Source organism: Bos grunniens, chromosome 13 (genome assembly GCF_055505025.1).
Source record: "Bos grunniens cultivar Pamir isolate PY7600 chromosome 13, Bosgru_T2T1.0, whole genome shotgun sequence".
Lineage (NCBI taxonomy): Eukaryota > Metazoa > Chordata > Mammalia > Artiodactyla > Bovidae > Bos > Bos grunniens.
In genome coordinates, this window is record NC_141177.1 from 16484754 (window position 1) to 16733959 (window position 249206).

The 249206-nt window shown below is 45.8% G+C and overlaps 3 protein-coding genes, 1 long non-coding RNA gene and 1 pseudogene across 12 annotated transcripts; 2 read left to right on the plus strand and 3 right to left on the minus strand.

The window, feature by feature from the left end:
• Nucleotides 1–34017: 34017 nt before the first annotated feature.
• On the minus strand, nt 34018–34114 carry LOC147360268 (U6 spliceosomal RNA; annotated as a pseudogene).
• Nucleotides 34115–48458: 14344 nt separating this feature from the next.
• TGM2 (transglutaminase 2) lies at nt 48459–82715 on the plus strand. Its single transcript, XM_086330871.1, has 13 exons — nt 48459–48540; nt 52571–52750; nt 57888–58130; nt 63076–63194; nt 64737–64865; nt 65850–66027; nt 68489–68624; nt 69274–69377; nt 70754–70996; nt 72805–73077; nt 78792–78952; nt 79954–80090; nt 80813–82715. The coding sequence occupies exons 1-13, from the start codon at nt 48531–48533 to the stop codon at nt 80961–80963; spliced, it is 2064 nt and encodes a 687-aa protein (XP_086186997.1). The 5' UTR covers nt 48459–48530; the 3' UTR covers nt 80964–82715.
• A 15653-nt stretch (nt 82716–98368) lies between these two features.
• RPRD1B (regulation of nuclear pre-mRNA domain containing 1B) lies at nt 98369–175371 on the minus strand. Of its 5 annotated transcripts, none has more exons than XM_086330877.1 (7): nt 175015–175371; nt 169810–169939; nt 161800–161933; nt 153387–153499; nt 151679–151805; nt 145067–145242; nt 98369–98677 (listed from the first exon to the last, which is right to left on the minus strand). In XM_086330877.1, the coding sequence occupies exons 1-7, from the start codon at nt 175163–175165 to the stop codon at nt 98552–98554; spliced, it is 957 nt and encodes a 318-aa protein (XP_086187003.1). In that variant the 5' UTR covers nt 175166–175371; the 3' UTR covers nt 98369–98551. The 5 variants fall into 5 exon arrangements, with proteins under 5 accessions (XP_086187003.1, XP_086187001.1, XP_086187006.1 ...); XM_086330875.1 differs by lacking the exon at nt 98369–98677 and adding an exon at nt 117795–120441; XM_086330880.1 differs by lacking the exon at nt 98369–98677 and adding an exon at nt 117795–120441 and having other exon boundaries at nt 161665–161933.
• A 279-nt stretch (nt 175372–175650) lies between these two features.
• On the plus strand, nt 175651–217106 carry TTI1 (TELO2 interacting protein 1). 5 transcript variants are annotated; one of them, XM_086330873.1, is made up of 10 exons: nt 175651–175706; nt 180785–181144; nt 184887–185112; nt 186587–188929; nt 194113–194322; nt 197202–197350; nt 200755–200895; nt 203362–203566; nt 203858–203945; nt 216366–217106. In XM_086330873.1, exons 4-10 carry the CDS (start codon nt 186628–186630, stop codon nt 216547–216549), a joined length of 3279 nt encoding a protein of 1092 aa, XP_086186999.1. In that variant the 5' UTR covers nt 175651–175706; nt 180785–181144; nt 184887–185112; nt 186587–186627; the 3' UTR covers nt 216550–217106. The 5 variants fall into 5 exon arrangements, 3 of the variants coding, with proteins under 3 accessions (XP_086186999.1, XP_086186998.1, XP_086187000.1); XM_086330872.1 differs by lacking the exon at nt 180785–181144; XR_015138640.1 differs by lacking the exons at nt 180785–181144; nt 197202–197350.
• A 952-nt stretch (nt 217107–218058) lies between these two features.
• On the minus strand, nt 218059–222845 carry LOC147360272 (uncharacterized). Its single transcript, XR_015138642.1, has 5 exons — nt 222451–222845; nt 220790–221002; nt 219405–219467; nt 218734–218980; nt 218059–218290 (listed from the first exon to the last, which is right to left on the minus strand). It is a non-coding gene; the product is annotated as an uncharacterized LOC147360272 (long non-coding RNA).
• Between the last annotated feature and the right edge of the window lie 26361 nt (nt 222846–249206).

The following is a 249206-nucleotide window of genomic DNA, read 5'->3' on the forward strand; positions in this document are numbered from 1 at the left end:
ACGTCAACGGATTCCCAAAGGGTCTTTTGCTCTCTGAATCATGTGGATTCCCTGATTAGTATTCTGGATCCCCAGCTGTCTCCTGAAAGCCAAAGAGAGCTGATTGACTTTGCCCTGATCTGCCCATGGAGGAGGCATGGTATGCCCCTCCACCCCAAAAGATTCTCTACTAATTCCCAAATTCTGTTCTGAGGCTGAGGAGGGGCAATGTCTCTCTGATGGCTCTCTTAAGAAAGTTTGCAGCCTGTTCTGGTGGGAAGAAAATGGGGCTGAGGAGGAACCTCAAGTCTGCCAGTGACATGACTGTGATTATCCCAGTATGATGGGAAACTCGTTGCAAGCTCCAGGAGTGGTGGGCAAGGGCTGGTAGAAGGAGCACAGCCTGGGAGTCAGGGACCTGACGTGACCCTTCCGCCCTGCTGCCTGTTGGCTGCTTTCATGACCCCAGGCAGGTTGCTTCCCCTTTTTGGCCCTCAGTTTACCCCATCTGTCCCACTGGGTCACTGAATGGATAAGGATCTTTCTCGTCTTTGGATCAGAGAGCCCAGGCTTTGAATTCAGGCTTAACTGTCTGGTGACTCTGAGCAGATGGCTGCCTCTCAGTTTTTCCCATCTGTCCAGTGGGTGTGTCAAGCCTGCTGGGCCAGGATAATAAGATCGCGGGATCCTTGAGCTCCACATTACGCCTTTTCCTCCCCAGAGGGCTGAGAAATCCAGACTGTGAAGTCTGAGAAATCCACTGGGCAGTGGCTGGAGGCACAGGTTGGACCGAGCCCAAATAGAAGTTCAGGCACTTTACAATTTACAATGTGGTGGGGTTTTTTTGTTTTTTTTTTTGTCCATCCATTTCTGCATCCAATATTCCCTACCACCCTGAGTGCATGAAATTCACACTCTAGTATGTTTCCATTTTACAGATGAGAAGACTGAAGACTGGAGAAGAGAGGCGACTGGCCCAAGGTCACACAGCAAGGGAAAGAAGGACCAGAAAACGGGAACCACAATTTGGATTGAGCTCTGGTGCATGCCCACTCCAGGAGAGCAGATGTGAGCCACTCTGAGGTGGGCACCCCACACCCTCAGGTCTTCAAGTTACCCACATCAGACCAAGACAGAGCACCTGGCAGCACAGGCTGCCCTCTGGGTACAGCAATGTTCTGTTCTCTGTGAGCTGCGAACTGGCTTTCAGCCCAGGACAAACCCATCAGGCCCAAAACCCCACCCTCTCCCAGCTGCAAAATAGCTCTCTGAGGCCAGAACCAGTGGGCTCCCTGGAGAATAAACAAGTCCTCTGGCCAGGTAACAGGACCTTTGGATCCCATCCCCTGCAGTCTGGGGCATGACGGGGATTTGGGTGAACCGCTGCACTTCCTCAGGCCTTATTGTCTCCATCTGTGAAATGGGGGGATTGGTCAAGACCAGAGATGGCAAGGGGGTGTCATCTGGCCTGTGGAACCCTCCCAAGTCTGCCTCCTTCTCTGAGTACCATCCATTCAGGCACCCTGGTTGGAAACCGCAAGTTGTCCTTGAACTGCCCCAGAGCCCCCAGATCCACCCTCCTCATCTCTCTCTAATCTACTTCTTTCTCTTTCCATCCTCCCATCCTCATCCCAGCCTTCATCTTCTTTCCCCTGGACAGTTGTAACAGTATCCTCAATGGTCCTCCTGCAGCCTCTTGGGCCCTTTGATCTGCCCTCCGCACAGAAGTTAGAGGGACCTTTGCAAAATGTCCCTCTAAGGGCTTCCCTAGTGGCTCAGACGGTAAAGCATCTGTCTGCAATCCAGGAGACCCGGGTTTGATCCCTGGGTTGGGAAGATCCCCTGAAGAAGGAAATGGCAGTCCACTCCAGTATTCTTGCCTGGAAAATCCCATGGACCGCAGAGCCTGGTAGGCTACCATCCATGGGGTCGCAAAGAGTTGGACACGACTGAGCGACTTCACTTTCCTGCAAAATGTAAACTAATGGTAGTCCCCACTTAACACAGCCTAGTGGCATCCCATGGCACTCCGGGTAAACCCCACTGTGCCCATCGCTGTGATCTACAAAGTTCTGTGTGGTCAGGCCTCTGCCCATCACTTTAGCCTCACCTCACTCCTCTATCTCCATGCTGTCTGAGTTCCAACAGCACCTACCTTCCTCTTAGTTCCTGAGCTGTTCCAAGCTCTTTCAAGTTCCCCTGGAAGCAGACCTGGCAACAAGGACTAAGATACTGGTGATTTGCTGAAGAGGAGATCATGAAATCAGGGAAAGGAGAAATAGGACAGAGAAGGGAAGCAAGCCAAGGTACAATTTCAGATCTAGCCTCAGTCTCCGCCTAATTACATGGAGATTGCTGAAGGGTATTTTCCCACTGCAGGCCTCTGCAAAAGCCTGCTGCACAAAGCAAGGCCCAGGAACCCTAGAGCAGTGCTTGCTTGGAGGGTTATAAGTGTGGGCCCATAGAAGATAATATTCTGTATTACAATACATAGCAACTTCTCACCACTAAATTATAAATTTTTTAAAGTTCAACTGAAAAATAGGGAAAGGAGGGACTTCCCTGGTGGCCCAGTGGCTAACACTCTGAGCTCCCATTGCAGGGGGCCTGGAGTCTGATCCATGGTCAGGGCACTAGCACACGCCACAACTATGACCTGGTGAGGCCAAATAAATAAATTAAAATATTAGGAAAAATGGGTAAAGGATATGAATAAGTTTCTCTAGATAAGATACACAAAATTACAATAAGGGCATGAAAAAAATTCTCAACATCATTAGTCATCGAGGAAATGCAAATCAAAACCACAATGAGATATCATTTTACATTTATTAGGCTGGCTAGAATTTAAAAGTCCAGTAATGTTGGCTGGATGTGGAGAAATTGGAACCTTCATACATTGCTGGTGGAAAATGTGAAATAATGCAGATGCTTCAGGGAAAGATCTTTAAATAGTTAAACATCAAGTTATCACATGACCCAGCAATTTCCTTCCTAGGAATTATACACCCAAAAGAAATGAAATCATATGTCCACACAAACATTTCTACATGAAGGTTTAGAGCAGAATTATTCGTCATTGTTAAAAGGCAGAAGCAATCCAAATATTGGTCAACCAACAAATGGATAAACAAAATGTAGTATATTCATACCATGAGATATTATTCAGCCATAAAAAGGAATGAAGTCACTTCCGAACTTATTCTATGAAGCAAGCGTTATCTTGATACTGAAGCCAGATAAATATATCACAGGAAAAGAAAATTACAGATCAATATTACCTTATGAATAGAGATATAAAAATCCTCAACAAGATACTAGCAAACCAAAGAATATAGCACATTGAAAGAATTATACAGTGTGATCAAGTGGGATTTATCCCAGGAATGCAAGGGTAGTTAAAGATAAAACAAAATCAATCAATACAATATACCACATCAACAGAATAAAGGGAGAAAAAGCATGATCGTCTCAATTGTCTCAGAAAAGACATTTGACAAAATCCAACAGCCTTTCATGATTAAAAACAAAATAAAATAAAAACAAGAACAAAAAGAAAAAATACTACTCCGAAAATAAAAGGGAACTTATTCAACATGATAAATGAAATTCATGAAAACCCAACAACTAAAATCAAATGAGTGGTGAAAGACTGAAAGCTCTCTCCCTAAGGTCAGGAGCAAAACAGGATGCCTGTTTTCACCACTGCTATTCAATATTGTACTGGCAGTTCTGGACAAGAAAATTAGATAAGAAAAACATATAAAAGAAATTCAATTAGACCGTAAAAAGAGCAATTAACCCTCCAAAAGAAAAAAAAGGCTTCCAAACTGAAAAGAGATGAGTAAAATTGTTTTTATTCACAGATGACATGATTCTGTATATAGGAAATACCAAATAATCCACAAGAAAGCTACTACAGCTAATAAATAAATTTAACGAAGTTGTGGGTTACAAGATCAACACACAAAGATCTGTGTTTCTACACACCAGCAATGAGCAATCTGAAAAGGAAATTAAGAAAGCAATTTCATTTCCAAAAGCATCTGAAAGAATAAAACACTTAGAAATAAATTTAGCCAAGGAGATGAAAGACATCATATTCATGGGTAGGAAGGCTGAACATTGTTAAAATGTCAATACTATCCAAAGGGATCTGCAGATTCAACATAATCCCTATCAAAATTCCAACAGCCTTTTTTTGGGCAGAAACAGAAAAACTGATCCTCAAATTCATGTAAAATAGCAAGTGGCCCCCGAGTAGACAAAACAACTTGAAAAAGAAGAACAAGCTAGGGGAACTCTCAGTTTCCAATTTCGAAACTTACTACAAACCTACAGTAATCAAAAGAGTGTGGTACTACCATAAGGATGGACATCTAGACAGAGGGAATCAAAATAAACCCATACATCTACAGTCAATTGCTTTTCAGCAAGGCTGCCAAGTCCATTCAATGGGGAAAGAATGAGCTCTTAAACAAATGGTGCTGGAAAAACAGAATTTCTTCTTGTAAAAGAATGAAATTGAACCTCTTCATTTGCATAAGCTTCACAGCATATAAAAAATCAACTCAAAATGGATCAACAACCTAGACTGTAAGGGATAAAGCTATAAAACTCTTAGGAGAAAACATAAGGGTAGACCTTCATGAACTTGGATTTGACAATGAGTTTTTAGCTATGACACCAAAGGCATGAGCAGCAAAAGTAAAAGTTGATACATTGGATTTCATAAAAATAAAAAACTGTACATCAAAGCATATTATCAAAAAAATGAAAAGACAACGTACAGAATGGGAGAAAATATTTGCAACTCTTATATATGATGAGGGTTTAGTATCCAGAATATATACACTCTTGCAACTCAGCAAGAAAAAGGCAAGTAACTCAATTTAAAAATAGGTAAAGAACTTGAGGAGAAGGCAATGGCACCCCACTCCAGTACTCTTGCCTGGAAAATCCCATGGACGGAGTAGCCTGGTAGGCTGCAGTCCATGGGGTCGCTAAGAGTCGGACATGACTGAATGACTTCACTTTGACTTTTCACTTTCATACATTGGAGGAGGAAATGGCAACCCACTCCAGTGTTCTTGCCTGGAGAATCCCAGGGACCGGGGAGCCTAGTGGGCTGCCGTCTATGGGGTCGCACAGAGTCGGACACGACTGAAGCAACTTAGCAGCAGCAAAGAACTTGAATGAGACATTGTCCCAAAGAAGATATATAAATGGCTAACAGGTACATAAAAAGATGCTCAACATAATTAGTCATTAGGGAAATGCAAGTCAAAACCGCAAACAGATATCACCTCACACTACCAAGATGAATATAACTGGAAAAGCAGAAAACGAATATTGGTGAGGATGTAGAGAAATTGGAACACTTGTACATTGCTGGTGGGAATGCAAAATGGTGCAGCCCCTGTGGAAAACATTTTGGTGGTTCCTCAAAAAGGTAAATATAGAATGACTCAGCAATTCCACTCCTAGGTATATATCCAAAAGAATTGAAAACCGGGACTCAAACAGGTACTTGTACACCAATGGTCACAGCAGCATCATTCATAATAGCCAATAGGTGGAAATGATCCAAGTGCCCATCAAAATGTGGTATATATGTACAACGGAATAGTATCCATCTGTAAAAAGAATGTTCTGATACATGCTACAGTATGGATGATCTTTGAAAACATTTTGTTAAATGGAACAAATCAGAAAAAAAAAGAACCAATATTGCATGATTTCATGAAATACCTAGAGTAGGCAAATTCACAGAGACATAAAGTAGGTTAGAGTTTATCAGGGGCTGGGAGGAGGGAGGAATAAAGAATCATTGTTTAATGGGTCTAGAACTGGCAAATCTATAGAAACAGAAAGTAGATTAGTGGTTGCTTAGGATTGGGAGTGTGGGGTGAGAGGATATGAATCCTTAAAGAGCAAAGTTTTTTGGGTTTTTTTGAGGTCATAAAAATGTTCTGAAATTAACTATGATAATGGTTGCAGGTATCTGTGAATATACTAAAAACTATTGATTTGTATACTTTAAATGGGTGAATTGCATAGTATGTGAACTATATCTCAATAAAGTTTTTTTTTCCTTTAAACAATCAAACAAACAAAAAAGCAGACAGAAGCCAAAGGAGGGATGCAGAGAAACAAACAATGATCATAGGAAATCTGGATGTAGCACTGACAATTTCTGCTTACAATCTATTTCTTGTCTCAAGGCCTGGAATGTTCTTCCCCTATCTTTTCAGTTTACTAAGCCTTCTTTATCCTTCAGATATCAGCAACAGGGTCAGACTTTCCTGACTACCCTTAAGGAGTCAAAATCCCCCTTTATGCAGACCATGTAGGTCTTCTTCATATCACTAATCTCAATTGCTATTTTATTAATGCACATATCCCCCACTAAACTCCTGTGAGTTTCACAAGAACAGGAACTGAACCGGCCTGCTCAATGTACCCTAGGCACAGGGAAGGAAATCAACAAAATTTGTTAGATGAATGAATACCAACTCTGATTGATTAGTAGGGACTGTCTAGAGCACCTGGTTCTCTCAGTTAGAAGGACTTCTATGATTGATTAATGATGTCTGCCGTGGATGAGTATGTGACCGAGATACTAGTGTTTGGTGCTCCTGCTTAGTCATCTGACTCTTTGTGTCCTCATGAACTGTAGCCCGCCAGGCTCCTCCGTCCATGGAATTTTCCAGACGAGAATACTGATGTGGATTGCCATTTCCTACTCCAAGAGCTCTTTTGGCCCCAGGGATTGAACCCGCGTCTCCTGTGTCTGCTGCCTTAGTAGGTAGATTCTTTACCACTGATGCGCCCCCAAATTGCCATCCCTGAGCTACAAAGGGCCATCCCTCAGGGTCTCCCATCAGAGGGCGCTCTAGAAACAGTCTCATCTGCCTCAGCTCCCAGGAGGAGAGTGCAGTTGTCATCCCAGCTGGCCTTGATAATCAATCACACAACCATGTGATGCCATTAGGATTTGTCACTGAATCACATCCAGGTGCGCCGGGCAGGAGCAAGCGGCCTCATTTGCATCTCATCTGCATGGAAATTTGCATACGCCTCCACAGCTCTGTCTCCTTGCAATTTTCAAGTTAAAATGTCATTATCACTCCTGTGAAGCCTGTTAGTTCTTGATTTCATTTTCCCTGCTCCTCTACCCAGACTCCCTCCTAAGCCTTAGACATTCAAGCCTGGGCTGGGAGAAGAAAATAGGTTTGAGCTTTGGTTCTGTTGCTGATTAACTTGTGATTTCCCTCCCCAGGCCATGTCTGTGCCACTCCTATGGGAGCTGCCTATGGGAGCTGCCCTTTAAACAGTCCCACGAGGGCTACAAATTTAGCCACTAGGACTGTCCCTGTGAAGCCTCAAATTCCCCACCTCTAAAAGCCTTTGACCTTGCTGTGCCCTCCTCCTGGAAAAGCCTTCTCCCTTGTCTTCAGGGTGAATGTCCAAGATCCCACCCTTTCAGTTCAGTTCAGTTCAATGCAGTCGCTCAGTCGTGTCCGACTCTTTGCGACCCCATGAATCGCAGCATGCCAGGCCTCCCTGTCCATCACTAACTCCCAGAGTTCACTCAGACTCACGTCTATCAAGTCAGTGATGCCATCCAGCCATCTCATCCTCTGTCATCCCCTTCTCCTCCTGCCCCCAATCCCTGCCAGCATCAGAGTCTTTTCCAATGAGTCAACTCTTCGCATGAGGTGGCCAAAGTACTGGAGTTTCAGCTTTAGCATCATTCCTTCCAAAGAAATCCCAGGGCCGATCTCCTTCAGAATGGACTGGTTGGATCTCCTTGCAGTCCAAGGGACTCTCAAGAGTCTTCTCCAACACCACAGTGCAAAAGCATCAATTCTTCGGCCCTCAGCCTTCTTCACAGTCCAACTCTCACATCCATACATGACCACAGGAAAAACCATAGCCTTGACTAGCCGGACCTTTGTTGGCAAAGTGATGTCTCTGCTTTTGAATATGCTATCTAGGTTGGTCATAACTTTCCTTCCAAGGAGTAAGCGTCTTTTAATTTCATGGCTGCAGTCACCATCTGCAGTGATTTTGGAGCCCCAAAAAATAAAGTCTGACACTGTTTTCACTGTTTCCCCATCCATTTCCCATGAAGTGATGGGACCAGATGCCATGATCTTCGTTTTCTGAATGTTGAGCTTTAAGCCAACTTTTTCACTCCCCACTTTCACTTTCATCAAGAGGCTTTTTAGTTTCTCCTCACTTTCTGCCATAAGGGTGGTGTCATCTGCATATCTGAGGTTATTGATATTTCTCCTGGCAATCTTGATTCCAGCTTGTGTTTCTTCCAGTCCAGCATTTCTCATGATGTACTCTGCATATAAGTTAAATAAGCAGGGTGACAATATACAGCCTTGACGAACTCCTTTTCCTATTTGGAACCAGTCTGTTGTTTCATGTCCAGTTCTAACTGTTGCTTCCTGACCTGCATACAGATTTCTCAAGAGGCAGATCAGGTGGTCTGGTATTCCCATCTCTTTCAGAATTTTCCACAGTTTATTGTGATCCACACAGTCAAAGGCTTTGGCATAGTCAATAAAGCAGAAATAGATGTTTTTCTGGAACTCTCTTGCTTTTTCGATGATCCAGCAGATGTTGGCAATTTGATCTCTGGTTCCTCTGCCTTTTCTTAAACCAGCTTGAACATCAGGAAGTTTACGGTTCATATATTGCTTGGAGAATTTTGAGCATTACTTTACTAGCATGTGAGATGAGTGCAATTGTGCGGTAGTTTGAATATTCTTTGGCATTGCCTTTCTTTGGGATCGGAATGAAAACTGACCTTTCCCACCCTTTAGTTCTCAGTTTATACTGTGCTGCAGCCCTCAGTCATAAACTGATTGGCTGAAAAGATAGACATGTGACCCAAACTCACCCATAAGATTCCCTTCCCAGGATTTGGATTTGGGACTCAGAGATGCTGGGCAGTTTCTGAACTGAGTATATGTAAACGAGTTCAGAGGGCACTTGTGTCCAGCTGTATCCACAGAAAGTAGAGAAGTAGTTCTGGGGAAGGAGGGGGAGACCAAAGCTGATGGGCCCAGAGCCAGCCTCAAGAGACCCAGAGTCAGCAAAGAACAAGGCTCCCAATCCAGTCCCCACACTCAAGCACCACCCCTGAGGCCGGGCTGCCCTGCTCGCTACTGGTTCCACCCTGTGTCTCTTTTCATGCTTCAGCAAGCTCTAGGGACTTGTATTTCTTGCGACCGAGAGGAAACAATAAGGAGATGAAATGGAAGCTTGAGGACCCCGAAAGGAACTTTCCAGGGGAAAAAATTTGATACTTGACATCTCAAAAAGAGCACGGAAGCTGTTGTGAAGATAGAAAGCAGAACTTAAAATTAACTTTCTTTTTTGATGTTTATACTGAGAAAAGGGGGCATCATAAGTTCTTTAGAAACAGGAGCTATGACTTTCTCTTTCTTTAAAAAAAAATTGTATTGAGGTATAGTTGACTTACAATATTATATGTTTCAGGTATACAACATAGCAGTTCACAATTTTTTAAGATTATGCTCCATTTACGGTTATTTTAAAATATTGGCTATATTCCCTGTGCTGTACAGTGTATCCTTGTAGCTTATTTATTTTATACACTACAGTTTGTACCTCTTAATCTCCTACCCTTATCTTGCCTCTCCCCACTTTCCTCTCCTCACTGGTAACTGCTCGTTCTCTGTATCAGAGTCCATTTCTTTTTTTGTTATATTTGGTTGTATTTTTTAGATTCCACTTATCAGTAATGTCATACAGTATTTATCTTCTGTCTGACTTAATTCACTTAGCATAATACCCTCCAAGTCAATCCATGATGTTGCAAATGGCAAGATTTCATTTTTAATGGCTGAGTAGTAGTCCATAATATATACATATTTGTATGCATGTATATATATAGACGACATTTTCTTTCTCCATTCATGTGTTAATGGATACTTACATTGCTTTCCTAGCTTTCCAATTGTAAATAATGCTACTGTGCACACTGGAGTGAATGTATGTTTTTAAATTAATCTTTTCTTTTTTTTTTTTAAGAAATAGGAGCTATGACCTTAATCTTCCAAAAAGCTTGGATCATCACCCTGCCCAGAGTGCCCTTCCTCTTCCAGGAAGCCCACCCACATGACCCCAACCAAATCAGAAAGGCTCTCCTAAAAAAAAAGAAAAAGAAAGGCTCTCCTACATCTCTGAACCTCTCAGTCCTCAGTTTACCCTTCATGCTGAGCACTCATTCCCTTAATCTGACCTTCATTCCCTTGGGACTGTGTATAACCAGAGGGCTCCATCTGAGGCCTGAAGGTCTGCCCCTCTCAGTACCTGACACTGTTTGTTACTACTAATAAAAACTAATACAAAATGACAATGGCCTTTTATTTACTGAACGTCTATTCTGTGCCAGATTTGTTACAGGTGATTTGCCTGAGTTATTGCATCATCACAACAGGTACATCAATTTTATAAGAGATAAAATTAAGGAAATCAACCCTAAATATTCATTGGAAGGACTGATGCTGAAGCTGAAGCTCCAATACTTTGGCCATCTCATGCGAAGAACTGACTCATTGGAAAAGACCCTGATGCTGGGAAAGATTAAGGGCAGGAGGAGAAGGGGGCAACAGAGGACAAAATGGTTGAATGGCATCACTGACTCAATGAACATGAGTTTGAGCAAACTCAGGGAGATAGTGATGAACAGAGAAGCCTGGTGTGCTGCAGTTCATGAGGTCTCAAGAGTCGGACATGACTTAGCGACTGAAGAACAAATGGTCAGAGAGGTTAGGTAATACATAATAGCTCACACAGCCCCTAACTGGTAAAATCAGGATGTGAACCCAGGAAGTCTCACTTCAGAATATGGGCTCTGAACCTCTCCACGTAGATTTGAATTTCCCTAGGGATGCCTGGAGAAGGCAATAGCACTCCACTCCAGTATTCTTGCCTGGAAAATCCCATGGATGGAGGAGCCTGGTGGGCTGCAGTCCATGGGGTTGCTAAGAGTCGGACATGACTGATCGACTTCGCTTTTCATTTTCATGCCTTGGAGAAGGAAATGGCAACCCACTCCAGTGTTCTTGCCTGGAGAATCCCAGGGACGGGGGAGCCTGATGGGCTGCCGTCTATTGGGTCGCAGAGTTGGACACGACTGAAACAACTTAGCAGCAGCAGCAGGGATGCCCCATGACTTGAAGAGTTCTCAAAAATGTACCTGCTCCAGAAGCCTTCTGCACTAGCTTGTGGCTGATGCCTCCGTGTCTGACATTTATGCTTCTAATACTTTGAGTTAAGTAATGATCCAACCATAGGGTAGCCAGACATTTGCCTGGGACAGTCTCAATTCGTTCCTACTGTCCCCACATAATTATTAATAGCTCTCCAAAGTGTTCCCATTTGGCCAATAAATTACATGGTCACCCTACCCATCTGGTGTATTTCAGTGAAGAACAATGCCTCCCTAAGAACAGGGGGTGGGGATGGGCAGGTCTGGTGCCCCCCCTCGCTGTTGGAGAACAAGGCTGGGGCAGGGAGGTGGAGGCCAGGGGAGCCTCAAGGCCACTGGGATGTGGGGATGAGTCATGGGACTGTCCGCCCAGCTGAAGTCTGGGCTTGTCCCCATTCCTCTATCATTCCCACGCATCCCATTCACCCTGGGGAAGGAGCCGTGGGCAGGATGTCAGCTAGGGTCCAGCTGCAATTTCTGCTCTCCACCCTCAACTCCCCCCCAGAAAAGGGGTGACCTGGTTTCTCCTGTGGAACTCAGTTTGCCCATCTCTTCTAATGGGAGCACTTACCCTGGTTCTAATGGCCAGGAAGCTGGAATAGGATAACTGGGGATGAGATGCCTGTAAGGAACACCTGCTTTCACACACACCCCCACCCTGTGAACTCCTGTGGACATAGCCACATCTGGCTGGGACTCTTGGGATTTCCAGCTGCCAATGACCTGAGACAGGAAGCTTCAGTGAGCCTGAGCAAGGGCTGGGACTATCCCAGCATCCCCAGTGCTCTCAGGGAGGGTCACTTCCCTCCCCCTAAATGTGCGCTTGAGAATTTAGTGTTTCATCTCACTCAATCATTTATTTCCTATAAGTTATTTCCTCCTCTGGAAAGAGAGGATACCAGTAAGAGTCCATAGCCTTCAGGGCTGTCATAGGGTTGAAGGAGATGTATGTAATTCTCAGCCTTGGAGGGCCATGTGTGGGAGGTAGCATCATTATTAATGACCTATTTACAAGGGATTCTGAACCCCAAGAAGCCTCTGCTGGGCTACCTCCGTGGAAGGAGATGGGGCCTCAGATTTAAGTCCCAGCTCGGCCTTTGGTGAGAAGCCAGGAAAGTCACTCCCTTCTGTAAGCCCTGGATTCTCCTCCAGTTGCTAGGGAAAGTATTAGATGGTGGAGGAGGTGGAAGTCTGGAATCATCTGGATCAGGGAGCCAGCGCTAATCTACCTGAATGCTGGCCTGCCTCTCATGTCTCCCCGCTGAATCTCAGCAGCCCTGATCTCAGTGATTCTTTCTCTGAAATCTGCTCATGACCCTGTGCCCCTGGGGTACTCTTGACCTCTTACAGGGGGCCTATTTCTACCATCCGCTCTCCGAGAGGCCCTATTTTCTGGGTCCAGGCCAGGATATCCCAGCTCCAGCCTTCAACCCTCAACACAAAACCACGTCCTGTGGCTCAAGGAAGGATTTTGCAGCTGGTTCTTCTCAACGTTTCCCTATCTGCTTGGCCAACCATCCTGCAAAGCTGGGATCACTGGGGCTGTTGTGTGGGTGGGGGTTTTCTTCTTGTTTCCTTCATTGTTTGTAGGAAAAAGGCTTAGCCACTCTGCTAATATGTTTCCACTGCAGGAAGGGCCCCAAGATTAGCTCTGCAAGGAGGTCCAAGACTGAGCATGAGCCGGATTCGACCAGAAAGGTCATGATTGGGTCTGAGGGAGGGATCCGAGCAGTGTGGGCTCCAGTGACAGTGCCGACGCCGCCTTGACCCAGGGGATCCCAGGCCCGGGCCCCACTCTGGGGCCCTTACAACACGCGTGTGGGGCAGGCTGCATTTCCCAAAGGCGGCTGTGACAGCCCCTACCATCTCACTTGCTTTTCTTACCACGTGACCCTGACTCTTCTATTGAGCACAGATCAGAAAAAATGCAAACCTAGGGACTTCCCTGGTGGTCTAGTAGTTAAGAACCGGCCTTCCGATGCAGGGGAAGCAGGTTTGATCCCTGGTTGGGGAACTAAGATCCCACCTGTCGAGACACAACTCAGACAACGGACCACAACTAGAGAAGTCAGCGAGTGCCACAGTTACTGAGCCTTTGTGGTCTAAAGCCTGTGCTCTGCAACAAAAACCCAGGGCAGCCATTGTTAATGGATGCAGTGGGTCTATCGCTTAGGGTGCTTAGCCAATGGAAAATACACACCAAGTACTTTCATTAAAGCAAAAGCACTTGTGACAAGTAAGGGGACAGGAGTTAGCTCTCAAAGTACGATCTCCCAAACAGCAAGATTAAGGAACGTTTAAGCTAAGGCTGCAAGCGTATTCATGGAAAGGCAAGTGTGACCTTCCACATAGAGGTGGAGTTTGAGACCCGCTTGCACGGTATGACAACATGGTGGTAATCCCCACCCTTGGGCTGGAGATTTTAGCGTTAGAATGATGCAAAGCTTACTCTAGGTTGTCAAAATCCAGGCAGTTAGTTGAATGAAGTCACCAGGGTCAGCAAAAGTCAGTATCATCATTCTTTAGGCTCCGGTTAGTCTGGTGGATGAGTGCTCAAGGGGGGTTGGAGCCTGCAACACCACTCAAAAATGTGCTTCAGGCTGATCTCTACCTTTGAAACAGAACCAGGAGTCTTTGTGATTGATTTTTTAAAATAATTTTATTTATTTATTTTGGGCTGTGCTGAGTCTTTATTGCTGCCTGGGCTTTTCTCTAGTTGCAATGTGCAGGCTTCTCCTTTCGGTGGCTTCTCTTGTTGCAGAGGGTGGGCTCATGGGCTCAGTAGTTGTGGCTTCTGGGCCTTAGAGCACAGGCTCAATAGTTGTGGCCAACAGGCTTAGCTACTCTGAGGCATGTGGGATCTTCCTGGATCAGGGATAGAACCCGTGTCTCCTGCACTGGCAGGCAGATTCTTTACCACTGAGCCCTATGATTGATTTTTTATCTTTGCTGAAGTTATTTCTTTCGCCTGATCACAGTTGTTTGTTCCTGCATTCTTTTTTTTTTTTTTGCAGAAGATCTGGTTCGATCTCTGGGTTAGGAAGATCCCCTGGAGAAGGAAATGGCAACGCACTCCAATGTTCTTGCTTGGGAAATCCCATGGACAGAGGAGCCTGGTGGGCTACAGTCCTTGGGGTCACATAGAGTCAGACATGACTGAGCAACTAACACTAACTACTGAAATCTATTCTTTGTTTCCACCTGAAGACCTATAGGAGGCTATCGTTTACCTTTCTCGAAATCATCAGTAAAGAGAACACAGAGGGGTTCTGAAATTCACATTCTGGTTCTTGAGTTTATTCAGGGCATATTACACTTTCTCTCTCTCTCTCTTTTCTTTTTTTTTTTTTTTGGTAAGATTTTTTTTTTTAAAGTGGACCATTTTTAAAGTCTTTATTGGATTTGTTACAATATTGTTTCTGTTTTATGTTTTGTTTCCGTTTTTTTTTGGCCATGAGGTATGTGGGATCTTATCTCCCTGACCAGGGATCAAACTGGCACCCCCTGCATTGGAAGGCAAAGTTTTAACAATTGGATTGCCAAGGAAGTTCCTACACTTTCTCTTATTGCCTGCTATTCTGCTTCTGCAAAATATGACATAGTCTGGTTTAACCACATCCTTTCCTTATCACTGTACTTCCCTGGTGGCTCAGACGCTAAAGCGTCTGCCTACAATGCGGGAGACCTGGGTTCAGTCCCTGGGTTGGGAAGAGCTCCTGGAGAAGGAAATGGCAACCCACTCCAGTATTCTTGCCTGGAAAATCCCATGGACAGAGAAGCCTGGTAGACAACAGTCCATGGGGTCGCAAAGAGTTGGACACGACTGAGCGACTTCACTTTCACTTTTCCTTATCACTGTCTTGCTAACATCTGGGAATGCAGCCACCAGGCTACAAGGCAGCCCCAAACTATCCAGCTAGAAAGGGACCACCAGGAGGGGCCCTATGTAGGGGTTTTGGTGACCGCCCCAACTGAGCTCCTAGCTGACAGTTGGCATCAGTCTCCAGACCTGTGAGTGAGGTTGCTTCCATGTGATTCCAGCCTCCAGCCACTGAATCACCCTCCAAGCACTTCCAGTTGACAACATGGGTCAGGACAAACTGTCCCTAATTGTGCCATGTCCAAATTCTTGGACCACAGAACCAGCAAGTATCATAAAACGCTTGTCTTCGGCCACAAAGTTTTGGGTGGTTTGTGATGCTGAGATAGTACAGGAATACTGGCCCTGCTAGAGGTTGCCCCACCCAACATCCTGAGCCCTCCCCCATGGTGTGGGTCTCATCCCCTTGCTGAACCTCACCCAGAACCTTTCCCAGAATATCCCATCCTTATTCAGATGGAGAGATGGGTTCAGGGGGATCAGGGACTTGCCTAGGGTACCACAGACCTCAGTGGCTAGCTGCCCTGCTGCAGGGGAGCTCTGATTAAACCACATCTCTTAAAGCAACTGCAAAGGACAGCTATGGGTTTGGCCCACTGTCTGTTTTTTTGTAAATAAAGCTTTGTTATCACATAGCCATGCCCATTTATTTACATATCTCCTTTGGCCGCTTTAACCCGGCAAGGGCACAATCAAGTATGGCCCACAAAGCCTGAAACAGTTAGTAACTGATCCTTTACTGAAAGTTCAGTTCAGTTCAGTTCAGTCGCTCAGTCATGTCTGACTCTTTGCGACCCCATGAATCACAGCACGCCAGGTCTCCCTGTCCATCACCAACTCCCGGAGTTTACTCAAACTCATGTTCATCGAGTCGATGATGCCATCCAGCCATCTCATCCTCTGTCGTCCCCTTCTCCTCCTGCCCTCAATCCCTCCCAGCTGAAAGTTAGCCTTCCTTAAAGCCCTGAGAAAGCTGCTGCCCCTCCCAGAAGCTCAAACCTCCCCAAGGTATGAAATGGAAAACTTTCAACTGAAAGTTTAACCCCAAGAGACCTGGGTGCTAATCTCCTCCTCCTCTCCAGACCTTACTTTTTTCTTTAACGAAAGAGAGCAATTATCTGTTCCTGCCTCTGATAGTGCAGGAAGGATGCAGGAAGTAAGGAAGGTAAAGACCCTCAGTCTATGAGCCTGTAGCCTACAAGCCTGTGGGCTCAGTCTTGTGAGCACCTCCCTTCCACCCAGACAAGTTTCTGGATGAAGGGGAGGAGCACGAATGGAGCTGGAGCCCCCAGAGAAATTAGTTCTTCTGGCCCCAGTGGCTTCACCTCATTTGTGATGTTAATTGCATAGATTTGCATAATGTGCTCACGGAGTTGTTATTTTACTTGCGCATTTAAATCATTTAATCATCTGTCTTCCTCCCCACCCCCGTAATCTTGAAATGTCAAGATGAGGAGGGGGAGGTGAAAGAAAGACAGAGGAATGTGAGTCTCTAGGTTTCTTTCCCTGACTGTGTCTCTGTCTCTCTTTCTTTCTCTCTGTCACATAAACATACATACACTCTCACCCTGACAAAGCGCACTCCCAAACGCAACTCTGATGTTTAACACTCTCCATCTCCATTGCTGGACTCCCATCACACTACTTCTTGCTCTCCCTGATTCATCCCTGCCTTCGGACCTTGGCACGTGCCTTCTCCTCTGTGTGGTACCGTTTCTCCAGATATCCACAGTTCCCACTTTTGCTTTATTCAGTTCTTGCCTCCTCAGGGAATTCTTCCTTGACCTTCTTGTCTTATTTAGTAGCTTCTATCCTTTTTGCATTTTTCTGCAAAGCACTCGTTACCACTCGACATTGTGGTACATTCTTTTGTCAACTCATTTACAGAATGTGAAGTTCACAAAGGCAAGGGTTTTGTTTTTATTTTCCTGCTTGGTTTTTGTCTACTGCTGTCTCTCTAAATGCCTAGAACAGTGCCTGGCACATAGTAGGTATGCAGTAAATATTTGTGAAATTCATGAATACACAGTGAAGGTTTAAAAGCCCTAAAAGGATAAGATGTAATGACTATACAGTCACAAGCTGTCCAAGGCACTGTCAACTCTGAGTCCAGGACCCAGGTTTGCTATCCCTGAGGTCAGGCTTTCTCCAGAAATGGAGCTGTTTCTGAAAGAGCCCTTGAAGCAATGACCCCAGGTCAGCATCCCCTGGGGACTGACATTTCCTGGGCAAGCAAGCATAGCTGTCTAGGGCCTGAGTCCAGGGAGTCTGAACTGGCAGCCTTTGGGGGAAATGGGCAGTTGTTTCACAACCCTAAGCGTCACATGTGGCAGAATTCAGCAGTCAGACTGATAAGCACAGAGGTCACAGAGGGCACAAGGAGGACGGCGTGGGTCGCAGAGTGAGAGGTCATTGAGAGTCCTGAGAAAGCTGCTGTTCTCACTGCTCAGTGAGTGTTTTGAGCCGGGGATCAGAGCTGGAAATTCAAGCCTCCTCTGCACCATTGTGCAGATGAGGAAACTGAGGCTCAGCCCAGGGAACTGGCTTGTTCAAGTGTCCTGAACAAGACCCATCTCCCAAGAGGAAAGGCTCTGATCCCACTGCCTGTATTGTGCCCCTTCCTCCTTCAGATCCTCCTTAGGCATCCCTTCCTCCAGGAAGCCCTCCTTGATACCCTTGGTTTAGGTCAAGTTCCTCTGTTCTCAGAGAGTAACACTCTCTCCCTTCCAGGTCCACATCTCTTCAGTGACAATCTGGCATTTGCGTCCCCAGCCAGGCTCTAACCTCCAACAGGGCAGGGACCATGCAGGGCTGTTCCAGTCATCCCTGTTGCCAGAGCCTAACACACAGTGGTTGTGTCACAGGGATTCGACGACTGTTGGTTGATTGAACGCACACAGCACGTGCAGAGGTGTGGACAGAGCAGGAGCATTTTGTAGGTGACAAGGAGCCCACAGGGACTGGCCCAGAGGCTGGGATGGTAGCTCAGAAACTCTCAGGATATGCTCTGCCCACATCCTCAGATCCCTTTTCTGCTTCCTACACACCAGCTTCTGGTCCACACTCATTTCCACAGCCATTACCTGGGTCTCTGTCCTGGGCTGCCTCAGGCTGCCAGAAGCCCCATTTCTTGTGTCTGGGAGGGAGTTGGAAGAGCCTGGAAGAAACTGACCAGCTTTCAACTTCCAATCTCTGCTGAGTGTCCTTGGTCCTGACCCTGGCATACTCACAGCATCCTCTTTCCCTTGTCTGGGTCAGAGCATGTGTCAGGGTACTCAGAGACAAAAGCATCAGAGATCTGCATGGTTTCCCCAAGCCTTACTTTAGGATGAGTGGCTTTCTGGCTGTTATTTAAAGAAGCTGCACTCTCCCGCTCCTCCAGGCCTTTGAACCTGCTGTTTTCCTATGCCTGCCCAGCAAACTCCTACACATCCTTCAAAGCCCAGCTCCAATGTCACCTCCTGCTGGAAGCCTTCCCTGACCATGCTCTTCCCCCAGGTAAGGTTTGGTGATTTCTCTGGGCACTGACTCAGAGTCTCCTGTTCCTGACCCAACATAGAGCTGGCCACATACGTGCCTTTTGGTAACTGCCTCTTTTCTAGTCTGCCTCCAGGAGAACTGGAACTGGTTTGCTCATCACTGAATCCCAAATGCCCAGCATAGGGTTTGGAATACAGTAGGTGGTCGAACAACTGTTTGGTAAATGAATGAATGAAGACATCAAGCCACTCCTGGATTTATCATGTAAGTATGTAGCTCAAGGGTCAGGATCGGCAGTGGATCCAACTGCTCATTGTGGGGTTTTCTGGTTTGGGGTTTCATTTCATGTTGGTTTGTTCTTTTCTAAGGAAGTGATTTCAGTCCCAAGGGGCCCTGTCTTAACTCTCTCATGACCGGGAAATTGTGGGCCTTGGCATCATGGGAGCATTTGGCAGGTCCTGGGGGAGCTACTGATGCCCTTCCCTTTGGGGATTTCACATACACACTGCCCACCCCCACCCCTGCCCCCTGCCCTACCCAGGTTCTTCCTGCCTCCTTGGGGAGGCCCTGGGCTGTGTAGAGAGCTGGGCTCAAGAGTCCAACACATGTCTACTTTGCTGGCTCACTGACCTTGGGTAAGTCACATCCACACTCACTGCCTCAGTCTCCCCAGTGGATAAATGGGCATCTTAGAAGTCTGTGTGGGCCTTCGGGGTCTCCTCTCCCTGTCCCATGGCCCTGGGGAAAACGAAGGGCCAAGACATGTCTAGGGAGACAACAGGAGTCTGTTTTCAGAAGAGGAAGCCAGAGCTCAAGGCAGGGCTGGGAGCCTCAAACTCTTGGGGCTGAACGTCCTGCCAACCACAGCCTCAGCCTCAGGGAGGGCGGCCTTGCCACCAGGCCCCCAGCAGGGCTGGGCAAGCTGAGCTGGCAGAGAGGGAGGAGGCTTGTTTTTCAGTGCCTGGACTTCCCTGGGGGAGGCTCCTCCTTAGCCTCAGGGCTCAGCCCAGTCCCTGGCACAGCCAAGCCTCAGCTGGGGCGGGAGTTACCAGGGGGCGACCCTGGCCTGGCCAGGCTCAACTTTGGCATTTCCTGCTTTTCAGCCTCGACGTATCTTCCCTGGAGGCCACCCTCAGGAGCCTGGTTCTCTTAGGCCAGAGACTAGTAGCTGTGAGGGCCAAGGGGTCTGCCTGTAGCAGTGACCGTAGGGCTTGACCAGGGTGAGATCTCTGGAAAAGTATAGCATGTTGGTGAAGAGCCTGATGGCTGCTTTTGCAAATCCTAGCTCTGCCTTCTAACTTTGCTGGGCCTCAGTTTACCCATCTTTAAAATGGGACCAAGAATAGTGTCCATGTCTTGGAGTTGCTAAGAAGCTTGGATAAGTGATAGTATATTCACTTGGCACACAGCCAAGGCTCTATAATAAGTTTGTACTTAGGTTCAGAGACCTGTGGGAGACCCAAAGTCCAGACCCTTTCTTGAAAGTCTAGTTCATGGGGGCCTGAGCAATGCCAAAGAGATGAGCAGCAGGACAGACAGGGAGAGTGTCCCAGGAGGGAGAGAAGAGAACAGAGGGAGACTCCCGGGCAAGGCAGAACATGGAGAAGGTGGAGGACTGGGGGGATGGAGCGCTTTACTGTAGGTTAAGAGACCCTGAGGGTGTGTGCATGTTGTAGGGGTAGGTGGGGGTGAGGGCGATGACCTGGACTGGGGTCAGGAGCGCCGGGGAGCCAGTTCTACCCTGTGTTGCTTGGTGACATAGGAAAGCCATTGCCCAGTTGTAAGTTCTGGATTTCTTGGAGGCTGGGAGCTAGAACCATCTGGTGTTGAGAATTGCTTCCAGTGCAACTGATGGGTTGAGGCTAAATCTCAGAAACCCAACTCAAAAGCCCATTGGACTCTGAGTCAGTGGCAGGAAGACACAGTTCTAAGCCTCACCCTGATTATCTTCCTTCCCACGCAGAAAGGACCTTCTGCTCACTTTACGGATGAGGAAACAGACTCAGCAGCTCACTAACTTCTCAGCTTTTAGCAGCAGGAATGGGTTCCAGAGCTCTTTCGCATCCACAGCCCACTTAAATAAAGTGTCTGTCTGTTACCCTGGGACTTTCCCACAGCGGTAAAGAATCCGCCTGCCAATACAGGAGATGCAGATTTGATCCCTGGGTCAGGAAGAACCCCTGGTGGAGGAAATGGTAACCCACTCCCGTATTCTTGTCTGGGAAATTCCATGAACAGAGGAACCTGGTGGGCTACAGTCCATGGGGTCACAAAAGAGTCAGACACGACTTAAGGACTAGACAACTACAGCAGCAGCAACTGTTACCATATCACGTGACGACAACTGAGTGGATGTTCACACACCAGAGAGGGTAGGGTTGGGATGTGTTAAGTGTTAGTCACTCAGTTGTGTCCAACTCTTTTGTGAAGCCATAGACTGTGGCCCGCCAGGCTCCTCTGTCCGTGGGATTTCCCAGGCAAGAATACTGGAGTGGGTTGCCGTTTCCTTCTCCGGGAGATCTTTCCAACTCAGGGATCAAATCCAGGTTTCCCACATTGCAGGCAGATTCTTTACCATCTGAACCACCAAGGAAGCCCATGATGTTAGATACAGGCCACCCTCGAGTATTTAGAACTCAGGCTGGACATTTCAGAAAGAAAGCAGATACCATCGAGCGGGGCTGGACCTGAGGCACCAAGAGAGACAGGTGGGAGATGAGGCCCGTGTATTTAGGAGCCAAGTAAAGAAAGAAAACAATCAGGGGAGGAGGGATGGATATTCCAGATACAGACACTGATTTTTTTTTTTTTGACAGCATAGTGTCCCACGTGGGATCTTAGTTCCCCGACCAAGGATTGAACAGTGGGAGCACATAACCCTAACCACTGGACCACCAGGGAAGTCCCAGATGCCAATTTTCTATGAAGATATCATCACCAATTCAAGTGCATGCCGTCGGAGTCAAGTGCTTCTCTGGGAGAGACAGCAGGGGTTATTTATTCAATGACGATCAACTTGATGTTTCCACTTGAGGCAACTCAAACTTCCCAGGTCCCAAACCAAACTTTTGCTCTAGGCTACCAGTCCAGCTCCTTCCACAGCCATCCCATTGTAATCAGTAACAACTGCCTCCTTCCTTAGTCAAAATCCTCGTGATAATTTTCTTTTTAGCTGCCCCACATGGCATGCGAGATCCTAGATCCCCGACCAGGGATTGAACCCATGTCCTCTGCAGTGGAAATGCAGAGTCTTAACCATGGGACTGCCAGGGAAGTCCCACCTGGAATCCTCTCTGATGCTTGTCTCTCAATCTGTTGGCAAATCTTATTGGCACTACTTCAAGATACATCCAAATAAGGACTTCTCCGGTTCTTCAGTGGTTAGTACTCTGTGCTTCCATTGCAGGGAAACAGGTTCAATCCCTGGTTGGGGGAACTATGACCCTGCAAGCTGCATGGCACAGCCAAAAATAAAAAGAGATATATCCACAGGTATCACCACCTGCCCAACTGCCAACGTCATCGCTCACCTGGATGACTGAGGCAGTCCTCTCATGCAGCCGCTCCTCCCACACACAGAATCCAGAACACCCTGTTAAAACCTAAGTCAAATCACTTGTCTGCTCAAATACCTTCATTGTCTCTCATCTCATCCAGAGTAAAAGACAATGTCTTTGGAATGTTCTAGAAGGTCCTCCTTGCTGGCTCTTGACAATAGCCCTGGGAGGTGAGCAAGGGAGGAGAAATAGCTTTCACTTTACAGAAAGGGAAACAGAGGGCTGAAGGATGGCGATGCTGCTTGGGCCACCCGTCGCAGGGCTGTGTCCGCCAGTCTGTCCTGGATGCCTGAGAAGGCAGCTGCTGGTGTCTAATCTCGTGAGCACTCATCCCACACACTCCATGGAGTGCTGGCCCCCTGCCCATCCTCCAGAGACAAGCCAGATGCCAAAATAGACTTGTGGACACTTTGCCCTTGGCTGGGAGAGGCCCCTGGATTCCACCCCTTTTTAGGCCAGCTCGGAGCAGTGCATGGTCCACCCTCGGCTTCTGAATAGCCATCAGAGGAATGTAAATCTCCTGGAGCCTGGAGTGGGTCAGTTCTGGGGAAACCAGCTGTACCCCAGCTGGGACTATCAGTTGCCGAACGACCTTGGGCAAGTCAGTTTTCTGTTCTCACTTGTGCTCCTTCTGGTCTTATGAAGTTCCAGCATTTAAGCATTCTACTTAAGAACAAGCTGATGCAATGTGGGCTGCATCCTATGAGACCAACAAATAACCAGCAGCCAGAAAATATCAGATGTCAGCTCCCCGCTGGCCTGAGCAAAAGTCTAAAATGGACTGTCATAGGGTTCTGTCCCAGCTCCATCCTGTTCGACTGTCTATCCATCATTTTAAGGTGGAAAGATAGCCCTTTCCAGGGTATCTGGGAAGGGGGAGGGGCAACAGGACGCTGGGTATCAGAACCAGGGAGTCCAAAGACTTTGATCAACAGGAACAATGGGCTGACTATACGAAGATGAAATATAATAAGAGTGAATATCAACTCCTGTACTTGAACCCAAATGCCAACAAATGCGTTTGGGATGAAGACAAAATTGTGAGGAAGTCGATTTAAGTCAGTAGTTCTCTAGCGGGGCATTTAACATACTCACAGGGTCATTTTGGGCTGTCACACACAACTGGGGGCCCTAGTGACATTTAGGGACAAGGACCAGGGATTCTGGGCATCTCACTATGCATGAAACAGGCTCAGCCTGTTGGAAATTGCCCTGCATCCTTCACAAATTTCAAACGCCCATCTGGTGAAAACTCAAGACAAATATAGATAGATCAAGCTTTAGTGCATTACAGTACTGAAAGCTTTTCATGAGCTGTCACACGAAAAACTCAATGACTTAGGAGAAGGTTGTTATTGACAGGAAAGCATAAATGGAATAAAGACATTAATTTAATTATTGAATAATTTTCTCTTTCTGCAGTCTGTCTGATCAATGTATTAGACCATCACTGATTACATATTGAGAGGAAAAGGTTCCAAGGCATGGATGATGTTACTGCAAAAAAAAGTGAAACCAACTGTAACTATTTAATAGAAGAGATATGTAACTCATAATCCATTATGTACACATAATCCTTTTTTTTTACAAGTTTAGAGCCAAATATTAATAAATTAGAGATGGATGAAATCTGAATTTATTTAAGGATGGTTGCTTTGAATTTATGTTGTGAAAATTTAACATTAAGATGATTTACTCGGAGGTTACCTATCATTTTTCAGTCTTACTCAGAAACTGTCTTCATGGAAGCACCACGAGGTTTCTTGACAGCATTGATTGGAAAACTTCCTTTTGTGATCCACCTGCTAATCCCTAATGAGGGATGCTGTAGCAAAGGACTTTTTTCTTTTAAAGTCCTGAAGGCAGAATGCACCTGTCTGTTGAGGAATGGGATTCTAAAGAAGGTGTGTTTTCTGTGTGGCCACACCATTCCCCTGTCCCGTGCCAGCAGTCAGTTCAGTTCAGTCGCTCAGTTGTGTCTGACTCTTCGTGACCCATGGACTGCAGCACGCCAGACCTCCCTGTCCATCACCAACTCCCGGAATTTACTCAAACTCATGTCCATTGAGTCGGTGATACCATCCAACCATCTCATCTTCTGTTGTCCCCTTCTCCTCCCGCCCTCAATCTTTCCCAGCATCAGGGTCTTTTCAAATGAGTCAGTTCTTCACATCAGGTGGCCATAAAACGGAAATTATTTATCACTACACTCGGCTTCCCTTGTGGCTCAGATGGTAAAGAATCTGCCTGTGGAAAAAAAAAAAAAAAGAATCTGCCTGTAACATAGGAGACTCAGGTTCGATCCCTGGGTTGGAAAGATCCCCTGGAGAAGGGAATGGCAACACACTTCAGTATTCTTGCCTAGAGAATTCCATGGACAGAGGATCCTGGCAGGCTATAGTCCGCGGTGTCGCAGAGTCGGACACGACTGAGTGACTAACACTTTCACACTCAAATGCTCACCTTCCTTTCCTCTACCTGTCTTGGCATGTTCTCCTTACTCCAGTGAAGGTTATGTCTCTTTCTCTTATCTTACACAAATGAGGTGGGTCTGTTGTGTCTTGCTCTAACAACTGTTTTGATTTTAATTTTCACCTGCGCCTCCTGCCCTGTCATTTTCCTGCACTGCTTATGTATCATGGCGTCTGATCTGTAATGTCCTTGGAATCCAAACTTATTCATTACGAGTAGATATGGGTTATTATGTCTTTTGGGGTGGTTGTTCCCAAGAACATATGGAGTTACACATAATTTTATTGTAAATGACTTCCCTTTTATACCTCCTTTATATTACAGACTAGGCATTCTATTGACATATACATGTTTCTGTAGATTATCCTTCATGAATTTCATTTTGGAAAACAAAATGCAAGGAAGCATAAGATATTTGCTATGAAAAAGGGGCTTTGGCAATTACAGTTCTGTGTTTATAGCCGACTAGAATTGTTACAAGTTTTCACTGATAAACATGTGTAAGAATGTTGCTAATGGCACATTCCTGATAATCCCAAACTAGAAACAATGGAATATCTATCAGAGCTGGATGGATACATAAACTGAGGTGAGCCACACAATGGAATCCTCCCGAGCAAAAACAACAAGCTCTTTACAAGAACAGGCAACAATGCAGATGAATCTTAACTAAAAACTGGATGAGAGAAGCCAGAGACAACAGGGATTGTCCTGAGCAAAGGCTATTTCTATAAAGTCCTCAAACCAGCCCTATCTGATGCTATTAGAAGTCGGTATACCATACATATTAGTATGGATTAATCTATGCTATTAAAAGTCAGGATAATGGTTACCTCTGGGGAGTCAGTGATTGGATGGAAGCACAGGGAGGACGATGGTTGTGTCCTGTGTTATCATCTGTCGTGTTCAGTTTGTGAAAATTCATCAAGCCTTTATGTCCACTTTCTGTGTATATGCTTGTATTAAGAATTTTCCAGAGAAAGAGAACCAACAGGATATATAAATACATGTATCAGTTCAGTTCAGTTCAGTTCAGTCGCTCAGTCGTGTCTGACTCTTTGCGACTCCATGAATCGCAGCACACCAGGCCTCCCTGTCCGTCACCAACTCCTGGAGTTCACTCAGACTCACGTCCATCGAGTCAGTGATGCCATCCAGCCATCTCATCCTTTGTCGTCCCCTTCTCCTCCTTCCCCCAATCCCTCCCAGCATCAGAGTCTTTTCCAATGAGTCAACTCTTCGAATGAGGTGGCCAAAGTACTGGAGTTTCAGCTTTAGCATCATTCCTTCCAAAGAAATTCAGGGCTGATCCCCTTCAGAATGGACTGGTTGGATCTCCTTGCAATCCAAGGGACTCTCAAGCGTCTTCTCCAACACCACAGTTCAAAAGCATCAATTCTTCGGCGCTCAGCCTTCTTCACAGTCCAACTCTCACATCCATACATGACCACAGGAAAAACCATAGGCTTGACTAGCCGGACCTTTGTTGGCAAAGTGATGTCTCTGCTTTTGAATATGCTATCTAGGTTGGTTGTAACTTTCCTTCCAAGGAGTAAGCATCTTTTAATTTCATGGCTGCAGTCACCATCTGCAGTGATTTTGGAGCCCCAAAAAATAAAGTCTGACACTGTTTTCACTGTTTCCCCATCCATTTCCCATGACGTGATGGAACCGGATGCCATGATCTTCATTTTCTGAATGTTGAGCTTTAAGCCAACTTTTTCACTCCCCACTTTCACTTTCATCAAGAAGCTTTTTAGTTCCTCTTCACTTTCTGCCATAAGGGTGATGTCATCTGCATATCTGAGGTTATTGATATTTCTCCTGGCAATCTTGATTCCAGCTTGTGTTTCTTCCAGTCCAGCGTTTCTCATGATGTACTCTGCATATAAGTTAAATAAGCAGGGTGACAATATACAGCCTTGACGTACTCCTTTTCCTATTTGGAACCAGTCTGTTGTTCCATGTCCAGTTCTGACTGTTGCTTCCTGACCTGTATACAGATTTCTCAAGAACAGGTCAGGTGGTCTGGTATTCCCATCTCTTTCAGAATTTTCCACAGTTTCTTGTGATCCACACAGTCAAAGGCTTTGGCATAGTCAATAAAGCAGAAATAGATGTATTTCTGGAACTCTCTTGCTTTTTCCATGATCCAGTGGATGTTGGCCATTTGATCTCTGGTTCCTCTACCTTTTCTAAAACCAATATATATATATACACACATATATATATGTATGTATGTTTGTATGCATATAATTTGGGGTAGTATTTTAAGGAATTGATTCATATAGTTGTGGAGGCTGGCAAGTCCTTTGTCTGCAGGGGAGGCTGGCAGACTGCAGACCCAGAGAAGAACCGATGTTGCAATTCATGTCCAAAGGCCATCTGCTGGTAGAATTATAATTCTCTCTTTCTTGGGGAAGGTCAGTTGTTTTCTATTAAAGGCTTCAACTGATTAAACAAAACTGACGGGGAAGCCTGGTGGGCTGCCATCTATGGGGTCGCACAGAGTCGGACACAACTGAAGTGAATTAGCAGCAGTAGCAGCAGCACCCACGTTATGGAGAATAATCTGCTTTGTCCAAGGTCTATTGATTTAACTGTTAATCTCATCTAAAAAATATCCTCACAGAAACATCTAGAATGTTTGGTTAAATACTTAGATACTGTGGGTCAGCCAGGTTGACACATAACAATGTTTTATGTCAATAAAAAGCTATTAAGGGAGGAGTGTCTCTGGACTGACAGGGTTGAGAGCCACCAATTTAGCTGAAGTTCATAAGGAAATCCACAGTAAGTTACAGTCACCGGGGAACCAGTTCTACATTAAACTGCATGCATGGGAGTATTGTACCTAGATCAAGGGAGTTGATTCATTCAGCTCTCTCTTTCTCGCTCTCTCTGCTGATTAGTCATCACTTGGAGAGTTTTGGTCATTCCTAGAGGCTACACTTTTATAGTGACCCAGGTTGTCATTGGAATGTTGTAACCAAGAGAGTAGCTGAAGGAAAATGATTGGCATGTAAAAGGGACATGATTCATGCAACAAAATGAGTCTTAAAAAATGGGTGAGTCCTTATCTTGATAAAGGGCATCTATGAAAAACTCACAGCCAACCTCCTACTTACTGGCAGAAGACTAGATGTTTTCCCTCTAAGACCAGGAACAAGAAAATCATATCTCTCCTTCCTATTTCTACTCAACATTGTACTGGAGATGCCAACCAGAGCAATCAGTTAAGAAAATAAAATAAAAGACGTCAGATTGGAAAGAAGTAAACTATATCTATTTGTAGAAGACCTAATTTTATATAGAGAAAATCCTAAAGGAACTAACTAGAAAATTATTAGAACTAATGAGGCTAGCAAGGTTGCAGTATACAAGATCATTACAAAAAGACCTATTATATTTTTATACCCTAGCAATGCACATATGAAATGAAATTAGGAAAACAATTACAAGAGTATCAAAAGAATTAAATATTTAGGAGTACATTTAACAGAAGATGTACAAGACTTGTATACTGAAAACTACAAAACATTGTTGAAAGAAGTGAAAGAAGATCTAAATAAATGGAGAGATATCCCATGTTTATGGACCAGAACACTTAATATTGTTAAAACGGCAATACCCTCCAAATTGATCCATAGATTCAGTGCAATCTCTATCAAAATTCCAGCTGGCCTTTTTTTATTTAGCAGAGGATGATAAGATGATCCTGAATTTCATATGAAATTGCAAGGTACACCAAATACTGAAAACAGTCTTGAGAAAGAAGAACTAAGTTGGAGGATTCACACTTGCCAATTTCAAAACTAACTACAAATCTACAGTAATCAAGACAATGTTTTCTGGCATTAAGAACATAGAGATAGATCAAGAGAAGAGAACTGAACGTCCAGAAATAAGCTCTTACATTTATGGTCAATTGATTTTCAACAAGGATGCCAAGACTATTCAGTGGGGGAAAGAAATCCTTCAAAAAATGATGCTGGACAACTGGATATCCACATGCAGACCATACATAAAAATTAACTCAATGGATCATATATCTAAACATAAGAGTTAAAACTATAAAGCTGTTAGGAGAAAATACTGGCATAAACGTTCATGACCTTGAGTTAGGCAAAGCCTTTTTAGATATAACACCAAAATCACAAATGGCAAAAAAAAAAAAAGGATAAATAAGGCCTCATCACAATTAAAAATTTTGTGCTGCAGGGACTTCCCTGGTGGCGCAATAGGTAAGAATCTGCCTGCCAACGCAGAGAACAAGAGTATGATCCCAGTCTGGGAATATTCCACATGCCTCGGAGTGACTAAGCCTGTGCACCACAAGTACTGCATGCCCTAGAGCCTGTGCTCTGCAACGAGAGAGGCCACTATGATGAGAAGCCTGAGCACCACAATGAAGAGGAGCCCAGCTCGCCACAACTAGAGAAAGCCCATACAAAGCAAGACACAGTACAGCCCAAAACATAAGAATAAGTAAACAAAACCAAACTTTTGTGCTGCAATTTCATCAAAAAGACAACCCAATAATGGGAGAACATATTTGCAAATCATATGTAGTATAAGGGATTCGTATCTAGAATATATAAATAACCTTAACAACTATATAAATAATGAAAAGTTTTTAAATGGGCTAAGGATCTGAATGGGTTTCCCAGGTGGTGCTAGTGGTAAAGAACCCACCTGCCAACACAGGAGGATCTGAATAGACATTTCTCCAAAGAAGATATACAAGTGACCAATAAGCACATAAGAAGACATTTGGCATCATTAGTCACTGCTGCTGCTGCTGCTTCTAAGTCGCTTCAGTCATGTCTGACTCTGTGCTAGGGAAATGTAAATCAAAACCATGATAGCCACTAGAGTGTTTATAATAAACAAAGAGACAACATTAAGTGCTGGGGAGAATGTGGAGAAAATAGAAATTCAGACGTTGCTAATGGGGATGTAAAATAATGCTACAACTTTGGCAGTCTCTCAAAAAACTATACAAGAGCTACTGTGTAATTCAGCAATTGCACTTCTAAGTCTATACCCAAGAAAAATTAACACATGTGCTCAGTCACTCAGTCGTGTCCGATTCTTGTGACCCTTTGGACTGTAGCCCATCAGGCTTCTCTGTCCATGGGGTTCTCCAGGCAAGAATACTGGAGTGGGTTTCCATTTCCTCTTCCAGGAAATTAAAACATACATCCACACAAAAGCATGCACACAAATGTTCACAGCTGCATTCTTCACAATAACTTAAAACTAGAAGCAACCCCACTGTCCATCAACTGATAAATGGCATCCCCACTAATGGAATACGACCGGGCAATAAAAAGCAACAGAATTTTGATGCTATATGTGCTACAACATGGGCACACTTTGAAATTATAATGCTAAGTCAAAGAGCCCAGTGAAAAGATCACATATTGTATGATCCTATTTGTAGGACATGTCCAAAATGGGCAAATCCATAGAGACAAAAAGTAGATAAGTGGTTGCCTGGGATGAGAAGGAGGGTAAAGAATAACTGCTAATGGGTATGGAGCTTCTTTTGGGGGGGGAATGTTCTACTATTAGACGGTGATGATGGATGCACTACTCTGAATATATTAAAAGCCATGAAACTGTGCACTTTAAATGAATGAGTTTTATTGTATATTAATTATATCTCAATGAAACTATTTAAACCAAAAATGGGTCCTTGATTCCATGATTAGAAATTTATGCTAAGGCAATCACTGCCAACAGACTGAAAAGAGTAGTTTGCATGATTCAGAGTTCAGTTGCAAGAAACAGAAACCACATTTTCTATTTCTAGTGAAGACTTAATAAGGGAAGTTGGGTTCTTTCAAAATTATTGAAAGACCTAGAGAGTGGGATGTGCTTCCAGGAGTGACTCTCATAAATCACCACTGTACTGCTGACCTGTGGGAGCTGCTGCCTCTACCACTTCCTGGAAGTGTTGTCGTAACTGTTGTCTTCAGAAATTTGTCGCTGTGGGGAATTTCCTGGCCGTCTAGTGGTTAAGACTCTGTACTTCCACTGCATGGGGCACAGGTTCAATCTCTGGTCGGGGAGCTAAGATCCCACAAGCCATGTGGCATGGCCAAAACTTTTTTAATGGAAAAAAAACTGTCACTTCAGTTTTAATTTAGGGATCAGATGTGCTGATGCCCCCTCACCACCTCTTGACACCATGAGCTGGTGGCAACACTAAGACCACAGCTGTAGAAAATCTTAACGCCTTCACCACCAGCAGTAAACAGCCAAAGCAGGAAGATAACCTAGATATTGTTCTGCCTTTAGAATCTCACACAGTTCAGTTCAGTCGCTCAGTCGCGTCTGACTCTTTGCAACCCCATGGATTGTAGCACACCAGGCCACCCTGTCCATTGCCAACTCCCGGAGTTTACTCAGACTCATGTCCATTGAGTCGGTGATGCCATCCAGCCATCACATCCTCTGTCATCCCCTTCTCCTCCCGCCTTCAATCTTTCCCAGCATCAGGGTCTTTTCCAGTGAGTCAGTTCTTTGCATCAGGTGGCCAAAGTATTGGAGTTTCAGCTTCAACATCAGTCCTTCCAATGAATATTCAGGACTGATTTCCTTTAGGATGGACTGGTTAGATCTCCTTGCAGTCCAAGGTACTCTCAAGAGTCTTCTCCAACACCACAGTTCAAAAGCATTAATTCTTCGGTGCTCAGCTTTCTTTATAGTCCAACTCTCACATCCATATATGACAACTGAAAAAACCATAGCTTTAACTAGATGGACCTTTGTTGGCAAAGTAATTAATGTCTCTGCTTTTTAATATGGTGTCTGATTGGTCATAACTTTTCTTCCAAGGAGCAAGCATATTTTAATTTCATGGCTGCAGTCACCATCTACAGTGATTTTGGAGCCTCACACATGTGCATCCAATGGATATAAACAAATAGGTCTCCAAGCTTTAGCTGCAAGGGAGTCTAGGAAGGAACATCAAAAGAAGTTGAAATGAATGTCTAAATGAATTATAATAAATGTCTGCAGTGATGACCACTGTTTGCAATAGTGAAAACATGGAGAAAAAACTAAATGTGCAACAATAGGGGTTTGATATAGTGGGCTTCATCTATTTTATGAAATTCTGTTGTAGAAATACCTCTTGTGACCTGAAACATGTCAGACATACAGTGAAAAAAGGCAGGTGTCAGAGTAGTACTTATCAGCACCTGTCACGACTTTAGGAACCACATATGTTTTGTCCTCCTGTGTATCCCACTGGCTGGCACATGTTGGCACAAAGTAGGTACTCAATAAACATTTGTTGGACCATGAAAAGTAATTCCATTTTTAGAAGTTAAATCCAAAATAAGAAGTTAAATGCACACTTATATACATTTATATACATGTAGGTAAAGAATCTGCCTAAAATACAGGAGACTCAGTTTCTATATCTGGTTCAGGAAGATCCCCTGTGAGGAGGGAAAGGCAACCCATTGCAGTATTCTTGCCTGAGAAATTCCATGGACAGAAGAGCCTGGTGGGCTACAGTTCATGCAGTCACAAAGAGTCAGACACGACTGAGTGACTGAGCACACACATATATACACATATACTTAAATATGGTATAACCAGCCTGAAAGAAATACAGCAAAATGTTAATAATTCTCTCCAGAGATAATATTTGAAATGACTTTTACTTTCCTCTTTTGGCTTTTCTGTATTTTATAAATTTTGGAGAGTGAACATGCTTTAATATCAATTAAGGGGGAAAAAATCACAGATGTTCTGCTAAAGCCACAGAAAAGAAATATGCCTGCCTCATTTCTCTGTCTCCCACAGGGTCTGACACAGAGGTGGACCCAAATCTACATGTGGTGACCAAGTGACTGTACCTCTATTTTCTGCCTGAGTGGTTTCTGGATCTTTCTCAAGCAGCTGGAAGGTAGAATTGAGCTTTTAGGATAATCCTGACTCTAACATAGTATACTTCTTCCAGCTAAAACTGGCAGAGTTCCAAAGCCATGTGCCCATCTCCCCAAGAGCCAGTCCTGAGTTTTGCAGAGGCTGCGTCAGAGTGAGGTCATGTTCAAGGGTCTTTAAGGGACTCAATCAATGACTCAGTGCTGCCCCTCCCATGCACCCGGCAGGTCCTGGAGCCATTAATGCTTTGGCTTGCCAAGTCAGCAAGCAGACCTGACATCCCTGCTACCAGCTGGGCTCAGCCAGGTAAGGTCTCGGGAACTAGAAGAGGGGTCTCTGTACTTCTCCAGGGCTGTCCCTCGATATTATGAGAAGTCCGTCAGTGGATGGTTTTCACTACTTTCACTTACACAGCTGTTGAGGTCTTAGTTCACATTAAGAGGAGCACAAGAAAGTGAATGTACTAGTGCCTCTGAACTGTATGGTTAAATATGGTTAGAATAGTATGTTTTATGTTATGTAACTTACATCACAATAAAGACAAAATTAGGGCTTCCCTGGTGGTCCGGTGGTTAAGAATCCTTCTTAACAATTGCAATGCAGGGGACACCGATTTGATCCCTGGTCCAGGAAGATCCCACGTGCCGTGAAGCAATTAAGCCCATGCCCCACAACTACTAAGCCTATGTTCTAGAGCCTGTGCTCTGCAACAGGAGAGAACACCACAATGAGAAGCTCTCACACCACAACTAAAGAGTAGCCCCTGCTCGCCACAACTGGAGAAAGCCCTTGCGCAGCAACAAAGACCCAGTGCAGCCAAAAACACATAAATAAATAATTTTTTCATTAAAAAAAAAAAGAAGAAGAAGTATAGGGACCTGAATGAGAAAAGTGAGAATCCAGTTAGCTCTGTATCTCAGAGTCACATTTGGACTAATCATGTAAATTATTTTAAAAAGTTGTTTTTCCAAACTTTCCCTAGTTTTTCCAACTAACAGCAACCTTCTGCCTCACACTTTTTGCCATGGTCAGGAAACCTGGTCATGACTGGCCTCCTTCCTCCTTAGGAAGTGAGGGCTGGAGGAGGTCCCAGAATGTTTGATAGTCAGCACCAGCCATCACTTCATTTATTTTTTTAGATTAATTTTTGTTGGAGTATAGTTGATTTACAATGTTATGTTAGTTTCTGCTGTATAGCAAAGGCTCCTCCGTTCATGGGATTTTCCAGGCAAGAGTACTGGAGTGGGGTGCCATTGCCTTCTCCAATCAGCTATAGAAATACATAAATCCTCTCTTTTTAAGACTCTTTTCCCATATAGGTCATTAGAGAGTACTGAGTAGGTTCCCTGTGCCACACAGTAGGTTCGTATTAGTTATCTATTTTATATATAATCATGTATGTATGCCAATCCCAGTCTCCCAGTTTATTACCCGCCCCCCCCCCCCACCATTCTCCATTGGTAACCATAAATTTGTTTTCTACATCTAAAAATATGGAACGCTTCACAAATTTGTGCTGCATCCTTGCTCAGGAGCCATGATAATCTCCTCTATATCATTTTAATTTTAATATATGTGCTGCACCATCTCTTCATTTATCATACCCATTAACCAGATGAAAAAACTGAAGCTCCCAAGGGGAAGGGACATGGTTAGGATCACACATCTGAGAAGGAACTTGTAAGAAGGGGGCTCCCATATGCACCATTGTCTTTGGAGACTATGAAGGGCAGGACCAAAGAAGAGAAATGGAGAGAGAGATGTCACAGAAGGATGGGACCTCATCCTATTGGGAACAGCTTACCTCACAGGCCATGCAAGCATACCCAATGTCCCAGTCTCAGAATCAGCTCACCTACAGAGACAAGGTGGGAGAAAATGCTTCTCCTGGCCAACTGTGGGCAACACATTTTGACCTCAATTTGTTAATCTTTAAAATAAGGTCCAGAGATCATGACAATCACTTAGTTTAAGCTCTAAAATTCCATGGTTAATGATTAGATCATTATCTTTCCCCAACTCAGCCCTAATCACACCACTCCACTGTTTAAAAGCTTTCCCATGACTCCCTATGGGCTAAGCTGAGCCTGGAATTGAAGGCTGGCTGTGGTTTGGGGCCCACCATGCTTTCCAGCCTTAACATTCCCTCCAAACATCCCTAAACTCCACTCACATTATTTGACATTCCATTCCCATGAATTCTCCACAGTCTTTCTCACCCCTATGATTTTGCCCCTATATGCACCGATAGGTTCCTTTTGCAGCAAATGCTCTTCTTCATGGTATCTGCCGACAACCTCCTACTCATACTGCAAAACCCAGATTGTGTTACCTCTTTCATGAAGCCTGCCCTGATCTACCACATGGGGAGAGTCTCTCTCCCAGCTGGGTTCCCTCAGGCCCCAAGCTTTCCTCCACCGCAATCCTGAACACAGTATATGGGAAGTAATATTTACATAGTGAGTGTCTTGTAGCCTATTTCTCCCACTCACTTGAGAATTCTTTAATGGCAGGAACTGTGTCTTATTCATGATTCACCACATAGTAGGTACTCAATAAATATTCAATAAATAAATTATCCAATAGGTAATCTCTTTAAAAAAAAAAAAAACCACAGCTTTATCTTGAATGCTTTATGGGTCTCAAAACAACATGAACCCTCTCTTGACCTCAGGATCCCTAATTATATAATGACAAGGCTAAACTGGTTTGTTTCTCAGGACATGACCTCTCTCTCCCCACAAGCTGTGAAGAATCAGCGTCCCCAGTGACGCTGTCCATCTCTTAAGAACTAAGGAGGAAATTGAGACAGAAGAGAGTTAAGTAATCTCCAAGTTTTTGCAGCAACCAATGTGTAGGAGCCAAATCTTTACCCCTTCCTTCATTGAGTTTCCTACAAGCCCACCATTCAGATGTAGCAAAGCCTTCTCAGGCACCCACATTGTGCCCAGGTCTCCACACCAGGGAAGAGCATGTCAGGCAGAGGGAATAGCCAGTGCAAAAACTCTTAGCTGGGAGCATGCCTGGTGAGCTAAAGGGGTGGTGGGGAGGCCAGCATGGTGAGAGCCGAGTGAGCAGGAAGGGAACAGGGTGGGGGATGGAAAGCACAGGTCCACAAACAGAGTGAGCACTGAGCGAATGATGGCCACACATATGCTGACGTATCAGTAGCAGCCATCATCAGCACATGCGGCCCTGGAAGTAAGATGGGAAGGACAAGCACAAAGAATAGAAGACAAAGGCACGGAGGTGCAAACAGGGCCCCACCACCTCCTCCCTAGCCTGGGCTTCCATCCTCTCCCACCCGGACTCTGACACCAGCCTCTTCTTTGAGCTCCCCACATGAGAACTGGCCCTTTGACAGGGGAAAGGTATTTTGCAAAAAGCATGGGTTTTAGAGCTGGGCAGACCTGGTCCTGGGCAAATGCATCAGTTTCGCCCTCCCCAGTAAAAGGCGGAGGGGAGCTGTGTGGCTCTGAAAGGCTTTAATAAAAGGTGGCTTTAATGGGAGGTGGCTGAGCTGGTGTTTGCTGCTCCCTGTGAACCTGGGAGGGAGGGCTGATGAAGGTCAAAGTCCTGCTGACCTCTGCCTCCTCAGGGCACCACAACAGATTCTCTGCCCAAACTCCAGCAAAGCAGTCCCAGTGGGTCTGAGCTGCTGGTCTAGAAAGATGCACCTTTTCTAGGCCTGCTGGATGGCAGCTGAGAAGGGGCGCCACGTGGAGGTGGTCCACTGTGTTCAGCTGGAGGGATGCGTCAGAAGATGGAGCTGGGATCCACAGGGAAGGGGCAGACCAAGTGTGAAGCCACCCACCAGCCCCAGGGTCCACCCCAGCTCTGGAATGTCCACCCAGTGACCGTGGGTGCTCAGTGAACCTTGTTGCCCTCTCACAACCTCACTCTTCTCATCTGGCAATTGGGGGATGGAGCCATTCATCATGCAGATAGAGAATTATGGAAGAGAAGGACAACTTAGGGTCTTTGTAGGGCAGATGGGGCTGCAAACAAACCAATGAAGAGCAAGTACATGCAGAAGGCTCCTCCCTACAGGGCCAGCACACAGTGGATGCACAAGATGCTAGCATCCCCCTCTCACCCACACCCCAGAGCTGACCTATGGGAACAGATGGCACTTGAAGGCCCTAAAAATAATGAGTCATTAAAACAGCCAAGGCTTGTGTGGCTCCCACTGTGCCCTATGCTGTCCCATGCAATAGCGCATTTATTCTCAAGTCTGGGAGACTGGAACTCTCATTCTCTCATTATTTGGGTGAGAAAATTGAGGTGAAGTTACATGTAACATGAAGTTACATGCATGACCTGTGTGCGGGCCTGTGCTTTCCATCCACCACTTTCGTTCCCTTCCTGCTCACTCCGCTCCCACTACGCTGGCCTCCCTGCCACCCCTTTAGCTCACCAGGCATGCTCCCAGCTAACAGCATGTGGCTGTTGTACCTGGAAGGCCTCCATCTCTCTGCCTCTGGGTTTCCGGAGAGGCCTGGGTACCACCCAGGGAGGATGAGGATCTGAGAAGAAGGCGGGTTGAGGCATCAACCTCTTCCCTCTTCTCACCTCTCCATCCCCCAGCAAGGCCAAAAGCCCAACTGCCACTTGGGAAAGGACAGGGTTAATCTAATTTGAGCCTCCAGACCGTGTTCAAGGTGATTCGTTTTATTCTTAAAAAAAAAAAAAAAAAACCGTCAACCTGTCAGGTCTTGTTTAGAAACCTGAACATTCTGAAAATATTGACAAAGAGAGGGGGCTGCACCCAGGAGAAGATTCTCAGCGAGAGGGGTGATGTTAATCCAATGTGACAGGGGTATTTTTTTTCTCAGGCCAGGAAAGCAGAGAGTGCAAATTGCTCTGCTGGGGGTCAGCCAGGCAGGGTGCAAGCTCAGGAAGCCATCTGTGGGGGGTGATGTGTGTGTGGCGGGTGTGCTGGGCTCCCCTCCCCCACCAGCTCCATTTCCCAGGAATGGTTTATCAGACAGCTCTATCTTATTAATAGTCATAGTGTGTTGAAACCAGTGAATCTGGAGCATCAGAAATTCATTGTTGGTCCAATCTTGTCATTTCTCCAGTGGACAAACTGAGGTCGGAGTAAAGGGGTGAAGCATTTATTCTACCGACTGTCAGCCAATCAATATGAGTTAGAACCCTCATTATGAAGCTGTTCTCCCACCAAGGTGACCAGGGATTTAGAAAGGCAGCTATGACTCCCTTTAGGACTTTGATTTGGATTCAAATCCTTGCTCTGTGGTTCAACGCAGGTTATTTAGGCTCTCTGAGCCTCGATTTCCCCAGTAAAATGAGGACAATAATCCCTAAATCCCTTAGAGTCGTTTGGAGAATTTAATAAGATAAATGTCCGTTTCAGTCTTTGGTTATATGAATAGACACAGACTCAGGGGAGCTTAACAGTTTACAAAAAAAAAAAAAAATCAATTGGAAGGACATGGGGATGGCTTACAGGTATTTACACAAAAGAAGTGAAAATATATGTCCACACAAAGAACTGTAGCTCTGTATTTATAGCAGCTCTATCCATAATCACCCAGAGCAACTCAAATGTCCTTCAACTGGTTAACGCAGAAATAAACTGTGATGTGTTCATTCAATGGAATACTTACTACTCAGCAACACAAAGGGAGGAACTGCGGGCACTTGCAACAATTGGATGAATCTCAAATGCACTGTGTTAAATGAGAGAAACCAGACTCAAAAGGGTATCTATTGTCTGATTTCACTTACATGACATCCAGAAAAGACAAAAAATAGGAACAGTAATCAGTTAGCGGCTGCCAGGCACAGAGGAAGTGGGGAGAGAATTGCCAGGAAAAGGGCAGGAGGGAAATTTGGAGGCTGTTGGAGACGCTCTAAGTCACAATTGTGATGTAGTAACAGGACAGTACATGATTGTCAGCTCATTGAACTGTGTACGCAAAAAGGCGAAATGGAATGCGCGTATAAATTGCAACTCAATAAATCTGACTTTTAAAAGTCAAACAAAAGCTAAAAAGCTGAGCTTCAGAAAAGACAAAACGTGAAGTAGTTTTAGGAACGAACCAGCGAATTTTACCATCATTTAGAACTTGTATCAGAGTTGGAAGATGCCAAGTCCCAGAAGAGCTTCTGATTGGCTGAGTTTGGGTCCCAGGCCTGCACTTAACTAGAGTTGGGCCGGGCCATTTGATTGACAGCCCCATCAAGCCCACAGAAAAGGGCAGTTTTCCCAGAAGCAAACAAGCTGTATCTACCAAGAGGGCTCCAACTGCAGAGGCCTATAGCCTAGGGGTTTATTATCCTAGACACTGAGCTCTGTCTTTGTAGGAACGTGGCCAAAGCTTCCATCTTCTGTGACGATGGGACATGGTGCTGGCAGACTACCCTCAGATATGAAAGTTGGGTTTCAGACTGACTGGGTCAAGCTGAGGGCTGCTTCAGACCTACAAGCACTGGGTTCAGACAATCACTTGAGTGGCTCATCAAGCAGGCGGGAGAAACAAGTGGTTTGTTAAAGCCACACAAGTGTTCAATAAAGCCGGACAAGCTCAGCCTCTGCCCTAGAGAGTCATTTATTTCCATGAAAGAAAGTGTGTTTGACCAAATCGGGTGTGTCAGGCAGACACAACCAATGACTCAGTCTAAGTAGGGGAGAAGCAGGGTAATGCTACAGAATGCAGTGGTTCATCTCCCAGGCCTCTGCAGCCGCAAATGGCCATGGTGGCTTAGCCAGGCTCCCACACCAAGGCTGAACTCCCCTGGCATGAAGTTCCAGCCATATGGATTCCAAGTATGCACTTTGGAGCACTTGCTCTGCCCCTTCTGAGTTAGGTGGCCTTGGGCAAGTCACTTTACCTCTCTGACCCTCCTTTTAACACAGGAAAGGATTTTTCAAGCACTTTCTTAGATTTCACTGGGATTATGTGCTCCAGAAACATTTAAAGACATAAACAGGATTGGGAAGTAAACAGAAACTCAGTGTACCCTTTTCAAAATTCCAAATTTCAGATGTGGGAACGTTTGCGTATTTCGTCTTTACTCATGTGCTGTGGTCATGGGTTTGGTTTTGTAAGATTGTGCCAATATTGACAAAAGTTGTTGTTGTTTTTTTTTAATGGACTGATTGTGGATTATTTTTTTGGCAAATTTCTTTTCTTTTTTCCCCCTCAGTCTGTATTTCTTTCTACCTATTAGAATTTCTTTTGGAGTATTTCCATTTTTATAAAAACTCAATTCTAAATGTAAACAGGTTATTCTTTTCCTCTTGAAAAGTTAAGCTTTAATTACCAAAGTGATACATAAAAATACTTCTCCACTTAAAAATTTTATCACCTTCCAGGGGATACTGAAATTACCTTTAATCACCACTTGGTGTTTAGTCACTAAGTCGTATTTGATTCTTTTGTGAATCAATTAGATTCACCAGGCTCTTCTTTCTGCACATGGGATTTTCCAGGCGAGAATACCAGAGTGGATTGCCATTTCCTTATCCAGGAGATCTTCCTGACTCAGGGATCAAACCCTTATCTCCTGCACTGCAGGCAGATTCTTTGCCACTGAGCCACCTGGGAAGCCTTTAATCACCGCTACCGCCCCCTAATTATGGTCTTAATACTCCTCCCATCACCGTCAGCAATTTGGAGAGAAATTTTCCAAACCTTCTTCTGTGTACTTCTGTTTACATATTTTACATATGTTTACTTATTATTTTCATAGGAAATGAATAGTCTTATGGAATCACATCCTAGTTAATGTCCTGCAATTTGCTTTCTTTGCTCAACGATGTGACTTGGAATTACTTTCATGTCCATACACAGAGGACTACCTCTTCTGGTTTTTAATTGTTGTATAATATTCCTCAGTTCAGTTCAGTCACTCAGTCGTGTCCGACTCTTTGCGACCCCATGAATCGCAGCACGCCAGGCCTCCCTGTCCATCACCAACTCCCAGAGTTCACTCAGACTCATGTCCATCGAGTCAGTGATGCCATCCAGCCATCTCATCCTCTGTCGTCCCCTTCTCCTCCTGCCCCCAATCCCTCCCAGCATCAGAGTCTTTTCCAATGAGTCAACTCTTTGCATGAGGTGGCCAAAGTACTGGAGTTTCAGCTTTAGCATCATTCCTTCCAAAGAAATCCCAGGGCTGATCTCCTTTAGAATGGACTGGTTGGATGTCCTTGCAGTCCAAGGGACTCTCAAGAGTATTCTCCAACACCATAGTTCGAAAGCATCAATTCTTCGGCGCTCAGCTTTCTTCACAGTCCAACTCTCATATCCATATATGACCACAGGAAAAACCGTAGCCTTGACTAGATGGACCTTCCTAAGCATGGCTTGTTTATCCATCCCTTTTTGCTGGGCACTTAGGTTGTGGCTGGTTTCACCATAACGAATAATGCTATAACGACCCTCCCTGTACAGGCCCTTTGGGCACAAGTGCAAGTATTTCTGTTAGGTTTAATTCGAAAATGGGACAATATTTGCAAAGGCTTCCAGAGTTTTATTCTTTCTTTATGTTTTTTTTAAAATCCACTGCCATTTTATTTATTTATTTGGCTGCACTGGATCATAATTGCAGCATGTGAGATCTAGTTCCCCAACCAGGGATCAAACCCGGGGCCCCCCCACATTGGGAATGTGGAGTCTTAGCCACTAGACCACCAGGGAAGTCACTCTACTGCCATATTAAAAAGCCATGTTGTTGAGACATAATTTACTCCCCAGAAAATTCTTCCATTTATAATGTTCAATTCACTGGTTTTTAGTATAGTCACATATTTGTGCAACCATCACCACAATCTAATTCTAGAACATTTCCTTCACTCCCCCCCCCAAAGAAACCCTGTACCCATTATTATCCACTCTTTCATTCCCCACTCCTCCCTTCAGTCCCTGACAACTACGCTCCCACTTTCCCTTTCTATGGACTTGTCTGTCCTGTCCATCTCCTATAAATGGAATCATACTCTATGTAGACATCTGTGATTGACTTCTTTTCCCTGAGTGTGATGGTTTGGAAGTTCACCCATGTTGTAGACACATCACTACTTCATTTTCTTAACTGTCAAATAATCAGTCATCCATTTCTGAGTGTTTATTCTCTACCAGACATGGTATTAGTCCTCACAGAAAGCCTGAGAAGAAGTAAGCATGATTATTATCATACCCATTTTTACAGATGAGGAAACTAGGGCTTGGAAGTGCTATGACTTAGCCAAGATCACAGAGGAAAGTATTGGTTTGCCCAAAAATTTCTTTGAGTTTTCCTATAACATCTTATAGAAAACCTGAACGATTTTTTTTTTTTTTGCCAACCCAATAACTGGCAGAGCTGGCTGTGAACCCAGGTCTGTGGAGCTCCCACATACATCTGTGTCCTTCTAGCTGAACGTCAGTGCTGTGAAAAGAAGCAGGGAGGGAGTGAAAAGTGTCTCAAGGGCTCCATGGGCAGATCATAAAGTCCCTTTTACTCATAGGCTGCCTGCCTCTGGGTCACTGTCATGACCAATGATGACGGCCCCATGAGGCTGGACTATTAACCCAGTTCCAAATGCCCCCAGACCTTACCAACGTCAGAGCTCTCTCGTCTACTTGTGCAGCTTTTCTGACGTCTCCCTCTCTCTCAGCACTTCCCACCTCTAGTGTTTCTTCTCCCCAGTCCTAATGTCTCAGTGTCTAACCTTTAGGGGCTGTTGCACATAAGGGTGTTACATCTTTATTAGGACTGTATGTCAACTAAGTGATCACTGGTTGTGAGTAAGGGTCTGAGATGGATTTTCCCACGGGTAAGGCAAGTCTTGCTGCCTGAAATGAACAGGGCTCGACTCTCCAAAAATCCTAAAACCCTCCATTCCCTGGGGTGTCTGGAGAGTTAAGAACTGCAACCACACAATGGTGACAATAATAGGATCGGCTTACTCTCCTTGGGAGGGGCTGTCACTACTTTGGGCCTTCTCCTCGGAGTCCAGTGGGCTGTGGCGGGGGAGGGGAGGGGTTGTCCCATTTTATAGGAGATTAAGACTTGAGGTCGCACAGCCAATAAAGGGAGGGAGAGAGGGCTGGAGCCTGGCACTCTTGGACCCTGTGTCAGCCCCTGCCACACCAACTCACCCTGATTCCATCACGCAAGTCTCAAGTTTCACCCCATTCTCAGTTTCAACTGATGTCCAATTGCCAAGTTAAATAAAAGCAACTTTCTGCCTTTCCAAAATTGAAAGGAGAGGTACAGGCCAAGACTTATTGTTCTATAGGGTTTGGAGGCCCTACCTTGACTCTGCCCTAACTTGCTGTGTGATCTTCAGAAAGTTATCTGCACTCTCTGAGGCTCAGCAGTGGGTCTGTCTGCTCCTAGGATCGTAGGAGATATGATTGGAAAGTAAGTTGGGCCCTGACCTCTTGTCTCTGGTGGAGGCAACAAGAACTGAAAGATGCCCCAGAATCATGTCCTTGCCCCAGGCAACCAGCACCACAGGTCCTGCCAACCAAGGCTCTAAGCTAACTGTCAGAGCCTGCCCCAGCGCCCCTCTGCTCCCCCTTCTCTCTGTCTTTCTCTGAGGCAGCTCATTTGTTCATTCAACAAACATCTATTGAGCAGCCACCAGGAGTCTGGTGGGCGGTGGGAGACAGACACACACACATGAATCCTTATACAAGGCATATACTAGCTGTGCCCTGTGGGTGCTGGGCATGAAGGAAGGAAAGCCTGCTCGGGAGCATGGAAAGCCTGGTGAAGCTGATAGGTGAAGAGGGATGGCATCTCAGATGGCACAACTTGCGTCCCGGCCTGGAGGTAGATAACTGCAGGATACATTTGGAGGGGTTCTGGTGGGGCTGGAGGGTGCAAATGTGGGAGACGCAACTGGAGGCTAAGAAGGGCCAGACCTACAGGGCCTCGACTTTTCAGCAGGAGTGGGGCAAGCTCAGATCACTTCTTGGAAGGCTCCCCGTGGCTCCACACCTCCTCCCATCCTCCCATCAGCCCCCTGAGGTCTTGGTGGTAATTCCTGCTTTCACAGAAACTGCAGTTTCAGAGAAATGAACTAAAGGGTCCATGGTCTCCAGAGCTTAAGAGGCAGAGTTGGGGCCAAGGCCCTATGCTGGGGGCCAGGGACCGTGGGGAGTGGGGGACACATTGTAAGGGTGGAGCTGAGGACCATGGCCAGGTCGGCTTTTCCATCTGCAAAATGGACACATTGGGAGGGCCCTCCCCAGTCAGGTGTCCTGCTCTCTGCTCCCCATGGCCTGGGACACCCAGGTTCTGCCTTAGAGAGGCCACCCACCTACTCCCTCTCAAAGGGCTGAAAAGGTCATGCCTGCCCCCTTGACATTTTCCCCAAGGCCCCTGTCCTGATGTCCCTACCTCAGCCCCTCCCAGCTCAGGGGAGTCTGGCCCTGCCTGCTCTGGGCTTTAAGCTAGACGCTGCTCATCCGTCATTAGTCACCAGCTGGTAGAAAAGCTGAGACTATGTCCTATGGTGGTCCCACCCACTACTCCCCAGCCCTCCCTCCACTCCCAACTCAGCCAGCCAAGAGGATCTCTGGTCTAGGGGTCCCTGGTCCTTAGGGAAGAGCTGAGTTCAGCCAGGGCTTGGGAGCCTGACAGGCAATTTCCCCAACCTCTCTGAACCTTAATTTCTTCCCTTCTTTCCTTCTTCCTTTTACTCTGATTCATCCTCACACCACCCATCCCCATTGCCACCCTATGCCATAGACATTTATTGAACGTCTACAATACACCAGACTCCATGGGTCACAGTCACGGACCACAGCCCTTAGAGGTCTCACTTGCCAAGAGCTTTAAGACTAAACATGACCCAGGCCCCTGAGGCCCCACTCCTAGGTGGGTGGGAATGGAGGGTGGAGGGGTGGGATAGGACTGACCTCTGAACCCTGGAAAAGCCAGTAGAGGCTTTTGAACCAAGCCCAGGTTTCACGTCCCCACTTACTGACTGTGATCTCAAGCAAGTCACTTCATCTTTCTGAGCCCCCGTTTTCTCATTTAATAAAGGACAAAAATCATATTGTGAGTTTTAAATGAGACATCTGGCTGGTAATGGGTTATTTTGAAGTTCTAAAAATTCACCTTTGTCTCCACCTCGAGACCTGGAAATCCTTACGGAATGAAGGACTGATCCCTCGAAAGGGGGAGTTCAGGCCTCAGTCAGTGACCCTGGGAACTGGGAGTTCTTCTAAGTAACCCTCACCAAATAGTCTACGTTGTTTGCAACCTGCTTCACCTACACACGTCAGAATCTCCTTTTGTGGGGAAAGGGGGATCCTCTCTATTTTCTTTTTGGCTGCACTGGGTCCTCGTTGCGCACGGGCTTTCTCTAGTTAAGGGGAGCAGAGGCTATGGCTTCTCTCGTTGCAGAGCATGGACTCTGTGTGTGGGCTCAGTAGTTGCAGTGCCCAGGCTTAGTTGTTCCTCAACATGTGGGATCGTCCCAGATCAGGGAAGATAAAACCCCTGTCCCCTGCACTGGCAGGCGGATTCTTAACCACTGGACCAAGCAGGGAAGTCCTGGAGTCCTGACTCTTGATGACATCATAAAAATTTTTTAGGTGATATTGAGCACTTACTATGTGCCCCCCGTTGCACAGATGCTATCTTTAATTCCCAAGAATGGTGACTCTTATTATACCCATTTCAGAGATGAGGAAATTGAGGCTTAGAGATAATTTCTAGTAATTTACCCAGGATCATACAGTCAAGATGACCTCAACTGTGCCCTGCCCTGCACTTCCCCTGCAAGGGATGATGAAAGACCCCTTCCTGCTCTGTCTGGGACCTTGAGCCCATAACTATGCCCCCTGGACCTCAGTTTCCCCCTCAGTAAAATGCTTTTGAATTTTTGACTTGCCCAATGAGATAAGACAAGGCAACATTTCCCAGGCCTCCTGAACAGATGCGAAAATGGGGTCCCAGAGTGAGGCAAAGGCCCCCTGGTCAATAAGCCTGGAATTCAGGTTTTTGGGCCCAGCCTGGGTTCTAGTCTTTATTTACCACTTCTTGGAAGTCAGTTCTGGGATTGCTCAAGGCCCTGCATCACGTAGGTGGTCACAGTTCTACAGAATCGGGCAGAGGAAGGAAGAGGAGGTGCCTGTCTGGGTCAGGAACAGATATGGGCCTGTGCCAAGCCCCAAGCCAGGCCCCAGGAACAACCTGATGGGCATTCTAATAAGATTCCAGTCCATTCCTTCCCTCCAGGGAGCTCCTAGGTAGGGACAATAAAGAAAGATGAGTACCACGTGGAGAAGAACATGTCATTTTCAAATGGAAAAGAATGAACAAAGGCAAAATTCATCCATTTCTTTGGGGCAAGGCTGGCTGTTATAGAAACATTTAACCTACAGCCTTCCTTCTGCAGAGCCTGACTGTCCCCAGGCCTCCTGTCTCTCTTTGGGGTCCCTGTCCCTCAGGGCCAGGTTTCTGGGACACATGGCATTTTTGCTCCAAAACTCAGACATTCCATTTATCTAGTGCTCACCAGGTACTAGTTGCCCAACCTTAGTCATTTTGGTTGAATCTTACGCCAGGCCTGAGAGGGAGGAATTCTCGCCCCCATTTTGCAAAGGAGGAAACCTAAAATACCTGGAGACCTAAAACGCCTGCCCGTGGCTCCATAGTGGGATCTCAGACCCTGGCTTCTTGACTGATAGTCACTTGCCCCTTTTCCTCCTCGGAGCTCTCGTCAGCTGCAGGGGACACTTTCTACAACAACCTATCAATTCAGTTCAGTTGCTCAGTCATGTCCGACTCTGTGACCCCATGAATCGCAGCACGCCAGGCCTCCCTGTCCATCACCAACTCCCGGAGTTCACTCAGACTCACGTCCATCGAGTCAGTGATGCCATCCAGCCATCTCATCCTCTGTTGTCCCCTTCTCCTCCTGCCCCCAATCCCTCCCAGCATCAGAGTCTTTTCCAATGAGAACTCTTTGCATGAGGTGGCCAAAGTACTGGAGTTTCAGCTTTAGCATCATTCCTTCCAAAGAAATCCCAGGGCTGATCTCCTTCAGAATGGACTGTTTGGATCTCCTTGTAGTCCAAGGGACTCTCAAGAGTCTTCTCCAACACCACAGTTCAAAAGCATCAATTCTTCAGCGCTCAGCCTTCTTCACAGTCCAACTCTCACATCCATACATGACCACAGGAAAAACCATAGCCTTGACTAGATGGACCTTGGTTGGCAAAGTAATGTCTCTGCTTTTGAATATGCTATCTAGGTTGGACATAACTTTCCTTCCAAGGAGTAAGCGTCTTTTAATTTCATGGCTGCAGTCACCATCTGCAGTGATTTTGGAGCCCCAAAAAATAAAGTCTGACACTGTTTCCCCATCCATTTCCCATGAAGTGATGGAACCGGATGCCATGATCTTCGTTTTCTGAATGTTGAGCTTTAAGCCAACTTTTTTCACTCTCCACTTTCACTTTCATCAAGAGGCTTTTTAGTTCCTCTTCACTTTCTGCCATAAGGGTGGTGTCATCTGCATATCTGAGGTTATTGATATTTCTGCCGAAAATCTTGATTCCAGCTTGTGTTTCTTCCAGTCCAGCATTTCTGGGGCAATTACAAGGTTCACCTGTGGGACTGTTTTATGGGTCAGCAGGGCCCCAAATCGTTGTGTTTTGTTCACTAAGATCCCAGGCAGGGTCCATTTGACTCAGGGACAAACATCTACTGAAACAACACAGGTTTATTCCCTGCACTGTGTCACACAGGAACGGAAACTGGGGCCAATTTTGTAAGCCCCAATCCATCAATAGATATGGAACTTTCAGGAAGTTCCATTCAGGAAGAAGGGTTGGGGGAGGCTCACAGGCCCCTGTCTCCCCAGAGACCCTTCCTGCTCAGGACTCATGGTGGATAAGAAGCACAGAAGGCTGGAGGATCAGAGGGAGAAGACTGGGTGATGCCTCCTGCCCCCAGATGCTAGGGGTGAGAAGGCAGAGGTTGAGTCCCTGGGAGACTGGCTTTGTCTCCTTGTGGCACAGGGTGGGTCTGCAAGGAGCATCATCAGTGGAAGTGAGAGGGGGAGGGGTAAGTGGATGATGGATGGATCGATGGACAGATGAGTGGATAGATGAGTGATTAGATGGTTGGGACAGAGGAACAGCTAGAGGGATGTCTGGGTTTTGCTACAGAGACAGTGTGGTATGTCTGTCTTTGCGGGTGTGTCTGCATGTCTGTACATGAGGCCGTGTCCCGCTCCCAGGATCTGCACCTTTGTGTGTCTCTAGGTGCCCCAATCTGATTTTGTGTCCACCTCTGACAGTGTGTTGTCTGTGTGTGTCTGGGAGCTGAGTGCCTCCGGACACCTGCTTATTTCTGTGTGGTTCTCAGTGGGTACCTGTCCAAGTGTGTCCGGCTGTGTCTACGTACAGGCATGTCACTGATTTTACGTCCATGTCACCAGCTGTGTGTGTCCAGGTTCATCTGCTGTATCTGTCTGTCTGTCTGTGTGTCCACATCCTTAGGTCTCCATGAGTCTGTATCTGAGGATGTGTGTGTCTTCTTCATCCCGGGTCTGATCTAACTGTGGGTCCATGTCTGTGTATCCAGGTATGCCTGTGTGTCTTGATGCAACAGTGTGTCTATATGTGTGTGTGTGTTTCTGTATCCAGGTGTCTCTGTCACCCAAGATCTGACTTTGTGTATCCAAGTCTGTCTGAGTGTCCTGGCTTGTGTTGCCTGTGGCTGTTGTCCCAGCCCTGCGCTCGTGTCTGCTTCCCCAGAGGGCGCCCTTGCCCAGCCCTCTCCCTTCCTCCCTGGGCTCCTGCCTCCCAAGGCGCCCCTGCCGGCTGGTGGAAAGCACGTGGGCCCAGACCGGGCAAAGCCGGCCTCGCCGGGCCCCGCCTTCCCGCGCGGCCCCGCCCCCAGCCCGCCCCTAAGCGGGCTATAAGTTCACTTCGCGCTCAGCCCCTGCATTGCCCGCCGCCAGTGGTCTGCACTTGCAGTGTCCTGCCACCAGTCCGAGGAGCACAGCCACCACCTGACCATGGCCGAGGGTGAGTATCAGAGTCAGGGGTGCCGCCACCGCGCAGGGTCCCCGGGGTCCAGGGGCCAGCCATCTCTCCCTAGTCTCGGTGGTCCCACCGGTGCAGTGGGGGTCAGGACCCGGCTGGACTCAATCCCTAAGCCCCCGATTTGGAGCACAAACAGGAGGGCTGGGCTGGATGAGAGGTGCCCGGCCCCCAGTTCTGGCTCTGCTTGGGACCTCAGTTTCCCCATCCCCAGGGCATATCCATTAACCCCTGCCTCCCTGGATCAGATGAGGCAGTGGACCACGAAGGCGTGTTCTAAACCGTAAGGTACCTTGTTCACCGACCTCTGTCACTTGTCCTCAGTCAGTCAGTGGGGCCTGGCTCCCTGCTTCGTGCTGGGCACGAAGCTGTGCAGAGAATGCGGTCCCTGGCCTCAGGGACTGAGTTTTGGTTAGTCCCTCATGGTGTGTAGGCCAATCCTGGCTGTCTCCTTGGTCTCAGCGGATGGAGGGGAGCTCCTAGCATCCAGTGGAGGAGAGGCCTGAGAACAGGCTTGCTCTCGCAGGCTGCCTCAAAGTGCTGCATCCCCTGTCCTTGGCCACTGGTTGAGTCTCGGTTTCCCATCCTGTAAAACATGGACAGTAACTCCAGCCACTGGTACATCTGTGAGGAGAGGAGTGGAGAAGGGGCTCAATTCACTTCCTACCTGTCCCCCTCCACACACACACACACACTTGGGCAGGGCTACCATTTCAGAGGCAAGATTTCTATGATGGGGGGTGAGCCTGCACTAATGCAGCTGTGCTCAGCACCCTGGCTGACTCTTGGGTCAAGTCCATTTGGAGGTGGCCTTGGCACCACCGCAGCCCCCAGAAAGGAGGGGGGCAGAGGGGACATTGGAGGGGCACATGGGGCAGATGGAGCGGGAATGAGTGGGAGGAACCATGGACGTGCCCTACCGGCTGTGCGTTCTCCGGCCACCTTTGTCCCTCTCTGGGACCCAGCTCCCCAACACATGTGACCGAAAGCCAGCTAGGTGGCCGCTTGTGTCCAATGCAGTTTCTCATCCCTGTTCCCAAGAGTGGGGCTCAGTAGGGCCGGGGGACCTGGAGTGGCCAGTTATGATGAGCCCCCTGCCCCATTGCCAGAGTGGCCACTTCCTACAGGGGTCCCAGTGGCCTGGAAGACCTCAGGTCCTTTTTTGGTACAGAAATCCTAGACCCTGGTGTTTCTGCACCTCTAGAGCTGGGCATAATTTCTGGGAATCCTTCACACAGCATGAGACAGCAGCCCATTTGCCCCACACCAGGGTCTGACCATCTCTCTAAGGTCTCCCATGGGGACAACAAATTTCAGAGGCGAGATGCCTACGATGGGGGATGTGCGTGGACTAATGCTGCTGGACGCAACACCCGAAGCCTCTTTGCCGCGTCAGCTGTCTGGAATTGCAGTTTTCCTTCTTCACCCCAGGAAGCCAGCAGGAAGTTCTTCCTTGTGGCTAGTGGAGGTCTCTCCTGCTGTGATCCCAGGGGCCTCACCTTCCTCCCAGGTCTCCTCCCAGGTGTGAAACAACACAGGATGTGGGTGGGGGATGGACAGCAGATCCTGAGCTGTGAGTGAGGTGGTTACCAGGCTGGGCTCCAGACTCTACAGCCTTGGATTCTGGATTCAAATCCCCAGGCTTGGTCTTGCGCTTGCCATGAGACCTGGGGCCGCATAATGTCCCTACAAAGTGAAGATAGTGATAGTAGCTGTGTCTGATGCAAAGAACCCACTCATTGGAAAAGACCCTGATGCTGGGAAAGATTGAAGGCGGGAGGAGAAGGGGACGACAGAGGATGAGATGGTTGGATGGCATCACTGATGCGATGGACATGAGTTTGAGTAAACTCTGGGAGTTGGTGATGGACAGGGAAGCCTAGCATGCTGCAGTCCATGGAGTCGCAAAGAGTGGGACACGACTGAGCAACTGAACTGAACTGGGCAGTTGTGGTTTAAGTGAAGATAACCCACGTCAAAGTCCTTGGCAGTCACTGGGCAATTTGCGCATCGTTCAGAGGATGTTCAGTGGCGGGAGGAAGGAGAACTGCATGGATGACCCTATGGGAGGACCCACTTGCTAGGTGACTTTGCCAGTCCCTGCCTCGGGGCCTCCTTGGGAGAACTTACTCTCAAGGGCCCCATAGCTCTGGGAGTCCTGCCTTGCCCATTCTTCCGACCCTACTGTCCCCCCTAATCTTGACCTTGATTATGTCAGATTGAGCTTGCCAAGGTTATGAGACTTCTGCTTTCCTTAGCCCCTCACTGTCCCTACTTTGGCCTTCAGCTCCTTCAGAAATTATAAAAAGAACTTTCACATATCAAACTTTTGCTCTGGGCTAAGCCCTTGAATCTTCAGAAAAGGAGGCACAGAGAGGGAGAGACACCTGCTAAGGATCACACAGCAGTACATCCAAACTGAAACCTAGGTCCTGAAGACTCTCAAACTCCTGTCATTAAAAAAGAAATTTTATTGTAGAGAATATTGTGCACATATAAAAGTAGAGAGAATAGTGTAATAAATGCCTGTGTTCTCATCACCCAGTCTCAGCCACCACCAACTTATAGCTACTGCTGCTTCCTGCCCCTTCATCACTGCCTTCTCCATTATTTGAAAGCAAATCCCATACATCGGGCTTCCCTTGTAACTCAGCTGATAAAGAATCCACCTGCACTGTGGGAGACCTGGGTTCGATCCCTGGGTTGGGAAGATCCCCTGCAGAAGGGAGAGGCTATGCACTCCAGTATTCTGTCCTGGAGAATTCCATGGACTACAGTCCATGGGGTCGCAAAGAGTCGGACATGACTGAGCGACTTTCACTTTCACTTCACTTCCCATACATCACATCTGTAAATATTTCAATATTTCTCTCCAATGAATAAGGACTCCTTGTTAGACATGAATAAAAAATTCCTTAATATCACCATTTTCTATCAGTGTTCAAATTGCCAATTGTATGTGATAAATAGTTTTTAAAATCAAAATCCAAGTAAGGCTCATACAGCACAGTGGGTTATAATGTGCCTTAGGTTTCTTTTAGTCTACCCCCTTCAACTTTTTTTTCTTGTCTTTTTTCTTGATTTCTTTCTGTTTTGCAATTTATTGGTTAAAGGAACCAAATACTTTGCTTGTAGTTTCCCAGAGTATGAATTTTGTTGATTGAGTGCAGGTCCTGGGACTTCCCAGGTGGTTCAGTGGATAAACAATCCACCTGCAGTGTAGGAGATGTAGGTTCGATCCCTGGGGCAGTAAGATCCCCTGGAGGAGGGCATGGCAACCCACTCTAGTATTCTTACCTGGCAAGTTGCATGGACGGAGGAGCCTGGCAGGCTGTAGTCCATAAGATTGCAAAGAGTTGGACATGACTGAAGCAACTGAGCACCCATGCGTGTCCTGGTCCTAAATTTAATGACTTCCTCAGTCCTCTGTATTTCCTGGAAATTGAAAATTAAACCTAAAAGGCAAAGCCCGTGTAACTAACCAATACCAAATATCACCCCACTTTTTACCAAAAGAACCCTCCAGTCACAATAGACTAGCCCATGTCTAGAAGGTGCTTTATTATGTGCAAGGCACTGGGCTTAATGGCTCACAGCCAACCTGGATCCTACTGTCTCTCACTGTGGACTCAGGTGGGGAAAGTGAGGCCCAGAAGAGCTGAGTCGCCGGAGGGCCACCGCTAGGAGGTGGCAGAGCCTTCCCCACCTGCCCCAGTGTCCACAACCTGTGATTAAGGGTTGGGGAGGATTTCCCTGGTGGTTCAGTTAGAACACTGAGCTTCCACTGCAGCAGGCCCGGGTTCGATCCCAGGTCAGGGAACTAAGATCCCGCAAGCAGTGTGGCATGGCCAAAAAAAAAAAAAAAAGAACTGGGGACATTTAGACCTGGTTAACTTCTGCACAACAGGGCAGTTGAGGGTTGGGAGGGCCCTGAACACCACATGTCCAGGGAGCCTGGGGCACACAGCTGGCTGTGAGATGGAACCTTGGCTCAAGCCCCTCACTGTCTTCACAGAGCTGGTCCTGGAGAGATGTGACCTGGAGCTGGAGGCCAATGGCCGTGACCACCACACAGCTGACCTGTGCAGGGAAAGGCTGGTAGTGCGGCGGGGCCAGCCCTTCTGGCTGACTCTGCACTTTGAGGGCCGGAACTATGAGGCCAGCGTGGACAGCCTCACCTTCTGTGCTGTGACTGGTGAGTACTACCCTCCACCCCTTCCCGTTCTGATTTCATTGTCCCCTGCAGACCATGGGAAAGGTGACGCCATTCCTCCTCCTGGGAAGAAATTCCTGAGAAATTCTCAGGAATTCCCCTGAGAAATTCCCAGCAGTCACTGCCCCGTTTTACAGATGAGAGAACTGAGGTCCAGAGAGTGGAGAGATGTCATCCCACACCACTCAGCTTTATAGAGAAGTCTGTGATTCTGGGTGCCTGGCTTCCTGACGACCTGTTATCACCAGGGTTGGGTATGCGGGGGTCGGGGGCGGCGTTTGCTAGCACACAGGTCCATCGAGATCCTGCCTGCCTTTTCCCACATCCAGACAATTTTCTAATTATCAACAGCTTCTTCTCCAAACCCACGCAACCTAACCAGGCCTCTGGGATCAGACCCAAAGGGAGTCTGGGTGGTGGAGAGAACCCAGCTTTCTCTAGCTTTCTGAGTGGGCAGTTTTGTGTTTCCGTAGTTCTTTCTCTAAGCATCAGGAGGCTGCCTCAGACTCACAAACTTGGATTCTGGTGTGGACCAGACTGCCTGCCCACTGTGTGACTTGGGCAAATTACTTAGCCTCTCTGAGCTAAAGCACTCCTAAGGTAAAAAGCCTGACATGAGGGAGTGCCCTGCAGATGTTCACAGCAGTTGCTGATCTTGCTCCAGGGACTCTAGTGATGGGTGAAGGGACATTGAGGCCCCAGCAGCCCATCCCCAGATACCCAATGCCCAGTCATCTTTGTTTGCCATACCCAGAAAGTGACCTTAAACGCCACTGGGTTTGGCTTCTGGTGGGAACCACTCCCTTGAGGTCAGCGAGGGGCCACCTGGCTGGGACTCTGGCCCAGGGGTGGGAAAGGCCAGCTCTAGCTCTTTCTGAGGTCTCTGAGGCCAGAGAGCAAGCAGGCTGAGGCTTGTATTACCTGGGCGGCCGTTTGATAAAGCTTATCACAGTGCCTGCAGACCCACTACGGATATCCCCTCCATCCCTTTCCTCCCTCCCCTTTCCCTTCTGGCAGGGACACACCTACTAACCAGGGCATCCCCCCCGCACACACCCACACCCAGCAGCCTTGGGGTTCATGCTATAGACCTGAGGGCCCTCTGGCAAGTTTTCGATTTTTCCAGTCTCAGTTTCCCCTTCTGTAAAGTGGAAGCCTGAATCTATGGAACTTAAGGGCTGGGGGTGGTGCCCTGAGAAGAGTCAGGCTTGGGCTGGAGAGAATCACATCTGTGGTGTAAGTATACTTATCCAGAATCCTTCTGTTCTGAATGCATAACTAGCCCCCATTTTACAGATGGGAACACTGAGGCTCAGAAAGGTCCATTTACTTGCCCAGATCACACAGCAGGATTCAAACCCTGACCGCAGAGTTGAGGCTTTTTGTTGCTGTGATCTGAGAGCAGAGACATCTACTTGCTCACCACAAGGGCCTGCTGGCCTTGGTTTTATTCTTCTGTGAAATAGATGGTTGTTGAATTGCTGGTATGGGAATTTCCCACCTTTTTTCCCCTTCTTTCACTCTCAAGGTGTCTTATTTCTTCTTCCTTCTTTTCCATTTGTCTAGGCAGCCTGGTGCTAGATAATGAGGCCCCTAGTTCAGGGTTGGGACCTCAACGGGAGGCAGGCAGGCAGCCTTCTTACCCCAGCAACTAATCTCTGTTCTCTGGTCTCTGCCAACCTATCTCAAGCCATCACCAACCTGCCCTGCTAACTTCCGCAGCCCCCAGGGCAGCCATAGAAGGCAATGTATTTCTGGGTGCTCTTGACTTCCCTGTCTGAGCTACCAGGACCCTCCCGTGGGCTGAAGAAGCTGAGGGACAATGCCAGGAAGCCAGGCTTCCCACCTCAAGGCCTAGCTTGAGTCAGCCTCTGGCCAAGCCTGGCCCAGGCACCCTGCTTTGGTGTTAGAACATTCTAGCCTGTGATCCGCTTCTCCTACCTCTTCAGGGAAACTGAGGCCCAGAGAGGGGAGAGAGCTGGTGAAGGTCACCCAGTGAATGGAGTGTGTGGCCTGATGCCACCCATGCCCAGATGCTGAGCGTCTCACCCTGACACTTCAAGGCCGGACAGGCCTGTTGTGGGGTACAGACCACAGCAGACAAGCACCATCCTTGTTATGGACTAAAGCTCTACTTCCCCCACAAGGGAGGCCAGGGTTTGAGGGTGGAGGGGTAACAGTGAGGTCAGCCTGGAACAGTGAAAAGAACCCTTATGAGGCTAATAGCAGGCTTGACTCTGGAAGCCTCCCCTCATCCACCCCACCCAGCCCCTCACTGCTGTGGTTAGGATAGAGGCCAGGACCCCTCAGGTCTCCAGGGTCATTTATGCCCAGTGTGATCTCTGTGGAGCCTCTTGCTCCACAGAGAGTACCACATGGAACCGCAGCCAAGGAATTTTCTAAGCCAGTTTACGTGAACAGTGGTGGGGTTGGGGGACAGCCCATCCTCATCCCATCCCCCAAGACCCCTCAGAAGAAAGGGGTGTGTGTGTGTGTGTGTGTGTGTGTGTGTGTGTACAAGGCTGCCACAGGACAGAGAGCAAGTGTTTCTTGGCTGGTCCCCAAGGGCGGTGTGTCAGTGGTGACAGTGACTATGGGACCCAGCCCAGCCTGTTACTGTGGAAACCAGAACATTGATCATCCCAACAGAGTCTCTTCTGAGAATGAAAAGATTATGAATAAAAGAATTATGCTGGGACCACTGGCATGAAAGGGTTTCCCTGGTGACTCAGTGATAAAGAGTCTGCCTGCAATGCAGGAGATGTGGGTTCAATCCCTGGGTCAGGCAGATCCCCTGGAGAAGCAAATGGCACCCACTCCAGTATTCTTGCCTGGGAAAACCCATGGACAGAGGAGCCTGGCAGGCTATAGTCCATGGGGTTACAAAAGACTTACCACCTAAACAACAGGCATAAAATGGGACTATCCTGGGAAAACTAGAATGTATGGTCACCCAAACCTTATCACTCTCAGCCCTGGTTTCCATATCTGTGAAGTGATGCAATTGAGCTAGGCAATTACTACATTCCACTGCAGTCTCAAAATCTGTTATTTGGTATGAGAACTCTGATTTGTAATGGTCTTGTTGGATGACATTGAGGATAGCTCATGTTTACTGCAAAATTAGTATATGCTGGGCACCCCACTCCAGTACTCTTGCCTGGAAAATCCCATGGATGGAGGAGCCTGGTAGGCTGTAGTCCGTGGGGTCGCTAAGAGTCGGACACAACTGAGCGACTTCACTTTCACTTTTCACTTTCATGCATTGGAGAAGGAAATGGCAACCCACTCCAGTGTTCTTGCCTGGAGAATCCCAGGGACGGGGGAGCCTGGTGGGCTTCTGTCTATGGGGTTGCACAGAGTCGGACATGACTGAAGCGACTTAGCAGCAGCAGCAGCAGCAGTCACTGCTTTAAATGCTTTCTATGAACTCTCACCAATTCCTCTAAACGGCGTTTAGAAGGTGGTAGTGACAGTAGTAAATAATTAACTATTACTTATGAGTGCTTACTGCGTGCCAGGCACCTTGTAATGTGCTTTACAAGCCTCAGCTTCTTTAAGCCTCACGATGACCTTATGAGGAGGTGCTGCAATTGACCCCATTTTACAGATGAGGAAACTGGGGCACAAAGAAACGAAATAGCTTGTCCAAGGTCACAGAATCAGACCTGGAATCAAACCTTTCCGGGAATATAGTCTAAGCCTGTTTTTGTCTTTGATGAGAAAATTGCAGATCAGAGAGGTCTCATGACTTAGCCGAGGTCACACAGCACTCCAGGTCTCATTGGGGGAAACCAGACTCAGGCTGGCTCTTGGGCCCCAGTGCTGCCCAATTCCTCCCCTAAATGCTAACTCTGGAAGACAGGGAGTGTTTAAAGGACAGCTGGCTCCTGGCACTCAAGGCCCCAGAGGCCGACGTCATGCCTGTTAGTTCATAGTTATATTTGGGCCCGGGTGTGGGCGGGGCTGGCAGGTAGCCCCTTACTGGGCAGGCCCCGTACTGTCAGCGGTGGACGGCAGAGTGGCAGGGAGGGAGATGGAAGAGTAAACAGAAACCCTCCCGGGCAGCCGCCCAACCAGGCAGAGAAAGTTCTGTTTCTTCTCTCCACCACCCAAGTCCAGAAGGGGGGACCGGCCCCGCTCGCCCTCCCTATGACTCAGACCTCCCTGCAAAATCTGGGCCCTGCCCTCCCCCCGAAAAAGAGCCAGTTGGAGGCAGGCCCTCAGCACACTGAGACCTGAGACACTATCCTCCCAACTGGGGAAACCTCCCCTTTGGGAATGAGAGACAACGTGGAGACCTGGGCCCAAATGCTGACTTTGCCACAGACCCCTGGAACATTCTTGGAAGAGCCCTTCTCTCTGAGCCTCGGTTTTTCCACCTGTACAAGGGGTCTCGGGGGAAGCAGGAAGTGCCAAGGGCGCTTGGTAAAGTGTCAGAGGCTGTAGGGAGGTGAGGGATGGTTCTGGCTCTTCAGAGTTGCCTGTGGAGATACAGAGGCCAAGAGGTGGAGGGGGCTTTGGGGAGACAGACACCTGGATCTACAATGGCCAGCACCCTCTGCTAGCCAGGAGCAAGCAGGCTCTCAGACAGGCCCCACTGGCCACTTCAGAGGACTGAGGTCCCATTTTACTCAGAGTCTGGCCTTCTTTTTCTGAAAGAGAAAGCAGGATGCCAGCAGGTAAAGGATTTAAGTGGGAATGGAGGACCGTTGGGGAGTACCTTGCCTCATTCCTGGCCATTTTACAGATGGGCAAACTGAGCCCAGAGAGGAGGATATTCTTGCTCAAAGTCACACCAGTCCAGAACAGTGTCACTGTGACCCTGTCCCAGGCCACGCCGTCCCCTCTCCCAGGAGACTGAGGACGTGCTGTGTGCCTGCCACTTTTCGTGCATTCCCACAAAACCAGCCTGTGCATTTTGGAGCCCAGTCCCCAGATGAAGAAGCCAAGGCTCAGAGAGATGAAAGCACTCCTCCAAGTTCCTTCTGGGAACTTGGGAACTTCTCACACCCAGGCCCAGGACACCCCCCAGGCGTGCACTCTGCCCCTGCCAGGCTTGGTGCTCACCTTCCCTCACCACCCCCAGCTCATGGCCCACTGCTTTCTTCCTCTGCAGGCCCAGACCCCAGTGAGGAGGCCGGGACCAAGGCCCTCTTCAGGCTGTCTGATGCTACGGAGGAGGGGGCCTGGGCGGCGGTGGCAGCGGACCAGCGAGACAGCACCCTCTCGCTGCACCTCAGCACCCCGGCCAATGCCCCCGTTGGCCATTACCGCCTCAGCTTGGAGGCCTCCACTGGCTACCAGGGCTCCAGTTTCATGCTGGGTCAGTTCACCCTGCTCTTCAACAGCTGGTGTCCAGGTGAGCTGCACTCTATCCACGGGCAGGATGGGGAGATGGGCAGGGCTGGACCCACCCATGGGAACCACGTGGTGGCAGGGGGGTGGTGGGCGGAAGATGGGGCAGCAGAGACATCCAGGTGGACTGAGTGAGGCTCTAGCCTCCCAAGATTTCGTGATGTCAGAACTCTCATTATTCCCATTTATAGAGGTGGGGACAGGCTCACAGAAGCAAAATGACTTGCCTCAGTCTACACAGCTACCAGGGCTTCCCTGGTAGCTCAGAGGGTAAAGAATCCACCTGCAATGTGGGAGACTCTGGTTTGATTCCTGGGTTGAGGCTACCCACTCCAGTATTCTTGGGCTTCTCTGGTGGCTCAGATAGTAAAGAATCCACCTGCAATGCAGGAGACCTGGGTTCGACCCATAGGTTGGGAAGATCCCCTGGAGGAGGACATGGCAACCCACTCCAGTATTCTTGCCTGGAAAATTCCATGGACAGAGGAGGGTGATGGGCTAAGAGTCATGGTGTTGCAAAGAGTCAGACACAACTGAGCGACTGAACACAGCTACAAAGGGATCCCACCTTGCCTGGAGGTGGCCTGGGTTCAGAGCCCCATTCAGGAAAGGACTGTCCAGTGGAGGCCCAGGGCCATGGCCTCATACCTGGTTCTATTTTGTGAGGCTCTGTTTTAAATCTCACCAGATTGGCTTGGGGAAGGGAAGCAGGGAGATGGAGGGATGGGGTACCCAGAAGAGGTGGGCAGGAGCAGTTTGGCCACCTAAGTGCTCCTTATACACTCTTTAATTTTTTTTAATAAATTATCACTATCACCATTTTTTTTAAACTTCTCTTTTGATTTCTATTTTTAAAATATATCTTTATTTATTTATTTTTGGCTGTGCTGGGTCCTTGTTGCTGTGAGGCTAGTTTCTCTAGTTGCAGTGAGCAGGGGCCACCCTTTGTTGGGGTGCCTTCTCATTGCAGTGGCTTGAAGCACAGGTTCTAGGCGTGTGGGCTTCAGTAGTTGCTTCACTGCAGCACGGGGGCCCCATAGTCGCAGCCCTCAGAGTCTGTAGAGTGCAGGCTCGGGAGTTGCGGTGCACAGGCTTAGTCGTCTCATGGCAGGTGGGATTTTCCCGGACCTTTACCACGGAGCCGCCAGGGAGGCCCCTTTATACACTTTTTTAATGGTTGCTCTCAACAACCCCCAGGGGCAGAGATTAGCATCCTTGTTTTACAGACAGGAAACTGAGGCTTAGAGATAAGTGGCTTTTGGCAGCTCCTTCAAGAAGTAAGTTGGCGGATGCCGGACAAAACCAGAGAATCAGAGAAAGGGCTGAGTCTGTCTTGAGCAGGAAAGAGGAGGGGATCACAAAGAGTCCATGGGGTCACAAAGAGTCAGACACGACTGAGCAACTAACCCTACTACTGCTGCTTATACCTAGCCAGGCAGAGAGAGGGGCCATGTGGGCAGGCCCAGCTTGGTGATGGACTTGCCTCCTCGAAGCCCGGCCCCAGAACAGAAATTCTGGCCTCCTACTGGGCCAGACCGGACCTCCAGACCACCAGCCTCCTACTGAGCCACTGCTTTATTTATTTATTTTTCTTCTCCATTTGGGGGCATTTTCTTTGAACAGAAAGATTTTTTATTTTCTCTTTTATATACTTTGGCTGTTCTTTCTTTTTTTCATTTCATTTTGGCTGTGCTGGGTCTTCCTCGTTGCACGGGTCTTCTCTAGTTGCGGAGAGTGGGGGCTACTTTCTATTCATAGTTTGCAGTGCGTGGGCTTTTCACTGAGATGGCTTCTCTTATTGTGGAGCACGGGCTCTAGGCTCACTGGCTTCAATAGTTGTGGCTCCTGGGCTCTAGAGCACCGGCTCAGTAGTTGTGGCACACGGGCTCAGTTGCTCCCCGGCATGTGGAATTGTCCCGGATCAGGGAGCAAACCCCTGTCTCCTGCATTGGCAGGTTGATTCTTTACCACTGAGCCACCAGGGAAGCCCTGGCTTTTATTTTTAATTATAACAGTAAGATATGAGAACTCCCTCTTTATAAAAGCTTCAAGCACTACAGAGAGATAGCCTCCCATCCTTCACTCCCCTCCTTAGGAAACACCATTATTAGCTGTCTCGGGAGGGGTTATCTCCTTAGATTCAGTGTTTGTGTCTGGAGACATCGCTGTATTTTTTTTTCTTCCAGTTTTATTGAGATATAATTGACCTACACCACTGTATAAGCTTCAGGTGTACAGCATAATGATTTGACTTACATGCATCATGAAATGATTATCACAATAAGTTTAGTGAACATCCATCATCTCATATACATACAAAATTAAAGCAAAAAATATTTTCCTTGTGGTAAGAACTCAGGATTTATTCTCTTAAGAATGTTCATATGTAACATACAGCAGTGTTAATTATATTGATCATGTTGTAGAAGACATCATTGCATTATGGATTTCCCTGTCTTAAACATTAAAGAATCCCCATTGTATACATCAGCCTGCAATTTGGGATTTTTTTTTTCTCCCTCTACCGTCTTGAGGCTCTTTCTGCATCAGTTTGCACACGTCTGCTCATCGCTTGTTGTTGTTTTGTGTTTGTTTTGTTTATTTATGTGGCTGCACCGGTCTTAGTGGTGGCCTGCAGGATCTTCAGTCTTTGTCGTGGCGTGCAGAATCTTAAGTTGTGGCACGCAAACTCTTAGTTGCAGCATGTAGGATCTTATTCCCCGAACAGGGATCGAACCTGGGTCCCTTGCATTGGAAGTGCAGAGTCTTAGCCACTGCACCCCCAGGAAAGTCACTGTTCATCCTTTTTAAGAGCTGCAAGTGCCCCGGGCCTTGCCATCTGGCTCCCATCCACAGACATGAGTTGGTTTCCTATGGCTTATCACAGGGAGGAGTTTCCTTGCTCACATGCCCTGTGGCCACACAGAATGGTTTCTCAGGACAGAAGTGGCCTTGCTGGTCACAGTGTCTGCTCATTTTGATTTTAATCAGTGTGAACTTACAGGTAGTTGGCGACCCTGCCCCTGGGGCAGACACTTGGCAGTGCCCCTCCCCAACCCCATCACCGTGGGGTTTCAGAGTTCAAGGAACGGGCAGTGAGGTTCTAGGGGATGACCCCTCCCTGTGGCCTTGCCTCTTCCCTGCCCAGAGGGATGGGGTGGCAGCCAGCCAAGCACCACAATGACTAAAGGGACCAACATCCCAGAGAGGGGGTGGGCTGGAAATGTGGAGATAGGAAGTGGGGCTGAGTTGGGGTGTGGGGCGCTAAGGGAGGAAACTGCTCTCCCTCTTGGGGGAGAGGGCAACATCTGCCCATGACCTGGGGGCCTCTGGTCCCTGAGTTCCAGCATAGTCAGGATCCCAAGTGAGCATCCCCAAGACCTCCATCTTTACCAGCCAGAGACCTGAGTGGGGACATCGTAGTCCCAGCCTCCTGGGCTGAGGTGGGGACAGTTCAACATGTGCTGACCCTCCCACTGGATGGGGAAATAGCACGCCCTTTTCGTTCTCTCAGATTCTTTCTCCCACGCCACCAGCTGATTTGCAGCCACATAGCTCGTTTATCTGAAGACCGGTGTTCATTGCGCAATCGCCCAAGCCTCCTGGCAGGATGCATAAGGTGCTCAGCCACTTTCACATTTGTTTTCCTCCAGGCGGTGCAGGCGGGGGCTGCCTGCCTGTTGCTGTAGAGGGGCCCAGGGGTCTGAGGGGCCAGGCAGCCGCTTCCCCAGGCACTGGACACGTTTCCCCAGGCTGATTTCACTAGGCACGCTGCCTGGGTCCACCATATTCTTAGGGACCCGCGAAAATGTGTTCATTTCTTTTAAAATCAGAAGACCAAGAAAAAAAAGAGGTTCAGGCCAGAGAATATGTTTTAACATATAATATTAATTTATTTGGGCTTCCCTGCTGGCTCAGAAGACAAAGAATCCTCCTGCCAATGCAGGAGACCTGGGTTCAATCCCTGGGTTGGGAAGATCCAACGTTATACAAATGCAGTCAAAAAATATATTACAAAAAGATTTTCTTTAATGGAGGAAGGAGCCCATAAAGGCAAAAATGCCTAGGACTGATCAAAGCCATATGATGGCTCTGGATTTCCCCTTCCCAGCCTTAATTTCTTCACTTTTGTGAGTGGGAATTGGAAAAGTTGGACTAACCTTTGCCCTCCAGCTGGTCCCACCGCCTCAGGCCCTCTGCTGTCGTCACAAGCCACAGGGAACTAAGTATCGTCCATTTTCCAGCAGCTGCACTGCTCATCTCTCTAGTCCTCTGCTTAGAATGTCATCAAGGCAACCTTCAGACGCCACCTGACCCCCAAGCTGGACAGATCTTCTCCCTCTGAGTTGCAGCAACCTTGCGTTGACTTTCTCGGAATCATGCTCCTTCCTCACACCGCCTGGGGGCTTCAGCTTGCAAAGCACCTTCCTGTTCTGAGATCACATTTGACCCTCAGGAAACACAGTCAGGTGGCAGGAGAAGTGACCTGCCCAGAGTCATACAGCAAAAATCCCCTACTCAGAGCTAGGGGATTCCTGACTCCTGGCCCCTGTCAGTGCTCCTCTGTCTCTTGTGCTGGTGTGATTTTCCCATCCGTAAAATGTTCTTGAGCCTCAGTTTTGCCATCTGTAAAATGGGGCTTCCAAGGATATCTTCCACGTGAAGTTTTGGTGGAGGTTAAACAAGTTAACTTATGTCATTACATTTATCACAGGTCCTGTCAGGTGGCAAGTGTTGGATAAAAGACAGCCATTGTTATCACCAACTGATAGTACTTTATCTTACTGGTGTGAGATTATTACTTAATGATTAGTTTTTCTGACTAAAAGAGAGAATGGCCTCAGGGAAGCTGCCCTGGCCCTGAAGGGTTGGCACCCCAGCTGCCATGTCTGTGGGGAACCTGGGCCTTGCCAGATGCCAAGTTGAGGCCTTTTCCTTTTTACCCACAGCGGATGCTGTGTACCTGGACTCAGATGAGGAGCGGCAAGAATACGTCCTTACCCAGCAAGGCTTCATCTACCAGGGCTCAGCCAAGTTCATCAAGAACATACCTTGGAATTTTGGGCAGGTAGGGCCACACTCTGCCCCTCCTAACCATCTCTGGCTTGCTGTGAGCTGGGCCCTGGGTCTGAGACAAAATCAGAAAGTGTAAGCAAGGTCTCAGAGTCACCCACCCCATGCTGTCAAGGATTCAAGGGCTCTGAAATGGCTGGAGGCTCAGAGAGGGCCCAGGCCAGGCCTGAGGTCACACAGCAAAGGACGGCCCTGTGCACTGTGGGAGCGGCAGCTCTGGATTCAAGGTGGGAGAAAGTCAGAGAGCCTGTAGGAGCCGTGGGGCTGGCGAGCACTCCAGGAGGGAGGGAGCCATTCACAGCCATAGCAAAATAGTGGGCAGCCCTTGGAGAACACTGACTGTGCTAGGCATGTACTGAGAGGGGCTTTAAACCATTGTCTAAATTAGTGGTCCTCAAACTTGAATTATATGTCTAAATTGCCAGAAAATTTTGCGTTAAAATACACTTTTAACATATTGGTGTCCTCGGGAATAGCATGAGCAGAAAGCACAGAGGTGAGAAACTTTACGTTGTGCCTAAGAAGTGTCTTGCAGCCTGGTGAGCGCTTGCATGAGACGGGGCCCCAGGAGATGACCTGGGAGAAGCCCACAGTATCCAAGCTGTGAACAGCCCTGAATGTCAGGACAATGGCAATAGGGAGTCAAAGAATGAATGGGTCAAGCCAGGGGAGCTGCTCTAAGTCATGGAGGGAGGCCTGTGATGAGGCCTGATTTGGGACAAGGCCACAGACACAGAGAACGGGGAACAGACGGGCGAGCCTTTGAATGTGACCGAAGTGGTCTGAGGGGTGGTGACAGGGAGAGATTTTGATAAAGACAGCACCTAAGCTGCAAGGATGAGAAGGTGTGAGTCATAGAGAGAGGGGCAGAGAGAACATTCCAAGCAAAGGAAACAGCATGTACAAAAGCCCTGGGGCAGAGTGAGTGTGGTTGAGAGGTGAGGTTAAGATGGGGTGGGACACCGATCATGAAGGGCCTTGCAGGCCACAGGGAGAAGTCTCCATCTTACTCTGGGTGCAGTGGAGATAAGAGCGATGAGATTAGATTTACATCTTTACAATTTATACTTTGGTTCCAATCAGCGCAGTGTGTAGGGGTGGGGGAGGAGGGACACTTATCAGCTCTGCGGGGTGAGTCAGGCTTTAGGGAAGTGAAGGTTTGGCTGTCGGGTAAGGGAGGGCAGCGGCTGGGCCTGAGGTGACTGAGGGCAGTCAAGCTCCAGGGACTCTGGGCTTACCTTCCACTCCAAGTTCCCAGGACCCCTGCCCGACCCCCGCCCCCCCCCGCCAAGTCTGGATGCAGGCACACCCCATCCCCTTTCTCATACACTCAGTCATCGTCCCATCGCACCCCGCCCCCCTTTCCTGGGCCAGGAAAGCTGGTACCACAGCAATGTGACTGACCCAACCCGAGCCTCCAGGTGTGATGTGTGAGACAATGCACGGGGCTTCCCACAGCTGCTGGACTTAAAGGCAGGCTTCCTGGAGGAGGTGACGTCTCGGCTCCCTCATCCTCCTGTTCTTTCCTCTGACACAGTTTGAAGAAGGGATCCTAGACATCTGCCTGATGCTCCTGGACGTCAACCCCAAGTTCCTGAGGAATGCCGGCCGAGACTGCTCCCGCCGCAGTAGTCCGGTCTATGTGGGCCGGGTGGTGAGCGGCATGGTGAGTGAGCGCAGGCCCGCCTCAGGTGATAATGGAGACCAGGCCCTGGGCTGTCATGGTCGGGGAGACCTGGGAGATGGGTGAGTCTCAGCTAGGAGACCTTGTATTTAGACAGACAAGATGTACACAAATGAGGGTAAGGCCGTGTGGTCCCAGAAAGCAATTCATTCATTCACTCACCCAGAAAGTATTTATCAAGTGCTACCCATGTCCCAGGCACCAGGGAAAAGCAGGTGGAAGACATGAATGGTCTCTCACTTCCTAGAGCTTCCATTCTAGGGAGTGTGAGAGAAGACGGGAGTTAACCACAGGATCATGTGAGCGCCCAGTCATGTTGCAATGCGCTCTCAAAGGGGCCAGACGTGTGATAGTGTCTGACCACAGGGTGCAACCCCAGTGGAGGACTGGGGGACTTCCCTAAGTGATGATTCTTGAGCTGATGTAACTGAGAGGAGAAGAGCGTCCCATGCAGAGGGGACCGCTCGTGCACAGGTTCCCCGAGGAGGGATGACTGGCAGATTTGAGGAGCAGAAAGGAGGCCAGTGTGAGCGGAGCGGAGAGCAAAGGGGCAGGGGGCCGGGGGCCTGGGGAGGGTTGCAGGTGGGCTGCAGAGGGGGCGGGGCCAGACCCTGCTTGGCTCAGGGCCAGGGCAGCAGGATGCTGAGAGTCTGGGGGCAATGACACCGTCTGGGCAGGGCCAGAACAGGCCTCTGTAAAGCTCAGATCATGCCGCCTGCCAGCCCCCACACACATTCATATCTCCAGCATCATCCTTATGGCCCTGACCCCTCTCCACCTCCTCTCCCACCCCCAGTCCTATCTCCAACCTCCCCATCAGTCATACCTCGGGATCTTTGCACCTGCTGCTCCTTCAGCCTGGAAGGCCCCGCCCCTGCCTTTCACCACGTGCTGAGTTCATGCCCACTCTATCACAGCCGTCACTAACCACAGACTTGGCCCCTCTGACGCTTTCATGGGTCTCAGGTCAACTGCAACGATGACCAGGGCGTGCTGCTGGGGCGCTGGGACAACAACTACGCAGACGGCATCAGCCCCATGTCCTGGATCGGCAGCGTGGACATCCTGCGGCGCTGGAAGAGAGATGGCTGCCAGCGCGTCAAGTACGGCCAGTGCTGGGTGTTCGCGGCTGTGGCCTGCACCGGTAAGCAGCAGGCGGACGTGGCGGGGCCTGGAACCGCCCTCGGCTTCCAGGAACTAAGGCTGAGTCAGGGTCCCTGTGGCCTTCTCCCAGGCCTGATGTATAACAGATCCTGGGAAAACTCGGTCAAGTAACGGGACGTCTGACCCCGGTGGTTGTGGGGTTTCTTCTCTTTTTTAATATTTATATTTATTTGGCTGAACCAGGCCTTAGTTGCAACATGCAGGACCTTTAGTTATGACAGTTGAACTCTTTAGTTGCAGCATGTGCGGTCTAATTCCCTGACCACAGATCAAAGCCCAGCCCCCTGCATCAGGAGCTCAGAGTCATAGGCAGAAGTCCCAGCTGTGGGGTTTCTGCAGGCAGTTGAATAGTGGATCAGCCCAGGGACTGGAGTTGGACTGCCTGGTTTGAATCCCAGCTCTGCCTCTAATCCCTGGGCAAGAGAATCGGTGTCTCCAGGCCTCAGTTTCCTCACCTGTAAAACAGAGACAGTGGTAACTGACCTAAGTCACAGGTAGTTCTTAGGACCCAGGGGAGGTCACTTAGCACAGTCAGTCAGGTTAGGTTGGGTTTCAGGGTTTCCAGGGGCATCTGGGATTCCCCAGCTGGATCCTGAGACATCTTCTCTGTGTCTGTTAGTTGGCCAACAGTGGTTGGACGGATATTTGCAGTGACGGGCACGGTGACACACTTCTGTTCTGCCAGACTGCTCACACCCATCCCTCTCTGAATCATTACAGCATCCCGACAAGCTGCTATTATTAGCTCCTCTTAGAGGAGGAAGTGGAGGCTCAGAGAGGAGAAGTGGCTTGGCTAAGGTCACAAAGCTGGTGATCTGCACAGCCAGGCGTGGAACCAGGTGGGCCCGCTTCAGGCACAGCCTCCTGGTCTTAGACTGTGAGGATGAGGCCCCCGAGGGACCCCATCCCCTGGGACAGGAGTGGAGCTTGCTCCTGGATCAGTGGGGACAAGCCTCCTCCAGCCTGAAGTCTGTACTCTGAAGCTTTTCTTGATGGGGCAAGGCCTGGAATTGGAACACCAGCTCTCCCCATGGGCAGCAGAGAGTCTGGCCCCTACCCAGACCACAAGGCACAAGAACCAGGCAAGAGGTGGAAGGTCACAGCTGCTCCTTCCTCCCTCCTCCTAGGGCTCTCACATCTCCTGACCTGAATCCGGGGCCTTCGGGGAAGTTTATGCCCTGATTGATGGCAGGCACTGGGCAAAGTTCACATTCCTGCCTCTCCCCCATCGCAGAGACTCAACCTCATCAAAACTAAAAGTAAAACAAAAGTCCTACAGCTTGTATTTAGTAGGCCTTTCTGCTTCACTTCTTTTTTTAGATGTTACTTTCTTTATCTTACCCTGAGAATATGTTACTTTTACATTTTACATAAAAAGTATACTAAAAAACGAAAGGGAAAAAGCACCCATAATCTCCTCTGTCGGGAACACCCAGCACCACTATTTGAGCAGGATTCTGTGGCCTATAGATGCCAGTTGACCTCCTGCCTCCTTGTCACCTATCACTGCAACACCAGCCCCTTTCCCAGTCACTCCGGCCTCTCTGAAAACCGTGCCTCCACACAGTGCAGGCCCTTCTGGTCCACAGTGGAGCCCCAGAGCACTGGAACTCTGAGCCAGAGAGGACGAAACAAGGCCCAGAGAGGTGGAGGGACTGGCCCCAGGCCACACAGCTGGAGCAGCTGGGGCTGGAACAAAGGGTCCTGACCTCTGTTGCCTCATCTGCCTACCCCACTGTTCACTCCTCGCCCTGAATCTGTCATTCCTTTTCTCCTTCCATTCCTCCTTCTCTTTCTACTTCACTCCTTCATCCCATTTGACCGATTAGTCTGTGCCGGGTCTTGCAGGGCTCTGGGACTGTAACATAAGACAGATCGCTCACTGCCCTCAGAGGACTAATTAAAGAATCCCTCACATACCCATATATTGAGAGTGATGATGCATCCCTAGTCTTACTGTGAATGCAGATGATAGGGTAATCTAAATCTGGCGGGGTGGCCTTCCCGGCTGAGGGATGGGCATACGCCAGTATCCTGGGGCAGGTGGGAGTGAGGTGTGCTGGAGGCCAGTGTAGCTGGAGCAAAGTGTGCAGAAATTGATCAAGGGCCAGATCCCGCAGGGCAAGGCCCACAGTGGAGGTTTGGCCTTGACCTTGAGGGCCTTGAAGAGCCATTGAGGGTTTAGTAGCAGACTGTTAATGTCAGATTTGCATTTAGAGTCTGCTTTTGTTAGCTGTGAGGTGAAGGGGAGATGGGGAACATGGGGCAATCAGCAAGGTGGGCACCATTGTCTGGGCAAGGGGATGGCACAACTTCACCACTTGGACAATGAGTACAGTGCTCCCTGGGGTACAGATGGGTATGTAGAGGCCCAGGCAGAGCAGATGTCTCTAGGGCCCCAGCCCACCCCCTAAACTCTCTCCACCATGTCTTCCACCCAGTGCTGCGGTGCCTTGGCATCCCTACCCGAGTCGTGACCAACTATAACTCAGCCCATGACCAGAACAGCAACCTGCTCATCGAGTACTTCCGCAATGAGTTCGGGGAGATCCAGAGTGACAAGAGCGAGATGATCTGGTGAGGGGTTGCCCAGTAGGGAGGGTCACCTGAAGAGGAGACGGGGCGATGTCTCAGACGAGATCACCTCTGAATTGGGTTTAAAAGCTGAGCAGTATTTGGACAAAAGGAAACAAGACTTGGAGAGGCTCCCAGGGAGGCAGGAACAGCAGGAGCCAAGGCCGAGAGGAAGGAAAATCAACACAGGACACGTGAAAGGAGAACGCCTTGTCCAGAGTCTGCACTGCAGGCTGAGGGTCTGGGCTTGATTCCAAAGGTTTCAGACTGGAGAGGAGTGGTCTGATGACTGTGAGGATAGATCAGAAGGAAGGAGGTGGGGTGTGGTCCTGGTGGGTGGTGATGGGGCCTGAATCCAGGCAGAGCCTGTGGGCTGGAAAAGAAGGGGCAATCAAGAAATTAGGAGGTCAAGTCAGCTGGACTTGCAGAGCCACTGAGAGGGGAAGGGAGGTGGGCAGAGGGGTTGAGGGATTGAGGATGACTCTCAGTGTAGGAAGGAATACCTGGCTGGGACCCCTGGAGGAAGAGCAAAGTGTTGGGAGAGCGTGATACGCTCAGCTTAGGACAAGGCAAGTGTGAACAGCACGTTGGAGGTGACCACGAACGTCTGCATGTGAGTCTGGCTCCATATTCTGCTTTGTTTCCCCAACAGGAACTTCCACTGCTGGGTGGAGTCGTGGATGACCAGGCCAGACCTGCAGCCGGGGTACGAGGGGTGGCAGGCCCTCGACCCCACGCCCCAGGAGAAGAGCGAAGGTGGGTTGGGCAGAAGTGGCCCCATCACTGAGATGAAGAAGCAGAAATGGGAGGAGACCCACCTACCCGAGGGACTCCCCAGAGAAGGGCAGAGCAGGGATGCTAACCCAGGTCTGGCTGACTCCAAAGGAACTTTGAGTGTTGGTGTTTTATGAAACACCTCTTTTATAATTTGAAAAGCGATTCATGCACATTGTGGAAAACAGAAAATATGGAGAAGCACTAAGGAAAAAAAAATCAAATAGCATCTTTGTCCTCTTCCCCCCAAAGAAATTTCATTAACATTTACACACAGTTTCCAATAATTTCAAATGACTCCTTCCTCAGAAAAATATTTTAAATGCACACAATATAACACCTATATTGAATATAGTACCTTCATAAAGATGAAGCTTCTTTCTGCTACTAATGTTAAATCAGGAGTGGAGAAAGGGTTGAATTCCATTGAAACGTGGTTATCAAAAAATTTTTAAATATTTTTGTGATATAGTAATATAAGTGTTACATAACATGATCTAGTGGCTGCACATGACCTTTTCTCCTGGCCCCCTCGCTTCTCCATATAGCATTAGCAGTTCTGTATCAGATCATTTTCCGTGATTTGAATTTTAATTGAATGTTATTATGTTCCATCAGATAGATGCATTGTAATATAGCTACTGAGCCTCTAATCCTCAACATTGCAATTGTGACTGGTTTGAGGCAGTTGTAAACCACACCTAGATAAGCATCAAGCTGTCTTGTTCATGAGCTCTCTTGTTCATTCAATCAACACACACTCCCTGAGTCTGTGTCGGGCACTGACTGCTACTCTCATTCTGGCAGGAAACCAGACAGACACACACCCTTGTAAAGTATTGCCTACACTTGGCTCCCTCATTTCCTAAAGTGCCTTGGGATACATTTCTCTTTATCAAACACATAGCGGATAAGAGTTTGTGAGTCTTCATTTGCAGGTACAAATGTCATCACGTGAAGCCAGGACTCGGAGAGGTTAAATGAATTCTCCAATGTCACACAGCTAATAAGAGGCTGTGCTGAGATTTGAATTCCAGAAGCTGAGTTCCAGAGTCCCCTGGACTTCTCTTTTTTGACTGCATTGTGAGATTTGCCAGATCTCAGTTCCCAACCAGGGATTGAACCCAGGTCCGAGCAGTGAAAGCGCAGAGTTCTGACCACTAGACCATGGGGAACTTCCTCTCTGGGGGTTCTGAGTTCTTGCCTGATGCTGCTGTCTTAGAAATGGAGTTCCTGGGTCAAAGCACTGTATCATCTTGCGGGTTTTACCCACATGTGCTTTGATGGTGGAAGGTTTGGGAGGTGCCATCCTCCCATCAGCCCAAGTCCGTCTCTGTCTCCTCCTCCCCTCACCCCAGGGACTTACTGCTGTGGCCCGGTTCCCGTTCGTGCCATCAAGGAGGGTGACCTGAGCACCAAATACGACGCCCCTTTCGTCTTTGCCGAAGTCAATGCTGACGTGGTGGACTGGATCCGGCAGGACGATGGGTCTCTGCACAAATCCATCAACCACTCCCTGGTGGTGGGGCTGAAGATCAGCACAAAGTGTGTGGGCAGAGATGATCGGGAGGACATCACCCACAGCTACAAGTACCCGGAGGGTAGGTACTGGGGCTCATCACTGCCCTGCAGATAAGCAGCGGGTTTTACCAGCCTGGTGGGCGTGCGTGCCTGTGTGTGTGTGTGCGTGTGTGTATTTTATCTGGCAGCCTGCATGTGACCTGATCTGTAGCTTACTGTCTATTTCAAGAAATTCCTTAGAAACAAGTGCAAATTTGACACACACACTGTGGAGGGGGGAGGCGATGGTAAAGGATTACTCATTTAGGGAAAGAATTTTATATTCCACAAAAGGATCCCATTTGGTTTTTAAGCCTCACTTTCTTGGTTGGTTTGACTCTTAGTAAAACCGAAAGGGATGGCTGTTAAACAGGAGAGGCATGCATCGTAACAAAAAATTAGGATGTCCATGTTTATTAATAGTGCGTGCGTCCATGTTGAGTTGCTTCAGTCGTGTCTGACTCTTTGTGACCCTATGGACTGTAGCCCTCCAGGCTCCTCTCTGTCCATGGGATTCTCCAGACAAGAATACTGGAGTGGGTTGTCATGCCCTCCTCTAGGGAATCTTCCCAACTCAGGGATTGAGCCCATGTCTCTTACATTTCCTGCATTGGCAGACAGGTTCTTTACCACTGGTGTCACCTGGGAAGCCCCTTATTAACAGTACTCATTAGTCATGGGAGCTACAATAGACGGGCAGTTCCATGCCTTTTTACTGCAGTGTATGTGCTGAAGAGGCTTGGAAGGCCAGAGGGGCCATGGAAGAGAAGCCCCGTGGAAGACAAACTGTAGTGTTTATCGTTGCAGTATTTCATATAGAGCCGGGGAAGTGGGTATGAAGGTAGATTGGAAAGGTTCAAAGAGAAATGGACCAAAAGAAGCTTAAAGATAATAAGATGGGCTCAGTCAGACAGAAAGATGAAGCTTCTTTTTGCTACTGATGTTAAATCAGGAGTGGGGAAAGAAAGTGGTTTATTTTGCACATCCAGTGGCCGATTCAGTAGACAGATATTTTTGAAGCATCTACTGTGTTCCAAGCACAGTAGATTCCACAGAAGTGACCAAGAAACCACAGCCCTCATCTGACCCCCATTGACCTTTGAAGGGCTGCCTGGGGATTGGCTGTGAAGTGGCCATGCTCCTGCAGGAAGGGATAAAACAGAAGGAAAAGATGATTTCCCTGGCCTCTGAAATGTGTAGAGCTGTTGATTTAATAGAAGAAATGGATATACACCCAACAACACTTGGGAAAAAATAAAAGGCACATAGGGGAGAAATAAATGGTATAAAGGAGGGGGCAGTTCTGCTGGAGAACTCAACAGTTGGAGAAGTGATGGAAAGGATTTCAGGTAAAAGCAGTCCCTGTGCAAATGCTTGGAGGTGAGAAAGTTTGAATTGTATTAGTGCCTGCTAGGCACTAAGCAATGTTGTAGGCATTGGGTATGACTTAAGATTAAGTGAAACACAGTCTTAGTCCCTAAGAGACTTGCGAGTGTAAGCATATGAACAGAAAAAAAAAAAAAACAAACAAACCCTAGTGGGCCAAAAAAAAAATGGCAGCTATGAAACTCCAAAAGGTATTGTGAGTCATTCATCCTGGGGAAGTAGTCAGAGAAGGCATCCTGGAGGAGGGGTCATTTGGGGATGGGTCTTGAGGGATGTATAGGAGTTTGCTTGTGGGAAGTAAATAAAATACTTTCCTCCTCCTGGCACAGTAATGTAAAGAAGGGGCTCCTTCTGGGTGTTCTGAGTCACCAAGACTTTGAGAAGCCAGCTTGCTCTGCCCCCAGCCGCCTCCTCATTGATCCCCTGTCCAGCTGTGATGAAGCTCTCTACCCTATCCCCACAGGGTCCCCAGAGGAAAGGGAAGCCTTCACAAGAGCCAACCATCTGAACAAACTGGTTAACAAAGAGGAGACAGGGGTGGCCATGCGGATCCGTGTGGGCGAGGGCATGAACAGAGGCTGCGACTTCGACGTCTTTGCCCACATCACCAACAGCACCCCCGAGGAGCACACTGGCCGCCTCCTGCTCTGTGCCCGCACTGTCAGCTACAATGGGATCCTGGGACCTGAGTGCGGCACCAAGGATCTGCTCAGCCTTTCCCTGGAGCCCTACTCTGGTAAGGTTCTGTGTTCCTGGAGCAGCTGTTGACCACACTGACTGGATTGTGCCCCGAGCACTGAGCATGTACAATCTACCTCACTGCAGGTCTGGCCCTGTCCTTGGCACTTTATAAATAGCAACCCAGTTCCTTCTTATAACAGAAGTAGGAGGTGGATTCTTGTATGGCTCCTGTTTTCCAGTTGAGAAGACTGACAACAGAGAGGTTAAGTAGCTTTCCTAAGGGCACACAGTTAGGAAGTGACAGGACAGAAACTTGAACCTGTACTCGCAGCAACTGTTCTATTTTGTTTCAGCTCATCCTCATGTGACCCCTGACTGCTTTCCCAGACTCTCTACTTACTGCCCCTTCCAGCAAATTCCTGCCCTCTGCCTCCAGCAACTCACACTGCAGCTGTCTCGCCCCAGAGCCCTTTAGAGAACCGCTCCTGTTCTTCTGGAGGTTCTCAGGGAGAAGAGATTCAAGACTATTGCTGCCCAGAGAACTGTCGGAGATATGAGAACGTTCTATATCTGCGCTGTCCACTAGCTCCATGTGACCACTAGCTCCATGTGGCTATTGAACGTTTGCAGTGTGACTCACGCAATTGCGGGACTAAAGTTTTCATTCCATTTAAACAGCCATATGTGGCCGGAAGCTGCCATGTTGGACAGTGTTGTTCCCACAGGGATGGGAAGAGCCTTGATCTTCTCTTCTTAGGTTTTTATCTTTTTAATTGGGGGTATAGTTGCTTTACTTTGTTGTGTTAGTTTCTGTGTACAGCAGAGTGAATCGCTGTATGTTTACATACATCTCCTCCCTCTGGGACCTCCCTCTCACCCCCTGCTCCCTATCCCACCCCTCTAGGTCATCACAGAGCTTCGAACTGAGCTATACAGTAGCTTCCCATTAGCTATCTAGTTTACACATGGTAGTGTATATATATCAATCCTAAATTTCCAATTCACACCCCTCCCAACTGTGTCTACCCATCCATTCTCTATGTCCGAGTCTCTATCCCTGCTCTGCCAATAGGCTCATCTGTGCCATTTTTCTAGACTCCACATTTATGCGTGAACATATGCTCCAGGGCCTGGCCAGACCTCCCTGGGAGCAGATCCTCTTCCATGTTTGGGGCTGAAATGATGTCAGCGACTCACCCAGCCCTCACCCCTGGGCTGAGCCTCTGTCGCTCTTTCTTCCTGGTCGGTCGCCTGCACAGTCATCGTCCCCTTGATCCGTTTCACTGTCCGCTTTGTCACCATGCCTGGTTATCTCCCTAAAAATAAGCCGGAGGCCCTGAGTGGGGTTGTGGCTGATGAGGTCACTTAGTGATGCAGCGTGGAGCCTGGTCTCTCCCTCAGCCCCTGCAGTGGCCCTTTCCTGGCTTCTGCGTTGGGAGCCTACGGGCATGAGGAGGACAGGGGAGTCTTGGAGTTGGGAGAGGACCTGGGAACAGCGTGGTTTGAGCAGAACATCAGTCAGCTCTAGGGCCTTTATCTCAGGCAGGCACTCCTGGAGCTACACGCCAGGACAGAGCAGACTCTGTCAGCGTCCAGGAGCAGCGGGGAAGCCTTGGGGACAGAGCCAGTTGGTACCAGGCTAGGGCCCCAACACTTTCACTGCCAAAAGGCATGTGCAAAGGCCAGACTTGGCCTTGAATCTGGCTCTGCCACCTTCTATTATTATTCTTAATTATTGGTCACACCATGCAGCACGTGGGATTTTAGTTCCCAGACCAGGGATCGAACTGCTGCCCACCTGCATTGGGAGCGTAAGGTCCTAACTACTGCACAGCCAGGGAAAAACCTCTCCCACCTTCTAGATGTACAGCCTCGGGCCTCACACCACACTCAGCTGTCAGTTTGGGGCATTGACACGCCCCTTGTGGGTGGCTCTGAGGACTGAAGGAGATGTGTGTTCTGGAAAGATCTGGAAGATGTAAAATGGTGCCCGGCCATGGTGGGGCCCTTCATGCCCCACTGAGCAAGCGCAGACAGGTGTGGGGAGGACAAGAAGCACCTTTGCTGAACAGCTGCTGTGCCGGACAGTGCTCTCCAGGCTGGGCTCAGAGCTTCCTGAGTCACGGCCAACATTGCTGGTGTCTGGAGGACCGGGCTCTCAACTCTGCCTCTGGGCCCCAAGTCAGGGGCAGGACGCTGGCCCTCCAGGTGTGTGGGGTGTTTGGGAAACACCCAGGTCCTACTTTCTGCACTTCCGCCTGCAGGCTGTGAGCTCCTGGGTATTTCTCTTCTCTATTCCAGGCCTCAGCTTCCCTATTTTTAGAAAGGTGGTTCATCTTTTCTTTATTTTTTTTTTTAAGTCAAATGTTGATTCAGGGAGGAAACCCACTCCATAAACAGAGTGGGGGCCACCTCCAAAGGCAAGAGAGACCTGGTTCATCTTTAGAGCGCGCCAGCCCCGTTGTGCGAATGCACGTGTCAACTCTTCCTCACATTCAGAACCTCTTCAAAGGGCGGAAGTGTCTTTCCTGGAATATGTTTCATAAGGTGAACCCCAACCTGAACCAAGATGCCAGAGTGACTTCCTCCCGGGCCGCTGTTGAGTCACACTTTGCCTCCCAGATACATCTGGGCTCCTCACAGCATTGTTCTGCTTCAGCCACGCCTGCCAGTGTCTGTTCCTGGGAAAGTGTTCATAGCAGAGGGGTCCCACCTGCTCTGTAGACCCCCGAGGGGCACAGCCTGTTGGGAGAAAGCGGAGGAGGGCAGCAGTCCGGGGCACTGCCCTTAAGCTGGAAGCTGGGGCTAGGCCAGGGTGCGCTATTGAGGCCTCCCAGGCCAAGGTCACCCTGATTCTCCCACCCTCCGAGACCCTGAACTTTTCCTGAGTTGCTGGTTATGCTTTGATGATAAGATCCAGGGGATTTCCACATGCTGGTGGACAGGAAGCCAGGCCTAGGACAGCTGAACTGAAACCAGCGGCCCTTACCCTGGCCTCCTGGCTCTGCGGCTCTCCCGCTTCCTGCCCGTGCCCCCTCTCTCTGGGGCCCTCACCCCTCCAGGTGGGGCAGCACAATCTCTGTGATGGTCAAAGGGGTATCTAAGTAATGAGTGACAGTAACCGCACACGTTTCTTTTTTTCGGCCAGCGCTGGCCTGAAGCCAGGCCAAGGCCCCTAGCCCGTGGATGGCAATTCTCAAAGGTCCTGTCCCACCCTGACCTCAGCCTCCGGAAAAGTTAACAGCAGGGGCCACCCCCTCCAGGCTCCTGGAGAGCCGTGTTTTCCTTCTTCTCCGTGGAACTGGTCAGAGTTTCCACTCCGCTCCACCAATTCCTGACCCAGGAATTTTTCACTCCTTTTTGTCCTTTTTGGCAGAAGCTGTGTTTTTTTTCCCTTCTATGTCATCGGAGCCGAGGTTGGGGCAGGTCCACCCGGGGAATGAGTGATGAGAGGGCTGGGCGCTCATTTTCCAGAGAGCAGGATAGGGGGCACCGAGTGTGCATGGCCAGGACCCAGACCTTGACCCATGCAGAGAGAAGGTGGCCGTCTGCTCAGGCCTTCACAGTCCTGTAGATGACCTCCCAGCGGGTGCTCACTGGCCTGGGCACCCCTGACCCTTGCTAATCTCCCTCGTTAACAGTAAACTCAGGTCCTGAACTCAGAGCACTCAGCAGACAAGAATATGACCCTGAATGAATAAACTTGACGTTGTTTGCTGGTGTTTGTTTTTACCAGCTTCCTCCTACTTGTGGTAAATAGACAGGTTTGCTGCAAATAATGGTAACAAGATTCCCTAACCAGAAAAGGTTGAAAAGTATGAAGCAAGCAGACTGAAAGAAAAATAATGAGCAAATAATGAGGATTTACTCAGACGTGTGAAACATCACATGAATGACTAGAGTTTGGGAAACTCGAGTCTCTTGGGGGGAGGAAGGGAGCAGATGACAGAAAAAGAGGAAGCAGCATCGCCCATCATGGTTGACTGGGCTCCACGGAGTCCCAGCACCATCCTTCCAACATTCCTGTTTGATGGGGGAGGCTCTGCCTGCAATGCAGGAGACTTGGGTTCAATCCCTGGATTGGGAAGGTCCCCTGGAGAAGGGAATGGCAACCCACTCCAGTATTCTTGCCTGGAGAATCCCATGGACAGAGGAGCCTGGCGGGAGAGTTGACACGACTGAGCAGCTCACACACACACACACACACACACACACACACACAAGGGACAGAAAGGATTTCTCCCAAGGTTCTCTGTGACCACGTGAACAAGCAGAGCCTGCCGTAAGCCTATGGATTCTCTCTTTTTTTAAAAAAAATAGCAGTATAGTTAATTTACAATGTTGTGTTAGTTTCTGCTGTACAGCAAAGGGAGTCAGTTATACACATATATACACTGTTTTCTAGGCTCCCTTCCCAGACAGGTCATCTCAGAGTATTGAATAGAGTTCCCTGTGCTATTCAGTAGGTTCTTATTAGTTATCTAATCTAAATATAGTATGTATATCTCAATCCCAGTCTTCCAATTTATCCTGCCTCCTCCCCTCTCCTCCACTGGTAACCAGGAGTTTGTTTTCTACATCTGTGACTCAATCTCTATTTTGTAAATAGGTTCCTTTGTATCGTTTCTTTAGATTCCACATATGAGCGATACCATTTGATATGTGTCTGTCTGTCTTCACTCAGTATGATAACCTCCAGGTCCATCCATGTCGCAGCAAATGACACTAATGCTAATGCTAACGCTAAGTCGCTTCAGTCGTGTCCGACTCTGTGTGACCCCATAGACGGCAGCCCACCAGGCTCCGCCATCCCTGGGATTCGCCAGGCGAGAATACTGGAGTGGGTTGCCATTTCCTTCTCCAATGCATGAAAGAGAAAAGTGAAAGTGAAGTTGCTCAGTCATGTCTGACTCTTAGCGACCCCATGGACTGCAGCCTACCAGGCTCCTCTGTCCATGGATTTTCCAGGCAAGAGTACTGGAGTGGGGTGCCATTGCCTTCTCTGGCAAATGACACTATTTCATCCTTTTTTATAGCTGAGTAATATTCCACTGTATATGTGTACCGAATTTTCTCTGTGGTCTGTGGATAATCCGTCCAGTTCCTGTGCCCTTTTCCACTGCTCCTGCCAGCCTCTCATAAGCTGACCCTGGTGCCCTAGGGCTTCCGTGTTCTTGTCTGAGAAACAGGGCTAAGATCCACACTTTGCTTCTCTGCAGTGGGGAGATTGGCTCTGCCAGCTTCGTTCTTACCCCCATCGCTGTGTGACTTTTGCTCTGAACTGATCTCTGGTCTTAGCTCTGCCCTGTGGGATCCAGATGCTCCTGGGAACAGAGAGGAAACGAGCAGAAACAGAGGGGGGAGGTCATCTCCCCAGGCTCACACAGTCAGTCAGTGGTCCAAACAGGACCAACTCTCCCTTTCTGAACACTTATGGGCAGAAGTGTTTCTTCATCTGTAAAATGGGTACAATTCCACCAACCTCGTGAGGGGAAATGGATATCCTGAGAGGTAGGGTGACTCACCCAGCATCCCCAGGTAGCAAAGGGCAGAGGCAGGATTAAAACCCAGGCCATTCCTCCCACTTCCTTTCTGGGAGTGCTAGAGCCAGGGCAGGTGGGAGAAAGTGCTGGGACCTGCCCAGTCATTCACCAGCTGTGTGACCTCAAGCTCATCCCTTGCCCTCTCTGTGCCTTGTGGAGGTGCCATAGGAGAGGTGGGGGCCATGATTCAGATGGCATGAGTGTTCTCCCCTCTCCCCTTCTGCAGAGAAGAGCATTCCCCTTCGAATCCTCTACGAAAAGTACTGTGATTGCCTGACCGAATCGAACCTTATCAAGGTGCGGGGCCTCCTTATTGAGCCAGCTGCCAATAGCTACCTGCTGGCCGAGAGGGACATCTACCTGGAGAACCCAGAAATCAAGATCCGGGTAAGGGCTGGGTCCCCAGGTCCAGATCCCACACCTGCATGTACCTCCCTCCCTGCAGACTCAAGATCTCTGATGCCCCAGGATTCCTCAAATCTAGCTTCATCAAAGAAAAGCATCGTGAAACAGAATTTGGGACTCATAGCCTCCAGGGATGAATCCGCACATCCCAGAGTAGTAGGATCATGACATTTAGGGATCTCAGAATTGTGGGCCCTTAAAAGCTGAACTCCCAAGGCAAGATTCTGAGGTCCTGGGGCCCTGGTGGGGCAGGAAGGGGTGGAGTTGTTAAGGGCTCAGACTCTGGAGTCTATTTGTTCATCTGTAAAATGGGTGTTATAAGGATTAGCTGTGAGTCTACAGGAAACACATAGACTGTATCCAGCATGTCATGAGGGTGCAATAAAAGCTGATTAATACTGACCATCAGCGTCATCATGGTCATCACAGTGATTCACTTGGAGCAGTCTCAGCCCCAGGTCCTCAAGTGCTGCCGTTACAAATAAATGGTAAAGAGCAGGGGGTGGCGGGGTGGGGAGTGAGTGCTGTGTGCTGGACAGTCTGCTAGGATCTTGCATATGTTAGCTCAGTGAATCCTCGTGAGAACCCTGCAGTCAGGCATTTCTCTCCTATGAAGAAACCAAAGCTCAGAGAAGGTGGTGGTATCTTTGCCAAGGTCACACAGCAAGAAAGGGACAGAGATCAGCCTGCTTCCAAAGCCTCTGATTTTTCCACCCCAGACCTTAGAATGAAGGAGGCACTTTACACATCCCGTGGGTCACGTGGAGCCTCTCTGCACCTCCATGAAGGAGGAGGCCTGGGCAGGAGTCATCATCCGTGTTTTCTGGGCGAGGCGAGGAATGACAGCGGCGGAGCTGCGCAGACATGGGGCCAAATTGCAGTGGAGATGGAAATGGCTCATTTGGGACCCTGCCTGCCCTGGAGCGGCTCTGGGCCCCTCTCTCTCTCTGCTGCCCGTGACATCCGCCACGTGTCTCCTCCAGATCCTGGGAGAGCCCAAGCAGAACCGCAAGCTGGTGGCTGAGATATCTCTGCAGAACCCGCTCACTGTGGCGCTGTCGGGCTGCACCTTCACTGTGGAGGGAGCAGGCCTGATTGAGGAGCAGAAGACTGTGGACGTGTAAGTGCCCATCCCTCCCACCAGGGCCGGGAGCAGAGAGTGGACGCTCGTGGAGGGGACAGGTGCCCTTAGACACTGAGCCCTGGGCTCTAGCCCCCTCCTCTCATCACCCACACACTCACCCACACAGGTCTATGTCCAAACACCCACACATCAGCTGCATCCTGCGCACACGGTTCACACAACTGAACAGGTACACATTCAGTCACTAAACCCCCGCCTCAAGACACACAAGTCCTCCCATGCACACAGGTGCACACGCATGCCTGTGCCGTGTACCCTCACAGATAATTGTCTATATACACATATGCTTATGAGCATTTACACTTGTTTTTTCACTTTTTGTTGTAATATCATTTGCATACAGTATACAATACAAATCACATATGTACAGCTCAGTGCATTTTCATGCATGTGGTCACATGAGCATCCACATCTTATGCCCTGGCACACCATTCACTCTCATACACACACACACACACACACAGGAGGGCGATGGCCCAGGCCCTTGAGAGTTATGAGCAGGGCCCATTTTATCCTGTCGTTATTCAGCTGTACATCCGTGGAGGCACTGGGCTGAGATCTCAGTAGTCACGTGTCATCCCCATCCCTCATCATGGGGACCAGGCCAGAGATCTCAGTAGTCACGTGTCATCCCCATCCCTCATCATGGGGACCAGGCCAGAGCCCCTCTCCTTACCCTCTTTCTCTCTCTCTCCCAGCCCGGACCCCGTGGAAGCAGGGGAGGAAGTCAAGGTGAGGGTGGACCTGCTGCCTCTGTACGTGGGCCGCCACAAGCTGGTGGTGAACTTCGAGAGCGATAGGCTGAAGGCCGTGAAGGGCTTCAGGAACGTCATCGTTGGCCCCTCCTAAGGGGTCCCTGTGCCAGCCCCACCTCAGCCACTGAGGGCCCCCACATTGACCCCAATCTTTATCCCAAGCTAATGAACAAAACTTGCCCCTCCTTGGGCCCTGGACCTCAGGGCAGGGGTGGGCTGCCTGCGGGGGCCCTTTGGAATCGAATGTACTTCCCGCCCACCTTGTCCCCCTGAGCCTGTCTCCCCACACCCTTCACCTATGAGGGAGGCTCTGTGCCTGCACTGTGGGAGCTCTCCTCTTGGCTGACTGAGCCTGGAGGGTAGGCCATCTCCCCCTCCGTTCCCAGCCCAGAGGCCCCTTAAAAAGCCACTGACCACCCACCAAACTGATTGATTGACATCAGAGCCCCTTTCTAGGAAGCAGGCAAAAAAAGTGTGCCCAGTGACCAGATCAAGGAATTCAGCTCCCTAGAGTACCCTGAACCCTTTCCCCAGGTTGAGCCCAGACCCTGGGGGCCCTCGGCAGAGCCTGAGCAGGTGCAGATGGGGAGGGTCCCAGGAACAGACCACACCCCAAATCCCCTCACATCCCAGCAGCCCTGACCCAATACTTCCTCCACCCTCTCACAATGGCGAGGCGCCTAGTAAGTACCTGGCACTTCCTGGGCATACTGGTGCTCACACGCCCATCAGCCCATTCAGTCCCCATGGGAAACTGCAAAGCGGGAGCTGAGGAGACTGGGCTCGGAGAAGGGAGGCGGCTGGCCCTGCTCCCATGGGATCCTGGATATTTGCAAGGCTGGCTAATGCAGAGGCACAAGAAAGGAGCCCGGCTCTTCTGACTCTGAGTCCAGTGCCCCATCCACCACTCCAGCCCTGACCTGGCTGCGTCCGAGAGGCCATTTGGAACCTGATCAAAAAGGATCCAATTAGGACGAGGAGACGGGAAGGGCTTAGAGCCCTAGGTTCAAGGCCCAGGTCTGGCCAGCTACTGCCTTCCCCTCCTCTGGGCCTCAGTTTCCTCTTTAGTCACAGGGAGTGATTGAACCAGCTCATCTCCAAGGCCCTCCCAGCTCTGCACTTCCGGTGCCTTGTATGACCCAGCCTCGCCAATGACAGCAGGTCCTCCTCCAGGGCTTCACAGAGCCTTGGGACACAGACCCAGGATGCTTCAAAGTGTGAGACCATGACCGTGACCACCTTCCTGTCCCCAGTCGTGTCTGGGTCCCCCCACCTGTGCCCAGGCATCTGCCTTCGGAGCCCATTTATAGGGGGGAAGAGACCCCCCAAGAAACCCCTGTCCTAACCATGAGCCCGCCCACCGCAGTGCCTAGACGTCACAATAGCCTTAGTTGCCTATGCTGATCACCCAGCAACAAGGCTGGCATCTTAGCCATCTCCTCTTTGAAGAGCCAGAGTCCTGGAACACAGCCCCTGCCCCCTGACTAAGCTTGGGGACCCCACGAATTGCCATCTCTGACTTTATTCCTCACTCTCTCCATGTGACCAGGCTTCCCTCAGCCTGGAGGAGGGAAGTGGGAGAGAATTCTGTGAGTGGGGTCAGAGCCTCCAGGGAGCCCCCAAGCCCCAGAGAGGGACTTGGGGAAAGTCACGCTTGATACACTTAGAACTTTCTGCTTTGCACAAGGAGAAGCACAAGATGAGCCAGTATATATTCGTTCTATATAAATTTTGCTCTGTTTCCCTATGGTTTTATAAACGCTTTTGGGTTCCAAGCAAGCAGTAGATGTGCTTTTGAGCTACAAACAGCGAGCACTGAAATAAAAGTTTATTTTTCACATTCAAACAAGGTCTGGTCATGCTTTTGAGGAGAGTGAGTGGGTGAGCTCATTTAGCATCTGGACAAGCCACTTCATGCTAAGAGCCTTTCCCTAGCTTCAGTGCTTCCCTCAGATCTAAATTTAACCAGTATTCAAGGCTCTACAACTGTTTAGCTCCGTCTCCAATCCCATCTCCAAACAGCCATGTTCAGATCAGAATGAAGTGCCTGTTTCTCTTCTAACATCCCACGCACTTTCAACCTCTTACCTTGGAAAGCCGCTGTGTTTTCCTTACTCAGCTTATGAACTCCTATTCATTTCATAATGCTTCACATTAAAGTCACCTCTTCTGTGAAGCCTACCCAGATTTCTTCTCAGAACCCTGGAACGTGGACCAACTCAAACATTTATCACAGTGAGTTTTAGCTCCATGTTGATACACCTGCCCCTCACTTCCTGTCTGAAGTCCTCAAGGGTGGGGACCAAGTATCTCTTAAACAGACCCTAATAAATGCTGAATTGGTGAATTGATGTGTTTCAACTCAGTTCCCCTAAGACCTGTGTTGTTCAGTAGAAAAATAATGTGAACCACAAATGCAAGTCATATATGTAATTTAAATTTTTCTAGTGGCCCTATTAAAAAAAGAAACAGGTAAAATACATCTTAGTAATGTATTTTGTTGAACCTAATATGTCTGAAACATACTATGTTTAATAAGCATGTATAATAAACATTGTTATTGCAACACATAATCAACATAAAAATTATGAGTGAGATATCTTACATTCTTCTTTTCATACAAAGCCTTTGGAATGCGGTATGTATTTTACACTGACAGCCCATTTCAATTAGGACTAGCTGCATTTCAAGTGCTCCATGGCCTCAGGTGGCTACTGACTACCACACTGTGTTACCGAGCAAGGGCTCATGTGCCTGCCACACAGAAAGCCAAACGCTGACAGCGGGTATTTGCAGCAAAGTAAGGTTTTATTTGCAAGGTGCCAACTGCCAACAGTGTGTTTTGAGCTTCCCTGATGGCTCCATTGGTAAAGAATCTGCCTGCCATACAGGAGACCTGGGTTCAATCCCTGGGTTGAGAAGATCCCCTGCGGAAGGGATAGGCTACCCACTCCAGTATTCTTGGGCTTCTCTGGTGGCTCAGACGGTAAAGAATCCACCTGCAATGCAGGAGACCTGGGTTCGATCCCTGGGTCGGGAAGATCTCCTGGAGGAGGGCATGGCAACCCACTCCAGTATTCCTTGCCTGGAGAATCCCATGGACAGAGGAGACTGGCAGGCTACAGTCCATGGGGTTACAAAGAGTCAGACATGACTGAGCAACTGACGCTTTCACTTTCTTTTCAAGCAAGGAGAACAGGCAGCTCATGCTCCAAAGACCTGAACTCCCCTTTGGCTCTTAGGGAAGGGTTTTAAAAACAGTGTAAGGGGAGAGGGTCATAGGATGCATGATCAGCTGGTGGACCTTCTGATTGGTTGGTGGCGGGGCGATGGGGGCGGGGGACGGGTAACAGGTGATGTGTCAGGAATCTCAACCTTCTGGTTCCAGCTAGTCTAGGGTACGTGCTTGTGGTCAGCACAGAGCCTCCATCCTCCACCTGGGCGGGGGTCTTAGTCTCTACAGAGCAACTCAAAGATATGCACCAGATTGTTATCTATATCCCTTCAGGAGGAACTAGGAAGCCTGTAATTTTATAGTCGTCATTGTTAACTGCTTGCACCTGCTCCTTGGAACTTAAGGAAGGTCTAGAAGACTAAAGCCTCCCTCCACACCTTTTTTTTTTCTTTCCACTAACAAGAAACAGGGGACACAGAGGGATTTTTGTACCTGGGAAATCCCCACAAGGTCCTGCTTGGTATGGTCCCCCTTTTCCTTGACACTCCTCCATCTTTAGGGGAACGGGGGTGGGACAAGAAAGGGAATAAAGTTTTGAACAGAGACATTAATCATAAACTCACCTGGGGAACTCAGTTTCAGGGGACTCAGTTTCAATTGGATGGCGCTGGGTCTAGACTATTTCCCGAAGTGCAGGGACCTGGTCGTTCATCTCATTCCACAGCGATGAAGCACTCATCAATGTTCGTTGATTGAACAGAGGCTGGGAGACAGTCTCTTCCTTCAGGGAACTCGTGTTGAAACACCTGACATGCAAGTAAAAAACTCAAAGTGCGTTATCACATTTTTCAGGCTGCTGAATCTTTCTGTTCCTAAAGAATTACACCTGGGGCGTCCCTGGTGACTTAGTGGTAAGGAATCCACCTGCCAATGCAGGAGACACAGGTTTGATCCCGGCTTTGGGAAGATCCCACATGCTGTGAGATCCAAGCAACTAAGCCTGTGCCCCAGAACTTACTAAGCCTGTGCTCTAGAGCCCAGGAACTGCAACTTCTGAAGCACGCGATCCCTAGAGCCTGTGCTCCACAACAAGAGGAGCCACCGCCATGAAAAGCCTGAGCCCGCAATTAGAGAGTAGCCTCCGCTCTCCACAACTAGAGAAAAGCCTGTGCAGCAATGAAGACACAGCACAGCCAATAAATAAATAAATAAATAAATAATTTAAAACATTGCACCTGGATCTAGCCTACATGACCTGAGCATTTTATCAATTAATGCCCAGCAAGAAAACAGAACCATTATTTCAGGCGGGGAAGGAGTTTATAAGGGAAATGGACTCCCAAGGCATCTGAGGTGCTGGAAGAGCAGAGAAGAAGGAGTGGTATCCAGAAATCAGGAGTCAGCTACTGTCCAGGAAGCTCAGCAGCCCAAGAGCTGTTCCCCACCACCCAGCTGCTGGAGGCACTGTCACTACAGCCCTGGAACCAACAGAGCTGCTGAATCTACAAATGCTGCTGAAGTCAGTGCTGGCAGCAGCCAGAGGCAGGCTGGCATCTCTCATCCTCCTGCCTTCTCCCCACTGGCAGATCCTCACCAGAAACTGGCTGGCAAGGGTCTCTGGTAGTTATCATTTTTAGGCTTCCAGCCCCTGAAAAACAGAGATGGCTACTCAAGGGTGGGGGCGGGGGAGGGAGTTGAGTAACTGATACCTATTGCCGCTCTCTCTTTAAGAACACCCATCCCTTCATCTCCACCTAAGTAACTCTTACTCAGCTTTCAAAACCCTAATCCAAAGAGACCTCCTCTGGGAAGCCTTCCTGGACTGCAGCCAACTGCTTCAGCTCTGATTCCACTTAGCATATGGTAGACAGCCCTTTACAATTATCTACTCAGTCTAGCTTAGGATGTTCACCCATGCTCTAGAGCACTCCAAGAGCAGAGTCAGGGCACACGTCCCAGGAGGGGGCCCCCAAGTGGACTTGGTAGTGCCAACTCTAGCTCCCAGGCCTGACTGCCTCCCCTTCTAAAAAAAGACAAGGCCTCCCTGGCCAGGCCTGCCAGTGCCCTGGCAGATTCGGACCTCCCAATAGGCTTGCCCCAACCCAAGAGCTCACTAACTGGGAACCCAGGAAGGAGGAAGGCTTTGTGGGTCATATAGGCCCATTTTATAGACAGGAAAAATGAGCCTGAGATCCTTTCCCCAAGCCAGAGCTGAGGGTTGTCTGGGGCCCTATAGGACAATGCTAGTCACTGACCTATTGGAGCTCAAGACTGCTGGGCCCCTGCCCAAGCTCAGCTTATAAGCCAAGTTGTCAAGGGCCTGGATTCTGGAGCCAAACAGACCTGGGCTCAAATCCTGGCACTGCCACGGGTTCACAATGTGGCTTCAGGCAGGTTCTCAACCTGTCTGTGCCTCTGCCTCCTCATCTGTCAAATGGGGGTGATTTGGGGTCTGCTTTAATGATTGGTGCACACGTTCAGTAGAGCGCTGCACACAAAACATTTAGCTGGCTCCTGGCACATTCTAACCTAACAGCTAACTTTCCTCTGGGTCAGGAAACTTTTCGCCCAGTGAGCTATTCACGCCTCAAATATTCTTACCCAGAGTTCCCCCATTTTACAGATTTGATAGTCACACAGTTGGTGAGGCACAAAGTGGGGATTTGAACCCAGGCAGTCTGCCCTGCACCCCCACCCCAGTGCCTGGTCTAGCCCAGAGAAGGCCCAGTTTTTCCTGGGACCCTCCTTTTCCACCATGTGCCAGAGTATGTTAGCAGAGACCTCCACCACAGCCCTCGTGGAGTGGGGTGTCTGATTGGGTCCATCTTTCCGCTTCCAAAAGTCCCTCTCCTTTCCAGCTGCTCTTGTTTACTTGGGAAGTCTGCCAGCTCACCCCCCAGCCTCACGGCAAGCCCAGAATAACAGAACTTTGACAGACTCCAAGAGGAGAGGTGTAAGTGGGAGGGCCAAGAGGGGCCTCCTAGAAGCACAAGCATGGGGCCAGGACCAGGTCAGAACATACACTTTCCCAGCCTCCCTACCTCCCTCCCCAACAGACCTGAGCACATCCACAGAGACACGTATCTGCAAATCTATGAAGCCCTATGGTTTGTGAAGCCCATAAAAAGGAGAAGGGATGACAAAAATGATGGAGTGTACAGTCTTGAGAGGGGCTTCCCAGGTGGCACTAGTGGTAAAGAACCCGCCTCCCATTGCAGGACACATAAGAGACGAGACGCAGATTCAATCCCTGGGTCGGGAAGATCCCCTGGAGGAGGGCATGGCAACCCACTCCAGTATTCTTGCCTGGAGAATCCAATGGAAAGAGGAGCCTGGCGGGCTACAGTCCACAGGGTCGCAAAGAGATGAACACGACTGAAGGGACTTGGCATGCACACACACACAGCCTCGAGAATGCAGGATCTGCAATGACCTGAAGTTGAGCAACAGACGCAAATATGAAAGACCATTTTCCACATAATTCCACTTGGATGAAGGTCTTGAACTCATCCATGGTGTTTAGAAATCAGGGTCCTGTTTTCCCTGGCAGGGGAGAGATTTGGCAGAAGCACAAGGTGGGTTTGGGAGCATGGAGATGGCTTTGACCATCTTCATCCGCGTGCTGGGTAAACAAGTACATTCAGCCTGTGAAAATGTGTCTAGTTTAAAATATATCATATTAATATTTTCTTGAAGTTTCTAAAATTAAGTCCAAAGTGGGGTGGAGACTTGATCCATTCTGGCCACTGGGAGTAGCAAGTTTCCCCACATAAGCACCCCTCAAGGTCTAAGAAAGCCAGTGTTGAAAGGCTGGACTCATAGACATAGTTGCCATATGATCCATTATTTCCACTCCTAGGTATAAACCCGAGAGAACTGAGAATACACAACCACACAAAAAGTTGTCTGTAAATGTTTACAGCAGCGTTCTTCATAATAGCCAAAAAGTGGAAACAAACCAAATGTCCAACAACTGATGAATGGTTAAATAAAATGTGGCATGTCCATACAGTGGAATATTATTTGGCAAGAAAAAAGGAATGGAGTACTGATACATGTTCCACCATAGGTGGACCTTGAAAACATTACATTCAGTGAAAAGAAGCCAGTCACAAAAGACCACATATTGCATAAGTTCATTTATAGGAAATGTCCAGAAGAGGCGACTGTATGCAGACAAAGTAGATTAGTGTCTGGGGCTGGGAAGCTGGAAGGCTGACTGGGAGGGGGTGACAGCTAAAAATCATGGAGGTTTTTTTTTTTTCCTAGGGTAATGAAAATGTTCTCAAATTGATTGTGTGATAGGTGCACAATTTTGTACTAAAAGTTACTGAGTTACATACTTTACAAGGGTGAGTTGCAAGAAAGCAATGCAAGTTGCATTGCTGCTGCTGCTGCTAAACCACTTCAGTCGTGTCTGACTCTGTGCGACCCCGTGGATGGCAGCCCACCAGGCTCTTCTGTCCCTGGGATTCTTCATTAGGTCTCAATAAAGCTGTTTATGAATAATTAATAATGAACAGGGGGGAAAAAAGGCTGAGCCCCAGAATCTGACTTGATTTGGATTCGGGAGGTCTGTCTAGGTGTGCTGGTGACCTTGGGTAAAGCTCATCCCTTCTCTGGGCCTTAGTTAGCCCAGCTGTCATGAGAGAGAGATGAGGGGAGCAGCAGAGAAGCACTGAGACACCACTGATGTGGCCATGATGTTTATGACCACGTCGGTTCCTTGCCCAGCCTGTGGAATCCGAGGGTCACCTGGGGGCAAATAACTTGTAATGATTCATTGAGATCTTTGCACTCCTTTTAAAATGGCAGAAGAGGAACTTCCCCAGAGGTCCAGTGATTAAGACTCTGAGCTTCTATTGCATGAGGCACAGGTTTGATCCCTGGTGAGGGAACTAAGATCCTGCATGTCCCACAGCACAGTCAAAAAATAGAAGGAAAAATGGCAGAAAGGACATTTTTTCCAAACCTTGCTCTTGGCCACTGCTCAAGGATACCAGAGGTACAGTAGATACCCTGGTTTCTCTTCAAGCGATTCATCACTTCCCAGCTCCGTGTCTGTACTGTGCCTAGTTGACTAGTCGTGTCTGACTCTTTGCGACCCCATGGACTGTGAGTAGCAGGTGATATAGTCTCCTTGATGCTTTAGGAAGCTCCCTCCAGCCACCCCAGGGAGAGAGTGGGGAGGCTTGGGGGAGGGCAGAGAAGTCTTCCTGGGCAGCCACTCAAGGGCAAGACAGGCTTGGAAGGTGGAGGGAGGGGTAGGTGGGAAGGATTGTTCAGGTTAGGACAGGGGCAGCCAGGGTGGGGGTCTGAAGAGGAGAGGAAGGCTGGTCTCTGACCATTCTGCAGTGAACTTCCCTGGCCCCTGCCTGGCCAGGCTCGAGCTCCAGCCCTGCCCAAGCCTGGCACGCCAGCTCCACCTGGAAGCCAGCTCTCTTGTCAGCCAGTTCCTCCTTCACTCCTTCCCAGGCCCAGCCAGTTCTGCTCATGGAAACTCTGAGGGGCCCACAGCCAGCTCTTGGCAGCCACCCAGATGCTCACAGAGCTGAAAATTTGTCTCTCCTCAGTCATGACTGTTTGTTTTTTTTTTTTTTGTCTTCCCTGTTTTATTGACCAAAACTCTTGTGACACCTTTCTTGGGAAGGGGAGAAAACACTTTTCTTGGGAACAGTCTTTCATTTTCATTTCATGAGTAACTTAAAAATAGAAAGAAAGAAAAAGTATGAGGAGGGCTTTCTTGGGAAGGGAAGAGAACACTCAGGAATAGTGTTTCATTTTCATTTCATGAGTAACTAAAAAAAGAAAAAGCATTTCATGAGTAACTAAAAAAAAGAAAAAAGATCCTAGTTGGTTTAAAATTGCCTCATTTTAAACTGATTGATAAACCACAGGTCTCTGGCTTAGACACACAGAGAAATGAGATTCAAGGAGCTTCGCCTTAACAGCAGAGGCAGACTTGGAGCTGGACGATGCGCCTCGTCTCCTTGAGAAACCGCGTGGCCCTGGCAAAATGGGCGGCACTAACCCATACAGGCTTCCCGGGGGGCCTCAGTGGCACAGAATCCACCTGCCAATGCAGGAGACGCAAGAGACTTGGGTTCGATCCCTGGGTTGGGAGGATCCCTTAGGGTAGGAAATGGCAACCCATAGGAAAGTACTTTTGTTCCCTATCTTCACTGACAATTCAAATTATTTTCTTTTGCTTTGTGTTTTAGCCATTCTGGAGGCTGGAAGGAGCTTCCTAAAGCATTAAGGAGATCATCAAGGAATATTCTTGGCTGAGAATTCCACGGACAGAGGGGCCTGGCGGGCTGCAGTCCATGGGGTTGCAGAGTCAGAGATGACTGAGCAACTGGGTATACACATAGCACTACCCATTTTACAGATGAGGAAAGTGAGGTCTGATGAGGTGAAGTAACCTGGGGCCAAGATCATTCACTCCATCAGGGGCAGAGACTGATTTTTAACAACAGTTAACAGCTGCTGTGTATTAGCACTAAGGGGTGCCAGATACTGTGTACGCATTCACCCATTCAGTCCCCGCAATGACCCAGGGGAGGAAGCTGCACTTATTATCACCCCCTTAAAAAAAAAAAAAACAACTGTTGAAGCCTTGTGTACATGTGCAGAAAAGTCCACAAATCATAAACTGAACCCACCCATGAAACCAGCACCTAGGTTGAAAAAATGGAACAATTCATACGCCAAAAGCGTAAGTGGTAAAAGAGAAGATCGGTAAATTGGACTTCACAAACGTTTAAAACTTCTGTGTTTCAAAGGATACCATCCAGAAGTGAAAAGACAACACACAAGATGGGGAATATATTTGAAATCATCTATCTGATAAGAGACTAGCATCCAGAATATGTAAATAACTCTTACAACTCAATAATGAAAAGGAAAATAATCTAATTTTAAAAGAGACAAAAGACTTGGAAAGACATTTCTCCAAAATAGATATACAGATGCTAATAAGCAAATGAAGGGATGTTCAACATCATTAGACATTAAGAAATGAAAATTAAAACCACAAAGACTCACCACTTCATAGTAACCAGATGGCTATGCTCAATAAACAGATAATAACAAGTATGGGTAGGATGTGGAGAAGCTGGAACCCTCCTACATTGCTGCTGGAAACATAAAATGGTGCAGCTGTTTTGAAAGAACAGTTTGACAGTTCCTCAAAAGGTTGAACATAGAGTTACCATTTGATTCATTAATTTTACTCCTACTGGAGTTAGGAAAAAAAATTAAAAAACATAAGTCCACACATAAAGTTGAACATGAAAACTCATAGCAGCATTATTCATAGTAGCTTAAGAGTATAAACAACTGCCCCCCCAACAAGTAGGAAAAAACCTAAATGTCCACCAACTCATGAATGGGTAAATAAAATGTGGTACATCCATACAATGGAATATTATCCAGCAATAAAAAGGAATAAAGTACCGATACATACCAGAGCGTGAATGAAATAGGAGAACATATCCTAAATGAAAAGACCACACATACTATGATTCTATTTATTCATGATGTGTCCAGAATAGACAAATAGAAAATAGATTAGTAGTTGCCTAGGGTCAGGGAATGGCACCGCACTCCAGCACTCTTGCCTGGAAAATCCCATGGACGGAGGAGCCTGATGGGCTGCAGTCCATGGGGTCGCGAAGAGTCGGACATGACTGAGCGACTTCACTTTCACTTTCATGCATTGGTGAAGGAAATGGCAACCCACTCCAGTGTTCTTGCCTGGAGAATCCCAGGGTCGGGGGAGCCTGGTGGGCTGCCATCTATGGGGTCACACAGAGTCGGACACGACTGAAGTGACTTAGCAGCAGCAGCAGCAGCAGGGTCAGGGATGGGAGGGTGGAGGTAGGGTCGAGAGTAGGGTCAAGAGCATAGGGAATGACGGCAAATGAGTGTTTTCTCTGGGGGATGATGGACATTGTTCTAAAGTTATATTATGATGGTTGCCCAGCTCTTCAATACACGTAAAACCATTGAATTGTACACTATAGATAGATAAACCTTATGGTATGTGAACTATATCTCAATAAAGCTGTTTAAAAATAAAAGCATATTCCATTCCTTTTTTCATACTTTTCCCATACCCAGATTGTCCCTACCTTCTGCTGGTTCTCTGAATGCCCCCAAAACAACCGATTCTAAGGCCCAACTCGAATGCTATTGCAAAGATCTCCTTGATATATTTCCATTAGAAATAATTTCTCTCTCCTCCGAATGCCCACGTTAATTCACATCATTCACTCAGGGATGATTTATAAGGCATATATCATGTGTCTGGCACTTATTACATTTCACAGGATTATTTAAGACCTGATTTCATCTCTTTTACTCTGCTGTGAAATTTTGGAGGGAGGAGATTACATCTTGTTCCCTTTTGTGTACTCAGAACCCAGCTATGTGACAGGCACCCAAAAGACATTCAAGGAAGGTATGTAAAATTCATTCTACATTTCCTTTTTCTTTCTTTAAATAAATATTTTACTTATTGGGCTTCCTTGGTGGCTCATTGGTAAAGAATTTGCCTGCCAACGCAGGAGACAAAGGTTGGACCCCTGATCTGGGAGGATCCCAGATGCTCTGGAGCAACTAAGTTCGCCTGTCACAGCTAGTGAACCTGTCCTCTAGAGCCTGAGGGCCACAACTACTGAGCCCACATGTCTAGAGCCTGTGCTCTACAAGAGAAGCCACTGAAATGAGAAGTTGGTGCACCTCAAGTAGTGAGCCGCCCCTGTTCCCTGCAACTAGAGAAAAGCCAGTGCAGCAACGAAGACTCGGCACAGCCAAAAATAAATAAATAATATAGTATAGTATTTTAAGTACATTTTAAAAAATATATTATTTATTTATTTATGTTAATAATATTTTATGTGTTTATTTTTGGCTGTGCTGGGTCTTCGTTGCTATGTGTGGGCTTTCTCTAGTTGTGGTGAGCGTGGGCCAGCCTTGCTTGCAGTGCTCGGGCTTCTCCGTTGTGTAGCTTCTGTTGTTGCAGAGCACAGGCTCTAGAGCATGGGCTCAGTAGTTGCGGCACACAGGCCTAGTTGCCCCACAGCATATGAGATCTTCCTGGACTAGGGATCAAACCCATGTCCCCTGCATTGGCAGGTGGATTCCTAACCACTGGACCACTAGGGAAGCCCTACATTCCCTTTTCCTCAAATCAGCCTTCTCCCAGGATACAGCGTCTCAACATCAGGTTGAGGCATCATTGTCTCCTCCACAGGAACAGCTTAGCACTTAGTATATTTTTTTGTTGAGTAAACAGAAAACGATTAAATGATGAAGATGGCTTTAGTTTCCATTGTGACTATCCAGTGAAAGGTTTTGAAAAGAAATGAGACTTGTCTCCAGGTGTGGAGGATGGAGAGGGATAGATGAGGATTTGCAATCCAGATGGGGAACAGAAGAAGGAAGCAGTGTGATCCTGCAAATATCTGCATGGTACAGGAAACCGTGGAAGGTGCCCCAAATCCCACGGATGCTTCTAGGGAAAGTGTGGAGGTAGCATGTGCACGCTTGCTCAGTTGATCAATTGTGTCTGACTCTTTGAGACCTGCATAGACTGTAGCCCACTGGCTCTTAAATCCCTTAGCCCAGAAGTTACACATATCACTTGCATTCACATCTTTTGCTAGAACTGGTCACATGTTCTCTCCCATCTCTAAGGGTCCTGGGAAGTGTAGTTTGCCTATGTTTCCAGAAAAGAGGAAAACCAGGTAGGAAAGAGCATTTATACTCCCTACTCAGAGAATTTAAACAAAACAATGAACAAACTTGACCTAATAGACACATGTAATTCTGCATCCAATGCCTTATTTTCAAACACAAAAGACAATTTACAAAATTTGACTATAACTTGGGCTACAAACCCAGTGTCACTAAATTTCAAAGAACTAAAATAGAGCTTATTATTTAACTGGTTATTTCTTATAATTAAGGTATAAATCCATAAGAAAGCATTAGAAATTTCCATATTCTAAGAAATTAAAATACACTCCTAGGGACTTTGCTGGTGATCCAATGGTTAAGATTCCAAGGTTCCAATGCAGGGGGCATGGGGTCGATCCCTGGTCAGGGAACTAAGATCCCACATGCTGTGTGGTGCAGCCAATAAGTTCATGGGGGGAATTTTTTTTTTTAAATACACTTCTAAATAATGCATGAGTTGAAGAAGAACTGACAAAGAAAGCTAGAAAATATTTTGAATTAATTGATAATAAAGAAAATTCATATTAAAATTTGTAAGTGTAGGTAAATTGTACATATAAGGGAAATTTATAGTCTTAGACACATATGTCAGAAAAGACAAGAAGCTGAAAATTGATAAAAATAAACATCCACCCCAAGAAGTTATAAAAAGAATGTTAAGATAAATCCAATAAAAGTAGGAAGAATTAAATAATAAAGGCAAGAACAGAAAATAAAGTAAGAAAGCAAAGATTAAACCAGAGCTAAAAGATGGTTCTTTGGAAATACAGCAAAATTGAAAAACCCCTGAATGAAGTTAGTCTAGAGAAAAACAGAACTGGCACCAAAAAAACAATATTAGGAATAAAAAGTGGAACATCACTACAGATGTTGCCAACATTAAAGGAAAAAATAGGGTACTTGGAACAACTCTGATCAATACATTTGAAAATTTAAATGAAACGGACAACAACTTAGAAAAGTACCTTATACCAACTTCGGCACCAGACAAAATAGAAACCCTAAAGAATCCTCTAACAATTAAGAGCCCTGAGAATCTCTTTCATTAAGGAAACTTCAAGTCATCACTGGCATATTCTATCCAACATTCAAGGAAGAAACAATTTTAGTTTTCTGGAGACTAGAAAAAGAGTAATATAATCCCTAATTCATTTTAGCAGATTAACATAACCCACAGACCAAAACAGCACAAAGATAAAGCAAGAAAAGAAAGTTACAGGCCAATTTTATTTATAAACATAAATGAAAATATCCTTAATAAAGTGTTAGCCACAAAAATCACTATATAAAAGGATACTACAAAAGTAGGCTAATCCCAGAAACACAAAGTTGATTTAACAATAGAAAATCTATTCATACAAGTCAGCACATAAACTGATTAAAGGACAAAAACTACATCCAGAAAACCATTTGATAAAAGATTAATATTTATTCATTATTTTAAAGCTAAGAACATTATGAACAGAAGGAAATTTCCATACTTTGATAAAGATGATGTCTGTGGCTACCATAATTAATGGTAAAATATTGCAAGCTTTTCCTCTTGAGATCAGGAAGTCAAGGATGCCTACTGCATCCGTTTTATTCAACATTTTACTGGCAGTCTTATCCAGTGCAGTGAGACGGGAAAAAGAACTGAAAGATGTAAGATTTAGAAAAGAAATAAAAATCCTCTTTCAAAGGTGCTACAGTTAATATGTATACAGGAAGGCAAAATGTTCTACGACTATGTTGTCTAAATTAATGAGAAAATGTAGCATTTTTATTGGACTCAAAATAACCATATTGCAAATATGTTTCCATACAACCACCCACTGAATTATTGAAGGAAGCTACCACAGGGAAGAATTGCACTTGGAGGACAAGATCTTCTGAACATTCAGAGATAAACCTGTGGGAACGGTTTACTCCGTGTGTGAGTGAGCTTCCTGTCAGTGGAAGGGTTCAAGCAGGGACAGGATGAGCTGCGTCCAAGGGGGCTGAAGGCTGGTTCTCCCCAGGCTGGACCTCAGCTCTTCTCACACTTGGCCCCAGGAGGCAGCCTCTCTTCTTTCTTTTGGCTCTTGTCAAAATTAACTTAATGCTTCTGGCAACGAAGGTAAAACGAGCCAGGATTTACGGCTCCAGAATGCAATTGCTAATCTTATCCACTCCCCTTGCCTAGGCTCCCCTTTCAGAGAAAACCCACCATGGTATTTCTCTTGCCTTGCCTCCTGCCTTCCATCCCCACCCCACCAGACTTATCTACCAAGTCCAAGTTCTCTGGCAAACAAAACAGCTCCCCCTAGGGGGATGAGTGTTGGCCTGGGGGTTTTCCACAAGGGAAAACTGGAGGTTTACCCTGTTCAAAACCTTCAAAAGCTCCCTGATGCCTAGAGTCAGGGCTTTTTCCCCAACACCGCAGACCCCTTGAGAAAGGCAAATCCTTCCTTGCACAAAGCACTCTACTGAGATTTACTCTGTGTCCAGCACTGCGCTTAGGCTTGACTTCACTGACTCCCCTGTGAGACCCCATGAGGTAGGATCTATTATTAGCTCCAGGTCACTAAGTGAGAGCTTGGGACTGGGTCAGTCTCACTTTAGGCCACACAGTCTGAAATACCATATTAATCTGTTTTTTTGTTTTTTTTTTTGTTTTGGTTTTGGTTTTGCCCCCACATTATTGTCTTCCTTCCTTTTTTTTTCTTTCTTTCTTGGAGTATAATTGCTTTACAATGTTGTGTTGGTTTCTGCTGTTCAACAAAGTGAATCAGCCATAAATATACATATATTCCCTCCCTCTTGAGCCTCTCTCCCAGCCCCCATTCCACCTCTCTAGGTCATCACAGCGCACCAAGCTGAGCTCCCTGGGCTACACAGCAGCTTCCCACAAGCTATCTATTTTCTCACTGAGAGTTTATATAAGTCAATGCTACTCTCCCAGTTTGTTCCACTCTCCCTCCCTATGTCCACATGTCTGTTCAGCATCTCTATTCCTGCCCTGCAAATAGGTTCATCTGTACCATTTTTCTAGATCCTGTATATATGTGTTAATATGCGATATTTGTTTTTCTTGGTTTGGTTTTTGTAACTGTTGTCCAAGTGAAGCTTGACATAATCCTTTAAAGGCACAGTCATGCCTGGACTGCTAGATTTTTCCACCTCATTCCCCCAAGCAGCTCCCTCAACGGGCACTCAGCCACCAAATCCACCGTCCTCACAGGAGGGGTCCAGGAGACAGAGACATATGGCTGCAGACTTTGGAGTCAGACCTGTGCTCTCTAGTTACCTGAGCTTAAGCCTTGGTTTTCTCACCTGAAAAATGGGGCTAAGGCCTTCCTGCTTTTGTAGGGTTATAGTGAGGATTAACCATGATCGCTAATGTAAGGGCTCATCACCCAGGAGGTGCTGCATACATATCGCCTGTTGTTATTGGCAGTCTCTGGGGTTTGGGGTAGCTCCTCAGCACCTCCTTCTGGCCTCCCTGGTGGCTCAGATGGTAAAGAATCTGCCAGCAATGTGGGAGATCTGGGTTCAATCCCTGAGTTGGGACGATCCCCTGGAGAAGGGAATGGCGACCCACTCCAGTATTCTTGCCTGGAGAATTTCATGGACAGAGGGGCCTGGGGGGCTACAGTCCACAGGGTTGCAAAGAGTCGGACACGACTGAACAGCTTTCACTTTCACCTGCTGTTCTTTCAACACCATAAATCAAGGGCCATGATCTCTAGAAAATGCTGTGACCAGGAGCTGAGGCAGCCCTGACCCCTGCCGGGGACATGGCCACAGAGCCTCACTGGCTTTCCTTGCAGCTGTAGCATCCGGGCTGATGTAGGGAAGCATGGCTGTGAATAAATCTGTCAGTTTCCTGGATGCTCCCCATCTTCCCCACCCCTATGGGGGACCCTTGCCTCATAGGAGGGCTGAAGCCTAGCTGGCAGCAGAACCACATGTTGGCTGAGCCGCTAGATAACTCTGTTAACTCTGTAAGGAACTGTCCCTCAGGCTGGAGGCGTTAACCTTGCTGCCTGGGCCCTGGGGTTAACCCTTTCACTTCCCAGCCCCAGGGAAGCTAAGAGCAGAGCACATGTGAGGGAGGACTATATTGATTATCCCTTGCTGCTGAACAAATTACCCCCATATTTAGCAGTTGGAAATAACTATTAACGTTCAGCTTCTGTGGCTCAGGAATCTGAATGTGGTGTCACTGGGTGGTTCCAGGTCAAGAGATTTCATGAGGCAGGAAGCAAGATGGCAGACACGTCGAGGCTTGACTCTGGGAGGATTGGATTCCACCCTCACTCGTGTAGCTGTTGGCCAGCTTCCGAAGAGCTATGACCAAGTTCACTCACACGTGCCTGTCCACGGAACTGCTTGTGTCAAGGCAGCTGGGCTCCCCCCATGCCCTCCCGGCTCCACCTCTGCGTAAGAGGTGAAGAGGGAGAACGACAAGCATCCAAGGTGGAAGGCACAGACCTTTAATAACCCACCCTCTTCACCCACCACTTGTGATGCTGTTGCAGGAAGGGGGATCCCTTCCTGGGCCGAGAGTGGGCTCTTGTCTAACACTCGGAAATGAATTGTCTGAGGAGACACACATGTTGACAGAGCAAGAGACTTTATTGGGAAGGGTTGCCTGGGTGGGGGCAGGAGGGTAGGAGGGCAGGAGGACTGCTCTGCCATGTGGCTTGCAGTCCTGGGTTTTATGGTGTTGGACTTACTTTCTGGGTTGTCTCTGGCCAACCACTCTGACTCAGGGTCCTTCTTGGTGGTGCATGCATTGCTCAGCCAAGATGAACTCCAGTGAGGATTCTGGGAGGTGGTGGGACACGTGATGTCTCCTTTGGACCTTTCCTGAACTCTTCCGGTTGGTGGTGGCTTCTTAGTTCTGTGTTCCTTTCCAGTACCGCCTGCGGTAAAATGTAAAATAACTCAGGCAAATAGTTGCTATGGTGCCGGGCTAGGGTGGGCAGTTTCAGTCAGTGTGTTTCCCCTGCCAGTGTTTCCTATTTCTTAGCTGTAAGTCAGTAAGCCCAGCCCACACTCAGGAGGGGAATTATATGAGGGTGGGAAAGCCAGGAAGCCGGGGGTCACTGGGGACCATCTCACAAGGCGCCCACTTCAGAGGGGCCGCAGCTGGGACACACAGGTAGACCTAAGGCTGACTCACCTTCAGATGAACCTGTGCAAAGCTGGGAGTTGGCCTCGACTCCTCATTCCATCTATCACCAAATCCTGTTAATTCAAAATCCTAAATCGTTTCCGAGTGTGACCACTCTGGACTGTCGTGGCTCCAGTCAGGCCCCCATCATGTCTCACCAGGATGTCATCACTCCATCACCATCTCCTCACTGGTCCCCCTGTATCTACTCTGCTCCTCTCTGCCCCCACCATCCCTTCCACCATCACCTGTCCCTTCCTAATAGTATTCAGAGGAGTCAAAATGCTGACTTGATGCTGTCCTCCTTTGCTGAGAATTCTTCAGAGGCTCTCCGTGATCCTCAGCATGAGACTTCTCCACAGACAACAAGATTCTGCAGGGTCTGACTCGCCCGGAACCTCGACAGCCTCACCTCACAGCACTGCTGGCTCCTCTCGGTGCCTCGAACAGGCCCTGTGCCCTCTTGACCCAGGTTTCCCACATGCTGTTCCTCTTCTGGGAACACTTTTTTTTTGTACCCTTCACCTAGTCAGACCCTCATTACCCTGGGGATATGGGCACAAGAGTCACTTCTTTGAAGAAGCTGACCCTGTCCAACCCTGACTGAGTTCAAGTCCTCTGTTGAAAACTCATCCTCTAGTCGTAGCGTGTTGCCAGGCCCACTGTGCCTTTATCTGATTGGTCGCTGTCTGTCCTTCCCTGAGACTCTTAAGTGCCATGATGGCAGGGACTGAATCTGGTTTTGCTAGCTGGAACCATTGTGCCTGTCACCAGTGGGTGCTTAAGAAACATATATTTAAGGGACTTTCCTGGTGGTTCAGTGGTTAAGAATCTGCACTTCCTTTGTAGGGGGGCACGGGTTCGATCCCTGGTTGGGGAACTAAGATCCCGCATGCCACTCAGTGCAGCCAAAACATTAAAAAAAAAAAGAAAAAAAGAAACACAGAGAATTAAAAAAAAATTAAAGTCCTTGGGAAGATAAAACTACAATTTTAAAACAGAATTCATTAGAATCATAGAATTTGGGGGCTCAAAATGGGCTCAGAAACTAGCCAGAGGAAATTAAGGTCCAGAGATGAGGAAGGGCTTTCTAGGCTGCAGAATGAGTGGAGACCAAGACAAAAAGACAGGGCCCTGGATGACCCCCTCACCTCCCACTTTCCGTCTGCCATGAGCCCCACTAACCTCCTATCACCACCTAAACTTCACCAATGGCCCCTAACAAACACTAACAGATCACCTACGTCAGTCCTCAGACCTCGGCACAAAAACTCCAGAAGCTGCTGACAAAGCCTTCCTTCAGGTAAATTCTTTTCTTAGCTCTGCAACTACCAGTTCCAAAGATGCACAGCCAGTCTGAAAACAGCCATTTCACCCCACATCAAGAACAAGCCCTGCCTTTAAAAATTCTCCATTTGGGGCATTCTCCATTCCTCGCAAGTGGAACTTTCGACCTTTTGGTTTGGCCAGGACCTAAGAGGTTCTTGGCCAGTTTCAAAAGGGAAACTGAGGCCAGAGAAGAGCAGAGACTTTTGCAAGGTCACTCAGGGAATCAGTGACAGGGCGGGGACCGGAACCCAGGCCTCTCCAGTCTCTGGCCAGCAGCCCCTGCGTCTCTACAGTAGGGTGCAAGAAGTTGGACTGGATTAACTTGAAGCTTCTTACAGGCTCTGATCTGAGGCTAATAGATTCTTCTTTGAACAGAGATTCTTCCTCAGACTGTGCTCAGCTGTGCAAATTTCTATCTCAGGTCTTTAGCCAAGAGTAACTTTCTAAGTTCTGAAATGAAAATATGGCATTCCAAAACAAATCAGCTTTCCCAGAACCAGCCAACCAACATTCCAAAAAAAAAAGAAAAAATTCCAAGCTGGTATTCAAATTAGTTGCCAACATTTAAAAACGAAAATATTTTTACATGCAAATCCAAGTTCCCACATTCTTATAGAAAAATCAGCCAATCTGGTATAATCCTGATCTTCCCCTCCAGTGTGTGACACTTGGCTAAACTAGCCAGCAGCCGTCACACTCTCGCCTGTCCACAGCTGGCCACATTGCCTGCTTCCTGTTGCCTTCCCAGGTCCTGAAGGCATTTGAATTTGGAGCCCCTGTTCCTTCGGGGTTTACAAATTCCCTCTGTAACTATTCCCCAGGTAACGGGTCACGTAGGCACTGTTTGATGCCAATAGAGACAAGTGGTGTCCTTCCAGTCCGTTCTGTGGCTGGCCAAGCAGATGGTGGTGGGGAGGGAGAGCTTGATTTAAACCATGGCTTATCTGAATCCATGTATAACAGGTCATGCTGTAAGGTACTTCCAAATTCTAATGAACTTTAATTACCTCAGAACCAGGACAGTCCATGCTTGTTTTGGTTGAGACAGATAAGAAATGACTCTAGGAAATGACTTCATAGACTTACAGGCCATCAAAATGAAATCCACATGCCATCGCATTCTGGCCAAACTGGGGACCAGGTCGGGATGGTCTTTTTGGTTTTGAAGGAAATCCATGCTGATATCAAAAGAGGGTTTGGAGGTCTGTCTTCGGGTTCTTGAGCAACGACAGTGCTCAGATAAATTGCCTTTCTATGACCCTGCCAGGAGCTGTCATCACTGCCTGCCCCATGTTTCATAATCCATGGGTGTGGGGGGAGTAGAGGGTGGGGGTGAGGGAGAGTGCTTAGAGTAACGTTAGGCCACTGAGCACTTCATCAGGAGGTGGCCCAGAGAATCTGGGCAGATACTCTTACAGAGCTCTTGGCAAGCTTCAAACTTTGGAACTTTAAAAGCAAAGGCTTTGTTCTTACCACACTTATCAGTAGTCAAATCTCAAAGCCAGCAGAAACATTAGAGTCCAGGACTATATCTCAAAGCCAATAGAAATATTAGAGTCCAGGACTATTCAATACGGGAGGGCCCTTGTATGTTTCAACTTGTCTAACTCTCCACCTTAATTGAGTAGCTTCCAACAGCACCCCAGACAAGAAGACTCAGCCAACCTTGGTGGGACATCTTTCTGATAATGGGTCAGAAGCTCTCCCTATTGAAACCTCCAGCTTCTGGCCCCAGTTTTATCCTCAAAGTCAGGACCATGCTTATGCCCTTCTTCATCTATGTATATTGAGCATCACTATATTTACTCTCTCATCACCAGGCTACACTGTTCCAGGTCATCCTTCCTGGGAGACCTTGATAGAAAGACCTAGCTTCTCCCCTACACTTGGCCCATGCCTCTCTCCAGCATCTTTTCACAACAGCTATGACTTTAAGAGGACACAGCTCTTGCTCTATGATTTCTAGAGAAGAACGGCTGAGTCCAGCTGTACCACATTTCAGGTTGACATGCCCAGAATTTGCACAAAGTGTTCCATATTGGTTAACAGCTTTTATTTACTTAACAAATACTCTTGTAGTTCAGCTTACTTTAGTAATATTCATTAAATCCCCATAATCCTAGGTGGTGCTAGTGGTAAAGAACCCGCCTGCCAATGCAGAAGACCTAAGAGATGTGTGTTCAATCCCTGGGTGGAGAAGATCCCATGGAGAAGGAAATGGCAACTCACTCCAGTATTCTTGTCTGGACAATCCCACGGACAGAGGAGACTGGTGGGCTATAGACCATTGGGTTGCAAAGAGTCGGGCATGACTGAAGTGACTTACAGCAGAGCAAATCATCATCCCCAGTGTACAGATGATGGAGCTGAGACACAGAAAAGTAAAGTCACTTGGCCAAGGTGTCACTTAAGTTGGGAGATTGGGATTCAAACTCAGATCCTTGGAGTTTGGAGCTGAAGCTCCTAACTTCCCTGTGCTGCTTCTCCATGACGTTTGTTCATGTTAAGCTTGAGAAGAAAGATCTCCAGGGAGGTCTGGAAATCTACATCATCCTGATAAGGTCAGCCTCACCCTAAGATGTGAAGCGACTTATCTAAAGTCACTCCATTCTGCAGTGATGGAGTTGGGACCTCAACTGGTTTCAAGTCCAGGGCTCAAACTGTGGAAAATTCTTCAAGAGATGGGAATACCAGACCACCTGACCTGCCTCCTGAGAAATCTGTATGCAGGTCAAGAAGCAACAGTTAGAACTGGACATGGAACAACAGACTGGTTCCAAATTGGGAAAGGAGTATGTCAAGGCTGTATATTGTCACCCTGCTTATTTAACTTATATGCAGAGTATATCATGCTCAATTCTGGGCTGGATGAAGCCCAAGCTGGAATCAAGATTGCCGGGAGAAGCATCAATAACCTCAGATATACAGATGACACCACTCTATGGCAGAAAATGAAGAACTAAAGAACCTCTTGAAAGTGAAAGAGGAGAGTGAAAAAGTTGGTTTAAAACTCAACATTCAAAAAATGAAGATCATGGCATCTGGTCCCATCACTCCATGGCAAATAGATGGAGAAATGGTGGAAACAGTGGCAGCCTTTATTTCCTTGGGCTCCAAAATCACTGCAGATGGTGACTGCAGCCATGAAATCAAAAGACACTTGCTCCTTGGAAGAAAAGTTATGACCGACCTAGACAGCATATTAAAAAGCAGAGACATTACCAACAAAGGTCTGTCTAGTCAAAGCTATGGTTTTTTCAATAGTCATGTACAGATGTGAGAGTTGGACTAGAAAGTTGAGCACCAAAGAATTGATACTTTTGAACTGTGGTGTTGGAGAAGACTCTTGAGAGTCCCTTGGACTGCAAGGAGATCCAAGCAGTCCATCCTAAAGGAAATCAGTCCTGAATATTCATTGGAAGGACTGATGATGAAGCTGAAATTCCAGTACTTTGGCCACCTGATGTGAAGAACTGACTCACTGGAAAAGACCCTGATGCTGGGAATGATTGAAGGCGGGAGGAGAAGGGGATGATAGAGGATGAGATGATGTGATGGCATCACCAACTCGATGGATGTGAGTTTGAGTAAGCTCTGGGAGTTGGTGATGGATAGGGAAGCCTGGCATGGTGCAGTCCATGGGGTCGCAGAGTCGGACACGGCTGAGCAACTGAACTGAACTGAACTGAGAGCATGCTGTGTGCACTTATCAGATTCAATCTTACCTAGGGAAGTGAAATGCGTTCTAAACTGGCTTTGAGCCCACATGCATATATAACACACCACAGTTAACCCAGTGGGTTCCTGAGCCAGGGAGAGGAGAACTACCCAGCTTAGGCTTCTGATAGTTTGAAAGTGCCCATGTTAGAACATACATGGAGACCTCATTCATTCATAGTCCATTAATTCAGAAGGCATCATGGTCTCTGTTGGGTTGAAATGCATATTACATTAATCCAAAGATGGGCAAACTTTGGTAAAGGGTCAGAGAGTAAGTATGTTGAGAAAGTCAGTCATCCGTTGCCTAGTGATTGTTTTGTTGTTGTTGTTAAGGTGTACCAATCCTTTTAAAAAATAATTAATTTTTGGCTGCACTGGGTCTTTGGTACTTTGCACAGGCTTTCTCTAGTTTCAGCAAACAGGGGCTACTCTGTTGCAGTGCATGGGGTTCTCACTACAGTGGTTTCTCATGGATAGAGGCTCTAGGGTTCATGGGCTTTGGTCACATACAGGCTTTGATAATTGTGGCACACTGGTTTAGCTGATCTGCGGCATGTGGAATCTTCCTGGATTGGGGATTGAACCCATGTCTCCTGCACTGGCAGGCAGATTCTTATCCACTGTGCCACCAGGAAGTCTCAGGCTGGTGATTCTTGCACAGTTGCACAAAAGTGTTCCTGGGACATTTCCTTACAGGAAGGTAAGGAGCTCTCATAGCCAGTGTTGGGCAAAGCACTTGTTTGCAAATATCTTTTCCCTGCGAACAGGCTTGATGTGTATGTCTTTGTGCTGCTTGAGTGGCACCTGGCCAACCCCACCGCTTCTATCTGTTCCTGGGGAGAGGGAACAGGGTCCTCCCCCTGCAGCATGAGAGGGGAGCAGGCAGACCATCTTTCTGTGTCAGCTGCAGGATAGGACCTGCTGACCATGGGAACCAGTGCTCACTCTTAAAGCAGACTTTGCTCTCTTCTCTCTGTGAGTCAAGCATCATTCCATCTAATCTAATGCCTATGTGAGTCATGTCTTACTTGGTGACTCCAACACCTGAAACCATACACTTTAAATTTCTTATTATTGTGAATTCCCTGGCAGTCCAGTGGTTAGGGCTGTCACTGTGAGGGCCTAGGTTCTATGCCTGATGGTGCTGTGCTGTGCCTAGTCACACAGTTGTGTCTGACTCTTTGTGACCCCATGGACTGTAGCCCGCCAGGCTTCTCTGTCCATGGGGATTCTCTGGGCAAGAATACGGGGGTGAGTTGCCATGCCCTCCTCCAGGGGATCTTCCCAACCAAGGGATCGAATCCAGGTCTCCCGCATTGCAGGCAGATTCTTTACTGACTGAGCCACATCCCTGGTTGGGGAACTAAAATCCCACAAGCCATGATGTGTGGTCAGTAAAAAAATAAGCAAATTTCTTAGTACCTGACTTTTAACTGAGGTATTCAGACGTTTAATGTGATTACTGACATGCTCAGATTTTAACATATCATCTTGCTATTTGTTTTCTACATGTCTCCTCTATTCTTTGCTCTATTTTTTTCCCTTTAACTGCCTCCTTTTGGAATAATTGAATAATTTTAATGATTTCATTGCATCTCCTTTGCTTATTAGCTACATACAGTTCTTCAGTATTTTCATGGCTGTTTTAAACTTTCTAGTGTATATCTTTATCTTATCACTTTTTACCCTCAAGTGCCATTATGTCACAAATACTATGATCCTTTTAATCTCATCTCTCCTCCTTCTGACTTCATGCTATTGTTGTCATATTTTTTGTCATATATATATATTGTTGTCATATATTTTGCTTTCTTGTACATCATAAAACTAAGTAGATTATTATTTTTGTTTAAACAGTCAATTATCTTTTAAGGACATTTAAATTATAAGAAAAATTATATACTCCCCCATGGAGTTATTTTCAGTGCTCTCCGTTCCTTTGTGTAGATCCAGATTTGTATCTTGGTATCGTTTTTCTTCAGTCTGAAAACCCTCCTTTAACAGTTCTTATTGTTCAGGTCTACTGGTGATGAATTATTTCAGCTTTTGTTGCTTTGAAAACATTTTCCTTTCATCTTCATCTTTCTCTCTTTTTAAAAACAAAGTAAAACTGACTTACACTATTAAATTAGTTTCAGGGGTACAATATCATGGTTCAGTATTTTTATAATTACAAAGTGGTCATCATGAAAAGTCTAGTTACCATTAGTCGCCATCAAAGTTTTTCCAAAATTATTGACTATATTCCCTGTGCTACACATTACATGACTTATATTTAGTTTGTAACTGAAGTTTGTACCTCTTAATCTCCCTCACCTGTTTCATACACCACTCCTGGCAAACATCAGTTTGAGCTCTGTATCTCTGGGTCTGTTTCTGCTTTGTGATGTTTGTTTTGTTTTTTAGGTTGCACATATAAGTAAAGTCATATGATACTTGTCTTCTTCTGGCTTATTTCACTTGGTATAATACCCTCTAGGTCCACCCATGGTGTCACACATGGCAAGATTTTTTTTTATATAGCTTAGTAATATTTCATTATGTGCATATACCTCATTTTTATCCATTCATCTGTTGATGGGCACTTAAGTTGCTTCCATATCTTGGCTGTTGGCAATAATGCTGCAGTGAAGCTGCTGCTGCTGCTGCTAAGTCGCTTCAGTCGTGTCCGACGCTGTGCGACCCCAACATAGGGGCACATAAATCTTTTCGAATTAGTGCTTTTGTTTTCTTCAGAAAAATACCCAGAAGTGGAACTGCTGGATCATACAACACTTCTATTTTTACTTTTTTTGAGGATTCTCCATACCGCTTTCCGTAGTGGCTGTACTCATTTGCATTCCTACCAACACTGCATGAGTGTTCCTCTTCTCCAGTTCCTCACCAACCCTTGTTATTTCTTGTATTTTTGGCAATAGCCACTCTGACAGGTATGATACCATATCTCATTATTGCTTGATTTGCATTTTCCTGATGATTAGTGGTATTGAGCATATTTTCATGTATCTGCTGGTCATTTGTGTGCCTTCTTTGGAAAAAAAGGTATATTCAGGTATATAAGCCCATTTAAAAAAAAAAAAAGGGTTGTTCGTTCTATAAAACTCTTACAGGAAAATATAGGCAGAACACTCGATGACATAAATCAAAGCAAGATCCTCTATGATCCACCTCTTAGAGTAATGGAAATAAAAACAAAAGTAAACAAGTGGAACCTAATCAAACTTAAAAGCTTTTGCACAGCAACGGAAACTATAAGCAAGGTGAAAAGCCCTCAGAATGGGAAAAAATAATAGCAAATGAAACAACTGACAAAGGATTAATTTCCAAAATACACAAGCAGCTCATACAGCTCAATACCAGAAAAACAAACCCAATCAAAAAGTGGGGAAAAGACCTAAACAGACCTTTCTCCGAAACAGACGGCTAACAAACACATGAAAAGATGCTCAACATAGCTCATTATTAGAGGAATACAAATCAAAACTACAATGAGATATCACCTCCACTGGTCAGAATGGCCTCCATCAAAAAGTCTACAAACAATAAATTCTGGAGACTTTATGGAGAAAAGGGACCACTCTTGCACTGTTGGTGGGAATGTAAATTGATACAGCCACTATGGAAGACGGTATGGAGATTCCTTTAAAAACTAGGAATAAAACCACCATATTATCCAGCAATCCCACTCCTAGGCATATACGCTGAGGAAACCAAAATTGAAAGAGACACGTGTATCCCATTGTTCATTGCAGCACTATTTATAATAGCTGGAACATGGAAGCAACCTAGATGTCCATTGACAGATGAATGGAGAAAGAAGTTTGGTACATATTCACAATGAAATATTACTCAGCCATAAAAAGGAATGCAGTCCGTTCTAATGAGCTGGATGAACCTAGAGCCTATTATACACAGTGAACTAAGTCAGAAAGAGAAAGATATATATCATATTCTAATGCATAGATACCGGAGAAGGCAATGGCTCCCCACTCCAGTACTCTTGCCTGGAAAATCCCATGGACGGAGGAGCCTGGTAGGCTGCAGTCCATGGGGTCGCTAAGAGTCGGGCACGACTGAGCGACTTCACTTTCACTTTTCACTTTCATGCATTGGAGAAGGAAATGGCAACCCACTCCAGTATTCTTGCCTGGAGAATCCCAGGGACAGAGGAGCCTAGTGGGCTGCCGTCTATGGGGTCGCACAGAGTTGGACACGACTGAAGCGACTTAGCAGCAGCAGCAGCAATGCATAGATACGGAATCTAGAAAAATGGTACTGAGGAATTTATTTGCAGAACAGCAATGGAGAAACAGACATAGAGAATAGACTTATGGACATGGGGAGAGGGGAGGAGAGAGTGAGATATATGGAAAGAGTAACATAGAAACTTACATTACCATGCGTAGAATAGATAGCCAATGGGAATTTGCTATATGTCTCAGGAAACTCAAACAGGGGCTCTGTCTCAACCTAGAGGGGTGGGTGGGGAGGGAAATGGGAGCGGGGTTCAAAAGGGAGGGGATATATGTATACCTATGGCTGATTCATGTTGGTATTTGGCAGGAAACAACAAAATTCTGTAAAGCAATTATCCTTCAATTAAAAATAAATAAAATTAAAAATTATATATATATAAAGAAAAAAAAAGGCTTGTTTGTCTTTTTGATGCGAGTTTATTTTGATGCGAGTATTAACCCCCTTTGGCTATATGGTTCACACATATGTTCTCCAACTCAGGCTTTTTTTTTTCTTTTAAACTTTTTATTTTATATTGGAATATAGCCAATTAACAACATTGTGATAGATTCAGGTGGACAGTCAAGGGACTCAGTCATACATATACATATATCCATGCTCCTCCAAACTCCCCTCCCATCTAGGCTGCCACATGACACTGAGCAGAGTTCCCTGTGCTGTACAGCAAGACCTTGCTGGTTATCCATTTTAAATACAGCACTGTGTTCAGTCAATTCCTAACTCCCTAACTACCCCTTCCCCCCGACCTATCCCCTGCCACCACAACCATAAGTACATTCTCTAAGTCTGTGAGTTTGTTTTGTAAATAAGTTCATTTGTACCATTCCTTATTAGATTCCACATGTAAGGGACGTCATACACGCTGTTTCTCACTTATTTCACTCAGTATGACAGTCTCTAGGTCCATTCATGTTGCTGCAAATGGCATTATTCCATTCTTTTTAATGGCTGAGTAATATTCCATTGTGTGTATGTACCACATCTTCTTTATCCATTCCTGTTGTTGGACATTTAGGTTGCTTCTAGGTCTTGGCTATTGTAAACAGTGCTGCAGTGAACACTGGGGTGCATGTATCCTTTTAGACCATGTTTTCCTCTAGATATATGCCCAGGAGTCTCCCACTCAAGTTTTTAAAAAATGTCCTCTTTGATTTTTTCAACAATCCATCATTTGCTTGCTTATTTATTTAGGCTGCACCACACGGCATGTGGAACTTCCCCAACCAGGGATCAAACTAAAACCCTACAGTGGGTGACCTACCTGAGGGTGCGGGTCCTGGTTACACTGCATCTTCACCCCTCCTGCCGTCTTGTTGTAGTTCTCTACGTCTTTAGTTGTGGAGAACCTATTCTGCTAGCCTTCAAGTTGTTCTCATAAAGAGTTGCTCTCTAAATAGTTGTAATTTTGGTATGTCTGTGGGGGGAGCTGAGTTCAGGGTCCTCCTACTCCACCACCTTGGCCACACTATCCATTTTTGAGGGATGTTTTTGCTAAACACAGAATTACAGACTTTCCCTCCGTAATGGGGGGACTTTTCAACACATTAAAGATGTCATGGCATTCCTTTCTGGCTTGCATAGCTTATGACGAGAAGTCTGCTGCTATTCTGATATTTGTTCCTCGGTGTATGTTTCTTTTGATTCATTCTCAGTGGTTTATCAATTTGACTATGATGTGTCTTAGGATGTAAGTTTTTTTTTTTTTTCCATATGTATTCTTGTTGAGGACTACTGAGTTTCTTGGGTCTATGCCTTTATCGTTTTCATCATATTTGGAGAACGGTCATTATTTTTTCAAGTATGTTTTCCTTTTCTCTCTCTCATCTCCTTCTGGTATGTATTTTTGATACTTGGTATTGTTTCACAGCCTCTTCTGTTCATTCCTTTAAAAGTATTTTGTCTTTGTGCTTCATTTTGAATATCTATTTCTGGGCCTTCAATTTCACTGGTATTTTCTTCTGTGTGATCACTTGTGTCTGACTGTTTGTGACCCCCATGGACTGTAGCCCACCAGGCTCCACTATCCATGGATTTTTGAGGCAAGAATGCTGAAACAGGTTGTCATTTCCTACTCCAGGGTATCTTTCCGACCTAGGGATCAAACCTGCATCTCCTGCGTTCCCTGCATTGGCAGGTGGATTCTTTACCACTAAGCCACCTGGGAAGCCCCCATTCTTCTGGGAGGGTCTAATTTCTTCTGCTGTCAATCCTATTCAGTTTATTTTAATTTCAGATATTTCACATATCATCTCCAAAATTTGACTTGGATTTTTAAAAAAGTATATGCCCTATGCCTTTCCTCATTACGTTCATGCTTTCCTTTACATATCCTTATGTGTTTATAATATTATCTGTTAAGGTCTTTGTCAGCTAATCCTATCATCTGTGTCATTCTGGATCTGTGGAATTATTTTTCTCCTGACTCTGATCATGTTTCTAATGCTTTGCCTGGTGAATTTGTTTTGCACCAAACATAATAAATTTTAACATTGTTGAGTGTTGGGTTTTGTTGTATTTCTTTAAACATGCTGGACTTTGTTCTGACAAGCAGTTAAGTTGCTTGCAGATCAGTCTGAGGATTAATACTGAGCTTGTTTTATGGCAGGCCAAAAGCAACCTTTACCCTAGGATTACTTGAGCCCCACTTCAAAGGCATGACCTTTGCAGGACTCTATCTATCACCGTGTGTTAGAATGTCCCTTCTCTGGCTGGCAGAGACTTCAACTATTCCCAGAACTATGGGAACCCTGGGAATTACTTGGCATGCAACTTTCTCTTTTTTCTTTCCCTGGTCGCATGGAGTTTAATTCCATGTCCTGATCAGAACTCACCTAGGGGTCCAGGAAACCCTGTGGGATTTTCTGAGCTCTATCTCTGTGCAGCTACCTTCTCTGTTATGTTGTTCAGTTGTTCAGTCACTCAGCTGTGTCGACTCTTTGTGACCCCATGGACTACAGCACGCCAGGCTTTCCTGTCCTTCACCATCTCCCGGAGCTTGCTCAAATTCATGTCCATCGAGTTGGTGATGCCATCCAATCATCTCATCCTCTGTCGATCCCTTCTCCTCCTGCCTTCAATCTTTCCCAGCATCAGGGCCTTCTTCAATGAGTCGACTCTGCATCAGGTGGCCCAAGTATTGGAGCCTCAGCTTTAGCATCAGTCCTTCCAATGAATATTCAGGGTTGATTTCTTTTAGGATGGACTGGTTTGATCTCCTTGCAGTCCAAGGGACTCTCAAGAGTCTTCTCCAACACCACAGTTCGAAAGCATCATTTCTTCAGCACTCAGCCTTCTTTATAGTCCAACTCACACATTCATATTTGATTACTGGAAAAACCATAGCTTTGACTATACAGACCTTTGTCAGCAAAGTGATGTTTCTGCTTTTTAATATGCTGTCTAGGTTTGTCATAGCTTTTCTTCCAAGGAGCAAGGGTCTTTTAATTTCATGGCAACAGTCACCGTCTATAGTGATTTTGGAGCCCAAGAAAATACCTGTTGCATGTCCATGTAAATTTTAGCTGCCTCGGCCTTCCTGTACCCCTACCTCTGTCTCTTCAATTCAGTGATACAGTGGGTGTCAGTTTCCCCATCTCTGTGCTGAAGGTTGGAGGCATCCTAAATGAGTAAGATTGGTAATCACCCCTTCCTGTGCATTTCCTGTTTCTCAGGGAGTCACAGCCTGTGCTTCCTGATGTCCAATGTCTAAAAACATTTGTTTTATGTATTTCATCTGCTTTTCTGGTTGTTTATAGTGAAAGGCAAATCCCACGCACTTAATCCTTCATGGGTGGAACAGAAAATCTCTATCCTAGTTGTTTTCACCATTGGTTTATACTTTAAAATATCATTTATTTAATAGATGGTGGTTTCATTAAAAGTTGTTAGAGACAGTTTAAGAAAATTGTGTTGGAAGTTAGTTCATGAATATTTTTGAGTTTTACAATTCTGTCAGGAAGTCTGGCTCTGTGAAGATTTTGTGAAAAGTTGAACTAGGCAAAGATCTTCAAGGTTAACTTGAATTGATCAAGACACAATGCATTACTTAACCTTTAAATTTGTTTTCTTAAAGCATTCAAGATCTTGACAAGGATGCCAAAACCATTCAAGGGGAAAAAAATAATCTCTTTGGCAGATGGTCCTGGGTGAGATAAATGGATATCCACATGCAAGAGTGAAGTTGAACTCTCACCTCACACCATACACAAAAATTAACTAAAAATGCAGCAGTGACTTAAATATAAGAGCTGAAAGTATAAAATTCTAGAAGAAATCATCTGTCTCAATATCCTGATGATTTTCTCTGGAAAACCCTAATATAGCAGTTCTCATCCACTACTCATGGATATGTACATGGTGCCACCACTGTGGAAAAGCATTTGGTGGTTCTTCAATTAGTTAACAGAGAAGGCAATGGCACCCCACTCCAGTACTCTTGCCTGGAAAATCCCATGGATGGAGGAGCCTGGTAGGCTGCAGTCCATGGGGTCGCTAAGAGTCGGACACGACTGAGCGACTTCACTTTCACTTTTCACTTTCATGCATTGGAGAAGGAAATGGCAACCCACTCCAGTGTTCTTGCCTGGAGAATCCCAGGGACAGGGGAGCCTGGTGGGCTGCTGTCTATGGGGTCGCACAGAGTCGGACATGACTGACGTGACTTAGCAGCAGCAGCAGCAATTAGTTAAACAGAGTTGTCATATGGCCCAGGATTTCCACTCCGAAGTATACTGCCAGAAGAATTGAAAATAGGTGTTCAAACAAAAATTTGTACAAGAATATTCATGGCAACACCACTGACAATAGCCAAAAGGTAAAAAACAACTCAAATGTTTGTTGACTGATAAATATTGATGAATATGTGGCATATCTATACAATATTATTCAACCATAAAAAAATAAAATTCTGATAAATGCTATAACATGAACGTTGAAAACACTATGCTGAATGGACAAAACCAGACACAAAGATCACACAATGTATAATTCTATTTACATTATAAGTATCCAGGATAGGCAATGTCATAAAGACAAAAAAGCAAACTAGTGGTTGCCAGGGGCTTGGCACAGGGGCTTCCCTTGTGGCTTAGCTGGTAAAGAATCTGCTTGCAATGTGGGAGACCTGGGTTCAATCCCTGGGTTGGGAAGATCCCCTGGAGAAGGGAAAGGCTACCCACTCCAGTATTCTGGCCTGGAGAATTCCATGGACTGTATAGTCCATGGAGTCGCAGAGAGTCAGACACGACTGAGCGACTTGCACTCACAGGGGCTTGGAATTAGGAGTGACTGCTTAATGACTATGGAGTTTCCTTTTGAGGGGTGAAGATATTCTAAAACTAAGCTGTGATGGTTGCACAATATCATGAATGTATTAAATACCAATGAATCATACACTTTTAAAATGGCTAAAATGGTTAATTTATATCATGTGCATTTTACTACAATTAAAAAATGTGTTCAAGTACACAGAGAAGGATGATTCTTGAAATTACTAAGAAACAAATTAAAGATACGGAAGTGAACTTTTTAAGTTAAAAAAAAAAAAAACAGTGAATGAAGAATTAGAGGGCGTAAAATAAATCACGTGTGTAACCGTAAGGAAATGGCAACCCACTCCAGTGTTCTTGCCTGGAGAATCCCATGGACAGAGGAGCCTGGCGTGGGCCACATGTAGTCCATGGGTCACAAAGTCAGACATGACTTAGTGACTAAACAACAACCACTGTTACAATAAACAGGCAGGCTTATAGAGAATTACAATCACAAAGCAACTTTATTTTTGTCTCCTACTCTCCCTTAAAATCCAACTTGAGACTAGTGTATCCCTTAATTCTAGAAGAAAACTCGGGCCTCTGCAACTTCTCTTCAGTCATGTCCAACTCTTTGTGACCCCATGGACTGCAGCGATGACAGACCTCCCCATCTTTCACTATCTCCTGGAGTTTGCTCCACTTCCTTAGTGCATCTTAGTATCATCCTGTAGTCACATTTGGGGCTTCTCAGGTGGCACAGTGGTAAAGAACCTGCCTGCCAATGCAAGAGACACAAGAGATGCCGGTTCGATTTCTGGGTCGGGAAGATCCCCTGGAGAAGGAAATGGCAACCCACTCCAGTATTCTTGCCTGGAAAATTCCATGGACAGAGGAGCCTGGCAGGCTACAGTTCATGGGGTTGTAAAGAGTCAGACATGACTGAGCATGCACACACACACACAGTCACACTTAAGGTGTGTAACAGTCTCAGTTCAGAAATTTAAATGTCCAATTCGGTTATAATCAAAATGGCTTATCACTTGAAGTTGAGGCTTCTCTAGGCCAGCTGCAGACTGGAAGCCAGCATTAGGGAACTGAGGTCTTGCTTGTGTACTAAGGTTTCTGACCCTTCCAGGGATAGGGCCGTGGGAGTGAGGAAATGAAGGCAAAGCAGGAACAATATCCTGAGTTGAGGTGTTGTGGTAACTGGACCCTGACCTGGCAAGAGTTTTAACTGTGTCTTTCTCCCGTGGACTCCTCCTGCACCCCTCAGGGCAGCTTCTCCCTCCCAGTCCTGCCATCTTCATGCCCAGAGATCCCTCAGGAGTGATGCCCACCCTGTGGCTCTGCTTTCTGCTCCTTTGTCCGCACTGTGAGCCGAAGTTCACCTCCTGGAGGAAACCCTTGCCTCTTGTTCAGGCTCTGAGATGACACGTGTCGGTTTCCTTACACGCACACAGCCTACATCCGGTCCTAGGGAGGTATGCACACACCCCCTCTCCCGCTCTGCCCCATCCAGGCTCCAGGAGTAGAGGCCATACTCACCTCTGTCATCTGCTCCATCATCAAAGCACGCAGCCAGACACAGGTAGCTCATCCTTTAGATTTTTCCAGGCTGGGGTCTGTGTAGTCCACTGGATTGTCACCCTACAGGGGATGCTCATTAAGTTTCCAACCAGGCCCCCTTTCCTTGGCCTTGAGGTGAGGGGCAGCTGACACCCACTACTCTCCCTGAGGAGACTCAAAACACACGAATGGCTCTTTCAAAGTCACACCAAGAACTCTCCTCCTTCTCCTCTAACTCTTCTTTTACACCTTCAGTGTGGGTTAGGGAGTTAAAGAGGGCTTCAGGTTTTTGACTATCTCCATTATAAATTCAGAGTATGTAGTGTCTTCCAAAAGACATGTATTTTAACACTTTGTTACACGCACATTTAAATAAGTACAACCATTATTGAATACAGTTAACAGCCACTGTTGAGCCCCTAATTTGTCCCAGACATGGTATTAGGCCCTATTTTACATCTCATTTAAAGTCGGAAAGACTGATGCTGAAGCTGAAGCTCCAATATTTTGGCCACCTGATGCAAAAAGCCAACTCATTAGAAAAGACTCTGGTGCTGGGAAAGACTGAGGCAAAAGGAAAGGGGGGGGGGCGGCAGAGGAGGAGAGTGCAATGGACATGAGCTCTAGGAGACAGTGAAGGACAGGGAAGCCTGGTGTGCTGCAACTCACGGGATGTCAAAAGATCTAGACATGCCTTAGCAACTGAACAACATTTAAAGATATTAACAGTTTAAATTCACTGAAAGTTATTAATAGTTATAATTACCTTGATTTATCAATTTCATGAGTTCCCACAGATAACTGGCATTAAAAAATCTACAGAGTGAGGTGGTATTAATAAGATTCTCAGTAGGAAGAAATATTTCGAAACCCTAGTTGCAGAACTGTAGATCTGGAAATGATGGCAAAGGTTATTCAACCTTACTCATTGCCCTTAAGCAGCAGCTGAGGTCCCGAGAGGCTGAGGGACGTGCCCAAGGTCATCAGAGTGACAGGAGATTGGAAGATGGGGGCTGCCATTTGCTGCAGCTCTTGTTTGTGAAAAGCATTAGATACATTCTGATGCATACTGCTAATTTTAATATTTATCAAACCAGTGGTAGAAATGACTTCTTAATGCAAAATAACTATTTCAGAGTCTTAAAAAATTGAACAATCTGGGCTTTCAACACGAGATAAAGCTGTGAGAATCCTAATCTACTGTACAGGAGAATAATGGATTCTTAATTGAATCTGTGCCTCAGAGTGGAAGAATGGTTTTTAAATGGAAAATCTCACAGAGGTGGTGATGAGAAATGAGTTTAGCTAGATGAATGACCTCAAGAGAAAGTAAGATAGCAAAGCCAGGATGGAGAGCGGCTTTTTCTTAAAGATTTCAAATAAACCAAATACAGGCAGTTTGTACCCAGATAGTGAACTACCGTGCTTACTCTCATCTTCCTAGTCTTGGCACTGTCTCATGTTCTGACCTTTATTGGCTACAGTACCCCAGGGTTTCACAGATATTTCTTAAGAAATAAGTATATATGGTATAATGATGATATTATTACTCTATCAAGTACTGTTGGCAACCCAGGACATGCCATTCAGCATTCTCAGACTTCAGTCCTGCGTTCATTTCCTCGGACACAACAAATCATATGCTTCAGGGCTGGCAGGGTGTCTAGAAATAATTTCAACCAATACAATTCAAAGATGGGAAAACTGAGGCCCAGAGAGGAAAGTAACTTGCCAGGAAGGTCACACAGTTAATGGCTCCCATCACAAAAGTAACGCAGTTTGACAGATTCATGAACTCTTGGGTAGTTCCACCCTCAGCTCTGAGGACCTTGGAGTCACATTTTGTAGCCTGAAGTGTTAATTAAACCTGAGGAATTATGGACTTACTATTTATAGGTAGGAGTGAAGACATTAACTAGGCCATGAAACCTGGGGACACAGAAGGAGATTGTCTCCTGAGATCCACATATTACATCAAGCCTTTATATTTTAAGGAAGAACTTGGCTAATGCCATAGTCTCAACTTTCCAACTCTGATCTTCATCTCGAGTTGCTACATATGTAGCCCTGAAGGACCATGACTGCAGCAGTTTTTTGCATCATGAGATAAACAGATAACTGTACTTCTGATAAAGGCTATTCTCACCAATAACAAAGGTTAAAACCATCCTTCTAAACGTATCAATTGCTTCAAAGGACTGTATTTCAAACCGTTTTTCAATATTTTGAATTTTAACTGGTAATAGTCAATATGGTCTCATGAATGTAAAAGTGAAAAGGAAGCCACAAAAAAATACTTTTTTATCTCCCATGTTTCTTTTTACTGTTCAGAGTGGCTTTCACTGTACCGCCAGCATCAAATCTCTCTTAGGAGGCCTGGTGGTACGAACAAAAGCACTGAAATCAAAGAACTTCCAAGTTTTAATCTGCCAGAGACTGTGTGGTACTAGAGAAAGAGTCATGTGACCTCTCCATCCCATTTCTGTACAATGAGGATAAAACTCTGGAGGTACCTCTCCTGGATACTGTGTGGACTGGCTAACTGACCCCCTGGAAAGAACCAAAAATTCTATGTAACAGCTGAGTATTTATGGGCCACTAACTGTCACAAAAACTCCTAAGAGACAGGATTCTGTACAGATAGTACAATCTCTATTGGTAATTACTAATTACCCACTGATTACAAAGAAAGTTTTGAGGGTTCCCTAAGAGGGAAGGGAAAAGAAACACTGTACAATGTTGTTCAACAACACCATCTTTATTCAAAAATATATATCTATGAGACATTTCAGAATATACTGCTACCGCCAATGGCAGCCTATACTTCTAAATAAAGTCCTAAATTAATATACAAATTTAAGCTTTAAAAATATTCTTTAAGAAAAAAAACAAAAACAAAAACAAAGGAAGATTGAAGACTTTCTGAGGAACATGACCTAAAGGAAAGGTCTTGGAGGCCGATGGATGTCCTAAGTGTAGGAAAACACAAAACAAACCCCCCACCCCCACCCCACCTGGTCACCTCATACACACAAGGAGAAAGGGTCATTTAAATTAAACAAACGAAGTAAAAAGTACACTTGGGGAGGATGTGGGAGAATTGAGAGTTAAAAACCAAAAGCATTTCATTGGGAAAAAAAAAAAAAACAGGACTAACCTCCTTATAGGAAGTCTACTAGTAACAGGTGTTAAGAGGCCAACACATTCATTTACATAATTGCTACAGTTTCATTTCTTGCTCTTGCTGTAATAATTACGCACCAATCTCTAGTCAAAGACTCAATCAGATAAAACACAGCAGTGGGCAAAATCCATTATGTTATATAACATTTTCATCTAGCTGATGAGACCAAATGCCTTCTCCACCTTTCTGGTTGGTTTGTGACTGCTAAGACGCGCCTCCTTTGAAAGCACAGAGTGCGCCCACGGCGATCTGTTTGGAAGCGGCTCGCCTGCAAGACCACAGCAGCACACCACACGGGGAGGGCTTATATGCAGATACAGCAAAGGCTGGAATTCATTCTGCAATTGTGCTAAAGTCATTTACTGCCCTTTGGCCTCTGGGAGAAACACTTTACAGACAGACCCATTAATTTAATAATGACAGGACGACAGGCAGTGTCGATATGTAACCAACACACAGTCCGTATTCAATCTGAAAAATAGCTTAAATGCTACGAGGTTCTACAGAGTTAAACTGCATACCTGCTGTGACTTTTCCTTGTTTTCACTTCATGGCAGGCAGGAGAGCTTCCTGAAGGGAAGCCTGTTACACTTCTAAAAACAGACATCATCATGCTCTAACATGTTGAACATGTAGAATCACATGTAATTGGCTTTTTTGGTAATCCTGAAAAGAGCAACTCAAAATGATGGAAATTCTGAAGCCCCCTCCAAGGAATTCCTTTTATAGCTTTTGGATTTCAGCCTCAGGGCTCTAATTCCTATTACACTATTAGGGCGAATTGTTTTCTGCCCTTTCCAATGTCAAAAATCAGCCCGCCAAATGAGAATGATTTACAGACAGCAGGCCTAGCCTTTACTAAAAGTAAGATAAAAATCCTAACTACATCATACAGTCATAACGTCAGCTGGCATGATAATGGAATTAAGACCCCCCCAGTTAATATCCCTCACTCTCCCCCTTCCCGAGATGGGTTAGTCAGCGGCACCTAACACAAAGCACTCCTCCTCCCCGGGGCACAAGGACACATATAGTGGCGTGAACTGAAGGACAGACAAGCATGCAGCGTGTCAGGTCTGCAGGGGAGAGTTTCAAGTTTAGTCACCATGCTGTGGACAAGCACCCACGCAATGAATTAACTGGTAGTGTGTGCCCTATTCCCCCAAAGAAGGGGTCAAAGCAACAGCAGAACCCGGACTCCCAGAAAGCCTTCAGTTTCAGGGGCCCACTGTGCCATTTCTAATAACTGCCTTCAAGCTTTCACAATGTGGGGCAAGGATAATGTTTCTAGAAACGTGCTCCTGACCAGAGGTTGGGACCCTTGATCAGAGCAGCCTGGGAAGGTTGATAGGAACCTTGAGGAAATACCTTATTTTTGATTCATGCTTGTGATCCCCGTGAGTCTGTCTGTCTCGGAACTGTGGCTTGATGTCCCAGATCAGCTTTGAATCTTTACTGCTAGATTCTCTAGTATGCTCACAGAACACATGCACCTAACCTCTGACAACACATTGCCAGAAGTCACAACAAGGGAGAATCTGAGATTTGGCAAACTCTTTATGGCGAAGACGCTCAAAACAGTTGTGCCTCCAACCTCTGGGGTGGATGGCAGCCAGGAAAGCCAACGATTCCAGACCTGAGTCCCTTGGCGGAAGCCTGCCCTGAACTTGAACAAGCCCAGCTCGAAAAGGAGCAACTGCTTTCATGACACAGTGTCGTCATGAGGGACAAGATTCTTCTACACATGATTTTCGTAACTTCTTAGGCGTACAGAGTGGGCTAAAAAGGGAAAACCAACAGGGGCATGGAAACATGAAGTGAGTTTGTATTCTTTCCAAGTATACACTGAAACTGGATTCCATTTGCCACTGTTCTCAATTGTGCTCGACAGAGGAGAGGCGGGAGAGGGAGGAGAATCAGAGTCTGTGGTTCTTTCTTGAGGATGGGGGCCGACTGAACGAGGGACAGAACCAGGGGCTTCCAGGTTATTTCCAACCATGACGCGCCCTCTTCTTTCTGCTGGTACAGATGGGAATCTGGGGCATGACACCTGCCCTAGTCAGTTGAAAACAGGTCACCAGCAGAGGGCAGGGGGGCCAAGCCCCCTGTGACGTTGGGCAGCAACGAGAGGTCTGGCAAGCTCTGAATGTGGGACTTGAGTTCCTTGCGGACCTGGGTTACCCGAGCAAGCTTCTGTTTATATTCCTGAGGAGACAAAGAGTTACGTTAAGGACAAAGAGAAAACAAGCTTCTGTTTATGGTCCCGAGGAGATGATGCAGTTACGTTAAGGAGCTGATACAGATACTCTCAGCCTCCTGGCCTGTGCTCCTGACCAGAGAGCCCCTCACACATTCAGCTAAGCTACCAGGCTCAGGTTTTCAAATGCTCAAAAGCAAGACTGTACACAAAAAATGAAAGCTCTAGAGTTCGATACTGGAAATAGTGAATTAAATGGTATTTAACTGAGTGTTTGAGATCTGGAAGTAAAAAGTGATGTTATGTATTTGTAGTGTCTTTGGTGCTTATCTATTTCAAAATGCTCTGTAAGATAATGCTTGAGCTTTACAATTATTTTGAAGGCTCCACCTAGACATGACTAGGAAAACCACTCTAGAGGTAACTATTTTCTGTGTTAAACTTAGATTAACCCAGAGTTAGCATCTTCATAGACAAGGACTTCAGAAGCTCAAAATTCCCACCGCCACCGCCTGGTTCAGGACTTCCTTGTTCCACACGTAGGCACTGTAGCAAGGCCCTGCTGAGGCCTTCTGGCAGTCACCCCTAAACATGCCCCTGGACTTATCTTTCAGAAGCCCAGCTTTCATCAAGTCCCTCCTCTGATAAAGGGAAGCATAGGGCCACACTATCTCCATGACTGATCTGAGTGCAAGGTCTTCTAAAATTAGCTCCTGCCCACATGCTGCACAGGCCAGAGCCTGCACTGGCCGTTTGTTCAGGATCCCCCTAAGCCTGAGGGGCTCTTTCTTCTCCTGGTCTCGGCAAGGTCCTGACTTTGCTCCTTCGCCAACTGCTGAGTCCCGCCTCTCTAGGAAAATCTTTCCTCCTCATCCAATACACTGGTCCCCCTCTCCGCTGGCCTTCCTGAGCACTGCGCCCCTCATGGACTGCTCTGAGGTGCTCTCTCCACATGTCAGAGTTCTACGTTCCTCTAAAATACGACTCCCTTGATGATAGGAACTGAATATACTATTTTCTTTCCTCAGCTCCCAGCTATAAGGTCTTGGGTAACAACTCTAGGCCAGAGGACATGCGTGGTTTATGGCTCCTTTGGGGCTCGACTTTTTCTTTTTTCACCCTCTTCGGTGTTTCCGCAAAGACAAGGTGGCTCCTGAGACGGGGCCCTTGCTGACTAAAGCCTCTCCTCCAGGAACATAACAGAGCACTGGGCTGAGACACAACGCCCTGGGCTTAGTCCTGGCTCCGACTCCCAAGTTCCAGTGTGACTGTGGAGGTGTTCCCTCCTTTCCTCCATCCTTCTTTATCTGAAAATGAGGGAAGTGGAGTACCCATAAGGTTTTTCTTCATGTTCTAGATTCCTTCATGCCAGACATCTTCCACATACTTAGAGAGGCAAAAGGTTTGAAGAAGAGTGATAAGATAGGAGATAGGTTAAAAAAGAACACTTAGCTGAAGCTGTAAAGACAAATTCCAAGCAAGGAGTGGGAGAGGGAAATGGGGAAATGAGCAGGGAGGCTCTGCCCCTATGTGACTGCTGGCAGTCAGCCTTCCCCCTGAAGTGACAGCTGCTCACACAAGCCCTCAAACAGAGACAAGGGGCAAGTAAAGAAAGGCAGCTCTTCTGATAGCCCCTTCCTTTCCTCTGAGACTTAACACAACTAAAATAATGACTTGTATAAATTATTCCTAGTAACTCCCCCAACAAACCAGTAAGCATCAGAAGGCAAGGACCAAACCCAACTGCCTCCCCAGCATCCACCATGCCCAGCAGTGCCCTGCAAACAGTAAGTATCTACACAGCTGCCCAATGAATTAACAATATATAAAAGATAGGATTATGTACCAGTAATTACCTTTCATTCTTGAAACAAAAAACTGATTTCAAATCTGAGGACCTATTAATAAAATGTCAAAGTTCTCTGCTCTTCCTTCTACAAACAGTTTTCTCCTCTGGTTTTACAGACATCACAAGAAGCTAACAGAGGACACCTATTCTCTGTTACTGGACATGGATTCATTTATTGAACTTCTCCTGAATTCTAGTACAAAAAGGGTAATAGTTACCCCTTGTTCCCTGTGACCATCCTCTGACCAAAGCTGACACACGAAAGCCACCTCAACTCACAGCCATCCAGAGTAGACAGAGAGCACTTCAGTTGAAGGAGGAATTCCTCAAGGACAGTTTGAAAATCACCGACTCCCTGGAGAGGTGACCTAGGATCAGAATCCAAGGGTCCCTACTCTCAGGTGATCCTCAGACTAATTTAGCAAGTCCACCTGAGATCAAAAGGTGGTTGATTGGATTAACACTCCCACACCATCTTAAATTCAAACAATTCTCATCTTAAAAAAAAAAATCTCATTTGTTCCTCTTTTAGGAGTACAAGAGGTGGGAGGGTATCTCATCATGTTTCAGTTCAGTTCAGTTCAGTGGCTCAGTCGTGTCCAATTCTTTGCAACCCCATGAATCGCAGCACACCAGGCCTCCCTGTCCATCACCAACTCCCGGAGTTCACCCAAACTCATGTGCATTGAGTCAGTGATGCCATCCAGCCATCTCATCCTCTGTCGTCCCCTTCTCCTCCTGCCCCCAATCCCTCCCAGCATCAGGGTCTTTTCCAATGAGTCAACTCTTAGCATGCATGAGGTGGCAAAAGTATTGGAGTTTCAGCCTCAGCATCAGTCCTTCCAATGAACACCCAGGACTGGTTTCCTTTAGAATGGACTGGTTGGATCTCCTTGCAGTCCAAGGGACTCTCAAGAGTCTTCTCCAACACAGTTCAAAAGCATCAATTCTTCTGCGCTCAGCTTTCTTCACAGTCCAACTCTCATATCCATATATGACTACTGGAAAAACCACAGCCTTAACTAGATGGGACTTTTCTTGGCAAAGTAATGTCTCTGCTTTTGAATATGCTATCTAGGTTGGTCAAACTTTCCTTCCAAGGAGTAAGCGTCTTTTAATTTCACAGCTGCAATCACCATCTGCAGTGATTCTGGAGCCCAAAAAAATAAAGTCTGACACTGTTTCCACTGTTTCCCCATCTATTTCCCATGAAGTGATGGGACCAGATGCCATGATCTTCATTTTCTGCATGTTGAGCTTTAAGCCAACTTTTTCAGTCTCCACTTTCACTTTCATCAAGAGGCTTTTTAGCTCCTCTTCACTTTCTGCTATAAGGGTGGTGTCATCTGCATATCTGAGGTAATTGATATGTCTCCCAGCAATCTTGATTCCAGCTTGGGCTCTTTCCAGCCCAGCGTTTCTCATGATGTATTCTGCATATAAGTTAAATAAGCAGGGTGACAATATACAGCCTTGACGTACTCCTTGTCCTATTTGGAACCAGTCTATTGTTCCATGTCCAGTTCTAACTGTTGCTTCCTGACCTGCATACAGGTTTCTCAAGAGGCAGGTCAGGTGGCCTGGTATTCCCATCTCTTTCAGAATTTCCCACAGTTTATTGTGATCCACACAGTCAATGGCTTTGGCATAGTCAATAAATAAAGCAGAAATAGATGTTTTTCTGGAACTCTCTTGCTTTTTCCATGACCCAGAGGATGTTGGCAATTTGATCTCTGGTTTCTCTGCCTTTTCTAAAACCAGCTTGAACATCTGGAAGTTCATGGTTCATGTATTGCTGAAGCCTGGCTTGGAGAATTTTGAGCATTACTTTACTAGCGTGTGAGATGAGTGCAACTGTGTGGTAGTTTGAGCATTCTTTGGCATTGCCTTTCTTTGAGATTGGAATGAAAACTGACCTTTTTCAGTCCTGTGGCCACTGCTGAGTTTTCCAAATTTGCTGGCATATTGAGTGCAGGATTTTCACAGCATCATCTTTCAGGATTTGAAATAGCTCAACTGGAATTCCATCACCTCCACTAGCTTTGTTCATAGTGATGCTTTCTAAGGCCCACTTGACTTCACATTCCAGGATGTCTGGCTCTAGGTGAGTGATCACACCATCATGATTATCTGGGTCGTGAATATCTCATCATGTTTAGATTGCTATTATATTCTAGACATCATTAAAGAAAATTCATTTTAATGAAAGGAAGTATGTTCCACATTAAAGTCCTCTTTTCATAGCACTCTGAAAGTGGATGGATCAGGCCCACACCTCCTTGTGACCCAGGGAGGTCTTCTTGTTTTCTACCCACAGACATTTCTATTTTAAGGGCAGGTTCATGAGTCTAGGAGGAGGGCATCACTAGACAAAGGATGAAAGCAGGAGCCGATGAACAGGATTAAAAAAAAGAGTTGCAAGATACAACATTAATATATAAAAGTCAATTGCTTTCCTATATATTGGCAATGAACTAGTGGAATTGAAATTAAAACCCAATACCATTTACATTAGTCTTTAAACAATGAAATAAGTATAAAGCTAACAAAATATCTATGACATCTACAGGAGGAAAACTACAAAATTCTGATGATCGAACATAGAAGAGGTAAATAAATAGAGAGATATTCCACGTTCGTGGATAGGAAGATGCAATTCTCTTACAATGTCAGTTCTTCTCAACTTGATCTGCAGATCCAAGGCAATCTCAATCAAAACCACAGCAAATTATTTTGAAGATATAAACAAACTAATTCTAAAGTTTATATGGTGAGGCAAAAGATTCTGAAGAGTCAACACACTATTAAAAGAACAAAGCTAGACACTACTTAACTCTAAGACTTAACTTTAAGCTGTTGTAATCAAGAACGCAATACTGGCAAAAGAACAGACAAAAAGATGAGTGCAACAGAACAGAGGGCCCAGAATATATCAACAGTCAACCGATCTTTGACAAAGGAGCAAAGGCAATACAATGGACAGCAGATAGTATTTTACATACAACATCAGCAACATGATCCATGAAAGAAATGACAAACTGGATTTCATTAAAATGAAAAATTTCGACTCTAGAAAAGACTGCCAAGAGAATGAAAAGATAAGCCAGAGAGTGGGAGAAAATGTCTGTGAAAGACATCATATGTCATCAGGGAAATGCAAATTAAAACAATACCGAGGGCTTCCCTGGTGGTCCAGTAGTTAAGAGTCCACCTTGCAATGCAGGGGATACAAGTTTGATCCCTGTTCCAGGAAGATCCCACATGCCTCAGGGCAACTGAGACCATCTGCCACAACTACTGAGCCCGTGCTCTGGAGCCTGTGCTACTGAAGCTCACACACCCTGGAGTCTGTGCTCTGCAGCCACTGCAATGAGAAGCCCCCATACCACAATGAAGAGTAGCTCCCACTCACTACAACTAGAGAAAGCCTGCACACAGCAACAAAGACCCAGCACAGCAAAAAATAAAATAAACATTAAAAACAACAACAGCATTGAAATACCACCCCATACCTGCTAGAATAGTCAGAGTGCAGAAAAGACATCACCACATGTTGGTGAGGATGCAGAGCAAGAGGAAGGCTCAAATACACCACTGGTGGGAATGCAACATGGTACAGCCACTCTGGAAGACAATTTGGTAGCTTCTTACAAAACCAAACATACTCTTACCATACGACTATGCTTGCTGGTATTTATCCAAAGGAGCTGAATATCTGGGCCCACACAAATACCATCACACCACCGTTTACAGCAGCCTTATTCATAATTACCCAAAGCTGGAATCAACCAAGACGCCAAGTAGAGGAGTGGATAAACTCTGGTACATCCAAACACAGTATTATTCAGCACTAAAAAGAAATGAGTACGTCAAGGCTGTATATTGTGACCCTGCTTATTTAACTTCAATTAAATAAGCAGAGTACATCATGCAAAATGCTGGGCTAGATGAAGCACAAGCTGGAATCAAGATTGCTGGGAGAAATATCAATAACCTCAGATATTGATGACACCACACTTATGGCAGAAAGCAAAGAGGAACTAAAGAGCCTCTTGATGAAAGTGAAAGAGGAGGTGAAAAAGCTGGCTTAAAATTCAACATTCAAAAGAGGTGAAAAAGCTGGCTTAAAATTCAACATTCAAAAAACTATGATCATAGCATCCAGTCCCATTGCTTCATGGCAAATAGATGGGGAAACAATGGAAACAGTGACAGACTTTGTTTTCCTGGGCTCCAAAATCACTGCAGATGGTGACTGCAGCCATGAAATTAAAAGACGCTTGCTCCTTGGAAGAAAAGCTATTACAAACCTAGATAGCATATTAAAAACAGAGACATTACTTTGCCAACAAACGCCCATCTAGTCAAAGCTATGGTTTTTCTAGTTGTCATGTATGGATGTGAGAGTTGGACTATAAAGAAAGCTGAACACAAAAGAATTTATGCTTTTGAACTGTGGTGCTGGAGAAGACTCTTGAGAGTCCCTTAGACTGTAAAGATATCAAATGAGTCAACGCTAAAGGAAATCAACCCTGAATATTCATTGGAAGGACTGATGCTGAAGCTTCAATACTATCGGCCACCTGATGTGAAGAGCTGACTCACTGGAAAAGACCCTGATGCTGGCAAAGACTGAAGGCAGGAGGAGAAGAGGATGACAGAGGATGAGATGGTCGGATGATATCACCAACTCAATGGACGTGAGTTGGCAAGCTCCGGGAGATGGTGAAGGACAGGAAAGCCTTGTGAGCCGCAGTCCATTGGGGTTGCAAAGAGTCTGGACATGACTAAGTGACTGAACAACAAAAATAAATGAGCTATCAAGCCATGAAAAGACAGGGAGAAACTTTAAATGCATATTATTTCTGAAAGAAGCCAATCTGGAAAGGTTAACTACTGTATGACTCCAATTATATGACATTCTGAAAAAGGCAAAATCATGGATACAAAGGTTGGAGGGAGGAGGTAGGGATGAATAGGTGAAGCAGATGATTTTCAGGGTAGTGGAAACACAATAGTGATGAATTACACATCGTCCAAACCCAAAGAATGTCCAACAGCGATGTGAACTCAGGTAACTATTAATTTGGTGTCAGCATAGGTTCATCAGGGCTTCCTTGGTGGCTCAGATGGTAAGGAATCCACTTGCAATGCAGGAGACCTGGGTTCAATCCCTGGGTTGGGAAGATCCCCTGGAAAAGAGAACAGCTACCCACTCCAGTATTCTAGCCTGGTGGGCTACAGTCCATGGGGTTGCAAAGAGACTGAACAACTTTTACTGCTCACTATGTGGGTTCATCAGGAGCAAAAATGTACCCCATCTGGAGGACGTAGATAGTGGGGGAGACAAGACAGGTCTGGGGATAAGGGAGTATATAGGAAATCTCTGTACCTTCCTCTTAATTTTGCTGTGAACCTAAAACTGTTCTGAAAAATGGTGAATCGGCCAACTGGTTAAAATGTATCAGCAAGAGCCACTAGGTACATACTCTGAATATCTAAATACAGGTAAAGACTGCCTTTAATACTGTTAAAACATCCCTGGACAGGGGGAGAATAAGATCCCACAAGCCATATGGCACAGCCGAAAAAACAAACAAATAAACAAACAAAACTGTTAAAATATGTAGCTGCTTAACTGGGACAGCTGAATGACCCCACTTAATGCCTTGAGGAAAGACAAACAATTCACCCCAAGCTCTAATTAGGTCAAACTGAGGCTATAGTAATTTTATAGTCCCCTAAATAAAGGAAATGGCAACCCACTCCAGTACTCTTGCCTGGAGAATCCCATGGGTGGAGGAGCCTGGGGGCTACAGTCCACGGGGTCGCAGAGAGTCGGACACGACTGAGCAACTCCACTTTCCAAACAGATTTAGTAGTAACTGACTCTGTGATATCCTAACCGTTTTTTTTTTTTTAATTAGAGTCAGCCTTTTCCCAAGTGTATATATGTACAGCTTGTGTCAGAGTCTGTGCGACCCCATGGACTGTAGCCCACCAGGCTCCTCTGTTCATGGGATTATCCATGCAAGAATACTGGAGTGGGTTACCGTTTCCTCCTCCAGGGGATCTTCCCAACTGAGGGACTGAACCTGCATTGGCAGGCAGATCCTTTAATACTGAGCCACCTGGGAAGCCCTTAATGCTGCCACTGACCAACAGAAAATTAAGCATGAATCCAAATAAAACTACTTCCCCAGACACAAATCCAGCATTTACCTGTCTCTACGTCTTCCCTCAGTAGGGGCAGGGCACACCCTTGATAGCTGCCTTCCTGTTATTCTCTTAGGTTCTAAACAGGCAAAGGAGACAGACCTCAGGAGAATCCAAGCATCTTTTTCCTCAAGGTACACTGTGTTTTCTGACAACTAAGACCCACAAGCTCGGCAAGGTTCCACACTGAGCCCTCAGGAACTCCTGTTCTCAGCAGAAATCAGGAATTCTTTTCAAGACACCATGAAACCAACTTCCAGGTGATGAGACCCATTCAAATTCTTTTGACTCACTGAAGTGTGCTGCATCCCACAATCTCTTCAGCACACAGACAAATGATGCGACAAGGTGGTCACATGCTGTTTGCTTAAAATACCTTAGACCTGTGTATAACAGAGGACTCAGCCTTTAATCTAAGGCTCCCACTACCCTTCCTGGTCCAGGAACTCGAGAGATGGAGCCCTGCACCATTTACACCAGCAGATGCCACCCCTGCCCTGCTCCTGTTTCTCAGTCTTCTCTCCCCACCAGCTGATTCACCTCACCCACACTTCACACGGCTCTTTTTCACACCTGTATCTTCAGACACTTGCCTTTTCCTCCACTACCAGGCAAGCAAGAAGACAAGACAAACCCAGGAAGCGCTGTTGCTTTGCCTTCCCTGCTCATGCATAATTTACACTGGGGTGGTGGCAGAGGCGAAGCGCTGAGCTGAATCCGCCGTTCGCTACAGGCACTCACTGCAGCAAAACACGCCCCCACCGACCCCCACCATGGGGAGCCATGAAACAGGCAGGCGTTCTACCAGACTTGCGGCTACTGCTGCCCTGGTGCAGGATCCTGGAGGGGAGGTAGTGCAGGGGGAAGCAGGCACACATGATGAACTGCCTGGGTTTCTGTGATCGCCAAGAAATGCTGAAAACAGAGAAGGTAAAGGACGGAGGTGTGGCTCTAAGACTGAGCCTAGGATTTATGTTCCTGGCAAAACTCTGGAATTTTGCCTCAAAGATTCTTTGAACCAGAAGTAGAAAATGTGTCCAACATCCCCCTGCTTCCTATGGATCCAGCTGACACTGTGGGAACACAGCCCAGCACAGCACATGGAGACAACTGGCCGAGGGAAGCAAGGCTGACACATTCTTTGCCTTTTTTGGTTAGAGGGGTAAGCCAGAGCTGACATGCTGCAGATGAGCTGGGGGATAAGACGGTTAGAAATGACAGGGGCCAATGTCGCAACGACCTTTCGAGGGGAATTTCACTTTCAAAACAAACAAAAATTGTAAGCATTTCCTCTAGCAACTCATGTAAGAAATACAGATCAAAATGTAAACTGTCAAACCTACTTTTTTCTCCTTGCTAAGAAGTATTTACACAACAAAAATTGTGTTAGAAATAACACCAAAGGCAGGGGCTTGATTTGATAAGATTTCCAGTAACAAGATGTCTGTTTTCCTTTATCTTGCCCTGTTGTGCTATAGGACACATGGTATATAAAAATCACCCACTGCCCAGCTACTTCCAATTAAGAATTATAAAGGGTTATTATGCATGAAGAAGTTTATGAAGGGCCCTGTTTGAAACGTGACCTGCCACACTGAATTAAAGTCAAAGAACGGCTTCATCACAGGAAAGCCAAGAGAGCCAGGCAGAAAGGGAAAGCTGAGTCTTGCCCCAAGGTTACTTAACATGCCCCCTCAGCCCTCTTGTCTTTCCAGGAGGCTTAACTCTATAGTTGCTGATGCTATAGACTTAGAAATCTACACTTAGAAATCACAGCTTCAACTTAAACTACAACTAATTAACTCATCCTTCATTTTTTATGGGAAAATACAATATCTAAATCTTTGGGCTGAAAATAAGAATGCTGCTTTTAATTTTTCTTCAAGGATCTACATGGGAACATTAAAAACCCATCGCTAACTCGCACCTCTCTCCCAGCCAGCTCCATTGCTCCATGTGACTTAGTGGCAGCTGCAACATTTCAGAATGATCCCTTCTGAGGTGTCACAGCAGGGCTGGAGCTGCTGAGTTAAGATGCTGGGGAAGATACAAGGGAAAGAGAAAGCTGTGGCTCTGATTCTAGTCTTCAGTGGCTTTCAGCTCTGTTACCAAAACCAATAATAAAGGGGCTACTACTGCTGGGGCTCCGAGTGGGCTACCTCAAAATGGCTATACCATGGCATATTAATTATTTGAAGTTGCATGAAAAGCACTGATATAAGAAATTAAAAAACAAGAAAAATTCTGATCCTCTTCTGTCTCCCTGAAAAGCAGGAAATAAATCTCTCAAGTGAAAGGTTCGCTTTCTGCATCTGGAGGTGGAAAGACAGACACCCTTATTGTCAGAGACAGGAATTCAGAGCTGAGAAGCCTGTATAAACAAACTCTGTTACTTCTCTGATTCACTACCCCACACTCAAATTCTGTTTAGATTCTTTTCTAATTAAGCACCCAAAGCCTAAGTTTCTTTGTGCTGTCATTCCTCACAAATTTACTATGTAAAACATATAAAAGCTGCCTGCTTTGGTTACTTCTTAGGTCTCATTTTTAGAAGACCTCTGTGTATATGAAAAAAAAAGACAAAACATTTCTTTTTTTCCTCTTAATCTGCCTTCTGTCCTTTTTGTTTTTCGTTTTAGTAGTACAATCACAAGAACTCAAGAGGAGCAGAGGGGGAAATTCCCCCTCTTCAAAAGTACCCATAGTGTTTCCCAGGAGGGAAAGTGACAAAATGACTATAATTCAAAGTATTCGCAGAGCAATACATTACTTTACCAACAAAGGTCTGTCTAGTCAAAGCTATGGTTTTTCATAGTTATGTATGGATGTGAGAGGTGGACCATAAAGCTGAGCACTGAAGAATTGATGCTTTTGGAGTGTGGTGTTGGAGAAGATTCTTTAGAGTCCCTTGGACAGCAAGGAGATCAAACCAGTCAATCCTAAAAGAATTCAGTTCTGAATATTCATTGGAAGGACTGATGCTGAAGCTGAAGCTCCAATATTTTAGCCACCTGATGTGAAGAACTGACTCATTGGAAAAAACCCTGATGCTGGGAAAGATTGAAGGTAGGAGAAGAAGGGGATGACAGAGGATGAGATGGTTGGATGGCATCACCGACTCGATGGACATGAGCTGGAGCAAGCTACAGGAGTTTGTGATGGACAGGGAAGCCTGGCGTGCTGCAGTCCATGGGGTCACAAACAGTCAGACACAACTGAGGGAATGAACTGACTGGCGGAATCAAATGGGAACTGGCTTCTTAAGCTGGAAATCATACCACAAAGTGTTTTTGGAGTATTTCTTTCTCCCCAGAAGACCCTCTACACAAAAGGTTTAAGGGAGCTTCTACTATCACAACAAAAACCCCCTTCTGAGAGGGATTTGCAAAAGCAAGGGAAGAAGAATGAAAAGTTACTATGTATCATGTCCAACTCTTTTGCAACTACAGCCTGCCAGGCTCCCTCTGTCTGCTCCATTCTCCAGGCAAGAATACTGGAGTGGGTTGCCATTCCCTCTTCCAGGGAATCTTCCCAACCCAGGGATCAAACCTGGGTTTCCTGCATTGCAGGCAGATTCTTTACCATCTGAGCCACCAGGGAAGCCCAACACACAGAATTAAACTAATAAAAATGAAACTAACAAAAATAAAATCCATTTTGCATGCATGTGTGCGAAGTCATTTCAGTTGTGTCTGACTCTTTGTGACCCTTGGGACTGGAATCCACCAGGCTCCTCTGTCCATGGGATTCTCCAGGCAAGAATACTGGAGTGGGTTGCCATGCTCTCCTCTACGGGATCTTCCCAACCCAGGGACTGAACCCACATGTCTTGTCTTCTGTATTGGCAGATGGGTTCTTTACCACAAGTGCCACCTGGGAAGGCCAAACTCCATTCTGGGACTGGGCAAATTTTCAAATCTTAATGTAATCATAAAGCTAAAACTTAAAATTGAACAGATGCCTGTGAAAGTGCTTTAAAAAGAGACTAATTTTAAAATGCACCTGGGTCCCTCAAAAATGCTTATACCAGTTATACAATGGGTCCCTCATACAAAACCAGGTAAAACCAAACCACTAATGCACAGGAAGTATATTTATAATTAATTCATTTTTTAAAAAGTTAACCTTCAAAAAACATAAGCTTTATGCAAATAAAGCCCCCACAAACTGATTTCCTTAACAACCATTTTAATAAAAAACCAAGTTATTGATGTTGTGCAAACATGAAAGGTGCAGGCAGACCTTTCAGCTGTTTCTCTTGTCGAGCCCAATACTGGTGGAGTCAAATATTCCTGCAGGGCAGCAGTGAGAAGCAAAGGGTAGAAAGGAAAAGGGCATTTTTCACACTAAATAACTTTAAGCAATGTTTGTTATAATTTAAAGTGCTGAAAGGTCTGCCTGGAGCAAGGTGGCCTGTAGGTTACTGCTCTGCATTTGATACAGCTCTCTCTACAAGCAATAAAAAGTTTTCACTTCCTTCCGTTAGCCAAAAAAAAAAAAAAAAAAGGAAGTAAAATGCATTTCCTAACTCTCCCAAAAGACTGAGGGTACGTCACCCTCCCATGGGAGGGAGGTCTCCATAGTAGAACAGAAAAAACCTGGAGTCAGAAACTCCAGATTCAGGGATTTTCCTGGTGGCCCAGTGGCTAAGACTCCACTTGGTGCTCCCAATGGAGGGGACCTAGGTTCAATTCCTGGTCGGGGATCTAGATCCTACATGCCGTAGCTAAGACCCAGCTCAGTCAAATAAATAAATAAGAAAGAGTTGGACACAAAGAGTTGGACACGACTGAGTGACTGAGCATTCACACACTCAGGTGAGAGATGGTGTCAGTTTGGACTACACCGGTAAGTGGAGACAGAGATGAAGAGAAGGAGGACAAATTCAAGAAAAACTGAGGAGATAAAAATCACAAGGGCTTAGCAACTACTCCAATGTGGAAGAGTGGTGATGGGAGGCTGTCTTGCAGAGCTGCAGAAGTGGAGCTGAAGAAGCGACTGGGACATGAGGTGAATGAAGTGACTCACGTGGGAGGTGGGAAAAACACAAAGAGAAACACTGGATGAGGCCCAGTGTCTGGCTCTGATGAATGGCAGCTGGAAGGGAGAAGATGGTGAATGTGATCATATTAAGCATAAGGTGTTTGTGGAAATTAGATACATGGGTCTTAAGTACAAGGAAGGATCTAGGTATAGACCTAAATTGAAGCCATCAGCACAGAGGTGGTAGCTGAAGCCACTTCAGAGAATGAGAATGAGAAAAAAGCTAAAGGAATATCCATTTATTGGGCAAGAATAGAGAAAAGCATATTAAAGGACAAAAGGCCTAGAACCAGCAGAAGGTGGGATCCAGAAACCAAGAGAAGGAAAACACACGAAAAGTAATAAACAGTATTAAATGCTATAGTTTCTAGCCTCTAGCCCTTGCTGGTCTGGTGGCTAGGATTCCTGGGTTTTGTATAGATGACTGTTAGTCACTAAGTTCTGTCCAACTCTTTGTGACCACATGGACTACAGCCTGCCAGGCTTCTCTGTCCATGGCATTCTCCAGGCAAGAATACTGGAGTGGGCTGCCATTCCATTCTTTCTCCAGGAGATCTTTCTGACCTAGGAATTGAACCTGGGTCTTCTGCATTGTAGGCACATTCTTTACTAACTGAGCCACCAGGGAAGCCCCCATTAAATGCTATGCTACTGCTGCTGCTAAGTCACCTCAGTTGTGTCCGACTGTGTGACTCCACAGACGGAAGCCTACCAGGCTCCCCTGTCCCTGGGATTCTCAAGGCAAAAACACTGGAGTGGGTTGCCACTTCCTTCTCCAATGCATGAAAGTGAAAAGTGAAAGTGAAGTCGCTCAGTCATGTCCGACTCTTAGCGACCCCATGGACTGCAGCCTACCAGGCTCCTCCTTTCATGGGATTTTCCAGGCAAGAGTACTGGAGTGGGTTGCCATTGCCTTCTCCGATTAAATGCTATAGAGAGGGCCAAAAAGAGAAAAGAAAAAGAGAGCCAGAGACTGAGAAATATCTTTAGGCTTCTGAGATTAGACTACTGGTGTGTGTGGGTGCTCAGTCATGTCCAGCTCTTTACGACTGACTGCATGGACTGTAGCCCTCCAGGCTTCTTTGTCCATGGGCTTCTCCAGACGAGGATACTTGAGTAGGTTGTCATTTCCTCCTCCAGGGGATCTACCGGACTCAGGGGTCAAACCTGAGTCTCCTGAGGTTCCTGCACTGGAAGACTGATTATTTACCGCCGAGCCATATGGGAAGCCCTAGGCTACTGTGGGGGATTTTAAAGACAGTAACGGAGATGTACCTGCCAAGCTGCAGTGGGGTTAAGCAGAGGCAAAATGGGGAGCCACGATGCAATGATGTGGTAAAAAAGGGAGAGTAGTAGTGATGCGGGGTGTGCTCGTGTGAGCGTGACGTAAAAACCATATTAGAGAGGCAAGGCATGATACATCTGCTGAGAAGGAGCCCTTCAGCCAGCCTACTGGAGACTTTTTACACAGAAAGGAAAATAACTTGGTCCTAAAGGTCCTGTGCGCTAAGGAAAGGCAAACACTAACTACTGAGGTTGGACAAGCGCTGGAACCTCTTTGTTACGGGTGAAGGTAAAATTATTATTTTATAAATGAAAAACCATGCCAAAGATAGGAGGCTGCCAAAACCACTGACTGGCCTCAGTAGAGAAAGGCACAAAGAGCCTGGAACGGGCACTGCGGATCCTCATCACTAAATCTTGACTGGGGTTAAATGCTATATTTCTGGGAATAACTCCTTGTGAGTCTTATGTCCCACAGAGCAGAAACAGTGGTGGGCAAAATAAAAGCACCAAACAGAGCCTACCAGACGCCATGAAGGAAAAGTGGGATGAGTCTATTTTAATCATTATCAAAACCTCAAGAATGCTTAGAAAGCCACCAGCAAATTTTTGCTGAGTTGAAGTTCACAAAGTTACTCTGCTTAAAATTCTCAAAGAACCTCATGACTGGAGTAAGAGAGATGTCCATACTTTTTCCTAAAGATGTTGAAAGAATCTGAATAAGGAGGAGAACAAATAAGGAGGCTTGCAGAGTCATAGAGAAAGTTGACTGGTACCATCACTTCTTCACGTGAAGCATGCCATACCTTTGGGAGCTCAGGGACTTTGTAAAGGTTTCATGTTGACTCCTTATTATAAGCAAGCAAATTTTTGCTCTAAACATGGAAAAAGACTCATTCTGACCTTACTTTAAGCCCTTCATTTTATAAGGGAAAACAAAGTCAGAGATACAACTTGCAAAAGCAGAGCATGCCATAATCTAGTTTCACTTTCTTCAAAAACCACAACTTACGGTAGGAGCAGAAGGCCCACCTGAACAGGAGTAGGAACATTCATAAAAACCAAAATAGAGCTTTGCTCAACGTAACACACAAGAGCTCAAATTTCTGTAATCTGAACTCTGCTCTCAAAGCTATGCTCACTCAAGTCAATGTTATAATAAGTAGTTGCCATCTTCACACAGCTGTTTCAAATGTAAACAGTTAATTTAAAACCCAGAAGAGAGCCCCATTTGTCTAATTTGTCTGCTTCAATGTTCACTCCTTCATAAAACAAAGACTAATCCTTAACTTGTGGGTATATATCCACATTACACACATACGTATGTATCTTCTACCTATCTGTCTGTCTATAAAGCTCAGTGAAGTTCTAGTCTACTTAAGATGCTTTGAAAAAGATCAAGAACCCATAAGTCAGAAATGCCTACTGAAGGCAAAGACCTTGAAATACATATGACCTGGAGTATACTTAAAGACAAGCAGACATCTGCACACATACAGAATCCATTTTTTTAAATTTCTAGGAATTAAAAAATCCAGATACTAAAAGTTAGCCCAAAGTTTAAAAAAAAAAACACTTCAATAAAAGTAACTGAATATCAAACCATATTCAAGAAACCATTTAAAATGTTTACAAAGTTTTTTGCTAATAAGGGAAAATAACCACGTAAAGTTTTTAAAGGCATATATGATCATTTTAATTTTAAAACAGGAGGAAAAAATAAAAGAAATATATCAAAATTAAAAGTAGATATCTCTGAATAGTGAGATTATGATTTTTTTTTCTTTATATTCATTTTTTCTAAGTTTCCTGTGAGTGCTTCTTTTGTAATTCAAAAAAGAAAAAGAACTGAATATTAGTTGAGTAAGAATGAATGTTTGGGGACTTCTCTGATGGTGGGGTGGCTAAGACTCCAAGCTCCCAATGCAGAGGGCCTGCTTCAATCCCTGGTCAGGGAACTAGATCCCACATGCTGCAACTAAGACCTGGTGCAGTTAGGCAGCTAGCCAAGTAAGTGAGTTAAGTTAGTTTAAAAAAAAAAAAGAATGAATGAATATTTTGGCAGACAAAGCAGTGATGCAGGGCTTGAACACTGTTTTTATTCAATGTATATATGCACTTCATAATAAATCTGAAGAATTAGTGCTACACACACTTGCTAAAACTCAGTGGAGCTGTTCTGGGAAGGAGGAGGAACCATCAAAAGTTGATAAATAGGAAAACAATGCTGTGGCTAAAGGTATGGATTTACAGCTGGGAGAGCTTTGAATTCACGTCACTGTTTTCAAAGTAAAGTCTCAAGTGTCAGGGAACCATGCCCTTAGGTCACCAAGTAAGTGAAGTACATTATATGAGGCCTTTTCTCCCCTAGAGTAATGAGAGATTAATATAGAAAGACACACACACACACACACCCGTAAGCGCACACACGGATAGATAAGAGCTCCAGCTACAAATCTGGCCTGAGCTAAAAGGGTCAGCAGTACCTAAAAAGAATGGAAGGAATCCAAGGATTAAACACACCTTCCAAACTCCGAATCACTTACAGAACCACGCAACTCAAAAAGTCCCCACCTACTGGAGGGAAACTTTAAAAAAAAAAAAGAAGAAAAAAAAGGGGATGCACATCAAAGCAGGGGTGAAAAAGCAGTGAGCGAGCCAAGGCCTGCTGTGTGGGGAAGGACACAAGTACAACCCCATCCCACCAGCCCACCACTGATCAAGTGACCAGTGTGAGCAGACTGGCCTGCTTCCGCCCATGGTGCTGACAGCGCTGCTAGTCTAGGGAGGGGAGAACACGCTAAGGAAGGGAGTAGTACAGAGGACCCACAGGCAGGGCCTCTCAGTTCCCAGGGAACATGGTAGATGATCACTGGGGTCAGGATTCTGCAGACTGGGGTTCTCTCCTCACTGACTTCCTTCTGTGACCCTGAACTGCTCAAAGGAACGCTGAGCTCTGTCTTCTCATCTAAAAGAGGGATTATATCGCCTGCTCCCATCTGCCCTGACTGTAATGGACAATGAGATACTGGCTTCCCTCACCATGGAGAAAGGGGAGGATTTGTCCAAAGCTGACCAAAAATGGAGCTCTCTATCTCTACCTACTGCCCATCCCATTACTGGAATGAACATCTTTCACCATCTGCACCCTGCAGGGGGGTGGGGGATGCCGCCAGAAATAACAGATGCCGTTAGTGCCCCATGAGCTATAGCCCAAGAATCTCTCAAGTTTGTTGGAACCAAATTACAAACAGATATAAGAAGTCACAAGTCAGTGCTGGATTCTGGGCCATTTCCCCCTTCCCAGCTGTGCTGTGCTGTCTTAAGTGAAAGTGAAAGTGTGAAAGTGTTAGTCACTCAGTTGTGTCCAACTCTTTGTGACCCCATTGACTATACAGCCTGCCAGGCTCCTCTGTTCATGAAATTCTTCAGGCAATTATACTGGAGTGGGTAGCCATTCCCTTCTCCAGGGGATCTTCCTGACCCAGGGATCGAACCCACGTCTCCTGCACTGCAGGTGGATTCTTTACCATCTGAGCCACCAGAGTCTCAAAGGAAAAGTCACATGTACTCTTGAGTATTCATTACAGTGGAGGGCGACCTACCAAGTTTGGGAGACACAGCAACAGGCCCAAGTTCAGTGACCAATTTCTCCCTTCTTCTCAGAGCAAGAGAATGCAGAGTTATGGCAGGAGGGTACTTAGGAGCTTGGTGGCAAAGTACGCTCTCTCAAACTCAGAAAGGTTTTCTCAGGGGCCATTCCAGAATGCTTTCCTGCAACCATTTTAATGCCCCTATATAAGACATCATGTCTCTAAAATAAGATTCTTGGGACTGCTGAAATGATCAACTCTGGCTACTCTTCTGTGTAGAGCGTCTTTCTGCTGTGACCTGACCTAATGAAATAAATAAATAAAATTTTAAAACCACAATAAATAAACCAAAACAAACTTGATAAAATGACAAGATGTCTGCTTTAAATTGTATTTCTGGTCTGCGCTAACTCTGGGTCTGAAGAGAAGACTATATGATTCAGAAGCTGGACTATACACCTCCTGAGGTCCTATCCAGCTCCATAATCCTGTTAAAGACCTTACCTAGACATCCAGGCCTCTCCTCTGCAGAATAAAGCTGGCAGTCTTGCCTGTGCCCTGGTGACTTTGTTAAACACACATGCATACACACGCAGGCCTTCCAGAGGTGGGTGAACACTGCCCACTGGAAGGAGAGGCGCACACTGCCGTCTACTGCGGCTCTGGACACTGAGGGCACCTAAACAAGGCCTCCGTAAAACCAAATGCGCTGGGAAACGATGCTCTAGCATGTCTGAAAATTCTGCAGCAGAAATTAAAGAATTATCTAACTAAATGGGAAGACATTTCACGTTCAGGGACTGGAAGGCTTAAGACTTAAGATGGCAATAGTGCCCAAAGCAATCTCCAGATTCAACACAACGCCTATGAAAATTCCAACAAACTTTATTGGAATGGAAAAGCTGATCCTCAAATTCCCACAGAACTGAAAGAGGCCCTGAACAGCCAAATGACACTAAGACAGAACGAAGTTTGAGGATTCACATTTTCTGATCTTAAAACTTACTATGAAGCTACAGAGATCAAAGTAGTTGTGTGTGATACTGGCATAGGACAGACACACAGATCAGTGGAACAGAACAGAGTCAAGAAATATACCCATACATCTATGGCCAATCGATTTTTAACAAAAGTACTAAGTATTCAGTGGGGAACAACAAACAGTGCCAGGGCAACGAGGCATCTATATGCAAATAAAGGAGGTGCACTCACACTCCCCTGGCCCACCTCACATCACAAGCAAAAATGAGCTCAACAACCTCAATGTAAAAGCTAGAACTAAAAAACTCCTAGAAGAAAACACAGAATAACTCTTCCTATGACCTGGATTTTGCAATGGATTCTTAAATGTGACACCGAAACGTAAGCAACACAAGAAAAAACGATTTAGATCTTATCAAAACTTACTGCTTCAAACAGCATACTGAAGAAAGTGAAAAAACAGCTTACAGAATGGAACAAAATATTTGCAAAGCATTTAACTGGTAGAAGTCTGATATCCACAACATACCAAGAACTCTTACAATTCAAGAACAAACAACTCAGTTCAAATTTGGGCACAGGACTTGAACAAACACGCTCTTAAAAAAGATACACAAATGGCTAACAAGCACACGCTAAGATGCTCATCCTCGTTAGTCACCAGGGAAATGCAAATCAAAACCACGCGATACGACTTCACGTCCGCCAGGATGGCTAGAACTTAAAAAGGACAGACAACGCCAAGTGTTGACAAGGATGTGAGAAAAGCAGCCTCATACACTGCTAGTGGGAATGGGAAATGGCACAGCTGCTATGGAAACCAGTTCTGGCGTCTCCTCAAAAAGTTAAACATAGACTTCACCTTACGATTCAGTAATTCTATTCCCAGGTATACATATACCCAAGAGAAATAAAACATATGCCCACACAAAAACTTGTTCACAACTGTTTATGGCAACACTGTTCATAATGGCCAAAAGGTGGAAACAGCCCAACCGTGCATCAGCAAAGGGACGGGTAGACATTTGTGCATATCTATAAAATGGACGATTCAGCCATAAGAAGAAATGAAGTACTAATACATGCTACAACCTGGATAAATCCCAAAACATGCTAAGTGAAAGAAGCCAGACCCAATTATATGAAATATCCAGCGCTGGCAAATCCATGGGCACAGAAAGCTGATTGGTGGTTATGAGGGGCTGGGAGGAGGGGCCCACAGGGAGGGACTGGTTAATGGGGCACAGGGTTTTCTTTTGCTCTGACAGAAAGCGAGCTATTTTAGAATTTGATACAGGTGGTGGTTTCTCAATACTATGAATGTACCATGTGTCGCTGAAATGCATATACTTTAAAAGGGTTATTATTTTCATGTTTCACCTCGTATTTTTAAAACATCTGCAGACAAGAACACAGTTCTCCAGAGCTCGTCCCTGTGTGGCATTCAGTCTGAGTGTGTACCACTGGCAGGGACATCACACACAGACCTGTCTCCTTTCAGTTTAGAGCACTGCTAGAACGTCAACAAACATCATGATGTTTAAAAAAAAGGACCGATGTGTCAAAATTATGAGCCCCTTCCCCATTCTGATTTTTTTCTTCAATGCATGTACAAGTAAGATTTCCCTCCCTCTCTCTCTTTCCCCTTTGCATATGCCCAGATGGAATATACCATATCAGGCTTTCTCCAAAGTGACAAGACTGGAACTCTGTCCACCCTACTCTACAGCTTGTGAGCTTCTAGCAATCACTTGGGGTTAATGGTCACCTCTGTCCCCCAGAAACAAATTCTCCCTTTGCTCTAAGAACTGAAGTTTTAGAGGCTTTTCTGGCTCCTTTTCCCTTATTGAATTCACTTTCTTCTACCTCCTCCACATTCCTGATCCTCCCTTTGAGCTGCTATTTGTGCTTCCTGCTGCATGTCCTCTTTCCCATTTCTATGTTTTCTCATGTTCACGACAAAAGCATGACAAATATTAAGCAGCTTTCCTTCTAACTTGCCTGGAGTTTAAGGCCAATGTCTATTATAACATCCAAAAGCAAGAGCATGGGGAAAAAAGAAAGGAAAAAAAAGGTAAACAAAGAAAAAATGAATCATGATTCTATTTAAAGGAAAAAAAAATACAAAGGAGGAAACCCACAGTTTCCATCAAATACTCACCTTTCTTTACTAATATAGTCTTTACAACTAAGAATTAGTTTTTAAATGCAACCTAAAAAACCCTCTTCATTGAGTAAGGTTGTATCAGGTGATGAATTTCACTCCCAGAACAAATATTTACTGAAAAAAATTACGTTTCTGATACTGGAAGAGCTACCAAAGAACACCTATTCTAGTGAACTCTGGAAGACCTGCTGAAGGCATTTTTGTTGAGTTGCTAGGTTGCATCTGACTCTTTGCAATCCCATGAACTGCAGCCTGCCAGGCTCCTCTGTCCAAGGGATTTCCCAGGCAAGAATACTGGAGTAGGTGGTCATTTCCTTCTCCAGGGGATCTTTCCCACCCAGGGATCGAACCCACGTCTCCTGCATTGGCAAGTGGATTCTTTACCACTGAGCCACCAGAGAAGCCCACTGAAAGCACAGCATTGTTCAAAAACTGTCTGTGCATTTTATAATTCACTTCTATTTTAAATAAATGTCTGATCGATACAGTATATTAAACAAATAACATTATCAACTTTCCTCAGTTGATTTTAGCTTAGACATAGTGAGTTAAGGTATTCCCCTTACTGAGAACATTTCTCACATTCTACTTTAACTTCATTCTTGCTTCTACTAGAGTGGAAGCTCACTGAGGGAGAGCACATATCCTGCTCATCTCCACTTATCTCCTGCCTGGCGTGGGTTCTGCTAACTTCACGGCTGAATGAGCAGCTGCTAAGAGTTTTGTTGTTGTTGAAAGAGTATGACGCCAAATTCCCACGGGAGGGCTCTGGGAGCCCGCTTCCCGTACCTTCTGTCTTTGTCTTCCTTTACTCATCTGTCTGCACCAGTGTGGTTGTTCTCCATTTACAAATGTATTTCCCTTCTTCAGTTGCTACTTCCTCTTATGAAAAGTCTGTATTGCCTGCCAGGAAGTTTAGACTTAACCTTAAACCACAATCATAACTGCAACCACAATCGTAATTGCCAGCTGCCTCCTTGATCTATATTACGTACAATCCCTTGGTTTGGTTTTACGTTCAACCATCCTGTTTATGCAAAAACATTATTTCCTTGAGGGCAGAAACACAATTTCTCTGGGAGCCATAACTCTTGTCTTCTACGTCTCAGGGTCTGAATCATCCTAGGCTCTGAATCATTATACTTCCTATCCCAAAGTTCAGGAGACACTGAGAATCTAAGATAAAATTCTCAAGTGAAATAATAAAGAGGTATACTCATTATATAAGGAAGATATAAACCTGTAGAAAAAAATGTTATGTGTTATCAAATTAGAACTCTGGGAAGAAAAGAGACTCTCAAGCAAGTAACTACATTTCCAGAGTTCTAAGAATTCTATGTTCATACACTGATGGCAATGAAAAGATTAAAAAATAAAAGTAGATTTCATTACTCTTCTGACGTGGCAGTTTTAAAACAAGGACTGGTAATACTAAAAAAAAAAAAAAAAAAAAGAATGTTAAAAAAATACATATACTTTATGTACTGTCCCTATCAATAAGACACTTTTGGAAGATTTAGAAGAAATCATAGTAATAATGTGTCTTTCAAGTGGCACATACTTATTAAGTTTTATCATCCCCATAAAGATATAATGGAATTAAGATCAGTCTATTACGGGATATGAGAAAAAAATCTCAAGATTCTAGGGAGCAGACTGTTCATATTTTTAGCAAACATGGATAAAGAATGAAATCATCTCTCAACATCTTATATCTAACAGTTTGCTTTTTTAAAATGTAGCAAATTTAGCTCCATTTTTACAGTGAATAATTTTTACTCATGTGTCTGACAGACACAGTTTGGGATAAGAACTGGGAGTTCAGAATCTATACTTTCGGGTGATGGGACATACCTGTTCTGATTCTTAAAGCGATGGAATTCCAATGCCCAAGTGAGTAAAAAAATTGGGGCTGGAAAGCAACGATCCAAATTTCTGATCCATTTCTGCCTTAATAACCTCCTGTGGCATTTAGCAAACCATTGGTTCTACAGAAACCAGGAAGATTCCCCCAGAAGAAATATAGGGAGGAAAGTGCAACCATGAGAAAAGGAGACGAACAAAGGGTTAATTCACTCTACCAACCCAATCTCCTTCTCAAAGACTCTGTCCTCTATGGTAGCCTGCCACGTTCCACCCAACAGCAGCTGCTCATGATAATCAATGTCTGACAGATCAGAGAAAGCCCTTAATGTGTCGCCAAGGGGCAGTTCAACAGATGGTATGGTGACTTACAACCAGAATCATTAATTACACTCTCTTATTAGTCCCGGGGCACAGGGCTGAAAATGCTTCCTCAGTGAAAGATGAGCATTTCAGATAAATGACCGTCTGGTACTGCCTATGAAACTCCCTTTAGGACTTCTGATCAGTGTTGATTTCTAAATCTAAGCCATACTATTTTTATATCTCTTTCCCATTTTCCACTTTCAAGCTGGCTAGGAATATGAAGTCCCCCCTACCACTACCCATCACAGCTCCCGTAACCATTGCAGTAACGACATGGGAAGAAGCGCATCTTTCATTTCCCTGCACAAGTCAAATGACTATGTTGAAAGGCAGACATAATCATGGCAGCCTCAGGGCTAGCTCACTTTTCCGTCCCTCTGGGCCAGAGAAAGTGTCTCTTGAGTGCAGGGTTGGCAGATGGGGACAATCCCCTCCCTCCCTGACCTACTCTTGTTTCCTATAAGAAGTGACTGATTCTTCAACTCAAAACTGTCTTCCCTTCCCAAGCCACTGGTTGCAACTCTTCTCTATATATCTTTGAAAAAAAGAAGGGCAGACATTCCTTAAAAGGAAGCTTAGCTGCAGGATGCAAGCAAAAATTCCGAGATAGCCACACGGCTGGTTCAGGTATCAAAGGACTGAGATAAACCACCAGGTATTTAATTAAGCCAGACAAATGCATGGAGAGAAACTAGTTCTGGAGCCGCTCTCCAAGGGCATTCAGACAACGTCAACTCAGGGTAAAAATCAGCTCCTTCTCAACAGTTTGAGAACTGGGCTCCACAAACATTATTAGGTTTATGTGGAATTTTAGAAGAGACTGCAGACAGAGCTTGGAGGCACACTACTTACTGGCCTTAGAAAGGATATAAGTTGGAAATAAATCTCAATATAATCCAAAAGAAAGTTTTAACCATTTCCCAAATGCAATCATTCCTTGGCTGTGCTGAATGCCTATTCTTCTCAAACCTCAATCTACAATTGTTTTTCTTGAAATATAAGCTCAAACTAAAGCAATGAGACCCTAAATGCTATGATTTAAGACTTCATTGCTTGCTTTCTGCATTCCACTTTGTTCTTTCCTGGACATATAAAAAACATGACTTCAATTTTCAACTTGGTTTAAATCATTACAGTATCTGATGGATGTTCTCATCTCATGAATGTTTTAAAGAAAAAAATGTGCTAATTAAGGCATAATAAAACCCTCCTAACGCGGGCTCCAGGAAGGTAAACTTGGGGAGTTTGGGTCTGCCTTGCTGTGTACTCACTTCCAGTTTTTTCTCCTTTTCTGACAAAACGTCTTTCTGGTTCTGGGTGTACTCCACCAACATCCGAGCCAGCTGGCGTCGGTCTTCCAGCTCCGCCGCCAGGCGCCCGTTATATTCGGCTAGTAACAGACATGCTTCATCTACTGTTTTTGAAAGACGTTCAGCTGCCTCTTTGTCTAAATACAAGTGAGACCAAAAAGAGAGAGACAATAAATAATGACACAGGCATAATTGCAAAGACTTCTGGGGGAGGTTAGCAGTTTCTCCCCTAACACCCAAGTCCAAGAATAGGCTGGAACCTGTAGACAATGGACTGGCTGGCAAAAAAATCAAAGGCACTTACTCCTGTCAACAAGATGGGACTTTCTGAACTACCTGAAGTGAGGCAATTGTACAAAGAGGTGAATCCGACAAAGGACTTCAAAATGCCTATTCCTATAAAAGCTCTACAAATAAACAGAGAGATTTACAGTCATATATGAAATAATATTTCCCTGTCTCTGAAAATTTCAAAACTGCTTTCTTCATATTACGTCATTAACTACTCTTTGCATATCCATCTGAAATACAAAAGTAAGCACCCATTTCTTGAGTGTGAAAACTAAGACAATAAAAGCTACACAACAGATTCAGTATCGTGGGCTTCGCTGAGGAGCTTGGACTCAAAACCATAGCTCTAAAATGGACCTATAGGGACTTCCCTGGTGGTCCAGTGGTTAAGGCTTCACCTTTCAATGTAGGAGGTGTGGGTTCGATCCCTGGTTGGAGAGCCAAGATTCCACATGCCTCATAGCCAAAACACCAAAACATGAAACAGAAGCAACATTATAACAAATTCAGTAGACAAAACAAAAAAAGCTCGATTAAAAATAAATAAATAAAATGGACCTTTAAGATTATATTTCTTAATCTGTGTAAGCATTAAATCTCTTGTTCAGCAAAATATACAGTCTGGTAAGACAGAAGTTTTTAAATGCTTTTGAATGTGACCCATGCTAAGAAATACACTTTATATAAATATATATTAAAAAAGAAACCAAAGTTTCATTAGACAATACTTCCTTCAGTGTGTGCAGAGCATTCTATCTGCCATCTCATTTAAAAAAAAGAAAAGGTTGGTTATTATCTACCAGACTGACTTCAGGCCCAATTAATGGGTTGCAACTCATTGTTTGGGGAAGAAACTGCAGAAGAATCAAAGCATAAGAAAGGGTATCCTTGGGAAAAAGTGGTGAATCACACTCAACCTCAGGAAGTAAAAAAAGACAAAGGATGATTTGTATTAAAAAAAACCTGACGTAATTAATTACACGTGGGGATGGCGAGATTAACACTGAAGTATGCATGTTGTTGTTGCTGTTGTTCAGCTGCTAAGTCGTGTCCAACCAACTCTTTGCAACCCCATGGACCGCAGCATGCTAGGATTCCCTGTCCTTCACTATCTCCCTGATTTTGCTCAAACTCATGTCCATTGAGTCGGTGATGCCATCTAACCATCTCATTCTCTGTCGCCCCCTTCTCCTCTTGCCTTCAATCTTTCCCAGCATCAGGGTCTTTTTCAATAAGTCAGCTCTTCACATCAGGTGGCCGATAGTACTGAAGCTTCAGCATCAGTCCTTCCAATGAATATTTGGGGTTGACTGGTTTAATCTCCTTGCTGTAAAAGGGACTCTCAAGAGTCTTCTCCAATACCACAATTCAAAAGCACCAATTCTTTGGCACTTAGCCTTCTTTATGGCCCAACATTAGTACATGACAACTAGAAAAACCATAGCTTTGACTATACAGACTTGGCAAAGTGATGTCTCTGCTTTTTAATATGCTGTCTAGGTTTGTCATAGCTAAAAAGGCTTTAATGCTTTGAAACAAAGCACTAGAGACGCCAGTAGCTCCATGGGATAAACTGAAAGTGAGTGTCAGTGATACAGATTTGTTGCTTCCTCTGAATGCAGGTGGTCAAGGTGAGAGAGTTCAGCATAATCATAGGTAACCCAGATTTAAGAATTCCCCACAGAGTTTCTCTGGCAAACAGTGTCTGACTATTAGACGCTGCCTCAATATGAATACTGGAAGGTGAACTGTTGAGGGATTCCAAATTAGGCCTGATGCCAAAGATCAGGTACTTCTAGGCTCCTCGGGGACAGGGAAACAACAGGATGTTCTTGGTGGAGGAGGAGTGAGCCAAGAGAAAACAAAGGAGAGAGACGATTTCAATCACCGAGGGTAAAGAGGACAGTGAAACTTATTCTTCAAGACTGGTGGCACGGTCTAGGAACAAGCTGCTGGGTCGTTAGGTTGGTTACCTTCATCACTGCTGAATTATTTTTGTAATGGTTAATTTCATTAAAATGTTTCAGGGCCTGTGGCAGAAAATGACAAGTAAAACACTACTTTTTGAGATTAAAAAAAAAAAAAAAATCAATTCTCACACTCCATGAAGTTGTACAAGGGAAATAATTCATTCACACAAATAATTACAACCCAGAAAAAGAACCTGTGATATTTTTATGAGCCAAAGAAAAAAATGCAGTTGAAATGTAGCAGTGAGATGCTCACTTTGGGGAACTTACCCGTGGCTACCCTCAAATGCTCTGCCCTCCCAAGTCCACAGACAAGCGCTGTGTGCCTCTCTCAGCCACTCTGTCACTTAGCACGGGCACCCATCTGCTGCCTCCAAGACTCAAGTGTCTGGGACTGTCACCTGCGTGTCCCCAGCCGTCTCTCCTTCCGGAAGCATTCCCACTAGCATGCACACACGCTGCTCTGCCTTCTGACCACGTGTCCCTCCCCAGCTACCGTGCACGTGCCTGCTCCCCTTACAGCGGAACTACTCGACAGAGCTGTCGCTCCTCCTGGTCCCCACCCTCTTTCCTACCAGGTCACTAAACTCACTCCAATCAGACTTTTATACCCCAACCCTTCCAAGCAGCCTGACATATATGTGGACTCCTATTGTGTGTCCAACGCTGTTCTAGGCTCTGAGCCAAAAGGTAACAAAAAGACCAAAACTTTCTGCCTTCAAGTTTACATTCAAAGGGAGGAAAAGAAATAAATAATACACTATATTTTACTTATTTACCAGCTGAAGATAAGAACCCTAGAGAACAAAAAGGCAAAGCATTTGGAAGGAGGTGGCGTGAGAACAAGTCATGTGACCATCTGGGGAAGATCATTCCAGGCAGAAGAAACAGTCAAGTACAAGGGCCCTTGGAGAGTGCTCTGCAAGGAACCCACATGACTAGAGTGTTCTGAGCAGAGTGGGGCATGATCCAACTTCTATTTTAGTGGATCACTCTGGTTACTATGTTGAAGACAGACTGATGGCTGGAGGACAAGAGGCAGCAGGGAGAGCAGACAGGAAGCTACTGGGATAATTCAAGTGAAGATGGTGGACACTCCCACCAGGTGGCAGCAGCGGAGGTGGTAACAGGTGTCAGGTTCAAGCTGTAGTTCAGATCAACAGGAATGATGAGAGGGTCCATCTATTGAGATAGGGAAGACCATGAGACAAATTTGGGGGGAAGAGGAGGAGTCTGGTTTGGGACAGGTGAAGTCTGAAATGTCTTTCAGGATATCCAACTCAGTAACACTCAGAGCAGGAGGCTGGATGTATGGGTCTCAAGTTCAGGAAAGAGGTCAACCCTAGAGATGTAAATTAGGTGATCATCAGCACAAAAATTGTTATTTAAAGTCATCAAACAGGATGAAAGGAACTGTCAGTGAAACTAACTAGGGAAGAGAGCTAATTACTCAAAATTAAGAGGAGAAGAAGGGAAGAATCAACAAAGGAGCCTGAAAGACAAGAGACTAGAGAGGAAAGCTAGAACACGTGGCATCCCAGCCTCCTCCTGCTGCCAGAAACACAGCATCAGAAACAACACAGACGTAGCATCCTGACATTTATCGTAGTATCATGGCCCTTTCCTTCTATCTTCAAAATGCATCTCTCCAACTGCTGCTTCCCCAGTCATGTCTCTTACTCCTGCTCTCCTTGCTCTTCTAAGGACCCAGACCACTTGACTAACCCAGGAGAATAACCTCCCCACCGCAAGATCCTTCACTCAACCACATCCACAAAGTCCCTTTTTCTATGTGAGACAATATATTTGCAGGCTCTAAGGATCAGAACATGGACATTTGGGGAGGACCATTATTTTGCCTACCACACCAAGTGAGAAAGTATTTTTAGGAAGAAGAAATGATCAACTGGGCCAAATTAAGAATGGGAAAAAATGTATAAGGCCTTGCTAAGACTAGTAAGGGGGCACTCTCTGTCCCCCTTCTGATGCCTATGTCAGAAACTTCCTTTGTCTGTTTTTATACTTTAATAAAACTCTGCACCCCCCCGCCCCAGACACACACACACACAAAAGAATGGGTACAAAAAGTTCACCACTGAATTTAGCAACATGGAAGTCATGAGCCAACACTGCTAAGAGCAGTCAGTGAAGTAAAACCAAAGGGTGGGTGGCCGGGGGTGGGGGTGGGGGGGCCGGCGGTAGAGAATAGGGACAGATGAGTATACGCCATCTATTTAGAATGTTTAGCTACACAACAGAGAAAGGAGACAATAGCTGGAGGAAGGTACTAGGCCAAGAAAAAAAAATTTTTCCCACATGGGAAAAAAATATGTATTTTATGCTATGGAGAATGGCCCAGTAGCGGGGTGGGGATGGACTGGAGATGCAGGAGAAAAGGGGAGAATTGTCAGAGCAGTGCCCTTGGGTGGGTAAGAAGAAATAGGCTTACTAGGATAACGGGCTGCTTTAGAAAACAGCTCATCCACAGAAATAGGAAGAGAAGTTAGCCAATGTTAATCATTTGTTTTGCCAGCCACATACAATTGTGAGTGGTGGCCGCCAGGAGCTGGGGCGTGGGTGGGGACAGTGAATTGTTACTTTAATGATAGAGAGCTTCAGTTCTGCAAGATGGAACGAGTTCTGGAAACTGCACGTGAATGTACTCAGCACTTCTGAATGGCGCACCTCTGAATGGCACACTTCAGAATGGTTAAGATGGCAAGTTTTGTTAGGTGTATTTCACCATAATTAAAAATCAAAATAAATACTTTTTAAAAGCCATGTAAGTCCTTTAAGTCAGTGAAAACAGACAAATGCAACTACACATGCTGCTGATTTTATGTTAACTTGTTTTCAGTTTTGCAGACTGTGATTCAAAAAGTTGAGTTTTTCCAGGAGATTATAGGGTGAAGGGAAAAAAGAGCAAAAGGTACTGAGGGTGTGTGCGAAGGGTGATTATAAAGACCCGAAGCCGAGTAACAGAGAACATGAGGCCAGGAGGGGGCTCAAGGCTGGGAAAAGGGGGAAAGATCAACAGCCTGTGCGCTCAACAGGTTGTTCGATCCAGTGGGTTTGATTGCTGGGGTTGGGGGAGTAGAGAGCGAGCCAAGAGGCCTGGCTGTGCTCTCCAGTAACCCACTCCTGCCTGAGGGGCTTTCCGCCCCCTCTGTCTGGGCAGCACTGTCTTCCCTCACTTCTCCTCATAGCTTGCTTCCTAAATGAAGGAGGCGGGGAGTTCACCCTCACTCCTTCCTCTCGACTGACCAAGCATAGAGCGGGAAGAATGTCAACTGCCCCTCCCTGTTTAACTGGGGGTTATCATCAAAAGTACTCCTTGGAAGGAAAGTTAGGACCAACCTAGATAGCATATTCAAAAGCAGAGACATTACTTTGCCAACAAAGGTCCGTCTAGTCAAGGCTATGGTTTTTCCTGTGGTCATGTATGGATGTGAGAGTTGGACTGTGAAGAAAGCTGAGAGCCGAAGAATTGATGCTTTTGAACTGTGGTGTTGGAGAAGACTCTTGAGAGTCCCTTGGACTGCAAGGAGATCCAACCAGTCCATTCTGAAGGAGATCGGCCCTGGGATTTCTTTGGAAGGAATGATGCTAAAGCTGAAGCTCCAGTACTTGGGCCACCTCATGTGAAGAGTTGACTCATTGGAAAAGACTCTGATGCTGGGAGGGATTGGGGGCAGGAGGAGAAGGGGACGACAGAGGATGAGATGGCTGGATGGCATCACTGACTCGATGGACGTGAGTCTGGGTGAACTCCGGGAGTTGGTGATGGACAGGGAGGCCTGGTGTGCTGCGATTCATGGGGTCGCAAAGAGTCGGACATGACTGAGTGACTGATCTGATCTGATCATCACAAGGGCAAGGTGATTAAGAGTAACAATACAAACCACTGAAGAACCTCAAGGGGGCGTGGCAGGGTACAATATAAAAATCATGACACTGAGTCATACATGTTTTTTTTTTGGTAAGAGGGTCATGAGTTTAATGCTTCCCTCTCCTTTGCCCTCCTGCACACACAGTTTGTACCCTGATTTCAAAAGACCTTACTTGAACTGAGTACCACAGGCTGTGGCACGCTAGCATTTCTGCAATAATTCCTAGAGTCACTATTCAAGCTCAGACTATCCCAGCAGCTCCTTTGTTCAGTCCGTGAGTTATGTTTGCAAATCTCAAGACAATAGAGAACCCAGCCCCAGGTAGAAGGTCTGTATCTGCAGACGTTGGCATGTCCTGGGGTCTGATGCACTGGAGATATGTTCCCCTTCCCTCATCCTTCACCCGACCTCTAACTTCTCACCTGTTATTTTTTCCAAAAGAGAAACGTCTTGCACTTCCTGGGGTAAAGAAGCAATTTTCTGTCGGACAGTAGCATCCCCCGATGCAGCATTTTCTAGGTCCTGCAAAGCTTTGATCAGCTCCTCAGTCTGTACAAGGAAAACAAAGATAATACCATCCGTGAAGATATGTGGGGATGTGGGGTTTAGAGAAACTTAGCTGGAGTTCAACAAGGTGAAGGCGAATTCTAAAATTGATCATCCCTGACATTTAAAAAAGAACCACTGTCCCTACCCCAGTGTATACTGAATCAGTGATACAAATTCTAAGAGAATGCACATAGTATTTCTAAGTGTGAGGCAGAACACAAATGAAATTCTACATAACTGTGGAAAAGAATTTTTTTTAAAGGGTATGTTTCTGGAAACTTAAGAAAATGGAGTCTGGTTCACACTGCTTAGTTTCAAAGGATGCATGGTCTCTAGTACAGAACGGCCTCCAATTTAGAGTAAAGGAACATGTATCAAATGCTCCAGCAACCTGATTAAATGAAAGGACACTACCTACTTCAATTCTTTCCTGGATTTGCTCTACAAAATGAATGTCACAAAGATGATGTTTTTGATTTTGGCAGCCACTACCAAAACTAAATGTGTCAAGCTCGTTAATTATAAACAAAGAGGGAAGAAAACAAAAACAAACAAAAAAACAAACCAAGAACGCATATTCTGTATATACCAAAAAGGGGTCTTTTAATTATCAGGGAAACATACAACATTGACAGGTTAGCTAGTTCACAACGACCCCCAGAGAACCCTGGAGACGGCAGTCAGGTTAGCTAGTTCACAACGACCCCCAGAGTGCCCTGGAGACGGCAGTCAGGGTGTCCTGAAAGTTGGTCATTTGGGCTGTTCTCTTGCAAGTTTTTAAATGCAAAGATACATGGCCTAACACTGTTTTCATTTAACTCCCAGGCTAATTTGACATCTTAACATAACACAGATCAGACATGCTTTCTATTTACACAGGCCTTAAGCACACCCATGTGTAATAAAATAAAGCTGCATTAGGCAGAATGAGAGGCAGTGCAACTCAGTGAAATGTGTATGAGCTTTGAAGTTAGCCAGGCCCAGATTCAGTTCAAACACCAAGTAAGTTACTTAATTTGTGTCCTTGAGACTCACTTTCTTTGACTGTAAATGAATACATAAATAAACAAACAGCTAAAACGAACCAACCATACAGAGTTCATGAACTAACTTACACAAGGGGGTCAAACAATGCAAATATATGGCTAAAAACTCAGTCAATGCTAGCATCTGGTCTAATATTTAAATAGGCTATAGTGTAGCAAATTTGCTGTTGTTACACACACTATCCTCAGATACTAACACCTTGTTTACTTATAAGATAAGCCATAGTAGAGGACTTCTGAATGTCTTTGTAATATCTACTGCTTTACAAAAACTACTTTTAAAGAATATTTTAAATTTCTAGGAGTGAAAAAACGCCAAATCCAATTACTCTGTAAAACACAAATCCATCCCGGAGTTGAGGCACGCAAAGACAAAATCAAGCCTGCTTCACGACGTGGATCCTGCACCCAGTGCCAAGAGCTGCCCTCTGGTGATTCCACACTACTGATCACTAGCTCCACCTTGTGGCCAGAATCTTCAACTAGGGGTCACTTCAAGCCATTCGGCCCAGTGCTCTGGGGGGTCCGGACGTACCAGGAGGGGCCCTGCGGAAGGATCCTGGGGAGAGTAGCTGCCCGGATAGTCGTCATCCTCCTCCTCCTGTATTTGCTGAAAAGTTCGCTTCAGAGATTTCTTCTCCTCTGTTGCTAGAGGAAAGAAAAGAGGGCACACGTGGGTCACTGCAGCCTGAAGAGGTAGGTCAAATGCTAAGCACAACGGGTCACAAGTAAAACAGGGTAGAAGGGTGCACCTTTCCAGAGATGGCTTAACGTTAACCCTAACTGCCACTTATTTTCCAGTGGTGGTCATTCCGTACATTATTGAGAAGAGTCAAAACGGCCTCAGTTGGTCGTCTCAGACTGGCTCACTGGAAAACCACCACCGGAAAAAAGCATCTAAAAGTGAAACTTACCAAACTAACATATTTCACTAAAAAACTTCATTATCTTTAAAAGAAAAGAAGAAGTTAACAGGGAAAGTAAAAAGGTAACAAACCTCACGAGAAAATATAATGAAGCAAGCCAACGTGTGCCAAGGCCTGAACAGACTATACCGTGTGTACAGTGAGAGACTTTACACTTTCTGGGATCATTTCAGAAAAAAGTAGTAGACAGACCCATCGATAAGACTGTGTCAAAAGCTCTAAAAACAAATACCCTTTAAATCGTCCCTTTAAGAACAAAACAAACCTAGTTTTACACTAAAATTTAAAATAACCATTGCTGAGCATGATGATACTACTAAGAGAAATGACCTAAGTCAACATTTAAAATTAACCACTTTTGAGGCTAATGGGTTACATTTTTTAATTATCTGTATCATGTGCTCTTAAATTTTTATGATGGATGTATTAATTCCAAAATCATTCCTTTTGCATCAAATTGGACAATACAAAATAAACGCCAAACAACTGAGGGACATAAACGAGAAATTCAAGTTTGGAAAGTAAAGAAACTACTGGACGCCTAACATGTGCCAGGCATCCCAAGAGCCTCTTTACATTTGACCCTTTCAACAATTCTAAGGCGTGGTGTGTCTCCATTTTATAGGTGAGAAAATGAAGACCCAGAGAGGCTGAATAACTCATGTAATGGTATGATTTCAACATCTGTGTGCTTTCCACCAAATTCAACTAAAACTTACTTAGTGCCACACAACTATCCTCTCCTCTTGTCAAGGGAGGGGCACCATGCACCTGCCTCAGATTTCTGTGAGTTATAAACAGGACAGGATACTTCCTGCTTAATTCAACATTCTCTTCTGGACCCCAGGATGTAGCTTCTGTTCTCTACCTTACATATTAACTGAGCAAACTGTGTTTGACGTGAAAGCCAAGTCAATATTGTGGGTTTCATTTTTTTTTCTTAATGTTCTGTTTGCTCTGCTAAAGAAGAGAAACAGCAGCATCTGTATGACGGGCAGTCCTGTCTTCGTGCTATTCTATTATGCACAGATTTATTACCACGGTTTGGTTAAATGATACCATTCCCCCAACACACTTTAAATTTCAGTTGTCATGGCGTATTTATTCGGAGTAACTGCATCAACCACAAACCTCGCTGCTAACTTCGGTCCACAAATCACTTTGTAAATAACAAAAGGGCATCATGATTAGTGACCGCATCACTTCTTTCAAGGTAAGTAACTGGTCACTGTTATTCAGTTCACACATAGGCAACGAAGTGTTTAGTCGTGTTGTTAGTCTCCCAGTGTCAAAATCCACATGACATTTTATGAAAATAAATAATCAAAACAGGGAACTGACTGACAAAGATGAAAGAGAAACAAAGAAACTAAAACTAAAATTAATGCTGGAAATGAAATTCACACGAAACATAAACATAAATGGGGCTGTACAAGAGACTGGGGCTGTAGGGATGCAGACCCTTGTCATGTTCTCCAGGAGACTCTGGATTCATAGCCAGAGGGAACTTAGTGAAGACCAACTTATCAACATAAATGAAGAAAGTGGTTGTGATGAAAAGAATGTCCTAGAGGAAGTAATGTTGACAAAATTCACTTTGGAGGAACGCTTAAGAGATACTTCACAACACTGACAGCACAAAGGAAAAAATGTTAGAAACTGATCCAAAGTTAGAAAGGAGCATGACAAAGATGGAAAAGATGCAACAAGCTTTGTTCAAAGCACTCTTGATAAGTCTGTTACAGAGAAATAAACATTGCAACTCATGTTTCTAATTTATGTTAAAACATGCTAAATAAGTCTTTATTTTACTTTTTTGTTTTCTTATACAATTGAGATCAACAGTGAGTTTTTCTTTCTTTGATAAAAAAATTTTAAAAGTCACAGAACAATTGTAATTTTCCACACTGATTATTAAGATCACTTTGATGGTATTCAGCTTGACCAGTCATTTTTACAGTCCTGCACTATGCAAAGCAAGGATGGCTATATTTTTCAAACAGAAAACCTGTAAGGCTATAATTTGCATATGAAATGTCTTTGCACACACTGGCTGCCTAAGTAGTGTGTAGCGTGTGGTATGATCCTGTCAACATTCAGTCACTACAGCGTCAAAGTGGCTATGTTTGATTAGTGGCCACAAGAATGTAAGCACTGGAGCAAAAATGAATTTATAGTATTGTTCTGTTCACTTCCAAACACCTAGAAGAGAATGCTCAAAAAATAACTGTTAAAGACACTAAAGAAGGTAGAAAAAATTATAAAACTTCAATTTTCCAACTCTCATACCGAAATTATTACATATAAAAACCACATATCACTGAACATCTCAGGACACTAGGAACCACTGAATTCAGATAGTGGAAGCCCTTACACATAACCATGTCTTTGCTTTCCCCACTGCTCCCCACCTCATTTTTCATGAGAATGTCAAGGCCCATCAGCTGAGGTTTCTCTAAAGCCAGAGACCTTGTTTAGTAAGTCTGGGTCCTACAGCAAAAGCTTTCTGTCTCCTAAGCGGGAGTTCTTGCTGTCACTCACTCACAGCAATGCAAAACTAAAATCAAACTGATGACAATTTTAGGGCTGTTTCCATCCTTCAACATCCTGATGGAAGAGGGTGTAATAGGAAGTAACCATCATCATCCTGTTTCCGGTTCTCTCCTGTCTCCACTTAGAGGACCTATTGGAAATAAATCATTTATCATTTCCCCCACAAGGCTCCACCTTTCCTGAGCTGTCTAGTTCCACTGGCTCCATCTTCCAAGTACCATGCCTTGGAGAACAGCAGACTCTCTCCCCGAGTCCCAGCTTGTAACAGATTCCACACCTGTGAGGAATTCTTCCATATGTCCACTTTCTGCTTCTTCCCAAAGCCTCTTATCAGCCACCTGTCCTTTCTCATGCCTCATCCAGACCGCTGTCCCAACTGCATCCTGCCTCTTCCAACCACTTCTTCTCCAACATAGACTATACTCCCTTCTCTTACTAAAGCTGAGCTCTGGCCCCATCAGACCTCTATTCAAAACCCTGGAAAGGCCACTGAGGCTCAGTTTGCTTGGTAATGAATGGAAACGGCAGCATCTCTCTTAGCACTCCCTTTCAAGCATCACCGTCTCCCTCTAACCCCACGGGCCTCTCTCTGAGAGCAGTTGGCCCTGCTACTTTGCATGGCCGTTGGCAGGCACAGGCCTTCTGTGCTGATAGAAACCTTCAGCACCTTATTCCTTTACAGCCCTACGATGCTCACTAAAGTGTCAACACACCTGAGCCTGAAACCTCCCAAGGGCAGAGGAAGCACAGTGCTTGGAAAGCCCCAGGGCTGTGCCACAATGACCATCCCCACTGTCCTTTACACCAACCAGACTCTCCTCTGCTCATGTGCAGGGTTAGCAGTGAGGATGCTCAGAATCCTCAATTGAGTCACACAACCATTCAAACGACCCAGGCATCTGCCAGGCCCGTTCCTGAGTGGATTTCAGACCAGGCACCTTCCGCTATCCATCCGGCTCTGACCACAGCAGTTCCACTCATCCCCTTTTCACGCCCTCACTCACGCTGTTCACAGGCAGGGCAAACACCTTGGGGGCAAAGTTCCTTCTGTCCTCATCGTGCACACCTTCTGTTCCGTCCTCCAACTCATTCCCGTGTCTCCAGGGGGCCTTGCACTCCGCTAACCGTCAAATGCTCTGGTGACCGAAGGGTTTACAGTATGCACAGACCTGACTATGATAGAATTTCCGACAATAAAACTAATTCTAAGGCAAAAAGTTAGCCCGAATGGTCCCCAATCACATTAGAAAATGCAGTCATCTACCCAAAAAGCTGGACCTTCTAAAGATCTACTAAAAATTTCTAAGATTAAAAAAAAAAAAGAAAAAACCCCCCACAGATTTTATATTACTTTTATAATGAAAAAAGAATCAGGAAATACTATTTCTAATAGCTCCCTCATTCTTTGTTCCCTCCCTGCAAAAGAGACTCTTCTTTTAAAAAACACATTAACTTCTACTTGTGGGGAGAAAAAGATGTGCAGCAAACCAAGGGCTGACACTCGAGGCACAGTTCTGGAAACACCCGACCCTTCTCATCTCACTGGACTGAACCGCCAGGTCCAGCCCTGAACCCAGGAAGCTAAGCCTAGAGTGTGCGCTCTGAACCACCATGCTTTCCAACCTCGCGCAAAGTCTCAGGGACTGAAAATACTAACAAGATTCTTCCTACTTTTGCTATTGGCTTGTATTTAGAAACTCAGAATATTAGATATTAGAACTGGGAGGGGGTGCCAAAAAGAAGCCATGTGATCACATTAATAACTTCATATCTACATGATCTCAAGAAATCTTCACACAGGCCTATGAGGTATTACTATCAATAGCCATACTGTACAGTGAGGAAGCTGGGGCTCAGAGAGGTCAAATGCCATGCCCAAGGTCACACAACTTGCAAGCGACAGAGCTAGGATTCATACTCTGGAAGTTTGCTTTCAAACCCTTGCCCCGAATAGCTAAACTAACTATACTAAAGGTCCAGGGAAGCTGAGTGACCTACTCATGAATTCATAACCTAATTCAAGTCAACTGAATCCATGTGCTTGCAAGGAAAAGTTAAGGTGTGAAGAAAATAATGCTTTTAAGTTATACAGACCTGAGTTTATATAGACTTACTTATCAATTGTATCTACTTGGACAAAAGTACTCTATCCTTTCGAGTCTTAATACTGTCATCTGAGATACAGTACTAAATACATATAGTCCTTAAGTACCTAAAATAAATTAACAGGAAAAGAAGCCAGCAGAGAGACTGGAGTTGAATAAATGCTACTTCCTTTGTACTTCGCTTTCCCTTCCAAAGTCTACAACTATAGGATGCTGTGTGATTTATGCGGGACTCAAGTAAATGATGACGTTCCACCCAGACAAGCAACGACTTGAGTATTCCCAAGAACAGAGCGACAACTTTAGAATCCCTGGGTCCTGTACCTGAGAGACAGGTGAGCGAGTCAATTCCTAGGCAGATTGATAAGAATTCCGGGGGTCCCCGAGGAGAGAGGGGTCTGGGGTTCTCAAGGAGGAAAGGACAAACATTTTTTTTCTCTACATTCATTAATCTTAGTCATATACAACGTTTTTTTCTTTAAGTCTGTAACTGATGATTACACAACAACTCAGTTTAAACTCTGCTAAGGATTATATAACAACAATGTATCCTGCTTGAGGGCAGTTCTCCTTCCTGAAAACCTTCTGGCTAATCCTGTTATCTTAAAATGTAAATTGTGGGAGTGGGTCTGGTAAAATTTTCACAAACTTGAGACATTCTTTTGATTTATTGTAATAATTAAAAAGTATGTAACTCCCTTGCTAACACTAGCAAGGGGGGTATTCTCCATCCCCCTTCTGATGTCTATGTCAGAAGCTTTCTCTGTTCCTTGTCTTACGTTAATAAAACTCTGCTACACAAAAGCTCTTGAGTGATCAAGCCTGGTCCCTGGTCCCGTAGCTAAATCTTCTTCGGAGATCAAGAATCCGACATTGTTCACCATAAGCTATCACAGGTATATAAACTCAAAAAAAGTCCAATTCTAAAAATTCCTGAACTCATACATTCTAAAAGATTAGAACTGCCAAAGTTCCACGAGAAAATTTTTATTCCGAGGGTAAACTTTTATAAAGCTGTCTGCAGACAAAGAATTACTCATGAATTAACACTGCAATATAAATGGACTATTTAAATCTGGAAATAAGCTTCTGGAAAAATTTATCAACATTCTGAAAGGACTGTGTAAAATATTCTGGTAATTGAAGTTTGAAGAAGACAGTGAGAAGACAGTGAGTTAGCTGAGACGAATACACACGCTGGAACCTTTTGATAAGTGTTTTCATCTTTACAAACTAGAAAAAGAGAAATTATCTTTGGATCAGCATCATCCTCCACAGTAAAGGAATATTGTCTCTATTGTTAATGTCTAGACACTACAAAAAAAAAAAAAAAATCAGAAACCTAATGGAGCTATTTTCAAATCTACTGCTACCACAAATCCCCCAATTAGTCTGACTGCTCCCTGAGTGCAGAACTATTTCTCACTCCTCTCTGCTCTTTCCTATACTGTCTAGCAGAGCTGTTTACTCATAGCATATGTCTGGCAAATGTTTGCTGAATTGAAATTCAACACTTGGCTTCAAACATCATCTTTCAGAGCTCTCCTACTTGCCCAAAGGTGTTTTTAAGAAATCAGCACTGTTTACCAATGAACTTGAAGTCAGAGGAGAGAAAAGAATGCTGGATAATTCACCGACGCTGTGCAAAACACCTCCAAAGGACACAACACGAACACGGCCAGAATCCAAAGTAGGAAATATCTTGCTCTTCAGAGCGACCCCAAAATTGTCTTCTGTCAACTCCAAGTAAAACAATGATCTGCAATCTGAAAGCACTTATGCCATTCTTATCAAGCCTCTAACCTATAATTTCACAGGAAGTTATCCTACCTTAAAACACATATAAACTCAGGTCTGGAAGGGATCATGAAAGGTATACAATAAAGAGTTGTTGAATGAATATCATCACGTATGCTGCTGCTGCTAGGTCGCTTCAGTCGTGTCCGACTCTGTGCGACCCCACAGACGGCAGCCCACCAGGCTCCCCCATCCCTGGGATTCTCCAGGCAAGAACATTGGAGCGGGTTGCTATTTCCTTCTCCAATGCATGAAAGTGAAAAGTGAAAGTGCTAATCATGGTTAAATTCTATTACAGACGCATGTATAAAATACTAGAGGAACAAGGAGGGAATTGGCTACATGTACCCAGTCAAGCTGGCAAAGATGTCAGAATGAGAGTAGCATTCTTGAAGAGTAGGTTCACCATGTACAAGGGGGCAGAGAGACATTTTAGGCAGAGGTAACAGCAGATGCAACGGAGAAGGCAATGGCACCCCACTCCAGTACTCTTGCCTGGAAAATCCCATGGACAGAGGAGCCTGGTGGGCTGCAGTCCGTGGGGTCGAGAAGAGTTGGATATGACTGAGCAACTTCACTTTCACTTTTCACTTTCATGCATTAGAGAAGGAAATGGCAACCCACTCCAGTGTTCTTGCCTGGAGAATCCCAGGGACGGGGGAGCCTGGTGGGCTGCCGTCCATTGGGTCGCACAGAGTTGGACATGACTGAAGCGACTTAGCAGCAGGAGCAGCAGCAACAGCAGATGCAAAGGAAGGGGAACCACAGAGCATTCAGAAGGGAAGTTGTTAGGAATGGCCAAATATGGTACATGTGAGGAAATGGGAGAAGAATCTGGAAAAGGAGACTAGTTCACATTATAAAGAGAACACCATGTCAGGACTCGGACTTGATCCTCCAGGCAATGGGTATATATGCAGTCACATGAGAGCTGTGCCAACCAGAATTCAATCACAACTAACCAGAAGCCAAAGAACCAAATAATGTTTGGTCTTATTTCTCTTCAAAGGAAAAAACAAAATAGCTTTTAAGGACTTGGCAAAATTCACATACATGCATGTACACATTACCTGAGGATATTCTTGGTTCAGTAAAGACCAAAACCAATTTTTGATGATCGCTGACACCCGTCAAAGGTACATCACCAAACCACATGAATATTTAATGAAACCAAGTTCCAAAAGGGCTAAAGGACTTATTCAAGAGCCTATAGTAGTTAACGGCAAAGCTCGGACAAAATCTTACCCAGGGTACTTCCTAGTTCCCTAGAACTCTCAACAAGTTTGTCGTTCGTTCCCCTTGTGCAAGGAAAGTCTCAGAAAGGCAGGAGCGACCCAAGGAGAGTACAGAGCAAAAGGCAGGGAACGAGATGATGAACAGCATGAATACAAGAACCAGGCTTACACGCTGCAAGCACTATGTAAATTCTCACCATCATATATGAGCATTTCTCTCTGAAGAATCATACAATCGCTGGTGGTTCACAGCAACCCCCACTGCAGCTTTTCATATTTGATTCGAAAGTAGGCAAAGACCAAGAGCTGTAAGCATGTGGTGATGGCTCTACCTTTGGGGGGAGGGCTCTTGGAGTCCTCCATAGACAGCTTCAGCTGCTGGATGAACTCGCCGCCATACACACTTCTTTCTTGCCAGATGTTCAGCAATCTTTCTAAAGGTTTTTTACAGCCTTCATCTGCCTCTCTGCCCAGAAAAGATGAAAAGATATATACAAGCTTAAGATTTTTTATTTTAATTAGGACAGATTTACTTAAAAAAAAAATAAAAAACAGAAAACACCAACAACTGACTACATGATTTACATATTTAAAAACAGAAGGAAGAGTAAGGTACATACTGTAATTAATGGATACTCAAAACTTCACCAGAAACTATATTATTCCTGTGGTGTGTAGGGAAGAGAGAGGGATTATGTTACAAAAGTAATCTGTGTCTTTTATCCTCTTTGAAAGGCAAATAGGGCAAAAGCCAAAGGCTCATTTTCACTGACAGAAAATTATCAAAAACCAATCATATCAATTGTGACAGCCTGCTTTTTAGAATGCATTAACTTAAATCTAGTGCCAGACATACTGCTGGAAAATTAAAGCAGGCCAAAACTTTTTAGGATGAGAAAAAAATGATTAAAATCAAATGTTTAAAATGGGGAATACATTTGTAACAACGCATCAATGCTAACACACCAACACCTCTAACATGCACAAACACAACTGTACACATATATATGTCAAGACTAATCTCAACTTTATACTCACTACTTCATAATTATTTTCATTCCTTGCTAGGTCTACATTCCAGGTTCACACAAAGGTGTGGAGCAGATAATCTTAGAACACACGGAGCATAATACAGTTCTTTGTAATTTATATCTGAATGAAAGAAGCTAGATAGTTTTATTCTTGACATATTACTCTTCTTAAAACAGACCATTTTTCAGGGCAATGACCATAGCTCACAAGCAGTGTTAGACAGTTGTTTACCATAAAGTGTCAGACAGCAAGTGGAAGCGTCGGGGAAAGACTTTTCGAAAGGAAAACAAATCCCCTCACCATCCGCTGTATCACTATGAATTGTTCTGTTCCGTGAAGCACTGAGGGGCTTTACACGAGAAAAAATACCCCGATATTTTAGCATCTAAGTCAATAAATAGCTTTAACAAGAACCTCAAAAAGTAGTGAGTGAAAGTCACTCAGTCCTGTCCGACTCTGCGACCCCATGGACGGTAGCCCCCCAGGCTCCTCTGTCTAGGGGGATTTTCTAGGGGGTTGGACAATCTGGAGTGGGTCGCCATGCCCTCCTCCAGGGGATCTTCCCAACTCAGGGAAGTTGGGAAGTCCTGCATTGCAGGCAGATTCTTTACCAACTGAGCCACCAGGGAAGCCCTCCATACCAAGTTCAACTTAGGTGGGAACTTCACCCACCACCAGCCCTGACAACACTTTTAAAACTTAAAAGATGAGCTGAGGTTTTGGCGTCATCTGGTCAGATTGTATTACTTACGAATTATTAGTGGCAAATTTTGCTAAATTGGGGGGGTCAAAGTACTAACTAAATCAGGACACATGCAAAATTAATTATTCTTTTGTTCAGCCTTTTTTTAAGTCAGGTCAGGATGAGGAAAAGGGGGGAAAACTTTCCACTGATAGCTTATAAAACTTAAAGATATGACCTTGATATTTATAACAAAAACATCTCTACTCCATCTTCAAAATACACCTAGAAACAAATCCCTTCTCTTTCTCTGCTATCAGCCTGGTCCAAGTCGCCATCATTTCTGGTCTAATGGCTGCAGCAGGCTCATTACTAGTCCCCCTACTTCCACCCTGTCCTCCATCTAGTCCCAAGTTTTCAAACTCCAATTCCTACCTGTCTTGTGGAGGCAGTTCACACGTCACTTTCTTTCTCCAAACTTTCAACAGTTCTTCCTATTCTCCCTCAGAATAAAAGTGAAGGGCCTAATAGAGCCTACAAAACCCTTCTCGGCCCAGCCAGTCATCTCCCCGACTCACCTCCTGTCCTCACTCTCCCTTCCCTCCCCAGCAGCTCCCTGGCCCTCCTGCCTCAGCGCCTGGCCCAGCCCGTCATCTCCCTGACTCACCTCCCGTCCTCACTCTCCCTTCCCTCCCCAGCAGCTCCCTGGCCCTCCTGCCTCAGCGCCTTTGCACTTCGCCTGGAACCACATTACCCGACACAGCTCAGGCCCGACAAGGCCCCTCTGCTCTCCTTCAGGTGTGTCTGTTCACACAGCACCTTTCCAGTGAATCCTTTGCTAATCTTCCTATTTAAAAGTACACTCCTTACTCCTGCTTAATTTTTCTCCACAACGTTTAATATTTGGATGTGCTGTATGTATAGTTTCCCTGTTTATACTCTTTCCATTTGAATGTAGTTTTCACAAGGGCAGGGATGTGTCTTCCCCCAACTGCTATATGCCCAAGAATAAACACAATAAATGCTGAACTGCAATGTTTTTAATAAAATTTTAGATAAGTTTCAGTAGGCCAGGCAATTAGTTAGCTTTCAAAGACTATTTTGCCACATGGAGGTCATTCATGTCAGATGTCATTTCAATTAAATATTCATCTGCTCATTCATTGGGGTTTGTGAAATACCGTGCTTGGAATACACTGAACAAGGTCTAAGTCCTCACCTCTAGGACTTGATCTAGCAGCACCCCACCTCTCCACATCTTCACATTCTAGAACACTCAACCGTGTTCTCTACTCAGCATTTTGCTGCCACTGGTGAATGTGGCTGTGTTCATGCTATCTCCGCTCCCTGGAATGGAACCCCCAAAACAGAACATGGTGAAGAGCAAGAAGCTGTAATTCAGGTAGCTGAAGTGTATAGGGAGTATGTAGAAACAGCAGAAGAAACTGGAGGGATAGAGACAGAGTGGCCTGAGATTATAGAGGACCTTATTTTGTTGTTAAGTCGTTATGGCCTTTATTCTGGAGGCAACAAAGTCCCTAATGTGATCAAATGTAGGCTTTAGAAAAATAAAGTCATTTTAACTATTGTAACAACAAAATCACAACTAACCAGAGTTTAACTGGTTGGTATTTTAACATGAAATCTGTTCTCTTGGGCTTCCCTGGAGGTCCAGTGGTTAAGAGTCTGCCTCACAATGGAGGGAATGTGGTTCAGTCCCTGGTAGAGGAACTAAGATCCCACATGCCAAGGGGCAACTAAGCCCACGTGCTGCAAAGACTGTGCGCCACAAGGAAAGCTCCTGCTGACGCAATGAAGACAGCGCACAGCCAAATAAGTAAACAGCGCACAGCCAAATAAGTATTTTTTAAATTAAACAAATAAATAAAATCCATCGTCTGCAAATTTTCCTAAAAGAGAAAGCAATCATGTCAACAAATTCCTGAAAGGACTGAGGGACACCACCCAAACACCACGCGCCATTCCTGAGGCAGGTGGCCTGGTGCTCCATTAAGGCCGGCAGTGCAGCTGCAGTCTCACTACCGGACAGTGGATACTGATGCTCACATCTGTCATCACCAAAAGATTTTCAAAAGGCTTTCGCCACTAAAGTGAAGTGAAGTTGCTCAGTCATGTCTGACTCTTTGTGACCTCATGGACCATAGCCTACTAGGCTCCGCGGTCCACGGGATTTTCCAGGCAAGAATACTGGAGTGGGCTGCCATTTCCTTCTCCAGGGGATCTTCCCAACCCCAGGATCGAACCCAGGTCTCCTGCATTGCAGGCAGACGCTTTACCGTCTGAGCCACTAGCCCAAAAGGGCACTCTAGTTTAATGAGTGAACTAATTAACCGTGATAGGCTGATTCCTTGAGCACTATAGTAAAACAAAGTTTTGCCACCTAAGGTCCAAAGACAGAGACACAACAGTCAACAAATCTTTTTACAGATGGGGTTTTGCTATAAGTAGCTCCAATGAAGCTGAAGTCACTTTAGTACCTGAACTGGATACAACCAAAGCAATAAAATCATTTTATGATAGGAGGAGCTATCTTTTCAAGTTGTACTAAGTCCATTCTAATTAGAGATATTTAAGTGAAAAAACACCAAAAAACCCCTTGCCACCTATCAATGAATAAACTGAGAGATAAGTACATATATAAGTTATTTTGTGGAACACAACTTAGTATGTATCTTAATTCTAATTATTATAAATTCAACCACTGAAAATCTAATCTAAAAAGTGAAAAGTATGTGTTATACCCATGTGGGACTGCTGATTGAAGTGTCAGCTGGATACCCGAGGGCCCGCCAAGCCAGGTTACAGGTCTTCCTCTGCAGTGCTAAGGGCACTGCCTTCCTTGGCACACCCACCATAGCTCGTATGTTTCTCTCTAATCCCATGCACAGTAGGCCAATGGCAGGCCTACTCAGGATAGAAATGCTAAGTACCCTCAGCACTTCCAAAAGCACCTCAGGTTAACAGCAGAGCAGAAACAGTTCTTTGCAATTGTGTAGAAAATAGGAAAAAAGTTAGGAAAGCCTGGCGTCCATGCAGCCCATGGGGTCGCAAAGAGTCTGACATGCCTGAGCAACTGAACTGAGAAAAGAGTTAACACGGCAGGCCTGAGACTGCTGCCCTGACAAAGGCCTGCTCACAGGGCTGGCCCCTGACTGGCATCTGGGAACTTGGATTTCAGACATGGCCCCATCACGTCCTAATGGAAGAGGGTGGTTTTCTGTGCTTAAACTGTTTGTACAAACAGTATGGTTTTATGCTGAACACCTGCTTTTCTTCTGCGAGTCTAGAATTTTGGCCAAGAATACCTGTGACCAACCCCAACAAAACCCCTAGGTACTAAATCTCTAATGGGCCCCCAGGTAGTTGACACTTGGCGTGTGCCATCGCAACTCAAAGTGGGAAGAACTGAGTGTGTCTCGTGGGACCCACCACGAGTGGACCCCGGGAGCTTATGCCTGGCCTCCTCTGGACTGCAGCCCTTGCCTCTTTTCCCTCTGCTCATTTTGCTTTATATCCTTTCACTGTAATAACTCACAGCCATGAACACAACTACACACTAAGTCCGGTGAGTCCTCCTAGAAAGTCACCAACCTGGAAGTGGTCTTGGGGACCCATGATTGTTATAACAGGAAATAAATATGTATAGGGGGATAATTCCAAATTCATGTCTCCAGAAATTAATTTCCTACTGAGCTTCCAACTATTTCATCCATCTGCCTATCTGGCATCATACCTTGGAATATCTATCAGCCATCTCGAACTTAATATAGCCAAAACAAAATTCCTGATTTCCTCTACCAATTCTTTACCCCAATCTCCATCACAGTAAGCAGGGCCATCAGTCATCCATATACTCATGTCAAGAACCTAGAAATATGCGCTCTTTGACTTCTCTTTTCCCTCACTACCAGCTTCCACTTAATTCCCACAAATCTACTCGATTTTACATGGGAGTGGGCCACACAAATCTATCCATACACATTTAATAAAGCTGTAATTTTCTCAGCGCTTCTGAGTCCTAGCCAATGTCATCTCTACCCCATGCAAGTGCAAGACCCGCCATGCCCATGTCCCTGCCCTTTATAATTCATTCTCCACCCCAAAGTGGAGGGATGCTAGAACAAAAGTAATTGGAATACATCATTCCCCTGCTTAAAATCCCTCACTGACATCCCATCAGGACAAAATCCTAACACTCTGCCAAGGCTCACAGGGCATATGTGACTGTCACCTGGCCTCTCTGGTTACTTAAACTGCTATTCAAATTATATCTACTCCCAGGAGCTTGGGTTCCAACCTGTAGCTTAGATGGTAAAGAATCTGCCTACAATGCAGGACAGCCCGGTTCGATCCCTGGGTGGGGAAGATCCCCTGGAGAAGAGAATGGCAACCTACTCCAGCATTCTTGCCTGGAGAAGTCCATGGACAGAGAAGCCTGGGGGGCTGCAGTCCAAGGGATCAAGGAGAGTCAGACACAAACGATCGACTAACACTTATTTACTTACAAGCTTGGCAAGCTTTCCCAGACTTGAGAGGTTTGTTCCCCTCCCCCCCCCCAGGTGGCAGGGGGTTTGAAGGAGGAAGTAAGAAATTATCATAAAGAGATTCCTAATCAATTTTAGTCAATATTAATGGGTCTATCTTTGTTCATTAATTGGACACACAAAAAACAATACAGACAGCATTTCTCATTGTTGATAAGGTGCCTTGGGATCAAAGTGGAGTGGCTGGACTTTCTATCCTAATAATGGGAGTGGGAGTAGGGAGGGAACTTAGAAACATGGGCATCTTGGGAATAATATCCAAACAGAACCTTAAAAGAACTAGAAGAATGCAAAGAGGAAAGGTAACAGGCCTATTTTATGTTTTTTAGGATCAGGTCTATTTTCCCCACGATGCCATGGAATTTGCCAAGACATGTTTACAATGTCTCCTGGATAGGTTTTAAGATGAAACCAAGTAGAAAAGGAATTTTTAATCTTGGTATTGCTCATCCCTCTTCTCCCACCCCTTTCTACTTATCCTTTTCTGATTTGGGGGCAGCTAATGATTACTGTTCAATGTTTAAGGAAAATGTGTGTTATCCCTACAGGAATTATTTTAGTCAATTTCCTATACTCTAAATTAGTTAACTTATTCAGTGACTATTTACTGTATCCCTACTCTGTGCCAAAGCTGTGCAACAATATTGCTCAGCTCTTGGGATACCACTGATATCAAGACTAAACGGTGTTACCTAAGCTATGTAAGCCAGTAGCTCTACGCCAGACACTGCACCAAGTGCCTGGAACACAGCAAAGAACAAAAATGAAACAGTCCTTCTCTTCACAGAGTTTATAATTTAGTGCACTCCCATGAATGAGCAAAGACTGTTTTACTTTAACCTCACAACAACTCTAAGGAGATAGGTGGTAACATCCCCTTTTAACCAATTAATGAAACTCCGGTTCAAAAAGCTAAGTAACACATCCAAGGCCACTCAGACACTGTTGGAGGTAGAGCTGCAGCCCACATCTAAGAAACTGTTAACTAAATCTCCTCAAACAAAGAAATTGCCTCTCTCCAATTTCAGATGGCTACTCTAGTAGTCTGTTCTAAGTTTATTCACTGTTACGAGGATTCCATGTTTTCAAGTTCCTAACATTCTGCTTTTTCAGTAGCCATGTTCACAAAAAAAGTCACTTGACAAACAAATATTTTGTTTCCATCTCTATAAAGCTAGATGTCATCTCTTCAAAATGTTCTGAATTTCTCATTTCATTCTTTCAAACTTTCCAAATCTTTCACGGAATGCCAGACTTATTTCCACACTTAAGGTCTTTCACTTACACTCTAGACCCTACAACAGTTTCTGTTTAACCCACTAGTCTCCTCACTGCCAGTCTCCTTTGGCAAAGATGTTTACTTTCATATGTTTACTTAGTAACATTCTAGTGAAAAGTAACTTTTCTTTGCTTCTTCTGGGCAACTAGGTGTCAAAAGCAGTTTGCTTTTAAACGAATAAAAATGATTTGTAAAATTTTTAATGAAATGTATAATTTCCATGATCTCAGCTATAGGTATGCCCTACGCTCCTGTCCTCTGTCACAAAACACAACAGGGGCAGAGTCTCAGTATGATAGAGCCAGAGAAACTTTTAACACTAATAGTTCCTATCTTTGCAGTTACAATAATGACTACTATTTTTAGTGAGTTAGACATCCAGACACCCAGAAGGAAGTAAATAAAAACAAAGGCACAAGCAACTAATTTCTTGCTAAATAGCATGGTTTTGTTACCGGAAGGTTCCCTTGTATAATTTAGCTTTGTTTTTTGATCATAAGCTAATGAGGTAACTCAGCCAAACCAAGGAAAATACCATATTCTAGAAATAAATTCAATAGTGAGTACCTCTAAGAGACAAGATGTGCTTCAAGTGCTAGACTGAATCCCTTCAATACAACAAAATATTTACATGTCTGAGAGAGTTCTCAAGGGCCCAGGCAAAATATAAAACCACACTCTCTATAAAGCACATCTCTTTTAAGTATGAAGTTGGTGAGGTACAAAGGCTATCACAAAAAAAGAACAAAAGGGAAAAAGTAATGCATTTAAAAATAAAACATACCTGGCAACGTGAGAAAAAGCATCCACAAGGACAGATTCAAACTCCCTCGTGAATTCGGGTCCTTTCCTTTTACTGTTTTGAATGACATCGTTGGCTAAGTATAGAAAAGTAAGCTTTCTATTTGATTTGGCTGGAAAAAAAGAAAAGATAGCTTACACCAAGGAAATTCTCAATCCACAATTCTTTTGCATTATGCTACTCCTAAAGAATACTAAGACAAACATTATCCACTTGAGGTCTAGACAGCTATGTTTGAAAACAAACAAAAAAAACCACAATTTAAGGAACTCCTGGAGGTGTGTCTAGTAAAATAGGACTGAGAATACAATTTTGAAAAAAACAGGAAACAAAAAAAGCCATCTTAATTTGTGTTATTTTAATCAGTGTAATTAATTGGCAATAAAAATGAAAATAATCCAAAGAAGATTCCTAAAAGATAAGCAGTCAATATTTTCTAGAAGACATGTTAAAAGCAAGATTTTCATTTATTCTGTTGCAAAGATGAACATTTCTAAGTGAAGTCGCTCAGTCGTGCCCGACTCTTTGCGACCCCATGGATAGTAGCCTGCACCAAGCTCCTCCATCCATGGGATTTTCTAGGCAAGAGTACTGGAGTGGGTTGCCATTTCCTTCTCCAGGGAATCTTCCCAACCCAGGGATCGAACCCAGGTCTCTCACATTGTAGACAGACGCTTTACCATCGGAGCCACCAGGGAACATTTCTAACTCACTGTTAATTATCAAATACCACAGAATGAAAGACTGAGTTAGGTTTCAATTTTAAAATAGATTCTTGTAATTTATGCTCCTGGACCAAGAATTTGAATTTCTTTTTCAACAGTTCAATAACCATAATCAGTCAATGATACCATCTCTACAATTCAGAGGAATCTCTAGATGTACCTATCCGTGGATATTCATCTTAAATAAAAATACATGTTAATGCTACATAATCAGTGAAAATTTACACACGTCTGAAACCTGGATATGCAAAACCATGGCTCCCACAAAAATTCTTCTCTCTTATACCTACTAAATGCAGCATTCTCTATTACTCTACATGGCATCATATATTAAACCATAAAAACCTCATGCAATCTATCTGAGTTACAGTTGCTTAGTGGAACATACTGAATTTCCCAGCTTCTCTGCACATAACTTTTCAACCATGGAGTTACATCAATATCATTTTTGGTCCCAGCTTTCCTTTGTAAGAAATAAATTGTAACACAATCAGTTCAAAACAAAGTTTTCTTCAACATCAAAGTGCCTGAAAAACTCAAGCAAACCCTATGTCAAACTTTACACACTGAATTACTAGTCCTTATTCCTTGCTCTGAGAAACCATTTCTGTTTCTTTTGAAATGCACACAGCATGCATAAATTCTGACACAGCAGGCATAAGATCTGACATTTTAAAATGTAGTACAGAAGAATAACTCAGGTAAAAACAAGATTTTTAAGGCATGTTATAGTTTAAACTGATGACTTAAAATGCTCATAAAATTATACATGGATACACTGAACTGTATTAACCTTCTGGTAATAACCTAGTTTAGACAGCCAGCTGATGTGAATATTGAACACCTTGAGCTATCTTTAACTGTTCTAATGATTATTCAAAAGCAGAATGTAAGCGTCAATAGTTTCAATATGCCACTGTTGCTACAAAGGTATGATTATAGCAAAAAGCGCTTTCTTCAAAAGGCACTTTTTTTAAAAAGTAAACCTTTTTCTAGGATATTGCAGCAAATTAAACTATCACGTAAACAACACCATGAAAGCTTAAGATTCAGAAGTAAAACAGAACTTCTACAAAGCAAATCGAACTAAGTGAAGGTTTACAAATATGATATACTTTATGTTAAAAAAAAAAAGCCCAGAATCCATATTGTAAAATGTCTATTAGGCCATTCAAGACCTGATATATTGTGCATTATTACAAATATGATAGCTAAGAAGATACAGAGCCAAGGTTTTCACCATCTATGATGTAATTAATTCTCATCACCCTCAAACTAAGCAATGGGAATTTGTTTAGGATAAAACTTCATCCCTCCACATTCAATGTCCTGAATAGTCAACATTAGCACCATGTGTGCAAAGGCAATATAACAAAGTCTTAGACGGAATTCCCTGGTGGTCCAGTGGTTAGGATTCTGAGCGCTCACTGCCTAGGGCCTGGTTCTAGCCCTGGTCAGGGAACTAAGATCCCACAAGCCACAGCCGAAACAAACAAAAACAACAAAAAACCCCCCACAAAACCCTAGAATACTTGAAAATACAGTCATAATACACAGAACACACACACACACACACACACACCCCCACCCACCCGTCTACTCCAGCCCTGGGTGATAACTCACTTGTTCAGGTGTCTTTCCAATATGTCAGTACAGATTCTTTCACTCCCTACAGAGGCTCATTCCAAATTGGTTGAAACAGTTATTGAGCAAGGTTTAAGTAACTGGCTGTCCAAAATTTTTCACTTGTTTGGCTAGTTCAGACATCTAGGGAAACTAACTTTTTTAAAAAAGGTTTATTTACCTGCATTCAGGCTAAGGTACAAAACACTACTGAAAAATGTTCATCTAAGAGCATTTTCCCTGGAGAAGGAAATGGCCAATGACTCCAGTATTCCTGCCTGGGAAATCCCATGGACAGAGGAGCCTGGCCGGCTACAGTCCATGCGGTTGCAAAAGAGCTGAACACGACTTTGCAACTAAATAACAACAACACAGAGTATCTTACACCAAATTGTTTCAAAAATTAAGGGAGTCGTTCTACCTAGAACAGAGTCCAAAGGGATAAATTAAGACTTATTCCTAGGAAATGGAAAGAAAATAACAGTAGGCATAGAAATAGTATTCTATTTCCAAGCAGGAAAAGGAAAAAGTTTAAAGTCTCATAAATATTTAGAGGCATAAAGACAATCTGTGAGTGTCTTAAAGAAATGACTACAGACAGAAATGTCCACTTTTAAAGACTCAGGGTGGGCTAGAACCTAAAGGGCTAGTCAATCGAACGATGGGGCACAAAATCCTTTTCCACTTTAGTGTGGAGGCATTTTCAATTCATGAAGGAAGCTTGGGTATTAGAAAACTGTATCCTGAGGCTTGGAAGACCAGCCTCTAGTCCTATATTGTCCAATATGGTAGCCACTAGCCACATGCAGCTATGAATATTTGCTTTGTACGTAACAAAACTCAGGAACTGAATTTTCCATTGTATTTATTTGAAACTTCCTTAGTCACACATTGTGAGTGCTCATGGCAAGAGGCTACCTTATTGGACAGCAAATGTAAAACATTTCTTTCATCACAGAAAGCTCATGTCCCAACTGGATAACCTTTAACAAAGCATTTAATCTCTTCGTATCTTTATCTTTTCATCTATAAAACAGGGATAATAATGCTGACCTACTTACAACATAAGGTTCCATTATACAAGATTAGGGTTTAAGGAGCTTCATAAACAAAAGAACTCTAAATTGTTACTCTCAATAACTCAAATAAGGTGAGGTGGGGAATCAAGATGGCATCACAAAAGAAGTGACATTTGAGATGGATTTTGACATGCCTCTGAGATCCTACTAGAAAGGATCCTATAGAGGCAATTCAGATTTTCTCCCCACATCTCAGATGATCTGAGTGGCACAGTGGGGTCCATGAATGAGGTTCTGGGAGCCCCAGGCTCTATTCTCCAACTACCTAGAAGGATGAGGGGGCTGCCCCCCCCACATCTCGGTACAACACGTGATATCTGGAGGGGGTTGGGGGGAGGGCCTCTGCCAGAGGACTAGAATTGGGTCTCCCCAAAGAATCCTGGATTTTGGTGTCTGCCAATCTGATGTTATCCGAGGCTCATGGGTTCTCTCATCTGCATAACAGGGTGACATCCTGAGCTCACAGAGAGCAGAGGACACATGTAAAGTTACCTCCTATGCTATAAAAGGTCTACCACACACAGGCTGTCCAAAACAGCGCTAAGCTTCATTTCCTCAGCTTTTTGCTCTGAAACTCACCAGGGCATAAGACAGCTATGTAGGTGCCCATCTTTCCTCACCTGAAAGCAACTGTGGCAAAGACCGTGTCACACATGGAGTCACCAGTATCCCCCCTCACGGTATCCATCCAATGCCTACACTGTGCCTGACACCATGCTAGACGTCCATGTGGATTAGGCTGATTACTCTTCACCATACACCCTTTGAGCCTCCTTTTTTCTCACCTGCCAAGTTCCTACTTCATAGAACTCTGGGAATTTTAAAAAATGACATGTGTGTAAAGAGATGGGTACTGCACTTGGCACAGAACAAACGCACCGTAAGTATCACTTATCATCATCTTCATTTTACAGATCAGGAAACTGAGAAACAGAGAAGTTAAGCTGCCGGGGCTCAGTAAATGACAAAGTCGGGCTTAGATTTGAGGCAGTTGGCCTCTGGGGCCAACAGGCTTTCAAGCACCCAACCCAGTGCCTGGTACATGACAGGTTGAGCTCAATCAATGGCAGCCAGATCCTGAGCAGGATCTAGAACCAAGGAGACCTGCATGAGAAGAGGAGCCTGAGAGGCTAGGTGTAGGTGGAGTGGCCTCTTAACTTCTCTGTAATGGCAGTGACTATATCCACTCCCCAGGACAGTGCTGAGCATTGAGTACAAGGATGTACGAAAGGTCCTAGCACACTAACTGGCACAGAATAAAGCCTCTGTAAGGGCCAACTGTCCTCATTTTCGTTTGACAGATGAGAAAACAGAGGCTTAGAAGAAACTTGCCCGATATCACTCAGCTAGTAAAAGTGGCTGAGCCAGGGCTCGATCTGGGCAATCTTACTTCAAATCCCTAGCCAGCTCCTGGCACACAACAGGCCAGGGCTTGTACCCTCCACCTGGCGCTCAACGGGGCCGAGAGAATAATAGTCACTAGTGTCAGAAAAAGCCGGAGGGGGAAAACGACTGGATGAACTGAGAATCCTGAGCCCCGGTCGGTGGAACTTAAGACAAGCACCTTAAACCTTCCGAGGCCTCGGTTTCCTTCTCCGAGAAATGAGGATAACACTGTTTCCAACCTCAGCAAGCGCAATCGATCACAGGCCCGGGCCTGGAAAGCCAAGGCTCAGCAAAGCAGCTACAGGAGCCGCGGGAGTGGGTGCGGACGAGGGCTACCCGGGGTAGGACCGGAGGGGGACGGAAGGGATGTTTACCTTTGCGGAGCTCGCGATGCCACACCGACACGATGGGGCCCGCGTGCTTGCGGTGGTGGATGAGCCACAGGGAGAGGGTCTGCACGCTCTGCTGAGAGTTGCTCAGCTCCGAGAGCTTCTTCTCCAGCGCCGACTCGGAGAAGGAGGACATGGTGGCGGCGGTGAGGCCCGGCAGGGAGCGGCCTAGGCCGCCCAGTGCGGCGGGAAGAGTGACGGCACGAGGCCGGGGCCTCACTCCACCCGCCTGCGGGACTCTTTACGGACTGACAGACGGCCGGGGGGCCCGGCGGGGGAGGGGATGGGTCTCCGCAGTAACAGCCACCCGCACCGCCGCCACAAGATGGCCACCGACCTCTCACCCCGCCGCGAGCGCAGGGTCAAAGGGCAAGCGCAGAAGTGGTGGGACACCGTGGGGCGAGAGTCAGAGTGTAGAAAACACCCTAGTGTTGAAGGCCTCTTTGAAACTCGCTCTTGAGTAGTCCGAGAGCGGCAGACCGGGAAGAAAAGCGCAATTCGACGGCCTCCGGAAGGCGCTTTGACCGCTCGCGCCCGCACGCCGGCGCAGTGAGTCTCATCGGAACCCTTTCTCCCGCTCCCGCAGAACCTTTCTAGCGCTGGGCGGTGCGCGAATTACGCGTCACTTCCGGCGCGGCGGAGGAGGCGGGAGACTGAGGGAAAGGCTGGAAGAAGAGGTAAGGGAAGACTGGCGCGAGCAGGAGGGAGCCCAACAACCTCGAGCCCTTAGAGGGGAATCCCAGGGAGACGATGAGGCTGAGAGATCATAACCTGGGAATGGAACGGGGCCTTTCTCCCTCACCTGGCAGGCCGCAGCCACACTCTTCCTCCTGCTTTCTGACCTACCACCACAAAAAGCTTTTTTTTGGTTCTGCCAAGCCACGCACGTGCACTTTTTCTGCCTCCACACCTTGGAGTTTGCTCTTCTTTCTCCAGAGGTGACGCCCCCCTCCCCACGTGGTGGGTTCCTACTCCACCTCCAGAACCACCCGTAGTGGCTAGTTCCGATGTTGAGTTTGTGACAGCACCGCTGTAAAACACACCTTTGTGCTGTTAGTTGTGCGTGCCTGCGTGCGTGCTCACTAGTGTTTGACTCTTTGCAACCCCTTGGACTGCCGTGCCAGGCTCCTCTATCCATGGGATTTTCCAAGCAAGAATACTGGAGTGGGTTTGCCGTTTCCTACTCCAGGGTATCTTCCTGCTCTTCGGGGAATTAAAGGCTGCCCTCTTGAGGGGGTGGGGTGAGGGGTCCATTTGACTGTTGCTCAAATTTAAGTACCATATGTTAACTTTGTGGGTGGATAAGGAAGTCAGTGGGTTCGTTAACCTCCTTTAAGAAACACTATTTGACACTCTGTTTTCAGAAACAGAAATACTCTGTACCCTTTTCCTATTTCAAAAAAGTTATAAATTTCAGTTATCAAATCAGCAGAGCAGTTTGTTCTTTTAACTGATAATGGGGTTGGTGGTAGGGAGTTAGGTTATTGTAGACATAACAGAATTTTAAAATGTCCCGATCACAGTGGAACCGACCAGTTGAAGCAGATTGCACTTCGGAGACCCTGTTCTATTATAGTTGATGCCTGTTTTTGCTCTTACTGCCCTGTTTTTTGCTTAGCTGCTTTTACTTTTCCAGACTGGAATGGTGATAATCATAGCCAACATAATGAGCTGCTGCTGTGAGTTAGACACGTTGTTTTCACACAGTGACTCATTTCATCGTCGCAACAAAGCTATGAGATGGTATTATGTATTCCCATTTGGCAAATGAAGAAACTGAGGCTGAGAAAGTTTAGGTGACCTACCTAAGATCACATATCTAAGATTACAGGGAAGGGACTCTACCTATATTTTTTACCCTAACACCTTATTTGTAGCTGATTGAGTGAATTAATATCAAAAAGCTGAAAAGCCTAAAATCACAGTCAATATCCAGTCATAATTATAACCTAGGGCCTTTGAGTCCAGTTGCTCAGTCGTGTCCGTCTCTTTTTGACCCCATAGACTATATAGTCCACGGAATTCTCCAGGCCAGAATACTGGAGTGGGTAGCCGTTCCCTTCTCCATGAGATCTTCCCAACCCAGGGATCGAACCCAGGTCTCCCGCATTGCAGGAGGATTCTTTATCAGCTGAGCCACCAGGAAAGCCCAAGAATTCTGGGGTGGGTAGCCTGTCCCTTCTTCAGCAGATAGTCCCAACCCAGGAATCAAACCAGGGTCTCCTGCATTGCAGGCGGATTCTTTACCAGCTGAGCTTCCAGGGAAGCCCCAAATCTAGGCCATCTTTCTGTATTAAGTAACAGGGTCATATAGTGAGCACTTTTACACCAAGTTCCTATGTATTAAGCATCTTACATACATTCTTTTATTTAATCGTTAACAACAGTCCTATGGGGAATGGGTATCACTATTTGATATATGAGAATACATTAAACATGGATGAGTAATCTGTTCAGTGTCACTTGGACACAAGAAACAACGGAACTGGGAATCAAATTGAGGTTATCTTGTCACAGATTTTTCACTCTCAAGCCAGGGGTTCATTTATTCTTTCAGCCAGTAATTTTTGAGAGCCTTTGTCTGAAGCACTATTCAAAATAGTGCAAACAGACTGAATCTTTGTCCTCAGAAGCCTATCTTCTGCACAGGAAGATAAACATAGTCGTGTGTAAAATGAGCCCAAAAGTTGTAAGTGCCTTGAATAAAAATAAAGGAGGGTAAGAGGGTTGGGGTGGAGGGGGGGTTCCCTGCTAACTCAGTGGTAAAGAATCTGCCTGCCAAGGCAAGAGACTTGGATTGGATCCTTCAGTCCGGAAGATGCCCTGGAGAAGCAAATGGCAACCCACTCCTGTATTCTTGCGTGGGAAATCCTACGGACAGAGGAGCCTGGTGGGCTACAGTCCATGGGGTCGTAAAAGAGTGGGACACGACTTAGCGACTAAACAACAACAACAGAAGTATAGCACCTTATCCTATACAGAGTGTCCCATTTGTCTTCCGCACCTGTACACTATGGCACAGAGGTCTTATATCGCCCATGCCTGTGACAAAGCAGAAAGAGACGGGGAGGAGGGGGAGAGGTTGCCAGGGAAATGAGTTCACTCAAACACTGATTGCAGTTCTGTTCTAGCACCTCCCCAGGGACTGCTTTCCACAACCCAGTAGGGCTCCACTGAAGTTGGAAAAGATGAGAGTCGAGAACTGGTTTATTCAGTCATTCTCTGCCACAGTTGAACTCTGGGTTGTCTTCTCTGCTCACCCAGAGAATCAGCTTGTTCTGAGTGCCTCGTCCCAGTATCACTTTCTGGGCCAGAATGCCCCTTGCTATAAGTTATATAAATATCAGACTTTGCAGTACCACTGTAAATAATCAGGGTTGCATTTTATAGGAGTAGAATCTAGGACACCTAAGCTTCTAAATCTCTAAACAGTTTCTTCTGTAATTGACATATTGTCACACAGGTGTGATTTCATGGCCATCCCATAAAGGTGTTATATATGAGTACCTTTTATAGTCATGCCAAAGTAGCCATTTGTTACACTCTCTTCCTTACAGAAAGCTGGTTTATGTATTTCTGAACCCATAACCCATTCTTTGAAGATCTCCAATTGTGGTAAATCTTCATCTGTACAGGATCCCATTGGGAGAATATACTGCTATTTATCCATTATACTATAGATGTGCAGTAGTTTTTAATGTGGAGGCAATTCTGGATAGTGTATTCCAGAACACACCTATTGTATGCATTTCTGTCGGGTATATTTATCAAAGAATGTAATTACTAGATCATAGTGTGTATGTTTATCTTTAGAATAATAGATACTGCCTGAGTATTTTCCAAAGTAGTAGTACCACTTATACTCTTACCAGCACTGAATGAGAGTTCTAGTTGCTTCATATCCTTGCCAATACCTAGTATTTGCTTTTTTCTCCCCCTTTTTACAGTTTAGCCCTTCTAGTTGTTGTGTAATGGTGTTTTGTTGTGGTTTTATATTGCATTTTCCGTACTAATGATGTTGCTGCTGCTGTAACTCTGTGCAACCCCATAGACGGCAGCCCACCAGATTCCCCCATCCCTGGGATTCTCCAGGCAAGAACACGGGAGTGGGTTGCCATTTCCTTCTCCAATGCATGAAAGTGAAAAGTGAAAGTGAAGTCGCTCAGTCGTGTCCGACTCTTCACGACCCCATGGACTGCAGCCCACCAGGCTCCTCCGTCCATGGGATTTTCCAGGCAAGAGTACTGGAGTGGGGTGCCATTGCCTTCTCCAACTAATGATGTTAATATCTGTTAATATCTTTTCATATGTTTATTGGCCATGTGGATATACTCTATTGTGGTATGCTTGTTCAAGTCCTTTTCCATGTTTCTGCTGGATTGTCTTTTCCTTAATGATTTATAGAAAATCTTTATTATAAATATGGATGTGTTATCAGACATGTCAGATATCTTTCCTCACTTTATGGGTTGTCTTCACCCTCTTAATGGTATCTTTTGATGAACAAAAGTTCTTAATTTTAACATCATCCAATTTATCAATTTTTTTCTATGGTTAGCTCTTTTCTGTGTCCTGTTTAAGAAATCTTTGGCTACTCCAACATTACAAAGATTTCCTTTTTCTTTAGAAAGATTGATTATTTGACATTTCACATTTAAATCTAGTGTGAGATGTAATCAAGACCTCTTCTTTGCCAGTTTATTTCAGTGTCACCTTTGTCACGTATGTGAGCCTACATGGGGAGTCTCTGTTGAGGTGGTTAAGTCTCTTTGTGTGGGGGTTATTTCTGGACTGTATTTTGCTCCATTAATTTGTCTTTCTTTTTGCCAATAACACACTGCCTTTAATTATCATATCTTTACAGTAAATCTTGAAATCAGGTAGTGTAATTTACCAGTTTAATTCCTCTTCTTCAAGATTATCTTAGCTATTATAGGTGGTTTGTATTCCCATATCAATTTTAGAATAATTTTGTAACTTTCTACAAAAACGCTACTGTGTTTTGGTTGGGATTGTGTTGACTCTGTACCAGTGGTTCTCAGCCAGAGTGATTTTTACCCTCCACAGCACATTTGGCACTAGCTGGAGACATTTTGGTTGGTACTCTTAGGGGAGTGCTCCTGGCATGTTGGGGATGGGGCCAGAGATGCTGCTCAACATCTGACAATGCACAGACCAGTCCTCTACCAATAAATTATCCAGCTCAAAAATGTCAATAGAGCCACTGTAGAGAAATTCAGAATTAACATAATCAGTGTTTCTTTGGGCTTCTGTCTACCATCTTATTAAGTATTTGTCTTCTGTTTGACTCACTGGTTTTGCTTCCTTTTTTTCTCATTTTTCACCTTCTTTTGGATTAATAAAAAATATTTATTATCCCTTTTCATGCTATTCATGGGGTTCTCAAGGCAAGAATGCTGAAGCAGTTTGTCATTCCCTTCTCCAGTGGACCACATTCTGTCAGAACTCTCCACCATAACCCATCTGTCTTGGATGGCCCTGCATGGCATGATTCATAGTTTCATTGAATTATACAAAGCTGTGATCCCTGTGATCATTTTGGTTAGTTTTTTGTGATTGTGATTTTCATTCTGTCTGCCCTCTGATGGATAAGGATAAGAGGCTTGTGCAAGCTTCTGATGGGAGGGACTAGCTGTAAGGGAAGCTAGGTCTCGCTCTGGTGGGCAGTGCCTTGCTCAGTAAACCTTTAATCCAATTTTCTGCTAATGGGTGACGTTGTGTTCCCTCCCTGTAGAACCAGACATGGAACAAGGCTCCATGGATCAAGGCTGTGGTCTTTCCAGTGGTCATGTATGGTTGTGAGAGTTGGACCATAAAGAAGGCTGAGCCCCTACAATTGACGCTTTCAAACTGTGGTGCTAGAGAAGACTCTTGAGAGTCCCTTGGACATCAAGGAGATCAAACCAGTCAATCCTAAAGGAAATCAGCTTTGAATATTCATCAGAAGGACTGATGCTGAAGCTCCAATACTTTGGCCAGCTGATGCGAAGAGCTGACTCATTGGAAAAGATTCATGCTAGGAAAGATTGAGGGCAGGAGGAGAAGGGGGCGACAGAGGATGAGATGGTTGGATGGCATCATCGACTCAATGGACGTGAGTTTGAGCAAACTCCAAGAGATGGTGAGGGACAGGGAAGCCTGGCATGCTGCAGTCCATGGGGTCGCAAAGAGTTGGATGCAACTGAGTGACTGAACAACAATGAATTTATTATCCATTTTTACTGCTCAACTACTTGCTGGTACTACTAGTGTCTTAATATCCTTATTTCCTTTTACACCATCCATGCACCTTTTGTGCATTATTGTCTTGCATTTTACCTTTAATTTTGAAAGATATTTTTGTAGAGTGTAAAATTCAAGGTTAGCGGTTACTTTCTTTCATCGCTTTAGAGATGTCATTCTGTTTTGTGGATTTCATCATTTCTTTAGAGAAGATACCTATCACTTCTACCACTGTATTAAGATTTTTCTCTTTATTTCTGGCTTTTTGGCTGTATGATGTGTCTCTGTGTTTCTCTTTGTATTATCAGCTTAGAGTTTCTAAGCTTCTTGAATCTGTGGGTTAATCTCTTTCATTTTGTTAGCCATTTATCAGCCATTTGTCCCCCAGCAGCAGCCTCCTCTCAGAAGTCATGTGTTTTGAGATTCCTGAAGACTATGGTTTTGCTTATAGGACCCCAATCCTATATGACCACATTAAAAGCATCATCGTTGCTTTTTCATCAGTGACAGCCCTCGGCCTAGGCCTCATCATAAGCTTGAGCCACGTCCAGAATCAGCAAATAGACCAAAGGAAAACAAACAAACCAGCTGTTGGTTGTTGACTCACTGTGACTTTCATCCTTCGCTGGAGTATTAGTCCATCTGGTCTTTGTTGCTTCTACAACTATTTGATGCTTTCAGTTCAGATCAGATCAGTCGCTCAGTCATGTCCGACTCTTTGAGACCCCATGAATCGAAGCACACCAGGCCTCCCTGTCCATTACCAACTTCTGGGGTTCACCCAGACTCACGTCCATTGAGTCAGTGATGCCATCCAGCCATCTCATCCTCTGTCGTCCCCTTCTCCTCCTGCCCCCAATCCCTCCCAGCATCAGAGTCTTTTCCAATGAGTCAACTCTTCGCATGAGGTGGCCAAAGTACTGGAGCTTCAGCTTTAGCATCATTCCTTCCAAAGAAATCCCAGGGCTGATCTCCTTCAGAATGGACTGGTTGGATCTCCTTACAGTCCAAGGGACTCTCAAGAGTCTTCTCCAACACCACAGTTCAAAAGCATCAATTCTTCGGCGCTCAGCCTTCTTCACAGTCCAACTCTGTGCTTCACAGTCCAACTTTGATTTAAGAAGTGGTTTTTAAAATTTCTCTGGGCTTCTCTAGTTGTCACCAGGTGTATTGGCCTGCTATCCTCTACTGGAGCTACTTGAAAGGAGAATCTGTACAGATGTTTTTGAGTGCTTTGTCATATGCCAGATGCTCTTGCAGCTTCTAGGTGTATGGTTGCCTAGTCTAAAGTAGGTAAAACAGGCACAAACAAAATAATTCAGCGTGCTGAATACTGTAGTAGCAGTGTATACAGTGCAAGGAGAAAGGTGACTATGACAGCACCACCTGCTTAGGGAATTGCAAGTTTTGTCATTTCACATGGTGCAGTTTCCACTTCAAGGGGCGAAGCAGCAAGAAATGAAGTTGATGAGCATGGGCCCGATGGTGCAGAGCCCCGTACGCCATGGTACAAAGGCGTTTGTACTTTAAGCAGGCTACAAAGAACAGGTGATGAATTTTAACCGTGGAAAAGAGTGATCCAGGTTTTTGTTTTAAAAAATTACTTACATGTCAATGTGAAATGTGGGTTCAAGAAGGACATACACACAAGGCAAGGGTTGCCAAAGAAAAAACATTATGATCAGTCCAATGTTAAATAGATGATTATAAGCATCAGTAGATTTGAAAGATATTGAAGGCGTAGAACTGATGAAGCTTAAGGGAAGAGTGGAATTAAGAGAAAGGTGAGGGCTTCCTCGGTGGCTCTGTGGTAAAGAATCCACCTGCCAACGCAGGAGACACAGGTTCAGTCCCTGGTCCAGAAGAATCCCACGTGCCACAGAGCAACCAAGCCTGCGCGCCACAACTACTGAGCCTGTGCTCTGGAGCCTGGGAGCTGCAACTACTGAGCTCTCCCACCCCAACTACTGAAACCTGTGAGCTGCGACTACTGAAGCCTGTGCTCTACCACAAGAGAAGCCACTGCAGGGAGAGCCCAGCCACCACAATGAGGCGTGGCCCCTGCTCGCCACAACTCTAGAAAAGCTTGGGCAGCAACGAAGACCCAGCACAGCCAAAAATAATTTTTTTTTTAAAGGGAGGTGAAAGAATGCAGAGTCTAAGGTGTCTAGCCCAGGTGAGGACCATAAATCACGAAGGGAATACAGCAGAAAGAGCAGATGAGTTCAGTTTGGGACAGGCTGTGGTGTCTTCACTAGCTCTGTTACAGTTTTCGTCATGTAATCTGAGAACGTAGTTCCTGGGACCCCCAGGTTATCTTCCTGAAACTCCTGAGATGAATAAGAGAGATGCAGGACCCCAGGCCATCGCCTTCCACCCAGCTTTAACCAGACACTGATTTTATCAGTTTTACATGCTGGGCTTCCATTTAAACTGTTCTATTTGAAGGAAGTTTTCCATGCTAAAAGATAAGAAAGTTACTAAGCAGTGTTTCCTTCTTCATTCATCTTCCCATTTTAAGTCTGTTTTGAGTCGCTTGCTTGAATGGAGTCCTTTGGTAGGACATGCAGTGCTACCCTCTCTGAATCCTTGTCTGTGGCTCTTTGACCCTGATGGGTGCATCTCTTTACTGTAAGTAGGGTTTGGGGGCCACAATCCTTAATTTGCAGTCAGTAGATGCTATTCCACTGTCTTCTATTGCAAATGAGAAGTCCAAAGCTGGTCTTTTTCTAAGTTATTTGTTGTTTCTTCCTGAAGGCATATATGATTTTCCCCCCTTTTATCTTTTAGTGTACAGGAATTTTACCAGAATGTGACTAGGTGTGTATCCTTCAGTCTTTTCAATCTCCAGGTAAATCCTTTTGCAGCTCAGGGAAGTGTTTCAGTTGTTTATTTGTTTTAGCTCCTCCATCTGTTCTTTTTTCTCCTTCTAGAATTCCCATCCTCCAAGCCTCACATTTTCTGTCTCTTTGTATTTCTGCTCAGTTTTAAGATAGCTCTACTTGATCTTGCCAACCACTAATAGGATCACAGCGATTAACTGTCTTTAAAAAATTTTTTTTAATCAGTTGAGTTTTTTTGGTATGGAAAGACATATTTTTAAAATTCTAAGAGATATCTTTTTGTCTTGTAATTGAATTTCCTTATTACTGTTTTTTGGATTTTTATCTATCTCCTTTTGTTGTTGTTTGGGTCATGCTAAGTGGAGTTGGTGATGGACAGGGAGGCCTGGCGTGCTGCGATTCATGGGGTCGCAAAGAGTCGAACACAACTGAGCGACTGAACCGAACTGAAGTGAAGTCCTGTCTGACTCTTTGCAACCTCATGGACTGTAGCCCACCAGGCTCCTCTGTCCATGGGATTTCCCAGCCAAGAATACTGGAGTCGGTTGCCATTTTTCTTCTTCAGTGGGTCTTCCCAACCCAGGGATTGAGCCTGTGTTTTCTCCATTAGCAAGCAGATTGCTTACTGCTGAGCTACCAGGGAAACCTTGTATCTCCTTCAGTTGTTCTGTTACTCTAAGGTTCACCACCTCAGGGGTGCTCTGTCTGCCTTTCCTACTCCTGACCTCTGTGTCCCATTAAGTGGTAACTTCTTTCTTTCTGTTGTTACAGTTACTAGTACCTCTGGATCATCGGTGTGTGAGCTGGTGTTGATGGAGCGTCGGTAGTCCTTGACTTAGCTTTCTGGCATCCATACCTGGCATTTTGCTAGCCTGGATTAGAGAGGATTTGAGCTTCTTCCCTTCCCTGGCTTCTTAGAGGTCGCAGAGACCAGGAACCTCACAGACCAGCAGTGCCCTTCCTCTCGTGGAACTCTGGGGACCAAACTCTGTACAGGGTATGAGAACCTAATTGTTGCCCCAGAGCCCCTTCCTGACCCCAGGGGAGAAATCCAGGACCAGCTCTCTCTCTGGGCTGAGCCGGTTTTGCCCACACCTACCAGGCACCACTTGCCTGCCAGCTGTAATGGGAGGGAGAAGCAACAGACACTTTTATAAAAAAAAAAAAAATTATTTGTTTGGCTGCCTTGGGTCTTAAGTATGGCATGCAGGATTTTTATTTGCAGCATGTGGAATCTAATTCCCTGACTGGGGATCGATCGCAGGTCCCCTGCATTAGGAGCGTGGAGTCCTAATGCAGCGTGGACCACCAGGGAAGTGCCAGCAGACACTTTCTTGTCATTATCTGTTCAAAAGCCCCCAGCAAATAAAGAGAGTGAGAGAGAGAGAGACACCACCAGGCTAGTGATCTCTAAGCCTCCATCCATTGCCTGCCTTTTACAGCCACATGTATTTATGGTCTCCAGCTTCAGCTCAATCCTCAGTACCCTGGGACCAGACTTTTATGTCTTCCCAGCATGCTTTGCTTTCCCCAGAGGGAATATTGGAGACTTTTATTTCTCTCCTCAAGCCCTCTGTTTCCCCTCCTTCTTGTTCACTGTCAGCCCATGACTTTGCATTTCCCCTCGTAGAGAAAAAGAGCTTCTCTTGTGTAAAGTTGCTGAGCTCCTTCGATTACCTATAAACCTGTCTCCTTTCCCTGCCTGCCTGCCGTCCACCTCTCCATCCTGCCCCAGCCTCTCTTCTCCCGTGGTCTCTGTGATCGTGTGCGCTCCTGGTTTTCCCATCTCTCTGGCCGCTCCCTTTCATTTTGTGTTGCTCTCAGCCCCACCCAGTTCTGAGTCTTCTGTATTACTAGCTGCCAGGAGTCTTTTTCAGTGAGTAAAGTTGATCCAATCACCCTCTGCTTAGAACCTGTCTATGATAAGAACAGGTGTAACTAGTCCACACTGGTAAAAGTCAGAGTAACGGTTACCTCTGGGTGAGGAACCCATGGGTAGGGGAAGTGGGAATTGATTGCAAAAGGGAATGAGGGAGCCTTTCAGTGTGCTGGAAATAACTCTGTATTTTATTTTGGGTAGTGTTTCATGGGCCTCTGCGTATATTGAAATCCACTGAGGTTTCTATTTACTCCTCCCTTGAGTCTTGCCTCAGCGTTTTCCTCCTGTGAAACCCAGGCTATCTGTCTGAGTGTTAAGACACGTAGGTCTTCCAGGCTCATGTAGGACAGTAAGCACAGGTCTCTCCTAATTCTTCATAGACCGTGTTGTCACTGTATATCTGCTTCCCTCACTGGACTGAGGGCTCCCGAAGACCAGGAACCGGCTCTTTTCCGTCCGTTGCTCCCCCAGCACCTCGTGCAGTGACTGGCATGTAGGCCCCTGCTGAACGTCTGTTGAGTGATGAATGCGAGTTCACTTTGTATTTGCTCTGAGCTTGGCCTTCTGTACTGAAAAGTCTCCTTCCCTCCAGCCTGCAGGATGTTTCCTCAGTGAGAGGAAGGCTGTTGCACAATGGCGGTATTTGATACCCCGGAGGAGGCCTTTGGTGTCTTGCGTCCGGTCTGCGTTCAGCTCACCAAGACACAGACGGTGGAGAACGTGGAGCGTCTGCAGGCCCAGTTACAAGCCGTAAGTGACTCTGCCCTTCAGGAACTTCAGCAGTACATTCTCTTCCCTTTGCGATTTACCCTGAAGACCCCAGGCCCCAAAAGAGAGCGCTTGATCCAGAGCGTGGTGGAGTGCATCACCTTCGTCCTCTCTTCCACATGCGTCAAGGAACAAGAGCTCCTCCAGGAGCTCTTCTCGGAGCTCTCTGCCTGCCTGTATTCGCCCAGCTCCCGGAAACCCGCGGCTCTGTCGGAGGAGCTGAAACTGGCTGTGATCCGGGGCCTCGGCACGTTGATGCACTCAGCTTATGGGGACATCCTTCTGACTTTTTATGAGCCCTCCATTCTGCCTCGCTTAGGATTTGCCGTATCTCTGCTGTTGGGCCTCGCAGAACAGGAGAAATCCAAGGAAATTAAAATGGCTGCCTTAACATGTCTGCAGGTTCTGCTCTTTCAGTGTGACTGTCCGGACCATCCCCGCACCTTGGATGCGCTCCAGCAGAAGCATCTGGGGGATTTGTTTGCTTCCTTTTTACCTGGACTCTCCACTACCCTGACCAGAGTCATCACAGGAGACTTCAAACAGGGGCACAGCATCGTCGTGTCTTCCCTCAAGGTCTTTTACAAGACAGTGAGTTTCATTATGGCCGATGCCCAGCTCGGAAGGGTCTCAGAGGTCCAGGCAAAGTCTGCCGTGGAGCGCAGGGTAGCAGAACTGATGGTTCACAGGGAAGCCAGCTGGGTAAAAAATACTGGTGACAAGTTGACCATCCTTATTAAGAAGATAACAGAGTGCATTTCAGTCCACCCACACTGGAAGGTCAGGCTGGAGCTGATAGACTTTGTCGAGGCCCTTCTCTTAAAGTGCAGTCGGTCACTGATCGAGTCAGCTGGCCCCCTTCTGAAGGCCCTGGTGAGTCTGACAAACGATGAGAGTCCTGACGTCCAAGCCCAGTGCGATAAAGCCCTGAGGCGTTTCGCAGACGAGAAGGTGGTAGTGGGCAGCAGAGCCTTCGCTGACATCCTGTCAGAAAACCTGCACTCCCTGGCCACGTCCCTTCCCCGCCTGATGAGCTCCCAAGACGACCAGGGCCGATTCTCCACTCTCTCCCTGTTACTCGGATACCTGAAACTCTTGGGCCCCAAAGTGGACTTCGTCCTCAACTCTGTGGCCCACCTCCAGCGCCTTTCCAAAGCGCTTATCCAAGTTCTGGAGTTAGACGTGGCCGACGTCAAAATTGTTGAAGACCGGCGCTGGAACTCTGAACATCTGAGCGCTTCTTCAGAGGCTCCAGCCGCAAGGCCCTGGGCTCAAATGCAGAGGAGATATTTCCGCTTCTTCACCGACGAGAGGGTTTTTCTGCTCTTGAGGCAGGTTTGTCAGCTGCTTGGCTTCTATGGGAACCTCTACTTGCTTGTGGATCACTTTATGGAACTGTACCACGAGTCCATGGTGTACCGGAAGCAGGCCGCCATGATCCTGAATGAGCTAGTCGTGGGAGCTGCTGGGCTGGGGGTGGAGAATCTCCATGAAAAACACACTCCAGCTGACCCGCAGGAGCTGAGGGAGATTGTGACCTCCATACTGGAAGTGTACACGAGCCAAGAAAACTGGTATTTGGTCACTTGTGTGGAAGCTGAAGAAGCGGGAGAGGAGCCGACGATGAGGTGGACGGGCCTTCAGGCCCTCGCTTCTGGTCCACACTCCTGCCCACCTACCTCTTTCCCTGAATTCTCAAAGCCAAGTCCCACGGTCTGCTCCATGAACAGCAACATCTGGCAGATATGCATCCAGTTGGAAGGGATAGGCCACTTCGCACACGCACTAGGGAAGGACTTCCGTTTGCTCTTGATGTCAGCCCTATATCCAGTACTGGAGAAGGCTGGGGACCAAACCCTGCTCATCAGTCAGGCGGCCATCGGCACCATGACAGACATCTGCCAGGCTTGTGGCTACGACTCCCTGCAGCACCTGATCAATGAGAATTCCGACTATTTGGTGAACGGGATCTCTTTAAACTTGCGTCATCTCTCTCTGCACCCCCACACCCCGAAGGTCCTGGAAGTCATGCTGCAGAACTCGGACTCGAGCCTGCTTCCTTTGGTGGCAGACGTGGTTCAAGATGTCTTGGCCACCCTGGACCAATTTTATGATAAGAAAGCTGCAACTTTTGTCAGTGTCCTGCACACCCTGATGGCAGCGTTAGGTAAATTGAGAGCCCTTTTTAATGCTGATGGGAGGGAAGGACTAGTATCCTTGTTTGTTGCATCTTGTTTTTGTTTGTTTGTTTATTTGTGGTTATGCTATGGAGGACATTGTTTCATTATTTGTATAGTTGTTTATCTGGTCCCACATGTTATGCTAGGGTTCCATTGCTTATGTTCTTATGCTTATAACAGTCTCTTCCATCCCAACAGGCTCAATGCCCCTGCTCCATCCCAGGGACATAAAACCCTGCACACTTTAAATATAAACGTTATTTTTATTTTACAGAGAAGGAGAACTAAAGCTCAGTGAGCTCCTACTTAGCCGAGGTCACACAGTTAATAAGGAGGAAAGTCAGGATTTATGACTTTTTTCTCTTCAATATACCAGACTTTTTCTGACAGTATTTAGAGTTAGCAGTATCTTTGCTAATGGAGAACAGAACTAGCATGAATTATTCAGTCCACAGATAATCCAGAACAGTACTGTCCAACAGAACTTTCTGTGATGGTGGAAATGTTCTATATCTGTTCTGTCCAGTACACTAACCACATGCAGCAAGTGCACCTGAGGGACTGAAGTATTTTTATTTAAATAGCCACACATAGCCAGCGACGGCCACGTCAGAGCAGGCCTAGAAACTTTAACCTTTTAATTGTATGAGTTGGTTTGAATTTCTCTCCTTCCTTTTCACCTCGTTGGGTGTCTGTTGGAGGTATTAGCCACCATTGGCAATGGCAAAGTTTTGGACTCTTAAGAAAAAGAGCCCTCCACTGGATAGTCCATCTTTGCATGAAAAAATAAAAAACTAAAAAACGAGCTATATACATGAGCTCCTTTTATCCAGAGAACATACATCCAGTATTTATTTCAGTACCGCTAGTAGCTGCCAAAGTAGGTGGAAAGGTCACTGACCTCATTCTATCAGCTGACAAAGCCAAGACCACTTAAGAAAAGTTTGTCAAGGAAGATGACTGAACAGGGACAGTCTTCTGCCCTGTAGCTGATCCCGCTTCCAGTGTTCATTCATGAACATGCAATGTAAATGTTCTGTGATTCATTCATTAAATAAAGAGTGCCTGTTAGATGTCAGACACTGTGCTAAATCAGGGTACAGCAGTGAACAAGACAGATAAACTCAAGGAGCTTTCCTGCTCCTGTGAGAGGGTAACAGGAACAGTAGCAGAGTGGTCAGGAAGGGCTTCTCAGAAGAAGGGACATTATAGCTATGACCCAAAGTTTGAGAAGGGCTCATCATGGAGCTTTCATGTCCTTTTCAGGGTTTTAAAGAATATTCAGGCCAAGCAAATAGCAGATGCAAAGGCCTGGAGGGAAGAAAGGGCTTGGGGTCTTTGGAGAATGGGAGAGGGGTCACTGTGGAGAGAGTGACACCAGATGAAATTGAAAGGGTGGGTAAATGTGAATCCCACAGGCCTTGTAGACCAAAGGAAGGAGTAGGGGTTATATTTTGCAACCACGAAGAAGCCTGTGTCCTGGGCTAGTCACTGGGATAGCAGCCATGACCAAGGAGAACCTGGTGGTCCCTGCCCTTGTGGAAGTGCAGCTAACACTTGCTGACTGTTTATAGATTTTAGATTATGAATGGCTTCCATGGCCCAAATATTCCAGGGCCTAGACTCCTGCCCGTAGTGCTTTGGAGAACTCTGCTGCTGCTGCTGCTGCTGCTGCTAAGTCGCTTCAGTCGTGTCCGACTCTGTGCAACCCCATAGACGGCAGGCCACTAGGCTCCCCCGTCCCTGGGATTCTGCAGGCAAGAATACTGGAGTGGGTTGCCATTTCCTTCTCCAAAGCATGAAACTGAAACGTGAAAGTGAAGTCGCTCAGTCGTGTCCGACTCTTTTCGACCCCATGGACTGCAGCCCACCAGGCTCCTCCATCCATGGGATTTTCCAGGCAAGAGTACTGGAGTGGGGTACCATTGGAGAACTCTACTATGTCTTAATTTGAGTTTTAAAAAATATATTAAGAAAAAGCCTATTAAAAATATCCTCAGGGACTTCCCTGAGAGTCCAGCAGTTAAGACTCCATGCATCCAGTGCAGGGGTTTCGGGTTTGATCCCTGGTTGAAGAACTAAGATCTCACATGCTGTGCAGCATACACACACTCATGGTAGTTGTGCCTGCTCAGTTGTGTCGAACTCTTTGTGACCCTTTGGACTGTAGCCCACCATGCTCCTCTGTCCATGGGATTATTCAGGCAAGAATATTGGAATGGGTCACCATTTTCTCCTCTAGGCGATCTTTTGGACCCAGGGATCGAAACCTCTTCTTCCTGTATTTCCTGCACTGCTGATGGATTCTTTATCTGCTTTAGCCATGGAGAAAGGCCAAAGTGTGTTAGTCACTCAGTCACGTCTGAATCTTTGCAACCTCATGGACTGTAACCTGCCAGGCTCCTCTGTCTATGGAATTACTTATATATATATATTCTCTCAGGAGATATCTCATTTTGGGCCTTGAAAATGGAATTGCCTTGGATTGCCAGTGTCTTTGATCATTTCTAAAGGAGGGATCCTGTATAGCACCCTTTCCTTAAATTGTAGAAAGGATAATGAGGATGGCAAAAGCTTGACTTGATAACATCCTAGGAAAAGCTGCCAAAGTGGGGATAGCTATTCCAGAAGTTTCAAAATAACCCAGACAACACTTGCATTTTGGATGGTAAGCAGTTCTGTGGGGAACGCACATGTGGGGATCAGCCCTGCATGAAGCAAAGTAGCACTGTCTGCTGGCTTTCTTTCTTCTAATTGATGGTCACATTCTCTTAAGACAGAAGTGGAAGTGTGGTCTCAGGGAACTTCCGAAAGGTTTTAAAAGAACCCGGTATGCCTTTTAGGAAACCGAGTTACTATAAGCACAGCGTTTCACACTCATTGACTAAAAAGCCGTAAGGTTCCATAGTGAAGGCAAGAACTGTCAGTTAAATTACTGCTTAGCACCAGCTACTGGTTGGCTGATTATTTGTAACAGCAACAACAACAAAAAATTGAGTCTCTTTGAAAAATGAGGAAGCATCCATGCCACACACCTTGGCCCCCGAAGAACGTGCCACATGCACACACGGAGCTGCTGTATTGTTTTGATGGCCGCATAGTGTTCTGTTGCATGGCTGCACCATGGTTTAAGCAGTCCTTTCTTGGTGGACATTTTGTTTGTTCTGATCTTTTTGCTCCCCCAAAAAAATGCTGCAGTGAGTATCTTTGTAGGTCATTTTGAACATGTCTAAGTGTATCTATAGGGTAAATTCCTAAGACAATTGCTGGCTTAGAGAGTGTTACATTTGAGTCTTTGATAGAGAGATACAGTTTCAAATTGCTCTGTAAAGAGGTTACACCAATTTAAACTTCCATCAGCAGTATAAGAGAGCAGCAATTTTGCCACCCCCCACCCACCCTGTATATTACCTTAGCTTTTTGATCTTTGCTAATCCAGTAGGAGAAAAATTGCACCTTATTATAGTTTAATTTGCATTAAGAGTGAGGTTGAGCTTCTTTTCATATGTTTAAAAGCCATTTGTGAGCAAAGACTTTTTAATGTCTGGCAGTAGCCTTAAATCTAGAAAATAATCTTCGCAGCGTGTCTGCTTTCAGCAGTGTAAATGCTGGGTACTGGCTTTAACCCATTGGGACTGCAGTCCCTCAGAGTACAATAAGGACAGGTTTATGTCTGGGCAGTGAAGCACTGGCATAATCGATCCCTTCATGTAGGAACCTTCAAATACTGAACCAGGGGTTCTCATGTCCAGCATTCGCTCTCTGCCACTCCCAGTTGCCTGGCCCAGGCATAGCCCATCTGCTACGGCTGTGACTCTTTGCAGATACTCCTTGATAGAAAGGAGATTGTTGCTGCTGTTGTCTTAGTTGCTAAGTTGTGTCTGACTCTTTGTGACCCCATGGACTGCAACCTGCTAGGCTCCTCTGTCCATGGAATGTCCCAGGCAAGAATACTGGAGTGGGTTGCCATTTCCTTCTCCAGGGAATCTTCCTGACCCAGGGATTGAACCCACGTCTCCTCCTTTGGCAGGTGGATTCTTTACCGCTGAGCCACCAGGGAAGCAGAAAGGAGATTAGCAGGTGCCAAAGGTTATCAGAGACTTTCCCCTGCTGTCTGCAAAAGGAGGACAAAAATTCAGGCTACAGGGCTTTCTTATTGTTTTGTTCTTTAAGTATTAACTGCCATTTTGAACTGAAGCCCTGGGGGACCCCAATATATAAAAAGAGTTAAAACTAGAGCAGTGCTGGCCACAGAAAGTGTAGAAACCCTGTTCCCACCCTTTAACCTGCTGTCTGTGGGTGCCCTTCCTCTTGTGACCCTGAGACGTTTCTGCAGAGCCCTAGGGCTCCTCAAGGCACAGTTTGAAAACCAGATTCGGTACTGTTTGAAGCTTATTCCGTGGTGACACATCAGAAGTATTAGAGGATCACTGAAGAAGGAAAAGCTTTGGAGAGAAAATGCCAGCCTTCTGAAGCATTTTGTATCAAATACCTGTGTGAGCCTTGTTAGTTCTCAAGGCTCTGCTGAACTTCTCTTGTGCTGATGAGCAATGTAGTCTGCACTCAGAATTTTGTCTCTTGTAGCTGTCCTTCAGTCTAGCGTATTTATTCATTCAGCGTGTGTTTTGAGCATCCACTCCATGCTGGGCAGACTGACTTTGCAGGGGTAATCACTGGAGCACAATGTCTAATGGGAGATTCAGGCACTAAACAAGACATACAAAGTAAATACAGTAACTGCAGATGCTGATGAGTTGAAATGAAAGAACATTAGACGTGAAAAGAACATATCTAATATAGCATACAAGAGACTGAAGTTGGGATGGGGTACGGGAGTCAAGGGATGGCTTTACTGGGTGAGGTGTATTTGTATTAAGATACTAAAAGTGAGTTGGAATTAACCAGATGTGACATAGGGGTGAAAGTATTCCAGACAATGAGAACAGCATGTGCGGAAGTTCACAGGCGGGAGGACATCTGACAGACTGGAGGAACCAGAAGACGGTCAGTGAACAGGCAGCCAGGAGTGGTTAGAAGAGAAGATTGGAGAGAGGTAGAGACTGGATCCTGTGGTGGCCACACGGGCCATAGCAAAGAGCTTATTCTAGTTAGAAGGTACTAATGCCTATCGTCAATGACCAAGGTGATCGTTATAACACTTTATTTACAGTTCAGTGGTTCCCAGACGCGGGTCATCTCGGGCAACTCCAGGAGCAAAGCGTAGGGGAAGAGGGAAGTCCTTTGAGCCAGAGACCAGCAAGTCTTGAGAAAGGCCTTGAGAACCCCACCACAGCTGAAGACATCGAGCAGTTCGTGCTGAACTACCTCAAGGAAAAGGATGTGGCAGCTGGGAATGTCTCAGATCTTGATAATGAAGACGGTAACTATCATTTATTTTGGCTTCAACTGTTTTGTTTGTTTGTTTGTTTTCTTTTTGAAGTAGATTATTGTAAAAAAATGAAACATCGTTATAGACAGTTTGGAAATAAGAAGTGTCATTCATAAGCCCACCATGCTGACGTAGGCATCCTCACTTTGTGTGCTGTCTTTTTTCCATCCTTTTCTGTTGCAGGCCTGTTTTTATTTGATTGCAGCCACAGTTGAAATGTATGATACCCCTTTTGCATTTAGTTATATAAGAAGGAGCTCTTCATGTTGCTATGGAGTTTTCATAATTAATGTTTTAATAGCTGCTCCTAAGCATCCATTCCCCTGTGGGAAGTTTAGGTTGCTTCTAGCTTTTCACTCTGATAAACAGTGCTTCAGTGTATGATTCTGCGCATGTGACCTTTTCCTTCCTTTTGCATATTTCTTTATAAATCCCAGAAGTGGGATTTCTAGGTCAAGGATATGAACATTATTTTACGCCTGCCAAATTGCCTTCCAGAAAGGTTGTGTCAATTTACGCCTTCCCCTTAGCAGTACAGGATTAATACTGGTTTCACCACGGCCTTGCCAACAACGACTATCACCAGTTTTACTCCTCGCTGAATCAAACTGGTTCTGATTATTTCACTTTGCATGTCTTGGATCACTAGAAAGGTCAAACATCTTTCTGCATGCATCTTTCCTAACAGTTTTTTTTTTTTCTTACGCCCATTATCTTTTCATACGCTTTGTCCATTTATTTTATTTATTGGTAGGAGGAGATTCCAGTGTTTTTCTTACCAACTGATATGATAAAGAAGGGAGTTTAGGCTAATTGAAGCTTTGGCCTGTTGTTTTATTCACAAGCTCAATCTGGAGCTTCAGGTCACGGAAGGATTAATAAATTATTAGAATCTCCTCTGCAAACATAAAATGCCAAGTCATAATGAGCTTGGTGGTCTCAGAACTATCCTAAATCGAACTGAGTCCCAAATTAGTTTGTTAGGTTGGAGTTGAGCAGATTTCTCTCTCTTTTTTTTTTGGCAGTCTCTACTCTGAGGCTCTGGTGAACTGAAGCCAATACTTTTTCAGGATAACAGGAAATAGTAGTTCAATGCAGCAAACTACAACAGATTCCTTCTAAATAGCAGGGGAGCGTCACAACCAAGAACAATTTATGCAGAGCTGAGTTGTTTTTCTCTCCAGAAACAGAATTTTCTAATCAGAAATCCATCCAGCTTTTTCTTCTCCATTTTGTTTCTGGAGCCAACCCAATCCTTGTAAACTGCACCCCTTAACCAAGCCTAGAAACCATGAAGGAGAGGCATCTTGATCCCTGGTAATCCAGATCGCCCATTCCTGTTTGAAATTCTAGCATCGTCCCTGAATCCATTCTTTCATGATTAGGAGCTTCTGGTTCTAGTTGATGTTTGCCAGGAGCGGAATGAATGAATCAAATTTTTCTTCCAATAGCAAGAATCTGCAGCTCTCAAATAGCATTCCACAGTAGGTGAATTTCAAACAACCAGTCCTCCTCTAGAAGCAGAGCACAGCCTTGTTGTTCTTATCGTTATCATTCATCAAGTACACACCACACACTTGGCATTATAAGGAATGTTTAGATTGATAGTGGTTTGACATGGGTTTTTTTGTTTTAGCTATAAACGCACCTTGGGTATCTGAAGCCTCTTTCACCAGGAAATCCAAGCATCCTATAAACACATTTTCCTTTATCTTTTCAGCATTGTTAGAGACAGATATGGACTCTTAAGATTCTGTTTTTCCAGCAGAGGAAACTGAAATGGAAGAAAGTTAGGGGAGCAATGCTCAGCTCCGTGTAAATGAGCACAGCTGATACTGAGGATCGGGGAGGAGGCTAGAGGCTATAAGCAGAGGGAGGAAGAATTTCAGGGAAGGCGTTTTGGCCTGGGTTTCACGCTTCTCAAGTGTTTTTTGTTTTAATTTACAAACTTACACTTATCTCATGCAATGTAGCACTCCAGGCGGTGAAAGCAAATAACTGGTGACATTCATCTCATTTAATTCTCTCAACAAGCCAATGCTTTATCCCCATTTTTGTCAGGTGAGGTAACATGGGGTGAGAGGAGCTGCTCGTAGGATGAGGAGGCAAGACTAGTCCTCTGACCAAACCCCATCACTGTATGTTGCATCAAGCTGCCCTGGTGTTATCCCTCATACCAGGAGGTACAAGGCTTGATCTTGGCCCTCCAAAGAGCTTCCAGGCTGGTAGAGAAGACAGACACGTACCCCCTTAGTCAAAAGGAGAGGAAAGAGAATAAAGGGCCAGAGGCCCACCAGGGAACTGCCCAGCCTCAGGGCTCCCAATTAGAACCTTGCCCTCTTATGTTTTTATTTTAAATATTTATGAATGGCAACTTAGAAAAGGCTAATGGTGTAGGGAAAAAATAAAAATCCTTATCTTGTGACCCCATCTCTGTTAATATTTTGTACTTCCTCCTGTCTTTATATAAAACTTTATATAATAGTACTCACACTGTGTATGCAATTTTGTATCCTGCTTTTCTCTTTTTAACACAATGTTATTTCATAAGCATTTTCCCTTGTCCTTAAAGCCCTTGATAAACACAAATTTTCAGGCCTTCATAACATGCCGTTCATTTTATGGATCATACCATGGTTTATATAACCATCCCCCTACAGTGGACATGGAGGGTTTCCCTAGCTGTTAGAGGTAGTATTTTGGTGAATATCTTGACTCAGAGCTTGACCCACCTTTTTTACATGGTTTTCTTGGGATCAGTTCCTCGACATTTTCCCTCTAAAATCTTACTCCAGATCTGAGATTGGGAGGTTAAGTTGAGGTGCGGCATCTCTCAGGAAACACTGCCCCCAGGTATCCATTTTTTCCAGAGGAGCAGTCAGACCCTCCCGAAGTGGAGGGGGATGACACCGGTCCCCACGTGGAGCCACCACTGCCAGTGCAGATCCAAATAGCCACGGACGTGATGGAGCGCTGCGTCCACTTGATGTCAGATAAAAGCCTGAAAATGCGCTTGAAGGTCAGTGTGCAGCCCTGCCCCTGCGTTCACAGAGCAGCGGGATGAGGTTTGGTCTGCGGGCAGTGACTGCAGGGTGAGCAGGAGCCACCCTTATTTCCGGTGCATGTGTGGTGGCCGAGAGAAGGCCCCAGGAGGAATTTATCTGTGGGATGCCATCTTATTCTTTCTGTATCGACCCAGATGCCAAAAGGGAGCTGAGTCCCCTTGATGGAATTAAAAAGCACAAAGTTTCAGAGAGTCATCGCATCTCCAAGGGCGGCGGGGAGGGAAGTCATAAGCTTTGGGAAGGATATCATTTTCCGTGCTGACTTAATGTGGGACACAGGTTTTAATACTTTAAAGTGGTCGTTCTTCCAAGCCTGACTGTAGCCCTTATCTCTGTTTCCGCTTCCATTCTCATCCTAGGCCGAGCATCAACACTTTTCTTAATCTTACATCCTCACTTGCTGGCAGTTTCTGAAGCAGCAGTTTCCTCCCCATCAGCAAGGACTTAAACTATACAGTAGTGATTCTGATAACAGGCTGGGGGCATGGGGGCAGGGTGAGCATGGGAGACACAGTTTTCAGATCACCTGGGGGCAGATCTGACACCCAAAGGAAAGCACAGCCTGACCCGCTCCTGCCCACCCCCAAGCAGGAGTGAGGAACACAGCCGCCTCCATGAATTACTGATAGTGACTAGGGCACTTCGCCCTGACCAGGGGCAGTGGGCTGGAAAACCCTGGCCCACAGATTACTTCAAACTTCAGCATCTGGGTTTTGTGGACTTGTTTAGTCTTCCCAGAGATACTTCTTAGTATTTTCTGTTCCATTCAGGAGTCATTTTTCAGGTGCCTTTTGTTAGTGGTGTCTGGTTGATACATTAACAAAGTGTCTTCCCTCTTCTGGACACTTTGTAGCAGCCATGTATGAAAGTGAAAGTCACTCAGTCATATCAGACTCTTTGTGATCCCATGGGCTATACAGTCCATGGAATTCTCCAGGGCAGAATACTGGACTGGGTAGCTTTTCCCATCTCCAGGGGATCTTCCCAGCCCAGGAATTGAACCTAGGTCTCCCACATTGCAGGCGGATTCTCTACCAGCTGAGACACAAGGGAAGCCCAGTTGCCATGTAAACACTGTAGCTATGGAGAACGTCAGCACTGGAGTCAGATCGGCATACCCGAGTTCAAATCCTGGCTCTGCCCCTCACTAGCCACATCACCTTTTTGAGCAGGTTCTGCTTCATCTGTAAAGTAGACATGATGATGACCTGCCTCACTGAGTTGTTGGCTATAAGTAAAAAACAGCATCAGGTGTGGCATTTATACTCATTCACTTATTCGCTCAGTACTTACTGAGGACTGCTACAGATCAGACAGAGGGTGTGTAGAAGGAAGTGAAGCAGACATGATCTCTGTCTTCATGGAAATTTCTGTCTCTCAAGGGGAAAGAGGTGATGCACAGATACACACATGTACATGGAGGAAATGCTGTGAAGGTAGTAAGAGGTTCTATGATAGAAAATTCACCCCTGTAGTAAACGTGTTTGGAAACCTACTCTCCCACGGCCTGTTGAATAAGAGGGAGCTTACGTTCTGATTTAGACCAGGTTGTTGGGTGATGTTTAAGCTTAAAGGCTGAGAAGGAACCAGCCCTGCAGGGGCAAAAGGGAGAGGAAGAACATTCCAGGCAAAAGGGGGAAAACATGCATCTTTGAGTCAATGAAGTATGGTGTAACTTGCCCAGTTAGTGACAGAACACAAATCCAAAGCCAGTCAGCAATCCCAAAGCCATTTCTCCCTGAGTACTACCCTTCTCTCCTGAGGTTTCTCTTCTTCCCCTAACTATTCAGCCCTCAAGGGCAGGGCCTATTTTGTTCTCTGTTTCTATTCCAGTCTTCCTATGACCAGCACACACTAGGCATCCAATCTGCGTTTCCTGCAGACCTCACTCTGTCTTCCTAACTCACATACGCACCCTCACCTCTGTGCTGGGGGAAAGCCTGCCCTGGTCATCATGGTGACCGCTGCCTGTGACCCTGAGCAGGCCGTCTATCTTCAGTGAACTTTGAGACATGAGAGATCAGGAGACATATTTTCAGGAAAGGTAAAAAAACCAATTGACATCTAGGCTATCCCAGACCTCTCTTCTGAGGTCTACCGGTGTCCCAGCTGCCTACTTGACCTCTCTGCTTAGAGGTCACAGAACCCGATCTCCCTCCCCTCTCCCAGTTTCCTCCCTCTCCCCTGTTCCTGTCTCGTAAAGCTGCACCTGCATCTGTTCAGTTGCTAAGCCTGAATCCAAGCAGCTCGCTTTAATACTTTTCTTCACCTCCCCAAAGAGCAAGTCCTTCAGCAGTTTAAGCCATTTCATCTCCAAAACAGATCTCAAACGCTTCACATCCTTGCCTCTGTCTCCAGCGTGTGGCTGTGTGACTCCACCCCCACGCCACCCAAGTGGACATATGTCTTGGCTTCCTCCAGGGCCTCCTCACTTCTTCTCACTCCCCCTTCAAGTCCTCTCTCCACTCAGCAGCCAGAGTGACCTTTTTAAAACATGAATTGTATCATGTCACGTTCCTGAACATTCCCCTGGCTCCCCACCACATTTAGTACCAGATAAAAAAAGTCTTAACGTGATGCCTTCATGGTCCAGCCCCATCTTACCCTCCTCTGTCATGCTCCATGCTGCCCTGCTCTAGTTTCTTTTTAATTTTATTTATTCATTTATTTGGGTGTACAGGGTCTTAGTTGCTGCACACGAGATCTTTGTTGTGTCATGTGAGATCTAGTTTCCTGACCAGGCATCAAACCCAAGCAACCCTGCATTGGGAGTGCCAAGCCTTAGCCACTGGACCACCAGGGAAGTCCCAACCCTTCCACTCTTTATGTGACTAGCTCCTGCTCATCCTTTATGCCTCCTTGTGGAAGTTACTACCTTGTTTCTGCCTTGCTTATCTCCTTACAGCAACTTTGCAAGGAAGATACTGACATCCCCACTTTTGACAGAGGAGGAAGCCAGCCCAGCAGCCCTCCCGGCAGCTTGTATGGTGTAGATCCCTCCCTTTAGTGTCTTTGCATTTCTCCCTTGATTTTGTCCTTCGTAGCACTCGTCACAATTGGCGATCATTCATCCGTTTATTTGTCTTAGCTAAGGTCTGAGACCTTGGGTCTTTCCGCAGTTGACCATAAGCCCCTCATGAAGGCAAGGAAACACGTGTATTATGAACACACATATTTTGTCCCTGTGTGCTACCACCCAGTATACCTCACCGGTGGTTGACATGTAGTCAGGAACTCATGAATACTTATTTGACTTAATGAGTGTCTAAGTTTTATTCTTATCAAGTGGCGACTTGATCGCAGATACTTGGTTTCAAGCCTTTATGCTCTGCTGCAATCACGTCCTCTTCCCTTTCAGGTCCTGAACGTGCTGGATCTGTGCGTGGTTGTTCTGCAGTCCCACAAGAACCAGCTGCTTCCCTTGGCTCATCGGGCATGGCCCTCGCTCGTACACCGACTCACCAACGATGACCCCCTGGCGGTGCTCAGAGCCTTCAAGGTACCTCACCAGAGCCCCACTGCCATCAGTCATAGGGATGGGGAGATGTAAGCTGAAAGCTCAGCAGTGTTTTGGGGGGATTGGTTCTCTTTTTATCTGATGTGACCTACTATACCTTGAAGAAAGTACAGAAAAATAAGAAAAGCACAGAGAAAAAGAAATGAAAGTCAGTTTCCTTTTGAATTTGAAGCAGAATGAGTGAGCTAGTAGATGAAAGGGCCACCAGTATCCACTGAGCACCTCCTGTGCCCCAGGCAGCATGCTTGGCAGTTCTCCATGTGTGAGCTCATCTTACAACACCCTTGCAAGGAAGATAATAACATCCCCATCTTTGACAGAGCAGGAAACAAGCCCAGAGATATTAAGGAACTTTCTCAAGATCACACAGCTAGGGACTTCCCTGGTGGTCCAGTGGTTAAGAATCCGCCTGCCAGTACAGGAGACACAGGTTCAATTCCTGGTCCCGGAAGATCCCACATACCTCAGGGCAGCTAAGCCCTTGTGCCACAACTACTAAACCCACAGTCTGGGCCCAGGCTGCACAACAGGAGAAGCCACCACAGTGAGAAGCAACGAGAGGGTAGGCCCCCACTCAGCACAGCTAGAGAAAGCCCTCACACAGCAGTAAAGACCCAGATAGTCAGTGATAGAACCTGAGTCTGTGAGTCACCGCAACTAGAGGGTAGCCCCCCACTCAGCACAGCTAGAGAAAGCACTCACACAGCAGTAAAGACCCAGACAGTCAGTGATAGGACCTGAGTCTGTGAGTCACCGCAACTAGAGGGTAGCCCCCCGCTCAGCACAACTAGAGAAAGCCCTCACACAGCAGTAAAGACCCAGATAGTCAGTGATAGGACCTGAGTCTGTGAGCTCATGCCCACCTCTGTGCATGGCACAAAGAGTCAAGGTGAAGAGGCCGAGGGTCTGCAGTCTAGCAGTGGGCATCCTCTGTCCAGCTGAGCAGCTCTGGACAAAGCTTGCGGCCACCCAGCCCACCTTTCTCATAGTTGTTGTCAAGGATAAAATGGGACTATTTGATGAAATGCTTCAAAAAGGTAAAAGCCCTCTGTGTATGCATGGTATTATTCTCCCTGAGTTAGTTTGGCTTATGTTAGCACACATATTTTGGCTTATTTATTTATATCCTTCCTTGTTCTAAAAAGCACTTAAGGCAGCTTACAGAGATACATTTACCATGGCAAGCTAACATAAATTAGAAGTGAGTGAGCAAGATAAGGCAAAGAAAAAAAGATGTGTAGGGATATAAAATGAAGCCAGGGATGCAACTGATATACTTGGCAGAAGTATATTGTGTTTCTGTAAGATTCTTTAACATATACTGGACCAAAATGCAAGCTTACATTGATAACATACAAAATTGTTAATGTATTTTCAAAAGCAAAATGTGCAAGGTGACACACAGATGTGTTGGTGGTGGGGCGGGGTGGGGAGAGAGAGAGAGAGGGAAGAAGAGAAGTTAGGGGAAGGGAGGAGGAAGGAGGTCTTGCTCAAATTGTACTCAGCTGTGCTGTTTCCTTTAAGAAAATTAATAGGTTATCTGAAATGACAGCAAGTGTGGAAAAAAATATAAAGGTGTATGCACTGTAACTGAGGCTGCTTTCCCACTGCCAGACCCATTGGTGACCCTTGAGCTCCGTCAGGCCTTGTGCAGCCCAGCTGAGGGCGCTGAAATAAGTGCCTCGTTCTCTACAAAGTCAGCAAATGCTCTCTGTGCTGGATATGCCTTGCTTACCAATTTTTAAAGAAATTCTTATTATCCTGTACACTCAGTCCTGTGCAGTGGGGCAAAACGTTTCAATATGTTCTGCTAGAGAAAGTTTAAAACGAGACATGCAAAGAGACTGCCTGTTGTGAAAGTTGGAATGAGGATGATGTACATAATAGATTGTGCCACGGAACAGAAGGAACTCTGACTCAGCTCTGCCCACCAGGGTCCCTGCCCAGACCCAGCCAAGGACCTCGGCCAGTCACTGCCCTCCCGACACCTGCACATGGCAGCAGCTGAGCTGGGCCTGGGCTCCTGGGCCTGTTTGTGTGTTTTCAGCCAACTCTTTCAGAGTTAAAAAGCACAAGTCTTTCCTTCAAGGGCTGTTAGGAAGATTCGAGAGATGATCTATGTGAACTGCTTTAAGCTCTTGGTTTTTTTTTTAACAAAAAAGAAGGAAAATTCAGGTATTAACCATATTATTCATCCAACCCAAGATTCCTTTGAATTATTCTCCACGTAATCTGTATTTATGGATAGAAGCAGCCATGCCTCGGGAACAGAGACCTCCGAATTCATAACTGTCAGAATCACAAACCGTGGGCAAGGAATTAACAGCAATAATTCTATTTTTTTTTTCCAAGCAGAGACTGAGATGAAATTGAATTACCAAACATTCTCCTAAACGCTCTTGCTGCCTTAGCAATGTTCAGTCACCGGATTAGGGACTGTTTCCGCAGGTTTTGCGTACCCTGGGAGGCAAGTGTGGCGATTTTCTAAGGAGCCGGTTCTGCAAAGATGTCTTGCCAAAGCTGGCTGGCTCTTTAGTCAGCCAGGCTCCCGTCAGTGCCAGAGCTGGACCAGTTTACTCCCACACGCTGGCCTTCAAGTTGCAGCTGGCCGTCTTACAGGGCCTGGGCCCCCTCTGTGAGAGACTGGACCTCGGTAGGTACCAGCCCGTTTCGCCTGGACCCACACCCCATCCTCTCTGTCTCACCTGCTCTGTTGCCCTCTTTACTTGGCCCTGCTCCCCTCATCTCCCTTCCTGTGCACATCCTTCCATCTCACTTTGGCCTCATTTATCCGTTTACCTTGCTGTGTTTTTTGACTTGGGGATGGAGTATAGAGCCCATGCATCTTGCCGGGCTGTTCCAGTTTCATGCAACAGCAGTGGGTTACTGCTCATCCCTGACGAAGTCTGAGGGCCAACGCTTGTTTTGTTTTTCCTCTCTGCAGGTGAGGGTGACCTGAATAAAGTGGCGGATGCCTGCTTGATTTACCTCAGTGCCAAACAGCCCGTGAAATTACAAGAGGCGGCCAGGAGGTACGTCTGCTTGATCACCTGCATCTCTTTTACGTTTGTCCTAAATTATGGATGATTTGCTAATGGTGAGCAGAGTGGAGGCATTTCTGCTCCTTTCTCTTCTCTCTCTCCTCGCCAGGTTAAGATGGGTTCTTTAACTGTGCCAACATCCAGAGATGGCATTTTGACTAGATGCCTTTCTCTTTGAAAGTAACCTTTTCCTCTGCTGCAGTATCAGCAACAGTTCCAAAGGGGCCAGAAGCATAAAGACAGTGTCCTGGACGGGAGCAGGCAGAGGGTGATTGGCTTCTAGCTCTCCTCCCTGGTGACCCTGGCACCTCTCTCTCAGCTCCCCCACTCGCAAAGCAAAAGCATTGGGTTATTGATCTACCAAACCTTGGCTCCACAGAATGTCTGAATGGTCTTCAGGTGCCACAGACCCTCACAAATCGTATGCAGCATTGTGTGTGTGTGTGTGCAAGCAGACACGTACATGTCTTTCTCTAGATGGAGTCTACATCATTCATCTGATATATAATAGGAGTCTGTGAACCAAGAATTATTCAAAACCCCTAGACTAATGATTTAAAGGGCCTTTTCAACTCTGAAATTATGTGATTCTCATTTCTAAAAGATTTGCTTATTGAAGAATAGCTCTACTGCCTTCAACAGAAGAACCTATGTCTGGTTCCGAGAGTCCTAAGGAATATTCAGCAAAAGCTAAAACTGAGCACAGCAGCCTTCCCCCGACTTGAGACCCACAGTGCACCCTGACCCTTCTCTCCCGAGCCCTCCTTCTAGCCGGCAGCAGCCTGCGCCCTGGAACTGCCATCTTTGGATGTCTGCAGCGGAGGTGAAAGCTGGCCGGTCTGCCTGGCACTGCCTTCTGCCCTGGGCCTTACAGTTCCACCTCCCCAGGCAAAGAAACAGCCCCTCCAACTCCATCAGTTTCTGGAAATGTGCCCCTAATCTTCCTTGGTGGGCTCAGTGTCGCCTCACTCCCTGAAGGGCTGGAAGGCTGCTCTCTGTCTGTGAGTGAGGAAAGCCCACTTGCTCCCTTATAAACCTTGCACTCTCTGGGAGTGATGGAAATATCTCTTCGAATTGATTTATTATCCTTTCCAGTTTTCTGCTCTTGATTTCCCCACTTCCCTTTTTTCTTTCTGTCCCTTTCCTGTCACATCCTCTAGGCCCAGAATCAGTCATGGTTTCTCGAGCGCAGGGGCGCATCTCAACCAGCTTCTTGTCCCCAGACATTCTCGTTCCTTAAAGATGAAAATCGTCCTCCCCCAGGCAGAGTCCCTGAAGCTAATTGTGCTCTGATTTAAAGTACAACTCATGAACATGATGGATCCATCTGGAAGCAGATTCTTCTGGGTGTCTGCTACAATCGAGAGTCTGAAAGGTCTGGTTTTTCTCATCTCCCATCTCATTCTACTTTTCCTCCACCCTCCCCATAGCTGTCCTTCCAATTCAGACCCATCAAACAGGCTAATATTCACAAGTCATTATCTTTTCATTTCTAATTTTTTTTTTTTTTTTGCCACTGAAAGCAATCAAACCCAAACTGGACCTTGCTGACTCTTGAGTTGGAATTCCAGGTGCCTCAGGAGGAGGCGGGTGGGGAAGGAGGAGGTTGCTGCCAGCCTGATCGAGGTGCCTTTTGTTTGCTCCACCGCATTCCACTCAGGGTTGAGTCAGATGACCTCCTTCTGCCGGGCGGGCCAGGCGGGGAGGAAGTACAAGGTTGATTGCTTCACGAATGCATCATCTGCAAACTTATTTTGAAGTCAGGGGAAAAAAATACCTGTGTTGTCCTTGATCCGGAGCTGATTTGGCATCTTGATTCAGAAATTAATAAGCTGTCTAAAGGGGAGAAGAAGCGTGAGACAATAGGCAACCTGGTCCCTTTGTGAGTCTGATTGCAGAGCAAAGCAGGGAGAAGGGTGGGCCAGTGAGTATGAAAGCAGTCAGACCTCCAGGGACTAACGAACGAGGTCCCCTGAGTGAGACACAGGCCCCAGCTCAGCAAATGGCCGCACATCCATCCTGTTGTTTGTCCTTAATTCTCCTCTTTCCTTCACATGCCGCATCCGTTCCAGAAGTGAAGCCTGTCTATCTAACTTGCAATATCTCTCTTAACACTGTCTGCTTCTCCTTACCTCCAAGCTGCCAGGCCAGGCACCCTCATCTCTTTACGATCCCCTGCAGAAGCCTCACCCCAGCCCCCTGCTTCCACTCCTGCCCCTCAGTGTTCCGCCCCGACAACTGTCAGTGACACCCCTACCCACTTGGGGGAGAAGTAAAGGTGGTGTGTTCTTTGCCAGCGCCCATAAGGGAGTTCTGTAGCCAGAGGGTTACAAAAACTCCAGTCTCAGCTCCGTATTCAAGAGAACTAGTACAGACTAGAGCCGTTCAGAGACGCCCCAGCTCCCTCCAGGGCAGTGACTTCCTGGCACCGGGCAGGTGACTGGCTGGGCTGTGGTAGGGCTGGTGAGGATACCTGGGAGGGCAGGTGGCTGCTCTGAGCCCACCCCCACCCCAACGCAAAAAGGAGATGGAGGAGCAGCTGTGTCTGTAGGTCTGGCAGGTGGGGGTTCGGTGAGACCTCGGCAGGGTGGCCTGCCTCATGTGGGGATGGAGGCAGACTCAGCAGCTCGAGGCGAGTTCCCCTTTGCGTGTATTCACGGTTGGATTTTTCCTTCCTCCTGTTTGCTCCTCCTGGCTCCAAAGAATGACCAAGCCTGTGTTTGCTTTTTTAATTTGTCATATTAAATATAGCCTTTGTGGCAGGCTTTTACATCCTGGCTGTAAACTCTAGAAATGGAAATTGATCAGGGGGTGGTTGATATAACCAAGGCCATAAATGCTAAGAACGGAGATGCCATTCCAGTTTAATGCTTTTATCTAGCGAATGTGCCTTGTAAGGAGGAACATAAATCTTGCAGCTTGGTTGGGGGGAGGGGGGCGGGATGGGGGGCATGGGGGTGGGTGGTAGGAGTAGGGGTATAATCTTGCTGTTTGTTACCACCAGGTGTCACTGTTAACTGGCTGTGCAAGAGAAAATACCAACCCTCCCAGAGTTCACCTAGTTAAGTGATTTCAGTGGGTAACAAATGAGAAAACCATGTTTGGGGTGTGGGAGGAGGGGTCAGCATGTCAGGAGCTATAAATAAGGCCCAGTCCCTGAGAATAAGCACTGGAGTACAGAATAACACGTTCTCTCAGCCACGCCCCCGTCTCAGCCTTGGAGAACTTAACTGACATCAATTCCCCAGTGGCCCCAGTGGCCTTTGAGGCACCTCCCGGCATGCATTGGGCCTCCACGGTTCTGTGCCTTTCTGGCCACGGAGCTTTTCCTTCTCCTACATGAAAGGAATCTGAGATGAGCACGCATTCCCCCAAATTCCTGTGTTTTTCCTTCCAATCAGTACATGCTCTCAACCTGGTTCAGTTCAGCTCCATTAAAACCACACTCCTCAGGCCTCTCTCCGAGCAGCCTCTGAGGTTCCCTGTCTTTTGCATACATCATCCAGTCAGTCTCCCACCCTCAGGCTAAACAGAACTAGAACTGGGCAATATCTGTTTTTTCAAACTTGGAAGCCCATGCCCAGCAAGGGAGGGACAATGCTTTCAGGCCACCCAGTTTCCACCCCCACAGTCCTAACTCCGCCTGTCACTCTGAGGTGCCAGGTGGGGGTGCAAGGTGCCAGCAGTTAGCGACCAGCTGGTACACCTCCTGGTTGGGCAGGTGTGGGATGCTGTGGTTCTTGATGCGTGTGGTGGGAAAGGGAGAGAGCCTCCCCCATCTACCTCTCCTGGACATTGTGTAGACAGGCCCGGGGCTGCAGTCCTGGACGCAGGCAAACCCAGGTTCACATCTTCCTAGCTCTGCGACCTTGAGCAGGTGGCTTCGTTTCCTTGCCCCTCATCTCCTTTCCCTGTAAACCGGATTTGGTGATAACAGCTTCCTTCCAACATGTCACGCCAATGCTTAGCGTTAGTGTGTAAGACTCCACTCGGCAATCATTCATGCTGCTGATTGACTGAGTAGCTACTCCGTGCCTGGCACTGTTCCAGGCATGAAAACTAGAGGGGAGCAGGAGAGAGAAGGCCTGCGCCCTCATGGTGCTCCCATTCTGGAGTTAACATTTGTTTGTATGTGCACACCTGTGTGGAAAACGTTAGTCGCTCAATCATGTCTGACTCTTCTGTGACCCCATAGACTGTAGCCTACCAGGCTCCTCTGTCAATGGAATTCTCCAGGCAAGAATACTGGAGTGGGTAGCCATTGCCTTCTCCAGGGGATCTTCCTGACCCAGGGATCAAACCAAGGTCTCCTGTGTTATAGGCAGACTCCTTACCATCTGAGACACCAGGGAATCATCCATGTGGGGAGATATATAATTTGCCAAATATATGATATGTTTTGTATTTGTTACACATACATGTATACCCTTGGGCATGGTATTTTTGTTGGAAGCCTGCTTCATCTTGACTGAAATCTGAAACGGGGTATTCACCTCAGAAGGATCTTTTTCTTAAATCTTATGTACTTATCTTGACTGCACCTCGAAGCACGCGGGATCTTGGTTCCTGAACTGGGGACAGAACCTGTGCCCACCGCAGGGGAAGTGCAGAGTCTTAACCACTGGGCCTCAGGGAAGTCCCTGAAAGGTCTTTTTCATGTCAGTTGTTAAACCTTTCCCTTACCACTTTTGCTTGAGCAGCCAGGACCAAGTTTGAATGCTCATTTACTGACTGACTTCCCCGCATTCTTTCTAGCAGTAGGATCTCAGCCCATCAAAGATGCAGCCGCTGCCTCAAACCCTGGACGAACTCAGACTGGCAGAGGCTTGTTCATTTCATCCCCGTCAGAGCCCCAACTCCTCTTTACCCACATGTGGGCTTATTATATTTGAATGGATCAGCAGCCACAGAGGTGATCCGTTAGTTCAGCTGAGCTTGAAATTAGCAGCTCACCCCCTTAAATGGTGTGGGCAATGTGTTTGAGCTTGGGCTGCTGAGCTGTTTCCCCCTCAGACTACACCCAGCATGGAAATGAGGGCACTCCTAATATTTTCCCTTTTGATATTTGATTAATGGTGGACAAATCCAGACCCAGTAGTTAGCTTTCCTATTATCCATCTTTTGGCAGGCACTGCTGCTTTTCAAGTCTCATTGTTCTAAAAATGCACTCAGATCTGAGGCTGTTCACTGTGTGGATATAGGCATGATTTCCTGGTGTCAGAGATAAGAGACATCTGCCATGCAAATTACAAACGAAGAGGGTTGCTGGGTTTCAGATCAGAAGGCAGGGACCTCTGTGCCACCAATTAAATCAAACGCTACCAGTCCTTCCCCTGCTTTCTCGGTGGTGTCACATGACTGATAATCTGCCAGGGTCATCCATTCTACCACCCAGTGGTAAAGCCCAGTGTGGGGCCTGCATGCACACTTATATGTGCCGTACTGGGTCGGGAACCATGATGCTCATGATGGGAGATCGAGCCTGGTAGCTGGACAGCCTGCACCAAGTAGATTTCAGATATCAGAAGCCTTGGCCGACTACAGAGTGGTCATTTCATCCCTTTGCAGGGTCTGAGGTCTGTCTTGAACACCTAAGAAGCAGGAATGAATGTTGACAATCTCAGTGCTTAGTGAAGTAGCCAGGGACATGGCCTCAATTGTCTTATTATATATGTATTTATTCAAAAGATGCTTTAGAGTCTCTTATTCGCCAGATACTGTGCTGAGAGTTCAAAGGTAAAGACCACGGTAGAGTTGGCCTCACATGACTGCTTAGCAGTGGTATCACCTTGGGCAAATTAATTTCCTTCTGGAAGTCTCAGTTTCCTCATCTACAAGACTAGAATAAGCATATCTTTTTTTTTCTGCATGATAAAATTATTACAAAGATTTAGCAAAGTCATGTATATTAGTCTATAGCACAAAATGTCAGCCCAAAGTAAAAACTCAATCATTATCATTATTTAAACTTCTTCCTTATTCCAAAAAAGACCTTGAGTATCTTACAAACTGAAGTGTATGCAACAAGGTAAATAAGAACTGAAGACATTTTTTAAAGGAAAAATAAGAAGAGGGGAAACAAAGTGAAGCCAGGGCTGAGGTTCATTTGTAAAACACAGACTTGGAGCTCTTCACCTGTGCTAGAGATGAGCCTGCAGCAGGCTCTGGGCTTCCTAACACAGGAGGCAGAGAGGGAGACATGCCTGCTGTGCGACTTCCAGTCATCACTGAAGTCAGAACAGAAAGCTTTTAGAAGGCAGCCCTCTGGAATCCCCTTGGTACTAAACCCTGAGAAAATGCACCCCCTGGGTCATCTTAAAAGAACACTAGGTACCTTTGTGACTGATGACTCCTAACATCCTTGCAGTAAATACAGAAGTATTTCCTAGAGCTGTTTCTTACAGCTCCATCAGTGGAGGCTGCTGGCTTGGTGCCCAAGCGTGGGTTCAGGAAAAGAGTTTGAGGGTGGCAGGGAAGGGGTGCAAAACAGGTAGGCTACCAGGAGGATGTCTTTTTCTGCAAGGGTGTGAATCTTCCAGGGAGGGTCAGGAAACTCGGCATGCAGCCGGAAAGTACAGACGGGCAGGGCCACTTTGAGATCCATGCCCAGCAGCGTTGCCATCATGGGATCTGGGCTGTCAGTGGGGCCTGGAGCCGTAAGAGCTGGCCAGATGGGAAGGACTGCTTTTAAATCCGGCCCCAGTGGGATTTAAACCCTTCTCGGCTCTGGCTTATTTTTGAATTGTCGGTAACAGATTGGGCCTCTCAGTGCCATATCTTTTTAAATATGCACAAAGCCATGGAGTCATTCCACTGCAACTATGATACTCTGTCTTGTGATACTTTAGGGACTGCATTAGCATCGTAAGCTTTCACTAGTGTTTATGGTTTTAATTCCTATCCCGGTTGCATTTAAAAATGTTTTTAATACCGGGCTCTGCATGAGTGTGCGGGTTGGCGATCGATAGATGAATGGCTGTGAACAGGTAAATATAGTTAAGTCGAACGAGTATGTATAGCTGCAAAGGCAATTGGTGGTATTTATTTGGAGAGTAAATCGTTGCTCCAAGTCATAATCCTCCATTTCCAACATTTAGAAACAAAAAAACGGCCTCTGTGCAGGGGAAGATAGCTAAATTGAATAGCAAGAAAGGACAGGCTTGAAATACTGGTTAACCAATGAAGCGAGACCCATTAGAGTAAATTACCGAGTATGGAAGCATCGCCCCACTGCTTTGCTGACTCCAACACGTGGATACCCTTAGCATCCATTTATTTAAAAGGAAACGCACAGCCTCATTTGTAGCATCAGCATGTACTGAGTCAGCAGGTACAGAATCATGGGAGAGGAGGTGGCCGGAGAAAAGAAGAATGTGGCGGCTGTTCTGCCAGAAAGGGAACCACAGGGAAGCCAAAATCACTTTGCAGTATGCCTGCTTTCCAACAAGTGAGTTTATCCTCCAGTTGCCTTTAGTTGCACCCACATTGAGACAGCCTGTGTCGTGTCCCTAAGGAGACACCCTGAGTAACTTCTTTCAGTGCTCCAAATAAATAAATAAATAAACCTCTCAGAGCCACAAGTTCTTTACCACTGGCATTTATGCAGACAGCTCATGAGAGCATTTTATAAATCCAGAAGGAGACAAGGAGCAGCAGATCCCTCAAGCAAGTAATTGACAGAGAAAGAATAGCCTGTCACCCAGGAGAACTGGGAGCACTGAATTTCAGTTACGGTTTATTTAGCTTTGCCGAGCCTCGATTGGCCGGCGGTTTTCTAGAATTCCCCTTGAAGCCAGGGCAGTCTAGCACGAGATGGTGAGGACACACTCCATAATATTCACGTCTTCAGCAGGAGGGTGTCTTTTTGGTTCTGCCCCACTTGGGATGGACAGGCCCAGGACTCAGCCCCCAGATTTGAGAACTTCTGGGGCATGTTGGAGCTGGAAGGGGCTTAGAAGCAATCTCACTGATGTCCAGGAAAGACTTGCGGGTCCCCACCTCAGGAGTCCTTCCCTGGCTCCGGCCCAGCCGTGACCTGAGCCTGGCCCTCTTCATGTCACACTGTGGGTGTCTGTGGTCCGTCTGTCCTCCCCCACCAGACAGGGAGCCCTGAGGCCAGAGCCTTCGTCCACCCATCTTTGTGTCCCACACACACCTGACACAGCTCCCTGCGCTGGACCAGGTGCCAGTAAACATTTGGTGAACCACACAGGGATGGGACCAGACCCAGCCAATCAGATTCCAGCAGCACGTTTCCCAGCCCCCCAGGCGCCCTCACCCCTGGCTTTGTCACTCAGAGCACCTGATACTGATCGTAAAGGAATGAGTCGCTTCTGTTGGTTTGGTGTCTGGAGTTTATTAGGTACTTACTGATACCCGTCAACTGTAGATAGGGCTGAAGTACAGGGAAATGGCTGCCTGCATGAAGTGAAATTCAATAAAACCGCATTTTAAGTGAAAAATCAGTATAAACACCAGGCATCTTTGCCATGGAAACAGAGGTTGCTTAGAAACTGCCTAACGGCGAGTTCTAAATTTTTTAAAGTCAAGTTATCATTTAAGCTACACGGCCCTACAGGTTATTGAGAGATAATCACTCGCCTCAGGACACTCGGAGGCAGGAGGCCCAGCTGAGTGCCTCCCAGAACTCTGGGGACCAGATAATCTCTTGATAACTGTGCTCCCTGGAGCCACCGATTTGGGCCTGGGGGAAAGAGAAAGAAATTTTTGTGCAGGAGTTAAATGGTGTACATATATATATATTTTTAAAGTATTTTTCTTTGGGCTTGAAAAAAGATGGAGTTGGCCATTTGGCGTGTTCACCAGCCATCCCGGCCATGTCTCAAGATGTATTGGGAACATTTTCCAGGCAGTTACTCCAATCAATTCAAAGCTGAGGTCTCCTCTTTGTCTTTCATCTTTCGATTATGCAGAAGGATGCTTTCAGGGTCTTTGGCTTTCTGCCTTTCCCTGTCTGGATGCCCGTCTCCCCAAAAAGGCCAGGAACCTGGCCTGGGACAGGGTGATCCTAGAGGTTGGAGCAAAGCTGGGCCTCTGAGTAGTCAGACAACACCTCCTGGGTCTCAGGCTCAGCTCCCAGGGCCTCAGAGTGAGCGAGGGTTTGGGTTCAGAATTTGTCAGTGTTTAGAGTTCAGCAGGTCGCATGTCTTTTGCCAAGCAAAGAGCACAGCTCTGCCTACCAGGCACCTGGCACAGTTGAACGGCGCAGTAATTGCTCGCGACCTCAGGCACATGGAGGGCAAAGAACAGTGCATTCATTTCTTCCTGAAAATAATGGGCAAAATTACAACCCCAGTGGCTGAGAATTGGGACCCCTACCAAGTCAATATGAAGGAAATTATGACTGAAGCAAAAGACAAATGTTCTGCCCTTTTCAGAGCATCTGAGAATTTTCCATGGTGTGGCAGTCCTGCTGGGGTTGGTAGTGATAATTATTCCTGAGACACACACACTCTTTCTGGAAGGAACAGTTGTTTTCATCATACACTTCAAAGTGTTTTCCTGCACCTCATCTCCTTAGAGCCTCCGAACAAACCTGTGAGGAGGGTGGGGCCAGTGTGATTATTTTCCTTTGGAGAAAAAGGAAAACAGGTTCACAGAGGCAAAATAATTTGCTTCCAGACGCAGAGAGAAGAAACCAGCATTGCCAACCTGCCATTCTGGGGATTCTATCACTTTAGGAGCTCAAGAATGAGACCCAAAATAATTCTTCCAAGAGTTTGGCCCTGGCTTCTAGAAGAAGATGAACTTTGCACGTGATTTTTCCTTTGCTTCCCCGTTAGTGTCTTATTTAGGGTTCTCGAAGGGCAGAGAGAGTGGTTTCCTTCCTTTTCCTTTCCTGCCAACGAATATAACACCCGAATTTAGCAAGTTAAAAAGGGATGCCGAAAATGAACTTCAGCTTTGCAGAACAGAGCGGTGACTGAACTGGGCTGCAGCACCACTTGGCTGGGTGTCGCCCAGATCAAAATACTCCTTGAAGTTGAGAGTGTGCACCCATGCTATCGCTTGAAGAATTGTTCCAGTTCTTGAAGGAGGAGAAAAAAAAAAATCAAATGAAATCATTTGCATTCTAACAGCCTTTGGCACCAGGGAAAACTGTCAACTGTGTCACTTGTAAATAGAAATCTGCTTCCCAGTTTTGGTGCATTTTTTCATCACTTCCCTCGCCACTCTAATTATCAAAGATATTTTTGTTTTTAAACAAAAATTGTCTCCTACGCAGGCCCCATCTCCTTTCTGCGGTGAAGTGGAAACAATGCATTAGAATATTCTAATCACTTCTCCAGGAGCCACCGCTGAGGTTATAAACTCAAGATTATCCTGAGTAAAGAAAACTTCAGGCACTAGACAGGTCAGAAAATCAAAGTGCCCCCTCCACCTGCCTCCCTGGCCACCTGAGCCCACATCTGTTATACCCAAGGAAGGAAGCACAACTGGCTCCACTGAAGTAAAACCTGAATCCCGTCCCCCAAGGGCACAGGCTTTTCAGATTAACAAAATTAAAAGCCAGAATTTAGCGCCAGTTAGCAACCGTTTTGGACATGACCAACCAGGCACGCCACAACTGTTTAAGTTCCTATCCGACACCCAGTAGTAGGGGAGAGGCTCCTCAGAATGGTCATCAAGAATCAAACATGATCCATCAGATAGATTCTGTCCACTGTTAACTGGTAGACAGGGATCCCATGAGGGCAGCCCTGTGTAGGGCCAGATCTGTGTTTTCCCAATTAAACCCCAGCAGAGCCCTGGGTGAAGTGTTATCTCCCGTTTTCAGAAATGAGGAACCTGAGATGAAGATAAGTCACGCAGCTAGTGACGTCTGTGGTAACGTGACTACCGTTAGTGACATCCGTGGATCCTTCCTTAGTGGTGAGCCATTCACCTCTTCTTTAGGTCATTTTACAGAATATCGCTATTTCAGCTCTAATATTTTGGTCACCTGATGCAAACAGCCAACTGATTGTAAAAAACCCCAGTGCTGAAAAAGATTGAGGGCAGAAGGAGAACAGGGCATCAGAGGATGAGACGGCTGGATGACATCACCAATGCAATGAACAGGAACTTGGACAAACTATGGGAGATGGTGAGGGACAGGGAGCCCTGGCATGCTGCAGTCCATGGGGTTGCAAAGAGTCAGACATGAGTTAACGATTGAACAACAACTATTTCAGCGAGGGATGCCATCTGAAGTCGTTAGTGGGCAGCGTGATAAGTCCCTTCCTTATTAAACATGAAACCTGTTCAATCAAATGTTGGTTGAGTGCTTACCGTGTGGACACCAAACACCCGAGATACATCAGTGAACCAAACAGGCGTCCCTGGCCTCAGGAGCTTGTGCTATAAGGAAGGGAGATGGTCAGTCAATAGGCCGTTGACAAATGCTGGAAAGAGTGTCCTGAGAAGGAAAAGTCGGAGCAAGCACCTAGGCAAGGTGGTCGGGAAGGCCGCCCTCTCTGTGCAGGTGGGCCAGGTGTGAGATGGGCACGATGGCTGCAAGAGAGCCACCCAGCTAGGGGAGGGCCTCACCCTTCCTGAGACTGAAAAGCCAGACTCTGCATCGCTGAGTCAGCTGAGCGTAAGAAGTTTACACCTGGGTTGCCCAGTGCTATGGCCCCGGGCATTGTTTAGAAATGAAATGTGAGCAGATACGAGGCAAGGGTTGTGACCCCACAATTCAGACCAAGATAAAGAACCTCACCTGTGGTGGGTGTCTGGCGCTGGGTAGCCTGGGCCCTTCTGCTGTGTTTGTGTTGTATGTTCGTGACCAGTACTTGGCATCTGCTAAAGGTCTCAGGGCAGGGCTTAGCCCATCCTGCCACGGGAGAACAACTGGATCAGATCTCTTTGTGGGTGAATCCAGACCACCGAAATTCCATGGCTCTCAGAGGCCTCGACTACTGAGTTCATCAGCTTGCCGGAGGGAAGAGATAAGGACCTGAGGCCCACGAGTTGAGGGTTGCCCAGGTCCCCAAGCAGGACAGGGAGTCCTTGCCCCCGACTGGTCCCGTGAGCGGAGAGGACCGTGTAATGGAGGTGGGCCCTATCCACTTCCTTCCTTCTAAAAACTGCTTTGTAGCCAAGAATTTAACCACTTTCTTTGCCAAGAGCTTGTTTGATGTCAATATGGTTCCACTCAGACTAATTACTTTCCTTCTTTTTCTGTCAACGGAAATGAAACTCTTTACCTCTCTTTCTGTTAGAAGGAGACCATCTATGGGACCATCATAATGGTTTTCAGAACTAAAGTGGGTTTTGTTCTGCTGTTTGAAGTGATGTGGTTATCAGTTGTTTTCACAAATAGCCCAGTATAGAGCCTCTGGGGGTGCGGGGAGCCCAGCAGCCACCCCCCACCCCATGCCCCCACACTCCTTTTCCATCTCTCCACAGCGTTTTCCTCCACCTGATGAAGGTCGACCCGGACTCTACCTGGTTCCTCCTGAACGAACTTTACTGCCCGGAGAAGTTCACGCCTCCCCACCCCAGCCTCCACCCTGTGCAGCTGCGGGGGGCCACCAGGCAGCAGAACCCCTACTCAGCCAACGTGCTCCTCCTGCTCCCAGAGCTGCAGTGACACCCCTCCCCTTCCAGGGTGGGCAGGTGGATGCCAGAGGAGGTCCCTTCCCTCCCCTGCCGAGGAGGACGAGGTCGTGGGGCCGACCCCACCCTGGCGAGGGCGGCGGCGGTGGCAGCGGAGAAGACTGCCAAGGTGGATTAGACAGCCGATCGATTTATAAATTGATCGATCACACAACTGCTCAGAAATTGGATTGAAGGAAAGCAGCCGACTGTTATTTATATTTCATACCTGGTGTTTTCAAATGACATTGTCTGGCAGCTCTAAGGGCTTAACTCCTTAGCTTACCACCTCTGCGGCCCCAGCTGCCTCACAGGCCACCCCACACACACACCCATACCCGAGAGCTTGGGGACACATGGGGCAGAGGCCTGTGCATTGTGTGTGTCCTGTGAGCGCTCAGGGGCCACGTGGAAGCGACACCCATCCACGAGTTTTCCGGTCACTGGCTGGCAGCACCAACTCACACACCTCTCTCTCCTCAAATAAGGAGATGGAACCTCCCCTGTTCTTTGGAAGGAAATGAAATAAAGGCACTTCTTGAATGAAAAGTATGATCAAGACCTCACTTTGAAGTTTGTTATTTAAATTGGGTGACTTTTTAAAAATGAGTTTATGTTTGTAAAGGGATAACAGACTCATGGTATAAAATCCAAGTGGTACAAAACACTGAGAAGTCATTCTCCCCATCCTCATTCACCAGACATCTAGTTTCCCTCTCTAGAGGCAAACTCTCCTGACAGTTGTTTGGATGCCTTTTAAGTATTTTTCAACTGTCTACCATGGATAATGGTCTACTGACGGCCACGTGGCCATGACGCAGTTGCACCAGTCAGGACTTGGCCAGCCCTGCTTCATCCCTCCCCTTCCCAGTTACCTCCACGCCCCCACTCAGCCCCTGCGTTATTTTGAAGCAAATCCCAGATGTCATATCCAAACTGTTTTTTGTGTTTTTTTTTTTTATGGACAACCAGAATACATTGGGCTTCCCTGGTGGCTCAGATGATAAAGAATCTGTCTGCAATGCAGGAGACCCCGGTTCGATCCCTGAGTTGGGAAGATGCCCTGGAGAAGGGAATGGCTACCCACTCCAGTATTCTTGCCTGGAGAATTCCATGGACAGAGGAGCCTGAGGGGCAGCAGTCCATGGGGTTCTAAAGACTTGGACACGACTGAGCGACTAACCCACAGAATAGCATTAAAAAATGTTTAACAATGGTCCTTTAATATTATATTCAGTCAGTGTTCAGATTTTCCCAGTGTGTTTGAATCAGGATGCAAATAAGGTGTATACATTGCCATTGTCGATATGTTCCTTAATAAATCTCTTAATTTATAGATTCTCCACCTCTCTTTTCTTTTCCTGGGAAGTTTTTGTTAAGGAAACAGGCCATTTATTCTACAGCACTTCCCACAGTCTGAATTTATTGATTACATCCCCTGGGGGGTCATTGCACAGGCTCCTCTTGTCACCTGTGTTTCCTATAAATGAGGCAAAACAAGAGATCAGGGTTTTTTTGTTTTTATTTTTTGGCAGCACTCCTCTGTGGGTGGTATCACTCACTTCCATCAGGAGGTGTATGATGTCTGATCTCTTCTTGTGATGTTGGCAGCCACTGGTGGGTCGCGCCTGGACCTAGTCATTCATTACAGACCGCAGAGCAGTGCTCTTCCCGCCCCACCATGCCAGCTGGCTTGTAGCTAGAGCCTTGCATCCCTTCATCAACCATGCGGTAACCTTGAGAGAGTTTGTGTGGAAAAGGCAGGATAAACACTTGATTTTCATAGCTGGGAGACTTAAAGCCCACAGATCATGTAAATTCAGGTATACAGCCACACACACACACACACACACAGGTGCTGAAGGACACATGTGCAGGAATGATGAATGCTTTCTCAGCAGATGCATGGTGAGGCACTAGCTAGATAACTCCTCCAGTGACATAGATAATCCCCAAGCTCTAAAAATAAAAAACAACCAGAAGACGGCTGGCATGGGGACCTCGTGAAGCAAGGGTCCCCAGCCCATTCCAGAGAGGTCCCACTCCTTGCCTTGCAGAGCCTCCGTGCAAGGGCAGCGGATGCCCAGCTGGCTTCTGGTCTGGCTCTGTCAGTGAGTCATCAGCTCCCACCCCCCACCCCCCAGCCCCCGCCAACAACTTTGGGCCTCAGTTATCCCACCTGGAAAGTGGATGGAATGGGCCGGAGGGAGAACTCTTAAACTTGGACGATTCTAGACTCCGCTAGGAATCACCCCCTGAAAACATTCCTCCTCCCGTCACTCCCTGGAGGGTACAGCATCCTCTGAGCCTGCAGTCACGGCAGGCTCCACCTCCCGCTGGGTCCGCTCAGCTGACCTCGAGAAATTCTGTGTCCAATTTCAGATACCTCACCTGTGACCCCCACAGGGACTCCAAGTTAAGAAGCCCTGAAAAGAGAGAGATAATCACTTAACTCTCTTCCAGTTTGAAAATTCTGGAGTGATTTCCTTTGGGCAAAGGGAGGAAATGCCCTCTAATTGAGGGGATTGTCAAAGGATTCACAGAGCATTGTTCCCGATTCCGCTGGGGACAGAGTGATAGACTAATTCAATCTCTAGGTCCTGACAAATGAGAAAAAACAGGTCAGAGAGGTGGCGTGACTTGTCGAGCATGACCTGGCTCCCAGAGAGATTAAAGCAGCCTGCCTTCCTTCACCAGGTGCCAGGGTATGGCAGGCCAAGATGGTGTGCCAAGGAGTCGGGGTACATGCACACCCACCCTGTACCATGATATTAGAAAGCTCGTGCTCTGGGGAAGCCCTCCAGGGGATAACCTGCACGAGAGAATTTCCGTGATGTTCCGAAAACCCACCGCTTCCTCAAAGAGTTAAGATATCCTGAGTCTCTTTCAGATTCCTGCAGGCAGATTGTTGAACTTGATTAAAAAAAAAAAAAAAAACTAATTAGAGTGCCTCTCCAGTTATTATTATATTCAGGCAACTTTAATTTTGAACCTGTCCTGCTGACTCAATCTAGTCCTTGTTAACGTCCGCTTCGCAAAGCGATCGTTTCCCCCTGTTAAAATTTCTGGTGCAGCGATGGTTTCTCCTCTCATTCAGGGTGTACCCTGAGTACCCTGAGTGACTGTGTGGCTGGAGTCAGGGGTAGGGGAGGAATGAATAGGCAGATGCTGAAAGGCCCTGCAGTTGGGGTTGAGATGTTTGAGCTCTGATCTGCAGGAAATGGAGGATTCAGGGATGTGTAAAGCTGGACCCAGGGGATCCTGAGAAGAGTTAGATGTGACCCTCGGTTGGGGCGGGGTTGGGGGGCACCATACTCTGGAAAGAACATGGATGTGGAGTTCATCAGAGCTGGGGTTGATTTCTGACTCTGCCTCTTCATAATGGCATGACCTCATTGGGTCACTTTACTTCATATTCAAATCTCTAAACTGGAGCTGCTGGGACTGCCCTGGTGGTCCAGTGGTTAAGAGTCCACCTTCCAATGCAGGGGGAGTGGGTTCCATCCCTGATCAGGGAACTAAGATCCCACATGCCAAGGGGCAACTAAGCCCCCGCACCACAGCTAAAGAAGCCTGCTTACCTCAATGAATATCCCACGTGCTGCAATGAAAACCTGATGCAGTCAAATAAATAAATATTTTAAATAAGTAAAATGGAGCTGCTGCCACTGCCTCTTTTGGCGGCTGCTTCAGGAGGAGTAAATGCTATAGTGTCTCTGGTGAGTAAGTGCCTGGCTCCCAGGACAACACACTGTCCTTCCCCCATCTCCCAACCCCACTGCTCGTGGCTTTGTTAGGGATGCAACACCTACTCCTCCAAGACATTTAGAGCTGAGCAAGTAGATGGTTATGTCTCTGAATGAACTATCCAGGAACTACAGGGCACCGCAGCAGAGGAGGAGATAAGATCCTAAAAGATAAGCAGACAGGCAGAGAGGATAAAGGACATTCCAGACAAGGTAATAACATGCCCAAAGGCATTGGGCATACCTGCCAATATCTGTACTCATCATAACTCCTTCCCTTGCAGCTGGCAGGAGACCCAACTCAAACTGGCTTCAGCTACAAAGAAATGTCTGGGCTCGCATGATCAATGGGCCTAGCTGGCTTCAGCTCCACAGCCAGCCTCTGCCTTTTGATTCCGCTTCCCCCAGTGTGGCCTTCCTTCTCAGGCAGCCTTCTCTGTTAAGTGCCTGAGGTGGCCACCGCTAGCTCCAGACATAGGTTCAACAAACCTGGGAGAGTGTGCCCGTCCTTCCGACAGCTCCAGTTCTCAGCTCAGCCCGTCTGTCGCCACGCTCCAAACCAAGCACTGTGCATCCAAGCAGGTATCCACAAACTTTCTCTGTAAAGGGCCAGCTGGCAAATATTTTAGGCTTTGCAGACAGGTTCTCTAGGACAGGGGTTCCCAACCTCTGGGATCTAATCCCTGATGATCTGAGGTGGAGCTGATGGAATAATAATAGAAATAAAGTACACAATAAATGCAATTCGTTTGAATCATCCCCAAACCACTCCCTCCTCTTTGGTCTATGGGAAAATTGTCTTCCATGGCTGGGGACCACAGCTCCATGGCATCTTCTTCCTTGATATTTTTTACAACCTTTTCACATGTAAGCACTATTCTTAGCTCAGGAGCCCCTCAAAATAGGACAGGGGCCTTTTTTTTTTTTTTTTTTTTTTTGCCTGGGGACCTTAGTTTGCCCTGATCTACATTTTCACAGGCAGGCCTGGAGGCAGGTGTCAGGTCAGCTCACCAAACTATATGGAGAGGGAACTGGACTGGTTTCCCCTAAAAGGAAGTGCTGCATTTCCGTTACCAGGAAAAGAGATGCGGGGTGGAAAGGGGCCAAGTCTACAGGCTGTGTCTGTGACAGGTGACAAGGGTGGCTTGGCTGTCTAGGGAAGGGGTGTATGAGGAGGTTGTGGTGGCCGAGGCCACATGTACGAAGGGCCTTGACTTGTCAACCTGGGGATCCTAGCCTTAAGAGGTCAAGAGGGGAGGCCTTGGAGGGTTTTTGAATGGGTGAGTAATGCGCTGAAAGCAGCGTTTTAGGAATATTCATCTCGTGGCAGCGTGCAGGAGAAATTGGAAAGGAGAGAGCCTGGCAATGAAATTGTGTTTCTGAAAGTCCCAGGATGAGAAAATGTACCTCTTCCATCAACCCCAAACTGTTTGACACGCCGTGGTTCATGAGCAACTCGAGGCACATAAATATGTGCTTTAAAGTTTAAGAGTAAGAAGTGAGATGAATGGAACCTCTGATGAGGCTCCCTCCTTGTTCAGAAGCCCAGGGAGTGATTTTCCAAAAGCAGCTCCGGCTGCGATGAGCAAGGCAGGGCTCCTCTCCCTTTGTGTGACTCACCCCAGCCTCTGTGTCGGCCTTGATTGGAAGCAGAGTTGCCCGTGTTGCCTTGCCTCCAGAGTAAGGAAGAGAGGCCAAATTTCAGAAAATAACTCTGAGTGATGGCTGTCTCTGTGGAAGCACTGATTGCTTTATAAATGGCCTTCCTCTCCCCACCCCCCACCCCCTTCCCCACAAGTTTGGAGGCAGCAGTGGCTTTCCAAATTATGCTTGAAAAGCAGCCTGATTTCCCTGAGGAATCCTCTCCGAGATGAGGAGCTGTTCTCCCTTTTTTTCCGACACTTTCACCCAGAGTACAAAGCCTGTCTGCCAAGGGCTCAGAGGGAGCGGTGCCCACCTCCCTTCAGAGCCATCAGCACCAGCCGTTTATGAAAATCTCTCTGGGCTGCCCGCCTGTGCAGCAGGAAAGGGTTAAAAAGCGCTGATGACCAGCTGCCTCCAGCACCCCCTTCTGTTTTCCCTCCTTGGGAAATTCTCCATTCTTTTCGCACAACAGCTCCCGGGTCTCAACCTGCTCTCTCAGTCAGTACCTTCACGTCCTCAGCTTCCTCCCACGCAGGTGGCTCAGAAGTAAGGAAGCACCTTCCGGAATCTCTGAGGCCGTTTCCAAGGGAAAAGATGGCGGGGGCGGGGGAGGTGGAGCAGGAAGGAGTAACGGAGATGAGTCAGAAGTTTCTTCAAGAAATAAAACACGGGAATTCCCTGGTGGTCCGGTGTCTAAAATCTGCCTTCCGTTGCAGAGGGGCGTGGGTTCAATCCCTGGTCAGGGGACTAAGATCCCACGTGCCGGATGGCACAGCCAACAAAAAATATACAAGAACTAAAACCTGTTACGTTCCCCAGGGCAGAGGTGTGCCGTGGACACAGACCTTGGTACACCCCATTTCCCCTCTGCCCCACTTTCACATCCTTTCTTACCTCACAGACCCCACCTCGTGCTCTCACACGTCCCACCGGGACACTGCCCAGCCCCCGAGAAGAGGCCAGAGAGGCCAGAAATGGGAATCTAACCATGCCACAGTTTACAGGTGACCTTGGGTGGACCCTCCTCCTCCCCAGGGCCTCAGTTCCCTGTCTGCTAGATGAAGGATTTGAACCAGTCTCTAAAATTGCTCCACTTCCTAAATGGTGACGGACTTGATAATAACCTGTTGCAAGTATGTGGGGAAAACAGGCATGTACATTGGCACGAGCTTGGGGTTTCCCTGAGAGTCCAGTTAGTAAGACTCCTTGCTTCCAGTGCAGAGGACATGGGTTTGATCCCCGGTTGGGGAACTAAGATCCCACATGCTGATCTTGCGTGCTGTGCAGCGTGGCCAATATCTGTATGTATATATCAGATCAGATCAGATCAGTCACTCAGTCGTGTCCGACTCTTTGCGACCCAATGAATCGCAGCACGCCAGGCCTCCCTGTCCATCACCAACTCCCGGAGTTCACTCAGACCCACGTTTATATATATATATATATATATATATATATATATATATATACACACACACACACACATACACACACACTCCTCTCTCCATGGAATTCTCCAGGCAAGAACACTGGAATGCGTAACCAGTCCCTTCTCTAGGGGAACATATATATATATAATAGGCATATTGGAGTAAGCTCTCTGGAGGTCAAGTTGACCATATCTCATAAGTTTCGGTGTACACGCCTTGTGACCAGCAATTCTGCCTCTAAGAATTTAATACTGATGCATGTGCACAAAGGGTACCTGCTCAGGCGAGTCACTGCAAGGTTGCTCCTGTTTTGCAGAAACCCACAATACTGAATGCCCAGCATGCACCAGGCATTATGCTTAATGCTTTACATTAATACCTCAAGAGACTGGGAGCGAAAGATAGGAAACAACCTAATCACAGGACTTCAAATCCACCCAGAGGAGGCTGAAAGACCCCCTCACCCTACCCCCCAAAAAGCCCCACCAGAAGTTCTAGTGAGCTATACTGAATAGTGGTACATCAAATGCCATGAAATGTTAACTATTTCCTAAAAGTAAATACGGAATTAAAAAGAAAGCAGAAGGAGGGGTTGGGGAGGGAGGGAGGGATTGGTTAAATGAACTATGGTCCATCCGTATAGCAAAATGAATGAAACAACAATGGATATGAGACTTTTAAATCTACATACTCTTTGACTCAGCAGTCCTGCTTTTAGGGATTTCCTTGTCCATATGCAAAGATGAGGGCTTCCCTGGTAGCTCAGCTGGTAAAGAATCTGCCTGCAATGCAGGAGACCCCAGTTCAATTCCTGAGTTGGGAAAATCCCCTGGAGAAGGAATTGGCTACCCATTTCAGTATTCATGGGCTTCCCTGGTGGCTCATATGGTAAAGAATCCATCTGCAATGGGGGAGACCAGGGTTTAATCCCTGAGTTGGGAAGATCCCCTGGAGGAGGACATGGCAACCCACTCCAGTATTCTTGCCTGGAGAATCCCCATGGACAGAGGAACCTGACGGGCTACAGTCCATGGGGTCACAAAGAGTCAGACATGACTGAGCAACTGAGCACAGCACAGCATGCAAAGATGGTGAACACAGTGTTCATTGAAGAAACGTTTGCATTAATAAAAGTTTGGAAATTACCTCAAGGTCCATGCAGAGGGTCTTGGCTAAATAAGTGTCATACTGTTGTGCCAAATAGACTTGAAAAAGAGCTAGTTCTCTGTGTACATCACCAAGATTTATTATTAAAGAAAAAGGCAAGCAGGGCAATGCTAGTATTTATGGGGGACAGAGATACTTTATGTGAGGAATTCCTCTTAAAGAATACCCAAGTGGCAGCCTTCTAGGAAGAATAGCAGGATCAGTGATGAGAAATCTTTTCACATTGCACCCTTCATATCTTCACATTTTAAAGCCATATACATAATCATATGTGTAACTTCTTCACTCACTCAAAAATTATTATTAAAATATAAGGTATTTGTGAGTCTGTTATTCTACTCACATTTTGGTGATAGGAGTATAACATCATCTGGGCTTCCTCTCATGTGCTTTGCATTTCTCCAGGACAACCAGGCTTGGGAAGAGGAGGTATTGCTTCAGCCAAAGAAGGAAAGGGATCTTGGCAAAGATCCCTTCACAGGATGGGTTGTGTACTGTACAGGCAACCACCGCACAGCTCCTGTATGCATGGAGAAAGACCATCCCCCCCATCAGTGCCCCAGCTCATCTGAGCCCCTCATAGCCCTAAAAGAAGAAGGTGGAGGCTCAGAGGCTTTCCTGGCTGCCTTAGTGCTCTTGGGCATTGCACATTGCCCTCTGCCCTAGCCTCTACTGTGGCTCTGTCAGGCTGGCAGCCTTGTCCCTACGGAGAGATGGCGTTCCTGGCTGCATCTTCAGCACCTTGGACAGGGCTGTGGCATGTACCTTCCTCTCACTGTTAGGATGACAGCCACCTAGGCATGGGCCCAAAGGCACCAAATAGAGGGCAACCATAGAATTCAAACCGGAGCAGCCAACATCCCATGATGAATTACATGATCAGTTACACCAGGTTACTCCACAGAATCCAGAATCTGCAGGTTGAAAACTTCAATTCCGTCCAACAAGCATTTTTCCAGGCTTTTTGTGTGCCAAACCCCAAGACAAAAAGGCATACATTCTGTCTCCTAAGAGCCAAGCCCAGAGGAGAGCTAAACAAGACAGTCATCATGAGGAGGCAGTGATAAATTCTGGATTGGAAGAAGGTTGGGAGCAGCAGTTAAGAGCATGGCCTCTGGACATACAGCCTGGGTTTGACTTCTGACCCTGCTGCCTTGGCAAGTCTCTTCATTGCTCCAAGATTTAACAGAATGGGCATAAAAATCATACCTCTGTGAGAGCATGGTGAGGATTAGAGCCTGGTGGGAATAAAATGCTCGACTCAGGGCCTGGCCCCTGGGCAGTGCTCTGTAGGAGCTTGTTGTTGGGCGATGATGATACCTTAGAGGTATAAGCACCAGCTCAGAACATGAACTGAAAGGAAACTGGGAGGTTTCATGGAAGAGAGGCCATCCAAGCTGGCTTTGCAGTATTTGCTCCTCAGACACAAAGGGAGGGGCCCCTCTGGGAAGAGGGAAGGAGGTGAGGACAGTAAACAATAAGGCTGGGGATGTTCCTGGTGGTTCAGTTCAGTTCAGTCACCCAGTCATGTCCAATTCTTTGTGACCCCATGGACTGCAGCACGCCAGGCTTCCCTGTCTACCACCAACTCCCGGAGCTTGCTCAAACTCAGGTCCACTGAGTCGGTGATGCCATCCAACCATCTCATCCTCCATCACCCACTTCTCCTCCTGCTTTCAATCTTTCCCAGCATCGTGGTCTTTTCTAATGAGTCAGTTCTTCGCATGAGGCGGCCAAAGCATTGGAGTTTCAGCTTCAGCATCAGTCCTTCCAATGAATACCCAGGACTAATTTTCTTTAATTGACTATTTTGATCTCCTTGGTCTCCAAGGGACTCTCAAGAGTCTTCTCCATGGTTCAAAAGCATCAATGGTTCAAAAGCATCAATTCTTTGGGGCTCAACTTTCTTTATGGTCCAACTCTTGCATCCATACATGACTGCTGGGAAAACCATAGCTACCTGGTGGTACAGTGAGGATAGGAATCTGCCTGCCAATGTAGGAGACATGGGTTCAATCCCTGGTCCAGGAAGATTCCACATGCTGCAGAGTAACTAAGCCTGCGTGCTACAACTGCTGAGCTCACACTCTAGAGCCCACGGCCTCAAATACTGAACCCACGTGTCACAGTTAGTGAAACCCACTCACGCTAGAACCCACGCTTTGCAACAAGAGCAGCCACTGCCATGAGAAGCCCACACACCCCAAAAAGAGTAGCCTCCTCTTGCCACAATAGAGAAAAACCTGTGCAGCAATGAAGACCCAGTGCAGCCAGAAATATAAATAAATAATAAATAAACATTACAAGCACAAAATGAGTTGATGTTATTTTTTTAAAAAGCATTGTGCTGAGGGATGAGAGGGGGGTTCAAGAGGAAGGGGATATATGTATACTTATGGCCAATTAATGTTGATGTATGGCAAAAAAAATCACAATATTGTAGTTATCCTCTAATTAAAATTTTATTCTGTAAAGCAATTATCCTTCAATTAAAAATAAGTAAATTTTTTTAAAAGAAAAAAAATTTTTTAAGCATTGTGGTACAATCCTTAAGAACTAAGTCTGGAGGGGAAGGCGCCAAGATGGCGGAGGAGTAGGACGGGGAAAACACTTTCTCCCCCACAAATTCATCAAAAGAGCATTTAAACGTCGAGTAAATTCCACAAAACAACTTCTGAATGCCGGCAGAGGACATCAGGCACCCAGAAAAGCAACCCAACTCCTCGAAAGGAGGTAGGAAAAAATATTAAAGACAATAAAAGAGACAAAAGAGGGAGGGACGGAGTTCCGTCCCAGGAAGGGAGTCTTAAAAAGAGAGAAGTTTCCAAACACCAGGAAACCTTCTCACTGCCGAATCCGTGCCGAGCTTTGGAAGCACAGAGGACAACATAACAGGGAGAAAAAATAAATAAACAATTAAAACTCGCAGATTGCGAGCCCTACGGTAACTCCTCCAGCGGAGAAGCAGCGCAGATGCCTGCATCCGCCATTAGCAAGCGGGGGCTGGGCAGGGAGGCGCGGCGCGGGCTGCATCGCTGAGAGTAAGAATCTGGCCTGAATACCCCGAGCGCTATCTGAGCGAAATAATTTGGGCTAGCAAACCAGACTGTGGGATACCTACCACGCGAAAAGCCAGCCCTAACCTAAGACACCGCCAGCCCGCGCACGGAACAAAGGACTAAACAGAGGTAGCCGGCTGCAAACCTTCCCCCTCCGGTGACAGGCAGCCAGAGCCGGAAGGGGGCAATCGCAGCCCCAGAGAGACATTATCTATAAAACTGTAAGCAGGCTTCTTTGCTAACTAAAACTTATTGGGGGTCTGGATGGTCAACATCTGCCTGAGAAGGTGCGCCGGTTTTACACCCAGATAACCAAGTGGCGGGGAGGCGATAAGTCGCAGCATTGGCGCTCGCCAAACACCTCATCACCTGAGCTGCTCGGACCTGGGAAGAACACAAAACACAGCCCCAACTGAGTCTGCGCCTCTGAGGACTACCTGAGTGCCTGAACCTGAGCGGCTTGGACCTGGGAGGTGCATGCAACCCAGGGCCAGCCTCGGATTGTTCCCGGTGGAACAACCTGGAGCCCGAGCAGTGTGGGCAGGGAGGCTACACGCGCCGTGAGCGGGGGCAGACCCAGTGTGGCTGAGGCACTGCGAGCGCACGCCAGTGTCATTTGTTTGCAGCATCCCTCCCTCCCTCCCCATAGCGCGACTGAACAAAGAGAAGAAATACAGCTCCACCCACCAGAACACCGACACAAGCTTCCCTAACCAGGAAACCTTGACAAGCCACCTCTACATACCCACACACAGCGAGGAAACGCCACAATAAAGAGAACTCCACAAACTGCCAGAATACAAAAAGGACTCCCAAACTCAGCAATTTAAACAAGATGAAGAGACAGAGGAATACCCAGCAGGTAAAGGAACAGGATAAATGCCCACCAAACCAAACAAAAGAGGAAGAGATAGGGAATCTACCTGATAAAGAATTCCAAATAATGATAGTGAAATTGATCCAAAATCTTGAAATTAAAATGGAATCACAGATAAATAGCCTGGAGACAAGGATTGAGAAGATGCAAGAAAGGTTTAACAAGGACCTAGAAGAAATAAAAAAGAGTCAATATATAATGAATAATGCAATAAATGAAATTAAAAACACTCTGGAGGCAACAAATAGTAGAATAACAGAGGCAGAAGATAGGATTAGTGAATTAGAAGATAGAATGGTAGAAATAAATGAATCAGAGAGGATAAAAGAAAAACGAATTAAAAGAAATGAGGACAATCTCAGAGACCTCCAGGACAATATTAAACGCTACAACATTCGAATCATAGGGGTTCCAGAAGAAGAAGACAAAAAGAAAGACCATGAGAAAATACTTTAGGAGATAATAGTTGAAAACTTCCCTAAAATGGGGAAGGAAATAATCACCCAAGTCCAAGAAACCCAGAGAGTCCCAAACAGGATAAACCCAAGGAGAAACACCCCAAGACACATATTAATCAAATTAACAAAGATCAAACACAAAGAACAAATATTAAAAGCAGCAAGGGAAAAACAACAAATAACACACAAGGGAATTCCCATAAGGATAACAGCTGATCTTTCAATAGAAACTCTTCAAGCCAGGAGGGAATGGCAAGACATACTTAAAATGATGAAAGAAAATAACCTACAGCCCAGATTATTGTACCCAGCAAGGATCTCATTCAAGTATGAAGGAGAAATCAAAAGCTTTTCAGACAAGCAAAAGCTGAGAGAATTCTGCACCACCAAACCAGCTCTCCAACAAATACTAAAGGATATTCTCTAGACAGGAAACACAAAAATGGTGTATAAACTCGAACCCAAAACAATAAAGTAAATGGCAACAGGATCATACTTATTAGTAATTACCTTAAACGTAAATGGGTTGAATGCCCCAACCAAAAGACAAAGACTGGCTGAATGGATACAAAAACAAGACCCTTACATATGTTGTCTACAAGAGACCCACCTCAAAACAGGGGACACATACAGACTGAAAGTGAAGGGCTGGAAAAAGATTTTCCATGCAAAGTGGGACCAAAAGAAAGCAGGAGTCACAATACTCGTATCAGATAAATTAGACTTTAAAACAAAGGCTGTGAAAAGAGACAAAGAAGGTCACTACATAATGATCAAAGGATCAATCCAAGAAGAAGATATAACAATTATAAATATATATCCACCCAACATGGGAGCACCGCAGTATGTAAGACAAATCCTAACAAGTATGAAAGGAGAAATTAACAATAACACAATAATAGTGGGAGACTTTAATACCCCACTCACAGTTATGGATAGATCAACTAAACAGAAAATTAACAAGGAAAAAAAAAAAACATGTATCTATAAAGTTCACTAAAGCAAAGTACAGTAAAATGAGGTATGGCAATAAAAGGCGTTAAATTTATCAAATAAAAAAAAAAATAAAAAAATAAAAATTAAAAAAAAAAAACAAAACATCATAAAGATGCTCCCTGGAAACAATACAAGAGCAAGAGCAAAGTGAGAATTTCAACAAAGAAATAGAAATATAAGAAAATACCAAACAGAAACTAGGAAGCTGAAGAGTACAATAACTAACTTGAAAATTTTACTACAGGGATTCAAGAGCAAACAGGAAGATCAGTGCCCACAGTCACAAGCAAAGTTCGAACTTGAACCCAGCTCTTCTGACCTTAAACCTAAGGCACATCCCACTCTAGTACAATGTTAGCCACAGGATGAATGACCTTCTCTACCGCCCCACGGGCTTCCCAGGTGGCGCTAACGGTAAAGAATTCGCCTTCAGTGCAGGAGATGCAAGAGACTAGAGTTCCATCCCTGGGTCAAGAAGATCCCCTAGAGAAGGAAATGGCAACCCACTCCAATATTCTTCCCTGGAAAATTCCATAGGCAGAGGAACCTGGCAGGCTACAGAAAAAAATAAATAAATAAAATAAAATAAAATATATTCTATTCCCTATGAGCTAAAAAAGGACAAGATAATGACAATTTCTTCTTTTATTTTTTGGTTATGAACTCAAACAGATGATAAGTTAGATAAATAAACTATATTCATTTTAATAGCACATATTAGTGATGCTCAGCTATGATCAATGGCTCTTTGGAAGTTGCATTCCCAATCCTTTCCTGTTTGCTTGTGAGTAGGAATTTGTTCAGAAGAAATAGAAACCCTGGTGAATATTTGAGGGAAGTCACACCAAGCTGGAAGGGTACAACTATGATCCCTGAAACAGAAAAATATGTCTTCTAATGTGAGGAAAGGACAGTAGTTCTTTAGGAGTCTAAGAAGGGCGAGATCTTTTGTGGTTAGGCAATGACAAGAACTGGGCTTCCCAAGTGGTTCTAGTGGTTAAAAAAAAAAACCCGCCTGCCAGTGTAGGAGCCAGAAGAGACATGGGTTTGATCCCCTGGTCAGGACGATCCCCTGGAGGAGGGCGTGGCAACCCATCCAGTATTCCTGCCTGGGGAATCCCCTGGACAGAGGAACCTGACAGGCTGCAGTCCATTAGCTCACAAAGAGTCTGAGACAACTCAAGTGACTTAGCACACACACAGGCACCATATTGGGCTTCCCTCATGGCTCAGTTGGTAAAGAATCCGCCTGCAATGTGGGAGGCCTGGGTTGGGAAGATCCCCTGGAGAAAGGAAAGGCTACCCACTTCAGTATCTGGCCTGGAGAATTCCATAGTCCATGGGGTCACAAAGAGTCGGACGCGACTGAGCGACTTTGATTTTCTTTCTTTCTAGGCACCATATCTTCTTTATCCAGTCATCTGTCGATGAACATTTAGGTTGCTTCTATGTCCTGGAAGAGCTGTTTATTTTTAATTGAAATATAATCAACATAGTGTATTAGTTTCAGATGTATGTCAGAGTGATTTGATATTTGTTAGGTGTTGTGAAATGACCACCATAGTAAGTCTAGGTAACATCCATCACCATACAGTTACACAGTTGTTTCTTATGATAAGAACTTTTAAGATCTATTTTCTTAGCACTTTTCAAATATTCAATATAGTATTATTAATTATAGTCCCCATGCTATACATTACATCTCCGTGACTTACTGTGTAACTGGAAGTTTCTACTGTTTGATCATCTTTACTCATTTTGCCTACCCCAAGTCCTCCATTTTTGGCAACTATCTGTCTGTATCTGTAAGTTAATTGTTTTTGTTTCTGTTTTTTATAGATCGGTTGTTATCCACATATAAGTGAGCATATGGCAAATTGTGTTTCTTTGACAGACATTGCACTTAGCATGATGCCTTCAAGGTCCATCTGCGTTGTCACAAATGCCAAAAAAAAAAAAAAAAAGAAATAAGTCTGAACAAAAGGATGAAACTTCAGGAAGGGAGACTGGTCTATTCCACACCCAAAGGCAGACACAACTCTACTTCCAGAGGGTGCTCAGTGTGTGCCTGAGGAATAGATCGGTAGCATTGCCCCGGGGAAGTTGTTCTCTGTAATTTTTCTGCAGGACTGGATGGAGGGCCGAGTTCCCCCTTGCCAGGCTCCCCCCAGTGTTCCCCTCCACTGCCCCTGAGGCCTCTTGTGGGGACAGAACTGTCCTTCATGCGGTGAAGTGCATGGGGTCTGAAGGCAGCCTGCCTCTGCCATTTATGCACTTTCCAGCCACGACCATGTGACAAGTCAGTTTCCTCATCTGTAAAATGGGAGTAATAATAGCATCGCCTCTTGTCGAATTTTTGTGAGGACTCACAAAAATTTGATGTAGGAAAAGTGATCCCACATGTGGGATCTTAGTTCCCCAACCAGGAATTGAATTTGTGCACCCTGCATTGGAAGACAGAGAGTTAAGCCCTGAGGCACAAGGCAAGTTCCAGGAGCCTGGTTTTTAACAAGAATGAAAGAGTTCAGGACACTGGGGCTGCCAGGTAACTACATTCTCAAATAGACCCTCTATCGACCATCAAGGAAGATAACACCAGGGTGTGAGCTGATACTCCTGGCTACACAGCTCTCTCTAATCTTCACAGCAGCCCTGAGACTGAATGTTGTGCCCATTGTACAGGAGCAAAAACTGAGCTCAGAGGACCGAAGAAGCAGATTCCCAGGGTCCCACTGCGAAGCAGGGCTCTCCCAGGGCAATTCCAGCTTGTGAGTCCCTGCTTTCCAGACTTTGGGGAAGTCTGCACAAAATAGCCGGGGCAGGGTTGGGGGGAGCCCTAGAATTTACACTCCAGTGTGGGAGGCCAGACTTTTCTGAGAAAGGTTTTCATTTACTAATGGATTTAATGAGTGTAGAACTTCCTGTTTTAAACAAACAAGTGATTAGCATTGACTACAGAAGTGAAAACGAATCCTAATGAATTGCTAATTAGCCTCCTCCTCTTCCTGGGGTCTTTAACTGGTAAATTCTCTCTGGCTACTGGAAGTTCTAGTCAATGGGACTGGAATTCATTCATTTTTCATTCATTCACCTCATATCTATTTCTTGAGGACCTACTGTGTGTCTCTGTGAACAAGGACAAGCAAGATCCTTCCTTACAGTCTGATTGCAAGACAGTCTATGAGGAAGACATCAACTAACCTCACAAATATATAATGACACACTTACAGGACAGGGATCTGGGCTGGTGTGCAACAAGAGGGCTTGTACTTGTCCTGGGGTGGGGGTGTCCCTCAAAGAAGGCTACCTAGAGGAAGGGATGTTTGAGCCAAGATTGAAAGACTAAGTAAGTCTTGACTACATGAAAGGGGACAGGAAAGAGTAGCAGAGTGCTTCAGACATCTCTAGAACAGCACATGCAAAGGTCGGTGGTGAGAGAGAACAGAGTGAGTCTGAGGAAAAGGAAGAGGCCAGCAGGAGGGGTGTGCAGGAGTGTGTGTGTGTGTGTGTGAGAGAGAGAGAGAGAGAGAGAGAGAGAGATGAGGCTGGGGTGAGGGATGTTGGTTCTCTCCTCTGTAGCATACAGGGCCCAGTGTCTAGCCCACATCCTTGTCTTACCATCTCAGTGTGCGCCCACTAACTTCCTGCTACCCCGTGTTTGCATCTCTTTGCCTGAAGACTTTGCATAGATAAGGAGGGCCTTCTTAGCAGACCAGACGTCTTGGTATATTAACAGCTTGGGGGCAGCCTTCGGCCAATGACTGACAGAAGTTAATGTATAAAAGCCACAGGTCCCCCAGCCCTAGGGATGACTTTGAGGTCCATGCTCTGCGCTGGCTCCCAGAACTCCCTGGTAGGACAGAGCCCCACTCGCTCACAGTGGCTGCTTGCCTGACCACTCACACTTTCCCTTTCTCACTTTCCCACTCCCCTTCTGGTACTTTCTGGAATCACCTCCCCCAGTAAACTACTTACCCTTAAGCCTCTGTCCCAGGGACTTCCCTGGTGGTCCAGTGGTTGAGAGTCTGCCTAGCAATGCAGAGGACTTGGGTTCATGTATGCACTAATATAGGGTATTTGTTTATTTCTTTCTGACTTACTTCACTCTATATAACAGGTTCTAGGTTCATCCACCTCACTACAACCGACTCAGATTCGTTCCTTTCACATGTATTTATTTACATCTGAACTAATAAAATATTAAGTCCCCCAGTTGTACCAACCACATTGCAAGTGCTCTGTGGACACAGTGCATATATTGGAGAAGGTGACGGCACCCTATTCCAGTACTCTTGCCTGGAAAATCCCATGGACGGAGGAGCCTGGGAGGCTGCAGTCCATGAGGTCGCTAAGAGTCGGACACAACTGAGCGACTTCAGTTTCACGTTTCACTTTCATGCATTGGAGAAGGAAATGGCAACCCACTCCAGTGTTCTTGCCTGGAGAATCCCAGGGACAGGGGAGCCTGGAGGGCTGCCGTCTATGGGGTCGCACAGAGTCGGACACAACTGAAGCAACTTAGCAGCAGTGCATATATACGGAATCTAGAGAAATGGCACACAGGAGCCTATTTGCAGGGCAGGGACAGAGACACAGATGTGGAGAATGGACTCGTGGACACGGTGGGGGCAGGAGACGGGGGAACGAACTGAGAGAGTGGCATTGACATATGTACGCCATGATGTGTGAAATAGACAGCTAGTGGGAAGCTGCTGCATGACACCGGGAGCTCAGCCCTGTGCTCTGTGACGACCTAGATGGGTGGGATCGGGTAGGGGGTGGGAGGGAGGCTCAAGAGGGATGGGGATGTACATATACATATAGCTGATTCACATTGTACAGCAGAAAAGAATACAGCAATGTAAAGCAATTATCCTCCTATTAAAAATAAAGAAATAAAATATTATGAAAAAATATGTGTGGCTAATGGCTATTATATTGGACACACAGCTCTGGGATATGCCCTACTGTCTGTAGGCTGCTGTTTCCTGGACATCAAGTCTGATGGATTATGGGAGGGATAGCCAAGTGGACCCAGCTCTCTGCACCCAGCTCTGCCAGTGGGCCCATTAGAGATTCCTCAGGTAGGCCACCAGAAGGCAGCCACTCAGGTCCCAGGGTGGTCAACAGTGTGGGTCTGTCTACAGATGCCATTATTAACTCCCCCTTCTCTGAATGGACCACCCTTCAGCTGCTCCCCACCCCACTCTCATCCCCTGTAGCTGGAGCAGAAAACCTTGAGGGAGAAGCTACCGTGGCTGATCTGGTGGTAGTGGGTGGGAGTTTGGAAGTGCTGAGTGAGACACCTCCTTACCCACCAGCCTGGCTCCCTTTTGTGTAGTGAATTAAAAGGTTCTCTTTGATTTTGAGGAATAATTGTATTTTTCTACTAAGATAGTATATTAAACTCAGAGTGCCTAGAGTTCAGGACAGAGGCAGGCTCAGAGTAGGGCCTTCTAGAAGTTATCAATAATTAACCTCCCCTTCTTCTAAACAAAAGAACCCTGCTATTTATCTAGGCACACAGCTGGTCAGAATAAAGGTCACCCTTTCCCATCTCCTTTGAGCCAGATGTGGCCATGTGACTATGATAGAGAAGCAGAAATGATCTTCAACTTCAAGCAAGCATACTTAAAGAGAGGCTGTGTGCCCCTCTCTCCCTTTTCCCCCTTCCTCCTGGCTGAAATGCAGACCCAGTGTTGGGAGGTGGAGTGGCCGTCTTGGGCTATGAAGAGATATCTGGCCAAAGGGACGGTAGGTCCCACAGTAATTAGAAATGCCAACTAGTTCAAAACAAGGGTCTTGTGATATTTAGGGAAGGAGAAAACAGGGCTCCAAAACACTTCCTTTGTTTAAATGAGATACAGTCCAAACTTTGACCCAACCCTTAAAAGCTGTCAGTGCCTGTCAGGGACAGATCTTTGTTCATCGATTCATTTATTGAGTGCATGCCATGGACCTCGAGACCTGTGCGAGGCACTGGGGACACAGCAGGGCGCTGAAAGTCTGGGCCCTCACAGAGCCTTCATTACCATTCCTGACATTTTATAGCTCGGGGTAGTGTTTTTACAGTCACCTACAGTGAAGATGGCATTGAGTTCACGCTTTAAAAATAACCTGCTCCTCAATCAGAATGCTCATATATTGCAGATGGGAATGCAAAATGGTGTAGCCACTTTGAAAAACAGTTTGGAAGTTTCCAGACATACACTTACTTTGCTGCCCAGCAATCACATTCAGGTATTTACCCAAAAGAAGTGAAAATGTGTCCACACAAAGATTTGTGTATGAATGTCCATGGCAGATTTATATATAATGGCTCCAGCCAGAAACAACCCAAATGTCCATCAATAGGAGAGTGGATAAGCAAATGGTGATATATCCATACAACAGAATACTACTCAACAGTAGAAACAAATGAAGTAGTAGCATACACAACCTGGATAAATCTCAAAATCACTATGCTTAGTGGGACTAGCCAACCACAAGAGAGAATATACTGTCTGATTCAATTTATATGAAATTCTAGGAAAGGGAAAACCAATGTATAGAAAGTAGATGACTGGTTACCTGGGGCTGCAGTTTGGAGAAGGGGATTGATAGCAAAGGGGTACAAAAGAAGTTTTGGGGTTCATGAAATTATTCTTGATTATATACTGTATATGTTTATCATATAATGGTGACTTTATGACTGTATCAAGTTATACACTTTAAATGGATGCTTTTATTCTATTTATACATTAGTCATATATACCTCAATAAAACTGACATAAGAAATATTTTTAAATTTTTATTTATTTGACTTCCTGTCGGTTGTGCTGGGTCTCTGTTGCTGTGCGTGGGCTTTCTCTAGTTGCGACAACCCTCTAGTTGCAGTGTGTGGGCTTCTCATTTCAGTGGCTTCTCTTGTTGTGGAGCACAGACTCTAGACTATGCACGCTTCAGTAATTGTGGCATGTGGGTTCAGTATTTGTGCATGGGCTGAGTTGCCTTGCACAGTGTGGGATCTTCCCAGACCAGGGATAGAACCCTGTCCGCTGTTTTGGCAGGCAGATTCTTAACCACTGGACCGCCAGGGAAGTCCATGACAAAAGAGAATTCAACCATATTATCCATAAATTAGTGAGGAAAGATAACCTGTTTATATACTGCAGCAACAGATAAATTATATTTTTAAATAAATAAAATTACATAACCACATTCACAAAGATAAGGGAATAGACCTGCCAAGCCCTGGATCTGGAAACAGGCAGAAGTGATCAGGAATTCAAGACCAAAAGGATTCTTCAAGAAGTAGAGATAGTATATCAGACTCTTGCTTGAATCCATATCTTAGGTAATGAGGGGAACAGCCGGTCTGGCAATTAGAAACTGAACCATGCCACCTTGACTCATTAACTGTATCTGTGACATCTCTGATAGCACTGAAATCTGGGGATCCTAAGCTCCAGTAGGAAGCACAGTTTGAGACTAGATGGGGATTTAGACAAATGCAGAGAGAGAAAATGAACATAAAGATTCCTCTTCAAAACAAGCTTGCAAACCAAAATTCTAAAGCACTTGAAGTAAACCAACAACCGACAAACTCAACTCTTAAGAGATGAATTTGCTCATGAAAAGTGCCAGTAATAAAGCAATCTGAAAAATCCATTAAAGGTTTAGGATCCTAACAAAGGTAAGTGTTAGTTGCTCAGTCATGTCCAACTCTTTGTGACACCATGGATTGTACCCTGCCAGGCTCCTCTGTTCGTGGAATTCTCCACGCAAGAATACTGAAGTGGGTTGCCATTTCCTTCTCCAGGAGATCTTCCTGACCCAGGGACCAAACCCAGGTCTCCTGTATTGCAGGCAGATTCTTTACTGAGCCACTGGGGAAGCCCCCAACAAAGGTAAAGGAATGAATAACATGTAAAAACATGTTACAAAACAAAGACAAACAATTAACTGCTAATGTGAAAAAGAAACAATTAGAAATCCTAGAAACAAAATGTATCATTATTGAAGTGAATTCAAATGGGATACATTCTAAATAAAACACAGTTGAAGTGACAATTAGTATATCAAAGGATGCGTGCATGAGTCCTCAGTTGCGTCCAACTCTTGCAACCCCATAGACTGTAGCCTGCCAGGCTTCTCTCTCCGTGGATTTTTCCAGGCAAGAATACTGGAGAGGGTTGCCATTTCCACCTCCAGGGGATCTTCCCGACCCAGAAATCAAACCCTCATCTCCTGCACTGCAGGCAGATTCTTTACCACTGAGCCACCTGGGAAACCCTAGGTTTGAAAGATATTCCTGAGTAATTCACCCAGAAAGCAGCACAGAGAGATAAAGAAGTAGAAAATAGAAAAGAATATTTAAGACATAGTGAGCACATAGAAAGAGTCCAACATATGTGTAACAGAAATTCTAGAAGGATAGAATGCAAAGGTATAATGGAGATATAACATTTAAGAGATGGTGACTAGAATATTTCAGAATCAAAACAAAAGTCCTCAGATGAAAAACACTTACCATGTGCTAAATAGAATGGCTAAAAATCTCAGGAATTCCCTGATGGTCCAGTGGGTTAGCACTGGATGCTTTCACCGCAGGAGCCTGGATTCAATCCCTAGTCAAAGAACTAAGGTCCTGCAAGCTTCACAGTGTGACTGCCCCCCTCACCCCCAAAGAATCTCAACCAGAACCATTGTAATGGTAGAGTAGAATGTCAAAGATAAAGAGAAAAATCTTAAGATTTAAGAGAATAAAGACAAAGTGCCTACAAAGGAAACCCAGTTGAGCTCACAGCAGATTTCTCATGAACAGCAATAGATGACAGAAACAGAGAAATAATATCCAGATCATGCAGAGGGTAAAATTGGATCAGCCTACCTCGATACACAGCCAGATGAACACTGAAAAAGGAAATCAAATTACAGATCTTTTTGTAGATTGAGAGTTTACCACCTGTACTCTTACCACCTGTACCACCTGAGTATTAAAGCATGTACTTCAGCAGAAGGGAAAGTGAAAGAAGGAAAACATTAAGTGCAGAAATTGGTCAAGTATACTGGTGAATCTAAATAATTTCTGATACTATAATTTCTGTGATGAACAGTGGAACTAACATTCTAATGAGGATGATGCAATGGGGGATAATTCAGCTCATAGTTAGACGGTGTTAGAGGGGTTGTCTTGTCAAGAGGAAAATAAAGATACTGAAAAACTTTATATTAACGCTGTTAGGAAAATATATACTTAAGGATGTTAAAAAATTAAATCAGGGATTTCCTTGGTGGTCCAGTGGTTGAAAATTCACCTCCCAATGCAGGGGACGTGGGTTCAATTCCTGCTCAGGGAACTAAGATCCCACATGCTGTGGGGCAACTAAACCCCCAACCACAACTAGAGAAGCCCTCACACCACAACAAAAGATCTGCATGCGTCAAGGAAGATCCCACGTGCTGCAACTAAGACCTGACACAGCCAAAACACAAATATAAATAAATATTAAAAAAAAAATTTGAAATAGTAAAAGAAATGTGATACACAGCTTTCAAATCAGTGAGGAAGATAAAGGATGGAGTGCTAAAGAATGCTATCCATCAAAATTCAAAAAAGAAGAAAAACATTAAAGTAACCCTATGCATTCCCCTCCCCCAAAAGTGTCATGTTAATAGAAAACACACACAAAAATACACTGAAAATAAGATGGTAGAAAATAAGTCTAAATAAGTCAGTAATCACAATAAATGTAAGTGGATTAAACTTATCTATTAAAGACAGAGACCATGAGATTTTTAAAAGAATCAAAATCCAGCATCAGCTTTGTATAAGAGATATACCTAAGACAATGACACAGAAATATCCCAAAAGTAACAGATATCACAGGCAAATAGTAACCAAGAAAACTCATCTAAGAATGCTAATATCAGCAAAATAGAATATAATGCAAAAAAGGACTCCTAGGGATAAACTGTGGAGAAGGCGATGGCACCCCACTCCAGTACTCTTGCCTGGAAAATCCCGTGGACGGAGGAGCCTAGTAGGCTACAGTCCATGGGGTCGCTCAGAGTCGGACAGGACTGAGCGACTTCACTTTCACTTTTCACCTTCATGCATTGGAGAAGGAAATGGCAACCCACTCCAGTATTCTTGCCTAGAGAATCCCAGGGACAGGGGAGCCTGGTGGGCTGCTGTCTATGGGGTCGCACAGAGTTGGACACGACTGAAGTGACTCAGCAGTAGCAGGGATAAACTGAGTCATGATATTTATGATAAAATGAAGAATCCCATCAAGAAAGTGAAAACTCATGAACTTTTCCTAGCATTTCAAGGGAGTCCTTTTGCCACTACACTTATTCAAGGATTCATTGTTCATTAAACTAAATCTGCACACAGGCCTAAGTCCCTTAATGTAAAAAAGGGTGAGGCATGAGGACAAAGGAGATTGAAAAGTAATGTCGCTTACTAAATTATTAAGTATACAGCTCTGGGCTAAATCAACATAACTGCAAGTAGAACAATAAAGGCCCAGCACATCCTAAATCACTCGTGGTACATTTGCATATTAAATTGGAACATTTATGTAGCTGAAGCCTAGAAAAACGGCCTTTATTTAAATGTGCCCACAGTTAACATTTTCAGAAACCAAACTCATATGGCTCCAAATGCAACTCAGCAAACCTCCTTCTCTTTGTGAGAAGTGAGGGCAGTCAAAGGGTTGAGTTATAGGTGAAGGAGATATTGGAGGCTCAAGAAACCTGGGGCATTTGACAAAAATCACATTTGATGACCATGTAGACAAGAAAGAAAAATGAGCTAGATGAGGCACAATTAGGTAAATTTGTCTTGGGCCCCAAAGGGCAGCTGATTAATTGGTGCTGTTAAGCAGGAGGAGAGTTCTTAATTGTAGAGTTCTATAACCCAGCCTCAAATACTAGGTCCCTCATTTATTTACCAGCTAGGTGATCTCAGGAATTGTTTTTCTTTATTTCTCTGAGCACCAGTTGCCCCAAAAGAAATAGCTGCCCGTTTCAAGGGTTGTCGTGAGAATTAAATAACTCCTTAAAGCATTTGGCATACAATAGGCATTTGACAAAGAATAGGGAGAGAGTTTAGGAGCCAGACAGTAAAGAATTTGCCTGCAATGCAGGAGATGCAGGTTCAGTCCTTGGGTTGGGAAGATCCTCTGGAGAAGGAAATGGCAATCCACTCCAGTATTCTTGCCTGGAGAATCCCATGGACAGAGGATCCTGGCAGGCTACAGTTCATGGGGTTGCAAAGATTCGGACATAACTGAGCAGCTAATACTCACTTTTACTTTAGGAGTCAGATGAATGATACAAGTTTCAGAGTTCTGGTGACACAGAGTTCAACAGTATGAAAAAGCAGTTTGTAATTTGAGCTGCAATAATAGGAGTGTGCTATTGGTATTGAGGGAGATACTAGCTCTGCTCTGTTAGCACTAACTAGATCCCACTTTGAGTAGCAGTTTCACTTTTGAAAGCCATGTTTTTACAGCAAACTAGATCAGTGGTTCTCAAACTGTGGTCCCCAAGTCCAACAGCATCAGCATCATCTGGGAATTTTTTAGAAAATGCCAATTACTGGAATTCGCTCCAGCCCTACTGAATCTGAAGCTCTGGGGGTGGAACCTAGAAATGTATGTTTTAGTAAGCTAATGTTCCCTGATGGGTCAGATGGTAAAAGAATCTGCCTGCAATGCAGGAGACCCGGGTTCATTTCCTGGGTTGGGAAGATCCCTTGGAGAAGCGAATGGCTACCCACTCCAGTATTCTTGCCTGGAGAATTCCATGGACAGAGGAGCCTGGTGGGGTATAGTCCATGGGGTAGCAAGGAGTTGGACTCGACTGAGCGACTAACAAACCTTAGCATGATTCCAACACATGCCAAAGTTTGAGAACCAGTGATCTGGATAGACATACCTGTTAGTGGTATATAAAGGTCTCAAAACTACGCACAAGTTCCGTTGAAGAACTTGAAGATGTTCAGCCTCAAGTAAAGAAGATCTGACCAGTCTAAAAATAGGGATCAGATGGAAGATCTGATCTTCCATGTTACCTCAGTGATGGTTAGGACCAAGTGTGGGAAACGCGGCAGAATAAAGAGAGCATGTAGATTAGAGAACGTGCCCTTATCTGCAGATAAAATGCAACTTGCACAACAGCTTGAATGAGAAGTGATTTATTGATCAGTAACAGGAGTCTAGAGGTTCCTATCTGGCTAATCCACTGGATCAAAGACCCAGTCTTCTCCCATCAGTCTTTTGCATCTCAAGTGTATCAGCTGCTCTCCACATGGCTGTCCAGTGGTGGGATATATTCCCAGCTTACATGCTCAGACACTAAGTAGCAGAGGAAGAAAGTATGACTTCCCTGTGTCTCCTCTTAAGAAACCTTTCCACAGAGGGACTTCCCTCTCCCTCCATCAGGTGGCCACTTGCATCTCATTGTGAATGTGACATACCAGGTCACGTGACCTTTCCTAAACTAGTCTCCAGCTCTAACTTTGGCATAGGCCAGAGTTAATCCACCTCTTCTGTGCCCAGGACCCCTTTGGTGAAGCCTAGGGACCCCTTTCCAGAATACTCTACTTAACCTCATAGAATAAAAATGACAGGATTACAAAAGAAATCAATTGTATTGAAATACAGTTTTCAAAATTATATTTTTAAAGTGATTTAAGAATTAAATTGCTTCTTTACTAGTGCACTAAATAACAAAATCTAGCAGCAAAATCTAATAACAACCATAATTTTTAAGTAGCGATGAAGGTAAACAATTTTCTGAGGTACCTGTAATAACTGTTTTGTGATACGAAAATATTTGTGATTTCCATTGGTGACAAAGTCACAAGTTACTGCTAATGATACTGCGGTTTGTTGCTTACATTTGTAATAGAAGGAAATGCTAAATTTCAGTTGGAGTTTAATGCAAAGAAAGACATCGTTTTTTTCTTTTTTGCCCAGTGCAAGAGTGTGAATCTCAAGCATTCCATCCACAGACCCTTGACAGGAGAGGTCTGTGGACTCCACATTAAGAGCCTGTAGCTTGGATTAAGTAAGATTTGTATTCTGAGTCATGCTGTTGTTGTTGTTCAATCGCTCAGTCGTGTCCAACTCTTTGCGACCCCATGGACTGCAGCACACCAGGCTTCCCTGTCCTTCACTATCTCCTGGAATTTGCTCAAAACTCATGTCCATTGAGTCGATGAAGCCATCCAACCAACTCATCCTCTGTCGCCCCTTTTCCTCCTGCCCTCATCTTTCCCAGCTTCAGGGTTTTTTTCAGTGAGTTGGCTCTTCGCATCAGGTGGCCAAAGTACTGGAGCTTCAGCTTCAGCATCAGTCCTTCCAGTGAATATTCAGGGTTGATTTCCTTTAGCCTTGATTGGTTTGATCTTATTGCTGTCCAAAGGACTCTCAAGAGTCTTCTTCAGCACCATAATTTGAAAGCATCAATTCTTCAGTGCTCAGCTTTCTTTATGGTCCAACTCCGACATCCATACATGACTACTGGAAAAACCATAGCGTTGAGTATACGGACCTTCGTCGGCAAAATGATGTCTCTACTTTTTACTGAGTCTGGGAATGGCTAAGTCTTTACTGAGACAAGTGGCTTCAAAGGAGTGTGAATATCTGCACTAAATCAGGAAGAGGGACTTCCCTGGTGGTCCAGGGGTTAAGAATCTGCCTTCCAATGTGGGGGACGTGGGTTCAATCCCTGGTTGGGGAACTAAGATCCCACATGCTGCAGAACAACTAAGCCCCACGCTGCGACTACTGAGCCCAAGTGGCAACTAGAGAAGCTTCCATGTCTCAGTGAAGATCCGACACGGCCAAATAAATAGATAAACAGTTTAGAAAATGAAAAATAAACTAAATCAGGACTAACAAGCAAAGAAAAGAAGTGAGAGTGGGAAGAGGGTGGGAGAGTAACGTAGAGGAGGAGTGAGTGTGAACCTTTCTCCAGGGTATGCTCCATGTAGAGTCAGCAAGGGCTTCTTCTGGAAGTATAACACTGGAGGAAGAAATGTCAAGGGGACTCAGACATACTAGGATAGCTGTCACCCTTGACATCTTACATTTGCCTCATTTTATTTACTTTTGTTTCTTGGTCAGTTTTCTTTACATGTTTGTATGTATTTCAAGGTACAGCTATTCAGCCCCCTGGAATATATCCCTTTTATCCCAATCCTTAGAAGTGACCACAGCTCTCAGCTCAGTGGATGTCTTTTCAGACCACTTGCTATGCACACGTGATATCCCACCCCTTACAAATTTTCATTTATTTATTTCTGGCTGCACTGGGTCTTCACTGAGGCCCTCGGGCTTTCTCTAGTTGCAGTGCGCAGGCTTCTTAACTCCCCGCACTTCTTAAGTTAACTTCTTAACTCTTAACAGTCTCTAGGCCCGTGGGCTTCAGTACTTGCAGCGTGTGAGCTCAGTAGCTGTGGCGCATGGGCTTAGTCGCTCTGTGGGATGTGGAATATTTTGGGGGGCAGGCAGAAAAATCCATTCGTTTTTAAGTAGTCTTTATAAAAGCAGACAAAAGAAGTCCTAGACAAAATGAGAGGATATTACCAGGGAGAGCAGTATTTTTTTATCATTATTTTTTAAAGCTTTTTTGATGTGGACCATTTTTAAGCTCTTTGTTGAACTTGTTACAATATTGTTTCTGTTTTATGTTTTGGTTTTTGGGCAGAGAGGCATGTGGGATCTGGGATTTTAGCTCCTCCACGAGGGAGCCAACCCGCACCCTCTGCATTTGGAAGGTGAAGCCCTAACCACTGGACCATCAGGGAAGTCTTGGCAAGGAGTGTTGAGATACTATAGGAAGATGTTGTCATAAAATGTAAGTTCTGGTCATGTTAATTTATAAATTTTCCTGATCCAACTAAAATAACAATCAAATTCTTTTTAACTAGACAAGTTGATTCTAAAGTTCACATGGAAAAGCAAAGAAGAATCCATGGAAGTTCTAGAAACAAAAATTAAACAAAAAGGGAAGTAGGAAACAGGCTTAGAATATATCAAAATATGTTATAAAGCCATAATAATTGAAACAGTAAAGTATTGACCCATGAATGAGGCCAGGGGGTAGAAAAGAAAGTTGTGAAATGGTCCAGATATATGATAATGATGGCACTTCAAATTAGTGGAGGAAAAATAGTGTTGAGATAAGTGATAGACATCTAGAGGAAAATAAAACGGGAACCTTACCTCATACTTTGAAGCAATTTGAATTCCTGAAGGGTAAAATTTACATTCATAGACATGAAACAATACAGAAATGACAAAATAACGCTTCATAGATATAAAGATTAATAGACTAATCTTATTAATAAATTGATACAGATTAACAAATATAAGGTACTTAGCAAATTTTTGAAAAATTTAGTTGGGAGAAAAAAACAGCAAAAACAAAGCCAAAAGACAAATAAATAAAGACTGACAAAAATATTTGCCAATCATTGCACAAAGAACTCCTGCAAATCAATAGTATGACAACCAAGAAAAAAAAAATAGAAAAATGGGCAAGGATTATGAACTGTTCGTTCACAGAAAGGGAATACAAATGGTTCTTAAGCAAAAAGATGCTCAGTTTCACTCATAAGGAAAATGAAAATTTAAACCACCACGAGATCCTATTTTAGCCAACAGACTGATCAGGATCAAAATATTTGATAAAAGTGTTGGTGACATGGGGGGAATCAGGAAATAGGGCCTCTCTCTCACGTATACAGCTTGTGGGTGTGTAAGCTGGCCCAGCTTCTGCGGAGATCAATTTTGTAATATTTACCAAAATTAAAAATGCAGAAACTCTTTGAATCAGCAATTCTAACTTCTAAATATTTATCCTACAGATATATTTGCATATGGATGCACAGATTTATACTCTGGGAAATTCACAATAAACATTGTTTATGATAGCACAAGATTGAAAGCAACCTCAGTGTTCCATGCTAGGGGACTGACTACATAAATCATGGTTCATCCACATAATGGGCTATTCTACAGCCAATAAAAAACCCATGTGGAACCATCATGAAGGTAGATTGTTAGGTGGAAAAAGCAAGATTCAGACCTGTGTATATCACATTATATCATTCAAGTATTTTAACACACACACATGCACACAAATGTAACTGGAAGGAGAGTAAGAAATTCCTAATGGGGAGACTTCCTTGGTGGTTCAGTGGTTTAGAATCTGCCTTCCAAAGCAGGGGACTCGGGTTCAGTCCCTGATCAGAGAACTAAGATCCCACATGCCTAGGGGCAACTGAGCCCATGTGCTGAAACTAGAGAAGCCCGTGAATCGCAACAAAGAGCCCAAGCAATGAAAGATCCCACGTGCCACAACTGAGATCCCACTCAGTTAAATAAACAAATATTTTCCTTAAAAAGAGCTTCCCCATAATGGTAATTGTTTCCAGGAAGAATTGGGAAGTGGTGGATAAGTGGAAATAGAATGTAATTCTCTATAAATACTCTTGAACTTTTAACATTCATATCCTGTGCCCTTATTACTTATTCCAAAAAAAGTTTTTTTTAAGGTGGCTTGGGGGGAGCAATTTGATAGAATATCTGGTGCTAGCAATTTCATGTTTAAGGATTTCCCACACACTCTGAAATACCCTAAGAGTGCCACGCTGTTCGCAGAGCCATACTCGGGTGATCATTACCTGTAATAGTAAATCATTAGAAATAACTTAGATGCCCATCAGGAGGAGAGTGGTCAGGGTAACTGTGGTACATCCTCTGTTGAAATACTCTCCAGCGAGCAGCAAAAATGAGATAGGTCTGTATGTGGCATGCGGTTAAGTGAAACAAACACCCACCCTTATAAAAAAATGTATTATTTTTTTAAGTTATACATGTTTGTTTCTTTAAAGAATCACATAGCACATTACTTCTCCAACTATACTCCTCTGGCCACCTCCATCAGAATCCTGTTGGATGAGGACTTCCCCGGTGGTCCAGTGGTTAAGAATCTGCCTGCCAGCGCAGGGGACTCCAGTTTGATCCTTTGATCCCTGGTCCAGGAAGATCCCACATGCTGCAGGCCAGCTAAGCCCCTGCACCACTACTGAGCCTGTGCTCTGGAGCCCGTGAACCGCAACTACGGAAGCTTGTGCTCCATAAGAGAAGCCACGACGATGAGAAGCCCCTGTACCACCCCTGGAGAAAGCAGCACCCACCAACGAAGACCCAGCACAGCCAAAAATAAATAACCCCTCCAAAATTTCTGTTGGACATACTTATTCCTGGACTCCACTCTAGAGTTACTCAGCCCCAATCCTGGATGGTTCACAAGCTCCCGTGACTCAGATGGCCCTGGGTTTAGGTGATGTGTGGGCCCCAAGAGGGCAGGGCACCTCGCCCATTCTCAGGGTCCCTAACAGGGCTCATGAGTTCCTTCCTCCTCCCCCTGGACCAGGCCTCCAGCATCCCTGCCCCACGCTGGTCTTCACTGAACTGCTCGGATGATTCTGCGAGGTCCCTGGCTGTCTGCTTAGCTGATCTCACAGCCAGCACTTACTTGGGGCTCAGAGGGCAGTCAGTCCTGCCCTGTGCTGGGAGGGTCCAATCCCTGACTGAAACTCACTGAACTCTCTCTAATCCTTCTGAAATGGGGCATTCATGCCTCCCACTCTGAATCCTGGGGTGAAGGAGCAAGAACTGGGGTGGGGGTGCAGAGGCCTGATACTTTGCTGTCAGTTTCTCCCATTCCCACCCAGCAGGGAGCAGAAAGGGAAGTTCTGAAGTAGAGTTGACAGGGGAGCCCTGAGAGGGTCTGCCCCTGAGGGCAGCTGGGCAGGCAGGATGCGTGGGGACTGAGCCAGGATTCAGGGCCTCGGAGACCGAGGGAGCTGGGCCAGGGCTAGAGTCGCCCAGGAGCATGAGAACCACCGGGGGCACTAACCATCGAGGTGGGTGCCATGGGTCTGAAGGTCAAGAGGGGTCTGGAGTTCTGAGTTTACAACAAGCACCCGCCCCGGGCTACTCTTCTACTAGGGAGCAACTAACTTTGGGTTGCGAGGGGAAGTTTCTGAGCATTCAGGACAGGGCCTGGGGACCCCCTATAAGAACTTCTCTCTCCAGACTTCCCTAGTGGCCCAGTGGTTAAGAATACCCCTGCCAAAGCAGTCCCTGGTGCGGGAAGATTCCATAGGCCACCACAACTACTGAGTCCACGTGCCCTGGAGTTAGTGTTCCACAAGAGGAGCCACTGCAGTGAGCAGCGTATGCACTGCAACTAGAGAGTAGCCCCCACTCGCTGCAACTAGAGACAGCGCGTGAGCAGCAGCAAAGACCCAGCACGGCAGGGGAAAAAACAAAGAACTTCCCTCTCTCAGGGCTGCTGTTTCTCTGCTACCACCCCATCCCCCACCCGAGTACCGTAGGCTGCCACTCTCAGCTCTGCTCTGAGGTCAGCATGATTTGGCTGTGGCTTCTACATAAAAAATCACGGCAATATCAACAGAAGCCAGAATTTTCCAAGTGCCTCCCAAGTGTCTGTTGTGGGCACGTGGGTGCTTTGCTATCGTTAAGAGGATCCCATTTCCCTTACAATTCACCCCTGTAAAGTGAAAAGTAAGAAAGTGAAAGTCACTCAGTTGTGTCCAACTCTTTGCGACCCCATAGACTATACAGTCCAGGGAATTCTCCAGGCCAGAATACTGGAGTGGGTAGCCGTTCCCTTCTCTAGGAGATCTTCCCAACCCAGGGATCAAACCCAGGCCTCCCGCATTGCAGGTGGATTTTTCACTAGCTGAGTCACATAGGAAGCCCATACAAATTGTTATGATGATTTACATTGTATATGATTTTCTGTGCTGTGCTGTGCTTAGTCGCTCAGTTGTGTCCAACTCTTTGTGACCCCATGGCCTGTAGCCTGCCAGGCTCCTCTGTCCATGGGGATTCTCCAGGCAAGAATACTGGAGTGGGTTGCCATTCCCTCCTCCATGGGGTCTTCCCAACCCAGAGATCAAACCCAGGTCTCCTGCATTGCAGGCAGATTCTTTACCATCTGAGCCACGAAGGGTGATATTAAAATTTCATTTTTTTTATTTACAGAGGTGTGTGTCCATCACCCCAAATAATTCCATTGCCCCAAAAAAGAATCACATACCCAATCAGTCCCCACTCTCTTTTCACCCAGCCCAGGTGACCACCAGTCTGCTTTCTGTTTCTATAGACTTTTCTATTCTAGATATTACATAGAAATGGAATCCTACAATATGTAGCTCTTTGTGTCTGGCTTCTTTCA

Excerpts from the sequence above, each read along its gene's own strand:
- TTI1 (XM_086330873.1), top strand. The coding sequence starts at position 186,628 with ATGGCGGTATTTGATACCCCGGAGGAGGCCTTTGGTGTCTTGCGTCCG. Across the intron at positions 188,930-194,112 it reads CACCCTGATGGCAGCGTTAG|TTCAGTGGTTCCCAGACGCG; the intron begins GTAAATTGAGAG and ends CTTTATTTACAG. Across the intron at positions 200,896-203,361 it reads CGGTGCTCAGAGCCTTCAAG|GTTTTGCGTACCCTGGGAGG; the intron begins GTACCTCACCAG and ends CTGTTTCCGCAG.
- TGM2 (XM_086330871.1), top strand. Across the intron at positions 68,625-69,273 it reads GACAAGAGCGAGATGATCTG|GAACTTCCACTGCTGGGTGG; the intron begins GTGAGGGGTTGC and ends TTTCCCCAACAG. Across the intron at positions 80,091-80,812 it reads GAGCAGAAGACTGTGGACGT|CCCGGACCCCGTGGAAGCAG; the intron begins GTAAGTGCCCAT and ends TCTCTCTCCCAG.
- RPRD1B (XM_086330875.1), bottom strand. The coding sequence starts at position 175,165 with ATGTCCTCCTTCTCCGAGTCGGCGCTGGAGAAGAAGCTCTCGGAGCTG. Across the intron at positions 169,940-175,014 it reads GCATCGCGAGCTCCGCAAAG|CCAAATCAAATAGAAAGCTT; the intron begins GTAAACATCCCT and ends CTTTTTTTCCAG. Across the intron at positions 145,243-151,678 it reads TCTTTTGGAAAAAATAACAG|ACAAAGAGGCAGCTGAACGT; the intron begins GTGAGAAGTTAG and ends ACTTGTATTTAG.